This window comes from Petromyzon marinus, unplaced genomic scaffold (assembly GCF_048934315.1).
Source record: "Petromyzon marinus isolate PM22_M1 ecotype Great Lakes invasive population unplaced genomic scaffold, UKy_Petmar_22M1.pri1.0 PM_G_Scaffold_7, whole genome shotgun sequence".
In the NCBI taxonomy this organism is placed as follows: domain Eukaryota; kingdom Metazoa; phylum Chordata; class Hyperoartia; order Petromyzontiformes; family Petromyzontidae; genus Petromyzon; species Petromyzon marinus.
In genome coordinates, this window is record NW_027423024.1 from 4,606,134 (window position 1) to 4,894,491 (window position 288,358).

General features: G+C 50.8%; 6 protein-coding genes and 1 long non-coding RNA gene across 10 annotated transcripts; 4 read left to right on the forward strand and 3 right to left on the reverse strand.

The window, feature by feature from the left end:
* The first annotated feature begins 56,100 nt into the window (after window positions 1–56,100).
* On the forward strand, window positions 56,101–123,070 carry LOC142920185 (protocadherin Fat 1-like). The gene is made up of 22 exons (XM_076062652.1): window positions 56,101–56,173; window positions 62,095–62,244; window positions 62,902–63,058; window positions 64,296–64,427; window positions 93,309–94,053; window positions 94,144–96,583; window positions 96,726–96,850; window positions 104,323–104,536; window positions 104,839–104,900; window positions 105,809–106,114; window positions 106,231–106,447; window positions 107,722–107,861; window positions 108,307–108,603; window positions 113,829–114,039; window positions 114,312–118,025; window positions 118,405–118,470; window positions 118,887–119,273; window positions 119,489–119,691; window positions 120,356–120,509; window positions 120,637–120,879; window positions 121,703–122,095; window positions 122,217–123,070. Exons 1-22 carry the CDS (start codon window positions 56,101–56,103, stop codon window positions 122,420–122,422), a joined length of 10,635 nt encoding a protein of 3,544 aa, XP_075918767.1. The 3' UTR covers window positions 122,423–123,070.
* Window positions 123,071–129,889: 6,819 nt separating this feature from the next.
* On the reverse strand, window positions 129,890–146,128 carry LOC142920225 (uncharacterized). Of its 3 annotated transcripts, none has more exons than XM_076062711.1 (8): window positions 142,206–146,128; window positions 141,742–141,828; window positions 140,573–140,679; window positions 139,484–139,668; window positions 137,476–137,557; window positions 132,870–133,054; window positions 131,616–131,697; window positions 129,891–130,393 (listed from the first exon to the last, which is right to left on the reverse strand). In XM_076062711.1, the coding sequence occupies exons 3-8, from the start codon at window positions 140,612–140,614 to the stop codon at window positions 130,220–130,222; spliced, it is 750 nt and encodes a 249-aa protein (XP_075918826.1). In that variant the 5' UTR covers window positions 140,615–140,679; window positions 141,742–141,828; window positions 142,206–146,128; the 3' UTR covers window positions 129,891–130,219. The 3 variants fall into 3 exon arrangements, with proteins under 3 accessions (XP_075918827.1, XP_075918826.1, XP_075918825.1); XM_076062710.1 differs by having other exon boundaries at window positions 141,742–141,861; XM_076062712.1 differs by lacking the exon at window positions 141,742–141,828 and having other exon boundaries at window positions 129,890–130,393.
* A 697-nt stretch (window positions 146,129–146,825) lies between these two features.
* LOC142920224 (uncharacterized) lies at window positions 146,826–155,406 on the reverse strand. Its single transcript, XM_076062709.1, has 2 exons — window positions 155,211–155,406; window positions 146,826–149,538 (listed from the first exon to the last, which is right to left on the reverse strand). The coding sequence occupies exon 2, from the start codon at window positions 149,508–149,510 to the stop codon at window positions 147,798–147,800; it is 1,713 nt and encodes a 570-aa protein (XP_075918824.1). The 5' UTR covers window positions 149,511–149,538; window positions 155,211–155,406; the 3' UTR covers window positions 146,826–147,797.
* A 24,710-nt stretch (window positions 155,407–180,116) lies between these two features.
* Window positions 180,117–204,594, reverse strand: LOC142920186 (adhesion G protein-coupled receptor L3-like). The gene is made up of 4 exons (XM_076062653.1): window positions 204,290–204,594; window positions 198,639–198,910; window positions 191,237–191,807; window positions 180,117–180,136 (listed from the first exon to the last, which is right to left on the reverse strand). The coding sequence occupies exons 1-4, from the start codon at window positions 204,393–204,395 to the stop codon at window positions 180,117–180,119; spliced, it is 969 nt and encodes a 322-aa protein (XP_075918768.1). The 5' UTR covers window positions 204,396–204,594.
* A 252-nt stretch (window positions 204,595–204,846) lies between these two features.
* On the forward strand, window positions 204,847–225,758 carry LOC142920226 (uncharacterized). Of its 2 annotated transcripts, none has more exons than XM_076062713.1 (10): window positions 204,847–204,927; window positions 209,855–210,140; window positions 210,374–210,557; window positions 211,384–211,577; window positions 217,826–218,265; window positions 218,795–218,957; window positions 220,000–220,152; window positions 220,990–221,142; window positions 221,872–222,209; window positions 225,627–225,758. In XM_076062713.1, exons 2-9 carry the CDS (start codon window positions 210,053–210,055, stop codon window positions 222,195–222,197), a joined length of 1,701 nt encoding a protein of 566 aa, XP_075918828.1. In that variant the 5' UTR covers window positions 204,847–204,927; window positions 209,855–210,052; the 3' UTR covers window positions 222,198–222,209; window positions 225,627–225,758. The 2 variants fall into 2 exon arrangements, with proteins under 2 accessions (XP_075918828.1, XP_075918829.1); XM_076062714.1 differs by having other exon boundaries at window positions 220,003–220,152.
* Window positions 225,759–240,079: 14,321 nt separating this feature from the next.
* LOC142920227 (protocadherin Fat 1-like) lies at window positions 240,080–258,378 on the forward strand. The gene is made up of 10 exons (XM_076062715.1): window positions 240,080–241,456; window positions 241,716–241,840; window positions 241,973–242,204; window positions 243,728–243,789; window positions 245,122–245,448; window positions 245,669–245,882; window positions 247,856–247,995; window positions 252,539–252,835; window positions 255,310–255,520; window positions 256,215–258,378. The coding sequence occupies exons 1-10, from the start codon at window positions 240,085–240,087 to the stop codon at window positions 256,463–256,465; spliced, it is 3,231 nt and encodes a 1,076-aa protein (XP_075918830.1). The 5' UTR covers window positions 240,080–240,084; the 3' UTR covers window positions 256,466–258,378.
* Window positions 258,379–270,460: 12,082 nt separating this feature from the next.
* LOC142920158 (uncharacterized) lies at window positions 270,461–275,947 on the forward strand. The gene is made up of 3 exons (XR_012938692.1): window positions 270,461–270,535; window positions 275,565–275,634; window positions 275,862–275,947. It is a non-coding gene; the product is annotated as an uncharacterized LOC142920158 (long non-coding RNA).
* The last annotated feature ends 12,411 nt before the right edge of the window (window positions 275,948–288,358 follow it).

Genomic DNA, 288,358 nt, shown 5'->3' on the forward strand with positions numbered 1-288,358 from the left:
TAGCCTACATAGACCATTGTCTCCCCAGTACACACACACACAGATCCCTCTGTAGCCTACATAGACCATTGTCTCCCCAGTACACACACATACAAAGATCCCTCTGTAGCCTACATACACCATTGTCTCCCTAGTACACACACACACACAGATCCCTCTGTAGCCTACATAGACCATTGTCTCCCTAGTACACACACACAGATCCCTCTGTAGCCGACATAGACCATTGTCTCCCTAGTACACACACACACAGATCCCTCTGTAGCCTACATAGACCATTGTCTCCCTAGTACACACACACAGATCCCTCTGTAGCCTACATAGACCATTGTCTCCCTAAGTACACACACACAGATCCCTCTGTAGCCTACATAGACCATTGTCTCCCTAGTACACACACACACAGATCCCTCTGTAGCCTACATAGACCATTGTCTTCCTAGTACACACACACACAGATCCCTCTGTAGATTACATAGACCATTGTCTCCCTAGTACACACACACACACAGATCCCTCTGTAGCCTACATAGACCATTGTCTCCCCAGTACACACACACACAAAGATCCCTCTGTAGCCTACATAGACCATTGTCTCCCTAGTACACCCACACACAGATCCCTCTGTAGCCTACATAGACCATTGTTTCCCTAGTACACACACACACAGATCCCTCTGTAGCCTACATACACCATTGTCTCCCTAGTACACACACACACACAGATCCCTCTGTAGCCTACATAGACCATTGTCTCCCTAGTACACACACACAGATCCCTCTGTAGCCGACATAGACCATTGTCTCCCTAGTACACACACACACAGATCCCTCTGTAGCCTACATAGACCATTGTCTCCCTAGTACACACACACACAGATCCCTCTGTAGCCTACATAGACCATTGTCTCCCTAAGTACACACACACAGATCCCTCTGTAGCCTACATAGACCATTGTCTCCCTAGTACACACACACACAGATCCCTCTGTAGCCTACATAGACCATTGTCTCCCTAGTACACACACACACAGATCCCTCTGTAGCCTAAATAGACCATTGTCTCCCTAGTACACACACACACACAGATCCCTCTGTAGCCTACATAGACCATTGTCTCCCCAGTACACACACACACAAAGATCCCTCTGTAGCCTACATAGACCATTGTCTCCCTAGTACACACACACAGATCCCTCTGTAGCCTACATAGACCATTGTCTCTCTAGTACACACACACACACAGATCCCTCTGTAGCCTACATAGACCATTGTCTCCCTAGTACACACACACACAGATCCCTCTGTAGCCTACATAGCCCATTGTTTCCCTAGTACACACACACACACAGATCCCTCTGTAGCCTACATAGACCATTATCTCCCTAGTACACACACACACACAGATCCCTCTGTAGCCTACATAGACCATTGACTCTCTAGCACACACACACAAATCCCTCTGTAGCCTACATAGACCATTGTCTCCCTAGTACACACACACACACAGCTCCCTCTGTAGCCTACATAGACCATTGTCTCCCTAGTACACACACACACACAGATCCCTCTGTAGCCTACATAGACCATTGTTTCCCTAGTACACACACACACACACAGATCCCTCTGTAGCCTACATAGACCATTGTCTCCCTAGTACACACACACACAGATCCCTCTGTAGCCTACATAGACCATTGTCTCCCCAGTACACACACACACAGATCCCTCTGTAGCCTACATAGACCATTGTCTCCCCAGTACACACACATACAAAGATCCCTCTGTAGCCTACATAGACCATTGTCTCCCTAGTACACACACCCACACACAGATCCCTCTGTAACCTACATAGACCATTGTCTCCCCAGTACACACACACACAGATCCCTCTGTAGCCTACATACACCATTGTCTCCCTAGTACACACACACACACAGATCCCTCTGTAGCCTACATAGACCATTGTCTCCCTAGTACACACACACACACAGATCCCTCTGTAGCCTACATAGACCATTGTCTCCCTAAGTACACACAGACAGATCCCTCTGTAACCTACATAGACCATTGTCTCCCTAGTACACACACACACACACAGATCCCTCTGTAGCCTACATAGACCATTGTCTCCCTAGTACACACACAGATCCCTCTGTAGCCTACATAGACCATTGTCTCCCTAGTACACACACACACACACAGATCCCTCTGTAGCCTAAATAGACCATTGTCTCCCTAGTACACACACACACACACAGATCCCTCTGTAGCCTACATAGACCATTGTCTCCCCAGTACACACACACACAAAGATCCCTCTGTAGCCTACATAGACCATTGTCTCCCTAGTACACACACACACAGATCCCTCTGTAGCCTACATAGACCATTGTTTCCCTAGTACACACACACACAGATCCCTCTGTAGCCTACATAGACCATTGTCTCTCTAGTACACACACACACACAGATCCCTCTGTAGCCTACATAGACCATTGTCTCCCTAGTACACACACACACAGATCCCTCTGTAGCCTACATAGCCCATTGTTTCCCTAGTACACACACACACACACAGACCCCTCTGTAGCCTACATAGACCATTATCTCCCTAGTACACACACAGACACAGATCCCTCTGTAGCCTACATAGACCATTGTCTCCCTAGCACACACACACAAATCCCTCTGTAGCCTACATAGACCATTGTCTCCCTAGTACACACACACACACACAGATCCCTCTGTAGCCTACATAGACCATTGTCTCCCTAGTACACACACACACACACACAGATCCCTCTGTAGCCTACATAGACCATTGTTTCCCTAGTACACACACACACAGACAGATCCCTCTGTAGCCTACATAGACCATTGTCTCCCTAGTACACACACACACAGATCCCTCTGTAGCCTACATAGACCATTGTCTCCCCAGTACACACACACACAGATCCCTCTGTAGCCTACATAGACCATTGTCTCCCCAGTACACACACATACAAAGATCCCTCTGTAGCCTACATAGACCATTGTCTCCCTAGTACACACACCCACACACAGATCCCTCTGTAACCTACATAGACCATTGTCTCCCCAGTACACACACACACAGATCCCTCTGTAGCCTACATACACCATTGTCTCCCTAGTACACACACACACACAGATCCCTCTGTAGCCTACATAGACCATTGTCTCCCTAGTACACACACACAGATCCCTCTGTAGCCGACATAGACCATTGTCTCCCTAGTACACACACACACAGATCCCTCTGTAGCCTACATAGACCATTGTCTCCCTAGTACACACACACACAGATCCCTCTGTAGCCTACATAGACCATTGTCTCCCCAGTACACACACATACAAAGATCCCTCTGTAGCCTACATAGACCATTGTCTTCCTAGTACACACACCCACACACAGATCACTCTGTAACCTACATAGACCATTGTCTCCCCAGTACACACACACACAGATCCCTCTGTAGCCTACATACACCATTGTCTCCCTAGTACACACACACACACAGATCCCTCTGTAGCCTACATAGACCATTGTCTCCCTAAGTACACACACACAGATCCCTCTGTAGCCTACATAGACCATTGTCTCCCTAGTACACACACACACAGATCCCTCTGTAGCCTACATAGACCATTGTCTCCCTAGTACACACACACACAGATCCCTCTGTAGCCTAAATAGACCATTGTCTCCCTAGTACACACACACACACAGATCCCTCTGTAGCCTACATAGACCATTGTCTCCCCAGTACACACACACACACAGATCCCTCTGTAGCCTACATAGACCATTGTCTCCCTAGTACACACACACACAGATCCCTCTGTAGCCTACATAGACCATTGTTTCCCTAGTACACACACACACAGATCCCTCTGTAGCCTACATAGACCATTGTCTCTCTAGTACACACACACACACAGATCCCTCTGTAGCCTACATAGACCATTGTCTCCCTAGTACACACACACACAGATCCCTCTGTAGCCTACATAGCCCATTGTTTCCCTAGTACACACACACACACAGATCCCTCTGTAGCCTACATAGACCATTATCTCCCTAGTACACACACACACACAGATCCCTCTGTAGCCTACATAGACCATTGACTCCCTAGCACACACACACAAATCCCTCTGTAGCCTACATAGACCATTGTCTCCCTAGTACACACACACACACAGATCCCTCTGTAGCCTACAAAGACCATTGTCTCCCTAGTACACACACACACACAGATCCCTCTGTAGCCTACATAGACCATTGTTTCCCTAGTACACACACACACACACAGATCCCTCTGTAGCCTACATAGACCATTGTCTCCCTAGTACACACACACACACACAGACCCCTCTGTAGCCTACATAGACCATTATCTCCCTAGTACACACACAGACACAGATCCCTCTGTAGCCTACATAGACCATTGTCTCCCTAACACTCACACACAAATCCCTCTGTAGCCTACATAGACCATTGTCTCCCTAGTACACACACACACACAGATCCCTCTGTAGCCTACATAGACCATTGTCTCCCTAGTACACACACACACACACACAGATCCCTCTGTAGCCTACATAGACCATTGTTTCCCTAGTACACACACACACACACAGATCCCTCTGTAGCCTACATAGACCATTGTCTCCCTAGTACACACACACAGATCCCTCTGTAGCCTACATAGACCATTGTCTCCCCAGTACACACACACACAGATCCCTCTGTAGCCTACATAGACCATTGTCTCCCCAGTACACACACATACAAAGATCTCTCTGTAGCCTACATACACCATTGTCTCCCTAGTACACACACACACACAGATCCCTCTGTAGCCTACATAGACCATTGTCTCCCTAGTACACACACACAGATCCCTCTGTAGCCGACATAGACCATTGTCTCCCTAGTACACACACACACAGATCCCTCTGTAGCCTACATAGACCATTGTCTCCCTAGTACACACACACACAGATCCCTCTGTAGCCTACATAGACCATTGTCTCCCTAAGTACACACACACAGATCCCTCTGTAGCCTACATAGACCATTGTCTCCCTAGTACACACACACACACAGATCCCTCTGTAGCCTACATAGACCATTGTCTCCCTAAGTACACACACACAGATCCCTCTGTAGCCTACATAGACCATTGTCTCCCCAGTACACACACACACAGATCCCTCTGTAGCCTACATAGACCATTGTCTCCCCAGTACACACACATACAAAGATCCCTCTGTAGCCTACATAGACCATTGTCTCCCTAGTACACACACCCACACACAGATCCCTCTGTAGCCTACATAGACCATTGTCTCCCCAGTACACACACACACAGATCCCTCTGTAGCCTACATACACCATTGTCTCCCTAGTACACACACACACACAGATCCCTCTGTAGCCTACATAGACCATTGTCTCCCTAGTACACACACACACACAGATCCCTCTGTAGCCTACATAGACCATTGTCTCCCTAAGTACACACAGACAGATCCCTCTGTAACCTACATAGACCATTGTCTCCCTAGTACACACACACACACAGATCCCTCTGTAGCCTACATAGACCATTGTCTCCCTAGTACACACACAGATCCCTCTGTAGCCTACATAGACCATTGTCTCCCTAGTACACACACACACACAGATCCCTCTGTAGCCTAAATAGACCATTGTCTCCCTAGTACACACACACACACACACAGATCCCTCTGTAGCCTACATAGACCATTGTCTCCCCAGTACACACACACACAATGATCCCTCTGTAGCCTACATAGACCATTGTCTCCCTAGTACACAAACACACAGATCCCTCTGTAGCCTACATAGACCATTGTTTCCCTAGTACACACACACACAGATCCCTCTGTAGCCTACATAGACCATTGTCTCTCTAGTACACACACACACACAGATCCCTCTGTAGCCTACATAGACCATTGTCTCCCTAGTACACACACACACAGATCCCTCTGTAGCCTACATAGCCCATTGTTTCCCTAGTACACACACACACACACACAGACCCCTCTGTACCCTACATAGACCATTATCTCCCTAGTACACACACAGACACAGATCCCTCTGTAGCCTACATAGACCATTGTCTCCCTAGCACACACACACAAATCCCTCTGTAGCCTACATAGACCATTGTCTCCCTAGTACACACACACACACACAGATCCCTCTGTAGCCTACATAGACCATTGTCTCCCTAGTACACACACACACACACAGATCCCTCTGTAGCCTACATAGACCATTGTTTCCCTAGTACACACACACACACACACAGATCCCTCTGTAGCCTACATAGACCATTGTCTCCCTAGTACACACACACACAGATCCCTCTGTAGCCTACATAGACCATTGTCTCCCCAGTACACACACACACAGATCCCTCTGTAGCCTACATAGACCATTGTCTCCCCAGTACACACACATACAAAGATCCCTCTGTAGCCTACATAGACCATTGTCTCCCTAGTACACACACCCACACACAGATCCCTCTGTAACCTACATAGACCATTGTCTCCCCAGTACACACACACACAGATCCCTCTGTAGCCTACATACACCATTGTCTCCCTAGTACACACACACACACAGATCCCTCTGTAGCCTACATAGACCATTGTCTCCCTAGTACACACACACAGATCCCTCTGTAGCCGACATAGACCATTGTCTCCCTAGTACACACACACACAGATCCCTCTGTAGCCTACATAGACCATTGTCTCCCTAGTACACACACACACAGATCCCTCTGTAGCCTACATAGACCATTGTCTCCCCAGTACACACACATACAAAGATCCCTCTGTAGCCTACATAGACCATTGTCTTCCTAGTACACACACCCACACACAGATCACTCTGTAACCTACATAGACCATTGTCTCCCCAGTACACACACACACAGATCCCTCTGTAGCCTACATACACCATTGTCTCCCTAGTACACACACACACACAGATCCCTCTGTAGCCTACATAGACCATTGTCTCCCTAAGTACACACACACAGATCCCTCTGTAGCCTACATAGACCATTGTCTCCCTAGTACACACACACACAGATCCCTCTGTAGCCTACATAGACCATTGTCTCCCTAGTACACACACACACAGATCCCTCTGTAGCCTAAATAGACCATTGTCTCCCTAGTACACACACACACACAGATCCCTCTGTAGCCTACATAGACCATTGTCTCCCCAGTACACACACACACACAGATCCCTCTGTAGCCTACATAGACCATTGTCTCCCTAGTACACACACACACAGATCCCTCTGTAGCCTACATAGACCATTGTTTCCCTAGTACACACACACACAGATCCCTCTGTAGCCTACATAGACCATTGTCTCTCTAGTACACACACACACACAGATCCCTCTGTAGCCTACATAGCCCATTGTTTCCCTAGTACACACACACACACTGATCCCTCTGTAGCCTACATAGACCATTATCTCCCTAGTACACACACACACACAGATCCCTCTGTAGCCTACATAGACCATTGACTCCCTAGCACACACACACAAATCCCTCTGTAGCCTACATAGACCATTGTCTCCCTAGTACACACACACACACAGATCCCTCTGTAGCCTACAAAGACCATTGTCTCCCTAGTACACACACACACACAGATCCCTCTGTAGCCTACATAGACCATTGTTTCCCTAGTACACACACACACACACAGATCCCTCTGTAGCCTACATAGACCATTGTCTCCCTAGTACACACACACACACACAGACCCCTCTGTAGCCTACATAGACCATTATCTCCCTAGTACACACACAGACACAGATCCCTCTGTAGCCTACATAGACCATTGTCTCCCTAACACTCACACACAAATCCCTCTGTAGCCTACATAGACCATTGTCTCCCTAGTACACACACACACACAGATCCCTCTGTAGCCTACATAGACCATTGTCTCCCTAGTACACACACACACACACAGATCCCTCTGTAGCCTACATAGACCATTGTTTCCCTAGTACACACACACACACAGATCCCTCTGTAGCCTACATAGACCATTGTCTCCCTAGTACACACACACAGATCCCTCTGTAGCCTACATAGACCATTGTCTCCCCAGTACACACACACACAGATCCCTCTGTAGCCTACATAGACCATTGTCTCCCCAGTACACACACATACAAAGATCCCTCTGTAGCCTACATACACCATTGTCTCCCTAGTACACACACACACACAGATCCCTCTGTAGCCTACATAGACCATTGTCTCCCTAGTACACACACACAGATACCTCTGTAGCCGACATAGACCATTGTCTCCCTAGTACACACACACACAGATCCCTCTGTAGCCTACATAGACCATTGTCTCCCTAGTACACACACACACAGATCCCTCTGTAGCCTACATAGACCATTGTCTCCCTAAGTACACACACACAGATCCCTCTGTAGCCTACATAGACCATTGTCTCCCCAGTACACACACACACAGATCCCTCTGTAGCCTACATAGACCATTGTCTCCCCAGTACACACACATACAAAGATCCCTCTGTAGCCTACATAGACCATTGTCTCCCTAGTACACACACCCACACACAGATCCCTCTGTAACCTACATAGACCATTGTCTCCCCAGTACACACACACACAGATCCCTCTGTAGCCTACATACACCATTGTCTCCCTAGTACACACACACACACAGATCCCTCTGTAGCCTACATAGACCATTGTCTCCCTAGTACACACACACACACAGATCCCTCTGTAGCCTACATAGACCATTGTCTCCCTAAGTACACACAGACAGATCCCTCTGTAACCTACATAGACCATTGTCTCCCTAGTACACACACACACACAGATCCCTCTGTAGCCTACATAGACCATTGTCTCCCTAGTACACACACAGATCCCTCTGTAGCCTACATAGACCATTGTCTCCCTAGTACACACACACACACAGATCCCTCTGTAGCCTAAATAGACCATTGTCTCCCTAGTACACACACACACACACACAGATCCCTCTGTAGCCTACATAGACCATTGTCTCCCCAGTACACACACACACAATGATCCCTCTGTAGCCTACATAGACCATTGTCTCCCTAGTACACACACACACAGATCCCTCTGTAGCCTACATAGACCATTGTTTCCCTAGTACACACACACACAGATCCCTCTGTAGCCTACATAGACCATTGTCTCTCTAGTACACACACACACACAGATCCCTCTGTAGCCTACATAGACCATTGTCTCCCTAGTACACACACACACAGATCCCTCTGTAGCCTACATAGCCCATTGTTTCCCTAGTACACACACACACACACAGACCCCTCTGTAGCCTACATAGACCATTATCTCCCTAGTACACACACAGACCCAGATCCCTCTGTAGCCTACATAGACCATTGTCTCCCTAGCACACACACACAAATCCCTCTGTAGCCTACATAGACCATTGTCTCCCTAGTACACACACACACACACAGATCCCTCTGTAGCCTACATAGACCATTGTCTCCCTAGTACACACACACACACACAGATCCCTCTGTAGCCTACATAGACCATTGTTTCCCTAGTACACACACACACACACACAGATCCCTCTGTAGCCTACATAGACCATTGTCTCCCTAGTACACACACACACAGATCCCTCTGTAGCCTACATAGACCATTGTCTCCCCAGTACACACACACACAGATCCCTCTGTAGCCTACATAGACCATTGTCTCCCCAGTACACACACATACAAAGATCCCTCTGTAGCCTACATAGACCATTGTCTCCCTAGTACACACACCCACACACAGATCCCTCTGTAACCTACATAGACCATTGTCTCCCCAGTACACACACACACAGATCCCTCTGTAGCCTACATACACCATTGTCTCCCTAGTACACACACACACACAGATCCCTCTGTAGCCTACATAGACCATTGTCTCCCTAGTACACACACACAGATCCCTCTGTAGCCGACATAGACCATTGTCTCCCTAGTACACACACACACAGATCCCTCTGTAGCCTACATAGACCATTGTCTCCCTAGTACACACACACACAGATCCCTCTGTAGCCTACATAGACCATTGTCTCCCCAGTACACACACATACAAAGATCCCTCTGTAGCCTACATAGACCATTGTCTTCCTAGTACACACACCCACACACAGATCACTCTGTAACCTACATAGACCATTGTCTCCCCAGTACACACACACACAGATCCCTCTGTAGCCTACATACACCATTGTCTCCCTAGTACACACACACACACAGATCCCTCTGTAGCCTACATAGACCATTGTCTCCCTAAGTACACACACACAGATCCCTCTGTAGCCTACATAGACCATTGTCTCCCTAGTACACACACACACAGATCCCTCTGTAGCCTACATAGACCATTGTCTCCCTAGTACACACACACACAGATCCCTCTGTAGCCTAAATAGACCATTGTCTCCCTAGTACACACACACACACACAGATCCCTCTGTAGCCTACATAGACCATTGTCTCCCCAGTACACACACACACACAGATCCCTCTGTAGCCTACATAGACCATTGTCTCCCTAGTACACACACACACAGATCCCTCTGTAGCCTACATAGACCATTGTTTCCCTAGTACACACACACACAGATCCCTCTGTAGCCTACATAGACCATTGTCTCTCTAGTACACACACACACACAGATCCCTCTGTAGCCTACATAGCCCATTGTTTCCCTAGTACACACACACACACTGATCCCTCTGTAGCCTACATAGACCATTATCTCCCTAGTACACACACACACACAGATCCCTCTGTAGCCTACATAGACCATTGACTCCCTAGCACACACACACAAATCCCTCTGTAGCCTACATAGACCATTGTCTCCCTAGTACACACACACACACAGATCCCTCTGTAGCCTACAAAGACCATTGTCTCCCTAGTACACACACACACACAGATCCCTCTGTAGCCTACATAGACCATTGTTTCCCTAGTACACACACACACACACAGATCCCTCTGTAGCCTACATAGACCATTGTCTCCCTAGTACACACACACACACACAGACCCCTCTGTAGCCTACATAGACCATTATCTCCCTAGTACACACACAGACACAGATCCCTCTGTAGCCTACATAGACCATTGTCTCCCTAACACTCACACACAAATCCCTCTGTAGCCTACATAGACCATTGTCTCCCTAGTACACACACACACACAGATCCCTCTGTAGCCTACATAGACCATTGTCTCCCTAGTACACACACACACACACAGATCCCTCTGTAGCCTACATAGACCATTGTTTCCCTAGTACACACACACACACAGATCCCTCTGTAGCCTACATAGACCATTGTCTCCCTAGTACACACACACAGATCCCTCTGTAGCCTACATAGACCATTGTCTCCCCAGTACACACACACACAGATCCCTCTGTAGCCTACATAGACCATTGTCTCCCCAGTACACACACATACAAAGATCCCTCTGTAGCCTACATACACCATTGTCTCCCTAGTACACACACACACACAGATCCCTCTGTAGCCTACATAGACCATTGTCTCCCTAGTACACACACACAGATACCTCTGTAGCCGACATAGACCATTGTCTCCCTAGTACACACACACACAGATCCCTCTGTAGCCTACATAGACCATTGTCTCCCTAGTACACACACACACAGATCCCTCTGTAGCCTACATAGACCATTGTCTCCCTAAGTACACACACAGATCCCTCTGTAGCCTACATATACCATTGTCTCCCTAGTACACACACACACAGATCCCTCTGTAGCCTACATAGACCATTGTCTCCCTAGTACACACACACACAGATCCCTCTGTAGCCTAAATAGACCATTGTCTCCCTAGTACACACACACACACAGATCCCTCTGTAGCCTACATAGACCATTGTCTCCCCAGTACACACACACACAAAGATCCCTCTGTAGCCTACATAGACCATTGTCTCCCTAGTACACCCACACACAGATCCCTCTGTAGCCTACATAGACCATTGTTTCCCTAGTACACACACACACAGATCCCTCTGTAGCCTACATACACCATTGTCTCCCTAGTACACACACACACACAGATCCCTCTGTAGCCTACATAGACCATTGTCTCCCTAGTACACACACACAGATCCCTCTGTAGCCGACATAGACCATTGTCTCCCTAATACACACACACACAGATCCCTCTGTAGCCTACATAGACCATTGTCTCCCTAGTACACACACAGATCCCTCTGTAGCCTACATAGACCATTGTCTCCCTAAGTACACACACACAGATCCCTCTGTAGCCTACATAGACCATTGTCTCCCTAGTACACACACACACAGATCCCTCTGTAGCCTACATAGACCATTGTCTCCCTAGTACACACACACACAGATCCCTCTGTAGCCTAAATAGACCATTGTCTCCCTAGTACACACACACACACAGATCCCTCTGTAGCCTACATAGACCATTGTCTCCCCAGTACACACACACACACAAAGATCCCTCTGTAGCCTACATAGACCATTGTCTCCCTAGTACACCCACACACAGATCCCTCTGTAGCCTACATAGACCATTGTTTCCCTAGTACACACACACACAGATCCCTCTGTAGCCTACATAGACCATTGTCTCTCTAGTACACACACACACACAGATCCCTCTGTAGCCTACATAGACCATTGTCTCCCTAGTACACACACACACAGATCCCTCTGTAGCCTACATAGCCCATTGTTTCCCTAGTACACACACACACACACAGATCCCTCTGTAGCCTACATAGACCATTATCTCCCTAGTACACACACACACACAGATCCCTCTGTAGCCTACAAAGACCATTGACTCTCTAGCACACACACACAAATCCCTCTGTAGCCTACATAGACCATTGTCTCCCTAGTACACACACACACAGATCCCTCTGTAGCCTACATAGACCATTGTCTCCCCAGTACACACACACACAAAGATCCCTCTGTAGCCTACATAGACCATTGTCTCCCTAGTACACCCACACACAGATCCCTCTGTAGCCTACATAGACCATTGTTTCCCTAGTACACACACACACAGATCCCTCTGTAGCCTACATACACCATTGTCTCCCTAGTACACACACACACACAGATCCCTCTGTAGCCTACATAGACCATTGTCTCCCTAGTACACACACACAGATCCCTCTGTAGCCGACATAGACCATTGTCTCCCTAATACACACACACACAGATCCCTCTGTAGCCTACATAGACCATTGTCTCCCTAGTACACACACAGATCCCTCTGTAGCCTACATAGACCATTGTCTCCCTAAGTACACACACACAGATCCCTCTGTAGCCTACATAGACCATTGTCTCCCTAGTACACACACACACAGATCCCTCTGTAGCCTACATAGACCATTGTCTCCCTAGTACACACACACACAGATCCCTCTGTAGCCTAAATAGACCATTGTCTCCCTAGTACACACACACACACAGATCCCTCTGTAGCCTACATAGACCATTGTCTCCCCAGTACACACACACACAAAGATCCCTCTGTAGCCTACATAGACCATTGTCTCCCTAGTACACCCACACACAGATCCCTCTGTAGCCTACATAGACCATTGTTTCCCTAGTACACACACACACAGATCCCTCTGTAGCCTACATAGACCATTGTCTCTCTAGTACACACACACACACAGATCCCTCTGTAGCCTACATAGACCATTGTCTCCCTAGTACACACACACACAGATCCCTCTGTAGCCTACATAGCCCATTGTTTCCCTAGTACACACACACACACACAGATCCCTCTGTAGCCTACATAGACCATTATCTCCCTAGTACACACACACACACAGATCCCTCTGTAGCCTACAAAGACCATTGACTCTCTAGCACACACACACAAATCCCTCTGTAGCCTACATAGACCATTGTCTCCCTAGTACACACACACACAGATCCCTCTGTAGCCTACATAGACCATTGTCTCCCTAGTACACACACACACACAGATCCCTCTGTAGCCTACATAGACCATTGTTTCCCTAGTACACACACACACACACAGATCCCTCTGTAGCCTACATAGACCATTGTCTCCCTAGTACACACACACACAGATCCCTCTGTAGCCTACATAGACCATTGTCTCCCCAGTACACACACACACAGATCCCTCTGTAGCCTACATAGACCATTGTCTCCCCAGTACACACACATACAAAGATCCCTCTGTAGCCTACATAGACCATTGTCTCCCTAGTACACACACCCACACACAGATCCCTCTGTAACCTACATAGACCATTGTCTCCAAAGTACACACACACACAGATCCCTCTGTAGCCTACATACACCATTGTCTCCCTAGTACACACACACACACACAGATCCCTCTGTAGCCTACATAGACCATTGTCTCCCTAGTACACACACACAGATCCCCCTGTAGCCGACATAGACCATTGTCTCCCTAGTACACACACACACAGATCCCTCTGTAGCCTACATAGACCATTGTCTCCCTAGTACACACACACACAGATCCCTCTGTAGCCTACATAGACCATTGTCTCCCCAGTACACACACATACAAAGATCCCTCTGTAGCCTACATAGACCATTGTCTTCCTAGTACACACACCCACACACAGATCACTCTGTAACCTACATAGACCATTGTCTCCCCAGTACACACACACACAGATCCCTCTGTAGCCTACATACACCATTGTCTCCCTAGTACACACACACACACAGATCCCTCTGTAGCCTACATAGACCATTGTCTCCCTAAGTACACACACACAGATCCCTCTGTAGCCTACATAGACCATTGTCTCCCTAGTACACACACACACAGATCCCTCTGTAGCCTACATAGACCATTGTCTCCCTAGTACACACACACACAGATCCCTCTGTAGCCTAAATAGACCATTGTCTCCCTAGTACACACACACACACAGATCCCTCTGTAGCCTACATAGACCATTGTCTCCCCAGTACACATACACACACAGATCCCTCTGTAGCCTACATAGACCATTGTCTCCCTAGTACACACACACACAGATCCCTCTGTAGCCTACATAGACCATTGTTTCCCTAGTACACACACACACAGATCCCTCTGTAGCCTACATAGACCATTGTCTCTCTAGTACACACACACACACAGATCCCTCTGTAGCCTACATAGCCCATTGTTTCCCTAGTACACACACACACACTGATCCCTCTGTAGCCTACATAGACCATTATCTCCCTAGTACACACACACACACAGATCCCTCTGTAGCCTACATAGACCATTGACTCCCTAGCACACACACACAAATCCCTCTGTAGCCTACATAGACCATTGTCTCCCTAGTACACACACACACACAGATCCCTCTGTAGCCTACAAAGACCATTGTCTCCCTAGTACACACACACACACAGATCCCTCTGTAGCCTACATAGACCATTGTTTCCCTAGTACACACACACACACACAGATCCCTCTGTAGCCTACATAGACCATTGTCTCCCTAGTACACACACACACACACAGACCCCTCTGTAGCCTACATAGACCATTATCTCCCTAGTACACACACAGACACAGATCCCTCTGTAGCCTACATAGACCATTGTCTCCCTAACACTCACACACAAATCCCTCTGTAGCCTACATAGACCATTGTCTCCCTAGTACACACACACACACAGATCCCTCTGTAGCCTACATAGACCATTGTCTCCCTAGTACACACACACACACACAGATCCCTCTGTAGCCTACATAGACCATTGTTTCCCTAGTACACACACACACACAGATCCCTCTGTAGCCTACATAGACCATTGTCTCCCTAGTACACACACACAGATCCCTCTGTAGCCTACATAGACCATTGTCTCCCCAGTACACACACACACAGATCCCTCTGTAGCCTACATAGACCATTGTCTCCCCAGTACACACACATACAAAGATCCCTCTGTAGCCTACATACACCATTGTCTCCCTAGTACACACACACACACAGATCCCTCTGTAGCCTACATAGACCATTGTCTCCCTAGTACACACACACAGATACCTCTGTAGCCGACATAGACCATTGTCTCCCTAGTACACACACACACAGATCCCTCTGTAGCCTACATAGACCATTGTCTCCCTAGTACACACACACACAGATCCCTCTGTAGCCTACATAGACCATTGTCTCCCTAAGTACACACACACAGATCCCTCTGTAGCCTACATAGACCATTGTCTCCCTAGTGCACACACACACAGATCCCTCTGTAGCCTACATAGACCATTGTCTCCCTAGTACACACACACACAGATCCCTCTGTAGCCTAAATAGACCATTGTCTCCCTAGTACACACACACACACAGATCCCTCTGTAGCCTACATAGACCATTGTCTCCCCAGTACACACACACACAAAGATCCCTCTGTAGCCTACATAGACCATTGTCTCCCTAGTACACCCACACACAGATCCCTCTGTAGCCTACATAGACCATTGTTTCCCTAGTACACACACACACAGATCCCTCTGTAGCCTACATACACCATTGTTTCCCTAGTACACACACAGACAGATCCCTCTGTAGCCTACATAGACCATTGTCTCCCTAGTACACACACACACACTGATCCCTCTGTAGCCTACATAGACCATTATCTCCCTAGTACACACACACAGATCCCTCTGTAGCCTACATAGACCATTGACTCCCTAGCACACACACACAAATCCCTCTGTAGCCTACATAGACCATTGTCTCCCTAGTACACACACACACACAGATCCCTCTGTAGCCTACAAAGACCATTGTCTCCCTAGTACACACACACACACAGATCCCTCTGTAGCCTACATAGACCATTGTTTCCCTAGTACACACACACACACACAGATCCCTCTGTAGCCTACATAGACCATTGTCTCCCTAGTACACACACACACACACAGACCCCTCTGTAGCCTACATAGACCATTATCTCCCTAGTACACACACAGACACAGATCCCTCTGTAGCCTACATAGACCATTGTCTCCCTAACACTCACACACAAATCCCTCTGTAGCCTACATAGACCATTGTCTCCCTAGTACACACACACACACAGATCCCTCTGTAGCCTACATAGACCATTGTCTCCCTAGTACACACACACACACACAGATCCCTCTGTAGCCTACATAGACCATTGTTTCCCTAGTACACACACACACACAGATCCCTCTGTAGCCTACATAGACCATTGTCTCCCTAGTACACACACACAGATCCCTCTGTAGCCTACATAGACCATTGTCTCCCCAGTACACACACACACAGATCCCTCTGTAGCCTACATAGACCATTGTCTCCCCAGTACACACACATACAAAGATCCCTCTGTAGCCTACATACACCATTGTCTCCCTAGTACACACACACACACAGATCCCTCTGTAGCCTACATAGACCATTGTCTCCCTAGTACACACACACAGATACCTCTGTAGCCGACATAGACCATTGTCTCCCTAGTACACACACACACAGATCCCTCTGTAGCCTACATAGACCATTGTCTCCCTAGTACACACACACACAGATCCCTCTGTAGCCTACATAGACCATTGTCTCCCTAAGTACACACACACAGATCCCTCTGTAGCCTACATAGACCATTGTCTCCCTAGTACACACACACACAGATCCCTCTGTAGCCTACATAGACCATTGTCTCCCTAGTACACACACACACAGATCCCTCTGTAGCCTAAATAGACCATTGTCTCCCTAGTACACACACACACACAGATCCCTCTGTAGCCTACATAGACCATTGTCTCCCCAGTACACACACACACAAAGATCCCTCTGTAGCCTACATAGACCATTGTCTCCCTAGTACACCCACACACAGATCCCTCTGTAGCCTACATAGACCATTGTTTCCCTAGTACACACACACACACACAGATCCCTCTGTAGCCTACATACACCATTGTCTCCCTAGTACACACACACACACAGATCCCTCTGTAGCCTACATAGACCATTGTCTCCCTAGTACACACACACAGATCCCTCTGTAGCCGACATAGACCATTGTCTCCCTAATACACACACACACAGATCCCTCTGTAGCCTACATAGACCATTGTCTCCCGAGTACACACACAGATCCCTCTGTAGCCTACATAGACCATTGTCTCCCTAAGTACACACACACAGATCCCTCTGTAGCCTACATAGACCATTGTCTCCCTAGTACACACACACACAGATCCCTCTGTAGCCTACATAGACCATTGTCTCCCTAGTACACACACACACAGATCCCTCTGTAGCCTAAATAGACCATTGTCTCCCTAGTACACACACACACACAGATCCCTCTGTAGCCTACATAGACCATTGTCTCCCCAGTACACACACACACAAAGATCCCTCTGTAGCCTACATAGACCATTGTCTCCCTAGTACACCCACACACAGATCCCTCTGTAGCCTACATAGACCATTGTTTCCCTAGTACACACACACACAGATCCCTCTGTAGCCTACATAGACCATTGTCTCTCTAGTACACACACACACACAGATCCCTCTGTAGCCTACATAGACCATTGTCTCCCTAGTACACACACACACAGATCCCTCTGTAGCCTACATAGCCCATTGTTTCCCTAGTACACACACACACACACAGATCCCTCTGTAGCCTACATAGACCATTATCTCCCTAGTACACACACACACACAGATCCCTCTGTAGCCTACAAAGACCATTGACTCTCTAGCACACACACACAAATCCCTCTGTAGCCTACATAGACCATTGTCTCCCTAGTACACACACACACAGATCCCTCTGTAGCCTACATAGACCATTGTCTCCATAGTACACACACACACACAGATCCCTCTGTAGCCTACATAGACCATTGTTTCCCTAGTACACACACACACACACAGATCCCTCTGTAGCCTACATAGACCATTGTCTCCCTAGTACACACACACACAGATCCCTCTGTAGCCTACATAGACCATTGTCTCCCCAGTACACACACACACAGATCCCTCTGTAGCCTACATAGACCATTGTCTCCCCAGTACACACACATACAAAGATCCCTCTGTAGCCTACATAGACCATTGTCTCCCTAGTACACACACCCACACACAGATCCCTCTGTAACCTACATAGACCATTGTCTCCAAAGTACACACACACACAGATCCCTCTGTAGCCTACATACACCATTGTCTCCCTAGTACACACACACACACAGATCCCTCTGTAGCCTACATAGACCATTGTCTCCCTAGTACACACACACACACAGATCCCTCTGTAGCCTACATAGACCATTGTCTCCCTAAGTACACACAGACAGATCCCTCTGTAGCCTAAATAGACCATTGTCTCCCTAGTACACACACACACACAGATCCCTCTGTAGCCTACATAGACCATTGTCTCCCCAGTACACACACACACAAAGATCCCTCTGTAGCCTACATAGACCATTGTCTCCCTAGTACACCCACACACAGATCCCTCTGTAGCCTACATAGACCATTGTTTCCCTAGTACACACACACACAGATCCCTCTGTAGCCTACATACACCATTGTCTCCCTAGTACACACACACACACAGATCCCTCTGTAGCCTACATAGACCATTGTCTCCCTAGTACACACACACAGATCCCTCTGTAGCCGACATAGACCATTGTCTCCCTAATACACACACACACAGATCCCTCTGTAGCCTACATAGACCATTGTCTCCCTAGTACACACACAGATCCCTCTGTAGCCTACATAGACCATTGTCTCCCTAAGTACACACACACAGATCCCTCTGTAGCCTACATAGACCATTGTCTCCCTAGTACACACACACACAGATCCCTCTGTAGCCTACATAGACCATTGTCTCCCTAGTACACACACACACAGATCCCTCTGTAGCCTAAATAGACCATTGTCTCCCTAGTACACACACACACACAGATCCCTCTGTAGCCTACATAGACCATTGTCTCCCCAGTACACACACACACAAAGATCCCTCTGTAGCCTACATAGACCATTGTCTCCCTAGTACACCCACACACAGATCCCTCTGTAGCCTACATAGACCATTGTTTCCCTAGTACACACACACACAGATCCCTCTGTAGCCTACATAGACCATTGTCTCTCTAGTACACACACACACACAGATCCCTCTGTAGCCTACATAGACCATTGTCTCCCTAGTACACACACACACAGATCCCTCTGTAGCCTACATAGCCCATTGTTTCCCTAGTACACACACACACACACAGATCCCTCTGTAGCCTACATAGACCATTATCTCCCTAGTACACACACACACACAGATCCCTCTGTAGCCTACAAAGACCATTGACTCTCTAGCACACACACACAAATCCCTCTGTAGCCTACATAGACCATTGTCTCCCTAGTACACACACACACACAGATCCCTCTGTAGCCTACATAGACCATTGTCTCCCTAGTACACACACACACACAGATCCCTCTGTAGCCTACATAGACCATTGTTTCCCTAGTACACACACACACACACAGATCCCTCTGTAGCCTACATAGACTATTGTCTCCCTAGTACACACACACACAGATCCCTCTGTAGCCTACATAGACCATTGTCTCCCCAGTACACACACACACAGATCCCTCTGTAGCCTACATAGACCATTGTCTCCCCAGTACACACACATACAAAGATCCCTCTGTAGCCTACATAGACCATTGTCTCCCTAGTACACACACCCACACACAGATCCCTCTGTAACCTACATAGACCATTGTCTCCAAAGTACACACACACACAGATCCCTCTGTAGCCTACATACACCATTGTCTCCCTAGTACACACACACACACAGATCCCTCTGTAGCCTACATAGACCATTGTCTCCCTAGTACACACACACAGATCCCTCTGTAGCCGACATAGACCATTGTCTCCCTAGTACACACACACACAGATCCCTCTGTAGCCTACATAGACCATTGTCTCCCTAGTACACACACACACAGATCCCTCTGTAGCCTACATAGACCATTGTCTCCCCAGTACACACACATACAAAGATCCCTCTGTAGCCTACATAGACCATTGTCTTCCTAGTACACACACCCACACACAGATCACTCTGTAACCTACATAGACCATTGTCTCCCCAGTACACACACACACATATCCCTCTGTAGCCTACATACACCATTGTCTCCCTAGTACACACACACACACAGATCCCTCTGTAGCCTACATAGACCATTGTCTCCCTAAGTACACACACACAGATCCCTCTGTAGCCTACATAGACCATTGTCTCCCTAGTACACACACACACAGATCCCTCTGTAGCCTACATAGACCATTGTCTCCCTAGTACACACACACACAGATCCCTCTGTAGCCTAAATAGACCATTGTCTCCCTAGTACACACACACACACAGATCCCTCTGTAGCCTACATAGACCATTGTCTCCCCAGTACACATACACACACAGATCCCTCTGTAGCCTACATAGACCATTGTCTCCCTAGTACACACACACACAGATCCCTCTGTAGCCTACATAGACCATTGTTTCCCTAGTACACACACACACAGATCCCTCTGTAGCCTACATAGACCATTGTCTCTCTAGTACACACACACACACAGATCCCTCTGTAGCCTACATAGCCCATTGTTTCCCTAGTACACACACACACACTGATCCCTCTGTAGCCTACATAGACCATTATCTCCCTAGTACACACACACACACAGATCCCTCTGTAGCCTACATAGACCATTGACTCCCTAGCACACACACACAAATCCCTCTGTAGCCTCCATAGACCATTGTCTCCCTAGTACACACACACACACAGATCCCTCTGTAGCCTACAAAGACCATTGTCTCCCTAGTACACACACACACACAGATCCCTCTGTAGCCTACATAGACCATTGTTTCCCTAGTACACACACACACACACAGATCCCTCTGTAGCCTACATAGACCATTGTCTCCCTAGTACACACACACACACACAGACCCCTCTGTAGCCTACATAGACCATTATCTCCCTAGTACACACACAGACACAGATCCCTCTGTAGCCTACATAGACCATTGTCTCCCTAACACTCACACACAAATCCCTCTGTAGCCTACATAGACCATTGTCTCCCTAGTACACACACACACACAGATCCCTCTGTAGCCTACATAGACCATTGTCTCCCTAGTACACACACACACACACAGATCCCTCTGTAGCCTACATAGACCATTGTTTCCCTAGTACACACACACACACAGATCCCTCTGTAGCCTACATAGACCATTGTCTCCCTAGTACACACACACAGATCCCTCTGTAGCCTACATAGACCATTGTCTCCCCAGTACACACACACACAGATCCCTCTGTAGCCTACATAGACCATTGTCTCCCCAGTACACACACATACAAAGATCCCTCTGTAGCCTACATACACCATTGTCTCCCTAGTACACACACACACACAGATCCCTCTGTAGCCTACATAGACCATTGTCTCCCTAGTACACACACACAGATACCTCTGTAGCCGACATAGACCATTGTCTCCCTAGTACACACACACACAGATCCCTCTGTAGCCTACATAGACCATTGTCTCCCTAGTACACACACACACAGATCCCTCTGTAGCCTACATAGACCATTGTCTCCCTAAGTACACACACACAGATCCCTCTGTAGCCTACATAGACCATTGTCTCCCTAGTACACACACACACAGATCCCTCTGTAGCCTACATAGACCATTGTCTCCCTAGTACACACACACACAGATCCCTCTGTAGCCTAAATAGACCATTGTCTCCCTAGTACACACACACACACAGATCCCTCTGTAGCCTACATAGACCATTGTCTCCCCAGTACACACACACACAAAGATCCCTCTGTAGCCTACATAGACCATTGTCTCCCTAGTACACCCACACACAGATCCCTCTGTAGCCTACATAGACCATTGTTTCCCTAGTACACACACACACAGATCCCTCTGTAGCCTACATACACCATTGTTTCCCTAGTACACACACACACAGATCCCTCTGTAGCCTACATAGACCATTGTCTCCCTAGTACACACACACACACTGATCCCTCTGTAGCCTACATAGACCATTATCTCCCTAGTACACACACACACACAGATCCCTCTGTAGCCTACATAGACCATTGACTCCCTAGCACACACACACAAATCCCTCTGTAGCCTACATAGACCATTGTCTCCCTAGTACACACACACACACAGATCCCTCTGTAGCCTACAAAGACCATTGTCTCCCTAGTACACACACACACACAGATCCCTCTGTAGCCTACATAGACCATTGTTTCCCTAGTACACACACACACACACAGATCCCTCTGTAGCCTACATAGACCATTGTCTCCCTAGTACACACACACACACACAGACCCCTCTGTAGCCTACATAGACCATTATCTCCCTAGTACACACACAGACACAGATCCCTCTGTAGCCTACATAGACCATTGTCTCCCTAACACTCACACACAAATCCCTCTGTAGCCTACATAGACCATTGTCTCCCTAGTACACACACACACACACAGATCCCTCTGTAGCCTACATAGACCATTGTCTCCCTAGTACACACACACACACACAGATCCCTCTGTAGCCTACATAGACCATTGTTTCCCTAGTACACACACACACACAGATCCCTCTGTAGCCTACATAGACCATTGTCTCCCTAGTACACACACACAGATCCCTCTGTAGCCTACATAGACCATTGTCTCCCCAGTACACACACACACAGATCCCTCTGTAGCCTACATAGACCATTGTCTCCCCAGTACACACACATACAAAGATCCCTCTGTAGCCTACATACACCATTGTCTCCCTAGTACACACACACACACAGATCCCTCTGTAGCCTACATAGACCATTGTCTCCCTAGTACACACACACAGATACCTCTGTAGCCGACATAGACCATTGTCTCCCTAGTACACACACACACAGATCCCTCTGTAGCCTACATAGACCATTGTCTCCCTAGTACACACACACACAGATCCCTCTGTAGCCTACATAGACCATTGTCTCCCTAAGTACACACACACAGATCCCTCTGTAGCCTACATAGACCATTGTCTCCCTAGTACACACACACACAGATCCCTCTGTAGCCTACATAGACCATTGTCTCCCTAGTACACACACACACAGATCCCTCTGTAGCCTAAATAGACCATTGTCTCCCTAGTACACACACACACACACAGATCCCTCTGTAGCCTACATAGACCATTGTCTCCCCAGTACACACACACACAAAGATCCCTCTGTAGCCTACATAGACCATTGTCTCCCTAGTACACCCACACACAGATCCCTCTGTAGCCTACATAGACCATTGTTTCCCTAGTACACACACACACAGATCCCTCTGTAGCCTACATACACCATTGTCTCCCTAGTACACACACACACACAGATCCCTCTGTAGCCTACATAGACCATTGTCTCCCTAGTACACACACACAGATCCCTCTGTAGCCGACATAGACCATTGTCTCCCTAATACACACACACACAGATCCCTCTGTAGCCTACATAGACCATTGTCTCCCGAGTACACACACAGATCCCTCTGTAGCCTACATAGACCATTGTCTCCCTAAGTACACACACACAGATCCCTCTGTAGCCTACATAGACCATTGTCTCCCTAGTACACACACACACAGATCCCTCTGTAGCCTACATAGACCATTGTCTCCCTAGTACACACACACACAGATCCCTCTGTAGCCTAAATAGACCATTGTCTCCCTAGTACACACACACACACAGATCCCTCTGTAGCCTACATAGACCATTGTCTCCCCAGTACACACACACACAAAGATCCCTCTGTAGCCTACATAGACCATTGTCTCCCTAGTACACCCACACACAGATCCCTCTGTAGCCTACATAGACCATTGTTTCCCTAGTACACACACACACAGATCCCTCTGTAGCCTACATAGACCATTGTCTCTCTAGTACACACACACACAGATCCCTCTGTAGCCTACATAGACCATTGTCTCCCTAGTACACACACACACAGATCCCTCTGTAGCCTACATAGCCCATTGTTTCCCTAGTATACACACACACACAGATCCCTCTGTAGCCTACATAGACCATTATCTCCCTAGTACACACACACACACACAGATCCCTCTGTAGCCTACAAAGACCATTGACTCTCTAGCACACACACACAAATCCCTCTGTAGCCTACATAGACCATTGTCTCCCTAGTACACACACACACAGATCCCTCTGTAGCCTACATAGACCATTGTCTCCATAGTACACACACACACACAGATCCCTCTGTAGCCTACATAGACCATTGTTTCCCTAGTACACACACACACACACAGATCCCTCTGTAGCCTACATAGACCATTGTCTCCCTAGTACACACACACACAGATCCCTCTGTAGCCTACATAGACCATTGTCTCCCCAGTACACACACACACAGATCCCTCTGTAGCCTACATAGACCATTGTCTCCCCAGTACACACACATACAAAGATCCCTCTGTAGCCTACATAGACCATTGTCTCCCTAGTACACACACCCACACACAGATCCCTCTGTAACCTACATAGACCATTGTCTCCAAAGTACACACACACACAGATCCCTCTGTAGCCTACATACACCATTGTCTCCCTAGTACACACACACACACAGATCCCTCTGTAGCCTACATAGACCATTGTCTCCCTAGTACACACACACACACAGATCCCTCTGTAGCCTACATAGACCATTGTCTCCCTAAGTACACACAGACAGATCCCTCTGTAACCTACATAGACCATTGTCTCCCTAGTACACACACACACACAGATCCCTCTGTAGCCTACATAGACCATTGTCTCCCTAGTACACACACAGATCCCTCTGTAGCCTACATAGACCATTGTCTCCCTAGTACACACACACACACACAGATCCCTCTGTAGCCTAAATAGACCATTGTCTCTTTAGTACACACACACACACACAGATCCCTCTGTAGCCTACATAGACCATTGTCTCCCCAGTACACACACACACAAAGATCCCTCTGTAGCCTACATAGACCATTGTCTCCCTAGTACACACACACACAGATCCCTCTGTAGCCTACATAGACCATTGTTTCCCTAGTACACACACACACAGATCCCTCTGTAGCCTACATAGACCATTGTCTCTCTAGTACACACACACACACAGATCCCTCTGTAGCCTACATAGACCATTGTCTCCCTAGTACACACACACACAGATCCCTCTGTAGCCTACATAGCCCATTGTTTCCCTAGTACACACACACACACACAGACCCCTCTGTAGCCTACATAGACCATTATCTCCCTAGTACACACACAGACACAGATCCCTCTGTAGCCTACATAGACCATTGTCTCCCTAGCACACACACACAAATCCCTCTGTAGCCTACATAGACCATTGTCTCCCTAGTACACACACACACACACACCGATCCCTCTGTAGCCTACATAGACCATTGTCTCCCTAGTACACACACACACACAGATCCCTCTGTAGCCTACATAGACCATTGTTTCCCTAGTACACACACACACACACACAGATCCCTCTGTAGCCTACATAGACCATTGTCTCCCTAGTACACACACACACAGATCCCTCTGTAGCCTACATAGACCATTGTCTCCCCAGTACACACACACACAGATCCCTCTGTAGCCTACATAGACCATTGTCTCCCCAGTACACACACATACAAAGATCCCTCTGTAGCCTACATAGACCATTGTCTCCCTAGTACACACACCCACACACAGATCCCTCTGTAACCTACATAGACCATTGTCTCCCCAGTACACACACACACACAGATCCCTCTGTAGCCTACATACACCATTGTCTCCCTAGTACACACACACACAGATCCCTCTGTAGCCTACATAGACCGTTGTCTCCCTAGTACACACACACAGATCCCTCTGTAGCCGACATAGACCATTGTCTCCCTAGTACACACACACACAGATCCCTCTGTAGCCTACATAGACCATTGTCTCCCTAGTACACACACACAGATCCCTCTGTAGCCTACATAGACCATTGTCTCCCCAGTACACACACATACAAAGATCCCTCTGTAGCCTACATAGACCATTGTCTCCCTAGTACACACACCCACACACAGATCCCTCTGTAACCTACATAGACCATTGTCTCCCCAGTACACACACACACACAGATCCCTCTGTAGCCTACATACACCATTGTCTCCCTAGTACACACACACACACAGATCCCTCTGTAGCCTACATAGACCATTGTCTCCCTAGTACACACACACACAGATCCCTCTGTAGCCTACATAGACCATTGTCTCCCTAAGTACACACAGACAGATCCCTCTGTAACCTACATAGACCATTGTCTCCCTAGTACACACACACACACAGATCCCTCTGTAGCCTACATAGACCATTGTCTCCCTAGTACACACACAGATCCCTCTGTAGCCTACATAGACCATTGTTTCCCTAGTACACACACACACACACAGATCCCTCTGTAGCCTAATAGACCATTGTCTCCCTAGTACACACACACACAGATCCCTCTGTAGCCTACATAGACCATTGTCTCCCCAGTACACACACATACAAAGATCCCTCTGTAGCCTACATAGACCATTGTCTCCCTAGTACACACACCCACACACAGATCCCTCTGTAACCTGCATAGACCATTGTCTCCCCAGTACACACACACACAGATCCCTCAGTAGCCTACATACACCATTGTCTCCCTAGTACACACACACACACAGATCCCTCTGTAGCCTACATAGACCATTGTCTCCCTAGTACACACACACACACAGATCCCTCTGTAGCCTACATAGACCATTGTCTCCCTAAGTACACACAGACAGATCCCTCTGTAACCTACATAGACCATTGTCTCCCTAGTACACACACACACACAGATCCCTCTGTAGCCTACATAGACCATTGTCTCCCTAGTACACACACAGATCCCTCTGTAGCCTACATAGACCATTGTCTCCCTAGTACACACACACACACACACAGATCCCTCTGTAGCCTAAATAGACCATTGTCTCTTTAGTAGACACACACACACACAGATCCCTCTGTAGCCTACATAGACCATTGTCTCCCCAGTACACACACACACAAAGATCCCTCTGTAGCCTACATAGACCATTGTCTCCCTAGTACACACACACACAGATCCCTCTGTAGCCTACATAGACCATTGTTTCCCTAGTACACACACACACAGATCCCTCTGTAGCCTACATAGACCATTGTCTCTCTAGTACACACACACACAGATCCCTCTGTAGCCTACATAGACCATTGTCTCCCTAGTACACACACACACAGATCCCTCTGTAGCCTACATAGCCCATTGTTTCCCTAGTACACACACACACACAGACCCCTCTGTAGCCTACATAGACCATTATCTCCCTAGTACACACACAGACACAGATCCCTCTGTAGCCTACATAGACCATTGTCTCCCTAGCACACACACACAAATCCCTCTGTAGCCTACATAGACCATTGTCTCCCTAGTACACACACACACACACAGATCCCTCTGTAGCCTACATAGACCATTGTCTCCCTAGTACACACACACACACACACAGATCCCTCTGTAGCCTACATAGACCATTGTTTCCCTAGTACACACACACACACACACAGATCCCTCTGTAGCCTACATAGACCATTGTCTCCCTTGTACACACACACACAGATCCCTCTGTAGCCTACATAGACCATTGTCTCCCCAGTACACACACACACAGATCCCTCTGTAGCCTACATAGACCATTGACTCCCCAGTACACACACATACAAAGATCCCTCTGTAGCCTACATAGACCATTGTCTCCCTAGTACACACACCCACACACAGATCCCTCTGTAACCTACATAGACCATTGTCTCCCCAGTACACACACACACAGATCCCTCTGTAGCCTACATACACCATTGTCTCCCTAGTACAGACACACACACAGATCCCTCTGTAGCCTACATAGACCATTGTCTCCCTAGTACACACACACAGATCCCTCTGTAGCCGACATAGACCATTGTCTCCCTAGTACACACACACACAGATCCCTCTGTAGCCTACATAGACCATTGTCTCCCTAGTACACACACACACAGATCCCTCTGTAGCCTACATAGACAATTGTCTCCCCAGTACACACACATACAAAGATCCCTCTGTAGCCTACATAGACCATTGTCTCCCTAGTACACACACCCACACACAGATCCCTCTGTAACCTACATAGACCATTGTCTCCCCAGTACACACACACACAGATCCCTCTGTAGCCTACATACACCATTGTCTCCCTAGTACACACACACACACACAGATCCCTCTGTAGCCTACATAGACCATTGTCTCCCTAGTACACACACACACACAGATCCCTCTGTAGCCTACATAGACCATTGTCTCCCTAAGTACACACAGACAGATCCCTCTGTAACCTACATAGACCATTGTCTCCCTAGTACACACACACACAGATCCATCTGTAGCCTACATAGACCATTGTCTCCCTAGTACACACACAGATCCCTCTGTAGCCTACATAGACCATTGTCTCCCTAGTACACACACACACACAGATCCCTCTGTAGCCTAAATAGACCATTGTCTCCCTAGTACACACACACACAGATCCCTCTGTAGCCTACATAGACCATTGTCTCCCCAGTACACACACACACAAAGATCCCTCTGTAGCCTACATAGACCATTGTCTCCCTAGTACACACACACACAGATCCCTCTGTAGCCTACATAGACCATTGTTTCCCTAGTACACACACACACAGATCCCTCTGTAGCCTACATAGACCATTGTCTCTCTAGTACACACACACAGATCCCTCTGTAGCCTACATAGACCATTGTCTCCCTAGTACACACACACACAGATCCCTCTGTAGCCTACATAGCCCATTGTTTCCCTAGTACACACACACACAGACCCCTCTGTAGCCTACATAGACCATTATCTCCCTAGTACACACACAGACACAGATCCCTCTGTAGCCTACATAGACCATTGTCTCCCTAGCACACACACACAAATCCCTCTGTAGCCTACATAGACCATTGTCTCCCTAGTACACACACACACACAGATCCCTCTGTAGCCTACATATACCATTTTCTCCCTAGTACACACACACACACACACAGATCCCTCTGTAGCCTACATAGACCATTGTTTCCCTAGTACACACACACACACACAGATCCCTCTGTAGCCTACATAGACCATAGTCTCCCTAGTACACACACACACAGATCCCTCTGTAGCCTACATAGACCATTGTCTCCCCAGTACACACACATACAAAGATCCCTCTGTAGCCTACATAGACCATTGTCTCCCTAGTACACACACCCACACACAGATCCCTCTGTAACCTACATAGACTATTGTCTCCCCAGTACACACACACACACAGATCCCTCTGTAGCCTACATACACCATTGTCTCCCTAGTACACACACACACACAGATCCCTCTGTAGCCTACATAGACCATTGTCTCCCTAGTACACACACACAGATCCCTCTGTAGCCGACATAGACCATTGTCTCCCTAGTACACACACACACAGATCCCTCTGTAGCCTACATAGACCATTGTCTCCCTAGTACACACACACACAGATCCCTCTGTAGCCTACATAGACCATTGTCTCCCTAAGTACACACACACAGATCCCTCTGTAGCCTACATAGACCATTGTCTCCCTAGTACACACACACACACAGATCCCTCTGTAGCCTACATAGACCATTGTCTCCCTAAGTACACACAGACAGATCCCTCTGTAACCTACATAGACCATTGTCTCCCTAGTACACACACAGATCCCTCTGTAGCCTACATAGACCATTGTCTCCCTAGTACACACACACACAGATCCCTCTGTAGCCTACATAGACCATTGTCTCCCTAGTACACACACACACACACAGATCCCTCTGTAGCCTAAATAGACCATTGTCTCCCTAGTACACACACACACACACAGATCCCTCTGTAGCCTACATAGACCATTGTCTCCCCAGTACACACACACACAAAGATCCCTCTGTAGCCTACATAGACCATTGTCTCCCTAGTACACACACACACAGATCCCTCTGTAGCCTACATAGACCGTTGTTTCCCTAGTACACACACACAGATCCCTCTGTAGCCTACATAGACCATTGTCTCTCTAGTACACACACACACACACACAGATCCCTCTGTAGCCTACATAGACCATTGTCTCCCTAGTACACACACACAGAGATCCCTCTGTAGCCTACATAGCCCATTGTTTCCCTAGTACACACACACACACAGATCCCTCTGTAGCCTACATAGACCATTATCTCCCTAGTACACACACACACACACAGATCCCTCTGTAGCCTACGTAGACCATTGTCTCCCCAGTACACACACACAGATCCCTCTGTAGCCTACATACACCATTGTCTCCCTAGTACACACACACACACAGATCCCTCTGTAGCCTACATAGACCATTGTCTCCCTAGTACACACACAGATCCCTCTGTAGCCTACATAGACCATTGTCTCCCTAAGTACACACACACAGATCCCTCTGTAGCCTACATAGACCATTGTCTCCCTAGTACACACACACACAGATCCCTCTGTAGCCTACATAGACCATTGTCTCCCTAGTACACACACACACAGATCCCTCTGTAGCCTACATAGACCATTGTCTCTCCAGTACACACACACACAGATCCCTCTGTAGCCTACATAGACCATTGTCTCCCTAGTACACACACACACAGATCCCCCTGTAGCCTACATAGACCATTGTCTCCCCAGTACACACACAGATCCCTCTGTAGCCTACATAGACCATTGTCTCCCTAGTACACACACCCACACACAGATCCCTCTGTAACCTACATAGACCATTGTCTCCCCAGTACACACACACACAGATCCCTCTGTAGCCTACATACACCATTGTCTCACTAGTACACACACACACACAGATCCCTCTGTAGCCTACATAGACCATTGTCTTCCTAGTACGCACACACAGATCCCTCTGTAGCCTACATAGACCATTGTCTCCCTAAGTCCACACACACAGATCCCTCTGTAGCCTACATAGACCATTGTCTCCCTAGTACACACACACACAGATCCCTCTGTAGCCTACATAGACCATTGTCTCCCCAGTACACACACACACAGATCCCTCTGTAGCCTACATAGACCATTGTCTCCCCAGTACACACACATACAAAGATCCCTCTGTAGCCTACATAGACCATTGTCTCCCTAGTACACACACCCACACACAGATCCCTCTGTAACCTACATAGACCATTGTCTCCCCAGTACACACACACACAGATCCCTCTGTAGCCTACATACACCATTGTCTCCCTAGTACACACACACACACAGATCCCTCTGTAGCCAACATAGACCATTGTCTCCCTAGTACACACACACAGATCCCTCTGTAGCCTACATAGACCATTGTCTCCCTAAGTACACACACACAGATCCCTCTGTAGCCTACATAGACCATTGTCTCCCTAGTACACACACACACAGATCCCCCTGTAGCCTACATAGACCATTGTCTCCCTAATACACACACATAAATCCCTCTGTAGCCTACATAGACCATTGTCTCCCTAGTATACACACACACACACAGATCCCTCTGTAGCCTACATAGACCATTGTCTCCCTAGTACACACACACACACAGATCCCTCTGTAGCCTACATAGACCATTGTCTCCCTAGTACACACACACACACAGATCCCTCTGTAGCCTACATAGACCATTGTCTCCCTAGTACACACACACACAGATCCCTCTGTAGCCTACATAGACCATTGTCTCCCCAGTACACACACACACACAGATCCCTCTGTAGCCTACATAGACCATTGTCTCCCCAGTACACACACACACACAAAGATCCCTCTGTAGTCTACATAGACCATTGTCTCCCTAGTACACACACCCACACACAGATCCCTCTGTAGCCTACATAGACCATTGTCTCTCCAGTACACACACACACAGATCCCCATGTAGCCTACATAGACCATTGTCTCCCTAGTACACACACACAGATCCCTCTGTAGCCTACATAGACCATTGTCTCCCCAGTACACACACAGATCCCTCTGTAGCCTACATAGACCATTGTCTCCCTAGTACACACATACACAAAGAATCCTCTGTAGCCTATACACTACACTACTATACACTACACTACTATACACTACACTACACACTACCATATACTACACTATACACTACACTATACACTACTATACACGACACTATACACGACACTATACACTACACTATACACTACACACTAGTGCTGTACTAGTGACGAATTGGCAAGTGACGTGACAACCCTTACTAGTTGGCTGCGTCGGGTGGTGGCGGGTTTAAGGACACACACTGATACATTTACACGATCTAACCCCCCAAAAAAACTCCACTATTGGTGAGAATGTGTGTGATTGGATGTGGTTTTCCCACGTGATATCCTCAAGGCAACATTGCTGAGCGGTGCTTGAGCCCCACATCCCATCTAGCCACGTCTCACCACCTCCCACACTCCACAAAGACAAAAGGACCCCCGCGTGTAACCTTAACAGACCGTTGCAGCAAGTGGCTGTTAGCGAGAAGCAACGAATGAAGGCCGTCAAGGCACACGAGAGGGGTGGGTGGCAAGCACCACGCCCGGCTGCCTTTGTCTCCCCAGTGGAGATGTTTTTTTACTAATCGCTGCAGGTACTAATTTGAGGCCGAGTCGACCAAGCGGAGGCCCGGGACAAGTTCAGATGATGGTCACTGGCTGTTGGTGGCCGTGAGCGGGAATCAAATTCGGGTCGCCGGGTTCGTAGCGCAGCGTAGCGCTGACCGCTGCACCGCCGCTCCCCACCCCGCACGGAGGGAGGCACAGACACAGACTGAGACAGCGAGACAAAGGGAGATGGGTAGGGGGGGGTGGATACAGAGAGAAAGAGAGACTGAGATAAGCAGGAGATAGACAACCGGAGAGAGATAGACAGAGAAGCACAAAGAGATAAAGATACAGAGATAGGGTGACAGAGAAAAACAGATAGGTAGAGAGAGATAGAGAGAGAGGCACAAAGAGATAAAGATACAGAGATAGGGTGACAGAGAAAATAGATAGGTAGAGAGAGATAGACAGAGAGAGTTCTACAGAAATAAGAGCATGAGACGCAAAAACGGAGAGCGAGGGGACGGGGGGCAGAGAGAGCGACACACACAGACACACACAGACACACACACAGACACACACACAGACACACACACAGACACAGACACACACACAGACAGACACAGACACACACAGACACACACATACAGACACACAAACAGACACACACACACAGACACACAAACAGACACACACACAGACACACAGACACACACACAGTTACACACACAGACACACACACAGACACACACTCAGACACACACAGACACACACACAGACAGACACAGACACACACAGACACACACACAGACACACACACAGACACAGACACACACACAGACAGACACACACAGACACACACACACAGACACAAAAACAGACACACACACAGACACACAAACAGACACACACACAGACACACACACAGACACACACACAGTCACACACACAGACACACACACAGACACACACACAGACACACACTCAGACACACACAGACACACACACAGACACACACACAGACGCACACAGAGTCACACACACAGACACACACACAGACACACACACAAACACACACACAGATACACACGCAGACGCACACACAGTGACACACACACACACACAGATACACACACAGACACACACACAGATACACACACAGACACACACAGATAAATAGAAAGAAAGATGGAGATAGGAAGATGTGAAACAGACACGCAGATAGAGACACTGATACAGAGGAAGATTTGGGAGACAGAGACACGGAGATAGAGGGAGACGTGAGAGACAGAGACGCAGATAGAGACCCGGAGACAGGGGGAGACAGAGGGAGACGTGAGAGACAGAGACACAGATAGAGACTCGGAGACAGGGGGAGACAGAGGGAGACGTGAGAGACAGAGACGCAGATAGAGACTCGGAGACAGAGGGAGACAGAGGGAGATGTGAGAGACAGAGACGCAGCTAGAGAGTCGGAGACACGGGGAGACAGAGGGAGACGTGAGAGATAGAGACGCAGCTAGAGACTCGGAGACAGGGGGAGACAGAGGGAGAAGTGGGAGACAGAGACGCAGATAGAGACTCGGAGACACGGGGAGACAGAGGGAGACGTGAGAGACAGAGACACAGATAGAGACTCAGAGACAGGGGGAGACAGAGGGAGACGTGAGAGATAGATACGCAGCTAGAGACTCGGAGACAGGGGGAGACAGAGAAAGACGTGAGAGACAGAGACGCTGCTAGAGACTCGGAGACACGGGGAGACAGAGGGAGACGTGAGAGACAGAGACGCAGCTAGAGACTCGGAGACAGGGGGAGACAGAGGGAGACGTGAGAGACAGAGACACAGCTAGAGACCCGGTGACAGGGGGAGACAGAGGGAGACGTGAGAGACAGAGACACAGCTAGAGACTTGGATACAGAGGGAGACAGAGGGAGACGTGAGAGACAGAGACACAGATAGAGACTCGGACACAGGGGGAGACAGAGGGAGACGTGAGAGACAGAGACGCAGATAGAGACTCGGAGACAGAGGGAGACAGAGGGAGACGGGCGGAGGCGGAGGGCGGGCGGACTCACCGACGGCACCCGCAGGACAGGGCCTCTCCGCCGTCTTGTCCGGCGGCAGCTGGGGCCACTGGACGGCGTGGGCGAGCGTGGGGGGACAGAATGCGGGCTCGCGGGTGCCGCCCTCGCCGCCGTCAGCGGGCGCCGCGTCTCCCGGTTTCACGTCGGTCGTGTCCTGCGGTGGCGTTAAAGAGTGGAGCGCAGCGTTGCAAGTGTTGAACCTCTTTCGCCAACCGTGCAGAGCCAACCGTGCTAATCGGAGATGCGGTGCGCCAACCGCCACCGCTCACCACCACTACCATCAGCAACAACAATGCCACCACCACAGTCGCCACTACCACTGCCAACAAATATAAAGATCCCCCACCCCCCCGTATAGCCTTTAACAGACTGTAGGGGCAAGTGCTGTTCGCGAGCAGCTATGAAGGCTGGCACGGCACGCAAGGGGATGGGTGGCCAGCACCATGCCCGACCGCCTGTGGTGATGCTTTTACGCACCGCACCAGCTAATTATTTGAGGCTGAGTCGACCTAGGAGAGGAGTCCCAGGACCGGTTCAGATAATCGTCACCGGTGTTGGCCGTGAGCGGGAATCGAACTCGGGGTCGCCGGGTTCGTAGCGCGGCGTAGCGCTAACCGCCGCACCACCGCTCCCCACCACTATCACCACCACCACCACCACTACTGCCAACACTCTTGCTGCTACCACCACCGTCACCACCACCGTCACCTGCGGCAGTTGCGCAGGGATGGGCGGCACCGTCGCCACGCGGCTCCGTGGAGGACTTGCGGTGCCGCCTCCGCTGGAAGGCCCCGACGTCGAAATCTCGTGCACTGCATTGTGGGAAACGCAAAAAACAAAACGACCGCATTGATGACACGGGCGCGACCGGCTAACATTTACACAGTCGACGGCGGCAAGAGCAGCGACGGCCGGCCGCTCCATTCGACACCACCTATTGGCACGATCGGCTACGTACGGCGCGGAAAAAGTTCAACGTGCAAACATTCACAACCCAAGCGCAGCGGCGCAGGGCTACCAAACGTCCTGCACTGGCCGAACGTTCCCCGGTTTCAGGAAGGCCATCCCCGGTGTCCCAAAGAGTTCAAAGCTTGAGCCGCTTCAAAGTTTTCTGGCCTCATGCTCGACCCGTGGGGGGGGGGGGGGCAGCTGGCGAGCGCAACGTCAGAGACAAAAGCCAAGGAGGAGGCCTCCTCACGCACCTCCGATTAGCGCAGTCGGCCACGCGGGGCGCGAGAGAAAGTTCCAACGTACCGCCCCGATCGCTACCGTCAAACAAAGTCGGTCACCGTGTGAAAAACAAGAATAGGCTTGACCCCTTTCTGGCACTAAAACAGGAGGTGTTAAGATGCTCAAACACTAAAACAGACGAAACCTCACACAAGCAATCACGTCCGAAATAACCGCGCACATACTTGTGGTGAACTTGCAAACGGAAACATCACGCTCTGGTAGTATGTGATGCACTGTCTTTGAAACGTATTGGCCTGCACCAGAGACAGCCGTCTTAATGGCCCAGTCCCATCAGTGTCTCACCAGAGAATGCCGAAAGGTGACCAGGACAAGGACAACGGTACTATCGGAGCCTTGATAGCTCGGGGGTGAGCAGCTACACCATCGGGAAATATTGTTTTGCAAGTATCAAAAGTATTGAAAGATAAGAATAGGTTTTAGCCCTTTCTGCCAATAACACAGGAGGTTTGATTCAAAGCTTCCGTGACTGCAGGGATTCATATTCTTGGTTCTTTTGGTAAAGTCACCACCATGTAGAAGGGAAACAATAATACAATTATTTAAGAACGGAAATGGTTTAAAACATCTTTCCAATGGTTACTAAGCCAGAATTCATCTTCTCGGTTGAAATTGTCTCTGTGCTTGTATATGTGAATGGCCTCATGAACGAATATCTCATGGTAGCCGGTTGGTTTGCAAAGAACCTCCGTCTTGGAGAAGTCAATGTCATGTGAGCCCACTGAATTATAACAGTGATCTGCCACGGCAGAGGAGTTCGTCCTACCGTGTTTCAAGTCTGCTTTATGTTCACGGATGCGGTCCGAGATATGTCGTTTGGTTTCTCCAATGTAGCTACTACCACAGAGGCACTTTAGTTTGTAAACGCCCGGGTACTGTATGTATGGAACAGCATCTTTTACAGATGGAACTAGATCACGGATTTTGTGTATTGTGTTGAATCGGACCTGGATCTTGTGTTTTTTCAGGATTTTGGAGATCTTTTTAGTGACCCCTGCAATGTAGGGTAAGGTGATGGTTTTGAGTGGCTCCACAAGAGAATCCTTCTTCATGACTGGAGTGATGGCTTTGCGGATTGTGTAGTCGGAGTAAGCATTAGCCCTAAGAGCCTGGTGTACGTGCTTGAGTTCACTGGTAATGTGTTCCTGGTCGGAAATGCATTGGGCTCTATGGTATAGAGTCTTGATGAGGGAGTTCTTCTGGAATGGATGGTGGTGGGAATCCGGTTTCAAGTAAGCATCTGTATGGGTGGCTTTCCTGTAGACAGAGTGGCTCATTGAACCATCATATCTCCTTTTAATTAAGACATCCAAAAAGGGTAGTTTGCCATCTTTTTCGACCTCCATGGTAAATCTGATGGCTGGGTGTATGGAATTGATGTGGTCGCGGAATTGGTCTAGAGCAGGCTGGCCATGTGGCCAGATGACAAAGGTGTCATCCACGTACCTCTCCCATAAGGTCGGGCGTAGAGTGGCAGTCTGGATGGCGTCAGTTTCAAAATTTTCCATGAATACATTGGCTACACCCGGAGATAGGGGGGAGCCCATTGGGGTGCCCTCAGTTTGTTTGTAGAAAGTTCCATTCCAGGTGAAGTATGTGTTGGTTAAGCAATGTCTCACCAGGGGGGGTACATCAGTGTGCAGTCCTTGATGAACCAGGTCTTCAATGATAGCGATGGTGTCAGGTACCGGGACTTTGGTGAACAAGGACACCACATCAAAACTGACAAGCAGGTCGTCTGGGGACAGGGAAATGCCTTTGATTGTCGATACCAGGTGAGTAGAATTTAGTACCGCAGAGGTGGTTTTTCCAGTGAAAGGTCGCAGTATATCAGCAAGAAAACGTGCCAGTTTATAGGTGGGGGAGTTGATAGTAGAGACGTTGGGGCGAAGGGGTGTATCTTCTTTGTGTATCTTTGGAAGGCCATATAATCTTGGTGGTCTGGCAGCAGAGGGTTTCAACGAGAACTGTTTGGTCTCATCAATTAATGCTGTTGAATTAGAGATGATTTTGTTCGTTTTGGTAACCAGGCTGTTGGTGGGATCTCTTTTTATTTTTGTATAGCTGCCATCGTTGAGTAGTTCTTGAATTTTGTTGTTATATTCTGTTTTGTCCATGATGACAGTGGCATTGCCCTTGTCGGCTGAGAGGACGACAATATCATCCCTCTTTTTTAATTGAGATAATTCAAAACGTTCGTCTTTGCTGATGTTGCTGGGTGGCAACTTAGCGTTTTTGAGGGTTGCAGCGATTTCAGATCTTGCTACGTCTGCAGCGATGGGACTCAAGCCCTTGAGTGCAACGTCGACATGGGCAAAGATATCATTTACCGGTAAGTGTCTCGGTGTGACAGCAAAGTTTAGACCTTTAGCTAAAATGGATTTCAGACCATCAGAAATGGAACTGTTACTGCGATTAATTACGACTTTGTTGACGTCTATTTTTTCGGTGTGTGGGTCCGATTATTTGCTGGAGAGGTGCTTGAATTTGGAAATCAAATTGTCCCTACATTTGGTCGACATAGTGGCAGCCGAAAAGGTAGTCATATTGTCTACATGTTCCCAATCCGATGTAGACATTGTTGCTGTCAATGTTAAGTGTGATTTGTAGAGTGTCTTGTCTAACTGATCGAGTTCGGTGCGTGTAAGTCTGATTTTTTCCGAGATAAGAGCGAAGCTAGTTCTAGCTAGAATTCGTTTTGCATTGAGAGAAGTTGCAACAGAAGAGGTTAGTGTAAATGCGGTTGGTATTACCTTAGAGTCGCGGCATCTCTTCAGAAAGGTGAGAGACTCGATTAGTTGAGCCTTCTTATCCCGGAGTCTGTTGAATGATCTTAAGGATGTGTGAAATCCCTCCCCGTAGAGGCGGTTAAATTTCGATTTAAAGCTTTCGTGACTGCAAGGATTCATCTTCTTTGGTTCTTTCGGTAAAGTCACGTAGAATGAGAATAAAATAATAAATTGATAAAATAAAATAACACAATAATATTCTCACGACGTTTCGGCCACAACACAAGCGGCCTTCATCAGGTGAAGGGACGAGACTGTCTGGTAGGACAGCGCTGGAGTGAAAAAAAGCCACGTTCAGATCACGACCTTTAAGCTGTGTCAGAAGAAACAAAGCGCCTTGACAAAGGAATTAGCATATAATTTAGCATTGAAATGGCCGAGTGATTAGCTTGTGACTGGTCACAGAAATGGCTATGTTAAAGTTAAAGCATACACATCCGCAGAGGCACCCCTTGACAAAGGAATTAGCATAGAATTTAGCATTGAAATAGCTGAGTGATTAGCTTGTAACTGGTCACAGAAATAGCTATGTTTAAAGTCAGAGCATACACATTCACCGAGGCACCTAGTAAAACAAACAGGAGAATTTAGCATTGAAATAACTAGGCGAATTTAGCATTGAAATAACTGAGTGATTAGCTAGTGACTGGTCACAGAAATGGCTATGTTGAAGTCAAGATCTACACATCTGAGCTATTCACAGTAACTGGGTATACAATACAATGTATAATAAATACTACATAGTGAACCAATAAAAAACTAAAATATAAATTACCTTAATGTTATCAATGAACTCTATATTCTCCAATCAGCTAAGCTACCAACAATAAGTCGTTATATATCACAATGCTATATGGCGAAAAAATGGGTGGATTCTTACCCTCAACTTTAGCAACACGGATAGCTACGGGCCCCGTTCAGACGGACGAGTTCATCCAAGGTCGGAACAGAGGAGGGGGAGAGAGACAGCTGCGAGGCGCTATTATACTCCATGTTGTAAACCATACCATTAACCGTGGTGTGAGAGGTATTAAGAGTCAATGCTGGTGAAAGAGCTGCGGTCTGAAGGTCATCGTAAAATACAATTAATTAAGAACGGAAATGGTTTAAAACATCTTTCCAATGGTTACTAAGCCAGAATCCATCTTCTCGGTTGAAATTGTCTATGTGCTTGTATACGTGAATAGCCTCATGAACGAATCTCTCATGGTAGCCGGTTGGTTTGCAAAGAACCTCCGTCTTGGAGAAGTCAATGTCATGTGAGCCCACTGAATTATAACAGTGATCTGCCATGGCAGAGGAGTTCGTCCTACCGTGTTTCAAGTCTGCTTTATGTTCACGGATGCGGTCCGAGATATGTCGCTTGGTTTCTCCAATGTAGCTACTACCACAGAGGCACTTTAGTTTGTAAACGCCCGGGTACTGTATGTCTGGAACAGCATCTTTTACAGATGGAACTAGATCACGGATTTTATGTATTGTGTTGAATCGGACCTGGATCTTGTGTTTATTCAGGATTTTGGAGATCTTTTTAGTGACCCCTGCAATGTAGGGTAAGGTGATGGTTTTGAGTGGCTCCACAAGAGAATCCTTCTTCATGACTGGAGTGATGGCTTTGCGGATTGTGTAGTCGGAGTAACCATTAGCCCTGAGAGCCTGGTGTACGTGCTTGAGTTCACTGGTAATGTGTTCCTGGTCGGAAATGCATTGGGCTCTATGGTATAGAGTCTTGATGAGAGAGTTCTTCTGGAATGGATGGTGGTGGGAATCCGGTTTCAAGTAAGCATCTGTATGTGTGGCTTTCCTGTAGACAGAGTGGCTCATTGAACCATCATGTCTCCTTTTAATTAAGACATCCAAAAAGGGGAGTTTGCCATCTTTTTCGACCTCCATGGTAAATCTGATGGCTGGGTGTATGGAATTGATGTGGTCGAGTAATTGGTCTAGAGCAGGCTGGCCATGTGTCCAGATGACAAAGGTGTCATCCACGTACCTCTTCCATAAGGTCGGGCGTAGAGTGGCAGTCTGGATGGCATCAGTTTCAAAATTTTCCATGAATACGTTGGCTACACCTGGAGATAGGGGGGAGCCCATTGGGGTGCCCTCAGTTTGTTTGTAGAAAGTTCCATTCCAGGTGAAGTATGTGTTGGTTAAGCAATGTCTCACAAGGGGGGGTACACCCACACACCGAAAAGATAGACGTCAACAAAGTCGTAATTAATCGCAGTAACAGTTCCATTTCTGATGGTCTGAAATCCCTTTTAGCTAAAGGTCTAAACTTTGCTGTCACCCCGAGACACTTACCGGTTAACGACATCATTGCCCATGTCGACGTTGTACTCAAGGGCTTGAGTCCCATCGCTGCAGACGTAGCAAGATCTGAAATCGCTGCAACCCTCAAAAACGCTAAGTTGCCACCCAGCAACATCAGCAAAGACGAACGTTTTGAATTATCTCAATTAAAAAGAGGGATGATATTGTCGTCCTCTCAGCCGACAAGGGCAATGCCACTGTCATCATGGACAAAACAGAATATAACAACAAAATTCAAGAACTACTCAACGATGGCAGCTATACAAAAATAAAAAGAGATCCCACCAAGAGCCTGGTTACCAAAACGAACAAAATCATCTCTGATTCAACAGAATTAATTGATGAGACCAAACAGTTCTCGTTGAAACCCTCTGCTGCCAGACCACCAAGATTATATGGCCTTCCAAAGATACACAAAGAAGATACACCCCTTCGTCCCATCGTCTCTACTATCAACTCCCCCACCTATAAACTGGCACGTTTTCTTGCTGATATACTGCGACCTTTCACTGGAAAAACCACCTCTGCGGTACTAAATTCTACTCACCTGGTATCGACAATCAAAGGCATTTCCCTGTCCCCAGACGACCTGCTTGTCAGTTTTGATGTGGTGTCCTTGTTCACCAAAGTCCCGGTACCTGACACCATCGCTATCATTGAAGACCTGGTTCATCAAGGACTGCACACTGATGTACCCCCCCTGGTGAGACATTGCTTAACCAACACATACTTCACCTGGAATGGAACTTTCTACAAACAAACTGAGGGCACCCCAATGGGCTCCCCCCTATCTCCGGTTGTAGCCAACATATTCATGGAAAAAATTGAAACTGACGCCATCCAGACTGCCACTCTACGCCCGACCTTATGGAAGAGGTACGTGGATGACACCTTTGTCATCTGGCCACATGGCCAGCCTGCTCTAGACCAATTCCGTGACCACATCAATTCCATACACCCAGCCATCAGATTTACCATGGAGGTCGAAAAAGATGGCAAAATACCATTTTTGGATGTCTTAATTAAAAGGAGACATGATGGTTCAATGAGCCACTCTGTCTACAGGAAAGCCACCCATACAGATGCTTACTTGAAACCGGATTCCCACCACCATCCATTCCAGAAGAACTCCCTCATCAAGACTCTATACCATAGAGCCCAATGCATTTCCGACCAGGAACACATTACCAGTGAACTCAAGCACGTACACCAGGCTCTCAGGGCTAATGGTTACTCCGACTACACAATCCGCAAAGCCATCACTCCAGTCATGAAGAAGGATTCTCTTGTGGAGCCACTCAAAACCATCACCTTACTCTACATTGCAGGGGTCACTAAAAAGATCTCCAAAATCCTGAATAAACACAAGATCCAGGTCCGATTCAACACAATACATAAATTTCGATTTAAAGCTTTCGTGACTGCAATGATTCATCTTCTTTGGTTCTTTCGGTAAAGTCACGTAGAATGAGAATAAAATAATAAATTGATAAAATAAAATAACACAATAATATTCTCACGACGTTTCGGCCACAAGACAAGCGGCCTTCATCAGGTGAAGGGGGCGAGACTGTCTGGTAGGACAGCGCTGGAGTGAGAGAGCCACGTTCAGATCACGGCTTTTAAGCTGTGTGAGAGGAACAAAGAGCCTTGACGAAGGAATTAGCATAAAATTTAGCATTGAAATGGCTGAATGATTAGCTTGTGACTGGTCACAGAAATAGCTATGTTAAAAGTTAAAGCATACACATCCGCAGAGGCACCCATTGTTAAAAGGAATTAGCATAGAATTTAGCATTGAAATAGCTAAGTTAATGCATACACTTAGTACAAGTGCCTCGGTGAATGTGTATGCTCTGACTTCAAAGTAACTATTTCTGTAGCAGTTACAAGCGAATCACTCAGCCATTTCAATGCTAAATTCTATGCTAATCCCATTGTCAAGGGGTGCCTCTGCGGATGTGTATGCCTTAACTTAGCTATTTCAATGCTAAATTCTATGCTAATTCCTTTTAACAATGGGTGCCTCTGCGGATGTGTATGCTTTGACTTTTAACATAGCTATTTCTGTGACCAGTCACAAACTAATCATTCAGCCATTTCAATGCTAAATTTTATGCTAATTCCTTCGTCAAGGCTCTTTGTTCCTCTCACACAGCTTAAAAGCCGTGATCTGAACGTGGCTCTCTCACTCCAGCGCTGTCCTACCAGACAGTCTCGCCCCCTTCACCTGATGAAGGCCGCTTGTGTTGTGGCCGAAACGTCGTGAGAATATTATTGTGTTATTTTATTTTATCAATTTATTATTTTATTCTCATTCTACGTGACTTTACCAAAAGAACCAAAGAGGACAATACATAAAATCCGTGATCTAGTTCGATCTGTAAAAGATGCTGTTCCAGACATACAGTACCCAGGCGTTCACAAACTAAAGTGCCTCTGTGGTAGTAGCTACATTGGAGAAACCAAACGACATATCTCGGACCGCATCCGTGAACATAAAGCAGACTTGAAACACGGTAGGACGAACTCCTCTGCCGTGGCAGATCACTGTTATAATTCAGTGGGCTCACATGACATTGACTTCTCCAAGACGGAGGTTCTTTGCAAACCAACCGGCTACCATGAGAGATTCGTTCATGAGGCCATTCACATATACAAGCACAGAGACAATTTCAACCGAGAAGATGGATTCTGGCTTAGTAACCATTGGAAAGATGTTTTAAACCATTTCCGTTCTTAATTAATTGTATTTTACGATGACCTTCAGACCGCAGCTCTTTCACCAGCATTGACTCTTAATACCTCTCACACCACGGTTAATGGTATGGTTTACAATATGGAGTATAATAGCGCCTCGCAGCTGTCTCTCTCCCCCTCCTCTGTTCCGACCTTGGATGAACTTGTCCGTCTGAACGGTGCCCGTAGCTATCCGTGTTGCTACAGTTGAGGGTAAGAATCCACCCATTTTTTCGCCATATAGCATTGTGATATATAACGACTCATTGTTGGTAGCTTAGCTGATTGGAGAATATAGAGTTTATTGATAACATTAAGGTAATTTATATTTTAGTTTTTTATTGGTTCACTATGTAGTATTCATTATACATTGTATTGTATACCCAGTTACTGTGAATAGCTCAGATGTGTAGACCTTGACTTCAACATAGCCATTTCTGTGACCAGTCACTAGCTAATCACTCAGTTATTTCAATGCTAAATTCGCCTAGTTATTTCAATGCTAAATTCTCCTGTTTGATTTGTACTAGGTGCCTCGGTGAATGTGTATGCTCTGACTTTAAACATAGCTATTTCTGTGACCAGTTACAAGCTAATCACTCAGCTATTTCAATGCTAAATTCTATGCTAATTCCTTTGTCAAGGGGTGCCTCTGCGGATGTGTATGCTTTAACTTTAACATAGCCATTTCTGTGACCAGTCACAAGCTAATCACTCGGCCATTTCAATGCTAAATTATATGCTAATTCCTTTGTCAAGGCGCTTTGTTTCTTCTGACACAGCTTAAAGGTCGTGATCTGAACGTGGCTTTTTTTCACTCCAGCGCTGTCCTACCAGACAGTCTCGTCCCTTCACCTGATGAAGGCCGCTTGTGTTGTGGCCGAAACGTCGTGAGAATATTATTGTGTTATTTTATTTTATCAATTTATTATTTTATTCTCATTCTACGTGACTTTACCGAAAGAACCAAAGAAGATGAATCCTTGCAGTCACGAAAGCTTTAAATCGAAATTTAACCGCCTCTACGGGGAGGGATTTCACACATCCTTAAGATCATTCAACAGACTCCGGGATAAGAAGGCTCAACTAATCGAGTCTCTCACCTTTCTGAAGAGATGCCGCAACTCTAAGGTAATACCAACCTCTGCTGTTGCAACTTCTCTAAATGCAAAACGAATTCTAGCTAGAACTTGCTTCGCTCTTATCTCGGAAAAAATCAGACTTACACGCACCGAACTCGATCAGTTAGACAAGACACTCTACAAATCACACTTAACATTGACAGCAACAATGTCTACATCGGATTGGGAACATGTAGACAATATGACTACCTCTTCGGCTGCCACTATGTCGACCAAATGTAGGGACAATTTGATTTCCAAATTCAAGCACCTCTCCAGCTAAAAATCGGATCCACACACCGAAAAGATAGACGTCAACAAAGTCGTAATTAATCGCAGTAACAGTTCCATTTCTGATGGTCTGAAATCCGTTTTAGCTAAAGGTCTAAACTTTGCTGTCACACCGAGACACTTACCGGTTAATGATATCATTGCCCATGTCGACATTGCACTCAAGGGCTTGAGTCCCATCGCTGCAGACGTAGCAAGATCTGAAATCGCTGCAACCCTCAAAAACGCTAAGTTGCCACCCAGCAACATCAGCAAAGACGAACGTTTTGAATTATCTCAATTAAAAAAGAGGGATGATATTGTCGTCCTCTCAGCCGACAAGGGCAATGCCACTGTCATCATGGACAAAACAGAATATAACAACATTCAAGAACTACTCAACGATGGCAGCTATACAAACATAAAAAGAGATCCCACCAACAGCCTGGTTACCAAAACGAACAAAATCATTTCTGATTCAACAGCATTAATTGATGAGACCAAACAGTTCTCGTTGAAACCCTCTGCTGCCAGACCACCAAGATTATATGGCCTTCCAAAGATACACAGAGAAGATACACCCCTTCGTCCCATCGTCTCTACTATCAACTCCCCGACCTATAAACTGGCACGTTTTCTTGCTCATATACTGTGACCTTTCACTGGAAAAACCACCTCTGCGGTACTAAATTCTACTCACCTGGTATCGACAATCAAAGGCATTTCTCTGTCCCCAGACGACCTGCTTGTCAGTTTTGATGTGGTGTCCTTGTTCACCAAAGTCCCGGTACCTGACACCATCGCTATCATTGAAGACCTGGTTCATCAAGGACTGCACACTGATGTACCCCCCCTGGTGAGACATTGCTTAACCAAGACATACTTCACTTGGAATGGAACTTTCTACAAACAAACTGAGGGCACCCCAATGGGCTCCCCCCTATCTCCGGTTGTAGCCAACGTATTCATGGAAATTTTGAAACTGACGCCATCCAGAATGCCACTCTACGCCCGACCTTATGGAAGAGGTACGTGGATGACACCTTTGTCATCTGGCCACATGGCCAGCCTGCTCTAGACAAATTCCGCGACCACATCAATTCCATACACCCAGCCATCAGATTTACCATGGAGGTCGAAAAAGATGGCAAACTACCCTTTTTGGATGTCGTAATTAAAAGGAGACATGATGGTTCAATGAGCCACTCTGTCTACAGGAAAGCCACCCATACAGATGCTTACTTGAAACCGGATTCCCACCACCATCCATCCCAGAAGAACTCCCTCATCAAGACTCTATACCCTAGAGCCCAATGCATTTCCGACCAGGAACACATTACCAGTGAACTCAAGCACGTACACCAGGCTCTCAGGGCTAATGGTTACTCCGACTACACAATCCGCAAAGCCATCACTCCAGTCATGAAGAAGGATTCTCTTGTGGAGCCACTCAAAACCATCACCTTACCCTACATTGCAGGGGTCACTAAAAAGATCTCCAAAATCCTGAATAAACACAAGATCCAGGTCCGATTCAACACAATACATAAAATCCGTGATCTAGTTCCATCTGTAAAAGATGCTGTTCCAGACATACAGTACCCGGGCGTTCACAAACTAAAGTGCCTCTGTGGTAGTAGCTACATTGGAGAAACCAAACGACATATCTCGGACCGCATACGTGAACATAAAGTAGACTTGAAACACGGTAGGACGAACTCCTCTGCCGTGGCAGATCACTGTTATAATTCAGTGGGCTCACATGACATTGACTTCTCCAAGACGGAGGTTCTTTGCAAACCAACCGGCTACCATGAGATATTCGTTCATGAGGCCATTCACATATACAAGCACAGAGACAATTTCAACCGAGAAGATGGATTCTGGCTTAGTAACCATTGGAAAGATGTTTCAAACCATTTCCGTTCTTAATTAATTGTATTTTACGATGACCTTCAGACCGCAGCTCTTTCACCAGCATTGACTCTTAATACCTCTCACACCACGGTTAATGGTATGGTTTACAACATGAAGTATAATAGCGCCTCGCAGCTGTCTCTCTACCCCTCCTCTGTTCCAACCTTGGATGAACTCGTCCGTCTGAACGGTGCCCGTAGCTATCCGTGTTGCTAAAGTTGAGGGTAAGAATCCACCCATTTTTTCGCCATATAGCATTGTGATATATAACGACTTATTGTTGGTAGCTTAGCTGATTGGAGAATATAGAGTTTATTGATAACATTAAGGTAATTTATATTTTAGTTTTTTATTGGTTCACTATGTAGTATTCATTATACATTGTATTGTATACCCAGTTACTGTGAATAGCTCAGATGTGTAGACCTTGACTTCAACATAGCCATTTCTGTGACCAGTCACTAGCTAATCACTCAGTTATTTCAATGCTAAATTCGCCTTGTTATTTCAATGCTAAATTCTCTTGTTTGATTTGTACTAGGTGCCTCGGTGAATGTGTATGCTCTGACTTTAAACATAGCTATTTCTGTGACCAGTTACAAGCTAATCACTCAGCTATTTCAATGCTAAATTCTATGCTAATTCCTTTGTCAAGGGGTGCCTCTGCGGATGTGTATGCTTTAACTTAGCTATTTCAATGCTAAATTCTATGCTAATTCCTTTGTCAAGGGGTGCCTCTGCGGATGTGTATGCTTTAACTTTATCATAGCCATTTCTGTGACCAGTCACAAGCTAATCACTCGGCCATTTCAATGCTAAATTATATGCTAATTCCTTTGTCAGGGCGCTTTGTTTCTTCTCACACAGCTTAAAGGTCGTGATCTGAGCGTGGCTTTTTCACTCCAGCGCTGTCCTACCAGACAGTCTCGTCCCTTCACCTGATGAATGCCGCTTGTGTTGTGGCCGAAACGTCGTGAGAATATTATTGTGTTATTTTATTTTATCAATTTATTATTTTATTCTCATTCTACGTGACTTTACCGAAAGAACCAAAGAAGATGAATCCTTGCAGTCACAAAAGCTTTAAATCGAAACTGAAATATGTAACTAATAAGCTTGTGCCGGAGGCCCCGGGGGGCCAGGCGTCTATGACGTCTCCTGGCCAAACCCCAATTGGCGGAGCCAGGAGATTGAATATCTACCCTCGGGGCTCCTCCAGAAACAACTAAAAGCCACTACGGGTGGCCACGTGGAATGTTTGAACGCTCACTGCGGAGGAGAGGCTGCCACTCCTCTGTTGGGAGCTGGACCGGTACCGCCTGGATCTGTGTGGCATTCAGGAGGTCCGGTGGACCGGCTCTGGCTCCTGCCACCATGAGGGGTGGACAGTCCTCTACTCGGGGCAGCAGACTGCCAAACAACAGGGTGTGGCTCTTCTTTTGAACAAAAGAATGAAGATGGCCTGGGAGCGTGGCGGTGAGGTGTGGGAAGCTGTAAGTCCCTGGCTACTTTGGGCTCGCCTTCCCATCAACCGGAGGCGAGGAATGGTGGTCGTGGTTACTTATGCCCCCACTGAACATGAATATCCATGGAGGGATGCAGGCAAAGCTGATGAGTCAGATGCCTTCTATGACCTCCTATCACAGGTGCTGGCTAAAGTGGCCCCTCGGGATAGAGTCATCATGTTGGGTGACTTCAATGCCCGAGTTGGTCATGATACTGGCACCTGGTCTGGAGTGATTGGAGGGCATGGGCCAGATCAGCTCAATAACAACGGTAGGAGGCTGCTAGATTTTTGTGCAGCCCATGGGCTTGTAATTACCAACACGCTGTTCCGGCATTGGCGCATCCACACAACATCATGGATGCATGCCGGGTCCAAGCAAGAACATCTGTTGGACTACATAGTGACGGACCAGCGGATGCGAGCCCATGTCCTTGACACCAGGACCTACCGTGGAGCTGATCTGCCCTCAGACCATCGACTAGTCATCTGTAAGATGCGCCTGCCATTCCTCCACTCCGGTGGTGGGTGTACACCCAGGACCCCATTCCAACCTAAAGTGGCCTGGTCTCAGTTATCTGATGAAAGTTGCAAGCGAGAATTTCATCATCGCTTGCGGCTGGGATTGGCATCGTCCCCGACTCCTCCTGATGTCGAGGGTAAATGGGTGAGGTTTAGGACTGTGACTCATGCAGCTGCAATGGCTGCTTTGGGTACGCGGTCCAGACCTCCCCAGAGACCCTGGCTGACAGAGGAGGTGTTCAGGATGGTTGAGAAAAAGCGACAGGCCCACTGTCATCGGCTACAGAATCCCACGTCAGAGAATGAGGAGGCTTACCGCAGCCTTCGCTCGGAGGTTCGGAGAGCCGTGAGGCGCTGCAAGGATGGGTGGTGGTCGCGGGTTGCTGAGGAGATGGAGTCTGCCTCAGTGGCCCGTGATCACAAATCTCTATTTAACTCCATCAAAAAAGTAATCTGCAGCGCCACACCTATTACCACCATTAGGGGAAAAAACGGTGACCCAATCTCCGACCCCCAGGAATAGGTTTACAGATTTGCTGAGCATTTCTGTGAGGTCCTGGGGGAGGGAAAATCCCTCAGCCAGGAAAACATCGTGGCACAAAGTGAGGATGGCCCTGCTGAGGCTGCGGTGCCTCAAATATTGGAAGAAGTCACCCCCTGTGAGTGGCTGGCTGAGGTGCCATCTGTTGAGGAAGTGCTGAAGGCGATCCGGAGTCTGAGACCAGGAAAGGCAGCGGGGAGAGATGATCTCCCAAGTGAAATGCTAATGGAGGGTGGCGTTTGTGCACAGACTGCCCTATATGACATCATAACAACAGTCTGGACCACTGGACGGGTTCCGCAGGATTGGAAGGATGCCCTGGTGGTCCCCCTTTTTAAGAAGGGGGGCCGCGTGGACTGTGGCAGCTGCAGGGGCATCTCACTCCTCAGTGTGCCGGGAAAGGTCCTGGCGGGGATTGTTCAGCGTCGCCTTGCCGGGCACGCTGAGGAGAGGCTTGCGGAGCCCCGGTGCGGTTTCAGGAGGGGGCGGTCCTGCACAGATGCCATATTTTCTGTCCGTCTGCTACAGCAGAGGTGTAGGGAATTCCAACAAGACCTACATCTCTGCTTTATTGACCTGGTCAAGGCCTATTATACCATCAGTAGGCCTGGGCTCTGGGTTGTTCTTCGTGCTTCTGGAGTACCTGACCCTCTGCTCACGATCATTAAGGACCTTCATGATGGTGAGCGTACCCGGGTAAAACTACGTGGCCGGGAGTCAGAGCCATTCCCTGTTAACCTTGGGGTGCGACAGGGATGTCCTCTGGCTCCCACATTATTTAACATCTATTTTGACCACGTAGTTCGTGAAGCCTTCAATAGCTGTACCGGGGGAATCTCCATATGGTACAGATATAATGGGAGGCTGATCGACGCCGGGGTGCGGTCAAGGGATGGCTCCCTATTGCTCAACCACGTTATATATGCTGATGATTTGGTAATAGCTGCACATTCGGAGGAGGAGTTGGAGACGCTGCTGCTGAGACTGGAACGTGCCACTAAGAGGTGGGGCCTTACCATCAGCCCCACCAAAACTAAGCACCTGCCTGGGTATTTTGTACCATCGGACACTCCACCCCCACAACTCCCAATCGGTGATGGGGCAGTTGTGGAGAGAGTGGAGAGTTTCCCATACCTGGGCAGTGTGCTTATGACTGGCTCCAGTTTAACAGCAGAGGTCTCACTCCGAATCAGTCGAGCGGCAATATCTTTTCATCGGTTGCGTAACGCTGTGTGGAAGCTACCTGGTTTGTCGCTCCGCACTAAGCTTCAGGTCTTCTCGGCCACCGTCATTCCCTCCCTTCTCTATGCTTGCGAAACGTGGACCCCCCTAATGGAACATCTTCGCCAGTTGGAAATATTTAGGCTGGCCTGCCTACGATCCATCCTGGGTTTAACCAGACTGGATTGTGTGAGGAGCTCAAAAATCCTTGAAAGATCTGGGCAAGTTCCATCGGTGAGCTCCTCCGGCGGGGAAGGCTGCGATGGCTGGGTCATGTAGCCTGCATGCCCAGCCACCGCATGCCGAAACAGCTTTTGTTCGGCCGGATTGAGGGGGTTGGGCGGGTGCGGCACGGGCTAGAGAAGAGATGGAGTGATGTGGTACAGGAGGACGTGGAGCTGAGTGGACTTGCCGATGACTGGTACCAGCGGTGTCAAGATCGGCCTCTGTGGAGGAGGCTCGTGAAGGATGCTACTGGGCAGTTGGAGGTAGTCGCCCTCCAACAACAGCGGAGGGCGGAGGAGCGACGCTCAGAACAATGAGCGGAGCGCCGGGTGGCTAAAGCACAGCAGGTTGGCACAGTAGGGGGCACAGGTGGTGCATCAGCCAGTCATCTCAGTCAGTCGACCCGTGGCACCTGGGTCTGCCCCGTGACCTCCTGCCAGCGGGCGTTCGACACTTCACGTGGCCTCAGGGTGCACATAGCCTGTCACAAGCATCGTGGTGACGTCACCGCCACTTAGTGACGAATGGCGGTTGTTGTTGTTGTATGAGTGTCTGTGTGTGTGTCTCTGTGTATGTCTGTGTGTCTCTGTGTGTATGAGTGTCTGTGTGTGTGTGTCTCTGTGTATGTCTGTGTGTGTGTGTCTGTGTGTGTGTGTGTCTCTGTGTATGTGTGTCTCTGTGTGTCTCTGTGTGTATGTCTGTGTGTGTGCGTCTGTGTGTGTGTCTCTCTATCTCTGTATCTCAGTGTATTTGTCTGTGTGTGTGTCTCTGTGTGTATGTCCGTGTGTCTCTGTGTGTATGAGTGTCTGTGTGTGTCTCTGTGTATGTCTGTGTGTCTCTGTGTGTATGAGTGTCTGTGTGTGTGTCTCTGTGTATGGCTGTGTGTGTGTCTGTGTGTGTGTGCCTCTGTGTATGTGTGTCTCTGTGTGTATGTCTGTGTGTGTCTATGTGTGTGTGTCTCTGTGTGTGTATGTCTGTGTGTGTGTGTCTGTGTGTGACTGTCTTTGTGTCTCTGTGTGTGTGTCTCTGTGTGTATGAGTGTCTGTGTGTCCGTCTTTGTGTATGTGTGTCTGTGTGTGTCTCTGCGTGTAACTGTGTGTGACTGTGTGTGTCTCTGTGTGTGTGTGAGTGTCTGTGTATTTTTGTGTGTGTGAGTGTCTGTCTGTCTTTGTGTATGTGTGTCTGTCTGTGTGTGTTTCTCTGTGTCTCTTTGTGTGTTTCTTTGTGTGACTGTGTATGTGACTGTCTTTGTGTCTCTGTGTGTGTCTCTGTGTGTGTGTCTCTGTGTGTGTGTCTGTGTGTGTGTGTCTGTGTGTGTCTGTGTGTGTGCCTGTGTGTGTGCCTGTGTGTGTGTGTCTGTGTGTGTGTCTGTCTATGTGTGTGTCTCTGTGTGTGTTTCTGCGTGTGACTGTCTTTGTGTGACTGTGTGTCTGTGTGTCTGTGTGTGTGTGTCTGTGTGTGTCTGTGTGTGTGTGTCTGTGTGTGACTGTGTGTGTGACTGTCTTTGTGTCTGTGTGTGTGTCTGTGAACCCCCCTAATGGAACATCTTCGCCGGTTAGAAACATTTAGGCTGGCCTGCCTACGATCCATCCTGGGTTTAACCAGACTGGATTGTGTGAGGAGCTCACAAATCCTTGAAAGATCTGGGCAAGGTCCCATCGGTGAGCTCCTCCCGCGGGCAAGGCTGCGATGGCTGGGTCATGTAACCCGCATGCCCAGCCACCGCATGCCGAAACAGCTTTTGTTCGGTCGGATTGAGGGGGCTAAACGGGCGCGGCACGGGCTAGAGAAGAGATGGAGTGATGTGGTACGGGAGGACGTGGAGCTGAGTGGACTTGCCAATGACTGGTACCAGCGGTGTCAAGATCGGCCTCTGTGGAGGAGGCTCGTGAAGGACGCTACTGGGCAGTTGGAGGTAGTCGCCCTCCAACAACAACGGAGGGCGGAGGAGTGACGCTCACAACAACAAGCGGAGCGCCAGGTGGCTAACGCACAGCAGGTTGGCACAGTAGGGGGCATAGGTGGTGCATCAGCCAGTCATCTCAGTCAATCGACCCGTGGCACCTGGGTCTGCCCCGTGACCTCCTGCCAGCGGGCGTTCGACACTTCACGTGGCCTCAGGGTGCACATAGCCTGGCACAAGCGTCGTGGTGACGTCACCGCCACTTAGTGGTGAATGGCGGTTGTTGTTGTTGTGTCTGTGTGTGTGACTGTGTGTGTGACTGTCTTTGTGTCGCTGTGTGTGTCTCTGTGTGTGTGTCTGTGTGTGTGACTGTGTGTGTGACTGTCTTTGTGTCTCTGTGTGTGTCTGTGTGTCTGTGCATGTGTGTCTGTGTGTCTGTGCGTGTGTGTCTGTGTGTGTGACTGTGTGTGTGACTGTCTTTGTGTCTCTTTGTGTGTGTCTGGTGTGTGTCTGTGTGTGTGTGTGTGGCTGTGTGTGTGACTGTCTTTGTGTCGCTGTGTGTGTCTCTGTGTGTGTCTGTGTGTCTGTGCATGTGTGTCTGTGTGTGTCTGTGCGTGTGTGTGTGTCTGTGTGTGTGACTGTGTGTGTGACTGTCTTTGTGTCTCTGTGTGTGTGTCTGTGTGTGTGTGTCTCTCTGTGTGTGTGTCTGTGTGTGTGTGTGTCTGTCTGTGTGTGTGTCTGTGTGGGTGTGTCTGTGGGTGTGTGTCTGTGTGTGTGTGTCTGTGTGTGTAACTGTGTGTGTGACTGTCTTTGTGTCTCTGTGTGTGTGTCTGTGTGTGTGACTGTCTTTGTGTCTCTGTGTGTGTGTCTGTGTGTGTGACTGTCTTTGTGTCTCTGTGTGTGTCTGTGTGTCTGTGCGTGTGTGTCTGTGTCTGTGCGTGTGTGTCTGTGTGTGTGACTGTGTGTGTGACTGTCTTTGTGTCTCTGTGTGTGTCTGTGTGTGTCTCTCTGTGTGTGTGTCTGTGTGTGTGTGTCTGTCTGTGTGTGTGTCTGTGTGTCTGTGTGTGTCTGTGTGTGTGTCTGTGTGTGTGTCTGTGTGTGTGTCTGTGTGCGTGTGTCTGTGTGTCTGTGCGTGTGTGTCTGTGTGTGTGGGGAGCGGTAGTGTAGCGGTTAGCGCTACGCTGCGCTGTGAACCTGGCGACCCAGGTTCGATTCCCGCTCACGGCCAACACCGGTGACCATTGTCTGAACCGGTCCTGGGGCTCCCCTAGGTCGACTCAGCCTGAAATGAGTACCCGTTGCGGTGTGTCAACATCGCCACTGGGTCGACAAAGGCGGTCGGGCGTGGTGCTGGCCACCCACCCCCTCGTGTGCCGTTCCGGCCTTCATAGGTGCTGCTCGCTGACAGCACTTGCCCCTACAGTCTGCGAAGGCTACACGGGGGATCTTTGTCTCAGCTGTGCTCAGTGCTCCGACGGTCACCTTGATGCTCCACAAGAAAGTGACGGTGGACGAGGCTGGCGGCGAGGAGGAGTGCCGTGTTGAGGATGACGATGACGGTGACGGTGAAGGCCGCGGCGGTGACGATGACCACGACGATGACGATGACCGCGGCGGTGACGATGACCACGACGATGACGGTGACCGCGACGTTGACGATGACCACAACGATGACGATGACCGCGACGATGACGATGACCGCGACATTGACGGTGACCACGACGACCGCGACGAGGGAGAGGCGGAGTGGTGCGAGCTCTCCGTGGGGGTCTCCATGAGGAGTGGGTGGAGGAGGAGGATGGAGCGGCGTGACGTGCTGTACCATCTGGAGGCGGAGGTCTCGACGAGGGGGGGCACAACCAGCACGGTGAGAGTGGGTGGGTGGGTGGGTGAGTGGGTGGGTGGGTGAGTGGGTGAGTGGGTGGATGGGTGAGTGGGTGGGTGAGTGAGTGGATGAATGGGTGAGTGAGTGGGTGAGTGTTTGAGTCGGTGGGTGGGTGAGTGAGTGGGTGAGTGAGTGGGTGAGTGGGTGAGTGAGTGAGTGGGTGGGTGAGTAGTTGAGAGAGTGGGTGGGTGAATAGTTGAGTGGGTCGGTGGGTGAGTGGGTGGGTGGGTGAGTGGGTGGGTGAGTGAGTGGGTGGGTGGGTGAGTGGGTGGGTGGGTGGATGAGTGAGTGGGTGGGTGATTGGGTGGGTGAGTGGTTGAGTAGTAGTAGCATGATAATGCTACTACTACTGATGAAAATGATGATGCTGCTGCTACTGATGATGCTACTGATGATGATGGTACTGATTATGATGATGCTTCTGCTAGGAGCGCTTTGTAGGATGTCGCTACCGCCACACGGTACCTCCGCCTAGAGGCGCTACTGAGTACTGCATCCGTGTGAGAATCGTAGCTGACTACCCCCGGTGGAAGACAGGGGAGTGGTCTCCAATGTCCTGTGTCTCCTTCCCTCCACCACACAGCGCTATGGGTGAGTAGGTGCGTGGGTGGGTGAGTGGGTGGGTGTGTGAGTGAGTGGGTGAGTGAGTGAGTGGTTGAGTGAGTGGTGAGTGATTGGGTGGGTGAGTGGGTGAATAAGTGGGTGGGTGGGCGAGTGAGTGAGTGGGTGAGTGGTTGAGTGAGTGAGTGGGTGAGTGGGTGGGCGAGTGGTTGAGTGAGTGGGTGAGTGAGTGAATGAGTAGGTGTGTGGGTGAGTGGGTGTGTGAGTAGGTGAGTGGGTGAGTGAGTGGGTGAGTGGGTTTGTGGGTGAGTGAGTGGGTGAGTGAGTGGATGAGTGGGTGAGTGGCTGAGTAAGTGGTTGAGTGAGTGAGTGGGTGAGTGGATGAGTTTGTGGGCGAGTGAGTGAGTGAGTGGGTGGGTGAGTGAATGAGTAGGTGTGTGGGTGAGTGGTTGAGTGAGTAGGTGAGTGTGTGAGTCAGTGAGTGGGTGAATGAGTGGTTGAGTGAGTGGGTGAGTGAGTGGGTGAGTGGCTGGGTGAGTGAGTGGTTGAGTGAGTGAGTGGATGGGCGAGTGGTTGAGTGAGTGGGTGGGTGAGTGAATGAGGTGTGTGGGTGAGTGAGTAGGTAAGTGGGTGAGTGAGTGGGTGAGTGGGTGGGTGAGTGAGTGGTTGAGTGAGTAGGTGGGTGAGTGGGTGGGTGAGTGAGTGGGTGAGTGAGTGGGTGAGTGATTGGGTGGGTTAGTGGTTGAATAAGTGGGTGGGTGGGCGAGTGAGTGAGTGGGTGAGTGGTTGAGTGAGTGAGTGGGTGAGTGGGTGGGCGAGTGGTTGAGTGAGTGGGTGGGTGAGTGAATGAGTAGGTGTGTGGGTGTGTGAGTAGGTGAGTGGGTGAGTGAGTGGGTGAGTGGGTGGTTGAGTGAGTGGTTGAGTGAGTGGATGAGTGGGTGGGTGAGTGAGTGGATGAGTGAGTGGGTGGGTGAGTGGGTGAGTGAGTGAGTGGGTGAGTGGGTGGGCGAGTGGTTGAGTGAGTGGGTGGGTGAGTGAATAAGTAGGTGTGTGGGTGAGTGGGTGAGTGAGTAGGTGAATGGGTAGGTGAATGAGTGGTTGACTGAGTGGGTGGGTGAGTGGGTGGGTGAGTGAGTGGTTGTGTTGTATATATAGGTGTTATGAAAATTAATGAAAATAATGAAAATTAAATGAAATTTGAGATTTGCATAATTTTTCCGAAATTATGTTAATCAGTGTAATTATGCGCATAAATTATGCTGATTCGAGATATAATCGTATTAATTTATGCGAGTGGGCGTAGTTAGGATAATCCAGGTCGTTATGGATTATCAGGTCGAGCCTCGGTGACTAGGATTGTGTTATGAATTGGAATGACGCAATTAATCGTATGCAGTGACGCAGGCGTTGTGAGCGTGAATGAGAGAGAGTCGATTCGACTCTGCTCTTTAATTCCGTATTATCGATAAGGATACGATTACTCTCGATTGAACATTATGAATAATGTGTGTTATGGATTATGTGTGGTGATAGTGCGCTTATGATAGGTCCCCAGGATTCAGATCTCATACGCAGAACAATATTATGCAGAATTTCAGGAAGAATCACACACAACCTTTATGCTTTAATCAATTTTATTCTCTAGCTAACTTTAATTTTTGGATAATATGAAAACTCAATCTCGGGATGTTGGAATTTCAACACAGCGTTAACATGATACCATCACGATTGCGTTGTTTCACCTCGATAGCGGCACCTGTGGTTAATTCCCGACGCGTAACGCAATCGATCGGTTGTTGAGAGAGAGATTAAAAACATGCGAACTATTCTATCAAAACCTTAACCTTATAATATGCAAACTCGTATTCTTGAATGATTACACAACACGGCACTCGGTCTTTGATTCATATCCAATCCTTAACACATTCTGATATGCGAAATTATTATGATTGAAATCGTCAGCACAGTACCACGGCGATGTTCGTTCATTGATTCATCAACGATTACGCAATTAAAGCGTTTGACTGAAATAATTCTGATTGCCTCATCAACGTAACTCAATGGGTGGCGATGTTTTTCGTTATCAGCTAATAGTTGACGCAGTTATCATGAGTCTTGTATGTTTAATGGGAGGGTTGTTGATTTCTTGCGTTGAGCAAACGCCTAGGTTGATTTCCTTGTCAAAAAAATGTTTGTTCGTTGTGTAGCGGTGGGGGAGTGAGGAGGGGGGGAGAGTGTGGGGGGCATACGAACGACTGCCAGTTTCTGTCCACCGCTGGCTGGATGAGTCAGCACGACGCTCGCCGTCGTCGCGCCGATGGGTGTTGAGTGCGGGGCCGCTTCCCTCTCAGCCCTGGTGACGCGAAGTTGCGCGCTGTAGCACGCTGGTGGCACGCTGGTGGCGCGCTGGTGCTGATGCTGGTGGCACGCTGGTGGCGCGCGCTCCCTCTCCTTGAAGATGCGCGAACGCGCCCGTGCTGGTTCGCTGATAGCAGTTTCTCTCCACTGCTGGCTGAGCTGCTGCACGCTCTTGCTTGGCGTTGCTGGCCGCGCTCTTTCTCCTTGAAGATGCGCGAACGCGCCCGTGCTGGTTCGCTGATAGCAGTTTCCTCCACTGCTGGATGAGCTGCGCCGGTGCGCGCTCTTTCCGCTGCTGTAGTATCTGACACTGCGCTCGCGGGCGACAGGTCAAGTTTTTCTTCTGCTGAGTGAGCCGAGTCGCACGCTCTCTCTTTGTTGAGGTTGTTGGCGGCTCTCTGACAGCAGGTTTCCTCCACTGCTGTATGACTCAAGTCGCACGCGCTTGGTCACTGGTTTGCTGAAGTTGTTGGCGGCTGCTCGTGCTTTTCCGCTGCTGGTTGAGCCACGTTGCACGTGCTTTCTTTGTGGAGATGCTCGAGCGCTCTCAGCGCTGATTCGCTGATACTTTGTTGGTGGCTGGCCAAGCTTTTTCTTCAGTTGAGTGAGTTGAGTCGCACGTGCTCTCTCTGTTGAAGTGCGCCAACGCGCCCGTGCTGGTTCGCTGACAGCAGGTTTCCTCCACTGCTGTATGACTCACGTTTGTTAATACATCGCGACTCAGCGATCCTCGCTACTCAGCGAGGCTCGGAGCCAGCCGCTCCATGCGACTGCTCGTCCTGTGGACGTCTTGACTCGCTGATCTGTCTTGACTCTTGACTTAACTTCACTGACTTTTGAAAATGCGGCTGACCGTTATATTCAAAAACAATTCTCTCTGCGCAGTAGAAAAGGGGGGGGGGGGGGTCTGTGTGTGTGAGTTCGTGTGTGTGTACAGATGGCTCCTGCGATAACGATCTGTTTGCCCTGGCGTGAAATTCCTCTCTCGTGCTCTTCGGGAGAGACAAAGGTGGTCGGGAGTGCCTATCTTTTTATACTTTCGACTTTATATTTCTCAAATACAATTTGGTCCCATGTTCGCCAAGACTCGTGTTTGTAACTACGTCCTCCCGACACCCCTCTCTGGTTACCGAGGTTCGCATTGATATGATGGAGTTATTAGAAAGAAAAATTATTTTCATCCTGAGTTTAAGAGGTCCGTTTCCAGATTGTTGGAATCCATATCCCTTGGTTCTGTAAGATTCTATAATGGAATATCGTTTAAGGTTAACACGTTGTTATTATTAATATTATATTGCAATTTTCTTTAAAACTTTGTTTGCCTGGTTGCCGTGTGTGGGGTGGGGTGTGTCTCCTCATCAAACCTGGCTGGCTTTTCCAGATGGCCCCTTGTGATAAGGTGTAATTCCTGCTTCTCCGCGCTGTGAGAGAGACAAAGGTGGTCGGGGTTGCTTGGGATATTGTTTAAACTCTTTCGTAAGTTTGCCCGTTCGCCTCATTCCTTCTCGATAACCTTTGATGTGACTCGGTATTTTGTCTCCAAGCTTTGTTTTAACAGTAAAAGTATTAAAGGTCAAAATCATTTGATAGCGAATTAATTATTGGATAATAATTCACTGATGTATCTGGTGTCCTGGTCTTGATTGGAGTGAGCGCGAGGACCTCTAACTTTAGCTTATTCTTGTTATTGCATTTTAAATTTGAACCGTTGTTTTAATGACAAAGGAAAAAAAATATATGGTTTAACCCGTGGGCGTCCTCGTTTCTGGCTTGCGGAGGGCTTCCCTCTGCGTGACCTCCCTTAGGGCACATCAAACTCTTGTTCATCTGGAGATCTTCGCAGATAGCTGCTAACATCCTCGCCTCGAGAGTTTTATTATTTCTTTATTTATTAATGGCCTGTTTATGATCGACATCTGGTTTTTCGTGTGCCTGGCTTACGGGTTTTATTGATTATTTTTTTTTCGTTTGTTAAAAAAAATATGATATATGTAACGGCAAATATTATTGTTAATATAAATTTTGGAAAAGGCAGTTGACTGAGTCGGTGGGTGAGTGAGTGGGTGAGTGGGTGGGTGAGTGACTGGTTGACTGAGTGGGTGAGTGAGTGGGTGGGTGAGTGAGTGGGTGAGTGAGTGTGTGAGTGGGTGAGTGGGTGGGTGAGTGGGTGTGTGAGTGGGTGAGTGGGTGGGTGAGTGGGTGGGCGAGTGGTTGAGTGAGTAGGTGGGTGAGTGAATGAGGTGTGTGAGTGAGTAGGTGAGTGGGTGGGTGAGTGAGTGGTTGAGTGAGTGGGTGAGTGGGTGGGTGGGTGGGTGAGTGAGTGAGTGGGTGAGTGAGTGGGTGGGTGAGTGAGTGGGTGAGTTAGTGGGTGAGTGATTGGGTGGGTTAGTGGTTGAATAAGTGGGTGGGCGAGTGAGTGAGTGGGTGAGTGGTTGAGTGAGTGAGTGGGTGAGTGGGTGGGCGAGTGGTTGAGTGGGTGGGTGAGTGGGTGGGCGAGTGGTTGAGTGAGTGGGTGGGTGAGTGAATGAGGTGTGTGAGTGAGTAGGTGAGTGGGTGGGTGAGTGAGTGGTTGAGTGAGTGGGTGAGTGGGTGAGTGGGTGGGTGAGTGAGGGGGTGAGTGAGTGGGTGGGTGAGTGAGTGAGTGGGTGTCTCTCTCCCCATGTGTCTCCCAAGCAGGTCCTCCGATCTCTGTGTGGGCCACGGGAGACGCGGTGTCCGAGGGAGACACGGCCACGCTACGCTGCGGCGCGTCGCAAAATCCGGACTCAGACCCAATTCAGTGGAGCAACCCTCACGGGCAGACACTCTACTTCCAGAGCGTCAAGGGTGAGCGGCAAGCACTGTCTCTGTGTCTCTCTCTCTCTGTCTCTCTCTGTCCCTCTGTCTCTCTTTCTGTCTCTCTCTGTCTCTGCCGCTCTCTCTCTGTGTCTCTCTCTGTCTGTCTCTCTGTCTCTGTCTCTCTCTCTGTCTCTCTCTGTCTCTGCCCCTCTCTCTCTCTGTGTCTCTCTCTCGCTGTGTGTCTCTCTCTCTCTGTGTCTCTCTCTGTGTCTCTCTCTCGCTGTGTGTGTGTCTCTCTCTGTCTCTCTCTCTGTCTCTCTCTGTGTCTCTCTCTCACTGTGTCTCTCTCTCTCTGTCTCTCTCTCTCTCTGTCTCTCTCTGTCTCTGCCGCTCTCTCTCTCTGCGTCTCTCTCTCTGTCTATCTCTCTATGTCCCTGTGTCTCTCTGTGTTTGTCTCTCTCTCTGTGTGTCTCTCTCTCTGTCTATCTCTCTCTGTGTCTCTCTCTCTGTCTATCTCTCTCTGTCTCTGTGTCTCTCTGTGTTTGTCTCTCTCTCTGTGTCTCTCTCTGTCTATCTCTCTCTGTCTCTGTGTCTCTCTGTGTTTGTCTCTCTCTCTCTGTGTCTCTCTCTCTATCTATCTCTCTGTGTGTCTCTCTCTATCCCCATGTCTCTCTCCCTGTGTCTCCCTGTCTCCCCGTGTTTCAGCCCACACGAACCCGCGTGTTTCTCTGCTGCACTGGAGCTCCACCAGGCTGGACCTCACCATCTCCCGTGGCTCCACGCTGGACCAGGGGGTCTACAGCTGCTCCCTCTTCAGCCTGGGGACCCCCACGGCTTACGCACTGCTCACCGTCGGTGGTGAGCGACGCTCACCTCACCTCTCTCTCTCTACCTCAAACACACACAGAGACACACACACACACACAGACACACACAGACACACACACACAAACACACACACAGACACACACACAGACACACACAGACACACACACAGACACACACACAGACACACACACAGACACACAGACACACACACAGACACACACACAGACACACACACAGACAGACACACACAGATACACACAGACAGACACACACACAGACACACACAGACACACACACAGACACACACACACAGACACACACAGACAGACACACACACAGACATACACAGACACACACAGACACACACAGACACACACACAGACACACACAGACACACACACACAGACACACACAGAGACACACACAGACACACACACAGACACACAGACACACACACACAGACACACACACAGACACACACACATACAGACGCACACACAGACAGGCACACACAGAGACACACACAGACACACACACAGACACACAGACACACACAGACACACACACAGACACATAGAGACAGACACACACACAGACGCACACAGACATACACACAGACACACAGACATTCACACAGACACACACACAGACACACACAACAACAACCGCCTTTCGCCACAAAGTGGCGGTAACGTCACCACGACACTTGTGCCAGGCCATGTGCACCTTGAGGCCACGTGAAGTGTCAAACGCCCGCTGGCAGGAGGTCACGGAGCAGACCCAGGTGCCACGGGTCGACTGACTGAGATGACTGGCTGATGCACCACCTGTGCCCCCTACTGTGCCAACCTGCTGTGCTTTAGCCACCCGGCGCTCCGCTCGTTATTGTGAGCGTCGCTCCTCCGTTCCTCCGTTGTTGTTGGATGGAGGGCGACTGCCTCCAACTGCCCAGTAGCATCCTTCACGAGCCTCCTCCACAGAGACACACACAGACACAGACACATTTTAAAAGACACATTTTAAAAGACACACAGACAACAACCGCCATTCGCCACTAATTTCCCGTGTCTTCCTGCTCCCGCAGCCACTACCGCCACCACCGCCGCCGCCGCCACCATCACCACCACCGCCCCCACCACCACCACCCCCCCCACCACCACCACCACCCCCACCACCACCACCGCCACCACCACCCTGCCCACCTCCTGCGCCTCCCCACGCTCGTGCGGGGTGACTGCGGGCGACGCGGCGACGCTCTCCGCCCCTGCCAGCGCCGTGGGCCCCTCCTCCTCCTCCTGCTGCTCCGTGCGCTCGACGGCGACGCTGACGGCGCTGTCCCTGGCGGCCTCCCTGCTCGCGAGCGCCCCCGTGTGGCCACACGGAGTTGTTGATGGCCTCGCCGGGTACGCGGGAGGTCGAGGGTTAGATCCCCAGTCCCTGACCACGTCTGCTGCTGCTGCTGTATATTTTAGAGTTTACGGTGTCTCTCATCATCATCATCACGGTGGCTACAGAGTTGTTGACTGCCTCGCCTGCTATGCGGGAGGTCGAGGGTTAGATCCCCAGACCCTGACGACGTCTGCTGCTGCTGCTGTATATTTTAGAGTTTGCGGTGTCTCTCATCATCATCACGGTGGCTACGGAGTTGTTGACTGCCTCGCTTGGTACGCGGGAGGTCGAGGGTTAGATCCCCAGACCCTGACCACGTCTGCTGCTGCTGCTGTATATTTTAGAGTTTGCGGTGTCTCTCATCATCATCATCATGGTGGCTACGGAGTTGTTGACTGCCTCGCCTGCTACGCGGGAGGTCCTGCTGCTACGGCACGAACACAACATTCCCATTCTGTCCACAGTAGAGTTTGTTTTTGTGTTAAGTGGCATTAATATATAAACGCTGTGTGGTCAAACCCGCCACCACCTGACAGCCAATTTGTCAGGTTTAGTGTCACGTAAACAAAACGTGCCAATTAGTTACTAGTTTATAGTGTAGTGTATAGAGTAGTGTTTGGTGGCGTGTATAGTGTAGTGTATAGTAGTGTATGGTGTAGTGTATAGTAGTGTATAGTGTCGTTTATAGTGTAGTGTATAGAGTAGTGTATGGGGTCATGTATAGTGTAGTGTATAGTAGTGTATAGTGAAGAGTATAGCAGTGTATAGTGTAGTATATAGTGTAGTGTATAATGTAGAGTATAGTGTAGTGTATAGTAGTGTATAGTGTAGTATACTAGTCCAACACTATCCGGTTGTGTGTTGGAGAGTAAAACAACTACAACATTTACAATTATAGTTTAGTGTATAGTAGTGTAGTGTATAGTAGTGTAGTGTATAATGTAGTGTATAGTTTAGTGTATAGTGTAGTGTATAGTATAGTGTAGTATATAGTAGTGCATAGTGTAGTGGAAATTGTGTGGTATAGTAGTGTATAGTGCAATGTACAGTGTAGTGTATAGTAGTTTATAGTATAGTGTAGTATGTAGTGTAGTTTACAGTGTAGTGTATAGTTTAGTTTATAGTGTAGTGTATAGTGTACTGTTTTGTAGTGTGTAGTCTCTAGTGTAGAGTATAGTGTAGTGTATAGTGTAGTTTATAGTGTAGTGTACAGTGTAGTTTATAGTGTGTAGTGTATAGTGGTTGAGTAGTGTAGTGTATAGTGTAGTTTTTAGTGTAGTGTATAGTGGAGTGTATAGTGTAGTTTATAGTGTAGTGTACCTGCGAGCCAGAGGACATCCCTGTCATACCCAAAAGTGTACAGGGAATGGCTCCGACTCCTGGCCACGTAGTTTTGCCCGGGCCCGCTCACCATCATGAAGGTCCTTAATAATCGTGAGCAGAGGGTCAGGGACTCTGAAAGCACGAAGAACAATCCAGAGCCCAGGCCTACTGATGGTATCATAGGCCTTGACAAGGCCAATAAAGCAGAGATGTAGGTCTTGTTGGAATTCCCTACACCTCTGCTGTAGCAGGCGGACAAAATATGGCATCTTTGCAGGACCGCCCTTTCCTCAAACAGCATTGGGGCTCCGCAAGCCTCTCCTCAGCATGCCTATCGAAGCGATGTTGAATAATCCTTGAGATGCCCCTGTAGTTGTTATAGTCTGTGCGGCCCCCTTTCTTAAAGAGGGGGACCACCAGGGCATCCTTCCAATCCTGCGGAACCCGTCCAGTGGTCCAGACTGTTGTTAAGATGTCATGTAGGGCAGTCTGTGCACAAAGGCCACCCTCCCTCAGCATTTCGCTTGGGAGATCATCTTTGCCCGCTGCCTTTCCTGGTCTCAGGCTCTGGATCGCCTTCAGTACTTCCTCAACAGATGGCACCTCAGCCAGCCACTCCCAGAGGGTGACTTCTTACAATATTTTAGGCATCACAGCCTCAGCAGGGTTATCCCCACTTTGTCCCACATTTTCCAGGCTGAGAGATTTCCCCTCCCCCAGGGCCTCACAGAAATGCTCAGCAAATCTGCAAACCTGTTCCTGGGGGTCGGAGATTGGATCACCGTTCTTTCCCCTAATGATGGTAATAGGTATGGCGCTGCAGGTTACTTTTTTGATGGAGTTAAAGAACGATTTGTGATCGCAGGCCATTGAGGCAGACTCCATCTCCTCAGCAACCCACAACCACCTCCCATCATTGCAGCGCCTCACGGCTCTCCGTACCTCCAAGCGAAGGCTGCGGTAAGCCTCCTCAATCTACGACATGGGATGTTGTAGCCAATGAGATTGGGCCTGTCGCTTTTTCTCAGCCAGCCTGAACACCTCCTCTGTCAGCCTGGGTCTCTGGGGAGGTCTGGACCGTTTTCCCAAAGCAGCCATTGCAGCTGCACGAGCCACAGTCCTAAACGCCGCCTATTTCCCCTCGACATCAGGAGGAGTGGGGGACGATGCCAACCCCAGCCACAAGCGATGACATTTTCACTTGCAGCTTTCATCAGCTAGCTGAGACCATGCCACCTTAGGTTGGAATGGGGTCCTGGGTGTACACCCACTACCGGAGTGGAAAAATGGCAGGTGCATCTTACAGATGACTAGTCGATGGTCAGTGGGCAGATCAGCTCCACGGTGGGTCCTGGTGTCAAGGACATGGGCTCGCATCCGCTGGTCCGTCACTATGTAGTCCAGCAGATGTTCTTGCTTGGACCCGGCATGCATCCATGATGTTGTGTGGATGCGCCGATGCCGGAACAGCGTGTTGGTAATTTCAAGCCCATTGGCTGCACAAAAATCAAGCAACCTCCTACCATTGTTATTGAGCTGATCTGGTCCATGCCTTCCAATCCCTCCAGACCAGGTGCCAGCATCATGACCAACTCGGGCATTGAAGTCACCCAACAAGATGACCCTATCCCGAGGGGCCACTTTAGCTAGCACCTGTGACAGGAGGTCATAGAAGGCATCTGACTCATTGGCCTTGCCTGCATCCCTCCAGATGTTCATCTTCGGTGGGGGCATAAGTAACTACGACCACCACTCCTCGCCTCTGGTTGATGGGAAGGCGAGCCCAAAGTAGCCTGAGGCTTACAGCTTCTCACACCTCACCAAAACGCTCCCACGCCCCCGTCATTCTTGTGTTCAGAAGAAAAGCCACACCCTGTTCTTTGGCAGTCTCCTGCCCCGAGTAGAGGACTGTCCACCCCTCATGGTAGCAGGAGCCAGAACCGGTCCACCGGACCTCCTGAATGCCACAGAGATCCAGGCGGTGCCGGTCCAGCTCCTGACAGAGGAGTGGCAGCCTCTCTTCCTCAGTGAGCGTTCGAACATTCCACGTGGCCATCCGCAGTGGTTTTTTGTTGTTTCTGTAGGTGACCCGAGGTAGGTACGTATCACCACCTTCATCACCACCTCCACCCTCATGCTAGCTAGCTACGGCGTGTCACCCTTGCCTACTTTCTCTGCTCCCTCCAGTGGCTTCGAGAGTGGCGTGCTGGCCGGGGGTCGCCACGACGACGACGACGATGGCGACGATGGCACCGTGGGGATGATGGAGCAGCACGAGGTGGAGGAGGAGGTGGAGGAGGTGTAACTGGAGGAGGTGGAGGAGGTGTAACTGGAGGAGGTGGAGGAGGTGTAACTGGAGGAGGTGAAGGAGGAGGTGAAGGTGGTGTAGGAGGAGGTGGAGGTGTAACTAGAGGAGGTGTAGCTGGAGGAAGTGGAGGAGGAGGTGAAGGTGGTGTAAGAGGTGGTGGAGGAGGAGGTGGAGGAGGAGGTGTAGGAGGTGGTGTAGAAGGTGGTGGAGGAGGAGGAGGAGGTAGAGGAGGAGGAGGTGGTGTAGGAGGTGGAGGAGGTGGAGGAGGAGGTGTAGGAGGTGGTGGAGGAGGAGGTGGAGGAGGAGGTGGAGGAGGAGGTGAAGGTGGTGTAGGAGGTGGTGTAGGAGGAGGTGGAGGAGGAGGTGTAACTGGAGGAGGTGGAGGAGGAGGAGGTGTAGCAGGTGTAACTGGAGGAGGTGTAACTGGAGGAGGTGGAGAAGGAGGTGGAGGAGGTGTAACTGGAGGAGGTGGAGGAGGAGGTGAAGGTGGTGTAGGAGGTGGTGGAGGAGGAGGTGTAACTGGAGGAGGTGTAACTGGAGGAAGTGGAGGAGGAGGTGAAGGTGGTGTAGGAGGTGGTGGAGGAGGAGGTGGAGGAGGAGGTGTAGGAGGTGGTGTGGGAGGTGGTGGAGGAGGAGGTGGAGGAGGAGGAGGAGGTGGAGGAGGAGGAGGAGGTGAAGGTGGTGTAGGAGGTGGTGGAGGAGGAGGTGGAGGAGGAGGTGGAGGAGGTGAAGGTGGTGTAGGAGGTGGTGTAGGAGGAGGTGGAGGAGGAGGTGTAACTGGAGGAGGTGGAGGAGGTGTAGCAGGTGTAACTGGAGGAGGTGTAACTAGAGGAGGTGGAGGTGTAACTGGAGGAGGTGGAGGAGGTGTAACTGGAGGAGATGGAGGAGGTGTAACTGGAGGAGGTGGAGGAGGAGGTGAAGGTGGTGTAGGAGGTGGTGGAGGAGGATGAGGAGGTGTAACTGGAGGAGGTGGAGGAGGTGTAGCAGGTCTAACTGGAGGAGGTGGAGGAGGAGGTGGAGGAGGTGTAACTGGAGGAGGTGGAGGAGGAGGTGAAGGTGGTGTAGGGGGTGGTGGAGGAGGAGATGTAACTGGAGGAGGTGTAACTGGAGGAGGTGGAGGAGGAGGTGTAGCAGGTGTAACTGGAGGAGGTGTAACTGGAGGAGGTGGAGGAGGTGTAACTGGAGGAGGTGGAGGAGGTGTAGGAGGAGTCTGATGGGGACATCCCCTGGTGATGTCTCTCCCCCCGCGGCCTCCATGGGCGCCACTGTCGGCTCACACCGCTGGCGAGGCCTCTCGGTCTCCGTGTGTGTGCAGCGTGCGCATTAGTGGTGTTGTTGTTGTCGTTATTGTTGATGTTGATGTTTCGATTTAAAGCTTTCGTAACTGCAAGGATTCATCTTGTTTGGTTCTTTCGGTAAAGTCACGTAGATTGATAATAAAATAATGCTAAATTCTCCTGTTTGATTTGTACTTGGTGCCTCTGTGGATGTGTAAGCTTTGACTTTTACATTGCCATTTCTATGACCAGTCACAAGCTAATCACTCAGCTATTTCAATGCTAAATTCTCCTGTTTGATTTGTACTAGGTGCCTCTGTGGATGTGTAGGCTTTGACTTTAACATAGCTATTTCTATGACCAGTCACAAGATAATCACTCAGTTATTTCAATGCTAAATTCTCCTGTTTGATTTGTACTAGGTGCCTCTGTGGATGTGTAGGCTTTGACTTTAACATAGCTATTTCTATGACCAGTCACAAGCTAATCACGCAGCTATTTCAATGCTAAATTCTCCTGTTTGATTTGTACTAGGTGCCTCTGTGGATGTGTAGGCTTTGACTTTAACATAGCTATTTCTATGACCAGTCACAAGCTAATCACGCAGCTATTTCAATGCTAAATTAGCCGAACCAAACATTGAACTAATTTTCAATGGTACAGTATATTTTTTCAAGTATTGGTATTCCAAACTTTCGCAGCAGCTTAAATTCCCTTTTCACACCATCAATATGTAAATTCCCCCTGGTGTGCACATGTTCACCCCCTCTACACCGTTCATCGTGCCAAGTCCGCCAATTAAATGCAAATTTTTATGCTAATTCCTTTGTCAAGGCGCTCTGTTTCTTCTCACACAGCTTAAAGGTCGCGGTCTGAGCTTGGCTGTGTTCGCTCCAGCGCTGTCCTCCAGACAGTCTCGTCCCTTCACCTGATGAAGGCCACTTGTGTTGTGGCCGAAACGTCGTGATAATTTTATTGTGTTATTTTATTAATTTATTATTTTATTCTCATTCCACGTGGTGACTTTACCGAAAGAACCAAAGAAGATGCACCTCTTAACCCCGTCATCTCGTCAATTCCCGGATGCTCTTAGTTTTGAGTATCCTGCGGTGGTCTGAAGCGTTTACTGTGATAAAAATTGGGAGTGTTTCAAAGCAGTCCGCAACCTCGAATAGTGCAGCTCGGAATAATGGAGGACTTCGCGTTCATATTGTGTTGCTTTCTGGAGCCGACGACATGATTACGAGGCGCAGGACCAGCAAAACGGTGTCGTCCAGCGGTGTGGAATAAACGTGTGTTGCCTCCTACTCTTTAGTGCCTCAGAAGTGACTCACTGCCTCTGGTACCACAAGTACACAGTATATATTCCCCGACAGTACACAGTATATATTCCCCGACAGTACACAGTATATATTCCCCGACAGTACACAGTATATATGCCCCAACAGTAAACAGTATATATTCCCCGACAGTACACAGTATATATGCCCCAACAGTACACAGTATATATTCCCCGACAGTACACAGTATATATGCCCAAACAGTACACAGTATATATTCCCCAACAGTACACAGTATATATTCCCCAACAGTACACAGTATATATTCCCCAACAGTACACAGTATATATTCCCCGACAGTACACAGTATATATGCCCCAACAGTACACAGTATATATGCCCCAACAGTACACAGTATATATTCCCCAACAGTACACAGTATGTATTCCCCAACAGTACACAGTATATATGCCCCAACAGTACACAGTATATATTCCCCGACAGTACACAGTATATATGCCCCAACAGTACACAGTATATATTCCCCGACAGTACACAGTATATATTCCCCAACAGTACACAGTATATATTCCCCAACAGTACACAGTATAAATGCCCCAACAGTACACAGTATATATTCCCCAACAGTACACAGTATATATTCCCTGACAGTACACAGTATATATGCCCCAACAGTACACAATATATATGCCCCAACAGTACACAGTATATATTCCCCAACAGTACACAGTATATATTCCCCAACAGTACACAGTATATATGCCCCAACAGTACACAGTATATATTCCCCGACAGTACACAGTATATATTCCCCAACAGTACACAGTATATATTCCCCAACAGTACACAGTATATATGCCCCAACAGTACACAGTATATATTCCCCGACAGTACACAGTATATATTCCCCAACAGTACACAGTATATATGCCCCAACAGTACACAGTATATATGCCCCAACAGTACACAGTATATATTCCCCAACAGTACACAGTATATATTCCCCGACAGTACACAGTATATATGCCCCAACAGTACACAGTATATATTCCCCAACAGTACACAGTATATATGCCCCGACAGTACACAGTATATATTCCCCGACAGTATACAGTATATATTCCCCAACAGTACACAGTATATATGCCCCAACAGTATATAAAAATGAGGCAAAAGTTGAATGTAGAATGTCGATGTTGACGCGGAGGAAGACGCCGTGGTGTCTTCGGACGTGGAATACGCCGGGGAGGTGATTCCCCAGACAGCCCCGGGGCACCCCGGGGAATAATCCCTAGGGGCCGCTCCCGGCGGAGCAGCTGGAGGAACAATTACAATAATAAATATTACCCGACACATTCTGTTCTTCTTTGTTCTTTCGGTAAAGTCACCACCACGTAGAATGAGAATAAAATAATAAAATAAAAACAATAAAATTATCACAACGTTTCGGCCACAACACAAGTAGCCGGTCCTCGGGTGAAGAAACAGGACTGTCCAGAAGACAGCGCTTTATTCTCATTCTACGTGGTGACTTTACCGAAAGAACCAAAGAAGATGAATCCTTGCAGTCACGAAAGCTTTAAAATCGAAACATTCCGTTCTGTTCCCGTTCACAGCGATTTCGAGCACTCTGCTGAATTTCTAACGGCAAGTGCTTGATATTGTTGCGTACGAGAATCAGATGCGTCCACTCGAAGCGATTTTATCAGATTGACGAATCTATTGTTATCTGTACCGTGTGTGCATCTGGTGATACCGACGTCGATTAGGACAGGGGTGATCCATTCATAAAGCGATATGTAAGCTGCTGTTTGGAAGAGCGCAACCGATTCGAGAAGGAATCGACAACTGGAATCAAAATCTCCGCCACCCAGAGTCGTGAGTATTTATCGAGGCCGCACGAGCAAATCCGGACGAGCCGTGAAGCTCTTTGTGACGGGTCTCGCATTAAAGGCGCCGCTGCCAACGTGGCCTCCCTGTTTGGATCTCTTCGTTTGTTGTTGGGGGATTATCAAGAGGCATCGAGGGTCTTGTTTACTGTTGTTGTTAGTGTCACCCCCCCCCATCTCCCCCCTCCCCCACGTCTCCCCTCTCCCCCATCTCCCCCCCCCTGTCCCCCCCCCATGTCCCCCCCCCACGTCTCCCCCCCCATCTCCACCCCCCTACGTCTCCCTCCCCCCACGTCTCCCTCCCCCCACGTCTCCCCCCCCCACGTCTCCCCCCCCCCACGTCTCCCTCCCCCCACGTCTCCCTCCCCCCACGTCTCCCCCCCCCCACGGCTCCCCCCCCCACGTCTCCCCCCCCCCCCACGTCTCCCTCCCCCACGTCTCCCCCCCCCCTCACGGCGTCCTCTGGTCGAGCACCAATTGGAACGAGGCTCAAAAGAAAGCCGTCCTTGGTGTGGACCAATCAGTTTCAAGGACAATGCATCATCATCATATTATCATAGTGTGTGTTTTGTTTGTATTTTGACCACAAGTATTGTGGTTAATGCAGCAACATGATTCCCTGTAAAAAAAAGGTTTGAGTTTTGTTGCTGGAAAAAAAATTGGGAAACCCCTATTATTATATTATTATAACATTATTATATTTTATTATTATATTTTGGTACTGGCAAAAAGGAGTTCTAATGATGTGAATGTTCCTGCCGTAACGATTTTCTGACGTTTTACAAAGCCGGCCTTGCGTTGTGAGCACAGCTGATGCTGCGTGCTCGTCATTCCGAACATCAAAGGCACGCACGTGCCACAATTAATGATAATTAGTGATAATTAATTGTGGCTGTTCCCCAACAATATAATTATTGATGTACAACCGGTGGCGAGCCAGTGGGGGGTGGGGTGGCACGTGTCCACCCCCCCTCAATGATCCCATCGAAATCCCTCATTTCGATTGGATCATTGGGGTTTATTAGCATAATTATAATCACTTAAGTAATTATACTGTGCCCCAACAGTACATATTCCCCGACAGGTGTGGCGCTGCTACGAGTCATCTGGGAGATGAAACGAGGACACGCAGCGAGAGGTCCCAGGCCAGACAGACACACTACAACACGTTTAGAGACCCACACACACTACAACACGTTTAGAGACCTACACACACACTACAACACGTTTAGAGACCCACATACACTACAACACGTTTAGAGACCCACACACACACTACAACACGTTTAGAGACCCACACACACGCTACAACACGTTTAGAGACCCACACACACACACTACAACACGTTTAGAGACCCACACACACACTATAACACGTTTAGAGACCCACACACACACTACAACAAGTTTAGAGACCCACACACACACTACAACACGTTTAGAGACCCACACACACACTACAACACGTTTAGAGACCCACACACACACTACAACAAGTTTAGAGACCCACACACACACTACAACAAGTTTAGCGACCCACACACACACTACAACACGTTTAGAGACCCACACACACACTATAACACGTTTAGAGACCCACACACACACTACAACACGTTTAGAGACCCACACACACACTACAACACGTTTAGAGACCCACACACACGCTACAACACGTTTAGAGACCCACACACACTACAACACGTTTAGAGACCCACACACACTACAACACGTTTAGAGACCCACACACACACACACACTACAACACGTTTAGAGACCCACACTCACTACAACACGTTTAGAGACCCACACACCCTACAACACGTTTAGAGACCCACACACACACACTACAACAAGTGTAGAGACCCACACACACACTACAACACGTTTAGAGACCCACACACACACTACAACACGTTTAGAGACCCACACACACACTACAACAAGTTTAGAGACCCAAACACACTAAAACACGTTTAGAGACCCACACAACACACTACAACACGTTTAGAGACCCACACACACTACAACACGTTTAGAGACCCACACACACACTACAACACGTTTAGAGACCCACACACACACTACAACACGTTTAGAGACCCACACACACACTACACCACGTTTAGAGACCCACACACACACTACAACACGTTTAGAGACCCACACACACACTACAACACGTTTAGAGACCCACACACACTACAACACGTTTAGAGACCCACACACACACTACAGCACGTTTAGAGACCCACACACACACTACAACACGTTTAGAGACCCACACACACACTACAACACGTTTAGAGACCCACACACCACCACGTTTAGAGACCCACACACACACACACTACAACACGTTTAGAGACCCACACACACACTACAACACGTTTAGAGACCCACACACACTACAACACGTTTAGAGACCCACACACACACTACAGCACGTTTAGAGACCCACACACACTACAACACGTTTAGAGACCCACACACACACTACAACACGTTTAGAGACCCACACACACTACACGTTTAGAGACCCACACACACACTACAACACGTTTAGAGACCCACACACACACTAGAGCACGTTTAGAGACCCACACACACACTACAACACGTTTAGAGACCCACACACACACACTACAACACGTTTAGAGACCCATACACACACTACAACACGTTTAGAGACCCACACACACACTACAACACGTTTAGAGACCCACACACACTACAACACGTTTAGAGACCCACACACACACTACAACACGTTTAGAGACCCACACACACACTACAACACGTTTAGAGACCCACACACACTACAACACGTTTAGAGACCCACACACACACTACAGCACGTTTAGAGACCCACACACACACTACAACACGTTTAGAGACCCACACACACACACTACAACACGTTTAGAGACCCACACACACGCTACAACACGTTTAGAGACCCACACACACACACTACAACACGTTTAGAGGCCCACACACACACACTACAACACGTTTAGAGACCCACACACACACTACACCACGTTTAGAGACCCACACACACACTACAACACGTTTAGAGACCCACACACACTACCACACGTTTAGAGACCCACACACACACTACAAAACGTTTAGAGACCCACACACACACTACAACACGTTTAGAGACCCACACACATACTACAACAAGTTTAGAGACCCACACACACACTACAACACGTTTAGAGACCCACACACACACTACAACACGTTTAGAGACCCACACACTCACTACAACACGTTTAGAGACCGACACACACACACTACAACACGTTTAGAGACCCACACACACACTACAACAAGTTTAGAGACCCACACACACTACAACAAGTTTAGAGACCCACACACACTACAACACGTTTAGAGACCCACACACACACTACAACACGTTTAGAGACCCACACACACACTACAACACGTTTAGAGACCCACACACACACACTACAACACGTTTAGAGACCCACACACACACTACAACAAGTTTAGAGACCCACACACACACTACAGCAAGTTTAGAGACCCACACACACACACTACAACACGTTTAGAGACCCACACACACACTACAACAAGTTTAGAGACCCATACACACACTACAACACGTTTAGAGACCCACACACACACTACAACACGTTTAGAGACCCACACACACACTACAACACGTTTAGAGACCCACACACACACTACAACACGTTTAGAGACCCACACACACACTACAGCACGTTTAGAGATCCACACACACTACAACACGTTTAGAGACCCACACACACACTACAACACGTTTAGAGACCCACACACACACTACAACACGTTTAGAGACCCACACACACACTACAACACGTTTAGAGACCCACACACACACTACAACACGTTTAGAGACCCACACACACATTACAAGTTTAGAGACCCACACACACTACAACACGTTTAGAGACCCACACACACACTACACCACGTTTAGAGGCCCACACACACACTACAACACGTTTAGAGACCCACACACACACTACCACACGTTTAGAGACCCACACACACACACTACAACACGTTTAGAGACCCACACACACACTACAACACGTTTAGAGGCCCACACACACACTACAACACGTTTAGAGACCCACACACACACACTACAACACGTTTAGAGACCCACACACACTACAACACGTTTAGAGACCCACACACACACTACAACACGTTTAGAGACCCACACACACACTACAACACGTTTAGAGACCCACACACGCACTACAACACGTTTAGAGACCCACACACACACTACAACACGTTTAGAGACCCACACACACACTACAACACGTTTAGAGACCCACACACACTACAACACGTTTAGAGACCCACACACACACTACAACAAGTTTAGAGACCCACACACACACTAAAACACGTTTAGAGACCCACACACACACTACAACACGTTTAGAGACCCACACACACACTACAACACGTTTAGAGGCCCACACACACACTACAACACGTTTAGAGACCCACACACACACACTACAACACGTTTAGAGACCCACACACACTACAACACGTTTAGAGACCCACACACACACTACAACACATTTAGAGACCCACACACACACTACAACACGTTTAGAGACCCACACACGCACTACAACACGTTTAGAGACCCACACACACACTACAACACGTTTAGAGACCCACACACACACTACAACACGTTTAGAGACCCACACACACTACAACACGTTTAGAGACCCACACACACTACAACACGTTTAGAGACCCCCACACACACACTACAACACGTTTAGAGACCCACACACACACTACAACACGTTTAGAGACCCACACACACACTACAACACGTTTAGAGACCCACACACACTACAACACGTTTAGAGACCCACACACACACACTACAACACGTTTAGAGACCCACACACACACTACAACACGTTTAGAGACCCACACACACTACAACACGTTTAGAGACCCACACACACACTACAGCACGTTTAGAGACCCACACACACTACAACACGTTTAGAGACCGACACACACACTACAACACGTTTAGAGACCCACACACACGCTACAACACGTTTAGAGACCCACACACACACACTACAACACGTTTACAGACCCACACACACACACTACAACACGTTTAGAGACCCACACACACACTACACCACGTTTAGAGACCCACACACACACTACAACACGTTTAGAGACCCACACACACTACCACACGTTTAGAGACCCACACACACACTACAAAACGTTTAGAGACCCACACACACACTACAACACGTTTAGAGACCCACACACACACTACAACAAGTTTAGAGACCCACACACACACTACAACACGTTTAGAGACCCACACACACACTACAACACGTTTAGAGACCCACACACTCACTACAACACGTTTAGAGACCGACACACACACACTACAACACGTTTAGAGACCCACACACACACTACAACAAGTTTAGAGACCCACACACACTACAACAAGTTTAGAGACCCACACACACTACAACACGTTTAGAGACCCACACACACACTACAACACGTTTAGAGACCCACACACACACTACAACACGTTTAGAGACCCACACACACACACTACAACACGTTTAGAGACCCACACACACACTACAACAAGTTTAGAGACCCACACACACACTACAGCAAGTTTAGAGACCCACACACACACACTACAACACGTTTAGAGACCCACACACACACTACAACAAGTTTAGAGACCCATACACACACTACAACACGTTTAGAGACCCACACACTACAACACGTTTAGAGACCCACACACACACTACAACACGTTTAGAGACCCACACACACACTACAACACGTTTAGAGACCCACACACACACTACAGCACGTTTAGAGATCCACACACACTACAACACGTTTAGAGACCCACACACACACTACACCACGTTTAGAGACCCACACACACACTACAACACGTTTAGAGACCCACACACACACTACAACACGTTTAGAGACCCACACACACACTACAACACGTTTAGAGACCCACACACACATTACAACAAGTTTAGAGACCCACACACACTACAACACGTTTAGAGACCCACACACACACTACACCACGTTTAGAGGCCCACACACACACTACAACACGTTTAGAGACCCACACACACACTACCACACGTTTAGAGACCCACACACACACACTACAACACGTTTAGAGACCCACACACACACTACAACACGTTTAGAGGCCCACACACACACTACAACACGTTTAGAGACCCACACACACACACTACAACACGTTTAGAGACCCACACACACTACAACACGTTTAGAGACCCACACACACACTACAACACGTTTAGAGACCCACACACACACTACAACACGTTTAGAGACCCACACACGCACTACAACACGTTTAGAGACCCACACACACACTACAACACGTTTAGAGACCCACACACACACTACAACACGTTTAGAGACCCACACACACTACAACACGTTTAGAGACCCACACACACACTACAACAAGTTTAGAGACCCACACACACACTACAACACGTTTAGAGACCCACACACGCACTACAACACGTTTAGAGACCCACACACACACTACAACACGTTTAGAGACCCACACACACTACAACACGTTTAGAGACCCACACACACACTACAAAACGTTTAGAGACCCACACACACTACAACACGTTTAGAGACCGACACACACACACTACAACACGTTTAGAGACCCACACACACACTACAACAAGTTTAGAGACCCACACACACTACAACAAGTTTAGAGACCCACACACACTACAACACGTTTAGAGACCCACACACACACTACAACACGTTTAGAGACCCACACACACACTACAACACGTTTAGAGACCCACACACACACACTACAAGTTTAGAGACCCACACACACACTACAACACGTTTAGAGACCCACACACACACACTACAACACGTTTAGAGACCCACACACACACTACAACAAGTTTAGAGACCCACACACACACTACAGCAAGTTTAGAGACCCACACACACACACTACAACACGTTTAGAGACCCACACACACACTACAACAAGTTTAGAGACCCATACACACACTACAACACGTTTAGAGACCCACACACACACTACAACACGTTTAGAGACCCACACACACACTACAACACGTGTAGAGACCCACACACACACTACAACACGTTTAGAGACCCATACACACACTACTGCACGTTTAGAGACCCACACACACTACACCACGTTTAGAGACCCACACACACACTACAACACGTTTAGAGACCCACACACACACTACAACACGTTTAGAGACCCACACACACACTACAACACGTTTAGAGACCCACACACACTACAACACGTTTAGAGACCCACACACACACTACAACAAGTTTAGAGACCCACACACACACTACAACACGTTTAGAGACCCACACACGCACTACAACACGTTTAGAGACCCACACACACACTACAACACGTTTAGAGACCCACACACACTACAACACGTTTAGAGACCCACACACACACTACAAAACGTTTAGAGACCCACACACACTACAACACGTTTAGAGACCGACACACACACACTACAACACGTTTAGAGACCCACACACACACTACAACAAGTTTAGAGACCCACACACACTACAACAAGTTTAGAGACCCACACACACTACAACACGTTTAGAGACCCACACACACACTACAACACGTTTAGAGACCCACACACACACTACAACACGTTTAGAGACCCACACACACACACTACAAGTTTAGAGACCCACACACACACTACAACACGTTTAGAGACCCACACACACACACTACAACACGTTTAGAGACCCACACACACACTACAACAAGTTTAGAGACCCACACACACACTACAGCAAGTTTAGAGACCCACACACACACACTACAACACGTTTAGAGACCCACACACACACTACAACAAGTTTAGAGACCCATACACACACTACAACACGTTTAGAGACCCACACACACACTACAACACGTTTAGAGACCCACACACACACTACAACACGTGTAGAGACCCACACACACACTACAACACGTTTAGAGACCCATACACACACTACTGCACGTTTAGAGACCCACACACACTACACCACGTTTAGAGACCCACACACACACTACAACACGTTTAGAGACCCACACACACACTACAACAAGTTTAGAGACCCACACACACACTACAACACGTTTAGAGACCCACACACACACTACAACACGTTTAGAGACCCACACACACATTACAACAAGTTTAGAGACCCACACACACTACAACACGTTTAGAGACCCACACACACACTACACCATGTTTAGAGGCCCACACACACACTACAACACGTTTAGAGACCCACACACACACTACCACACGTTTAGAGACCCACACACACACACACTACAATACGTTTAGAGACCCACACACACACTACAACACGTTTAGAGACCCACACACACACACTACAACACGTTTAGAGACCCACACACACACTACAACACGTTTAGAGACCCACACACACTACAACACGTTTAGAGACCCACACACACACTACAACAAGTTTAGAGACCCACACACACACTACAACACGTTTAGAGACCCACACACACACTACAACACGTTTAGAGACCCACACACACACTACAACACGTTTAGAGACCCACACACACATTACAACAAGTTTAGAGACCCACACACACTACAACGCGTTTAGAGACCCACACACACACTACACCACGTTTAGAGGCCCACACACACACTACAACACGTTTAGAGACCCACACACACACTACCACACGTTTAGAGACCCACACACACACACTACAACACGTTTAGAGACCCACACACACACTACAACACGTTTAGAGGCCCACACACACACTACAACACGTTTAGAGACCCACACACACACACTACAACACGTTTAGAGACCCACACACACTACAACACGTTTAGAGACCCACACACACACTACAACACGTTTAGAGACCCACACACACACTACAACACGTTTAGAGACCCACACACGCACTACAACACGTTTAGAGACCCACACACACACTACAACACGTTTAGAGACCCACACACACACTACAACACGTTTAGAGACCCACACACACTACAACACGTTTAGAGACCCACACACACTACAACACGTTTAGAGACCCCCACACACACACTACAACACGTTTAGAGACCCACACACACACTACAACACGTTTAGAGACCCACACACACACTACAACACGTTTAGAGACCCACACACACTACAACACGTTTAGAGACCCACACACACACACTACAACACGTTTAGAGACCCACACACACACTACAACACGTTTAGAGACCCACACACACTACAACACGTTTAGAGACCCACACACACACTACAGCACGTTTAGAGACCCACACACACTACAACACGTTTAGAGACCGACACACACACTACAACACGTTTAGAGACCCACACACACGCTACAACACGTTTAGAGACCCACACACACACACTACAACACGTTTACAGACCCACACACACACACTACAACACGTTTAGAGACCCACACACACACTACACCACGTTTAGAGACCCACACACACACTACAACACGTTTAGAGACCCACACACACTACCACACGTTTAGAGACCCACACACACACTACAAAACGTTTAGAGACCCACACACACACTACAACACGTTTAGAGACCCACACACACACTACAACAAGTTTAGAGACCCACACACACACTACAACACGTTTAGAGACCCACACACACACTACAACACGTTTAGAGACCCACACACTCACTACAACACGTTTAGAGACCGACACACACACACTACAACACGTTTAGAGACCCACACACACACTACAACAAGTTTAGAGACCCACACACACTACAACAAGTTTAGAGACCCACACACACTACAACACGTTTAGAGACCCACACACACACTACAACACGTTTAGAGACCCACACACACACTACAACACGTTTAGAGACCCACACACACACACTACAACACGTTTAGAGACCCACACACACACTACAACAAGTTTAGAGACCCACACATACACTACAGCAAGTTTAGAGACCCACACACACACACTACAACACGTTTAGAGACCCACACACACACTACAACAAGTTTAGAGACCCATACACACACTACAACACGTTTAGAGACCCACACACTACAACACGTTTAGAGACCCACACACACACTACAACACGTTTAGAGACCCACACACACACTACAACACGTTTAGAGACCCACACACACACTACAGCACGTTTAGAGATCCACACACACTACAACACGTTTAGAGACCCACACACACACTACACCACGTTTAGAGACCCACACACACACTACAACACGTTTAGAGACCCACACACACACTACAACACGTTTAGAGACCCACACACACACTACAACACGTTTAGAGACCCACACACACATTACAACAAGTTTAGAGACCCACACACACTACAACACGTTTAGAGACCCACACACACACTACACCACGTTTAGAGGCCCACACACACACTACAACACGTTTAGAGACCCACACACACACTACCACACGTTTAGAGACCCACACACACACACTACAACACGTTTAGAGACCCACACACACACTACAACACGTTTAGAGGCCCACACACACACTACAACACGTTTAGAGACCCACACACACACACTACAACACGTTTAGAGACCCACACACACTACAACACGTTTAGAGACCCACACACACACTACAACACGTTTAGAGACCCACACACACACTACACCATGTTTAGAGGCCCACACACACACTACAACACGTTTAGAGACCCACACACACACTACCACACGTTTAGAGACCCACACACACACACTACAATACGTTTAGAGACCCACACACACACTACAACACGTTTAGAGACCCACACACACACACTACAACACGTTTAGAGACCCACACACACACTACAACACGTTTAGAGACCCACACACACTACAACACGTTTAGAGACCCACACACACACTACAACAAGTTTAGAGACCCACACACACACTACAACACGTTTAGAGACCCACACACACACTACAACACGTTTAGAGACCCACACACACACTACAACACGTTTAGAGACCCACACACACATTACAACAAGTTTAGAGACCCACACACACTACAACGCGTTTAGAGACCCACACACACACTACACCACGTTTAGAGGCCCACACACACACTACAACACGTTTAGAGACCCACACACACACTACCACACGTTTAGAGACCCACACACACACACTACAACACGTTTAGAGACCCACACACACACTACAACACGTTTAGAGGCCCACACACACACTACAACACGTTTAGAGACCCACACACACACACTACAACACGTTTAGAGACCCACACACACTACAACACGTTTAAAGACCCACACACACACTACAACACGTTTAGAGACCCACACACACACTACAACACGTTTAGAGACCCACACACGCACTACAACACGTTTAGAGACCCACACACACACTACAACACGTTTAGAGACCCACACACACACTACAACACGTTTAGAGACCCACACACACTACAACACGTTTAGAGACCCACACACACTACAACACGTTTAGAGACCCCCACACACACACTACAACACGTTTAGAGACCCACACACACACTACAACACGTTTAGAGACCCACACACACACTACAACACGTTTAGAGACCCACACACACTACAACACGTTTAGAGACCCACACACACACACACTACAACACGTTTAGAGACCCACACACACACTACAACACGTTTAGAGACCCACACACACTACAACACGTTTAGAGACCCACACACACACTACAGCACGTTTAGAGACCCACACACACTACAACACGTTTAGAGACCGACACACACACTACAACACGTTTAGAGACCCACACACACGCTACAACACGTTTAGAGACCCACACACACACACTACAACACGTTTACAGACCCACACACACACACTACAACACGTTTAGAGACCCACACACACACTACACCACGTTTAGAGACCCACACACACACTACAACACGTTTAGAGACCCACACACACTACCACACGTTTAGAGACCCACACACACACTACAAAACGTTTAGAGACCCACACACACACTACAACACGTTTAGAGACCCACACACACACTACAACAAGTTTAGAGACCCACACACACACTACAACACGTTTAGAGACCCACACACACACTACAACACGTTTAGAGACCCACACACTCACTACAACACGTTTAGAGACCGACACACACACACTACAACACGTTTAGAGACCCACACACACACTACAACAAGTTTAGAGACCCACACACACTACAACAAGTTTAGAGACCCACACACACTACAACACGTTTAGAGACCCACACACACACTACAACACGTTTAGAGACCCACACACACACTACAACACGTTTAGAGACCCACACACACACACTACAACACGTTTAGAGACCCACACACACACTACAACAAGTTTAGAGACCCACACACACACTACAGCAAGTTTAGAGACCCACACACACACACTACAACACGTTTAGAGACCCACACACACACTACAACAAGTTTAGAGACCCATACACACACTACAACACGTTTAGAGACCCACACACTACAACACGTTTAGAGACCCACACACACACTACAACACGTTTAGAGACCCACACACACACTACAACACGTTTAGAGACCCACACACACACTACAGCACGTTTAGAGATCCACACACACTACAACACGTTTAGAGACCCACACACACACTACACCACGTTTAGAGACCCACACACACACTACAACACGTTTAGAGACCCACACACACACTACAACACGTTTAGAGACCCACACACACACTACAACACGTTTAGAGACCCACACACACATTACAACAAGTTTAGAGACCCACACACACTACAACACGTTTAGAGACCCACACACACACTACACCACGTTTAGAGGCCCACACACACACTACAACACGTTTAGAGACCCACACACACACTACCACACGTTTAGAGACCCACACACACACACTACAACACGTTTAGAGACCCACACACACACTACAACACGTTTAGAGGCCCACACACACACTACAACACGTTTAGAGACCCACACACACACACTACAACACGTTTAGAGACCCACACACACTACAACACGTTTAGAGACCCACACACACACTACAACACGTTTAGAGACCCACACACACACTACAACACGTTTAGAGACCCACACACGCACTACAACACGTTTAGAGACCCACACACACACTACAACACGTTTAGAGACCCACACACACACTACAACACGTTTAGAGACCCACACACACTACAACACGTTTAGAGACCCACACACACACTACAACAAGTTTAGAGACCCACACACACACTACAACACGTTTAGAGACCCACACACGCACTACAACACGTTTAGAGACCCACACACACACTACAACACGTTTAGAGACCCACACACACTACAACACGTTTAGAGACCCACACACACACTACAAAACGTTTAGAGACCCACACACACTACAACACGTTTAGAGACCGACACACACACACTACAACACGTTTAGAGACCCACACACACACTACAACAAGTTTAGAGACCCACACACACTACAACAAGTTTAGAGACCCACACACACTACAACACGTTTAGAGACCCACACACACACTACAACACGTTTAGAGACCCACACACACACTACAACACGTTTAGAGACCCACACACACACACTACAAGTTTAGAGACCCACACACACACTACAACACGTTTAGAGACCCACACACACACACTACAACACGTTTAGAGACCCACACACACACTACAACAAGTTTAGAGACCCACACACACACTACAGCAAGTTTAGAGACCCACACACACACACTACAACACGTTTAGAGACCCACACACACACTACAACAAGTTTAGAGACCCATACACACACTACAACACGTTTAGAGACCCACACACACACTACAACACGTTTAGAGACCCACACACACACTACAACACGTGTAGAGACCCACACACACACTACAACACGTTTAGAGACCCATACACACACTACAGCACGTTTAGAGACCCACACACACTACACCACGTTTAGAGACCCACACACACACTACAACACGTTTAGAGACCCACACACACACTACAACAAGTTTAGAGACCCACACACACACTACAACACGTTTAGAGACCCACACACACACTACAACACGTTTAGAGACCCACACACACATTACAACAAGTTTAGAGACCCACACACACTACAACACGTTTAGAGACCCACACACACACTACACCATGTTTAGAGGCCCACACACACACTACAACACGTTTAGAGACCCACACACACACTACCACACGTTTAGAGACCCACACACACACACTACAATACGTTTAGAGACCCACACACACACTACAACACGTTTAGAGACCCACACACACACACTACAACACGTTTAGAGACCCACACACACACTACAACACGTTTAGAGACCCACACACGCTACAACAAGTTTAGAGAGCCACACACACACTACACGTTTAGAGACCCACACACACACTACAACAAATTTAGAGACCCACACACACACTACAACAAGTTTAGAGACCCACACACACACTACAACACGTTTAGAGACCCACACACACTACAACACGTTTAGAGACCCACACACACTACAACACGTTTAGAGACCCACACATACACTACAACAAGTTTAGAGACCCACACACACACTACAACACGTTTAGAGACCCACACACACACACTACAATACGTTTAGAGACCCACACACACACACTACAACACGTTTAGAGACCCACACACACACTACAACACGTTTAGAGACCCACACACACACACTACAACACGTTTAGAGACCCACACACACTACAAAACGTTATTAGGGGCAGCGCTGTCACCAACCCCTCAGCGTGCCGCCGTCTCCATCCCGTGCTGCTGCTAACGGCCCCACTTGGTGCTGTCCGCTCTCACCACTCTGCAGGCAAGTGGCAATGTAACTTTCACCACTAACTATCACTAACTACTATCACCACTAGCTACTATTACCACGACAGCCACCACTACTATTACTACCACCACGACTATCACTAGTACCACCACTACTGCCAGCACTACTACCACTGCTACTGCATTCGACGATGTGTCTACTACAGGGGGTGTGCGGTCTCTATATATGTAATGTGTATGTGGTCTCTATATCATGATAACAATGTGTGTTCACATTCTTGGTTCTTTCGTTAAAGTCGCGTAGACGCAAAATAAAATATATTTCACGACGTTTCGATCGCAACACAAGCGATCGTCATCAGGCGAAACAGAACCTAGCAGTATAGAACAGCTGAACAAGGAAGAACACAGCGAGAACGCTGCTACCACAAGGGGTTGTATATGTCAGCTGTGTCAATGGGCGAGATTATGGGGAGAGAGATTAGTGAGAGATGAGCATGTCAAAGTCAATGAGCTTCCGTCGCCGCATGAGAGCACACCGTCGCCGCACGTGCACACAGCGGTAGCGTTAACGGGGGATTGGTACTGTCGATGGGAGAGAGGGAGAGCGATTGGCGGAGATTACCAAGCGAACGTCAAGTCTGTGGAGCACAAACTGGCCAGGCCTGTGCTGTGAGAGGCAAGCGCGTCAACCACCGCAGTAGTGGCCGTGCCAGGTGAGACACGCGCCCATCGAACGGTAAGAACCATTGATGCATCGAGGCAAAGGGAGCAGAGTTGGCGATATTAGTGAGAACCCCAGCCCGTTAATGCAAAGATGCATCCCACAGGGCAATGCAACTCAGTCGGAGATAACGGCCAAACGGCAGGAAGGTTGGAAGCATCACAGCGAGTTATTACTTTACCCGGTTCATAACGTCCTTCCAATGATTGCTCGGCTTATGCCCATCTCCTCGGTTGAAATTGTTTCTGCGTTTATATATCTGGACGGCTTGATGGACAAATCTTCGATGGTGGCCCAAAGGTTTGCGGAGTATCTTGGTCTCGGAAAACACTATCGTGCAAGCCCACAGCGTTATAACAATGATCAGCCACGGCAGAGGTATTGGTTCTGCAGTGTTTCAAATTTGCCTTGTGTTCGCGAACACGGTCCGAGACACGTCGTTTCGTTTCCCCAATGTCACTGCTGCTGCAGACACAACTTGGTTTGTAGACACCCGGGTATTGCATGTCAGGAATGACATCCTTCACAGATGTGATCAATCACGGATTTTGTGTATTGTATTGATTCGTACCTGGATCTTGTGTATGTTTAAGTTTTTGGAAATCTTTTTGGTAACACCTGCTATGTATGGCAAGGTGATGGTTTTGACTGGGTGCTCAGATGGTTGTCTCCCCATGGTTTGGGATACAGCTTTGTGGATTGTGCGGCCTGAATATCCATTCATCTTGAGGGCCTTGTGTACGTGCTCCGGCTCACTGACTCGGTGATGTTGGTCGGAGATGCAGTGTTGCCCTATAGTGTAGTGATTTGATGGGGGAATTCTTCTGGGCCGGATGGTGTTGGGAATCAGGCTTTAGAAAGGAATCCGTGTGGGTGGCTTTCCTGCAGACGCAATGTCCCAATGAGCCATCAGGCCTCTCCTCGATCAAAACATCCAGGAATGGTAGCTTATCGTCATTCTCCACTTCCATGGTGAATTTGATGGATGGGTGTATGGAAATTATGTGGTTGAAAAAATGGTTCAGTGCTGGCAGGCCATGCGGCCAAATGACGAAAGTGTCATCTACGTATCTCTTCCACAAGGAAGGACGTAGGGTGGATGGCTGGATGGCATCTGTTTCAAATTTCTCATTGAAAACATTTGGTACCACTGATAAGGGAGAACCCATGGGGGTACCTTCATTTTGTTTGTAGAATATGTGTTTGTGTGGGGGGTCTCTCTATAATAATAATGTGTGGTGTGTGTGTGTGGTCTCTATATAAATAATAATGTGTGGTCTCTATCATAATGTGTGGTGTGTGTGGTCTCTATACAGGTGGTCCCCGACTTACGACGGTCCGACTTACGATATTTAGATGTTATGTGGGGGCTAGTGCACCCCTCCCCACTCCCCATTACGTGGGGGCTGATCTCACTCACCACGAGCGGGGGGGGGGGGCGCCACGTCTAATGGGTGGGGGCTGGTACCCCCCTCCCCCTCCACGCGCGGGGGGGGGGGCGATGTTCGCCTCCCCCACCCCCGTCCCCTCCGCGTTTGTGTCTCTCGGACCGACATAGCTAGCGGCTGGCCCAGCCCGCCTAGGGGTTGATTAGGCGCCGCGTGATTCCCCCACTCCGCGTGGCCTAACCGCGTGGATGATGTAATGGTTTGACTGGCGGCTGTTTAGAGTTAATTAATTACTCTCTGCGCGCTACGCTCGCGGGCGCGTTCAAGCGTCCCTCTAATTAATTAATTATTTGTGCGCGTGCGCGTCTTGCCTATGCCGATTAAAGTCACCCACACACCGTCGTTGCGCCGACCGCTGTCCCACCGCTCTTCACAGACGCACACATGGCACCACGCGTCACAGCGTCAGTCTGTGCTAAGATTTATTTCCCGGAGCGAATAGTGAACCCCCGTTTATGGCCCCCTCCAGCCAGCCAGCACCCTTCCTCCTATCACTTACCCGTCGCAGAGTGCGTCTATCCCCCAAGCTCGAGCTGACTGAATTGGCCCCCCTTTCCCGTACCCACTCACCTCTTCAGCTGCCCGATGGGGGCTGGGGAAGATGCTCACCTCGGGGACTTTTTCTGGCCGACCGTTTCCAGCTCCACCCTGCAGGCGTCGGACGGACGCTGAGGACGGCTGGTCTCTCCCGCCGCTCCAGAAGAACTCTGATTCAATCCGCCCCTCCGGCCCCCTTATGTCTCCAAAGCCCCTTAACCCCCGGGTCACATGACGTCATCCTGCGCATCCAATCGAATCCTCTTTGCGGCCGCTTTGAGCGCTCTGGCCGTTGGGTGGGGGGGGGGTCGCGTCATCCCCCCCCCTTCCCATTGTCTCTGTGCCTGCGTTCCTCGCCGTTGACTCATCGATAATCCCCTCGCTCCTTCCAACTTAAGTCAACTTCTTATCTGCCTAGGGGCTTTTCCCTCCCACCCCACTGTTTACCCTGCCGCTGGGTACTGGCTGAAGGTCCCACCCCCCCCCCCCGTGCTGTGTATGCTTCATCGCGGCCGGCCTGTAAAGCTCTATGCCCCCTTCTTGGGGGGGGGGGCGCCATGTAATCCGGTCTGGGGGGCTCGGCCAATTTCCTGGTCCGGGGAAACCGTGGAACGTCCCTGCTAGTGGGGTCCTCGGGTGAAAACCCATCGCACCAGGTGATCCCTCCTCGCGACCCTATGGGGGTGCATGCGGGTGTTTAGTGGGGCGTGCGTGCGTTCGTGGGATGGGGAGGGGGGTGCGAGGAGAGGGTAGAGCCGGCGGAGTTGCTCCGCTGTGGTGGCACCACAGTTACGATGGCGATAGCAATATGACAAAATAGCAAAATATTTTTAATTTTGCGCGGCAGGCAAACGCAGCAGCGTGCTACGAGGTACGAGACTGTAACTTGATCATCGCCATCCTCCTCTTCCAACAACTAAGTTAATTTTGATTTAAAGCTTTCGTGACTGCAGTAATTCATATTCTTAGTTTTTTCGGTAAAGTCACGTTGAAGAGAAACAACAAAATAATATTGTTTTATATATATTTTATTATTTTGTTGTTTCTCTTCAACGTGACTTTACCGAAAAAACTAAGAACTAAGTTAATGTGGCCATCAACAACCTAACATCGTTTAAGTGTGCAGACGACGGACAGAATCTTGGTGAGTCCAGTACAATATGATACGTTACGATATGTTCAATGCGTGTATGATAACATAGCTTTAGCGATTTCATTTTAGGGTTACTACGATACATACGTTTAATGCATGTTAAAAGTTTTTATAGCAGATAGGATTGTTTCCTGAAAACACTTTCTATGAAATTGCAGTTCACATAGGTAGGCTAAGAATTTGCCTTGTTTTTTACTTTGAATTTTACTGTGCAATACAGTATTGTAATGAATAAATACATACAGTATATCGTTTATACAGTACGATACTGTAAATTGCTCTGTTTTGCTAAACTATCACCATTCTTTAAGACTCCTGGGTAGGCTAAGGCCATCTTCGCCTTACGATATTTTCGACTTACGATGGGGTCGTGGTAACGCATCTCCATCGTAAGTCGGGGACTACCTGTATATATAATAATGTGGTGTGTGTGGTCTATATGGGGAGCGGTAGTGTAGCGGTTGGTGCGCTGCGCTATGAACCCAGCGACCCGGGTTCGATTCCCGCTCATGGCCAACACAATCAGTGACGATTATCTAAACCGATCCTGGGCCTCCCCTAGGTCGACTCAGCCTCAAATGAGTACCTGTTGCGGTGTGTAAACATCGCCATTGGGGAGACAAAGGCGGTCGGGCGTGGTTGCTGGCCACCCACCCCCTCGTGTACCGTTACCGGCCTTCGTAGGCGCTCGCAAGCAGCACTTGCCCCACAGTCTGTTAAGGCTACACGGGGGGGTCTTTGTCTCTCTAACCTATACAATTAATTTTATCGTCTGTCTGTGTCCATCTGCGCACACGTGCTTGCGAGGGATTTGGCTACCAAACCGTGGGGTTCACGTGAGAAATGTTTCTGCCAGGAAGCACGCCGTGGGCAAGCGCTGTGCCGTCCTCCCGTCGCTCGCATTCAAAAGAGTTAAAGTTGAGTTGTGTTGGCGATTTCCCTTTAAATATTTAGTTAGGTTTGCGGCTATTTATTTATTTCCCCACGCATCCTCGGCCCGGAGACAACGTCATCAGCTGCGCGCACGTGCACAACGCTCGCACAGTTGGCCCCTGCAAGCTCTCACGCACCATCGACGGAGGTGTGCGTCCTTTTTTATTCGCCTGCACACTCTACAAGGCAAGTCGCACACATTGGTATCGTAAGCATTTATATAATTACACTTTGCACCGCTGGCAGGGGTTGCCCCTAGCAATGCACACACGATCGGCACACATTTTCATTCGTGTTAAAACTGCAACAAAAACGCACACAACACGCTGAGGTTGAATGTCCTCTTCTCCCCACTCCACACCAATGCATCCTGTTACTACTATAGAGCCCCTAGATATTATTATTACTGCGCTTAGATAGTATTATTGTAGCGTGGCCGGGGGAGCGGCCCAGCCCACACCCTACCAAGGTGAGTGGGTCTCTCTGGTCTCGCAGTGGGTGGGTTTCTGTGGATCTCTGTGCCTGTAGAAACGTGCCTTTTCAAGTATTTGGCTGCTGCTGTAATTATAAATGTCCATGAGGTGACGACGACGATGATGAGCCACTTTGTTGAGCTATCATTCACGACAGCCAATTCGCTTCTCAAAAAGCACTACCCGGTAGCTCAGCGGGGCGCCTTACCTGGCAAAAAAAAATAGTTTGGTTTGTGTTTGGTCTTGATCTGACATGTTAGAGGAGGAGGAGGACCGACACCCCATTGGGAGTGCCAGACTTTGGCGTCGCCCACCTCTCCGACCGCGGCTCCGTGTCGTCAGCGGCTCTCGGGCGCAGAGCCCGACGCCCGACACGATGGCCTCGGCGCTCCTCCCGCTGCTGCTCCTGCTGCTGCTGCCGCCGTGCGGGAAATGCCTCGAGGGCCAACGGGGCCGGCCGAAGCCCGCCCTGCGCTTCACCAGCTTGTCCTACAACGCCACCGTCTACGAGAACTCCGCGCCCAGGACGTACGTGGAGAGCCACGACAAGATGGGGATCCACGTCGGCCGCTCGGCCCCAGGGGCCCGGTACGCCGTCGTGTCCGGGGACGAGGGGGCCGCGTTCGAGGCAGAGGGGCTTGTCGTGGGCGACTTTTGGTTCCTGCGCGTCCGCACGAGGGGCGTGCCGTTGGACCGCGAGGAGCGCGGCGGCTACGCGCTGGGGGTGAAGGCGTTCTCCGAGAACGGCCGCGGGGCGGCGTCCGCCACGGTCTTCGTCCACGTGCTGGACCGCAACGACCTGAATCCGCTGTTTTCGGCTTTGTCGTACGCCGCGAGCGTCACCGACGACGCGCCGGCGGGCGCCGCGGTCCTACGTGTCGCCGCCACGGACGCCGACGAGGGCCCCAACGGGCGCTTCAGTTACGCCCTGGCGCAGCGCTCGGACGCGTTCGCCGTGCACCCGACAAGCGGCACGGTGACGCTCGCCAGGAGGCTGACGGAGCCCGGCGATGCGGGGCTGCACGAGTTCAAGGTGATGGCCGTCGACGGCGGCGGGCTGAGCAGCTCGGCGCGCGTCGCGGTGAACGTGAGCCGGGCGAACGCCCATGCCCCGCGCGTCACGGTCGTCGCGACCCGCGGGCAAGGGGTGCCGTTCGCCGACCCCGCCGCCGCGTAGGCGGAGCTCGCCGCGGTGGACCGCGACGCCGGCCCCGAGGGGGAGATCGTCGCCGTGGAGATCGTCGCCGGCGACCCCCTCCGGGCGTTCTCCATCGCCCCTACGGACGGCGCCGGCCCCGCCTCGGCCTACGCGGTGAGGCTCTCGGGGCGGCTGGACTGGGCGGACTTCCCCTTCGGGGTGAACCTCACCGTGCAGGCTCGCGACGGGGGGAGGCCGCCCAGGCACTCGCGGCCCATCACGGTCACGCTCCGGGGGGGCGGCGCCGCCGGCGCGTTCGAGCGGAGCGTCTACGCGGGCACCGTCGAGCGGCGGTCTCCGCCCCGCGCCGTCGTGCTCGCGGTCCGAGCCTCTTGCGGCGCGCGGGGCTGCCGGTACGTCGTCCGAGGCGGCCCCGACGGCGACTTCTTCGCCGTGAACCCCGCCACCGGGGTCATCTCCGTCCGCGAGTCCCTGGCGGCGGTCGACAGACGCCGCTTTGAGTTCGACGTCGGCACCGACGCCGGCCCGGGCGTCGCCGGGGTCGCGATCGACGTCGCGGACTACAACGCCCACGCCCCGGTCTTCGAGCTGCCCAACTACTCCACCTCGTTGAGCGAGGACGTCCCGGCGGGCACGTTCGTGCTCATCCTGCACGCCGCCGACGACGACGAGGGGGACGACGGCCGCGTGACGCACGGCCTGGCGGAGGACGAGCCCGGCCCCTTCGCCGTCGACCCCCGCACGGGCATCATCGTCACGACGGGGCCGCTGGACCACGAGGAGACGGCGGGGGCCTACCGGCTGCGCGTGCGAGCCTCGGACTGGGGGACTCCGTTCCGCCGGGAGGCCGAGGCGACCGTGACGGTGAACATCACCAACGTGAACGACAACGCGCCCGTCTTCGAGTCCGTAGACTGCGTGGGCGAGATCCCCCGGGACCTCCGGCCGGGCGAGCCGATCTTCACCGCGTCGGCCATCGACGCCGACGAGCTCCGGCCGGTGCTCTACGGCATCGCGTCCGGGAACGGGGGCGGCTTCTTCGCGCTGGACGGCGCCCTCGGCGTCGTGACACTCGCGCGCTCCCTCGCCGACGTCGCCGCCGGGCCGGCGGGGGCCTTCCGCCTCGGCCTCACGGCCACCGACGGGGAGCTCTCGGCGGAGACGGCGTTCCTGAACGTCTCGGTCGTGGACGCTGCTCCCGGACGGGCGCCGTCATGGCGGTGCGTGGAGACGGGGATCGCCCGGAGGATGGTCGCGTGGCTCCACCGGGCAAACCAACTGCGAGACCGCCCGCGCCCCCTCGCCGCCGGCGCCGTCAATTGGCACGCGCCGGCGTTCGCCGCCCCGGTGGTCGCCGTGGAAGTCCGCGAAGATTTGCCAGTCGGGGCCGAGGTCACCCGAATGGAGGCCACGGATCCGGACGACGGCTTCGAGGGGAAGCTGCTGTACGCCCTGACGGATGACGGCGGGGCGAGCGGCCTCGCCGTGGACGCGGAGACCGGCGTCGTGAGGGTCCTGGTGCCGCTGGACCGCGAGGCCGCCGCCTCCTACCTCGTGAACATCGTCGTCCGCGACCTGGGCACGCCGCGGCGCTCCACGAGCGCCGCCCTCCGCGTCGTCGTCTCGGACGTCAACGACAACCGGCCGGAGTTCTCGCGGCGCGCCTACGAGGCCCGGGTGCCGGAGAGCGCGCGGCCGGGCCGCGAGGTGCTCCGGCTAGAGGCCGCCGACGGCGATGCGGGCGCCGCGGGCGCCGTGCGCTACCGCCTGCTGTCCGACACCGACCTCTTCCGCGTGGACGCCGAGACGGGCGCCCTGGAGGTGGCGGCGCCGCTGGACCGCGAGCGGCGCGCCGAGCACACGCTGCTGGTGGAGGCGTCGGACCTGGCGCCGGAGGAGAGCCGCCTCTCCTCCGTCGCCGCGGTGACCGTGACGGTGGAGGACGTGGACGACCACGCGCCCGCGTGCGCGCCGGCGCCCCTCCGCCTCCGCGTGCCCGAGGACTTCCCGGTGGAGGCCGTCCTCGGCTGGCTGGACGCTCGCGACCCCGACGCGGGGCCGGCCGGGGAGGTGCGCTACTCCCTGCCGGGCGAGGACGAGGACGGCGGCACGTTCGGGGTGCACGAGACGAACGGGGCCCTGCGTCTGGCGCGGCCACTCGACTTCGAGAGGCGGCGCCGCCACGACCTGACGGTGGTCGCGCGCGACGGCGACCCCGGGGGGCCACCGCCGGCCGCCTGCCGGGCGATGGTGGAGGTGGTGGATGTGGACGAGAACGACCACGCCCCGCGGTTCGCGGAGTTGGCGGCGGCTGCCGCCGTGCGGGAGGACGCCCCCGTGGGCGCCGTCGTCGTCACCGTCACGGCCACGGACGAAGACCGGGGGATCGACGGGGAAGTGCGGTACTCCCTCGTGGACGAATCCGGCCTGGGCGTCTTCAGCATTCATCCAGAGAATGGTAAACCGCACCTACTCCCCCCCCCTCCTTCCTCCCTTCCCCCCCCCCCTCATCCTCCTCCTCACGGCTCACGACGCCGACTGACGGCTCACGCCGGCGCCCGTCTCTGCCGCGTGTCGTGCACGGCGCTCCGCGCCGGCAGGGATGATCGTCACGGTGCAGCCGCTGGATCGGGAGACTGCTGACAGCTACTGGCTCACGGTGCGCGCGACGGATCGCGGAGTCATCCCTCGCTTCTCCACACTGCACGTCTACGTGGACGTGCAGGTACGGAAACTCACACACACGTACACACACACACGTATACACACACACACACACGTATACACACACACACGTATACACACACACACGTATACACACACACACGTATTCACAGACGTATACACACGTATATACACACACACGTACACACACACACGTACACACACACACACGTATACACACAACAACAACCGCCATTCGCCACTAAGTGGCGGTGACATCACCACGACGCTTGTGCCAGGCTATGTGCACACTGAGGCCACGTGAAGTGTCGAACGCCCGCTGGCAGGAGGTCACGGGGCAGACCTAGGTGCCACAGGTCGACTGACTGAGATGACTGGCTGATGCACCACCTGTACCCCCTACTGTGCCAACCTGCTGTGCTTTAGCCACTCGGCGCTCCGCTCGTTGTTGTGAGCGTCGCTCCTCCGCCCTCCGTTGTTGTTGGATGGCGACTACCTACAACTGCCCAGTAGCGTCCTTCACGAGCCTCCTCCACAGAGGCCGATCTTGACACCGCTGGTACCAGTCATCGGCAAGTCCACTCAGCTCCACGTCCTCCTGTACCACATCATTCCATCTCTTCTCTAGCCCGTGCCGCGCCCGCTTAGCCCCCTCAATCTGGCTGAACAAAAGCTGTTTCGGCATGCGGTGGCTGGGCATGCGGGCTACATGACCCAGCCATCGCAGCCTTCCCCGCCGGAGGAGCTCACCGATGGGACCTTGCCCAGATCTTTCAAGGATTTGTGAGCTCCTCACACAATCCAGTCTGGTTAAACCCAGGATGGATCGTAGGCAGGCCAGCCTAAATGTTACTAACCGGCGAAGATGTTCCATTAGGGGGGTCCACGTTTCGCAAGCGTAGAGAAGGGAGGGAATGACCGTGCCCGAGAAGACCTGAAGCTTAATGCGGAGCGACAGACCAGGTAGCTTCCACACAGCGTTACGCAACCGATGAAAAGATATTGCCGCTCGACTGATTCGGAGTGAGTCCTCTGCTGTTAAACTGGAGCCAGTCATAAGCACACTGCCCAGGTATGGGAAACTCTCCACTCTCTCCACAACTGCCCCATCACCGATTGGGAGTTGTGGGAGTGGAGTGTCCGATGGTACAAAATACCCAGGCAGGTGCTTAGTTTTGGTGGGGCTGATGGTAAGGCCCCACCTCTTAGTGGCATGCTCCAGTCTCAACAGCAGCGTCTCCAACTCCTCCTCTGAATGAGCAGCTATTACCAAATCATCAGCATACATAACGTGGTTGAGCAATAGGGAGCCATCCCTTGACCGCACCCGGGCATCGATCAGCCTCTCATTATATCTGTACCATATGGAAATTCCCCCGGTACAGCTATTGAAGGCTTCACGAACTACCTGGTCAAAATAGATGTGAAATAATGTGGGAGCCAGAGGACATCCCTGTCGCACCCCAAGGTGTACAGGGAATGGCTCTGACTCCCGGCCACGTAGTTTTACCCGGGCCCACTCACCATCATGAAGGTCCTTAATGATCGTGAGCAGAGGGTCAGGTACTCCAAAAGCACGAAGAACAACCCAGAGCCCAGGCCTACTGATGGTATCATAGGCCTTGACCAGGTCAATAAAGCAGAGATGTAGGTCTTGTTGGAATTCCCTACACCTCTGCTGTAGCAGACAGACAGAAAATATGGCATTTGTGCAGGACCGCCCTTTCCTGAAACCGCATTGGGGCTCCGCAAGCCTCTCCTCAGCGTGCCTGGCAAGGCGATGCTGAATAATCCTTGCCAGGACCTTTCCCGGCACACTGAGGAGTGAGATGCCCCTGTAGTTGTTACAGTCTGTGCGGTTCCCCTTCTTAAAAAGGGGGACCACCAGGCCATCCTTCCAATCCTGCAGAACCCGTCCAGTGGTCCAGACCGTTGTTATGATGTCATATAGGGCAGTCTGTGCACAAACGCCACCCTCCCTCAGCATTTCGCTTGGGAGATCATCTCTGCCCGCTGCCTTTCCTGGTCTCAGACTCCGGATTGCCTTCAGTACTTCCTCAACAGATGGCACCTCAGCCAGCCACTCACAGGGGGTGACTTCTTCCAATATTTGAGGCACCGCAGCCTCAGCAGGGTCATCCTCACTTTGTGGCACGATGTTTTCCTCCCCCAGGACCTCACAGAAATGCTCAGCAAATCTGCAAACCCGTTCCTGGGGGTCGGAGATTGGATCACCGTTTTTTCCCCTAATGATGGTAATAGGTGTGGCGCTGCAGGTTACTTTTTTGATGGAGTTAAATAGAGATTTGTGATCATGGGCCACTGAGGCAGACTCCATCTCCTCAGCAACCCGCGACAACCACCCATCCTTGCAGCGCCTCACGGCTCTCCGAACCTCCGAGCGAAGGCTGCGGTAAGTCTCCTCATTCTCTGACGTGGGATTCTGTAGCCGATGACAGTGGGCCTGTCGCTTTTTCTCAATCATCCTGAACACCTCCTCTGTCAGCCAGGGTCTCTGGGGAGGTCTGGACCGCGTACCCAAAGCAGCCATTGCAGCTGCATGAGTCACAGTCCTAAACCTCGCCCATTTACCCTCGACATCAGGAGGAGTCGGGGACGATGCCAATCCCAGCCGCAAGCGATGATGAAATGCTCGCTTGCAACTTTCATCAGATAACTGAGACCAGGCCACTTTAGGTTGGAATGGGGTCCTGGGTGTACATCTACCACCGGAGTGGAAGAATGGCAGGCGCATCTTACAGATGACTAGTCGATGGTCAGAGGGCAGATCAGCTCCACGGTAGGTCCTGGTGTCAAGGACGAGGGCTCGCATCCGCTGGTCCATCACTATGTAGTCCAGCAGATGTTCTTGCTTGGACCCGGCATGCAACCATGATGTTGTGTGGATGCGCCGATGCCGAAACAGCGTGTTGGTAATTACAAGCCCATGGGCTGCACAAAAATCTAGCAGCCTCCTACCGTTGTTATTGAGCTGATCTGGCCCATGCCCTCCAATCACTCCATACCAGGTGCCAGTATCATGACCAACTCGGGCATTGAAGTCACCCAACATGATGACTCTATCCCGAGGGGCCACTTTAGCCAGCACCTGTGACAGGAGGTCATAGAAGGCATCTGACTCATCGGCTTTGCCTGCATCCCTCCACGGATGTTCATCTTCGGTGGGGGCATAAGTAACCACGACCACCATTCCTTGCCTCCGGTTGATGGGAAGGCGAGCCCAAAGTAGCCTGGGGCTTACAGCTTCCCACACCTCACCGCCACGCTCCCACACCCCCTTCATTCTTTTGTTCAAAAGAAGAGCCACACCCTGTTGTTTGGCAGTCTGCTGCCTCGAGTAGAGGACTGTCCACCCCTCATGGTGGCAGGAGCCAGAGCCGGTCCACCGGACCTCCTGAATGCCACATAGATCCAGGCGGTACCGGTCCAGCTCCCGACAGAGGAGTAGCAGCCTCTCCTCCGCTGTGAGCGTTCGAACATTCCACGTGGCCACCCGTAGTGGCTTTTCGTTGTTTCTGGAGGACACACACACACACACACGTATACACACACAACAACAACAACCGCCATTCGCCACTAAGTGGCGGTGACGTCACCACGACGCTTGTGCCAGGCTATGTGCACCCTGAGGCCACGTGAAGTGTCGAACGCCCGCTGGCAGGAGGTCACGGGGCAGACCCAGGTGCCACGGGTCGACTGACTGAGATGACTGGCTGATGCACCACCTGTGCCCCCTACTGTGCCAACCTGCTGTGCTTTAGCCACCCGGCACTCCGCTCGCTGTTGTGAGCGTCGCTCCTCTGCCCTCCGTTGTTGTTGGAGGGCGACTGCCTCCAACTGCCCAGTAGCATCCTTCACGAGCCTCCTCCACAGAGGCCGATCTTGACACCGCTGGTACCAGTCATCGGCAAGTCCACTCAGCTCCACGTCCTCCTGTACCACATCACTCCATCTCTTCTCTAGCCCGTGCCGCGCCCGCTTAGCCCCCTCAATCCGGCCAAACAAAAGCTGTTTCGGCATGCGGTGGCTGGGCATGCGGGCTACATGACCCAGCCATCGCAGCCTTGCCTGCCGGAGGAGCTCACCGATGGGACCCTGCCCAGATCTTTCAAGGATTTGTGAGCTCCTCACACAATCCAGTCTGGTTAAACCCAGGATGGATCGTAGGCAGGTCAGCCTAAATGTTTCTAACCGGCGAAGATGTTCCATTAGGGGGGTCCACGTTTCGCAAGCGTAGAGAAGGGAGGGAATGACCGTGGCCGAGAAGACCTGAAGCTTAGTGCGGAGCGACAGACCAGGTAGCTTCCACACAGCGTTACGCAACCGATGAAAAGATATTGCCGCTCGACTGATTCGGAGTGAGACCTCTGCTGTTAAACTGGAGCCAGTCATAAGCACACTGCCCAGGTATGGGAAACTCTCCACTCTCTCCACAACTGCCCCATCACCGATTGGGAGTTGTGGGGGTGGAGTGTCCGATGGTACAAAATACCCAGGCAGGTGCTTAGTTTTGGTGGGGCTGATGGTAAGGCCCCACCTCTTAGTGGCACGCTCCAGTCTCAGCAGCAGCGTCTCCAACTCCTCCTCTGACTGAGCAGCTATTACCAAGTCATCAGCATACATAACGTGGTTGAGCAATAGGGAGCCATCCCTTGACCGCACCCGGGCATCGATTAGCCTCCCATTATATCTGTACCATATGGAGATTCCCCCGGTACAGCGATTGAAGGCTTCACGAACTACGTGGTCAAAATAGATGTTAAATAATGTGGGAGCCAGAGGACATCCCTGTCGCACCCCAAGGTGTACAGGGAATGGCTCTGACTCCCGGCCACGTAGTTTTACCCGGGCCCGCTCACCATCATGAAGGTCCTTAATGATCGTGAGCAGAGGGTCAGGTACTCCAAAAGCACGAAGAACGACCCAGAGCCCAGGCCTACTGATGGTATCATAGGCCTTGACCAGGTCAATAAAGCAGAGATGTAGGTCTTGTTGGAATTCCCTACACCTCTGCTGTAGCAGACGGACAGAAAATATGGCATCTGTGCAGGACCGCCCTTTCCTGAAACCGCATTGGGGCTCCGCAAGCCTCTCCTCAGCGTGCCTGGCAAGGCGATGCTGAATAATCCTTGCCAGGACCTTTCCCGGCACACTGAGGAGTGAGATGCCCCTGTAGTTGTTACAGTCTGTGCGGTCCCCCTTCTTAAAAAGGGGGACCACCAGGGCATCCTTCCAATCCTGCGGAACCCGTCCAGTGGTCCAGGCTGTTGTTATGATGTCATATAGGGCAGTGTGTGCACAAACGCCACCCTCCCTCAGCATTTCGCTTGAGAGATCATCTCTGCCCGCTGCCTTTCCTGGTCTCAGACTCCGGATCGCCTTCAATACTTCCTCAGCAGATGGCACCTCAGCCAGCCACTCACAGGGGGTGACTTCATCCAATATTTGAGGCACCGCAGCCTCAGCAGGGTCATCCTCACTTTGTGCCACGATGTTTTCCTGGCTGAGGGATTTTCCCTCCCCCAGGACCTCACAGAAATGCTCAGCAAATCTGCGAACCTGTTCCTGGGGGTCGGAAATTGGATCACCGTTTTTTCCCCTAATGATGGTAATAGGTGTGGCGCTGCAGGTTACTTTTTTGATGGAGTTAAATAGAGATTTGTGATCACGGGCCACTGAGGCAGACTCCATCTCCTCAGCAACCCGCGACCACCACCCATCCTTGCAGCGCCTCACGGCTCTCCGAACCTCCGAGCGAAGGCTGCGGTAAGCCTCCTCATTCTCTGACGTGGGATTCTGTAGCCGATGACAGTGGGCCTGTCGCTTTTTCTCAACCATCCTGAACAACTCCTCTGTCATCCAGGGTATCTGGGGAGGTCTGGACCGCGTACCCAAAGCAGCCATTGCAGCTGCATGAGTCACAGTCCTAAACCTCGCCCATTTACCCTCGACATCAGGAGGAGTCGGGGACGATGCCAATCCCAGCCGCAAGCGATGATGAAATTCTCGCTTGCAACTTTCATCAGATAACTGAGACCAGGCCACTTTAGGTTGGAATGGGGTCCTGGGTGTACACCCACCACCGGAGTGGAAGAATGGCAGGCGCATCTTACAGATGACTAGTCGATGGTCAGAGGGCAGATCAGCTCCACGGTAGGTCCTGGTGTCAAGGACATGGGCTCGCATTCGCTGGTCCGTCACTATGTAGTCCAGCAGATGTTCTTGCTTGGACCCGGCATGCATCCATGATGTTGTGTGTATGCGCCGATGCCGGAACAGCGTGTTGGTAATTACAAGCCCATGGGCTGCACAAAAATCTAGCAGCCTCCTACCGTTGTTATTGAGCTGATCTGGCCCATGCCCTCCAATCACTCCAGACCAGGTGCCAGTATCATGACCAACTCGGGCATTGAAGTCACCCAACATGATGACTCTATCCCGAGGGGCCACCTTAGCCAGCACCTGTGACAGGAGGTCATAGAAGGCATCTGACTCATCGGCTTTGCCTGCATCCCTCCACGGATGTTCATCTTCGGTGGGGGCATAAGTAACCACGACCACCATTCCTCGCCTCCGGTTGATGGGAAGGCGAGCCCAAAGTAGCCTGGGGCTTACAGCTTCCCACACCTCACCGCCACGCTCCCACGCCCCCTTCATTCTTTTGTTCAAAAGAAGACCCACACCCTGTTGTTTGGCAGTCTGCTGCCCCGAGTAGAGGACTGTCCACCCCTCATGGTGGCAGGAGCCAGAGCCGGTCCACTGGACCTCCTGAATGCCGCATAGATCCAGGCGGTACCGGTCCAGCTCCCGACAGAGGAGTGGCAGCCTCTCCTCTGCAGTGAGCGTTCGAACATTCCACGTGGCCACCTGTAGTGGCTTTTCGTTGTTTCTGGAGTAGCCCCGAGGGTAGGTATTCAATCTCCTGGCTCCGCCAATTGGGGTTTGGCCAGGAGACGTCATAGACGCCTGGCCCCCCGGGGCGTCCGGCACAAGCTTAGTTGTTACATATTTCAGTTTAATTCGTGGTTTTGTAATAATTAATTGAAGGTGGAGGGGTTACCAGCCCCTCGCACCAGTCCAGAGCCCCCGTTTAGCCCCTGTGGTGGACACATATGCCATGAGGGGAGGAGCCAATCAAAATTGGAACTCCCCCCACAGCGCTGTCCACGACAGAGTTGCCCGTCCGGCACCGCGAGGAGGTATACACACACACACACACGTATACACACACACACGTATACACACACACGTATACACACACACACGTATACACACACACGTATATATACACACACACGTATACACACACACACGTACACACACACACACACACGTATATACACACACACACGTACATACACACACACGTACACACACAAGTACACACACACATACACACACATACACACACATGCGTATGCACCGCTGCGTTTTAAAACGACACACAATGCGAGTACCGTGTGTCTCTCCCCCCCCCCCCCCCCCCCCCAGGACGTTAACGACAACCCCCCGCGGGCGTCGCGTCCGTGGTACCAGGCCGCGGTGGCGGAGAACTCCCGTGGGGGCGTCAGGGCAGTGCAGGTGGACGCCTGGGACCTGGACAATGCCGCCGCCATGTCCTCCAACGATGCCCGGGGCAGGGGCCTCACGTTCAACATCGTCAGCGGAGACCCACAGGGATTCTTCACCATAAACAATGCGACAGGTGGGGGTTGGTGGTGGTGGAGAGCAAATCCAGAACTTTTACAATTATAGTGTAGTGTAGAAAGCAAATCTATAACATTTACAATCATAATGTAGTGTATAGTGTACACTACATTATGCACAACACTACTATACACTACAGAATGTGCCAATTCGTTACTAGTACAGCACTAACCGGTGTGTTGGTGAGCAAATCCAGCAACATTTACTATCCACGTTGGCCCCCACCCCACCCCACTGCGTGCGTGTGCCGGCCGGCGTGGGATGGTTGTTGTTGACCTCCGGTGAACGGACTCGTTGCAGGCGTCATCCACACCACCAGCAGGCGGCTGGACAGAGAGAGGCAGGCGGAGCACGAACTGGAGGTGAGAGTCACCGTGATGGTGGTGGTGGTAGTGGCCTTCAATAGCTGTACCGGAGGAATTTCCATCTGGTACAGATATAATGGGAGGCTCATCGATGCCCAGGTGCGGTCAAGTGATGGCTCCCTATTGCTCAACCTTGCCGATGATCTGGTAATTGCTGCTCACTCAGAGGAGGAGTTGGAGGCGCTGCTGCTAAACGTGGAGCTTGCCGCTAAGAGGTTGGGACTTACCATCAGCCCCACCAAAACTAAGCACCTGCCTGGGTATTTTGTACCATCGGACAATCCACCCCCACAACTCACAATTGGTGATAGGGCAGTTGTGGAGAGAGTGGAAAGTTTCCCATACCCTGGCCGTGTGCTCATGACTGGCTTCAGTTTGACAGCGGAGGTCTCACTCCGAATCAGTCGAGCGGCATTATCTTTTCATCGGTTGCATAACGCTGTGTGGAAGCTACCTGGTCTGTCGCTCCGCACTAAGCTTCGGGTCTTCTCGGCAAGTCATTCCCACCCTTCTCTACGCTTGCGAAACGTTGACCCCCACTAATTGAACATCTTTGGCTGGTTAGAAACATTTAGGCTCACCTGCCTACGATCCATCCTGGGTTTAACCAGGGTGGATTGTGTGAGGAGCTCACAAATCATTAAAACATCTGGACAAAGACCCATCAGAGCACCGGGTGGCTAAAGCACAGTAAGGGGCACAGGTGGTGCATCGGCCACTCATCTCAGTCAGTCGACCCGTGGCACCTGGGTGTGCCCCGTGACCTCCTGCCAACGGACGTTCGACACGTGGCCTCGACGTGCACATGGCCTGGCACAAGCGTCGTGGTGCCGTCACGGCCACTTAGTGGCGGTCGTTGTTGTTGTTGCGCGTGTGTCTGCGTGCGTCCCGCCCGCCGGCGCCAGGTGTCCATCGTGGACGGCGGCGTGCCCCCGCGTGAAGCGAGGGTGGCGGTGACGCTGAGCGTCTCCGACGAGAACGACAACGCCCCGCGCTTCCGCAGGAACCTCACGCGCGTTTACGCGGTGGCGGCGAAGGAGCCGACGGTGGTGGCCATCGCCCGCGTCTACGCCGCCGACGCCGACTGGGGCAACAACGGCATGCTGTTGTACACCGTCCGCGGGTGGCAACACAATTACTATTCCGATGAGCACGGAGTCGTCTACAGCTGGAGCGACTTGCACCGTGCGGGGACATCCCACTCCATCCTGGTACTGGGCACACTCCCCTCGCGGTCCTCCTCCCTCATCCTCATGGACACGCTTGACAATGTTGACTCCCCGCCGTGAAGCAGAACTCGCCGATCTCGCCGTTGCCCGCCCCGCAGATCGAAGCCAGGGACTCAGGGCAACCGCCGACCTTGCCGTCGACGGCCGTCATCCACGTGGAGTGGATCGCCGCTCCCCGGCCGCCGGAGACGCCCGCGGCCTTCGGCCTGAGCCGGCACGCGGTCACCGTGTCGGAGACGGCCGCCGTGGGCTCCGTGGTGATCGCGCTGCGCACGCAGAGCACGGCGGGGAGCCTCCTCTGGTTCAGCATCACAGGTCACGCGGTGCCACCACACACATCCCACATCCCACCCCACATCATGATGGTGTGTTAATGGTGACGTGATGATGGGTTAACGGTGACATCACGATGATGTGTTAACGGTGACCTTATGATGATGTGTTAACTGTGACCTCATGATGGTGTGTTAACGGTGACCTCATGATGGTGTGTTAATTGTGACGATGATGGTGTGTTAATGGTGACCTCATGATGATGTGTTAACGGTGACCTCATGATGGTGTGTTAATAGTGACGATGATGATGTGTTAATGGTGACCTCATGATGATGGGTTAATGGTGACATCATGATGATGTGTTAACAGTGACGATGATGATGTGTTAATGGTGACCTCATGATGATGTGTTAATGGTGACATCATGATGGTGTGTTAACGGTGACGATGATGATGTGTTAACGGTGACATCATGATGGTGTGTTAATGGTGACGATGATGATGGGTTAATGGTGACGATGATTATGTGTTAACGGTGACATCATGATGGTGTGTTAACGGTGACATCATGATGATGTGTTAATGGTGACCTCATGATGATGTGTTAATGGTGACCTCACGATGATGGGTTAACGGTGACATGATGATGTGTTAACGGTGACATCATGATGATGTGTTAACGGTGACATCATGATGGTGTGTTAATGGTGACCTCACGATGATGGGTTAACGGTGACCTCACGATGATGGGTTAACGGTGACATCACGATGGTGTGTTAACGGTGACATGATGATGTTGTGTTAATGGTGACGATGATGATGTGTTAACGGTGATGATGATGATTTGTCAATGGTGATGATGATGATGTGTTAACGGTGACATCATGATGGTGTGTTAATGGTGACATGATGATGTGTTAACGGTGACATCATGATGGTGTGTTAATGGTGACCTCATGATGATGGGTTAACGGTGACCTCACGATGGTGTGTTAACGGTGACATGATGATGATGTGTTAACGGTGACATCATGATGGTGTGTTAGTGGTGACATCATGATGGTGTGTTAATGGTGACCTCACGATGATGGGTTAACGGTGACATCATGATGGTGTGTTAACGGTGACGATGATGGTGTGTTAACGGTGACATCATGATGGTGTGTTAATGGTGACGATGATGGTGTGTTAACGGTGACATCATGATGGTGTGTTAATGGTGACGATGATGGTGTGTTAACGGTGACATGATGATGGTGTGTTAACGGTGGTAACGATGATGATGACGGTAGGGGGGCGCCGCGTGTTGACAGGCGGTGACGTGGAGCGCAGCTTCCACGTGACGGAGCACAGCGGCGTTGTGGAGGTGGCCAAGCCGCTGGATGCTGAGCGGTGCTCCTCCTACCGGCTCACTGTGACGCTCACCGACGGGACCAACGCTTCAACCACCCTGGTGGGCGGGCACGCGTGTCTGTGTGTGTGTCTGTGTGTGTCTGTGTGTGTGTTTGTGTGTGTCTGTGTGTGTGTCTGTGTGTGTGTGTCTGTGTGTGTATGTCTGTGTGTCTGTGTGTGTGTGTCTGTGTGTGTGTCTGTGTGTGTGTCTGTGTGTGTCTGTGTGCGTGTCTGTGTGTGTCTGTGTGTGTGTGTCTGTGTGTGTGTGTGTCTGTGTGTGTCTGTCTCTATGTGTCTGTGTGCGTGTCTGTGTGTGTGTCTGTGTTTGTCTGTGTGCGTGTCTGTGCATGTCTGTGTGTGTGTCTGTGTCTGTGTGTGTCTGTGTGTGTGTCTGTGTGCGTGTCTGTCTGTCGCACGGGGTGGGCGTGACGAGGCCGTCAGGGTGATGCGGTGACGTCACGAGGCCGCATCACCACTTTACTCACCCCCCCCCCCCCCCCCGCTAGGTGGTGGTGACAGTGCAGGACGTGAACGACCACCGGCCCCGCTTCTCCCGTGACCTCTACGAGGCGACCGTCACCGAGGACGCCTCTCCCGGCGCCTCCCGGATTCTGCGGCTGGAGGCGACCGACGCCGACGCCGGCGCCGCCGCCGCCCGGCTCTCCTTCTTCCTCGTCGGCGTGGGCGGCGGCGACGCCGTGGAGGGCCGGCGTCTGTTCCGCGTAGACCCCGTCACCGGCGAGGTCACCGTCGCCGAGAGGCTGGACCGAGAGGCCAAGTGGAGCCACGTACTCACCGTCATGGTGAGTACGTGGCTCCACGCCGGGTGTGCGCGTGTGTGCACCTGTGTGTACGTGTGTGTACGTGTGTACGTGTGTGTACGTGTGCGTGTGTGTACATGTGCACGTGTGTATGTGTGTGTACGTGTGTGTACGTGTGTGTGTATACGTGTGTGTACGTGTGTGTGTGTACATGTGTGTACGTGTGTGTGTACGTGTGTTCGCTGGGTGTGCACGTGTGTACGTGTGTGTACGTGTGCACGTGTGTGTACGTGTGTGTACGTGTGTGTGTGTACGTGTGTTCGCTGGGTGTGCACGTGTGTGTACGTGTGTGTACGTGTGTGTGTGTACGTGTGTGTGTGTACGTGTGTGTGTGTATGTACGTGTGTGTACATGTGCACGTGTGTACGTGTGTGTACGTGTGTGTACGTGTGTGTGTGTACGTGTGTGTACGTGTGCGCGTGTCTGTTGAACTTTGTCCGCAACTGTACGTAGCCGACTGCTGATCGAAGGCGACGATGATGACGACGACGACGACGACACTGTGACCACCGTCTTGCGTGGTGACCACAGTGTGCGGTGTACTGCATAGTAATGCGTATAGTGTAGTTTGTCACGTAAACAAGCCGTGTAACTAAATCGCCACATTTTGTTTGGGTGACACAAAACCTTGCCGACCGGCCGTGTCAGGCGGCGGTGGCACAGTCGGACGACGACACGTTGCACGCGACCAGCACGTCCCTCCACCGAGAATGGCGTCTGCCGCGAAAGCCTCCTGTCCGGGGGCGTTCGGAGCGAGCGCTCCGCTCAGCCCTCTCTCTCTTCACTCTCTCACTCTCTCTCACTCTCACTCTCTCGCTCTCTCTCTCACTCTCTCTCACTCTCTCTCACTCTCTCTCACCCTCTCTCACTCTCTCGCTCACTCTCTCTCACTCTCACTCACTCACTCACTCTCTCACTCTCTCACTCAATCTCACCCTCTCTCACTCTCTCTCACTCTCTCTCACTCTCTCTCACACTCACTCTCACTCACTGTCTCTCACTCTCTCACTCTCTCTCACTCTCACTCACTCACTCTCTCACTCACTCTCTGTCACTCTCACACTCTCTCTCTCTGCGCATGCGCGGAGGAGGCTGCGTCCAGGTGAAGCTCCGTGCTGCTCACCTGGATCAATGGGGGCCTGATTTTCCATCAATTAGGCCAAGCCTGAGAGAGGTTACAATGGGGAGTTTAAACATCACTCTTCCCCTCGTTTTGTAATGGTTTATTCCCTTTGATTTCTTCTTTATTTTTGCTCACTGAGTCGTCCCGGAAAATGTATTCCGAGCGGCTCGTGGGCTGAACAGAGAACGGCAACAACAACGACAACTACAGCGAACACGTGCGCAGGTGTGGCTGCTGCCGACCACCACCATGGCGCAGCGCTCCGCGCTGGAGACTCTCACGAGGAGGAACGGTTTCGCCACCTTTCCGCCGTCCGGGATCGCCGTCGTCGCCGCCGCGGTGGCCGCGACGACGTCGGCTACGCCGTCGTCGTCACGGCCCAGCGGCAGAGCGGAGGGGTCACGGTGTACGTAGCGGAGGAGGCGATGGCGGCGCGCCTGGTGGAGACGGGGCTCACCGTGGTTGAGCTTCACCTGTGGTGCGCCCCGCTCGCCACGCCCGCCGTCAGGGTGGCGCTCTCGGGCGCGCCGCCCTTTCTGAGCGGCGCCGACCTGCTGCGGGACTTCTAACACTACGGGACGGCGGTGTCGAAGGTCACGCTGCTGCCTCTACGAACGAGGGACCCCGGGTTGGCGCACGTATTGTCGCTTCAGCGCCAGGTTTTAATGGTCTTGAAGGACGGCAACGCGGACTTAGACATTAACTTTAAGTACACGGTGCAGGGCCACGTGTACACAGTACACGCATCCACGGCGGGGATGCGTTGTTCCGGGTGCGGAGGCAGCGGCCACGCCCGGAGGAACTGCCCGAACAGGGCGAGCGAGTCCGCCGCGCCTGCTGCTCCGCCCGCAACGGGGCGGGCGGAGCATCAGCAGACACAGCAGCAGCAGCCGCAGCAACAGCACCGCCATCAACTACAACAAGAAGAACACCAAAATCAACAACAACAGCAGCAGCAGGGAGGACAGCGGGGTGATCTCGCCGTCCTGGCAGCTGACTGCGGGGCACGGACGACCGAGGACGAGGGAGACGTTTTCGTCCGCCCGTCCACCCCTCCCCGGCGGAGTAAGCGGAGGGCAAGGAGCGACCCCGCGTCAGCGGGACGCGTCGGGGCCCCCGCGATGTGGATGGTGGTCGCCGGCGACAACAGCGAGCCGGAGGACCGCACGGAAGCGGCGACGGGGAGCGACGACGAACCCGGGCTGCGGGACGGGATGAGCGACGACGGCGGACTCCACCTGCTGGACGACGTCGCGGTAGCAGAGCGACCGTCGGAGCCGGACCCAGCCTTGGCCGCTCCAGAATTGCAGACCAACAACAACAACAACAACCGCCATTCACCACTAAGTGGCGGTGATGTCACCACGACGCTTGTGCCAGGCTATGTGCACACTGAGGCCACGTGAAGTGTCGAACGCCCGCCGGCAGGAGGTCACGGGGCAGACCCAGGTGCCACGGGTCGACTGACTGAGATGACTGGCTGATGCACCACCTGTGCCCCCTACTGTGCCAACTGGCTGTGCTTTAGCCACCCGGCGCTCCGCTCGTTGTTGTGAGCGTCGTTCCTCCGCCCTCCGTTGTTGTTGGAGGGCGACTGCCTCCAACTGCCCAGTAGCGTCCTTCATGAGCCTCCTCCACAGAGGCCGATCTTGACACCGCTGGTACCAGTCATCGGCAAGTCCACTCAGCTCCACGTCCTCCTGTAACACATGACTCAATCTCTTCTCTAGCCCGTGCCGCGCCCGTTTAGCCCCCTCAATCCGGCCGAACAAAATCTGTTTCGGCATGCGGTGGCTGGGCATGCGGGCTACATTACCCAGCCATCGCAGCCTTGCCCGCCGGAGGAGCTCACCGATGGGACCTTTCCTAGATCTTTCAAGGATTTGTGAGCTCCTCACACAATCCAGTCTGGTTAAACCCAGGATGGATCGTAGGCAGGCCAGCCTAAATGTTTCCAACCGGCGAAGATGTTCCATTAGGGGGGTCCACGTTTCGCAAGCGTAGAGAAGGGAGGGAATGACCGTGGCCAAGAAGACCTGAGGCTTAGTGCGGAGCGACAGACCAGGTAGCTTCCACACAGCGTTACGCAACCGATGAAAAGATATTGCCGCTCGACTGATTCGGAGTGAGACCTCTGCTGTTAAACTGGAGCCGGTCATAAGCACACTGCCCAGGTATGAGAAACTCTCCACTCTTTCCACAACTGCCCCATCACCGATTGGGAGTTGTGGGGGTGTAGTGTCCGATGGTACAAAATACCCATGCAGGTGCTTAGTTTTGATGGTAAGGCCCCACCTCTTAGTGGCACGCTCCAGTCTCAGCAGCAGCGTCTCCAACTCCTCCTCTGAATGAGCAGCTATTACCAAATCATCAGCATACATAACGTGGTTGAGCAATAGGGAGCCATCCCTTGACCGCGCCCGGGCATCGATCAGCCTCCCTTTATATCTGTACCATATGGAGATTCCCCCGGTACAGCTATTGAAGGCTTCACGACCACCACCACCATCACCTTCACCGGCGCCGCCGCGCCTGACGGTGCCGCGGCGCTCGAGGGTGCCGTGACACCTGACGGTGCCGCGGCACACGCGAGAGACGAGCAGCCCGCCTCCCCGTCTGACGGGGCGATGGCTGCTGGACCCGCGGAGGTACACCACCCCAAGCCCAAGAAAAACCCGGCTCGGGGTGGCCTGACACGAGAGGCGGCCGCCAAGCCCCAAGAGAACATACAAGGCGACTGTAAAACAACAGCAACCAAAATAACGACAACAACACTTACAGGGACGACGGGTGGTTAAGGTCCAACTTTGTTGAGAACACAAGTGAAACGAGCCGCCTGCGAGTCCGGAGGGGGATAGAGTACAACCCAGGGGCCATCATTGACTATGTACGACACCCCTTCAAGGGGCGCGCGGGCACCTTCAGAGAGCAATTCCCCGACGCGCTGGCCTTCATGCAGGCCGCGCGACCACTTTGCAAGGATCCGCAAAGGTAAGTCTGCAGCCGGAAGGAGGCCGACAAGGTGGAGGCTCTAGTACGGAAGGCAGAGAGGGAGTATTCCTCCCAGCTAAAGGGCCCCCCCCCCTGCGGCCACCGCCAACACCAACACCTAGCGTTGTGGCCTCGGGATTTAAAAGGGCAAGGTGCGCGATGACGCGCGCGGACTCGAAACGGTTTCCTCTGCGCACGCGATCACCAGAGGCTGGCGGTGGACCGTGAGCCACCTAAGCTGGCGGTGGCCACGCCAGGAGGTGTGCTGTGCGTGCCTCGTGTGCAGCACGTCCACTGAGGCGGTCTGTATACCTACCTGCATTGGCGGCGATCAGCTGCGTCATTTGGATGTGCGCGCGGTGACACGCGCGGACCGATTTTGATTTGGTTTTGGTGGTTGGGTTCACCCGTACCGTGGGGGGGCGGCGCGTGGTTCGCACTTTGAACCCGGTTTTTTTCCCGTTTCTGTGTCATTGCGGAATGGTGTTGTTTTTCGATATGTGCGCTTGTGTTGACGGTGACGAGGTTGTTGCCTGTGGCTGGTGTCGATGGTCTTGCGCGCGATGACGCGCACGGACATTGTTGGCTTTTTTATTGGCGACTCTCGCAATGGAGCACCGGAACCGTCCAGGGCATTTGCTGCTGGACAATAAAGTTTATTTAAAAGTCAAAGTCTCTCACTCTCTCTCTCACTCTCTCTCTCTCACTCTCTCTCACTCTCTCACTCTCTCACTCTCTCACTCTCTCGCTCACTCTCTCACTCTCTCTCTCACTCTCTCACTCACTCACTCTCTCTCACTCTCTCTCACTCTCTCTCTCACTCTCTCTCACTTTCTCTCACTCTCTCTCTCACTCACTTTCTCTCTCTCTCACACTCTCACTCTCTCACTCTCTCTCTCACTCTCTCACTCTCTCTCTCACTCACTCTCTCTCTCACTCTCTCTCACTCTCTCTCACTCTCTCACTCTCTCTCTCACTCTCTCTCTCACTCTCTCTCTCACTCTCTCTCACTCACTCTCTCTCTCTCACTCTCTCACTCTCTCACTCTCTCTCACTTTCTCACTCTCTCTCACTCTCTCACCCGCGCGAGAAGGTGCAGGACGGCGGGGTCCCCGTGAGGCGAGCGTACGCCACGCTGGCGGTGAGCATCGACGATGCCAATGACCACGCGCCCCGCTTCACCGGCGGCCCCTACGAGGCCCGCGTGGCCAAGTCGGCGGGCGTGGGCTCCGCCGTGGTGCGCGTCACGGCGACGGACCGCGACGACGGCCCCAACGCCGACGTCAGATATAGCATCAGATACGGTGACCGCCGCTTCCGCCGCCGCTCACGCCGCCCCTCCCAACCGCCCCGGAGGGGGGAGGGGGGAGTTTCTGCACAGGGGCACGTTTCCAGCGTCGTGGTTTCTCCGTCGCGTCCCTCTCCCCGAGTGAGTCGCGAGCCGCGGGTCCAACTCGGATCGCTCGGGAGCCGACGGGCGCCGCGGTTTCCCCCGCGTCGTTTGCCCTCGGCGTCTCCCTCCGGATTCGGTGACGTGAACTCGCGCCCGTCCCGCTCCTCCGAATTCTCCCGGCAGGAAACGTGGGGAATTCCTTCGCCGTCCACCGCGCGCTGGGCATCGTCTTCGTGGCGAGGAAGCTGAACGGCTCCGCGGTGGAGGCCTACGAGCTGACGGTGAGGGCGGTGGACCGGGGGCGCCCGCGCCGCGTCACGAATGCCGCCGTCCGCATCGTCGTCGTCGCCGCCGACGCCGACGCCCCCCCCGAATTCGCCTCCGGAGGCGGCGGCGGCGGCTACTCGGCGGAGGTCGCCGAAGGGGCCGCGCCCGGGAGCTTCGTGCTCGCGGTGAGCGCCTCCGGCCGGTCGACGGTCGCCTACGAAATACGGGAGGGCGATCCCGAAGGCGCCTTCGACATCCACCCGACGTCCGGGGTCGTCGCCGCCAAACGGCCGCTGGACCGCGAGCGGACGCCGTCGTACCAGCTGACGGTGCGGGCCACGGACGCGGCGGGCCTCTCGACGGACGCGTCGGTGGCGATCCGCGTGCTCGACGAGAACGACAACGGGCCCGTCTTCGACCGCCCTCGCTACCGCGGGGCCGTCGGCGAGGAGGCAGCGGCGGGGACCCCGGTGCTGGACCCGGACGGCGTCCCGCTCGTCGTCAGGGCCGCCGACGCGGACGACGGCGAGGGGCGCGCGACGGTCGCCTACGGGATCGTCGAGTTCGGAGCCAGGAAGTACTTCTCCGTCGACCCGCGCACGGGGGCCATCAGGGTCGCCGGGGCCCTCGACCGCGAGACGACGGCCGAGTTCCGCTTCCGGGTGACCGCCTCGGACGGCGGCAGCCCGAGGATGTCCGCCGAAGCGCCGGCCGAGGTGACGGTCGCAGTGCTGGACGCCAACGACTGCCCGCCGGCGTTCTCGACGGCCGCGTACGAGACGACGCTGACCGTGCCGACCCGCGCCGGCGTCCGCCTGCTGACCCTGGCGGCCTCCGACCCGGACGTCGGTGCCGCGCTGACCTACCGCGTCGCCTCGGGAAACGTCGGCGGCGCGTTCGCCGTGGACGCGCGCACCGGGGACGTCGAGGTGCGGAACGCCTCCCTCCTCGCCGCCGGCTACGACCTCGGGGTCGAGGTGTCCGACGGGAAATTTTGGAGCGCCGCGCGGGTGAAGGTCTCCATGCGGGCGGTCGGCGGCAGGCTGCGGGTTCCGCCAAAGATCTCGGCGCGCATCCCCGAGAACGGCGCGGCGGGCGCCGTCGTGGCCGCGGTCGTCGCGACGGGGGGGGACCTTAACGAGCCGCTCGTCTTCGACCTGCTCGACCCGAGCGGCGCGTTCCGGATGAGGCCGACGGCGGGCGTCCTGGAGATGGCCGGCGTCGCGTTCGACAGGGAGGAGCGCGATCGCTACGAGCTGCTGGTGGAGGTGAGGGGCGGCCCGAGCGTCGCTCGCACCGTGGTCGAGGTGGCCGTCGAAGACGTCAACGACAACGCCCCGGCGTTCGTCGGCCTGCCGTACCGCGCCGTCGTCGGAGCGGCGGCGGCGCCAGGGAGCGCCGTGCTGATCGTGGCGGCCCTCGACCGGGACGTCGGCGAGAACGCCAGGGTGAGGTACTCGTTGAGGGACGACCGCGACGGCCGCTTTCGCGTCCGCCCTTCCGGCGGCGAGATCTTGCTGAGGACGAGCTTCGCCCCGGGCGCGTCGGGCAAGGACTTCGTCGTGACCGTGGTGGCGACGGACTGCGGGACTCCTCCGCTGTCGTCTACGGTCGGCGTCACGGTCACGGTGCTCGACGAGGACACGCCGGCGTTCGAGAGCCTCTCCCACGTCGCGTGGGTGCCCGAGGACGTCGGGCCGCCCGCGCCGATCGCTCACGTCCGCGCGGCAGGTCCCGAGGGCCTGCCGCTCGTTTTCTCCATCGTCGACGGCGACCCCTTCGACCAGTTCTCCATCGACTTTGACACGGGCGTCGTGAGCGTCGTCGGCTCGCTGGACCGTGAGACGCGGGCCAACTACCGCCTCGCGGTGCGGGCCGCCTCCCCGGCGACGGGCCTGCACGCCGACGCGAGCCTGGACGTCGTCGTCGGGGACGTCAACGACAACCGGCCGCTCTTCGCGCGGGGCGCCTACGCCGCCACACTGTCCGAATCTGCGCCCCCGGGGACCTCCGTCATCCGGGTGAGCGCCGTCGACACCGACGCCGGCCCCAACGGGGCGCTCCGCTACGAGATCGTGGACGACGGGGAGAAGGGCGGCGAGGGATTCTACGTGGACCCGGACGGCGGGCTGGTCATGACCACGGCGCCCCTGGACCACGAGCGGAGCCGGCTCCGTCGTTTCTCGGTGCGGGCGACGGATGGCGGCTCCCCTCCCCTCGCCTCCGACGTCACGGTGACCGTCGCCGTCGAGGACGCGAACGACAACGCGCCGGTGTTCGAGCGGCCGCTGTACAAGGCGTCCGTGAGCCGGCTGTCTTGGCCCGGGCACTTCGTGGCCGCGCCGAGGGCGTTGGACGCCGACGCGTCGGACGCCTACCGGCTGCGGTACGCCATCGTCTCCGGCGACAACGACCCAGCGAGCTTCGCCATCGACGCCGAGACGGGCGTCGTCTCCGTCGCCGTCCCGCTTGAGCGGAAGAAGCTGGCCGCCTGCTACCACCTCCGAGTCTCGGCCACGGACGGCGCGTTCGTCGGCGACGCCACGCTGGCGGTCGACGTGCGGCCCACCAACCGGCACGCCCCCGCCTTCGAGCGGGCCGAGTACGCGGCGGAGATTCCCGAAAACTCCGTGACGGGGACCCCGGTGGCCTCGGTGCGGGCCACGGACGCCGACGCGGGCGCGTTCGGGCGAGCGTCGTACTCCATCGCGAACCGGTTCGCCCGCGAGCGCTTCACCGTCGACGGGAGCGGGCGGATCTTCGCGAGGGCGCCCCTCGACAGGGAGGACCCCTCGCAGAGGGCCGTGGACGTCCGCGTCGTGGCCCGGGACGGCGGAGGCAGGGCGGCCTTCGCCACGGTCAGGGTCGTCGCCACGGACGAGAACGACAACGCGCCCCGGTTCGTCGCCGCCGAGTACTCCGGCGGAGTGCCGGCGAGCGCCGCGAAGGGGACCGCGGTCCTGCAGGTCGCCGCCACGGACCGCGATGAGGGGAGCAACGGGGCTGTCGTCTACTCGCTCCGGAAGGGGCGGGAGCCGGACGCCTCCGAGGACGTCCTGGAGGTGGAGCCCCTGACGGGCCGCGTCGTCACCAAGGGTGGCCTCGCCGGCCTGGAGGGCTCGCGGCTGTCGTTTTTTGTCGTGGCGGAGGACGGCGGCGGGCGCGCCGCCGCCGTCCCCGCGTCCGTCGCCGTGCTGCCCGCCGGCACGGCGGCGCCGGCCTTCGCCCAGGCGGCCTACGAGCTGACGGTCGCGGAGGACGCGCGGGCGGGGAGCGAGGTCGGCGCGGTGGCGGCCGCGCTCGCGGGCGATGAGGCGGCCGCGTACGCCGTGGTGCCCGGCGGCGGCGGCGGGGTGGCGGATGACGGCGCCGGGGGCGGCGCGTTCGCGGTGGTCGCCGGCGACGGGCGGATTGTGATGGCGAGGGCGCTCGACCGCGAGGCCGTGGGGAGCCACCGCTTCGAGGTGAGGGCCACGTGGCGGCGGGGCGGAGCCGACGTCACGGCGCAGGTCCCGGTGACGGTGCGTGTGGAGGACGTGGAGGACGAAGCGCCCGTGTTCGAGTCGAGCGTCTACGAGGCCACCGTGTTGGAGAACCTGCCAGGCGGAGTGCTGCTCGTGCAAGTGAAAGGTAACGCAACCGTGTGCGGCGCTGGGCTCACTCGGTCAACAAACGCGTCTTTGTGCGGGTGTCTGTGTGGTGTGTCTATGGGTTTCTGAGCGAGTAGTCTATGGGTCACACAGATAGCTCCAAATGGTAGGGGCTGCCACTCTTCGGTAACCAATTTAACCAATTTACTGGGAAAATATCACGGCGGGAGGAAGTGTCCGCAGGGACGAGGCCTGGAAACAGCAGGGCAGGTGGGGGACCGCGCCTGACGCTGTTGACGCAGCGGCGTTCTCTCCCCTGGCGGTGTCAATTGCGCGTGCCGCTGGTTCTCTGCTATGCTGGTTCGGTCGATGCTTGGCGCTTTCCGCCCTTTCTCGACGTTGATGGCTTGACGTTGCAGAACTCTTTGATCGCCCTCGGTGGCTGGCCGTCGTCTTCGCTAGTTGGTCGCCGTCTTCTGCCGCCGGTAGCTGTGATGACGACGTATGGCTCGTGTCTCTCTTCTTATGCCAAATTTCTTCCTCTGCCGCCTTCTCACCAAGGATCGGAACTTCCTTTGATTTCGCTCTGTGTTGTGAGGGGGGGGGGGGGGTTGGTTGTACGTGTGTCCGTGTGTGTTCTGATTTATTAAGCCATCTGCTGTTCAGCCTCACCCTGGTTTGATTCTTTTATGGCTTATCTCCGTCCCTCGGTTGTGTGTAAGAGGCTGTTGCTGTGAGGGGAGGGAGGGGTGTTCACCTCACCCCCTCTGGCCTCCAAGCGACACCATGATTGATAAAAAAAAAATATTGGCAAAATCATTCTTAATATCAATTTTGGAAAAAAGGCCTACATACAACACCCCCCCCACTCCCCCCATCCTCCCCCCGACCCGTCCCTCAGCGACGGACCGAGACGGCGGTGCCCAGCCGGTGTACAACCTGGTCGAGCCACGCGAGAGCGGCGACGCCGGAGAAGCGGAGCCGCTCTTCATGGTGGACGCCCGCAGCGGCTGGGTGAGCACGCTGAGCCGGCTGGACTGCGAGGCCCGTGACCGGCACCACCTCCTCGTCGAGGCTTTCGACCCGGCACGCCCCGAGCGCCCGCCGGCCATCGCCAAGGTGCTCGTCATCGTGAGCGATGCCAACGACCACCCCCCGCGGTTCTCGGCCTCGGTGATCGACGTCCGAGTGCCGGAGGACGCCGCGCCCGGCCTGGCGTTGGCTGTCGTCCAGGCGGACGACGCGGACGCCGCGCCGGAAAACCGGGATCTTACGTACCACCTGACAGGTAGTGTGCAGTAGTGTATAGTGTAGTCTACTAGTACGCCACTACACCTGTTGTGTTGGAGTGAACCCACCACCGCATTCACAGTTGGTTGCGGAAGCCTCTGCATTAAACCGACTCTCGTCATCACACTCTCTTCATCACACTCTCTTCGTCACACTCTCCGTCTCGACGGCGAGCGACGTCCGCGTCCCACCCCCCGTCCACGCTGGCCACAGGCGGCGACCCGCTGGGCCACTTCTCCCTCGGCCCCGTCAAGAGGGGGGGCGAGTGGACGCTGCGCCTGGAGCGGCCGCTCGACCGGGAGGAGCAGGAACGCCACCACGTGCTGGTGATGGCCACCGACGGCACCTTGGTGAGGACGGTCGTCGTGGCCGTCACCGTGCTGGACGTCAACGACAACGGCCCCATGTGTGACAAGGTACCCGTAACCGTAGACTCGCCACACAGGCTCACAGACTCGTCATACCCTACCACACCACCGTACTGCTGTAACGCCATGAACACACGGTATACTTACCTGCACTGGCGGACAGACGCCAGTAGGGGGTGGTATGTGGGCCACCGGGGTTCCCAAGACCCAAATAAGGGGGCTGTGGGAATATTCTAGGATCCCCTGGAACACTCTGGAAGGAAGGCGTGGCCAGGGGCGGAGAGGGCGTGGCCAGGGGCGGAGATGGCGTGGCCAGGGGCGGAGAGGGCGTTGCCAGGGTATAAAAGCCGGACCCCTGAATGGGTTCCGCAGTTCTCAAGTTGAAGACTGGAGACCGGGCTTAGAGTAGGACCCTGGGAACCCCCAGACCCACTGTCCTTGTAAGGGCCGGGGCTGTGAGGGAAAGTGGTCGGACCCAAGGACCTTGGCCGGGTCGGGTCAAAGTAGCCTCCCCCTAGGGCCCCTAGCCGCAGGGCTGAGAGTGTACGTGGTCCCAGTCGATAGGACACGATAGCCCGGAGGCCACACCTCCCCAGATGGCGGGCGTAAGGGGCCCTGTGCTATAGTTACTGTTAAATAAGTGTCGCCTCGACTACCGGCTCTCCCTCACCTTTGGGCTCACTGCACTACCGCTGTCGCCACGGTGCCCCAGCTGTGGTACAACGTCACCGTGCGGGAGGACGTCGCCCCACAAGTCTTCCTGCTGAGGGTTTCAGCCCGTGACTCCGATTCCGGCTCTAACGGAACCATCGGGTACTCGCTGCACGGTGCCGGAGCGAATCTCTTCCGCTTGGACCCCGTCAGCGGTAACGCTCATCGCGCTCTCTCCATCACGCTCTCGCAGCCGTCGGGGTTGTGATAAAATTTCATGTCCACCTCCTGTGTAGCGGGCGAGGTAGTTAACGTCTCTCTCGTCGGCGTGGCCCCGCGTAGGGGAGCTATTCACGCTGGTGCCGCTGGACCGCGAGGCCGCCCCGGCCCACGCGCTTGGTGTGGCCGCGACCGACGGCGGCGGCCGCTCCTGCCGGGCGGAGGTCCTCGTGAGGGTGGAGGACGTGGACGACTCGGCCCCGCGCTTCAACACGGGGTCGCCCCCCCACGCCGTCGCCCTGCGCCTGAGCCACGCCGGTGTGGGGACGGTGGTGACGAGCGCGCGCGCCGTCGACGCCGACCTGGGTACGACGGTGGCGACGGTGACGACGTACACACGCGCGCGCGCGTGACTTTGAGTGTGTATGTGCGCGTGTGTGTGTACATTATGGGTAGCGGTTAGCGCGCAGCGCTACGAACCTGGCGAACATCGCCACTCGAGAGACAAAGGCGGCCAGGCGTGGTGCTGGCCACCCACCCCCTCGTGTGCCACGGTGCCGGCCTTCATAGGTGCTGCTCTCTTACAGCACTTGCCCCTACAGCCTGAGGCTACACATGGGATCTTTGGCACATGGGATCTTTGTTCCTATCGGTGAGTTCCGGCAGGCAAGGCTGCGTTGGCTCGGTCGTGTGGCCCGCATGGCCAGCCACCGCAAGCCCAAGCAGCTCCTGTTCGGCCGGATATAGGGGGCTGAACGGGCGCGGCACGGGCTAGAGAAGAGATGGAGTGATGTGGTACAGGAGGACGTGGAGCTGAGTGGACTTGCCGATGACCGGTACCAGCGGTGTCAAGATCGGCCTCTGTGGAGGAGGCTCGTGAACGACGCTACTGGGCAGTTGGAGGCAGTCGCCCTCCAACAACAACGGAGGGCGGAGGAGCGACGCTCACAAGAACGAGCGGAGCGCCGGGTGGCTGAAGCAAAGTAGGGGGCACAGGTGGTGCATCGGCCACTCGTCTCGGTCAGTGAACCCGTGGCACCTGCTGGGTCTGCCCCGTGACCTCCTGCCGGCGGGCGTTCGACACTCCACGTGTCCCCAACGTGCACCTGGCCTGGCACAAGCGCCGTGGTGACGTCGCCGCCACTCGGTGGCGAACGGCCGTTGTTGTTGTCGTCGCCGTGTATTGTAGGCCCCCACCGCAGGGTGACTCACTCTCTGCTGAACTCTGCCGGCGACCGCTTCGCCATCGACGGCCGCTCGGGCGTCATCACCGTCAAGCGTCCGCTGGAGAGCCGCGACGTCTACAACCTCACGGTGCTCGCCCACAGCGGCGGCGGAGCCTCGGCGACGGCGTCCTCCACCGCGGTGATTTCCGTGTCCCTGCACGACGATGACGACGAGCGCGGCGTCGCCGCCGCCCCGGCGTTCCGGCGGCTGGCCTACCGCGCCGCCGTGCCGGAAGACGCAGCGCCGGGCACCGTGGTCGTCGCCGTGGCGGCCGTCCTCGGCGGGGGGGGCGCGGTGAGCTACGGCATCGCCGGCGGCAACGAGCTCGGGGCCTTCGACGTCGACCGGAGGCTCGGTGAGAGACGCGGCGCGGGGCGCAGGCGGCGGTCCCCTCGGGCCGTGGGGGGGTTCCCCCGTCCGTGTGTCTCCGTCTCTCCGTCTCACAGACGTGCGTCGCGTGTGCCGCGTGTGCCCAGGCGTAATACGCGTCGCGGCGAAGGCCCTGGACTACGAGAAGCGCCGCCACCACTACCTGACGGTGTGGGCGGCCGCCGCCAGCGACGACGACAACGACGACGCCGCCGGAGGGGCGGCGACTTCGCCGAGCGCCGTCACCGTGGTGACCGTGGACGTCACCGACGTCGACGACGACGCGTCCGCGGTTCCCCCAATGGGCTCGTGAAGCGCCGTCGTCGGGGAGGACGCCCTGCCTGGCGACGCCGTCGTCGGGGAGGTGGTGGCGTTGACCCGTAACGACGCGGTTACGTTGTCGCTAGACCGTCGGCAAATTTACATTTCAACGGGATCATTTGGCCAAACGGTCATCGTCCCTCGTGGTCGTCATCGGCAGCTGGCAGCTAGCAGCAGCAGCAGCTCAGCGAGCGGGGGGGGGGGTCTTCACCTGCTGACCGTCAAAATGCACCGTTGCTTTTGTTTTGCACGAGCAGGATTTAAATTCGCGAACTCTTCCCGTTGCCGAGCCGCTCACCGTCCCGCCCAGCCGCCTGCGGGGCTACCGTGGGGTGCCAGGACGCGGCGACATCATGGTGACCACGGTGGGTGGTAGTGTTCGTTGTTCAGTTGAAGAAGCCGTCTCCCTGCTGTGTTTGTGCTGCGCCGTTGAAGCCGCCTCCTTCGCCGTTTCGGCATCCGTTGAGTGGAGCAGCAACGACAGCAGAGGAGGAGATGCTGCGTCCTCGCCACAGCCGGCGTGTGGGCGGCGAGTCCACGTTCGACCGATGGTGCCCCCCTCTCTCCTGTTTGTTCGGTTTAGACCCTCGCCCCCTTCAAAGTTGCGTTCGAATAAAAGAAACCACGCGGTTTGAAATGGCGTTGTGTTGTGCGGTGGCCCTATATACTCGCACACGCACAGACTCGCACGCACGCACACAGGCAAACGTACGTACTCGCACGCACACACACACGCACGCGCTCCGTGTGGTTACCACCTGGCTAGCTACACCAGTCACGTGGTGACTAGTGTAGTTAGCCTGGTGGTCACCACCTGGCTAGCTACACCAGTCACGTGGTAACTAGTGTAGCTAGCCTGGTGGTCACGACACACTCCACGGGGTTCCCAAGCAAGTTCCCACGTGGTTCCAAGCAACTTCCCACGGGGTTCCAAGCAACTTCCCACGGGGTCCCAAGCAAGTTCCCACGGGGTTCCAAGCAACTTCCCAGGGGGTTCCAAGCAAGTTCCCACGGGGTTCCAAGCAACTTCCCACGGGGTTCCAAGCAACTTCCCACGGGGTTCCAAGCAACTTCCCACGGGGTCCCAAGCAAGTTCCCACGGGGTTCCAAGCAACTTCCCAGGGGGTTCTAAGCAAGTTCCCACGGGGTTCCAAGCAACTTCCCACGGGGTTCCAAGCAACTTCCCACGGGGTTCCAAGCAACTTCCCACGGGGCCCCAAGCAAGTTCCCACGGGGTCCCAAGCAACTTCCCGCGGGGCTCCCTCCACAGCCGACTTCTGCCCCGTGCTGCCTCCTCGTGGCCGGCCGTGGGATCAGCCAATCACGGCCGGCCACGAGGAGCCCCGCAGCCACCCCCAGCCCCGGCGCTGTTCCCCGACTCCTCCTGTGACCCCCTGACCCCGTGACCCCTCCGCTCCACCCTGCGGCGACCCCTCGACTCCGGCTACGACCCCGCTTACGTCACGGGCTCTCTCTCCCCCTGATGTATCCCTGTGGGACGTGACGTCATCCCGCCCCCCCGGGCGCGTATGACGGCACCAGACGTGACGTCATACGCGCCCCGGAGGCGAGCGTGACGTCATGCCCGCGACCACTCCTCTATATTGTGTACACGACTGCACGGTGTGTGTACAACTTCGTGTCCACAACAGCGCTCTTATTACTTTGTCTTTCTCTATTAATATTTATATAACTTATCTTTATTTTGTTCCTCTCTCCTCACGTGCTGATGGCAGCGCTACTGCTACTGCTGCTACTGCTGCTAGAGCCGCAATGGTGCAAGGGGCAATCTGCAGCTATGAGGAGGAGGCCCGGGGAGAGGATGATGATGAGGAGGCGTTCGCGATGAGTGAAGTTTTGCAGACGCAGAGTCTCGGAGGGAGGAATGAGGGAAAGGAAAATGAGAAACGGCGTCGCCAAACCTGAGCACCGCCAGCAGTAGCAGCCACCACCACCACCATCAGCAGTAGCCACCACCACCACCACCACCCGCTATCAGCAGTAGCAGCCCTCACCACCACCACCACCCACTAGCAGCAGTAGTGTTGTATATATAGGTGTTATGAAAATTGATGAAAATAATGAAAATTAAATGCAATTTGAGATTTGCATAATGTATCTGAAATTATGTTAATCAGTGTAATTATGCGCATAAATTATGCTGATTCGAGAGATAATCGTATTAATTTATGCGAGTGGGCGTGGATATGATAATGCAGGTCGTTATGGATTATCAGGTCGAGCCTCGGTGACGAGGATTGTTATGAATTGGAATAACGCAATTAATCGTATGCAGTGACGCAGGCGTTGTGAGCGTGAATGAGAGAGAGTCGATTCGACTCTGCTCTTTAATTCCGTATTATCGATAAGGATACGATTACTCTCGATTTAACATGAATTATGTGTGTTATGGATTATGTGTGGTGATAGTGTGCTTATGATAGGTCCCCAGGATTCAGATCTCATACGCAGAACAATATTATTCAGAATTTCAGGAAGAATCACACACAAACCTTCTGCTTTGATCAATTTTATTTTCTAGCTAACTTTAATTTTTGGATAATATGAAAACTCAATCTCGGGATGTTGGAATTTCAACACAGCGTTAACATGATACCATCACGATTGCGTTGTTTCACCTCAATAGCGGCACCTGTGGTTAATTCCCGACGCGTAATGCAATCGATCGGTTGTTGAGAGAGAGATTAAAAACATGCGAACTATTCTATCAAAACCTTAACCTTATAATATGCAAACTCGTATTCTTGAATGATTACACAACACGGCACTCGGTCTTTGATTCGTATCCAATCCTTAACACATTCTGATATGCGAAATTATTATGCTTGAAATCGTCAGCACAGTACCACGGCGATGTTCGTTCATTGATTCATCAATGATTATGCAATTAAAGCGTTCGACTGAAATAATTCTGATTGCCTCATCAACGTAACTCAATGGGTGGCGATGTTTTTCGTTATCAGCTAATAGTTGACGCAGTTATCATGAGTCTTGTATGTTTAATGGGAGGGTTGTTGATTTCTTGCGTTGAGCAAACGCCTAGGTTGATTTCCTTGTCAAAAAAAAATGTTTGTTCGTTGTGTAGCGGTGGGGGAGTGAGGAGGGAGTGTGGGGGAGGGGCATACGAACGACTGCCAGTTTCTGTCCACCGCTGGCTGGATGAGCCAGCACGACGCTCGCCGTCGTCGCGCCGATGGGTGTTGAGTGCCGGGCCGCTTCCCTCTCAGCCCTGGTGACGCGAAGTTGCGCGCTGTAGCACGCTGGTGGCACGCTGTTGGCACGCGCTGGTGCTGGTGGCACGCTGGTGGCGCGCTGTTGGCACGCGCTGGTGCTGATGCTGGTGCTGATGGCACGCTGGTGGCGCGCGCTCCCTCTCCTTGAAGATGCGCGAACGCGCTTGGTCACTGGTTTGCTGAAGTTGTTGGCGGCTGCTCGTGCTTTTCCGCTGCTGGTTGAGCCACGTTGCACGTGCTTTCTTTGTGGAGATGCTCGAGTGCTCTCAGCGCTGATTCGCTGATACTTTGTTGGCGGCTGGCCAAGCTTTTTCTTCAGTTGAGTGAGTGGCCGTGCTGGTTCGCTGACAGCAGGTTTCCTCCACTGCTGTATGACTCACTTTTGTTGATACATCGCGACTCAGCGATCCTCGTTACTCAGCGAGGCTCAGAGCCAGCCGCTCCATGCGACTGCTCGTCCTGTGGACGTCTTGACTCGCTGATCTGTCTTGACTCTTGACTTAACGTCACTGACTTTTGAAAATGCGGCTGACCGTTATATTCAAAGACAATTCTCTCTGCGCAGTGGAAAAGGGGGGTGGGGGGGGGCGGGGTCTGTGTGTGTGAGTTCGTGTGTGTGTACAGATGGTTCCTGCGATAATGATCTGTTTGCCCTGGCGTGAAATTCCTCTCTCGCGCTCTTCGGGAGAGACAAAGGTGGTCGGGAGTACCTATCTCTTTATACTTTCGACTTTATATTTCTCAAATACCATTTGGTCCCATGTTCGCCAAGACTCGTGTTTGTAACTACGTCCTCCCGACACCCCTCTCGGGTTACCGAGGTTCACATTGATATGATGGAGTTATTAGAAAGAAAAATAATTTTCATCCTGAGTTTAAGAGGTCCGTTTCCAGATTGTTGGAATCCATATCCCTTGGTTCTGTAAGGTTCTATAATGGAATATCGTTTAAGGTTAACACGTTATTATTGTTATATTGCAATTTTCTTTAAAACTTTGTTTGCCTGGTTGCCGTGTGTGGGGTGGGGTGTGTCTCCTCATCAAACCCGGCTGGCTTTTCCAGATGGCCCCTTGTGATAAGGTGTTATTCCTGCTTCTCCGCGCTGTGAGAGAGACAAAGGTGGTCGGGGTTGCTTGGGATATTGTTTAAACTCTTTCGTAAGTTTGCCCGTTCGCCTCATTCCTTCTCGATAACCTTTGATGTGACTCGGTATTTTGTCTCCAAGCTTTGTTTTAACAGTAAAAGTATTAAAGGTAAAAATCATTTGATAGCGAATTATTGGATAATAATTCACTGATGTATCTGGCGGCCTGGTCTTGATTGGAGTGAGCGCGAGGACCGCTAACTTTAGCTTATTCTTGTTATTGCATTTTAAATTTGAACCGTTGTTTTAATGACAAAGGAAAAAATATATATATGGTTTAACCCGTGGGCATCCTCGTTTCTGGCTTGCGGAGGGCTTCCCTCTGCGTGACCTCCCTTAGGGCACATCAAACTCTTGTTCATCTGGAGATCTTCGCAGATAGCTGCTAACATCCTCGCCTCGAGAGTTTTATTATTTCTTTATTTTTTAATGGTCTGTTTATGATCGACATCTGGTTTTTCGTGTGCCTGGCTTACGGGTTTTATTTTTTTTTGTTTGTTAAAAAATATATTATATATGACACAAATATTATTAATATCAATTTTGGAAAAGGCTCATATACAACAGTAGCAGCCACCACCACCCGCTATCAGCAGCAGCCACCACCATCAGCAGTAGCAGCCACCACCACCACCACCCACTATCAGTAGCAGCCACCACCACCACCTGCTATCAGCAGCAGCCACCACCACCACCCACTAGCAGCAGCCCTCACCACCACCTCCACCCACTAGCAGCAGCAGCCACCACCACCCACTATCAGCAGCCCTCACCACCACCACCACCACCCACTATCAGCAGTAGCCACCACCACCACCCGCTATCAGCAGCCCTCACCACCACCACCACCACCCACTAGCAGCAGCCCTCACCACCACCACCACCCACTATCAGCAGTAGCCACCACCACCCGCTATCAGCAGCCCTCACCACCACCACCACCCGCTATCAGCAGCCTTCACCACAACCACCATCACCCGCTATCAGCAGCCCTCACCACCACCACCACCCGCTATCAGCAGCCCTCACCACCACCACCCGCTATCAGCAGCCTTCACCACCACCACCACCCGCTAGCAGCAGCCCTCACCACCACCATCACCCGCTATCAGCAGCCTTCACCACCATCACCCGCTAGCAGCAGCCCTCACCACCACCACCCGCTAGCAGCAGCAGCCACCACCACCACCACCCACTATCAGTAGTAGCAGCCCTCACCACCACCACCACCACCTATTATCAGCAGTAGCAGCCCTCACCACCACCACCACCTCTTATCAGCAGCAGCCACCACCACCCGCTAGCAGCAGCAGCCACCTCCACCACCCGCTATCAGCAGTAGCAGCAGCCACCACCACCACCACCCACTATCAGCAGCCACCACCACCCGCTATCAGCAGTAGCAGCAGCCCCAGGTTAATGTCGCTCTATGTAGCTTGAGTCGCCCACACCCCTTGTCAGCATGCGAGCTCGCATGCTGACACGGGGTGTGTATGCGTATGCGGGTTATATGCGGGAAAATACGGTGCTCATATTACGGGAATACACACGCTTCTCTTTTACGCATATAGACCTGAGGGCTAAGGTAGTTTACCTCAGTTAATTTTTTTTATTAAATATCATGAGTTTAATAAAAAAAAATAAACGTATTTACTGTCCGGATCTGCGCACCTTCTTCATACGTAAATGGAATTGTAAATCACGAGGCGGGTAGAACTCGTAACAGCCTTTATTATAAATCACTGTGGAACGTCAATCTCAGTGGAGTGCTAATACAACTCACATGATAACCACCACCATCATAACCACCACCACCATCATGACCACCACCATCATAACCACCACCACCACCATCATAACCACCACCACCACCATCATAACCACCACCACCATCATCATAACCACCATAACCACCACCATCATAACCACCACCATCATAACCACCACCACCATCATAACCACCACCACCATCATGACCACCACCACCATCATAACCACCACCACCATCATAACCACCACCACCATCATAATCACCACCACCATAACCACCACCATCATAACCACCACCACCATCATGACCACCACCACCATAACCACCACCACCATCATAACCACCACCACCATAACCACCACCATCATAACCACCACCACCATCATAACCACCACCATAACTCTCACCACCATGATAACCACCACCACCATCATAACCACCACCATCATAACCACCACCATCATAACCACCACCACCATAACCACCACCATAACCACCACCACCATCATAACCACCATCACCATCATAACCACCACCACCATCATGACCACCACCACAATCATAATCACCACCACCATCATAACCACCACCACCATCATGACCACCACCACCACCATCATAACCACCACCACCATAACCACCACCATCATAACCACCACCATCATAACCACCACCACCATAACCACCACCATAACCACCATCATGACCACCACCACCATCATAACTACCACCACCATCATAACCACCACCACCATCATAACCACCACCATCATAACCACCACCACCATAACCACCACCATCACCATAACCAACACCACCATCATAACCACCACCACCATCATGACCACCACCACCATCATAACCACCACCACCATAACCACCACCATAACCACCACCACCATCATAACCACCACCATAACCACCACCATCATAACTACCATCATAACCACCATCACTATAACCACCAACATCACCATAACCACCATCATAACCACCACCACCATCATGACCACCACCACCATCATAACCACCACCACCATAACCACCACCATAACCACCACCACCATCATAACCACCACCATAACCACCACCATCATAACCACCACCATAACCACCACCATCATAACCACCACCACCATAACCACCATCATAACCACCACCACCACCATAACCACCACCACCATCATAACCACCACCACCATAACCACCACCACCATCATAACCACCACCACCACAACCACCACCATCATAACCACCACCATAACCACCACCATCATAACCACCATCATAACCACCACCATAACCACCACCACCATCACCACCACCATAACCACCACCATCATAACCACCACCATAACCACCACCACCATAACCACCACCATCACCACCACCACCACCATAACCACTACCACCATAACAACCACCACCACCGAGCTGTGCCGAGCGGTTCACTTGTGCGGCGATGTTGAAGGAGCGGTCGAGTGCGGCGACGTCGTTACAGACGAGGGCCTATTTCAGGACGGCTCGTAGAAGCAGCAGCAGCGGCGGCGGCCGTGGTCGTCCCCGTCGCCACAATCACCAACACCGTCGTCACCGTCGCCACAATCACCAACACCGTCGTCACCGTCGCCGCCGCCACCGCCACCAGGGATGCGTGGGCACCGACTGTGCGAGCGGCGGCGCTTGAGAGCTCCGCAACCGGCGGGATGCCGGCGGGGGGTGGCCGGGCGGCGGGGCCAACCGGCGGGGAACCACCAGGAGCTCCCCCCCCCGCTCGTTTGAGGCCGGGTCGACCTAGGGGAGGCCCGGGTGCCGTTCAGATAATCCCCGTCACTGTTACAGCGACGGATGAACTTCGACCTTTGAATTGATGCCGTGGTGCAGGAACGGTGCAGGAGGGGGGAGGAGAATGGGGAAGGAGGAGGGTGGGGGTGGTGGTGCAGGTGATGGGGGTTGGACGAGGTGGAGTAGATGGAGGTGCAGGAGGTGGGGTGGATGGAGGTGGAGTAGATGGAGGTAGAGTGGATGGAGGTGCAGGAGGTGGAGTGGATGGAGGTGGAGTGGATGGAGGTGGAGTAGATGCAGGTGGAGTGGATGGAGGTGGAGTCGATAGAGGTGCAGGAGGTGGAGTAGATGCAGGTGGAGTAGATGGAGGTGGAGTAGATGGAGTAGATGCAGGTGGAGTAGATTCAGGTGGAGTAGATGGAGGTGGAGTAGATGGAGGTGGAGTAGATGGAGGTGCAGTAGATGGAGGTGGAGTAGATGGAGGTGGAGTGGATGGAGGTGGAGTGGATGGAGGTGGAGTAGATGGAGGTGGAGTAGATCGAGGTGGAGTAGATGGAGGTGCAGGAGGTGGAGTAGATGGAGGTGGAGTAGATGGAGGTGGAGTAGATGGAGGTGGAGTGGATGGAGGTGGAGTAGATGGAGGTGGAGTAGATGGAGGTGGAGTAGATGCAGGTGGAGTAGATGGAGGTGGAGTGGATGCAGGTGGAGTAGATGGAGGTGGAGTAGATGCAGGTGGAGTAGATGGAGGTGGAGTGGATGGAGGTGGAGTAGATGGAGGTGGAGTAGATGCAGGTGGAGTAGATGGAGGTGGAGTGGATGGAGGTGGAGTAGATGGAAGTGGAGTAGATGCAGGTGGAGCGGATGGAGGTGGAGTAGATGGAGGTGGAGTTAATGGAGGTGGAGTAGATGGAGGTGGAGTGGATGGAGGTGGAGTAGATGGAGGTGGAGTAGATGCAGGTGGAGTAGATGGAGGTGGAGTGGATGGAGGTGGAGTAGATGGAGGTGGAGTAGATGCAGGTGGAGTAGATGCAGGTGGAGTGGATGGAGGTGGAGTAGATGGAGGTGCAGGAGGTGGAGTAGATGCAGGTGGAGTAGATGGAGGTGGAGTAGGTGCAGGTGGAGTTGATGCAGGTGGAGTAGATGGAGGTGGAGTAGATGCAAGTGGAGTAGATGGACGTGGAGCGGATGGAGGTGGAGCGGATGGAGGTTCTGGTGTCTGTACGCCGGTCACCTTGGCGGTGCTGGCTCCCACGTGGGGGTTGGCAGAGCGCGTGTGGATCTCGCGCTTCTCCTGCTGCTGCTGCTGCCGCTGCCTGTAAATGTGGAGGCGGAGGTTTGGCCGCTGCTCTAACGACGGCACTACACGCACCTCTATGAGTCTCCATGAGTCTCTATGCGTCTCTATGTATCTCTATGAGTCTCTATGTATCTCTATGAGTCTCTCTGTATCTCTGAGTCTCTATGTATCTCTGAGTCTCTATGTATCTCTGAGTCTCTATGTATCTTTACGAGTACGTATCTCTATGAGTCTCTCTGTATCTCTATGCATCTCTATGTGTCTCTTATGTATCTCTATGAGTCTCTATGTATCTCTATGCGTCTCGATGTATCTCTACGAGTCTCTATGTATCTCTACGCGTCTCTATGCGTCTCTATGTATCTCTATGTATCTCTATGAGTCTCTCTGTATCTCTGAGTCTCTCTGTATCTCTGAGTCTCTATGTATCTCTACGAGTCTCTATGTAACTCTATTAATCTCTCTATCTCTGAGTCTCTATGTATCTCTATGAGTCTCTATGTATCTCTATGAGTATGTATCTCTATGCGTCTCTATGTATCTCCATGAGTCTGTAAGTATATCTATGAGTCTATGTGTCTCTATGTATCTCCATGAGTCTATGTGTCTCTATGAGTCTCTATGCATCTCTATGTACCATAGAGACTCAGCGATACCTAGAGACTCATGGAGATACATAGAGACTCATGGAGATACATAGAGACTCATGGAGATACAGAGACTCCACACGACCACGGGGATTATCTATGCAACCTCCTGTAGACCAAGTGAGGTAGTCAACATCTCATAGCCACCGTGATGAGACACGTAGACTCCAAATATGCAGTAGCAGACATCGTCAGGATTGGTATCAAACCCACGACCTCCTGTACACCAGGCGAGGTAGTCAACATCTCATAGCCACCGTGATGATGATGACAGACGCAGACTCTAAATATACAGCAGCAGGCATCATCAGGATTGGTATCAAACCCACGACCTCCTGTACACCAGGCGAGGTAGTCAACATCTCATAGCCACCGTGGGTCCCATGAGTGTGAGGCGAGTCAAGAGCTGCAAGGCTGAACTTGTCCGTTCATCGACGTGGGATGGATGACGCCTCGCTTGGACGCTCTGTGGACGCTCACCATTCACCGCTCGACGCTCACCGCTCTCCGCAGACTCGCAGAGCGAGTCGATGCCAATTACCGGTTCATTGCGGCCGTGGCGGTGGTGACGGTGGTGGTGGTGGCCGTGGCGATGGTGACGCCGGTGGCCGTGGCAGGGGTGATGGCGTCCGTGGCGACGGCGTTCCTGGCTTCGGTGACGTGCGTCGTCCACGCCGCTTCCTGCTCCAGCCGTCGCCACTTGGCTCGTCGATTTTGGAACCAACCCTTGACGAGGACCGCAATAACAAAATCATCCAGCGGTGTGCGTGGTGTCTGTGTGTGTCTACGTGTGTCTGTCTACGTGTGTGTGTGTGTGTCTACGTGTGTCTGTCTGTGTCTGTGTGTCTACGTGTGTCCGGCAAAACAACCCCTTACCTCCTCGCGGTGCCGGACGGGCAACTCTGTCGTGGACAGTGCTGTGGGGGGAGGTCCAATTTTGATTGGCTCCTCCCCTCATGGCATATGTGTCCACCACAGGGGCTAAACGGGGGCTCTGGATGGGTGCGAGGGGCTGGTAACCCCTCCACCTTCAATTAATTACCACTAAACCACGAGTTAAACTGAAATATGTAACTAATAAGCTTGTGCCGGAGGCCCCGGGGGGCCAGGCGTCTATGACGTCTCCTGACCAAACCCCAATTGGCGGAGCCAGGATATTGAATATCTACCCTCGGGGCTCCTCCAGAAACAACGAAAAGCCACTACGGGTGGCCACGTGGAATGTTCGAATGCTCACTGCGGAGGAGAGGCTGCCACTCCTCTGTCGGGAGCTGGACCGGTACCGCCTGGATCTATGTGGCATTCAGGAGGTCCGGTGGACCGGCTCTGGCTCCTGCCACCATGAGGGGTGGACAGTCCTCTACTCGGGGCAGGAGACTGCCAAACAACAGGGAGTGGCTCTTCTTTTGAACAAAAGAATGAAGGGGGCGTGGGAGCGTGGCGGTGAGGTGTGGGAAGCTGTAAGCCCCAGGCTACTTTGGGCTCGCCTTCCCATCAACCGGAGGTGAGGAATGGTGGTCGTGGTTACTTATGCCCCCACCGAAGATGAACATCCGTGGAGGGATGCAGGCAAAGCCGATGAGTCAGATGCCTTAAATGACCTGTCACAGGTGCTGGCTAAAGTGGCCCCTCGGGATAGAGTCATCATGCTGGGTGACTTCAATGCCCGAGTTGGTCATGATACTGGCACCTGGTCTGGAGTGATTGGAAGGCATGGGCCAGATCAGCTCAATAACAACGGTAGGAGGCTGCTAGATTTTTGTGCAGCCCATGGACTTGTAATTACCAACACGCTGTTCCGGCATCGGCGCATCCACACAACATCATGGATGCATGCCGGGTCCAAGCAAGAACATCTGCTGGACTACATAGTGACGGACCAGCGGATGCGAGCCCATGTCCTTGACACCAGGACCTACCGTGGAGCTGATCTGCCCTCTGACCATCGACTAGTCATCTGTAAGATGCGCCTGCCATTCTTCCACTCCGGTGGTGGGTGTACACCCAGGACCGCATTCCAACCTAATGTGGCCTGGTCTCAGTTATCTGATGAAAGTTGCAAGCGAGAATTTCATCATCGCTTGCGGCTGGGATTGACATCGTCCCCGACTCCTCCTGATGTCGAGGGTAAATGGGCGAGGTTTAGGAGTGTGACTCATGCAGCTGCAATGGCTGCTTTGGGTACGCGGTCCAGACCTCCCCAGAGACCCTGGCTGACAGAGGAGGTGTTCAGGATGGTTGAGAAAAAGCGACAGGCCCACTGTCATCGGCTACAGAATCCCACGTCAGAGAATGAGGAGGCTTACCGCAGCCTTCGCTCGGAGGTTCGGAGAGCCGTGAGGCGCTGCAAGGATGGGTGGTGGTTGCGGGTTGCTGAGGAGATGGAGTCTGCCTCAGTGGCCCGTGATCACAAATCTCTATTTAACTCCATCAAAAAAGTAACCTGCGGCGCCACACCTATTACCATCATTAGGGGAAAAAACGGTGATCCAATCTCCGACCCCCAGGAACAGGTTTGCAGATTTGCTGAGCATTTCTGTGAGGTCCTGGGGGACGGAAAATCCCTCAGCCAGGAAAACATCGTGGCACAAAGTGAGGATGACCCTGCTGAGGCTGCGGTGCCTCAAATATTGGAAGAAGTCACCCCCTGTAAGTGGCTGGCTGAGGTGCCATCTGTTGAGGAAGTACTGAAGGCAATCCGGAGTCTGAGACCAGGAAAGGCAGTGGGCAGAGATGATCTCCCAAGCGAAATGCTGAGGGAGGGTGGCGTTTGTGCACAGACTGCCCTATATGACATCATAACAACGGTCTGGACCACTGGATGGGTTCCACAGGATTGGAAGGATGCCCTGGTGGTCCCCCTTTTTAAGAAGGGGGGACCGCACAGACTGTAACTACAGGGGCATCTCACTCCTCAGTGTGCCGGGAAAGGTCCTGGCAAGGATTATTCAGCATCGCCTTGCCAGTTACGCTGAGGAGAGGCTTGCGGAGCCCCAATGCGGTTTCAGGAAAGGGTGGTCCTGCACAGATGCCATATTTTCTGTCCGTCTGCTACAGCAGAGGTGTAGGGAATTCCAACAAGACCTACATCTCTGCTTTATTGACCTGGTCAAGGCCTATGATACCATCAGTAGGCCTGGGCTCTGGGTTGTTCTTCGTGCTTTTGGAGTACCTGACCCTCTGCTCACGATCATTAAGGACCTTCATGATGGTGAGCGGGCCCGGGTAAAACTACGTGGCCGGGAGTCAGAGCCATTCCCTGTACACCTTGGGGTGCGACAGGGATGTCCTCTGGCTCCCACATTGTTTAACATCTATTTTGACCACGTAGTTCGTGAAGCCTTCAATAGCTGTACCGGGGGAATCTCCATATGGTACAGATATAATGGGAGGCTGATCAATGCCCGGGTGCGGTCAAGGGATGGCTCCCTATTGCTCAACCACGTTATGTATGCTGATGATTTGGTAATAGCTGCTCATTCAGAGGAGGAGTTGGAGACGCTGCTGCTGAGACTGGAGCGTGCCACTAAGAGGTGGGGCCTTACCATCAGCCCCACCAAAACTAAGCACCTGCCTGGGTATTTTGTACCATCGGACACTCCACCCCCACAACTCCCAATCGGTGATGGGGCAGTTGTGGAGAGAGTGGAGAGTTTCCCATACCTGGGCAGTGTGCTTATGACTGGCTCAAGGTTAACAGCAGAGGTCTCACTCCGAATCAGTCGAGCGGCAATATCTTTTCATCGGTTGCGTAACGCTGTGTGGAAGCTACCTGGTCTGTCGCTCCGCACTAAGCTTCAGGTCTTCTCGGCCACGGTCATTCCCTCCCTTCTCTACGCTTGCGAAACATGGACCCCCCTAATGGAACATCTTCGCCGGTTAAAAACATTTAGGCTGGCCTGCCTACGATCCATCCTGGGTTTAACCAGACTGGATTGTGTGAGGAGCTCACAAATCCTTGAAAGATCTGGGCAAGGTCCCATCGGTGAGCTCCTCCGGCGGGCAAGGCTGCAATGGCTGGGTCATGTAGCCCGCATGCCCAGCCACCGCATGCCGAAACAGCTTTTGTTCGGCCGGATTGAGGGGGCTAAGCGGGCGCGGCACGGGCTAGAGAAGAGATGGAGTGATGTGGTACAGGAGGACGTGGAACTGAGTGGACTTGCCGATGACTGGTACCAGCGGTGTCAAGATCGGCCTCTGTGGAGGAGGCGCGTGAAGGACGCTACTGGGCAGTTGGAGGTAGTCGCCCTCCAACAACAACGGAGGGCGGAGGAGCGACGCTCACAACAACGAGCGGAGTGCCGGGTGGCTAAAGCACAGCAGGTTGGCACAGTAGGGGGCACAGGTGGTGCATCAGCCAGTCATCTCAGTCAGTGGACCCGTGGCACCTGGGTCTGCCCCGTGACCTCCTGCCAGCGGGCGTTCGACACTTCACGTGGCCTCAGGGTGCACAAGCATCGTGGTGACGTCACCGGCACTTAGTGGCGAATGGCGGTTGTTGTTGTCTACGTGTGTCTACGTGTCTGTGTGTGTCTGTGTGTCTACATGTCTGTGTGTGTCTACGTGTGTCTGTGTGTCTGTGTGTGTCTGTGTGTGTCTACGTGTGTCTGTGTGTCTGTGTTTGTGTGTGTCTACGTGTGTCTCCGTGTGTCTGTGTGTCTACGTGTAGATGGAGGTGGAGTAGATGGAGGTGGAGTGGATGGAGGTGGAGTGGATGGAGGTGGAGCAGATGGAGGTGGAGTAGATGGAGGTGCAGGAGGTGGAGTAGATGGAGGTGGAGTAGATGGAGGTGGAGTAGATGGAGTAGATGCAGGTGGAGTAGATGCAGGTGGAGTAGATGGAGGTGGAGCGGATGGAGGTGGAGCGGATGGAGGTGGAGTAGATGGAGGTGGAGTAGATGGAGGTAGAGCGGATGGAGGTGGAGTAGATGCAGGTGGAGTAGATGCAGGTGGAGCGGATGGAGGTGGAGTAGATGGAGGTGGAGTAGATGGAGGTGCAGGAGGTGGAGTAGATGCAGGTGGAGTAGATGCAGGTGCAGTAGATGCAGGTGGAGTGGATGCAGGTGGAGTAGATAGAGGTGGAGTAGATGCAGGTGGAGTAGATGGAGGTGGAGCGGATGGAGGTTCTGGTGTCTGTACGCCGGTCACCTTGGCGGTGCTGGCTCCCACGTGGGGGTTGGAGGAGCGCGTGTGGATCTCGCGCTTCACCTGCTGCTGCTGCTGCCGCTGCCTGTAAATGTGGAGGCGGAGGTTTGGCCGCTGCTCTAACGACGGCACTACACGCACCTCTATGAGTCTCCGTGAGTCTCTATGCGTCTCTATGTATCTCTATGAGTCTCTATGTATCTCTATGAGTCTCTTTGTATCTCTATGAGTCTCTCTGTATCTCTATGTATCTCTATGAGTCTCTCTGTATCTCTATGAGTCTCTATGTATCTCTATGAGTCTCTCTGTATCTGAGTCTCTATGTATCTTTACGAGTCTCTCTGCATCTCTATGTATCTCTATGCGTCTCGATGTATCTCTATGAGTCTCTATCTATCTCTATGCGTCTCGATGTATCTCTACGAGTCTCTATGTATCTCTATGAGTCTCTATGCATCTCTATGTATCTCTATGTATCTCTATGAGTCTCTCTGTATCTCTGAGTCTCTCTGTATCTCTGAGTCTCTATGTATCTCTACGAGTCTCTATGTATCTCTATGAGTCTCTCTGTATCTCTATGTATCTCTACGAGTCTCTATGTATCGCTATGAGTATGTATCTCTATGCGTCTCTATGTATCTCCATGAGTCTGTAAGTATATCTATGAGTCTATGTGTCTCTATGCGTCTCTATGTATCTCCATGAGTCTATGTGTCTCTATGAGTCTCTATGCATCTCTATGTACTATAGAGACTCATAGAGATACCTAGAGACTCATGGAGATACATAGAGACTCATAGAGATACATAGAGACTCATAGAGATACATAGAGACTCATGGAGATACAGAGACTCCACGCGACCATGGGGATTATCTATGCAACCTCCTGTAGACCAAGTGAGGTAGTCAATATCTCATAACCACCGTGATGAGACACGCAGACTCCAAATATGCAGCAGCAGACATCGTCAGGGTTGGTATCAAACCCACGACCTCCTGTACACCAGGCGAGGTAGTCAACATCTCATAGCCACCGTGATGATGATGACAGACGCAGACTCTAAATATACAGCAGCAGACATCGTCAGGATTGGCATCAAACCCACGACCTCCTGTACACCAGGCGAGGTAGTCAACATCTCATAGCCACCGTGATGATGACAGACGCAGACTCTAAATATACAGCAGCAGGCATCGTCAGGGTTGGTATCAAACCCACGACCTCCTGTAGACCAAGCGAGGTAGTCAACATATCATAGCCACCGTGATGATGATGATGATGACAGACGCAGACTCTAAATATACAGCAGCAGGCATCGTCAGGATTGGTATCAAACCCACGACCTCCTGTACACCAGGCGAGGTAGTCAACATCTCATAGCCACCGTGATGATGATGACAGACGCAGACTCTAAATATACAGCAGCAGGCATCGTCAGGATTGGTATCAAACCCACGACCTCCTGTACACCAGGCGAGGTAGTCAACATCTCATAGCCACCGTGATGATGATGACAGACGCCAACTCCAAATATACAGCAGCAGACATCGTCAGGATTGGTATTAAACCCACGACATCCTGTACACCAGGCGAGGTAGTCAACATCTCATAGCCACCGTGATGATGACAGACGCAGACTCTAAATATACAGCAGCAGGCATCATCAGGGTTGGTATCAAACCCACGACCTCCTGTACACCAGGCGAGGTAGTCAACATCTCATAGCCACCGTGATGATGACAGACGCAGACTCTAAATATACAGCAGCAGGCATCATCAGGGTTGGTATCAAACCCACGACCTCCTGTACACCAGGCGAGGTAGTCAACATCTCATAGCCACCGTGGGTCCCATGAGTGTGAGGCGAGTCAAGAGCTGCAAGGCTGAACTTGTCCGTTCATCGACGTGGGATGGATGACGCCTCGCTTGGACGCTCTGTGGACGCTCACCATTCACCGCTCGACGCTCACCGCTCTCCGCAGACCCGCAGAGCGAGCCGATGCCAATTACCGGTTCATTGCGGCCGTGGCGGTGGTGACGGTGGTGGTGGTGGCCGTGGCGACGGTGACGCTGGTGGCCGTGGCGGGGGTGATGGCGTCCGTGGCGACGGCGTTCCTGGCTTCGGTGACGTGCGTCGTCCACGCCGCTTCCTGCTCCAGCCGTCGCCACTTGGCTCGTCGGTTTTGGAACCAATTCTTGACGAGAACCGCAATAACAAAATCATCCAGCGGTGTGCGTGGTGTCTGTGTGTGTCTACGTGTGTCTGTGTGTGTCTGCGTGTGTCTGTGTGTCTACGTGTGTCTCCGTGTGTCTACGTGTCTGTGTGTGTCTACGTGTCTCCGTGTCTACGTTTGTCTGTCTACGTGTGTCTGTGTGTTTGTGTGTCTACGTGTCTCCGTGTGTCTGTGTCTACGTGTGTCTGTGTGTGTCTACGTGTGTCTGTGTGTGTCTGCGTGTGTCTGTCTGTGTCTGTGTGTCTACGTGTGTCTACGTGTGTCTGTGTGTCTGTGTGTCTACATATGTCTGTGTGTCTACGTGTGTCTGTGTGTGTCTGTATGTGTCTGTGTGTGTGTGTCTACGTGTGTCTGTGTCTGTAGTGTAGCGGTTAGCGCGCTGCGCTATGAACCTGGCGACCCGGGTTCGATTCCCAACACCAGTGACGATTATCTGAACCGGTCCCGGGCCTCCCCTAGGTCGACTCAGCCTCAAATGAGTACCTGGAACGGTGTGTAAACATCGCCACTAGGGAGACAAAGGCGGTCAGGCGTGGTGCTGGCCACCCACCCCCTCGTGTACTGTTCCGGCCTTCATAGGTGCTCGCTAACAGCACTTGCCCCTACAGTCTGTTAAGGCTATATGGGGGATCTTTGTGTGTGTCTACGTGTGTCTTCGTGTGTCTGTGTGTCTACGTGTCTGTGTCTACGTGTTTGTCTACGTGTGTCTGTGTGTGTCTACGTGTGTCTGTGTGTGCGATGGTCTAGCAACCAGACATGACCACCGTCTCCAGTAAGATCGGTCACTAAAGCCAACGACTACTTCTGCTCCTCCCACCCTAGCGTTGAGGTTACCACCACGTGGTTGGTGGGGGGGGGGACTTACCTTGACCTTCCACACCGAGATGTTGGTGGCAAGAGCGAGCATGAGCTGTCGATGTGGGTCCGGGTAGGGCTTGTCCACGAATGCCTCCTCCAGCCGGGCAAGCTGAGCTGCGCTCCGTCAGGGGTTTAGACCGTTAAAATCTCTTCCCGTCCGGGACATCGTAAAAAAAAAAATCACGCGGGAGATTTGGTTTAGAGCGCAGGGGCGAGAGTCTCGGTCGCCCGTCGAGTTTGTCAGTGGCCAACGACGAGCAAGATGGGGGGGGACGGGGGGTGCGGAGGTTGGGAAGGGGTGGTGGGGGAGGGTGGTGATAGGGAGAGGGGTGAGGCGAGGTGGATGGTGGGGGAGGGTGGTGAGGGTGGGTGGTGGAATCAATTGAATAAATTGTGAATTGTCCTCGCCAATTCAGCATCAGAATATCCATACTTCAGCAGCGGGAGGGGGAATCCGAAGAGCTGTGAAGCTCTTAGTGCATCACAGATGTCCAGTAGTAGGGGCCATGGGGTAAGAACGTTACAACAGAGACAAATATCCCCCGCCGTGTCGCCTGTGGCAGACTTAGGGGCGAGTGCTGGTAGTGGCGAGCAGCGGCACCCATGAAGGGCGGCACGACACAGCAGAGGGTGGATTGCTCACACCACCACGCCTTAGTCTCCCCGGCGGCAACGTTCGCTACATACCGCCACACCAGGTACGCATTTGAGGCTGAATCGACCTAGGGGACGCCCGTTGACCGGTTCAGACAATCGTCACGCCGCACCAGGTACGCATTTGAGGCTGAATCGACCTAGGGGACGCCCGTTGACCGGTTCAGACGATCATCACCCGGTGGCATTGGTGGCCGTGAGCGGGAATCAAAACCCCGGCTCGCCGTGTCGCTAGTGCAGCGAAGCGCCGAACCGTTACCATGCCACAACAACTACGGCGACGAGGCAGCGACACGCAAACAGGACGGGAGGGCAGCGTGTGTGGCACGGGTGGCCACGTCGCTCAGCGGTAGCAACGTCACGCCAACGACGGGGTCGGGGAATCGGAATCTTTAAGCCGCGGCGGGAGGAATCCAAAGGGCCGCAAAGTGCTTCGCGCGTCACGGATGTCCAGCTTTTTAAGTGATGAAATTAAATATTTTTTTTGCATTTATATATATACCGGGGACTACCTCTACTTACGAATGAGTCAGGTTCCAGAGATCTGTGTTCGTAAGTCGATTTATCCAACTTTACTCCTCTAGATTTGTACGGCATGTACATCTACATCTGCGGAACGTGAAGAACCAGTGGCATCTACATCTGCAGAACGTGAAGAACCAACATATTTAATTTCATCACAGTACTACTATACATGACACTACTATACACACTACGCTACTATATACTACATTACTATATACACTACACTACGATACACACTACACTACTATATACAACACTACTATACATATTACAATACTATATACACTACTATACACACTACACTACCATAGACACTATACTACTATACACACGACGCTACTATATACTACATTACTATTTACACTACACTAATATATACACATTACTATACATATTACAATACTATAAACACTACTATTCACACTACACGACTATACACACTACACTATACAGGGACTTACCTCTACTTACGAACGAGTTAGGTTCCAGAGGGTCTGTGTTCGTAGATGTAGATGCCACTGGTTGTTCACGTTATGCAGCTGTAGATGTCACTGGTTCTTCACGTTCTGCAGATGTAGATGCCACTGGTTGTAGGAAACATGATGCCTTGAATAAAGGTGTCAGTTTTTGTGCCAGTTAAAAGGGTAAAACCTATTCCTATATCTTGCTACTGGCAAAGGAGGTCTCATAATGTAAATGCTCACCCCGAGCCCTCAATACTCTGATAGTGCGCTGTTTCTGAGTTGTACGCCTTTTGGCGTCTTCTGGTCCAACACCAATAGAGACTAGGCTCTAAGAAAAGCTGTCTCGGGTGTGGACCAATCAAATTCAAGGACAGTGCATATTATTATCAGAGTTGTCTTTTTTGTTTGCATTTTGACTGCTTGTGTTGTGGTTATTGCAAACATGATGCCTTGAATAAAGCTGTCAGTTTTTGTGCCAGTTAAAAGGGTAAAACCTATTTCTATATCTTGTTACTGGCAAAGGAGGTCTCATGCCACTGGTTGTTCACATTCTGCAGATGTAGATGTCACTGGTTCTTCACGTTCTGCAGATGTAGATGCCATTGGTTCTTCACGTTCTGCAGATGTAGATACCACTGGTTCTTAACGTTCTGCAGATGTAGATGCCACTGGTTCTTTGTGTTCTGCAGATGTAGATGCGAATGGTTCTTCATATTCTACATATGTAGATGCCAATGGTTCTTCATATTCTATAGATGTAGATGCAACTGGTTCTTCACGTTCTGCAGATGTAGATGCCACTGGTTCTTCACGTTCTGCAGATGTAGATGCCACTGATTCTTCACGTTCTGCAGATGTAGATGCCACTGGTTCTTCATGTTCTACAGATGTAGATGCCACTGGTTCTTCATGTTCTGCAGATGTAGATGCCATTGGTTCTTCACGTTCTGCAGATGTAGATGCCACTGGTTCTTCACGTTCTGCAGATGTAGATGCTACTGGTTCTTCACGTTCTAGAGATGTAGATGCCACTGTTTCTTCACGTTCTGCAGATGTAGATGCCACTGGTTCTTCACGTTCTGCAGATGTAGATGCCAATGGTTCTTCACGTTCTGCAGATGTAGATGCCACTGGTTCTTCACGTTCTGCAGATGTACATGCCACTGGTTCTTCATGTTCTGTAGATGTAGATGCCACTGGTTCTTCACGTTCTGCAGGTGTAGATGCCACTGGTTGTTCACGTTCTGCAGATGTAGATGTCACTGGTTCTTCACGTTCTGCAGATGTAGATGTCACTGGTTATTCACGTTCTGCAGATGTAGATGCCGCTGGTTCGTCACGTTCTGCAGATGTAGATGCCACTGGTTCTTCACGTTCTGAGATGTAGATGTCACTGGTTCTTCACGTTCTGCAGATGTAGCTGCCACTGGTTATTCACGTTCTGCAGATGTAGATGCCACTGGTTCTTCACGTTCTGCAGATGCAACTGGTTCTTCAAGTTCTGCAGATGTAGATGCCACTGGTTCTTCACGTTCTGCAGATGTAGATGTCACTGGTTCTTTACGTTCTGCAGATGTAGATGCCACTGGTTCTTCACATTCTGCAGGTGTAGATGCCACTGGTCTTCACATTCTACACATGTAGATGCCACTGGTTCTTCACGTTCTGCAGATGTAGATGCCACTGGTTCTTCATGTTCTGTAGATGTAGATACCACTGGTTCTTCACGTTCTACAGATGTAGATGCCACTGGTTCTTCATGTTCTGCAGATGTAGATGCCACTGGTTCTTCACGTTCTGCAGATGTAGATGCCACTGGTTCTTCACGTTCTACATATGTAGATGCCACTGATTCTTCACTTTCTGCAGATGTAGATGCCACTGGTTATTCACGTTCTTCAAATGTAGATGCTACTGGTTCTTCATGTTCTGCAGATGTGGATGCCTCTGGTTCTACATGTTCTGCAGATGTAGATGCCACTGGTTATTCACATTCTGCAGATGTAGATACCACTGGTTCTTCACGTTCTGCAGGTGTAGATGCCATTGGTTCTTCATGTTCAGCAGGTGTAGATGCCACTGGTTCTTCACGTTCTGTGCCACTGGTTCTTCACGTTCTGCAGGTGTAGATGCCACTGGTTCTACATGTTCTACAGATGTAGATGCCACTGGTTCTTCATGTTCTGCAGATGTAGATGCCATTGGTTCTTCACGTTCTGCAGATGTAGATGCCACTGGTTCTTCACGTTCTACATATGTAGATGCCACTGTTTATTCACTTTCTACAGATGTAGATGCCACTGGTTCTTCACGTTCTTCAGATGTAGGTGGCACTGGTTATTCACGTTCTACAGATTAGATGGCACTCGTTCTACATTTTCTGTAGATGTAGATCCCACTGGTTCTACATGTTCTGTAGATGTAGATGCCACTGATTCTTCACGTTCTACAGATGTAGATGCCACTGGATCTTCACGTTTTGTAGATGTAGATGCCACTGGTCTTCGTGTTCTACAGATGTAGATGCCACTGGTTCATCACGTTCTGCAGATGTAGATGCCACTGGTTTTTCATGTTCTGCAGCTGTAGATGCCACTGCTTATTCACGTTCTACTGATGTGGATGCCACTGGTTCTTTACGTTCGGCAGATGTAGATGCCAATGGTTCTTCACGTTCTGCAGATGTAGATGCCACTGGTTCTTCATATTCTATAGATGTAGATGCCACTGGTTCTTCACGTTCTGCAGATGTAGATGCCACTGGTTCTTCATATTCTATAGATGTAGATGCCACTGGTTCTTCACATTCTGCAGATGTAAATGCCACTGGTTCTTCACATTCTGCAGATGTAGATGCCACTGGTTCTTCACGTTCTGCAGATGTAGATGCCACTGGTTCTTCACGTTCTGCAGATGTAGATGCCACTGGTTCTTCACGTTCTGCAGATGTAGATGCCACTGGTTCTTCATATTCTACAGATGTAGATGCCACTGGTTCTTCACGTTCTGCAGATGTAGATGCCACTGCTTCTTCATAGTCTACAGATGTAGATGCCACTGGTTCTTCACGTTCTGCAGATGTAGATGCCACTGATCCTACATGTTCTGCAGCTGTAGATGCCACTGGTTCTTCACGTTCTGCAGATGTAGATGCCACTGGTTCATCACGTTCTGCAGATGTAGATGCCACTGGTTCTTCACGTTCTGCATATGTAGATGCCACTGGTTCTTCACGTTCTGCAGATGTAGATGCCACTGGTTTTTCATGTTCTGCAGCTGTAGATGCCACTGGTTATTCACGTTCTACTGATGTGGATGCCACTGGTTCTTAACGTTCAGCAGATGTAGATTCCAATGGTTCTTCACGTTCTGCAGATGTAGATGCCAATGGTTCTTCATGTTCTGCAAATGTAGATGCCACTGTTTCTTCATTTTCTATATATGTAGATGCCACTGGTTTTACATGTTCTACAGATGTAGATGTCACTGGTTATTCACGTTCAACAGATGTACAGTGAGGGAAAAAAGTATTTGATCCCCTGCTGATTTTGTACCTTTGCCCACTAACAAAGAAATGATCAGTCTATAATTTTAATGGTAGGTTTATTTGAACAGTGAGAGACAGAATAACAAAAAACTCCGAAAAACGCACGTCAAAAATGTTATAAATTGATTTGTATTTTAATGAGGGAAATAAGTATTTGACCCCTCTGCAAAACATGATTTAGTACTTGGCAAAACCCTTGTTGGCAATCACAGAGGTCAGACGTTTCTTGTAGTTGGCCACCATGTTTGCACACATCTCAGGAGGGATTTTGTCCCACTCCTCTTTGCAGATCTTCTCCAAGTCATTAAGGTTTCGAGGCTGACGTTTGGAAACTCGAACCTTCAGCTCCCTCCACAGATTTCCTATGGGATTAAGGTCTGGAGACTGGGTAGGCCACTCCAGGACCTTAATGTGCTTCTTCTTGAGCCACTCCTTTGTTGCCTTGGCCGTGTGTTTTGGGTCATTGTCATGCTGGAATACCAATCCACGACCCATTTTCAATGCTCTGGCTGAGGGAACGAGGTTCTCACCGAATATTTGACGGTACATGGCCCCGTCCATCGTTCCTTTGATGTGGTGAAGTTGTCCTGTCCCCTTAGCAGAAAAACACCCCCAAAGCATAATGTTTCCACCTCCATGTTTGACGGTGGGGATGGTGTTCTTGGGGTCATAGGCAGCATTCCTCCTCCTCCAAACACGGCGAGTTGAGTTGATGCCAAAGAGCTCCATTTTGGTCTCATCTGACCACAACACTTTCACCCAGTTGTCCTCTGAATGATTCAGATGTTCATTGGCAAACTTTCTTGAGCAGGGGGACCTTGTGGGTGCTGCAGGATTTCAGTCCTTCACGACATAGTGTGTTACCAATTGTTTTCTTAGTGACTATGGTCCCAGCTACCTTGAGATCATTGACAATATCCTCCTGTGTAGTTCTGGGATGATTCCTCACCGTTCTCATGATCATTGCAACTCCACGAGGTGAGATCTTGCATGGAGCCCCAGGCCGAGGGAGATTGACAGATCTTTTGTGTTTCTTCGATTTGCGAATAATCACACCAACTGTTGTCACCTTCTCACCAAGCTGCTTGGCAATGGTCTTGTAGCCCATTCCAGCCTTGTGTAGGTCTGCAATCGTGTCCCTGACATCCTTGGAGAGCTCTTTGGTCTTGGCCATGGTGGAGAGTTTGGAATCTGATTGATTGATTGCTTCTGTGGACAGGTGTGCTCCAAATCTCAGCTCGTTACCTGTATAAAAGACACCTGGGAGCCAGAAATCTTTCTGCTTGAGAGGGGGTCAAATACTTATTTCCCTCATTAAAATGCAAATCAATTTCTAACATTTTTGACATGCGTTTTTCTGCATTTTGTTGTTGTTATTCTGTCTCTCACTGTTCAAATAAACCTAGCATTAAAATTATAGACTGATCATTTCTTTGTCAGTGGGCAAACGTACAAAATCAGCAGGGGATCAAATACTTTTTTTCCCTCGCTGTAGATGCCACCACCACCATCTGTTGCGCGCCGGTTGAACTTACGACTCTCGGTACGAGCAGCTGCAAGTGGACATACGGACCAGGTTTGTTCGCATCTCTGAAAGTTCGTAAGTCGAATGTTCATAAGTAAGGAAGTCCCTGTAGTAATGTTCGTACATAGAGTACATGCTGTGATGTCCGTAGGTAGGGGAATCCACGTCGTAGCGCTCTTAAGTATGGGAATCTCTGAAGTAATGTTCGTAAGTAGGGGCATCTCTATAGTAATGCTTGTAAACAGGGGCGTCTTGCGGTAATGTAAGGGAATCCCTGCAGCAGTGATAGTAAATAGAAGAATCCCTCTGGCGATGCTCATAAGAGAGTATCTGCGGTAATGATTGTAAGTAGGGGAGTCCTCGCAGTAACGTTCATAAGTAGGGGATTATCTGAAGTGATGTTTGTAAGTAGAGGAGTTCCCTGCCTTGGTGATTGGCTTCACTTCTCCTCCATCTTGCACCGCGAGTCAAACGGAAACCGCCAAAACAACCGATGCCGTCGCTGCGGCCGCTACCGTCACCGTGTACACATACGCCGAGTGAAGACGCTCCTGGCTCGCTGTTTCCTCTCCTTGGGCGGCTCCGCGGCCTCGGCTGCAACCTCCCCAGAGCCTCGGCGGGGACTGTCATCCGCAGGCCGCCTTCCGGCGTGCGTCCCCGGCTGGCTCGGGGGCGCGGGGGGGAGACCGGCCGGCACCGGCGGCGGCGGGCCCCGCGCCGCCCGGCACGACTCCTCCCAAAGCTGCCGGCGCTGCCGGCCGGCATCGGGCGAGCGCCACGAGCGGGAGGCGGCGGCAGCCTCCGCGTCGTCGAATTGTGAGAGAGCGCACCCCGCCGGGCCGACGGGAAGAAACGCGCCCCACGGGTTCCGCACGATTTGACGGACGCCGCCGACAAGAGGCCGCGCCGGCTCCGAGCTCGCGCCAGGGTGGACCGGCGGAGCTCCGCCTCGGCTCGCGAGCTCCGCGGTGGAGGCCCGGCCGGCGTCCCGTCGCGGCCCCCCAAGGTTCCGCCGAGGGGGAGGTCGGCCCGCCGCTCGCGTCTCCGCGCCCGAGGCGGCGGCCGCGAGACGACAAGCGCCGCCGACCCCGGCCCCGACCCCGGCCTCCTCCTCGGCGTGGGCCTCCCCCCCGCGGAAAGAGGTACCCCGCCGAGCGTCCTCAAACGGCTCGCCCGGAGCGCCGGGGCCGCAGGGAGACGCGGCAGCGACCTCCCTGGGGCTATCGTCGTCGTCCCCGCCGCCGCCACGCCAGGCGTTTTCTATCAGCTTGAAAATAATGAGATCCGACTCTGTCCAGGAGGAGCCCCCTCGGGTCGCGTCGTCGATGGCCTCCGAGTGGAGACCTCCGAGAGTCGACGACGTCGAAGTGGAGGCGGTGGAGGAGGTCACGGCGGAGGCGACGTCAAAGATCCGTTCCCAGGGGTCCCCTCCGTCGGAACACGGCAAAGCCTCGTCTCCAATCGACTCCATGGGAGAGCACTTGTAGCCTACGTCCTCCACCTCGTCTAACTCATCACACGGGACACGCTCCCCCACCTCGTCTAACTCATCACACGGGACACGCTCCCCCACCTCGTCTAACTCATCACACGGGACACGCTCCCCCACCTTGTCAAACTCATCCCACAAGACACGCTCCCCCACCTTGTCAAACTCATCCCACAGGATACGCTGCACTTCATCTTCCACCTCGTCTAACTCATCCCACGGGACACGCTCCCCCACCTCGTCTAATTCATCACATGGGACACGCTCCCCCACCTCGTCTAACTCATCACACGGGACACGCTCCCCCACCTTGTCTAACTCATCACACAGGATACGCTGCACTTCATCTTCCACCTCGTCTAACTCATCCCACGGGACACGCTCCCCCACCTCGTCTAACTCATCACATGGGACAGGCTCCCCCACCTTGTCAAACGCATCCCACAGGACACGTTCCCCCACCTCGTCTAACTCATCACACAGGACACGCTGCACCTCATCGTCCAGCTTGTCGAACTCATCCCACGAGGCACACTCCAGCTTGTCTAACTCATCCCACAGGTCACGTTCCACCTGCTGTCCCTCCTCCTTTTCCTCCGCCTCTTCCTCCTCCACCTCCTCCTCTTTCTCCTCCACCACCACACAAAGCCCTTCCAAGGTAACGCTCCGCTGGGCTAAGTGGAGCTGGGTGTGAGCGCCGCCGCCGACGTGGTGAGTCTCCACGTCGTCTGGGAGATCCATTGCTTCAACATTCACGGCATTCTCTTTCCTGGGGGGGGGGGGTTTGTTTAAAATAAAATATAAGAGTTATTATCATACTCTTGGTAAAGTCATGTAGGTAAAAAATAAAACAGGAAAAATCACGACGTTTCGGCCACAACACAAGCAGCCTTCATCAGGTGAAGGGACCAGACTTTCTCGAGGACAGCGCTGGAGTGAAACACAGCCACGCTCAGACCGTGACCTTTAAGCTGCGTGAGAGTAATTAAGGTGCCTTGTCATTATCTGTATCGTTATATCTTTATCACGATTATCCGTATTATCAGTATCTGTATCATTGTCATTATCTGTATCGTTATAATATCTTTATCACAATTATCCGTATTATCAGTATCCGTATCATTGTCATTATCTGTATCGTTATAATATTTTTATCACGATTGTCTGTATTATCAGTATCCGTATCATTGTCATTATCTATATCGTTATATCTTTATCACGATTGTCCGTATTATCAGTATCCGTATCAATGTCATTATCTGTATCGTTATAATATCTTTATCACGATTATCCGTATTATCAGTATCCATATCATTGTCATTATCTGTTTCGTTATAATATATTTATCACGATCATCCGTATTATCAGTATCCGTATCATTGCTATCATCATTACGATTATCATAAATTGTTAAAATTATCCTTGTTATCCTTATTGTTCATTATTGTTAATGTTATCATTGTTACCATTATTGTTCTTAATCTGTCATGATAATTATCATTATTAAACGAGGTCATTGCATATTCTTGGGTCTTTCGGCAAAGTCACTTAGATAGGTTCAAAGAAAATAACAAAAAACATTTTGTGTTAAAAAAAGATTTTTGTTATTTCAAAATCAGTGAAGTTGTTAACAACACCTTAGGTGGGTAAACAAATTAAAGATTCAAGATGAATCTTGGAAAACATAAACCAAATAATGATTATTAGAGTTAAGCCAAGGGTCACCCAGAGGAGATGGAGCGAGATGGGTTGATCACGGGACTGAGAGAAAATGATTCCATAGAGGAAGCCTATCGGCCGCCTTTTCTCCCAGCCACATGCGGTAGCAATAAAACGACAAAGGGAGAGAACACGACTCCCACCGAGATAGACAAAGGCGACACCCGACCGCGAAGGAAGGAGCCAGGCCTTGATGAGACATCTCATCACCACAATAAAATATAACAAACACACATACATCAGACGAAATAGGACAAAACTCAGCAACAAGAATAAGTCTTCTTTGGTTCTTTCGGTAAAGTCACGTAGAATGAGAATAAAATAATAAATAAATAAATAAAATAACACAATAAAATTCTCACGACGTTTCGGCCACAACACAAGTGGCCTTCATCAGGTGAAGGGACGAGACTGTCTCGAGGACAGCGCTGGAGCGAACACAGCCAAGCTCAGACCGCGACCTTTAAGCTGTGTGAGAAGAAACAGAGCGCCTTGACAAAGGAATTAGCATTTGGTATTACCTTAGAGTCGCGGCATCTCTTCAGAAAGGTGAGAGACTCGATTAGTTGAGCCTTCTTATCCCGGAGTCTGTTGAATGATCTTAAGGTTATGTGGAATCCCTCCCCGTAGAGGCGTTAAATTTCGATTTAAAGCCGCGACTCTAAGGTAATACCAAATGCTAATTCCTTTGTCAAGGCGCTGTTTCTTCTCACACAGCTTAAAGGTCGCGGTCAGAGCTTGGATGTGTTCGCTCCAGCGCTGTCCTCCAGACAGTCTCGTCCCTTCACCTGATGAAGGCCACTTGTGTTGTGGCCGAAACGTCGTGAGAATTTTATTGTGTTATTTTATGTTATTAATTTATTATTTTATTCTCATTCTACGTGACTTTACCGAAAGAACCAAAGAAGATGAATCCTTGCAGTCACGAAAGCTTTAAAGAATAAGTTGACATTATAGGAATCTACACACTCGCTACGATAAAAAAACAGACTACAATCTACATAGTGGGTATTACTTCTCGTACATAATACTGATACTAACGTTATTCACCTTAAATTACACTACATCTTGCCATTCACGTGACTTTACAAAAACCAAAGAAATTAATTCCAGCAGTCAAGAAGCTTAACCGAAACTAAGTTATACCTCTAAAACTGAGGACACCAAAAAATTACTCTAGTATAACAGCACGGGTCCGCGGATACAGACGGGGGGACGAAATAAAAAAAAACCCCTAAGAAATATGTGGTGATTACAATGTTAAATCACAAATCTTGGGAAACATTAACCAAATAATAATTATGCAGTATTAAACCGAGGGTTATCCAGAAAATATGAGGCGAAATAGGTCACACACTGTATCCCATAGGAAAAGACCCTCCCAACCGTCTTTGTCTTCCCGCAGCACGGCATAGCAAAGAATGTAACGCCCAGAGCGAGGGAAATTACTCTTGTATTGCAGGGGGGCATCTGTGTTCCACAGATGAAAAGATGGCTTGGGGAGAGACACAGATGGCTTAATAAATGACACACACACGGACACACGTACAACTCCCCCCCCCCCCACAACACAGAGCGAGATCATAGGAAGTTCCGGTCCTTTGTGAGAAGGCGAGTAGAGAAAAATTTTGGCATAAAAAGAGAGACACGGGCCATACATTGCAACACAGCTACCAGCGGCAGAAGACGGCGATCATCAGCTACCGAAGATGACCAGCTACCGAAGATAACAGCCAGCCATCGACGCAGGAGATCACCGCCGACGCAGAAGAAGACTCCGCAACTCATCCAGGATGGTGAGGCTCGCCGAGTAGCGACATGCTACGCCGTGCGAATTCAGCGCCGTCCGAAGAAGTATCGCTCGAAAATCATTCTGCTCTGGGCGTCGACTCACAAGAGCCACTGCAGTTCGAGCTAAGCTGACGAGAATTCCAGCGTCATCCATCGACGAACAAAAGCATCGTTCGTCGCCAGAGAGCCGGAGCCGGCGCGCAGCAAGCAAGGGTGTCAGCTGCCAGCGGATGAGCTGTGGGTGCTACCTGACGACGGGATCATCGCGTCGTGCCGACTCTTCCGACTGGCTGCGGACCGAACTCCGGCCGCCCGTGTGAGAGAAGGAGAACCCAGCTATCCGTACGACACGCACGCCGCCACGCATTGCAACGCATCACCTGGCATCTGCTTGACGCAAATAATTGATCAACAACACATCCCCATTCAACCCATACCATGCTCACTCAACACATATACACGAATCATTACTAAGAAGACTCATGATAAGTGCGTCAAGTATCAACTGATAACGAAGAACACGGTTGCCATTGGGTTACGGGGAAACGGTCGTGTAGAAGTATTTTTAGTAGTTATGTTTCTTTTTGATTTGCATAAATATTATCAAGGAATTCATTGATGAAAACTAAACGTTTAAAAACATAAGTTACGAGTTCACACACTCACAGGGAGAACACTGCGTTGAAATCTTCCTTTGATCACAGAATCTGGCCCGTGAATGTATTGAAACCTCAGCCAATTAATGAGTATTTGCTGAAGCAGGCCTACTGCTGCACACCATGGTTTCAACATTTCGTTAACTTACGTAATCTTGCCCATGGATTCATTGCCGTATACGTTTTGCCTTCGGGATAAGTTTCTTTATTGCCTTCGTGTGAATGTCGTTGCATGAATTTTTTAAGGACTTTTATTCCTTTTGATTTAAAGCTTTCGTGACTGCAGTAATTCATATTCTTAGCTCTTTCGGTAAAGTCACGTTGAAGGGAAACAATAAAATAATAAAATATATATAAAACAATAAAAATTCTCACGACGTTTGTGTCATGGTCGAAACGTCGTGAGAATTTTTATTGTTTTATATATTTTTTATTATTTTATTGTTGCCCTTCAACGTGACTTTACCGAAAGAGCTAAGAAGGACTTTTATTCCTATTTGCCGTATATGCTCGTGTTACTCTGATGAAGCAATCGTTTGTTCCGGTACCCAGTAAACAAACGTGATCATTGAGGGTTAAATGTATGAATCCATGAAGCCTTAGCCAATTGATGAGTATTTGCTGAAGCAGGCGTACTGCCACACACCCTTGTTCCAAGACATTTCGCAATTATGTAATCTTGCTCATGAATTAATTACCGTGTACTTTGTCTTCAGGACATGTTGCTTTATTGCCTTCGTATGAATATCGTTGCACGAATTTTTAAGGAGTTTTGTTCCCTATCACCGTATATGGTCGTGTTACTCTGAGGAAGTAATCAATTGTTCTGGTACCCAGTTAACAAACGTGATTATTGAGGGTTAAATGTATGGATCAATGAGGGGAACATCTCCTGGAATACTGTGTTGACAATTTCAAGCATAAGAATTCGCATATTAGAGTGTTAAAGTTTTGTTTAGAAATTAAAATTGCTTAACACAGCAGTGTTTGAGTGTTTATTTCCTAAGTTAATTCTTAATTACAAGAACTGTATCCTGCGGTGAGATTTGAATTTGGAGACCTGAGATAACACACTAATGCATAATCAGTAAATGTTAAAGCGAGAATAATTATATCATAGCGATCGATAATACGAACCTAGACAACAAAGCCGAGCTCAATCTGGCATACTTACAGCACACCTGCATAACTTCATACAATTAATTGTATGATGCCGATTGGTGATACGACCCTGGGCAACGAAGCTAAGCCTAATTATCATAACTGTATACATTAGCATAATAGCACGCGTTCGCATAAATTAATACGTCATATCCTCACTTAGCATAATTTATGCACATAATTGAAACATTAACATAACTTTGGATAATTACGCATAAAATTAAATTTTATTATTTACATCAACATTTTCATACAATAATCCTCAAATTAATAAAAAAAAATGCACTTACAGTTTAAGGGGTGACTGAAGATTTGCCATCTCACGATCTCTGTATAATTAAATTATTAAACACCTTAGGTGGGTAAGTAAATTAAAGATTAAACCTTTAGGCCTAAGGCTTGAGGCCTACTAACCTGTTACTAGGCGAAGCCTTCGGCGTGAGAATCCTCTAATTAGTTAAAAATGCACTTACAGATTAAGGGGTGACTGAAGATTTGCCATCTAACGATCTCTGTATAATTAAATTATTAAACACCTTAGGTGGGTGAACAAATTAAAGATTAAACCTTTAGGCCTAAGGCTTGAGGCCTACTAACCTGTTACTAGGCGAAGCCTTCGGCGTGAGAATCCTCTAATTAGTTAAAAATGCACTTACAGATTAAGGGGTGACTGAAGATTTGCCATCTCACGATCTCTGTATAATTAAATTATTAAACACCTTAGGTGGGTGAACAAATTAAAGATTAAACCTTTAGGCCTAAGGCTTGAGGCCTACTAACCTGTTACTAGGCGAAGCCTTCGGCGTGAGAATCCTCTAATTAGTTAAAAATGCGCTTACAGATTAAGGGGTGACTGAAGATTTGCTATCTCACGATCTCTGTATAATTAAATTATTAAACACCTTAGGTGGGTGAACAAATTAAAGATTAAACCTTTAGGCCTAAGGCTTGAGGCCTACTAACCTGTTACTAGGCGAAGCCTGAATCCTCAATTACGTTTAACTTATAGGTTAAGGATGTTTCATGAGAACATTTATTACCGGAGGAAATCCGATAATCTATGAAGCTCTTCACCCCCAGCACATACACAAAGACACATTTAAACGATTCTTACTTTTTTTGGGTGACGATATTCCCCCACGTGCTAAGAGACTCGCTCCTCCCAAGGCTCTCAGCTCAACGTCGCCTTTCCCAAGACGCCGATTCTGCCGAGTCGAGCAGAGAACTTTAAACTCCTTCACCACGTCCGAGGGGATCAATAACCAACAACCCCCTCAACGTAAAACTTGTTTACAAAACATCGGGCGGTCACCCGTGGGTCAACCCATGTTGAATGGAGGTGGTGGGGGGGTGGGGGTGTAACCCCGTTTACAATCATCCTTGTCGGTAATATGATTGTCATTGCTATTTTCATTGTTGTTACAATTATTGTAACTATTTTTTATTGCACTTAAAGGTGACTGCCAACCTACCATGGAAGATATCTGACCGTGTCTGTCGTTTGTGAGGGGGCCGAGGGAGCCGACGGAGGGGGCCGACGGAGCCGAGGGAGCCGACGGAGCTGGGGGGGCCGGGGGGGGGGGGGCAACGGAGCCAGGGGGGCCGACGGAGTCGGGGGGGGGGCGACGGAGCTGGGGGGGGGGCGACGGAGCCGCGGGGGGCCGACGGAACCAGGGGGGCGACGGAGTCGGGGGGGGGCCGACGGAGCTGGGGGGGGCTGACGGAGCCAGGGGGGGCCGACGGAGCTGGGGGGGGGCGACAGAGCCAGGGGGGGGGCGACGGAGGTGGGGGCGGGGCCGACGGTGTCGGGGGGGGGGGCGACAGAGCCGGGGGGGCCGACGGAGCTGGGGGGGGGGGCGACAGAGCCGGGGAGGGGCGACGAAGCCAGGGGGGGCCGACGGAGCTGGGGGGGCGACGGAGCTGGGGGGGTTGGCGATGGAGCCGGGGGGGGGGGCGACGGAGCCAGCGGGGGAGCGATGGAGCCGGGGGGGGGCGACGGAGCTGGGGGGGGCCGACGGAGTCAAGGGGGGGGGGGGCCGGGCGACGGCGCAAGCAGAGGGAGCCGACACTGACTTTCTCACACATCATGCACTGACTCACTCACACCATGCACTGTCTCACACATCATACACTGACTCGCTCACACATCATACACTGACTCACTCACACACCATACACTGACTCACTCACACATCATACACTGACTCACTCACACACCATACACTGACTCACTCACACATCATACACTGACTCACTCACACACCATACACTGACTCACTCACACATCATACACTGACTCACTCACACATCATACACTGACTAACTCACACATCATACACTGACTCACTCACACATCATGCACTGACTCACTCACACATCATATACTGACTCACTCTCACATCATACACTGACTCACTCACACATCATACACTGACTCACTCACACATCATACACTGACTAACTCATACATCATACACTGACTCACTCACACATCATACACTGACTCACTCACACATCATATACTGACTCACTCTCACATCATACACTGACTCACTCACACATCATACACTGACTCACTCACACATCATACACTGACTCACTCACACATCATGCACTGACTCACTCACACCATGCACTGACTCACTCACACATCATACACTGACTTTCTCACACATCATGCACTGACTCACTCACACCATGCACTGACTCACTCACACATCATACACTGACTCACTCACACATCATACACTGACTCACTCACACATCATACACTGACTCACTCACACATCATATACTGACTCACTCACACATCATATACTGACTCACTCACACATCATACACTGACTCACTCACACATCATGCACTGACTCACTCACACCATGCACTGACTCACTCACACATCATACACTGACTCACTCACACCATGCACTGACTCACTCACACATCATACACTGACTCACTCACACCATGCACTGACTCACACATCATACACTGACTCACTCACACATCATACACTGACTCACTCTCACATCATACACAGACTCACTCACACATCATACACTGACTCACTCACACATCATGCACTGACTCACTCACACATTATACACTGACTCACTCACACATCATACACTGACTCACTCTCACATCATACACTGACTCACTCACACATCATACACTGACTCACTCACACATCATACACTGACTCACTCACACATCATGCACTGACTCACTCACACCATGCACTGACTCACTCACACATCATACACTGACTTTCTCACACATCATGCACTGACTCACTCACACCATGCACTGACTCACTCACACATCATACACTGACTCACTCACACATCATACACTGACTCACTCACACATCATACACTGACTCACTCACACATCATACACTGACTCACTCACACCATGCACTGACTCACTCACACATCATACACTGACTCACTCACACCATGCACTGACTCACTCACACCATGCACTGACTCACTCACACATCATACACTTACTCACTCACACATCATACACTGACTCACTCACACATCATACACTGACTCACTCACACCATGCACTGACTCACTCACACATCATACACTGACTTTCTCACACATACACTGACTCACTCACACAATGCACTGACTCACTCACACATCATACACTGACTCACTCACACCATGCACTGACTCACTCACACCATGCACTGACTCACTCACACATCATGCACTGACTCGCTCATCATGCGCTTACTCACTCACACATCATACACTCGCACAACCACTGACCCATTCACTCATCATACACAGGTTCACTCATTGTTTGCTGGCTCACTTGCACATCATACACTGACTCACTCATCATGCGCTGACTAACACATCGTGCGCTGACTCACACATCATACACTCACACTGCCACTGACTCGCTCACACATCATACACTCGCTCACACATCATTCACTAACTCACTCTTCATACGCTGACTCGCACATCATACACTCACTCACGCTGCTGCTGACTCACTCATCATACGCTGACTCGCACATCATACACTCACTCTGCTGCTGACTCACTCACACATCATACACTGGGAGTGTCGTGCTGCCAGCGATGGCTGCAGTTTTTTTGTCGTACGTGTTATGTATATCGTTTATTGTTAAATTTAAATTCACAGTTCCTATGATTACTATTGTTACATTGTTTTTACAGCTTTATTTTGGTGATTCGAAAACATATGGTTAATCTAAATTGTCTTATGGTTGTTGTTGTTGGCTTGCACCACATTGATTTTAACACACAGCGTTTTAACATGTTTTTTTTGCGTGGAATATTTGCTGGTTTATTCCAGAATGTTTCTGTTACGCATTGTCGCTTTAAGATGTTGTGTTCAAATTTTGTTTGTTGCGGTTGCACCCGACTTAAGAGCCGCATTTCTCACAGGGCTATACCTAATAAATGAAACTTGAAAACTTGAAACTCTGTCTCTCACGCAAATGCCAGACACAACGCAGATGATCGCCACTGAACGCTGCCACCGCCCGATGTCGACCACCACCCCCGGGTTGAAGTCTTCAAGTGGTTGTGCCCGTGGCCATGGCAACGGGGGCTGCTGGAGGCTCCACGAGGCTTGGAGGTTGTCGTCATGGAGATTTACAAACTTGTCATCATCATCGTCGTCGTCATGGAGATTAACACTCATCATCATCGTCGTCATGGAGATTTACAAACTCGTCATCATCATCGTCGTCATGGAGATTAAAAAACTCATCGTCATCGTCATGGAGATTGACAAACTCATCATCATCATCGTCTTCATGGAGATTTACAAACTCGTCATCATCATCGTCGTCATGGAGATTGACAAACTCATCGTCATAATCATCATCATGGAGATTTACAAACTCATCATCATCGTCATGGAGATTTACAAACTCATCATCATCGTCGTCATGGAGATTGACAAACTCGTCATCATCATCGTCATCATGGAGATTTTGAAACTCATCATCATCGTCGTCATGGAGATTGACAAACTCATCATCATCGTCGTCATGGAGATTTACAACCTCGTCATCATCATCATTGTCATGGAGATTAACAAACTCGTCATCATCATTATCATGGAGATTTACAAACTCATCATCATGGAGATTTACAAACTCGTCATCATCATCATGGAGATTTACAAACTCAACATCATCGTCATGGAGATTTACAAACTCATCATCATCGTCGTTATGGAGATTGACAAACTCATCATCATCATCGTCATGGAGATTTACAAACTCGTCATCATCGTCGTCATGGAGATTGACAAACTCGTCATCATCATCGTCGTCATGGAGATTGACAACCTCATCATCATCATCGTCGTCGTCATGGAGATTGATAAACTCATATTCTTAGCTCTTTCGGTAAAGTCACGTGACTTTACCGAAAGAACTCAAGAGTGTGGATTCCTGCAGTCGCAAAAGCTTCGAGTCAATATTGCCTACAAACTACACAACTGAGATGATGCATCAATCATCGCCCCCTACTGACAGGCTCTTGTCCACATGCAGACTGGTGCAGGGCCACCACCCTGTGCCACACAGGGGCAGCTGCTACTTGGGGATGCTCTTCGAGTGTTTCAGACGAGGTACGACACAAAATTCCGAGTTGCCGAGGCGATAAAGCAAGCACCGTGTAAATGCAATTATAACATAGTGAATGCTGGGGGCCGTATTGTCTCTCGCTCCTGGTTAAAGATCTACCCAACCCACAGGTCCACAAAGACTGGCCGCTCTTACTCTGCAGGTTGCACCTAGCAACTGAGTGTCCAACTTCACGTTCTTGTCATTAAAGGCCTGTGACAAAGGTGCATCTATTGGAGCGACATCATCTCAAGCTTACACATCTACCGGGTCTCCACTTGACTTTGTATTGTCTCGGAGGAAGTCCACCCACACCTCCACTTCCACAAACTGCTGGGAGTTGCCTCGCTCTGCCTCACAGTCAGAATTCTCCTCCTGCTTTACGTTGCCTCCATCGATGTGAAGGTCCGATTTTGGAGTTGAATCATCTTCACATTTTACCTTCACTTCTTCGCTCTTCACCATCACTTCTTCCCTCTTCACCATCACCTCTTCACATTTCACCATCACCTCTTCACATTTCACCATCACCTCTTCACATTTCACCTCGATACCTTTAAAAGTGTCCAAGCTGGGATTTTCTTCCGGTTCGTGTTTCATGAGGGGTGGGCTAATTGCGGCACTTTGACTTTCACAAGCTGATTTCAGACTGCACTCCATGTGGATCTTCTGATGCTTCTGTGTTCTCTGGTGTACTTGAAGATTTGATGAATGTGCAAATGCCTTCCCGCACACACTGCACTTGAAGGGTTTCTCTCCCGTGTGTGTACTCTGGTGTGTTTTAAGAGCAGATGAATCTGAAAATGTCTTCCCACACACACCGCACTTGAAGGGTTTCTCTCCCGTGTGTGTTCTCTGGTGTGTTTTAAGAGCAGATGACTGTGAAAATGCCTTCCCACACACACTGCACCTGAAGGGTTTCTCTCCCGTGTGTGTTCTCTGGTGTGTTTTAAGAGCAGATGAATCTGAAAATGCCTTCCCACACACACTGCACTTGAAGGGTTTCTCTCCCGTGTGTGTTCTCTGGTGTTTTTTAAGAGTAGATGAATCTGAAAATGCCTTTCCACACACAGTGCACTTGAAGGGTTTCTCTCCTGTGTGTGTTCTCTGGTGTGTTTTAAGAGCAAATGACTCTGAAAATGTCTTCGAACAAACACTGCACTTGAAGGGTTTCTCTCCCGTGTGTGTTCTCTGGTGTTTTTTAAGAGTAGATGAATCTGAAAATGCCTTTCCACACACACTGCACTTGAAGGGTTTCTCTCCTGTGTGTGTTCTCTGGTGTGTTTTAAGAGTAGATGAATCTGAAAATGTCTTCCCACAAACACTGCACCTGAAGGGTTTCTCTCCCGTGTGTGTTCTCTGGTGTGACTTAAGAGTAGATGAATCTGAAAATGTCTTCCCACAAACACTGCACTTGAAGGGTTTCTCTCCCGTGTGTGTTCTCTGGTGTTTTTTAATATATGAATCTGGAAATGCCTTCCCACACACACTGCACTTGAAGGGTTTCTCTCCTGTGTGTGTTCTCTGGTGTTTTTTAAGATTAGATGAATCTGAAAATGCCTTCCCACACACGCTGCACTTCAAGGGTTTCTCTCCCGTGTGTGTTCTCTGGTGTGTTTTAAGAGCAAATGAATCTGAAAATGTCTTCCCACACACAGTGCATTTGAAGGGTTTCTCTCCTGTGTGTGTTCTCTGGTGTCTTTTAAGATGAGATGAATCTGAAAATGCCTTTCCACACACACTGCACTTGAAGGGTTTCTCTCCTGTGTGTGTTCTCTGGTGTGATTTAAGAGTAGATGAATCTGAAAATGCCTTTCCACACACAATGCACTTGAAGGGTTTCTCTCCTGTGTGTGTTCTCTGGTGTGTTTTAAGAGTAGATGAATCTGAAAATGTCTTCCCACACACAGTGCATTTGAAGGGTTTCTCTCCCGTGTGTGTTCTCTGGTGAATTTTAAGAGCTGATGACTGTGAAAATGCCTTCCCACACACAGTGCACTTGAAGGGTTTCTCTCCCGTGTGTGTTCTCTGGTGTGTTACAAGATTACATGACTGTGTAAACGCCATCCCGCACATCGTGCACATGAAGGGTTTCTCTCCCGTGTGTGTTCTCTGGTGGTTCTGAAAAACTGATGACCATGCAAATGCCTTGTTACGCACAGTACATTTGAAGGGTTTCTTTCCTGTGTAAGTTCTCTGGTGCTGTGTCAAGTTTCCAGTCCAGTCCGTGCTGTATGCACGCTGGTCGCATTGTTGACTTGTCGTACTGAGCTGCGCTGAGTGCCTTTGCTCCATCAGAACAATTCTGCAGAGGAAGCGTCAGCTGCAGACAGAAAAAAAGAATATCCACACCATCTACACGTCAGGCACAGAGGAATGCACACGTGACTTACACGTCTATACTTATTAATATATTCATGATGTAGTGAAAAAGTTTCCCAAATTCATCAGATTTGATGAACGTGCAAACGCCTTCACGCACAGAGTGCACCTGAAGGGTTTCTCTCCACGGGCTGTTATGGCACACAATGAGATGGAAAACGTCATTAATATGCCTGGAAGCCCTCATATCTTCAAGATGAATGTTAACCCAAAACTCTAAGCACACAATTTCGGCTGTCTGACTACAAAAGGAATATTTATGAAAGCTAAATTCAGCTGACATAGCAAAGGGTGTTGAAAACAACACTATTTGTGTTATGCAGAAATGCATTAATTAACGTTCAATCGCAACTTAGAGGTGTGAATCCAGGCTCAGATGTCCTTGAATGCTGGGATGAACAGATCCGACTTCAGCTGAATGTGTGTGCTGTTAACTTCCTGACTCCATTCTTATAAAGAGTTCCAGAGGAAAACAAAAATAAACTATTGTTTTGATATAACCTCCGTGTTCAACAGAGTTAATAGACTTTACTGCAAACACAAACTTGACACTGTCACACACTGCCATGAGTAAACAGGTGGTGGTGTGACCAGAACCATGCCTGGCCACCTTCATCTGCTCAGCATTAATTCTTCCTCACGCCACCAAGTAATGAATCGAGGATCAATCAACATAGCCGAGGCTATCCGTGTCTCTGTCTCTCTCTCCCCGTGGTGAAGGTGTTCCCCTCCACACATTCAGAGTCAACAGCGGCACGCGCTTAGCGTCTTTGACCAATAGATACATTGACACACGTATTGTTGGTTCTTTCGGTAAAGTCACGTAGATAGAAAATAAAAATAACAGATAAATCTTCTTTGGTTCTTTCGGTAAAGTCACGTAGAATGAGAATAAAATAATACATTGATAAAATAAAATAACACAATAATATTCTCACGACGTTTCGGCCACAACACAAGCGGCCTTCATCAGGTGAAGGGGGCGAGACTGTCTGGTAGGACAGCGCTGTGTTGTGGCCGAAACGTCGTGAGAATATTATTGTGTTATTTTATTTTATCAATTTATTATTTTATTCTCATTCTACGTGACTTTACCGAAAGAACCAAAGAAGATGAATCATTGCAGTCACGAAAGCTTTAAATCGAAATATAACAGATAAAATTTAATAAGATAAAGACCACTTGTGTTGCGATCGAAACGTCGTGGGTTTATTGCTTTATTTTTATTTTTTCATTTATTTTTATTATTTTATTTTCTATCTACGTTACTTTACCGAAAGAACCAAGAATATTAATTCCTGCAGTCACCAAAGTTTTAAGTCAAAACATTCACACACGTTGACAAAGCCTCACCTTGTGTTGTTGTGGGCAGGTCGCTTCTGATAACAAGAGCGGTATAGCAGCTCAAGCGGGCTTGGCCTGCTAACAAAAGAAAATAAAAACTGCGTGAATATTTACAATAAAACAAAGTTACAAAGTGGCGAGCCGGGTGAAGACAAATTAAACTTAAGCCAGATAATTAAAGTGAATGCAATCAGGCGAGGGCAGGAGGCAAGGCCCCGCGTGGCTAGGCCCCGCGTTGTAAAGTTCCAACCTGGACATCGATTCCCATGCTCGCTGCTACTCAACTGACATCCCTACGAGAGAGAGAGGCTCTACCTTGGTAAACAACAACCACCTCCACCACCACCATGATAATTTCTCACCTCGGATTTCAGTGCAAGCGCGGATCGGCAGCCTCCTCTTACTTCGCGACGTCACGCGGGTAAACAGGTAACATGACGTCCTTCCAGGGTAAGAGACACGCCCCTCCCATGAGCAGCGCTGTAATTGAATAAATTATGTTAATGAGCCCAGCCCATATGTCGAGGGATGGGGCGTGGCTGCTGAACGCCTCGCAATCAACTCTCGACGGCTTCAACGAACACATTATGTTAATGAACCGCCAGTCACTGGGCGTAGCTTTGCCCAAATAAGGATTGCCACTGGATTAATATCGGCAGTGACCCAAGCGGAGGTGACGTCACGCTCAAGAGCGCCGTGGACGGGGTTGGGGGAGTGTGAATACCTTGGTGACATGACGTCACTAGCGAGGTACACCTCCCGCTGGCACTTCATGCCGATGAGGTCATGGGGATGGAGTTTAAGTTGATTTAGATTCATTTTCCATTGCCCCCTCCCTTGAGTGCGTGAACTCAGCAACAACAACGTGGACATTATTGTGTATACGTACACACTGTGTACACTTTGAGGCCACGTGAAGCGTCAAAGGCTCGCTGGAAGGAGGAAGTCGCGTGACAGACTCAGCAGTTGCGATGGGTTAACCGACGGATGGCTATCGATTAGAAATCACATATCCCCGAGTCTCACCTGTGAGTGGCACCACCTGACGCTGTTGTGGATCCCCACGTGGCTCGGAGCCTCAAAAGCTCCGTGACTCCTGGGTGGTGATACAAAGACAAAGATCCCCCGTGTAGCCTTAACAGACTGCTGGGGCAAGTGTTGTTAGCAAGTAGCAGCACCACCTATGAAGGCCGGCGCGGCACGCGAAGGGAGTGGGTGGCCAGCACCGCGCCCGACCGCCTTTGTCTCCCCAGTAATGATGTTTACACACCGCACCGGTTACTCACTTGAGGCTGAGTGGACCTAGGGGAGGCCCAGAACCGGTTCAAATAATCGTCACTGGGTGTTGGCTGTGAGCGGGAATCAAACTCGGGTCGTTATGTTCGTAGAGCAGCATACTAACCGCTAGACTACCGCCGAACACGTTACACACACACACGTTACACACACACACAGTACACACACACACGTTACACACACACACGTTACACACACACGCACAATACTCACACACACAGTACACACACACACAGTACACACACACACAGCACACACACACATAGTACACACACAGTACACACACACGGTGCACACACACGCACAGTACACACACAGTACACACACACACACAGAACAAACACACAGTACACACACACACAGTACACACACACGGTGCACACACACGCACGACACACACGCACAGTACACACACACACAGTACACACACACAGCACACACACACATAGTACACACACAGTACACACACACGGTGCACACACACGCACAGTACACACACAGTACACACACACACAGAACAAACACACAGTACACACACACAGTACACACACACGGTGCACACACACGCACGACACACACGCACAGTACACACACACACGCACAGTACACACGCACAGTACGCACACACACATGCACAGTACACACACACGCACAGTACACACACACACGCACGACACACACACACGCACGGTACACACACACACACGCACGGTACACACACACACGCACAGTACACACACGCACAGTACACACACACGCACAGTACACATACACACGCACACACACTCACAGTACACACACACACGCACGGTACACACACACACACACACGGTACACACACACTTACAGTACACACGCACGGTACACACACGCACGGTACACACACACGCACGGTACACAGACACGCACGGTACACACGTACGCACGGTACACACACACGTACGCATGGTACACACACACACGCACAGTACACACACACGGTACACACATGGTACACACACACAATACACACACACGCACGTTACACACACACACGGTACACACACACACACGACACGCATGGTACACACACACGCAGTACACACACACACAGTACACACACACGGTACACACACACACACAGTACACACACACACGGTACACACACAAACGCAGTACACACACGCACGGCACGCCCACACTCCTTCAGTCACGTGACTAAGGTTGACGCGCCGCCCCGTCTCCCGAGGTGACCTCTTGGCTCTCTCGTCTCTCCTCGACACGTAGATTCATTTCTTACTCTTACCTAGAAACGTCATTGTCTGTCTGTCTCTGTGGACGCAACTTGCGAGGAATTGTACTCACAAACTGTGGGGTTTACGTTTCAAATAAAGTGCCCAGATACCACGCGATAAGCCCCGTGGTGAGCCAGTGCTATTCGTAGTTCCAATCCGTCAACATGAAAGTAGTAAAATTAACAATTTATTACTAATCTCCATATATATCAAAGGCAAAGTTGTGAATGTCTGCGTATGTTCAAAATGTTTAGCGTACTTCCCGACACGCACCAAGCTTGAAATTTGCCATGTGGGTAATTTCCAGACTGTACACCGTGCAAACATTATAAAAATAGACTTTTGTATATTTTTTGGGGGGGCGCGCAATAATGTATAAGCATGAAAACACCACGATACATAGGACTTACTTTGATTAGAATCTAGGAATTGATTGTGTACATGTTGCAATTGGTAAATGAGCATTTTGAGCACACTGCTGTTTTAATAAATGTTCATGATTCTGAGAATATAAGTGTAATTCTGAGCATCATGACCATATTGGAATTGTCATGAATGGGGGTACAATGATTTTTATAACAATAGGAATGCGGTTGAGCATGACTATTGATATTTCGGACTCATTTGTGACAATAGATTGATAATTTTGTTTTGCTCATCAATCAGGACACTGTTAATGATGCGCATGCCCATAAATTGTTGAAATTACTAGAACTGCAAGTTGTGTATACTCTCCAACCCCATTCCTCTACCTACCCATTCCCTTGACGGGCTCCGTGCCCACTTAAACCCATGACGATGGCGGTGATGATTCCACCTCTCGCTGTAACAATCAAAGCACCTCCAACTTCTGAATGCAAAGGTGCTGGTTGGTGCAACGCCAAAACACATCGTCAACGCCGCTCCCAAGCCCACCCTACGTCAGTTACATCGTTAGGATCAACAAAATAAAATGTTCCACAGAGGAAACTAAAATGACATTACGCAATCCCCAAAGCTGCACGCGGTAGGCTACACGACTCGGAGAACAACGTCAGACTTCAAGACTTGCATTGCCATCATCATCATTCTTCCTCTCCACAAGTCATCGCACGTCAATATTCAACAAGCTGCACACACGTGCAAGTCACCTCTCGACCCCCGCCACCTGCACAGTTAACGCGATCAGACCCGGGGGTCAAATTAAAATTGTGTCTTTGGTTACGTATTGCAATCGGTGTAATTTTAATGATGTACGTACAGCAACTGCTGTACATACATCGAATTATATCATTGACAACGGGGTTCGCTTTTGCGGTATCTGCATGCGGTCTTTTAATTATATAGATGCGTAGTCAGTCCATTAGTATGGGGTTCCTCTATAAGGAATTGTAATTGTAAAATGTATTACTTAATAATACGCTTCCAGGCCGCACTTAGCTTGTAGCAGTCAGAGTGGTTAAAATGACTGTACATGTAAAATAAATTTGATTAAAACATTTAATTTAACGTAGGTATAAAATAATTTAATTTAAATAAAATAAATGTAATTAATTAAAAAAAATGTATTTAAATTAAATAATTTAATTTATTAAAATTTTATTTAACGTACGCATAAAATAAAATAATGTAATTTATTTTAAAAATTAAATTAAACGTAGGCATTAAATAAAATAAATGCAATTTAAATAAAATAAATTTAATTTATTAAAACATTTAATTTAACGTAGGTATAAGATAAAATAAATTTAAATAAAAAAATAATTCGTAAAAAATGTAACGTAGGCATCAAATAAATTGAATTTTAATAAAAAAATTTAATTTATTTTAAAAATTATTTAACGTAGGTATAAAATAAAATGTATTTAAATAAATGTAATTCATTAAAAATTTCAATTTAATTTTATGTAGGTATTAAATAAAATAAATTTAACTATCATTTAATTTATTACAAAATTAAATTTAATTTAACGTAGGTATAACATAAAATTAATTTAATTTAAATTATAAAAAAATCATTTATGAAAAAAAATACGTAGGTATAAAATAAGTTTCAATTAACTTAATTAAAATTTTAAATAAAATTTAACATAGGTATAAAATAAAATGTATTTAAATTATAAAAAAATATTAATTTATAAAAAAAATACGTAGGTATAAAATACATTTTAATTAAATTAAAATTTTAAAATAAAATGTAATTAAATTAAGTAATAAATAAATTTTATTTTCTACCTCCGTGACTTTACCAAAAGACGCAAAGAGTGTGGACCCACGTGACATCAAGGCTGTCCTAGTCTAGGCAAGGCCTCAGGGTGTACCGGGCCTTTCACAACAACAGCAGCAGCAACAACGGTTCTCTTGAGAAAATGCTTTAAAAAAAGTCAACGTAGCTTACCTTGACACTCGCGAACTTTAATGATTAAAATAATTAAAACAAAACTAAACACTCACACGCACATGGGCGCGCGGCGTTCAGCGTGTAGGGCATTAAAAATGGTAGCGTCCTCCCGCGATCTGATTGGTCGCCGCGTGCCAAAGTGGGGAGGGGGGGAGGGCCAGCGATCCGATTGGTCGAGAGGCAAACCTGGGAGCGTCTCCGGCGATTGTGCGCAGCGATTGGTCAACGGTTGTCCTATGCTAATTTTGGTATGCTAATTAATTTCAATCTGAATGCTAATGCAGTACATTTATCCATACTCATTAAGTTTAATGTTTATCCTAAATTAGTTAGAAATGTATGCTCGTTTAGTTAACATTCTATGATAGTATCGTTATATATTTTTTATGCTATGATAACAGCAGTGCATACTGACTGTGGTGGTACCTGCTATAATTGCAGCAGTACATACTGTGGTGGTACCTGCTATGATTACAGCAGGTATACTGACTAGTGGTACCTGCTATAATTACATCAGTGCATACTGTGATGGTACCTGCTATGATTATAGCAGTACATACTGACCGTAATGGGACCTGCTATGATTACAGCAGTGCATATTGTGGTGGTGCCTACTTTCACTACAGCAGTGCATACTGCTGTGGTGGTACCTGCTATGATTACAGCAGGTATACCGACTAGTGGTACCTGCTATGATTACAGCAGGCATACCGACTAGTGGTACCTGCTATAATTACATCAGGGCATACTGTGGTGGTACCTGCTAAGATTACAGCAGGTATACTGACTAGTGGTACCTACTTTCACTACAGCAGTGCATACTGACTGTGGTAGGACCTGCTAAGGTTACAGTAGTGCATACTGCTTATATGCTTTATCACGTGTCGTGAATGTGAGATAGTTTCATCCCAGAAATGGTGTCCTTGACCAGCCCAGAGCAGACATTTCCCTTTGCCTTAGAACCTGAGGTGGCACAGCATTAGCAATTCCAAGTTCTTTATGTGACCAATATCAACGAATTACGTGGCAAACATTTGAAATTAGTGGGTTATGACGTACTGTACTTCACTCTTATCGACCATTAACATAAGTCTGTGTTACTGGCGTTGTGCTGCCTTGGCTGGTACCAACTTCTTCTTTGACCACGTGGACCACGCGGATGAATGGTCTACGCGAGTCGAGCGACCGATGGAGAAGACCTATGGGGGCACGCGGCGGGAGACTCAGGCGAAATCGTGGAAGTCGCGTGACAGAAACCACGCGTGGAGGATAGATGCATGCTGGCGAGACGTCGTCTTCAGTTTAATTTAAGTTTCACGTGTCAGGTGTAGAGCCCTGTGAGCCGTGAGGCCCTTGACTCGGGTGCAACTGCAACAAACAAAAACGTGAACATATTCATGTTGTAGGTCACTGTTGACGATGTGGGTCCCTACTGACGAGGTGAGTGTCCATATTCATGTTGTGGGTCTCTAATGACGATGTGGGTCCCTACTGACGAGGTGTCAATATTCATGTTGTGGGTCGCTGTTGACGATGTGGGTCCCGATTGAAGATATTGGTCCAGATTAAAGAGGTGAGCGTCCCTTTTGATGTGGGTCTCTATTGACGAGGCGAGCATCCCTGTTGGCGATGTGGGTCCCTGATGACGATGTGGGTCCGTGTTAACGATGTTAGTACTGAATTGGTCCTCGTCTAATAGCCTATATGTTCTACCATATGTAAACCCATACAATAAATGTTACAATACATAGCATGTATAAGAATTCAAATTCATGTCAACCACCACTCACCCTCCCCTCGACTCACTCCCACGCTCAGCCCTCCACTAGGGTACCCCCCCCCCCCGCCCACACCGGTGGCAGAGGGCCTTGTTGGACCCAAGACACCTCTCCTTCTTTCTACAGAGCTACAAGGCAATCAGAGTTTAGTCGTCCTTCACATCGTCAGCAAGATGGATGAGGTGAGCTACGTCTGGCTGTGTGTGGCGCCGAGCGTGAAGATTTTCTTCTCTTCTGCAGCGTGCGTCCACGTCAACTTTCACCACCAAGCGCGCCCAGACTCCTCCACGGCCCCGCTGTCTCTCCTGCCCTCGTCCTCCTGCTTCCGCTCAGTCCGATCGCCCCCCTCTCCTCCCGCCCTTTGCCGTCTCTCTTCACACGTGCACTCCGACCTCCCTCGCCTTCCACGTCAGGAGGTAAGCCCGAGATCATTCGTCCTGCCTGCATCAGCGGCGAGTGAGCGGGCTTATTCGTGCACCCACGGCCAATACCAGCGACAATTAGGGGCCGTCTGTGAATGACGTCACACACCTAGGGGGGGCGGGGTCAGACATTTGTGACGATGTGACGAGGGGGGGGGGGTTTGAGAAATGTGACGTCACATCAAATTGCGCAACTTTGAATATAAACACGTTCTAGTTAATTAAATATACTTTGTAATAAGTTTTCTACCTACATCAGAGTGCAGCGCCACATTAACTACGCACTACAACAATAGTTTAAAGCGATTTGAAGCATGTTTTATATATTTTTTTTGGGGGGGGCAGAGCTTTGTGACGTCATATTTGAGGGGGAGGGGTCTGCCTTTGTGTGACGTCGTGTGACGATGGGGGGGTCAAAAATCCTCTAAAATCACGTGATGTCATTTAAGGTCGGCCCCTTACCTGAAGCAGTCCTGAGCGTCACTTAGGTGGACTCAGCCATAATTAAGGAGGTGGTGAGGTGGGTGGGGGTGTTAACATCAGAATTTGAGAGACGAGCGGCCAGCCGTGGTTCTGTCCACACCAGCCCCTGGTGTTGTTCCATTGCGACCCTCACCGGTGCTCGCTAACAGCGCACGCCCAGTGGGAGTCGATGAGTCCGTGGGTTTCTGTGCGAGTCCGTGGGTCCACGTGTGGGTCTGTGTATGCGTCAGTCTACATTGGGGAGCCTTTGTCTTTGCAGTTTGGGGACTAGTGCAGCACTAGTGTGTAGTAGTGTATAGTAGTGTATAATGTAGTGTATAGTGTAGTGTACAGTGTAGTGTATAGTGTAATGTACAGTAGTGTATAGTGTAGTGTATAGTGTAGTTGTGTACTGTGTAGTAGTGTAGTGTAGTGTATAGTGTAGTGTATAGTGTAGTGTATAGTGTAGTGTATAGTGTAGTGTATAGTAGTGTATAGTGTAGTGTATAGTAGTGTATAGTGTAGTGTATAGTAGTGTATAGTGTAGTGTATAGTGTAGTGTATAGTAGTGTATAGTGTAGCGTATAGTATAATAGTGTTTAGTGTAGTGTATAGTGTAGTGTATAGTGTAGTGTGTAGTGTAGTGTATAGTGTAATGTATAGTGTAGTGTATAGTGTAGTGTATAGTAGTGTGTAGTGTAGTGTATAGTGTAGTGTATAGTAGTGTATAGTAGTGTGTAGTAGTGTATAGTGTAGTGTATAGTAGTGTATAGTGTAGTGTATAGTAGTGTATAGTGTAGTGTATAGTGTAGTGTATAGTGTAGTGTATAGTAGTGCATATTGTAGTGTATATGGTAGTGTATAGTAGTGTAGTGTATAATAGTGTATAGTAGTGTAGTATATAGTGTAGTGTATAGTAGTGTGTAGTAGTGTATAGTAGTGTATAGTGTAGTGTATAGTGTGTAGTGTAGTGTATAGTGTAGTGTATAGTGTAGTGTATAGTAGTGCATATTGTAGTCTATATTGTAGTGTATAGTAGTGTATAGTAGTGTAGTGTATAATAGTGTATAGTAGACGCAGACTCCAAATATACAGCAGCAGGCATAGTCAGGGTCGGGATCGAACCCACGACCTCCTGTGTACCAGGCGAGAGAGTAAACATCTCCTAGCCACCGTGATGATGATGATGAGAGAGAGAGATGCAGACTGCAAATATACACCAGTAAGCATCGTCAGGGTCGGGATCGAACCCACGACCTCCTGCATACCAGGCGAGGTAGTCAACATCTCCTAGCCACCGTGATGATGGTGGTGGAACCCACGACCTCCTGTGTACCAGGCGAGGTAGTCGACATCTCCTAGCCACCGTGATGATGATGAGAGAGAGACGTAGACTTCAAATATACAGCAGCAGGCATCGTCAGGGTCGGGATCGAACCCACGACCTCCTGCATACCAGGCGAGGTAGTCAAAATCTCATAGCCACCGTGATGATGATGAGAGACGCAGACTCCAAATATACAGCAGCTGCAGGCATAGTCAGGGTCGGGATCGAACCCACGACCTCCTGTGTACCAGGCGAGAGAGTAAACATCTCCTAGCCACCGTGATGATGATGATGAGAGAGAGAGAGACGAAGACTCCAAATATACAGGAGCAGCAGGCATAGTCAGGGTCGGGATCGAACCCACGACCTCCTGCACACCAGGCGAGGTAGTCAAAATCTCATAGCCACCGTGATGATGATGAGAGATGCAGACTCCAAATATACAGCAGCTGCAGGCATAGTCAGGGTCGGGATCGAACCCACGACCTCCTGTGTACCAGGCGAGAGAGTAAACATCTCCTAGCCACCGTGATGATGATGATGAGAGAGAGAGAGAGACGAAGACTCCAAATATACAGGAGCAGCAGGCATAGTCAGGGTCGGGATCGAACCCACGACCTCCTGCATACCAGGCGAGGTAGTCAAAATCTCATAGCCACCGTGATGATGATGAGAGACGCAGACTCCAAATATACAGCAGCTGCAGGCATAGTCAGGGTCGGGATCGAACCCACGACCTCCTGTGTACCAGGCGAGAGAGTAAACATCTCCTAGCCACCGTGATGATGATGATGAGAGAGAGAGAGACGAAGACTCCAAATATACAGGAGCAGCAGGCATAGTCAGGGTCGGGATCGAACCCACGACCTCCTGCACACCAGGCGAGGTAGTCAAAATCTCATAGCCACCGTGATGATGATGAGAGATGCAGACTCCAAATATACAGCAGTTGCAGGCATAGTCAGGGTCGGGATCGAACCCACGACCTCCTGTGTACCAGGCGAGAGAGTAAACATCTCCTAGCCACCGTGATGATGATGATGAGAGAGAGAGAGAGAGACGAAGACTCCAAATATACAGGAGCAGCAGGCATAGTCAGGGTCGGGATCGAACCCACGACCTCCTGCATACCAGGCGAGGTATTCAACATCTCATAGCCACCGTGATGATGATGATGAGAGAGAGACGCAGACTCCAAGTATACAGCAGCAGGCATCGTCAGGGTCGGGATCGAACCCACGACCTCCTGTGCACCAGGCGAGGTAGTCAACATCTCCTAGCCACCGTGATGATGATGGTGGTGGAACCCACGACCTCCTGTACACCAGGCGAGGGAGTCAACATCTCCTAGCCACCGTGATGATGATGAGAGAGAGAGAGAGATGCAGACTGCAAATATACAGCAGTAAGCATCGTCAGGGTCGGGATCGAACCCATGACCTCCTGTGTGCCAGGCGAGGTAGTCAACATCTCATAGCCACCATGATGATGATGATGAGAGAGAGACGCAGACTTCAAATATACAGCAGCAGTAAGCATCGTCAGGGTCGGGATCGAACCCATGACCTCCTGTATGCCAGGCGAGGTAGTCAACATCTCCTAGCCACCGTGATGATGATGATGGTGGTGGAACCCACGACCTCCTGTGTACCAGGCGAGGTAGTCAACATCTCCTAGCCACCGTGATGATGATGAGAGAGAGACGCAGACTTCAAATATACAGCAGCAGGCATCGTCAGGGTCGGGATCGAACCCACGACCTCGTGCATACCAGGCGAGGTAGTCAACATCTCATAGCCACCGCAATGATGATGATGAGAGAGAGAGAGACGCAGACTCCAAATATACAGCAGCTGCAGGCATAGTCAGGGTCGGGATCGAACCCACGACCTCCTGTGTACCAGGCGAGAGAGTAAACATCTCCTAGCCACCGTGATGATGATGATGAGAGAGAGAGAGACGCAGACTCCAAATATACAGCAGCAGCAGGCATAGTCAGGGTCGGGATCAAACCCACGACCTCCTGCATACCAGGCGAGGTAGTCAACATCTCATAGCCACCGTGATGATGATGAGAGAGAGACGCAAACCCCAAATATACAGCAGCAGGCATCGTCAGGGTCGGGATCGAACCCACGACCTCCTGTGCACCTGGCGAGGTAGTCAACATCTCATAGCCACCGTGGTGATGATGGTGGTGGAACCCACGACCTCCTGCGTACCAGGCGAGAGAGTCAACATCTCCTAGCCACCGTGATGATGATGATGAGAGAGAGAGAGATGCAGACTGCAAATATACAGCAGTAAGCATCGTCAGGGTCGGGATCGAACCCATGACCTCCTGTATGTCAGGCGAGGTAGTCAATATCTCCTAGCCACCGTGATGATGATGGTGGTGGAACCCACGACCTCCTGTGCACCAGGCGAGGTAGTCAACATCTTCTAGCCACCGTGATGATGATGATGAGAGAGAGATGCAGACTTCAAATATACAGCAGCGGGCATCGTCAGGGTCGGGATCGAACCCACGACCTCGTGCATACCAGGCGAGGTAGTCAACATCTCATAGCCACCGTGATGATGATGAGAGAGAGAGACGCAGACTCCAAATATACAGCAGCTGCAGGCATAGTCAGGGTCGGGATCGAACCCACGACCTCCTGTGTACCAGGCCAGAGAGTAAACATCTAGCCACCGTGATGATGATGAGAGAGAGAGAGACGCAGACTCCAAATATACAGGAGCAGCAGGCATAGTCAGGGTCGGGATCGAACCCACGACCTCCTGCATACCAGGCGAGGTAGTCAACATCTCATAGCCACCGTGATGATCATGAGAGAGAGACGCAGACTCCAAATATACAGCAGCAGCAGGCATAGTCAGGGTCGGGATCGAACCCACGACATCCTGCATACCAGGCGAGGTAGTCAACATCTCCTAGCCACCGTGATGATGATGGTGGTGGAACCCACGACCTCCTGCGTACCAGGCGAGGTAGTCAACATCTCATAGCCACCGTGATGATGATGGTGGTGGAACCCACGACCTCCTGCGTACCAGGCGAGGTAGTCAACATCTCATAGCCACCGTGATGATGATGGTGGTGGAACCCACGACCTCCTGCATACCAGGCGAGGTAGTCAACATCTCCTAGCCATCGTGATGATGATGGTGGTGGAAGCCACGACCTCCTGCGTACCAGGCGAGGTAGTCAACATCTCCGAGCCACCATAGCGCACTCCTTGTGAAGGACCCAGCGCAGAAGATCCCTGGCTTTTGATCTCCCACGAAGGTCGTGGTCCACCCTAAACAGCATCCGCTGCGCAAAACCATGGCAGATGCGGATGCCTGTTGTGACCCCGTGCTCCTACCGGACATCTGTGAACCAAAAAAAAAGAGCTTCATAGCTCATCAGATTCCTCCTGCGGTCTGAAATAAAGACCCCGAATCTGATGTACAAATGTCTGAGACCCTGAAAACCTTTCACGGGCAAGTCCACCTCAGCTGTACTTAACTCAGCTCACTTGGTTTCTCTAATCAAGGACATCTCACTGCCTCCAGATGATTTGCTTGTCAGTTTCGATGTAAGTCTCTCTGTTCACCAATGTACCGGTACCTGACACCATTGCAATCATTGAAGACTTGGTCCAACAGGGACTGAATCCAGATGCACCAACTTTGGTAAGGCGCTTGCCTTACCAACAAATACTTCACCTGGAATGGTACATTCTACAAACAAAATGAGGGTACCCCAATGGGTTCTCCCTTATCGCCAGTGGTAGCGAATGCTTTCATGGAGAAATTTGAGACAGATGCCATCCAGACATCCACCCTACGTCCTTCCCTGTGGAAGAGATACGTAGATGACACTTTCGTCATCTGGCCACATGGCCTGCCAGCACTGAACCAATTTCTCAACCACATCAATTCCATACAACCGTCTATCAGATTCACCATGCAAGTGGAAAAGGATGGAAAGCTACCATTCCTGGATGTTTTGATCGAGAAGAGACCTGATGGCTCGTCGGGACATTCGGTGTACAGGAAAGCCACCCACACGGATGCCTATCTAAAGCCTGACTCCCACCAACATCCAGCCCAGAAGAATTCCCTCATCAAAACACTACATTGCATCTGCGACCAGCGCCACCTAGCCAGTGAGTTGGAGCACGTGCACCAACCCCTTAGGATGAACAGATACTCGGACGGTACAATCCGCAAAGCTGTCTCCCCAGCCATGGGGAGTCAACCTTCTGAGGATCCAACCAAAACCATCACTTCGCCGTACATAGCAGGGGTTACCAAACATAGTTCTAAAATCTTAAACAAACAACAAGATCTGGGTTCGTTTCAACACAGCACAGTGACATCGGGGAAACGAAACGACATGTTTTGATTTAAAGCTTTCGTGACTGCAGTTATGCATATTATTGGTTCTTTCGGTAAAGTCACGTTGAAGGGAAACAATTAATTAAAATATTTTATTATTTTGTTTCCCTTCAATGTGACTTTACCGAAAGAACCAAGAATATGAAACGACACGTCTTGGACCGCGCGCATGAACACAATGCGGATCTGAAACACGGTAGGCCCAATACCTCTGCCGTTGCTGATCATTGTTTCAACGCTGTGGGCTCGCACGACATTGATTTTTCCAAGACGGAGGTACTCTGCAAACCTGCCGGCTACCTTCAGAGATTTGTTCATGAAGCCATCCAGATATATGAACACAGACACAACTTCAAGCGAGAAGATTCGGTACAAACTGAGCAATCATTGGAAGGACGTTATTAGCCAGGTCAAGTCATAACTGACTGTGATGTTTCCATCCTACCTGCATATGTCAGCTGTTATTTCCGACACTCTGTGAGTCTCTCTGTGCCTCTCGCTTAGATATCTCATGCTCACATGTCCTTTGGATTGCACTATCATGCTCACATGTCCGATTGTGATGCTACTGGTGCTGATATTGATTGTGATGCTGCTGCCGATATTGATTGTGATGCTACTGGTGCTGATATTGTGAAGCTACTGGTGCCGATATTGATTGTGATGCTACTGGTGCTGATATTGATTGTGATGCTACTGGTGCCGATATTGATTGTGATGCTACTGGTGCCGATATTGATTGTGATGCTATTAGTGCTGATATTGATTGTGATGCTACTGGTGCTGATATTGATTGTGAAGCTACTGGTGCTGATATTGATTGTGAAGCTACTGGTGCTGATATCGATTGTGATGCTACTGGTGCTGATATTGATTGTGAAGCTACTGCTGCTATTGATTGTGATGCTACTGGTGCTGATATTGATTTTGAAGCTACTGGTGCGGATATTGCGATGCTACTGCTGCTGATATTGATTGTGATGCTACTGCTGCTGATATCGATTGTGATGCTACTGGTGCTGATATTGATTGCTTAAGCTACTGGTGCTGATATTGATTGTGATGCTACTGGTGCTGATATTGTGATGCTACTGGTGCTGATATTGATTATGATGCTGCTGGTGCTGATATTGATTGTGATGCTACTGCTGCTGATATTGATTGTGATGCTACTGATGCTGATATTGATTGTGATGCTACTGGTGCTGATATCGATTGTGATGCTACTTGTGCTGATATTGATTGTGATGCTACTGGTGCTGATATTGATTGTGATGCTACTGCTGCTGATATTGATTGTGATGCTACTGGTGCTGATATCGATTGTGATGCCGCTGGTGCTGATATTGATTGTGATGCTACTGCTGCTGATATTGGTTGTGATGCTACTGGTGCTGATATTGATTGTGATGCGACTGCTGCTGATATTGATTGTGATCCTACTGGTGCTGATATTGATTGTGATGCGACTGCTGCTGATATTGATTGTGATGCTACTGGTGCTGATATTGATTGTGATGCGACTGCTGCTGATATTGATTGTGATGCTACTGCTGCTGCTGGTGATGTTGGAGACGATGCCGCTGGTGGCTGTGAAGCAGCAGCAGCGGCAGCGGCAGCGGCAGCGATCATCCACCCAGAGAACCCCAACCGGACGCCACCGTTCACTCAACGCTCCTCCACGCGTTACAAAAGAAGTCGCTTTTATTGTTTTATCACGAAGTCGCGGCTAACACCGCCGCCCCCGCCAACACGCGTGGACTCTCAACAAGCGGCGGCTGACACAACGGTGGTCAAAACGGTAACTACGCACGCGTGGACTCTCAACAAGCGGCGGCTGACACAACGGTGGTCAAAACGGTAACCACGCACGCGCACGCGCGCACACCAACATCCCTCGCTTAACCACTGCACATCAGAGATGTTCCCCAGCCGGCGCGGGCGTAGCGACGTCGCAGCAAAGTGAACTCCGTCCTTAGCTCCCTGCCCCCACGGCCCTGGCCCTGCTTGCCCCCCCCTCCCACGGCCCTGGCCCTGCTTGCCCCCCCCCCCGCAGCCCTGGCCCTGCTTGCCCCCCCCCCCCACGCCTGAGTCAAGACTCAGTCGTCGTCATCGTCTTGCGAGAGCGGCAGCAGCAGTAGAGACTCGACCACAGTTCGGTTCAAGCTCGGCTCGGCAAACGGGAAGAAAAAAAAACATAAAACGCCCGTACTGTGCCAGTTAGTGGGCCTGGTGCGCTGCCTCCACTCAGGTGTGGCTAATGGAAAAACCACCACCCGTGCCGTGCCAGAGACCATACGAGTCGGCTCGGTTCGGGTTTGGCCAGTGGAAAAACACCACCCGTACCGTGCCAGGGGACCCCATGAGCTGGCTTGGTTCGGGTGTGGCCAGTGGAAAACCCCACCTGTACCGTGGCAGAGGACCCCACGAGCTGGCTTGGTTCGGGTGTGGCCAGTGGAAAAACACCACCCGTACCGTGCCAGGTGACCCCACGAGCTGGCTCGGTTCTGGTGTGGCCAGTGGAAAAACACCACCCGTGCCGTGCCAGGGGACCCCACGAGCTGGCTCGGTTCGGGTGTGGCCAGTGGAAAAACACCACCCGTGCCGTGCCAGGGGACCCCACGAGCTGGCTCGGTTCGGGTGTGGCCAGTGGAAAAACACCACCCGTACCGTGCCAGGGGACCCCACGAGCTGGCTCGGTTCGGGTGTGGCCAGTGGAAAAGGCGTACGTGCGCGTTAATTCGCATCACACAAGACAAAGATTCCCCGTGTAGCCTTCAACAGGCTGATGGGGCAAGTGTTGCTGAGCAGCACAGCACACGAGGGGGTGGGGGGAAGGGGTGACCAGGGCCACGGCCGGCCGCCTTTGTCTCCCCGGGTGCCGACGCTTCACAAATCGCACCAGGGTACTCGTTTGAGGCTGAGTCGACCTAGGGGAGGGTCGTATTTATCGATCGCCGACAATGTTAGCCGGGAATCGAACCCGGGTCGCCGGATTTGCCAGGTGACCAGGTGACTGGGTCACCAGGTTACCAGGTCACCAGGTGAGTGGGTCACCAGGTCACCAGGTGACTGGGTCACCAGGTTACCAGGTGACTGGGTCACCAGGTCACCAAGTGACTGGGTCACTAGGTCACCAGGTGACTGGGTCACCAGGTTACCAGGTTACCAGGTCACCAGATGATTGGGTCACCAGGTTGCCAGGTGACCGGGTCACCTGGTTACCAGGTTGCCAGGTCGCGGGGTAACTGCGTCGCCAGGTCACCAGGTTGCCAGGTAACCAGGTCGTCGGGTGAACAGGTCGCCAGGGTCGCAAGGTGATCAGGTTGCCAGGTCACTGTGTCACCAGGTCACCTGGTGACAAGGTCACCAGGTGACCAGGTTATCAGGTTGCCAGGTCACCAGGTGAGCAGGTTATCAGGTCACCAGGTGAGCAGGTTATCAGGTCACCAGGCGAGCAGGTTATCAGGTCACCAGGTTATCAGGTCACCAGGTTATCAGGTCACCAAGTGAGCAGGTTATCGGGTCGCCAGGTGAGCAGGTTATCAGGTCGCCAGGTCACCAGGTTATCAGGTCACCAGGTTATCAGGTCACCAGGTTATCAGGTTACCAGGTCACCAGGTTATCAGGTCGCCAGATGACCAGGTTATCAGGTTGCCAGGTCACCAGGTGAGCAGGTTATCAGGTCACCAGGTGAACAGGTAATCAGGTCACCAGGTTATCAGGTCACCAGGTTATCAGGTTATCGGGTCACCAGGTTATCAGGTCACCAGGTGACCAGGTTATCAGGTCACCAGGTGAGCAGGTTATCAGGTCGCCAGGTGACCAGGTTATCAGGTCACCAGGTTATCAGGTTACCAGGTCACCAGGTTATCAGGTCGCCAGGTGACCAGGTTATCAGGTCACCAGGTGACCAGGTTATCAGGTTACCAGGTCACCAGGTTATCAGGTCACCAGGTGACCAGGTTATCAAGTCACCAGGTTATCAGGTGACCAGGTTATCAGGTTACCAGGTCACCAGGTCACCAAGTTATCAGGTTGCCAGGTCACCAGGTGACCAGGTTGCTTGGTCACCAGGTCACCAGGTTATCAGGTCACCAGGTTATCAGGTCACCAGGTTATCAGGTCACCAGTTGACCAGGTTTTCAGGTCACCAGGTTATCAGGTTGCCAGGTCACCAGGTCATCAGGTCGCCAGGTCGCCAGGTGACCAGGTGACCAAGTGACCAGGTGACCAGGTCGCCAACTTGGCATCGCAGCGCACTAACCGCTGCACTGCCGCTCCACCCCCCGCCACCACCACCACCACCACGCGCACACGACAACGCACGTACACACGGTGCGTACACACGGCGCGTACACACGGCAGGTACACACGGCAGGTACACACGGCAGGTACACACGGCACGTACACATGGCACGTACACACGGCAGGTACCTGGTTCTACAGTTGATGATACAGCTGGTTCTACTGTTGTTGACACAGCTGGTTCTGCTGTTGATGATACAGCAGGTTCTACTAAGTTGCTGATACAGCTGGTTCTGCTGTTGTTGATACAGCTGGTTCTGCTAAGTTGATGATACAGCTGGTTCTGCTAAGTTGTTGATACAGCTGGTTCTGCTGTTGTTGATACAGCTGGTTCTGCTAAGTTGATGATACAGCTGGTTCTGCTAAGTTGATGATACAGCTGGTTCTACTACAGTTGATGATACAGCTGGTTCTGCTAGGTTGATGATACAGCTGGTTCTGCTAAGTTGATGATACAGCTGGTTCTGCTACAGTTGTTGACACAGCTGGTTCTGCTAAGTTGATGATACAGCTGGTTCTGCTATAGTTGCTGATACAGCTGGTTCTGCTGTTGCTGATACAGCTGGTTCTGCTAAATTGCTGATACAGCTGGTTCTACTACAGTTGATGATACAGCTGGTTCTGCTAAGTTTTTGATACAGCTGGTTCTGCTAAGTTGTTGATACAGCTGGTTCTGCTGTTGTTGATACAGCTGGTTCTACTAAGTTAATGATACAGCTGGTTCTGCTAAGTTGCTGATACAGCTGGTTCTGCTAAGTTGTTGATACAGCTGGTTCTGCTGTTGTTGATACAGCTGGTTCTACTAAGTTAATGATACAGCTGGTTCTGCTAAGTTGCTGATACAGCTGGTTCTGCTAAGTTGTTGATACAGCTGGTTCTGCTGTTGTTGATACAGCTGGTTCTACTAAGTTAATGATACAGCTGGTTCTGCTAAGTTGCTGATACAGCTGGTTCTGCTAAGTTGTTGATACAGCTGGTTCTGCTGTTGTTGATACAGCTGGTTCTACTAAGTTAATGATACAGCTGGTTCTGCTAAGTTGCTGATACAGCTGGTTCTGCTAAGTTGTTGATACAGCTGGTTCTGCTAAGTTGTTGATACAGCTGGTTCTGCTGTTGTTGATACAGCTGGTTCTGCTAAGTTGTTGATACAGCTGGTTCTGCTAAGTTGTTGATACAGCTGGTTCTGCTAAGTTGTTGATACAGCTGGTTCTACTACAGATGATGATACAGCTGGTTCTGCTAAGTTGATGATACAGCTGGTTCTGCTAAGTTGATGATACAGCTGGTTCTACTACAGTTGATTATACAGCTGGTTCTGCTAAGTTGTTGATACAGCTGGTTCTGCTGTTGCTGATACAGCTGGTTCTGCTAAGTTGTTGATACAGCTGGTTCTGCTAAGTTGTTGATACAGCTGGTTCTGCTGTTGTTGATACAGCTGGTTCTGCTAAGTTGATGATACAGCTGGTTCTGCTACAGTTGTTGATACAGCTGGTTCTGCTAAGTTGTTGACACAGCTGATTCTGCTAAGTTGCTGATACAGCTGGTTCTGCTAAGTTGTTGATACAGCTGGTTCTGCTGTTGTTGATACAGCTGGTTCTACTAAGTTAATGATACAGCTGGTTCTGCTAAGTTGCTGATACAGCTGGTTCTGCTAAGTTGTTGATACAGCTGGTTCTGCTGTTGTTGATACAGCTGGTTCTACTAAGTTAATGATACAGCTGGTTCTGCTAAGTTGCTGATACAGCTGGTTCTGCTAAGTTGTTGATACAGCTGGTTCTGCTGTTGTTGATACAGCTGGTTCTACTAAGTTAATGATACAGCTGGTTCTACTACAGTTGATGATACAGCTGGTTCTGCTAAGTTGTTGATACAGCTGGTTCTGCTGTTGCTGATACAGCTGGTTCTGCTAAGTTGTTGATACAGCTGGTTCTGCTAAGTTGTTGATACAGCTGGTTCTGCTAAGTTGATGATACAGCTGGTTCTACTACAGTTGATTATACAGCTGGTTCTGCTAAGTTGTTGATACAGCTGGTTCTGCTGTTGCTGATACAGCTAGTTCTGCTAAGTTGTTGATACAGCTGGTTCTGCTAAGTTGTTGATACAGCTGGTTCTGCTGTTGTTGATAAAGCTGGTTCTGCTAAGTTGATGATACAACTGGTTCTGCTACAGTTGTTGATACAGCTGGTTCTGCTAAGTTGTTGACACAGCTGATTCTGCTAAGTTGCTGATACAGCTGGTTCTGCTAAGTTGTTGATACAGCTGGTTCTGCTGTTGTTGATACAGCTGGTTCTACTAAGTTAATGATACAGCTGGTTCTGCTAAGTTGCTGATACAGCTGGTTCTGCTAAGTTGTTGATACAGCTGGTTCTGCTGTTGTTGATACAGCTGGTTCTACTAAGTTAATGATACAGCTGGTTCTGCTAAGTTGCTGATACAGCTGGTTCTGCTAAGTTGTTGATACAGCTGGTTCTGCTGTTGTTGATACAGCTGGTTCTACTAAGTTAATGATACAGCTGGTTCTGCTAAGTTGATGATACAGCTGGTTCTGCTAAGTTGATGATACAGCTGGTTCTGCTAAGTTGTTGATACAGCTGGTTCTGCTAAGTTGATGATACAGCTGGTTCTACTACAGTTGATGATACAGCTGGTTCTGCTAAGTTGTTGATACAGCTAGTTCTGCAGTTGCTGATACAGCTGGTTCTGCTGAGTTGTTGATACAGCTGGTTCTGCTAAGTTGTTGATACAGCTGGTTCTGCTGTTGTTGATACAGCTGGTTCTGCTAAGTTGATGATACAGCTGGTTCTGCTACAGTTGTTGATACAGCTGGTTCTGCTAAGTTGTTGACACAGCTGATTCTGCTAAGTTGTTGATACAGGTGGTTCTGCTACAGTTGATGATACAGCTGGTTCTGCTGTTGTTGATACAGCTGGTTCTGCTAAGTTGATGATACAGCTGGTTCTGCTAAGTTGATGATACAGCTGGTTCTGCTGTTGATGATACAGCTGGTTCTGCTATGTTGTTGACAGCTGGTTCTGCTGTTGATGATACAGCTGGTTCTACTACAGTTGATGATACAGCTGGTTCTACTAAGTTAATTATACAGCTGGTTCTACTACAGTTGATGATACAGCTGGTTCTGCTAAGTTGATGATACAGCTGGTTCTGCTATGTTGTTGATACAGTTGGTTCTGCTGTTGATGATACAGCTGGTTCTGCTACAGTTGATGATACAGCTGGTTCTGCTAAGTTGATGATACAGCTGGTTCTGCTAAGTTGATGATACAGCTGGTTCTGCTAAGTTGATGCTACAGCTGGTTCTGCTAAGTTGTTGACACAGCTGGTTCTGCCACGGCAGGTCTGCTTTATGTTCACGGATGCCGTCCGAGATATGTCGTTTGGTTTCTCCAATGTAGCTACTACCACAGAGGCACTTTAGTTTGTAAACGCCCGGGTACTGTATGTCTGGAACAGCATCTTTTACAGATGGAACTAAATCACGGATTTTATGTACTGTGTTGAATCGGACCTGGATCTTGTGTTTATTCAGGATTTTGGAGATCTTTTTAGTGACCCCTGCAATGTAGGGTAAGGTGATGGTTTTCAGTGGCTCCACAAGAGGATCCTTCTTCATGACTGGAGTGATGGCTTTGCGGATTGTGTAGTCGGAGTAGCCATTAGCCCTGAGAGCCTGGTGTACGTGCTTGAGTTCACTGGTAATGTGTTCCTGGTCGGAAATTCATTGGGCTCTATGGTATAGAGTCTTGATGAGGGAGTTCTTCTACATCGGATTGGGAACATGTAGACAATATGACTACCTCTTCGGCTGCCACTATGTCGAACAAATGTAGGGACAATTTGATTTCCAAATTCAATCACCTCTCCAGCAAAAAATCGGATCCACACACCGAAAAGATAGACGTCAACAAAGTCGTAATTAATCGCAGTAACAGTTCCATTTCTGATGGTCTGAAATCCGTTTTAGCTAAAGGTCTAAACTTTGCTGTCACACCGAGACACTTACCGGTTAATGATATCATTGCCCATGTCGACGTTGCACTCAAGGGCTTGAGTCACATCTCTGCAGACGTAGCAAGATCTGAAATCGCTGCAACCCTCAAAAACGCTAAGTTGCCACCCAGCAACATCAGCAAAGACGAACGTTTTGAATTATCTCAATTAAAAAAGAGGGATGATATTGTCGTCCTCTCAGCCGACAAAGGCAATGCCACTGTCATCATGGACAAAACAGAATATAACAACAAAATTCAAGAACTACTCAACGATGGCAGCTATACAAAAATAAAAAGAGATTCCACAAACAGCCTGGTCACCAAAACGAACAAAATCATCTCTGATTCAACAGCATTAATTGATGAGATCAAACAGTTCTCGTTGAAACCCTCTGCTGCCAGACCACCAAGATTATATGGCCTTCCAAAGATACAGAGAGAAGATACACCCCTTCGTCCCATCGTCTCTACTATCAACTCCCCCACCTATAAACTGGCACGTTTTCTTGCTGATATACTGCGACATTTCACTGGAAAAAACACCTCTGTGGTACTAAATTCTACTCACCTGGTATCGACAATCAAAGGCATTTCCCTGTCTCCAGACGACCTGCTTGTCAGTTTTGATGTGGTGTCCTTGTTCACCAAAGTCCCGGTACCTGACACCATCGCTATCATTGAAGACCTGGTTCATCAAGGACTGCACACTGATGTACCCCCCCTGGTGAGACATTGCGTAACCAACACATACTTCACCTGGAATGGAACTTTCTACAAACAAACTGAGGGCACCCCAATGGGCTCCCCCCTATCTCCAGTTGTAGCCAACGTATTCATGGAAAATTTTGAAACTGACGCCATCCAGACTGCCACTCTACGCCCGACCTTATGGAAGAGGTACGTGGATGACACCTTTGTCATCTGGCCACATGGCCAGCCTGCTCTAGACCAATTCCGCGACCACATCAATTCCATACACCCAGCCATCAGAATTACCATGGAGGTCGAAAAAGATGGCAAACTACCCTTTTTGGATGTCGTAATTAAAAGGAGACATGATGGTTCAATGAGCCACTCTGTCTACAGGAAAGCCACACATACCGATGCTCACTTGAAACCGGATTCCCACCACCATCTATCCCAGAAGAACTCTCTCATCAAGACTCTATACCATAGAGCCTAATGCATTTCCGACCAGGAACACATTACCAGTGAACTCAAGCACGTACACCAGGCTCTCAGGGCTAATGGTTACTCCGACTACACAATCCGCAAAGCCATCACTCCAGTCATGAAGAAGGATTCTCTTGTGGAGCCACTCAAAACCATCACCTTACCCTACATTGTAGGGGTCACTAAAAAGATCTCAAAAATCCTGAATAAACACAAGATCCAGGTCCGATTCAACACAATACATAAAATCCGTGATCTAGTTCCATCTGTAAAAGATGCTGTTCCAGACATACAGGACCCGGGCGTTTACAAACTAAAGTGCCTCTGTGGTAGTAGCTACATTGGAGAAACCAAACGACATATCTCGGACCGCATCCGTGAACATAAAGCAGACTTGAACCACGGTAGGACGAACTCCTCTGCCGTGGCAGATCACTGTTATAATTAAGTGGGCTCACATGACATTGACTTCTCCAAGACGGAGGTTCTTTGCAAACCAACTGGCTACCATGAGAGATTCCTTCATGAGGCCATTCACATATACAAGCACAGAGAGAATTTCAACCGAGAAGATGGATTCTGGTTAAGTAACCATTGTAAAGATGTTTTAAACCATTTCCGTTCTTAATTAATTGTATTTTACGATGACCTTCAGACCGCAGCTCTTTCACCAGCATTGACTCTTAATACCTCTCACACCACGGTTAATGGTATGGTTTACAACATGGAGTATAATAGCGCCTCGCAGCTGTCTCTCTCCCCCTCCTCTGTTCCGACCTTGGATGAACTCGTCCGTCTGAACGGGGCCCGTAGCTATCTGTGTTGCTAAAGTTGAGGGTAAGAATCCACCCATTTTTTCGCCATATAGCATTGTGATATATAACGACTTATTGTTGGTAGCTTAGCTGATTGGAGAATATAGAGTTTATTGATAACATTAAGGTAATTTATATTTTAGTTTTTTATTGGTTCACTATGTAGTATTCATTATACATTGTATTGTATACCCAGTTACTGTGAATAGCTCAGATGTGTAGACCTTGACTTCAACATAGCCATTTCTGTGACTAGTCACTAGCTAATCACTCAGTTATTTCAATGCTAAATTCGCCTAGTTATTTCAATAATAAATTCTCCTGTTTGATTTGTACAAGGTGCCTCGGTGAATGTGTATGCTCTGACTTTAAACAAAGCTATTTTTGTGAGCAGTTACAAGCTAATCACTCAGCTATTTCAATGCTAAATTCTATGCTAATTCCTTTGTCAAGGGGTGCCTCTGCAGATGTGTATGCTTTAACTTAGCTATTTCAATGCTAAATTCTATGCTAATTCCTTTGTCAAGGGGTGCCTCTGCGGATGTGTATGCTTTAAGTTTAACATAGCCATTTCTGTGACCAGTCACAATCTAATCACTCGGCCATTTCAATGCTAAATTATATGCTAATTCCTTTGCCAAGGCGCTTTGTTTCTTCTGACACAGCTTAAAGGTCATGATCTGAACGTGGCTTTTTTTCACTCCAGCGCTGTCCTACCAGACAGTCTCGTCCCTTCACCTGATGAAGGCCGCTTGTGTTGTGGCCGAAACGTCGTGAGAATATTATTGTGTTATTTTATTTTATCAATTTATTATTTTAATATCCTTGCAGTCACGAAAGCTTTAAATCGAAATTTAACCGCCTCTACGGGGAGGGATTTCACACATCCTTAAGATCATTCAACAGACTCCGGGATAAGAAGGCTCAACTAATCGAGTCTCTCACCTTTCTGAAGAGATGCCGCGACTCTAAGGTAATACCAACCGCATTTACACTAACCTCTGCTGTTGCAACTTCTCTCAATGCAAAATGAATTCTAGCTAGAACTAGCTTCGCTCTTATCTCGGAAAAAATCAGACTTACACGCACCGAACTCGATCAGTTAGACAAGACACTCTACAAATCACACTTAACATTGACAGCAACAATGTCTACATCGGATTGGGAACATGTAGACAATATGACTACCTCTTCGGCTGCCACTATGTCGAACAAATGTAGGGACAATTTGATTTCCAAATTCAATCACCTCTCCAGCTAAAAATCGGACCCACACACCGAAAAGATAGACGTCAACAAAGTCGTAATTAATCGCAGTAACAGTTCCATTTCTGATGGTCTGAAATCCGTTTTAGCTAAAGGTCTAAACTTTGCTGTCACACCGAGACACTTACCGGTTAATGATATCATTGCCCATGTCGACGTTGCACTCAAGGGCTTGAGTCCCATCGCTGCAGACATAGCAAGATCTGAAATCGCTGCAACCCTCAAAAACGCTAAGTGCCACCCAGCAACATCAGCAAAGACAAACGTTTTGAATTATCTCAATTAAAAAAGAGGGATGATATTGTCGTCCTCTCAGCCGACAAGGGCAATGCCACTGTCATCATGGACAAAACAGAATATAACAACAAAATTCAAGAACTACTCAACGATGGCAGCTATACAAAAATAAAAAGAGATCCCACCAACAGCCTGGTTACCAAAACGAACAAAATCATCTCTGATTCAACAGCATTAATTGATGAGACCAAACAGTTCTCGTTGAAACCCTCTGCTGCCAGACCACCAAGATTATATGGCCTTCCAAAGATACACAGAGAAGATACACCCCTTCGTCCCATCATCTCTACTATCAACTCCCCCACCTATAAACTGGCACGTTTTCTTCCTGATATACTGCGACATTTCACTGGAAAAAACACCTCTGTGGTACTAAATTCTACTCACCTGGTATCGACAATCAAAGGCATTTCCCTGTCTCCAGACGACCTGCTTGTCAGTTTTGATGTGGTGTCCTTGTTCACCAAAGTCCCGGTACCTGACACCATCGCTATCATTGAAGACCTGGTTCATCAAGGACTGCACACTGATGTACCCCCCCTGGTGAGACATTGCTTAACCAACACATACTTCACCTGGAATGGAACTTTCTACAAACAAACTGAGGGCACCCCAATGGGCCCCCCCCCTATCTCCGGTTGTAGCCAACGTATTCATGGAAAATTTTGAAACTGACGCCATCCAGACTGCCACTCTACGCCCGACCTTATGGAAGAGGTACGTGGATGACACCTTTGTCATCTGGCCACATGGCCAGCCTGCTCTAGAACAATTCCGCGACCACATCAATTCCATACACCCAGCCATCAGAATTACCATGCAGGTCGAAAAAGATGGCAAACTACCCTTTTTGGATGTCTTAATTAAAAGGAGACATGATGGTTCAATGAGCCACTCTGTCTACAGGAAAGCCACCCATACAGATGCTCACTTGAAACCGGATTCCCACCACCATCCATCCCAGAAGAACTCCCTCATCAAGACTCTATACCATAGAGCCCAATGCATTTCCGACCAGGAACACATTACCAGTGAACTCAAGCACGTACACCAGGCTCTCAGGGCTAATGGTTACTCCGACTACACAATCCGCAAAGCCATCACTCCAGTCATGAAGAAGGATCCTCTTGTGGAGCCACTCAAAACCTTCACCTTACCCTACATTGCAGGGGTCACTAAAAAGATCTCCAAAATCCTGAATAAACACAAGATCCAGGTCCGATTCAACACAATACATAAAATCCGTGATCTAGTTCCATCTGTAAAAGATGCTGTTCCAGACATACAGTACCCGGGCGTTTACAAACTAAAGTGCCTCTGTGGTAGTAGCTACATTAGAGAAACCAAACGACATATCTCGGACCGCATCCGTGAACATAAAGCAGACTTGAAACACGGTAGGACGAACTCCTCTGCCATGGCAGATCACTGTTATAATTCAGTGGGCTCACATGACATTGACTACTCCAAGACGGAGGTTCTTTGCAAACCAACCGGCTACCATGAGAGATTCGTTCATGAGGCCATTCACATATACAAGCACAGAGACAATTTCAACCGAGAAGTTGGATTCTGGCTTAGTAACCATTGGAAAGATGTTTTAAACCAATTCCGTTCTTAATTAATTGTATTTTACGATGACCTTCAGACCGCAGCTCTTTCACCAGCATTGACTCTTAATACCTCTCACACCACGGTTAATGGTATGGTTTACAACATGGAGTATAATAGCGCCTCGCAGCTGTCTCTCTCCCCCTCCTCTGTTCCGACCTTGGATGAACTCGTCCGTCTGAACGGGGCCCGTAGCTATCCGTGTTGCTAAAGTCGAGGGTAAGAATCCACCCATTTTTTCGCCATATAGCATTGTGATATATAACGACTTATTGTTGGTAGCTTAGCTGATTGGAGAATATAGAGTTTATTGATAACATTAAGGTAATTTATATTTTAGTTTTTTATTGGTTCACTATATAGTATTCATTATACATTGTATTGTATACCCAGTTACTGTGAATAGCTCAGATGTGTAGACCTTGACTTCAACATAGCCATTTCTGTGACCAGTCACTAGCTAATCACTCAGTTATTTCAATGCTAAATTCGCCTAGTTATTTCAATGCTAAATTCTCCTGTTTGATTTGTACTAGGTGCCTCGGTGAATGTGTATGCTCTGACTTTAAACATAGCTATTTCTGTGACCAGTCACAAGCTAATCACTCGGCCATTTCAATGCTAAATTATATGCTAATTCCTTTGTCAAGGCGCTTTGTTCCTCTCACACAGCTTAAAGGCCGTGATCTGAACGTGGCTCTTTCACTCCAGCGCTGTCCTACCAGACAGTCTCGTCCCTTCACCTGATGAAGGCCGCTTGTGTTGTGGCCGAAACGTCGTGAGAATATTATTGTGTTATTTTATTTTATCAATTTATTATTTTATTCTCATTCTACGTGACTTTACCGAAAGAACCAAAGAAGACAAAGCGGACTTTCAAACTCCAATCCAACCGCTCCCCACCACCCCACTCTTCCACACCCCCCCCGCTCCCCCCAACCCACAACCAACCCCACCGACACCGTCCCGCTCACCCGCAGCGGGGTCCCGCGTGCCGAAGCGCAGCGCGTAGCGCAGCGCGTGGTGGTTGTTCCACACGTAGAGGGCGCGGTCGCGCGCGTTGTACTGCACCGACGTGATGAACCGGAACGGGTTGGGGAACGGGACGGAGACGCGAGCGTCCCGCCGCGAGTCGGTGTCGTACACGTAGTCGATGCGGTCGCTCGTCCCCCCACCTCCCCCTCCTCCTCCTCCTCCCACGGCGTCCGCCCCTCCGTCGCCGTCGTCCTCGTAAGTCGAGCGCAGGACGTGGAGGACGCCGCACGCCATGAAGGCGTCGGAGGCCAAGCGCTTGACGTAGGCCGTCTCGAAGGAGGCCTCGACGCGCATCGCGCGCGGATTTAAGCGGCTCACCACCATGCGCCCGTGTTTCTGCTCCGTGGCGTAGACGACCCAGAGGCCGCGCTCGTCGGCCGCCAGGTCGATATCGGACTTGCCGCCCCAGCGGTAGGGCGAAGTGTCGTGGTAGTTGGCGTTGGGGATGAACGCCTCGCCGCCCTTGACGCGCGTGCGCAGGTCGAACTTGACGACGCTGCGCGTTCGCTCCTGCGACGGCGCGCAGCGTGGGTGGCAGGGAGAGGTTAAGTGAGTGAGTGAGTGTGTGGTGAGGTGAGTGAGTGTGTGGTGAGGTGAGTGAGTGTGGTGTGTGTGTGGTGGAGAGGTGAGTGTGGGTGTAAGAGGTGAGTGAGTGAGTGTGGTGTGTGGTGGAGAGGTGAGTGAGTGAGTGTGAGAGGTGAGTGAGTGAGTGTGTGGTGAGTTGGGTGAGTGTGAGTGTGAGAGGTGAGTGTGTGTGTGGTGGAGAGGTGAGTGTGGGTGTAAGAGGTGAGTGAGTGAGTGAGTGTGGTGTGTGGTGGAGAGGTGAGTGAGTGAGTGTGAGAGGTGAGTGAGTGAGTGTGTGGTGAGGTGGGTGAGTGTGAGTGTGAGAGGTGAGTGTGTGTGTGGTGGAGAGGTGAGTGTGGGTGTGAGAGGTGAGTGAGTGTGTGTGTGTGGTGTAGTGGTGGGTGAGTGTGAGAGGTGAGTATGTGTGTGTGGTGGAGAGGTGAGTGAGTGTGAGTGTGAGAGGTGAGTGAGTGTGTGGTGAGGTGAGTGAGTGTGGGTGTGGTGGAGAGGTGAGTGTGCGTGTGAGAGGTGAGTGAGTGTGTGTGTGGTGGAGAGTTGGGTGAGTGTGGGTGTGAGAGGTTAAGTGAGTGTGTGTGTGTGTGGTGGAGAGGTGAGTGAGTGTGAGTGTGAGAGGTGAGTGAGTGTGTGTGTGGTGGAGAGGTGGGTGAGTGTGTGGTGGAGAGGTGAGTGAGTGTGGGTGTGAGAGGTGAGTGTGTGTGTGGTCGAGAGGTGGGTGTGTGTGTGGTGGAGAGGTGAGTCAGTGTGGGTGTGAGAGGTGAGTGTGTGTGTGGTCGAGAGGTTGGTGTGTGTGTGGTGGAGAGGTGAGTGAGTGAGTGTGGGTGTGAGAGGTGAGTGTGTGTGTGTGTGGTGGAGAGGTGGGTGAGTGTGGGTGTGAGAGGTGAGTGTGTGTGTGTGGTGGAGAGGTGAGTGAGTGTGGGTGTGAGAGGTGAGTGAGTGTGTGGTGGAGAGGTGAGTGAGTGTGGGTGTGAGAGGTGAGTGAGTGTGTGTGTGGTGGAGAGGTGAGTGAGTGTGGGTGTGAGAGGTGAGTGAGTGTGTGTGTGGTGGAGAGGTGGGTGAGTGTGGGTGTGAGAGGTGAGTGTGTGTGTGTGGTGAGGTGAGTGTGAGTGTGTGTGGTGGAGAGGTGGGTGAGTGTGGGTGTGAGGGGTGAGTGAGTGAGTGAGTGTGTGGTGGAGAGGTGAGTGAGTGAGTGTGAGAGGTGAGTGAGTGAGTGTGTGGTGAGTTGGGTGAGTGTGAGTGTGAGAGGTGAGTGTGTGTGTGGTGGAGAGGTGAGTGTGGGTGTAAGAGGTGAGTGAGTGAGTGAGTGTGGTGTGTGGTGGAGAGGTGAGTGAGTGAGTGTGAGAGGTGAGTGAGTGAGTGTGTGGTGAGGTGGGTGAGTGTGAGTGTGAGAGGTGAGTGTGTGTGTGGTGGAGAGGTGAGTGTGGGTGTGAGAGGTGAGTGAGTGTGTGTGTGTGGTGTAGTGGTGGGTGAGTGTGAGAGGTGAGTATGTGTGTGTGGTGGAGAGGTGAGTGAGTGTGAGTGTGAGAGGTGAGTGAGTGTGTGGTGAGGTGAGTGAGTGTGGGTGTGGTGGAGAGGTGAGTGTGCGTGTGAGAGGTGAGTGAGTGTGTGTGTGGTGGAGAGTTGGGTGAGTGTGGGTGTGAGAGGTTAAGTGAGTGTGTGTGTGTGTGGTGGAGAGGTGAGTGAGTGTGAGTGTGAGAGGTGAGTGAGTGTGTGTGTGGTGGAGAGGTGGGTGAGTGTGTGGTGGAGAGGTGAGTGAGTGTGGGTGTGAGAGGTGAGTGTGTGTGTGGTCGAGAGGTGGGTGTGTGTGTGGTGGAGAGGTGAGTCAGTGTGGGTGTGAGAGGTGAGTGTGTGTGTGGTCGAGAGGTTGGTGTGTGTGTGGTGGAGAGGTGAGTGAGTGAGTGTGGGTGTGAGAGGTGAGTGTGTGTGTGTGTGGTGGAGAGGTGGGTGAGTGTGGGTGTGAGAGGTGAGTGTGTGTGTGTGGTGGAGAGGTGAGTGAGTGTGGGTGTGAGAGGTGAGTGAGTGTGTGGTGGAGAGGTGAGTGAGTGTGGGTGTGAGAGGTGAGTGAGTGTGTGTGTGGTGGAGAGGTGAGTGAGTGTGGGTGTGAGAGGTGAGTGAGTGTGTGTGTGGTGGAGAGGTGGGTGAGTGTGGGTGTGAGAGGTGAGTGTGTGTGTGTGGTGAGGTGAGTGTGAGTGTGTGTGGTGGAGAGGTGGGTGAGTGTGGGTGTGAGGGGTGAGTGAGTGAGTGAGTGTGTGGTGGAGAGGTGAGTGAGTGTGGGTGTGAGAGGTGAGTGAGTGTGTGTGTGGTGGAGAGGTGAGTGAGTGTGGGTGTGAGAGGTGAGTGTGGGCGTGTGTGGTGGAGAGGTGGGTGAGTGTGGGTGTGAGGGGTGAGTGAGTGAGTGTGTGGTGGAGAGGTGAGTGAGTGTGGGTGTGAGAGGTGAGTGAGTGCGTGTGTGTGTGTGGGGAGAGGTGAGTGAGTGTGGATGTGTGTGGGGAGAGGTGGGTGAGTGTGTGGGAAGAGGTGAGTGAGTGCATGAGGGAGAGGGAGGGAGGGAGAGGGGATGGGGAGAGGGAAGGTGAGAGTGAGAGGGGGGGGTGAGTGTGTGTGTGTGGTGGAGAGGTGAGTGTGGGTGTGACAGGTGAGTAAGTGAGTGTGTGGGGAGAGGTGGGTGGGTGTGTGGGGAGTGGTGAGTGAGTGTGTGAGGGAGAGGGGGTGGGGAGAGAAAAGGTGAGCGTGAGAGAAGAGTGTGAGTGTGTGTGCGTGTATGAGTGGGTGAAGGTGTGAGCATGAAAGATCCGGGCGTGGTGGTGGTGGTGTTGGCCACGCCAGCCCCTCATACGCTGCGCCTGCCCATCATAGGTGCTGCTCGCTAACAGCGCTTGCCCCAACAGTCTGTTGAAGGCTTTACAGGGGATCTTGGTCTTTGATGAGCACAAGTGAAGTGCGTGGGGGCGCTCCTCACAGTGTGTGAGGGAGAGCGGAGGTGAAGGTACAAAGGTGTTTGAGTGCGAGTGTCTGAGTGTGTGTGTATGTATGTGTGTGTGCGTGTGTGTGGGAGCGGTAGTGTAGCGGTTAGTGCTACGCTGCGCTACGAACCCGGCGACCCGGGTTCGATTCCCGCTCACGGCCAACACCGTCAGTGACGATTATCTGAACCGGTCCTGGGCCTCCCCTAGGTCGACTCAGCCTCAAATGAGTATCTGGTGCGGTGGATAAAAACATTGCCACTGGGGAGACAAAGGCGGTCGGGCGTGGTGCTGGCCACCCACCCCCTCGTGTACCGTTCCGACCTTCATAGGTGCTCGCTAACAGCACTTGCCCCTACAGTCTGTTAAGGCTATATGGGGGATCTTTATCTTTGTGTGTGTGTATATGGCTGCTTTGGGTACGCGGTCCAGACCTCCCCAGAGACCCTGGCTGACAGAGGAGGTGTTCAGGATGGTTGAGAAAAAGCGACAGGCCCACACTCATCGGCTACAGCATCCCACGTCGGAGAATGAGGAGGCTTACCGCAGCCTTCGCTCGGAGGTTCGGAGAGCCGTGAGGCGCTGCAAGGATGGGTGGTGGTCGCGGGTTGCTGTGGAGATGGAGTCTGCCTCAATGGCCCGCGATCACAAATCTCTATTTAACTCCATCAAAAAAGTAACCTGCAGCGCCACACCTATTACCATCATTAGGGGAAAGAACGGTGATCCGATCTCCGACCCCCAGGAACAGGTTTGCAGATTTGCTTAGCATTTCTGTGAGGTCCTGGGGGAGGGGGAATCCCTCAGCCTGGAAAACATCATGGGACAAAGTGGGGATGACCCTGCTGAGGCTGCGGTGCCTCAAATATTGGAGGAAGAAGTCACCCCCTGTGAGTGGCTGGCTGAGGTGCCATCCATTGAGGAAGTACTGAAGGCGATCCAGAGCCTGAAACCAGGAAAGGCACCGGGCAGAAATGATCTCCCAAGCGAAATGCTGAGGGATTGTGGCGTTTGTGCACAGACTGCCCTACATGACATCATAACAACAGTCTGGACCACTGGATGGGTTCTGCAGGATTGGAAGAAGGGGGACCGCACAGACTGTAACAACTACAGGGGAATCTCAAGGATTATTCAACATCGCCTTGCTAGGTACACTGAGGAGAGGCTGGCGGAGCTCCAATACGGTTTCAGGAAAGGGCGGTCCTGAACAGATGCCATATATTCTGCCCGTGTGCTACAGCAGAAGTGTAGGGAATTCCAACAAGACCTACATCTCTGCTCCATTGACCTGGTCAAGGCCTATGATACCATCAATAGGCCTGGGCTCTGGGTTGTTCTTCGTATTTTCGGAATCCCTGAGCCTCTGCTCATGATCATTAAGGATATTCATGATAGTGAGCGGGCCCGGGTAAAACTATGTGGCCGGGAGTCAGAGCCATTCCCTGTACACCTTGGGGTGCAACAGGGATGTCCTCTGGCTCCAACATTATTTAACATCTATTTCGACCACGTAGTTCGTGAAGCCTTCAGTAGCTGTACCCGAGGAATTTCCATCTGGTACAGGTAGAATGGGAGGCTGATCGATGCCCGGGTGCGGTCAAGGGATGGCTCCCTATTGGTCAACCACGTTATGTATGAGGAGAAATTGGAGGCGCTGCTGCTGAAACTTGAGTGTGCCACGGAGTGGTGGGGCCTTACCATCAGCCCCACCAAAACTAAGCACCTGCCTGGGTATTTTATACCATCGGACACTCCACCCCCACAACTCCCAATCGGTGATGGGGCAGTTGTGGAGAGAGTGGAGAGTTTCCCATACCTGGGCAGTGTGCTCATGACAGGCTCCGGTTTAACAGCAGAGGTCTCACTCCGAATCAGTCGAGCGGCATCATCTTTTCATCGGTTGCGTAACGCTGTGTGGAAGCTACCTGGTCTGTCGCTCCGCACTAAGCTTCAGGTCTTCTCGGCCACAGTCATTCCCTCCCTTCTCTATGCTTGCGAAACGTGGACACTCCTAATGGAACACCTTCGCCAGTTAGAAACATTTAGGCTGGCCTGCCTACAATCCATCCTGGGTTTAACCAGACTGGATTGTGTGAGGAGTTCACAATTCCTCGAAAGATCTGGACAAAGTCCCATCGGTGAGCTTCTCCGGCAGGCAAGGCTGCGTTGGCTGGGCCATGTAGCCCGCATGCCCAATCACCGCATGCCCAAATCGCTTTTGTTCGGCCGGATCGAGGTGGCTAAACGGGCGCGGCACGGGCTAGAGAAGAGATGGAGTGACGTGGTACAGGAGGATGTGGAGCTGAGTGGACTTGCCAATGACTGGTACCAGCGGTGTCAAGATCGGCCTCTGTGGAGGAGGCTTGTGAAGGACGCTACTGGGCAGTTGTAGGCAGTCGCCCTCCAACAACAACAGAGGGTTGAGGAGCGACGCTCACAACAACGAGCGGAGCGCCGGGTGGCTAAAACACAGCAAGTTGGCACAGTAGGGGGCACAGGTGGTGCATCAGCCGGTTATCTCGGTCATCTCAGTCAGTCGACCCATGGCACCTGGGTCTGCCCCGTGACCTCCTGCCAGCGGGCATTCGACACTTCACGTGGCCTCAAGGTGCACATGGCCTGGCACAAGCGTCGTGGTGACGTCACCGCCACTTAGTGGCGAAAGGCGGTTGTTGTTGTATATACAGCTCACAACTGGAGGGCTCTCGCTCCCCAGTTAATGCATTCAGCAACTGCAATGTTTACTGGAGTTCTGAGCTCAGTCTACAAACTATAAAACTATTAACTATTTTTATTTTACAGGTCAGGACCACTGAGCCGGGATAGCTCTTTTTCAGAAGCGACCTGGCCACTAAATGATGGCTCAACGGAGTGGAAATGTACAGCAGCCAAATACTCTGAACGCGTGACGTCGATTCTCAACATGGAGGGAAAAAAACGGAAGACCCAGAGGAAAAATCCACGAGGAGAACACGCAAACTCCAAATATACAGCAGCAGGCGTCAGGGTCGGGATTGAACCCACGAGCTTATGTATACCAGGCGAGGTCGTAAACATCTCTCCACCATATTCTTGGTTCTTTCGGTAAAGTCACGTAGAAGGGAAACAATAAAATAATAAAAATATCTCTCCACCAGTCATTGCAACAGTCCCTAGCCTGATAAAAGTTTAGTGTCAGCGTATGTGTGGGTGCCCGCACCTGGAAAGAGAAATCAAAGTTCTATCCGGCCCTCTGGCAAAAGCTCTCTCCCCACCGCCATCCTATACTTCGGGTAATGAACACGATTAATAATTCAACACATTTGGTATTCGCGCCAATCTGAGAACCGCAGGGGCCATCACGAATGAAGGCGCCATTTCACAGACGGGTATACGCTGCCAGTAGGGGGAAGGGGCGACGTTGCCAAGTGGTTTCACCCACGGCCTCTTGTATACCAGGCGAGGTAGTAAACATCTCTCCACCGCGCCGCCCCAACGGCCCCTATCGTCATCATCATTATCATCACGGCTCTGTCGTACCAGGCAAGGTCCACCAAGCCATACAGCTCTTTTCCAGAAGCGAGCTGGTCACACAAAATGACAGCTCAACCAAGCGGCTTCTCACGTGGCAAAGTAATAGCGGCCAATTACTCTAAAAGCGTGTGGATTCTAAACGAGGTAGTTAACATCTCTCCACCGGGGCGCCCCGACCGCCCCTACCGCCCCTACCACCCCTACCGCCATCTGCCGTCCATCATCCCACTGGTGCTCACGCGGAACCCCCCCCCCCCCCCCCCCGGCGCCGGGCACCGACCCTGTTGAAGAACACAGCTCCGTCGTACACCACGAAGCCCGTGCCATCGACGCGGTGCGGCAGCTTGTAGTTGGTGAGCGGTCGCCTGGCCAGGATGTCCTGGAGGGAGGCGTACTCCACGAGTCTGTCGGTGCGGAACGGCGTCCACGGCATGACGTACACCTTGTCGGTGGCCTGCAGCGGGTCGCGGCACCACGAGCCGGCCTGCTGCTTCGCCTCCAGGAGGTGCGAAGCCTCGCCAACGAGGAGGACGCTGCCCGGGCACGGGAAGACTGCCCAGGGAAAACGAGGGACAGACGAATGAACGAACGGTCGGGTCAGGGATTCGCGGCTGCTCCCTAAGTTGATATTCTATCAACTGAAAAGTTTTTTTTATTCTTGGTTCTTTCGGTAAAGTCACTACCACGTAGAAAGGAAACAATTAAATAATAAAAATATAAAACAATTACATTCTCACGACGTTTCGACTGCAACACAAGCAATCATCATCAGGTGTGAAAACCACAGCAAGAAAATTTGAAAAAGAAAATAACCGCCACTTTTTTCAAATTTTCTTGCTGTGGTTTTCACACCTGATGATGATTGCTTCTTGTGTTGCAGTCGAAACGTCGTGAGAAGTTTATTGTTTTATATTTTTATTATTTTATTGTTTCCCTTCTATGTGGTGACTTTACCGAAAGAACCAAGAATATTAATCCCTGCAGTCACAAAAGCTTTAAATAAAAAAATTAAAACTTTTTTTAATATTTGAGCAGGTAAGGCCCACTGAGCCACGAAACTCTTTCGCCGAAGCAACTTGGCCACACAATTGACAGATCAACGAAAGTTTCTTATCATGTGGAAATGCACAGCAGTGTCCAAATACTCGCAATGCGTGACGTTGATTCTACACGCGGAGGGAGAAACTGGAGGACCCGGCGAGAACTCCACATGACCACAGGGTTAACGTGCAAGCTTCCAAGTATACAAGCCTCAGGGTTGGGATCGAACCCACGACCTCCTGTATACCAGGCGAGGAAGTTGACACCCCGCCACCGTTTGCATGCGTGTACTGATGGGCGTATGTTAACATGGGTGCCGTCTGCATCGCAGCAGAGCCTGATGAAGCCGAATTTGAGCAGGTAAGGCCCACTGAGCCACGAAACTCTTTCGCCGAAGCAACTTGGCCACACAATTGACAGATCAACGAAAGTTTCTAATCATGTGGAAATGCACAGCAGTGTCCAAATACTCGCAATGCGTGACGTTGATTCTACACGCGGAGGGAGAAACTGGAGGACCCGGCGAGAACTCCACATGACCACAGGGTTAACGTGCAAGCTTCCAAGTATACAAGCCTCAGGGTTGGGATCGAACCCACGACCTCCTGTATACCAGGCGAGGAAGTTGACACCCCGCCACCGTTTGCATGCGTGTACTGATGGGCGTATGTTAACATGGGTGCCGTCTGCATCGCAGCAGAGCCTGATGAAGCCGAATGTCCACAGGGAACGATCGCGTTTCTTAAACATGCACATGTGGCATGTGCATCGGGAGCTTAGCGTGTGGCATACATCGACTGATTCATCGTCGCACGTCGGTTACAGTGAGGGAAAAAAAGCATTTGATCCACCTGTTGATTTTGTACGTTTGACCACTGACAAAGAAATGATCAGTCAATAATTTTAATGGTAGGTTTATTTGAACAGTGGGAGACAGAATAACAACAAAATCCGGAAAAACGCATGTCAAAAATGTTATAAATTGATTTGCATTTTAATGAGGGAAATAAGTATTTGACCCCCTCTCAATCAGAAAGATGTCTGGCTCCCAGGTGTCTTTTATACAGGTAACGAGCAGAGATTAGGAGCACACTCTTAAAGGGAGTGCTCCTAATCTCAGCTTGTTACCTGTATAAAAGACACCTGTCCTCAGAAGCAATCAATCAATCAGATTCCAAACTCTCCACCATGGCCAAGACCAAAGAGCTCTCCAAGGATGTCAGGGACAAGATTGTAGACCTACACAAGGCTGGAATGGGCTACAAGACCATTGCCAAGCAACTTGGTGAGAAGGTGACAACAGTTGGTGCGATTATTCGCAAATGGAAGAAACACAAAAGAACTGTCAATCACCCTCGGTCTGGGGCTCCGTGCAAGATCTCACCTCGTGGAGTTGCAATGATCATGAGAACGGTGAGGATTCAGCCCAGAACTACACGGGAGGATATAGTAATAGGTTTTACCCTTTTTAACTGGCATCAATGATCTCAAGGCAGCTGGGACCATAGTCACCAAGAAAACAATTGGTAACACACTACGCCGTGAAGGACTAAAATCCTGCAGCGCCCGCAAGGTCCCCCTGCTCAAGAAAGCACATATACATGCCCGTGTGAAAGTTTGCCAATGAACATCTGAATGATTCAGAGGACAACTGTGTGAAAGTGTTGTGGTCAGATGAGACCAAAATGGAGCTCTTTGGAATAAACTCAACTCGCCGTGTTTGGAGGAGGAGGAATGCTGCCTATGACCCCAAGAACACCATCCCCACTGTCAAACATGGATGTGGAAACATTATGCTTTGGGGGTGTTTTTCTGCTAAGGGGACAGGACAACTTCACCGCATCAAAGGGACGATGGACGGGGCCATGTACCGTCAAATCTTGGGTGAGAACCTCCTTCCCTCAGCCAGGGCATTGAAAATGGGTCGTGGATGGGAATTCCAGCATGACAATGACCCAAAACACATGGCCAAGGCAACAAAGGAGTGGCTCAAGAAGTTTCCAGACCTTAATTCCATAGAAAATCTGTGGAGGGAGCTGAAGGTTCGAGTTGCCAAACGTCAGCCTCGAAACCTTAATGACTTGGAGAAGATCTGCAAAGAGGAGTGGGACAAAATCCCTCCTGAGATGTGTGCAAACCTGGTGGCCAACTACAAGAAACGTCTGACCTCTGTGATTGCCAACAAGGGTTTTGCCACCAAGTACTAAGTCATGTTTTGCAGAGGGGTCAAATACTCATTTCCCTAGTAAAAATGAAAATCAATTTATAACATTTTTGACATGCGTTTTTCCGGATTTTATTGTTGTTATTCTGTCTCTCACTATTAAAAAAAACCGACCATTAAAATTATAGACTGATCATTTCTTTGTCAGTGGGCAAACGTACAAAATCTGCAGGGGATCAAATACGTTTTTTTTCCCTCACTGTAAATACTCGGGTGAAATAAAACCCGTCGTGGACACAGGCAATTCAGCTGTTGCAACAGAAACAGCTGGCATGCAGAGAATTGTGGGGTTTCCCAGGACGCGCCGAGGCTTAGCCTAAACGAATTTCGACTGAAGGTGTTGTTACTGGGATTGCCGCAAAATATTTTTTCGCGATACGCCATCAAATTTCACAACGGGACGATTTCCCAATATTCGTTGAGGCGCTCGTACTTAGCACGGTGTTAGTTCCGGTTGCAATCAATGCAGTCTCCGAGGCTTATGAACGCACGGCGCAGACGGCCACGCCAGAAACGCGGTCGGCAATTACGCGAACCGTGGCAACGACGATGTCACATAGTCGCCACGCCGTCAATGAACCCCGGAAAATTGTTGGGAACCCGTCGGTTCGATTTTATAATAACTTTTAGTGAGTGCACGCGCAGTTGAATTGTTTGGTTTTGACAGCCGTTACCTCAAGCTCGGCGTGGTACGGGCGTGCGTTTGTGCGCTTGTGCGTTTCGTAATCACGCCGAACATCTTCCAGTCCGCAAGGCGGAATGGAAAAGGCACCCGGATTAGTTTGCCTCTGTGGATGTGTAGGTTTTGACTTTAACATAGCCATTCCTGTGACCAGTCACAAGCTAATCACTCAGCTCTTTCAATGCTAAATTCTCCTGTTTGATTTGTACTAGGTGCCTCTGTGGATGTGTAGGCTTTGACTTTAACATAGCTATTTCTATAACCAGTCACAAGCTAATCACTCAGCTATTTCAATGCTAAATTCTCCTGTTTGATTTATACTAGGTGCCTCTGTGGATGTGTAGGTTTTGACTTTAACATTGCCATTCCTGTGACCAGTCACAAGCTAATCCCTCAGCTATTTGATATGTAAACCCCTTTGTCAAGGTGCCTCACTTTAAAAGTCGCTACGAATCTTAACACCGTTCATTGAAGCTCTGTCGTCCCAACAGGTCTGTACCTTTCACCCTGAAGACGGCCCGCTTGCGTTGTGGCCGAAACGTCGTGAGAATTTTATTGTGTTATTTTATTATTTTATTCTCATTCTACGTGGTGACTTTTACCGAAAGAACCAAAGAAGATGATGAATCCTTGCAGTCACGAAAGCTTTAAATCGAAGAAAAAAATGCACCCGGATTAAGTTGCCGATAGCCGCAGCGAGATAGAGTAACGGATGCGGAGTGCCAGGTGCACACAATAAAAAAAGTGTATGGGGTCAGTGGTGGACTGCAAGCGATTAGCACGCCGACCTTTGAACCCGGTAACCCCAAACTAAATTCGTGCTTACGTGAGCCCAACAGCAGCGGCGATTATTATTTAAACCCGTCACGGGCCTCCACCCTTTGGTTTGACCGGTGCGGTGTGCAGTAGTAAAACATCGCTGGCAACTGGGGAAGACAAAGGCGGCCGGGCGTGGTGGTGCCGCCCGCCCGCTCCACCCACGCCCCCTCGTGTACGCCGTAGCGGCCTTCACGTCGTGCCGCTCGCTACGAGCACTTGCCCCCCACAGCCTGTCGAAGGCTGTGGGGGGCATCGCGAGGTGTCCCCGTGAACCCCCGGTGACGACGAGCTCGAATATCTCTCTCGCTCGCGGCCAAAATCGGCGACGATTAACCTCGACCGGTACCCGTGCCTGCCCCTAGGTCGACTCGGCATTTAGTTCGTAGCTGGATGCAGTGTACGAACACGGCCGCTGGGGGAGACAAAGGCGGCCGGTCGTGGTGCTGCCCGCTCACCCACGCCCACCACGTGTACCACAGTAGCGGCCTTCACGTGGTGCTGCTCACCCACCACGTGTACCACAGTAGCGGCCTTCACGTGGTGCTGCTGCTGCTGCTGCTCGTGGACGGCGCTCGCCACGGCAGCCTGTCAAAGGGCGTCACGTGGTGGTGGTGATCTTTGTGTGCGTGTGTGTGTACGTGTGTGTGTACGTGCGTGTGTGTGTGTACGTGTGTGTGTGTACGTGCGTGTGCGTGCGTGTGTGCACACGCGTGTGCGTGTGTATGAGTGGGGAGCGGTAGTGTACCGGTTAGCGCTACGCTGTGCTATGAACCTGGCGACCCGGGTTCAATTCTCGCTCACGGCCAACACCAGTAACGATTATCTGAACCGGTCCCGGGCCTCTCCTAGGTCGACTCAACCTCAAATGAGTACCTGGTGCAGTGTGTAAACATCGCCACTAGGGAGACAAAGGCGGTCGGGCGTGGTGCTGGCCACCCACCCCCTCGTGTACCGTGCCGGCCTTCATAGGTGCTGCTCGCTAACAGCACTTGCCCCTACAGTCTGTTAGAGGCTACACGGGGGATCTTTGTCTTTGTGTGTGCGTGCGTGTGGATGCGGCGTGCCAGGTGCAAACAGAGAGCTACAATATATATTAAACAAAAAACATCTCAGTGGGCGCCTTAACTGGTTTAAATAAAATAAAAATAGTGAAGAGCCTCGTTACCGGTTGCGGGAGGCCAACCGCTCGCTCCCGGCAGCTTCAGCAGCAGCAGCAGCTGGGCTTGAAGCAGCTGCAGCAGCTGGGCTTGAAGCAGTCTCCAGCTGCCCATCGTGAACGTCCGCGGGACGTCGTCAGCGTGAGACGGAGCGACCTCTGACCTCTACCGGCAAGGACTAAAATTTTAACACACTTCCCCAATGTCGTATCGACTACTGTAAAACTTGCTATACGTACGTCACACTCGTGACAATACTAGATTCTATCGTTGACAATAAAAAAATATATATCTATATTTGTAAACAATATTTATTTATATACAAGTTACGTTTTTTGGCTTGGTTCTCATTGTCCACGCTCAAGTCGAGTTGAGCCGCAAATCACCGCGGTCCCTTAGGTCGCGGCAAGCCTCGAGGGGGGCGGCGACTTCCTGGGGTCGCGTGGAGCTCAGAAACTGACATTGAGCCGCAAATCACCGCGGTCCCTTAGCCTCGAGGGGGGGGGCACTTCCTGGGGTCGCGTGTTGTCCAGCAACTGACGCTGAGCCGCAAATCACCGCAGTCCCTTAGGTCGCATGTAGTTCAGCATTGCGGTGAAGTTCACGGCGGTGGTGGTGGCGGTGGTGGCGGAGTTGTTACAACAAAGTTTGTTTAAATATAAACTCATTAACTTTCTCCCAAACCCCCCTCCCCGACACACATTCAGCTAACGTCTGCGTTTTTTGCTCCCACCTCGTCACTGTTTGTTGTAGTTAGACTGATGGCCTTAATCTAAAGTTGTCTTGTGGTTGTTGTGGTTGTTGTCATCACGGTGGCTATGAGATGTTAACTACCTCGCCTGGTATACAGGAGGTCGTGGGTTCGATCCAGACCCTGACGATGCCTGCTGCTGCTGCTGTATATTTGTAGTCTGTGTCTCTCATCATCATCATGGTGGCTATGAGATGTTAACTACCTCGCCTGGTATACAGGAGGTCGTGGGTTCTATCCAGACCCTGACTATGCCTGCTGCTGTATATTTGTAGTCTGTGTCTCTCTCATCATCACGGTGGCTATGTGATGTTAACTACCTCGCCTGGTATACAGGAGGTCGTGGGTTCGATCCAGACCCTGACGATGCCTGCTGCTGCTACTGTATATTTGTAGTCTGTGTCTCTCTCATCATCATCATGGTGGCTATGAGATGTTGACTACCTCGCCTGGTATACAGGAGGTCGTGAGTTTTATCCAGACCCTGACGATGCCTGCTGCTGCTGTATATTTGTAGTCTGTGTCTCTCATCATCATGGTGGCTAGGAGATGTTGACTACCTCGCCTGGTATACAGGAGGTCGTGAGTTTTATCCAGACCCTGACGATGCCTGCTGCTGCTGTATATTTGTAGTCTGTGTGTCTCTCATCATCACGGTGGCTATGAGATGTTGACTACCTCGCCAGGTCTACAGGAGGTCGTGGGTTCGATCCAGACCCTGACGATGCCTGCTACTGTATATTTGTAGTCTGTGTCTCTCTCATCATCATCACGGTGGCTAGGAGATGTTGACTACCTTGCCTGGTATACAGGAGGTCGTGGGTTCGATCCAGACCCTGACGATGCCTGCTGCTGCTGTATATTTGTAGTCTGTGTCTCTCATCATCATCACGGTGGCTATGAGATGTTGACTATCTCGCCTGGTATACAGGAGGTCGTGGGCTCGATCCAGACCCTGACGATGCCTGCTGCTGCTGTATATTTGTGGTCTGTGTGTCTCTCTTTCATCATCATCATCACGGTGGCTATGAGATGTTAACTACCTCGGCTGGTATACAGGAGGTCGTGGGTTCTATCCAGACCCTGACGATGCCTGCTGCTGCTGTTTATTTGTAGTCTGTGTGTGTCTCTCATCATCTTCACGGTGGCTATGAGATGTTGACTATCTCGCCAGACCCTGACGATGCCTGCTGCTGCTGCTGTATATTTTTGACGTCTGATTCAGCTCCTACCTTTGCCATCAATCCGGGCTCCCCCCCGACCCCCCAACTCCTTGAGCTACTTGGGGCGCCTTCAGCTGTCGCTGCTCGGATTCCGCTCGCTCCGAGCGCCCCGCCGCCACTCTCTGTGGCCGCTCACGACATCGTTGTTGATGTTGTTGTTGTTGACGATGTTGTTGTTGTTGATGACGTTGTTGTTGACGATGTTGTTGATGACGTTGTTGACGATGTTGTTGACGATGATGTTGTTGACGATGATGTTGTTGACGATGTTGTTGACGATGTTGTTGACGATGTTGTTGTTGACGATGTTGTTGACGATGTTGATGATGTTGTTGACGATGTTGTTGACGACGTTGTTGTTGACGATGTTGTTGTTGACGACGTTGTTGTTGACGACGATGTTGTTGACGACGTTGTTGACGATGTTGTTGACGTTGTTGTTGACAATGTTGTTGACGTTGTTGATGATGTTGTTGTTGACGACGTTGTTATTGACGATGTTGCGGTCGTGGTTGTAGTGTTTTCACCGCGGCGATACAATCTCCAATCTCGCCGCCGCCGCGCGTTTATTTGTGAGTGTCAATGGCGGCGTTGTTCCGCCTCCTGCGTCCTCCCTCGCCGCTCGCGGTCTCCACCGCGTCCGCGATGTCGCGGAGCCTGTCGCCAAAGCTGCGTTCCTGTTCCTGTTCATCCCTCCCGGTCATTAGTCCCATTCGTTCCTGTTCCTGTTCGTCTCGTTCATCCCTCCCGGTCATTAGTCCCATTCGTTCCTGTTCCTGTTCGTCTCGTTCATCCGTCTCGTTCATTAGTCCCATTCGTTCCTGTTCCTGTTCGTCGCGTTCATCCGTCTCGTTCATTAGTCCCATTCGTTCCTGTTCCTGTTCGTCTCGTTCATCCGTCTCGTTCATTAGTCACATTCGTTCCTGTTCCTGTTCGTCCCGTTCATCCGTCTCGTTCATTAGTCCCATTCGTTCCTGTTCCTGTTCGTCGCGTTCATCCGTCTCGTTCATTAGTCCCATTCGTTCCTGTTCCTGTTCGTCCCGTTCATCCCTCTCGTTCATTAGTCCCATTCGTTCCTGTTCCTGTTCCTGTTCGTCTCGTTCATCCGTCTCGTTCATTAGTCCCATTCGTTCGTGTTCCTGTTCGTCTCGTTCATCCGTCTCGTTCATTAGTCCCATTCGTTCCTGTTCCTGTTTGTCCCGTTCATCCGTCTTGTTCATTAGTCCCATTCGTTCCTGTTCCTGTTCCTGTTCGTCTCGTTCATCCGTCTCGTTCATTAGTCCCATTCGTTCCTGTTCCTGTTCGTCTCGTTCATCCCTCCCGGTCATTAGTCCCATTCGCTCCTGTTCCTGTTCGTCTCGTTCATCCGTCCCGGTCATTAGTCACATTCGTTCCTGTTCCTGTTCGTCTCGTTCATCCGTCTCGTTCATTAGTCCCATTCGTTCCTGTTCCTGTTCGTCTCGTTCATCCCTCCCGGTCATTAGTCCCATTCATTCCTGTTCCTGTTCGTCTCGTTCATCCCTCCCGGTCATTAGTCCCATTCGTTCCTGTTCCTGTTCGTCACGTTCATCCGTCTCGTTCATTAGTCCCATTCGTTCCTGTTCCTGTTCGTCCCGTTCATCCCTCTCGTTCATTAGTCCCATTCGTTCCTGTTCCTGTTCCTGTTCGTCTCGTTCATCCATCTCGTTCATTAGTCCCATTCGTTCGTGTTCCTGTTCGTCTCGTTCATCCGTCTCGTTCATTAGTCCCATTCGTTCCTGTTCCTGTTTGTCCCGTTCATCCGTCTTGTTCATTAGTCCCATTCGTTCCTGTTCCTGTTCCTGTTCGTCTCGTTCATCCGTCTCGTTCATTAGTCCCATTCGTTCCTGTTCCTGTTCGTCTCGTTCATCCCTCCCGGTCATTAGTCCCATTCGCTCCTGTTCCTGTTCGTCTCGTTCATCCGTCCCGGTCATTAGTCACATTCGTTCCTGTTCCTGTTCGTCTCGTTCATCCGTCTCGTTCATTAGTCCCATTCGTTCCTGTTCCTGTTCGTCTCGTTCATCCCTCCCGGTCATTAGTCCCATTCATTCCTGTTCCTGTTCGTCTCGTTCATCCCTCCCGGTCATTAGTCCCATTCGTTCCTGTTCCTGTTCGTCTCGTTCATCCCTCCCGGTCATTAGTCACATTCGTTCCTGTTCCTGTTCGTCTCGTTCATCCCTCCCGGTCATTAGTCCCATTCGTTCCTGTTCCTGTTCGTCTCGTTCATCCCTCCCGGTCATTAGTCACATTCGTTCCTGTTCCTGTTCGTCCCGTTCATCCATCTTGTTCATTAGTCCCATTCGTTCCTGTTCCTGTTCGTTCGTCTCATTCATCCATCTCGTTCATTAGTCCCATTCGTTCCTGTTCCTGTTCGTCTCGTTCATCCATCTCGTTCATTAGTCCCATTCGTTCCTGTTCCTGTTCGTCTCGTTCATCCCTCCCGGTCATTAGTCCCATTCGTTCCTGTTCCTGTTCGTCTCGTTCATCTGTCTCGTTCATTAGTCCCATTCGTTCCTGTTCCTGTTCATCTCGTTCATCCCTCCCGGGCATTAGTCCCATTCATTCCTGTTCCTGTTCGTCTCGTTCATCCCTCCCGGTCATTAGTCCCATTCGTTCCTGTTCCTGTTCGTCTCGTTCATCCCTCCCGGTCATTAGTCACATTCGTTCCTGTTCCTGTTTGTCTCGTTCATCCCTCCCGGTCATTAGTCCCATTCGTTCCTGTTCCTGTTCGTCCCGTTCATCCGTCTTGTTCATTAGTCCCATTCGTTACTGTTCCTGTTCGTTCGTCTCATTCATCCATCTCGTTCATTAGTCCCATTCGTTCCTGTTCGTCTTGTTCATCCATCTCGTTCATTAGTCCCATTCGTTCCTGTTCCTGTTCGTCCCGTTCATCCGTCTCGTTCATTAGTCCCATTCGTTCCTGTTCCTGTTCGTCTCGTTCATCCGTCTCGTTCATTAGTCCCATTCGTTCCTGTTCCTGTTCGTCTCGTTCATCCATCTCGTTCATTAGTCCCATTCGTTCCTGTTCCTGTTCATCCGTCCCGGTCATCCGCTCCGTGTCCTCGGGCAACCGTACGACCAACGCAGGCTGCGAATTGGCCGCGACTCAGCAGGGGGCCTGCAGTGAGCAGCAGCAGCAGCAGCACGAGATGTCGTCCCCCACGTGTCGCGCGTTCGCTGGGGAGAGACGCACTGGCTGATCGTCGTGAGCAGGCGGTGCGGCAGGCCGGCTTCTTGCCCATCTGTACATCGCCCGGAGGCAGGCGATAACCCCGCTCAGGTCTTGGGCCTTTCTCTACCGCCGTGGCTGACGACTTGATTTGTCGAGGAATTATTTCATCACGGGTCGCCGCTGGTGGCGGCAGCCCGCGGTCGGGATGCATGCGCTCCTCGTGAATGCCGAACTGATGTTGCACCGTGCCTGGTAGCCAAGGGGTGCTAATCGGAGACAGGACCATCGCGAGGGGGGTAATGGATGATGATGATGATGATGCTGATCACGATGGCAACAGCCACGTGCACTGTAACGTCTCTCTCTCTACCTCCCTCTTCTCTCACCACCATCACCACCACCACCACAGGATTCACCTGACCATGACCTGAGACAGAAAACGACCTCGCCCTCTCCAGCAACGTCCTTGGGAGAAAGTCCTTGCCGGAGAGGTCAGAGGTCAGCGGTTCAGAGGTCGCGCGCTTCGGGCAGTGGGCGCGGACTTCACTCCGCGCTCTGCCCGACTGCTCCGTCTCCTCCCGCTGACGACGTCCCACGGAGGTTCACGATGGGCAGCTGGAGACTGCTTCAAGCCCAGCTGCTGCTGCTGCTGCTGCAGCTGCTGCCGGGCGCTAGCGGTTGGCCTCCCGCAACCGGTACGAGGCTCTGTGTTGTTTTAAAAAAAACTATTCACTATTTTTATTTTATTTAAGCCAGTTAAGGCGCCCACTGAGATGTTTTTATATATATTGTAGCTCTTTGTCAGGAGCGACCTGGGGATCGCAGATTGTAGCTGGGCAAAGTGGCTTGTTGGCACTGTGTGAGTGTGTGGGGAGAGTGGTGGTCCAGTGGTACGGTCACAATGAGTGCCGTTTGCCCATATCCCCAGCTCCACCTTCCCCAATGAATGTTCGCGTGCAGTCTCGAGACCTGCTGTCAACCCTGTGTTGGGAGGATGGAGGGGATACCACAGGGAATATTCCCCCACTGGTTCAGCCTTCAACCATCGACTTCTACAACACTACCAGCAGCTCAAAGCTCCTGAACGTTACCTACAGAGTGGAGTATAAACTGTGAGATGCTCGCTCACTCACTCACCCCCACACTCACTCACTCACCCAATCACCCACCCACTCACTCATCCACTCACTCACTCACCCACCCACTCACTCACCCACCCACCCACTCACTCACTCACCCACCCACTCATTCACCCACTCACTCACCCACTCACTCACTCACCCACTCACTCACCCACCCACCCACCCACTCACTCACTCACTCACCCACTCACTCACTCATCCACCCACTCACCCACGCACTCATTCACTCACCCACTCACTCACCCACCGACTCACTCACCCACTCACTCACCCACTCACTCACTCACCCACTCACTCACTCACTCATTCACTCACCCACCCCCCCACCCACCCACTCACTCACCCACTCACTCACTCACCCACCCACCCACCCACTCACTCACCCACCCACTCACTCACCCACTCACTCACCCACTCACACACTCATCCACTCACACATTCGCCCACTTACTCACTCACCCACTCACTCACTCACCCACCCACCCACTCACTCACCCACCCACCCACCCACTCACCCACCCACCCACTCACCCACCCACTCACTCACTCACCCACCCACCCACTCACTCACCCACTCACTCACTCACCCACCCACTCACTCACCCACTCACTCACTCACCCACCCACTCACTCACCCACTCATTCACCCACTCACTCACTCACCCACCCACTCACTCACCCACCCACTCACTCACCCACTCATTCACTCACCCACTCACCCACTCATCCACTCATCCACCCACTCACCCACGCACTCACCCACCCACCCACCCCTCACGTGTCTCCGTCTGCATAGCTACGGAGAAGCCCGCTGGCGGAGTGTCTGCGCTGTGACCGCAGAGACTCGGTGCGATGTCTCCTCAGCGCTGCGACTTCCCGGCCACCGCTATTACCTCCGCGTGAGATCCACCATCTCATCTTCACCATCGCCGCAGTCCTCACCGCTCTCCTCACCCTGGGTTGTGCTTGAGCTCTTGCCCTTGAAGACAAGTGAGTGGCCTTGTCTGTCTCTCTCTCTCTCTGTGTGTCTCTGTGTGTGTGTGTCTCTGTGTATGTCTGTGTGTGTGTGTCTCTCTCTCTCTCTGTGTCTCTGTGTGTGTCTGTGTGTGTGTCTCTGTGTATGTCTGTGTGTCTCTGTGTGTATGAGTGTATCTGTGTATGTGTGTCTCTGTGTATGTCTGTGTGTCTCTGTGTGTGTATGAGTGTCTGTGTGTGTGTCTCTGTGTATGTCTGTGTGTCTGTGTGTGACTGTGTGTGTGTCTCTGTGTATGTGTGTCTGTGCGTTTGTCTGTGTGTATGTCTGTTTGTGTGTGTCTTTGTGTGTATGTCTCTTTGTATGTGTGTCTGTATGTGTGTCTGTGTGTGTCTGTGTGTGACTGTGTGTGACTGTGTGTGTGTCTGTGTGTGTCTGTGTGTGTGTGTCTGTGTGTGTGTCTCTCTCTCTGTGTGTCTATGTGTCTGTGTGTGTGTGTCTCTGTGTGTATGTCTGTGTGTGTATGAGTCCGGCAAAACAACCCCCTACCTCCTCGCGGTGCCGGATGGGCAACTCTGTCGTGGACAGTGCTGTGGGGGGAGGTCCAATTTTGATTGGCTCCTCCCCTCATGGCATATGTGTCCACCACAGGGGCTAAACGGGGGCTCTGGACGGGTGCGAGGGGCTGGTAACCCCTCCACCTTCAATTAATTACCACTAAACCACAAGTTAAACTGAAATATGTAACTAATAAGCTTGTGCCGGAGGCCCCGGGGGGCCAGGCATCTATGACGTCTCCTGGCCAAACCCCAATTGGCGGAGCCAGGAGATTGAATATCTACCCTCGGGGCTCCTCCAGAAACAACGAAAAGCCACGACGGGTGGCCACGTGGAATGTTCGAACGCTCACAGCGGAGGAGAGGCTGCCACTCCTCTGTCGGGAGCTGGACCGGTACCGCCTGGATCTATGTGGCATTCAGGAGGTCCGGTGGACCGGCTCTGGCTCCTGCCGCCATGAGGGGTGGACAGTCCTCTACTCGGGGCAGCAGACTGCCAAACAACAGGGTGTAGCTCTTCTTTTGAACAAAAGAATGAAGGGGGCGTGGGAGCGTGGCGGTGAGGTGTGGGAAGCTGTAAGTCCCAGGCTACTTTGGGCTCGCCTTCCCATCAACCGGAGGCGAGGAATGGTGGTCGTGGTTACTTATGCCCCCACCGAAGATGAATATCCGTGGAGGGATGCAGGCAAAGCCGATGAGTCAGATGCCTTCTATGACCTCCTGTCACAGGTGCTGGCTAAAGTGGCCCCTCGGGATAGAGTCATCATGTTGGGTGACTTCAATGCCCGAGTTGGTCATGATACTGGCACCTAGTCTGGAGTGATTGGAGGGCATGGGCCATATCAGCTCAATAACAACGGTAGGAGGCTGCTAGATTTTTGTGCAGCCCATGGGCTTGTAATTACCAACACGCTGTTCTGGCATCGGCGCATCCACACAACATCATGGATGCATGCCGGGTCCAAGCAAGAACATCTGCTGGACTACATAGTGACGGACCAGCGGATGCGAGCCCTCGTCCTTGACACCAGGACCTACCGTGGAGCTGATCTGCCCTCTGACCATCGACTAGTCATCTGTAAGATGCGCCTGCCATTCTTCCACTCCGGTGGTGGGTGTACACCCAGGACCCCATTCCAACCTAAAGTGGCCTGGTCTCAGTTATCTGATGAAAGTTGCAAGCGAGAATTTCATCATCGCTTGCGGCTGGGATTGGCATCGTCCCCGACTCCTCCTGATGTCGAGGGTAAATGGGCGAGGTTTAGGACTGTGACTCATGCAGCTGCAATGGCTGCTTTGGGTACGCGGTCCAGACCTCCCCAGAGACCCTGGCTGACAGAGGAGGTGTTCAGGATGATTGAGAAAAAGCGACAGGCCCACTGTCATCGGCTACAGAATCCCACGTCAGAGAATGAGGAGACTTACCGCAGCCTTCGCTCGGAGGTTCGGAGAGCCGTAAGGCGCTGCAAGGATGGGTGGTGGTCGCGGGTTGCTGAGGAGATGGAGTCTGCCTCAGTGGCCCGTGATCACAAATCTCTATTTAACTCCATCAAAAAAGTAACCTGCAGCGCCACACCTATTACCATCATTAGGGGAAAAAACGGTGATCCAATCTCCGACCCCCAGGAACGGGTTTGCAGATTTGCTGAGCATTTCTGTGAGGTCCTGGGGGAGGGAAAATCCCTCAGCCAGGAAAACATCGTGGCACAAAGTGAGGATGACCCTGCTGAGGCTGCAGTGCCTCAAATATTGGAAGAAGTCATCCCCTGTGAGTGCCTGGCTGAGGTGCCATCTGTTGAGGAAGTACTGAAGGCGATCCGGAGTCTGAGACCAGGAAAGGCAGCGGGCAGAGATGATCTCCCAAGCGAAATGCTGAGGGAGGGCGGCGTTTGTGCACAGACTGCCCTATATGACATCATAACAACAGTCTGGACCACTGGACGGGTTCCGCAGGATTGGAAGGATGCCCTGGTGGTCCCCCTTTTTAAGAAGAGGGGCCGTGCGGACTGTGGCAGCTGCAGGGGCATCTCACTCCTCAGTGTGCCGGAAAAGGTCCTGGCGGGGATTGTTCAGCGTCGCCTTGCCGGGCACGCTGAGGAGAGGCTTGCGGAGCCCCAATGCGGTTTCAGGAGGGGGCGGTCCTGCACAGATGCCATATTTTCTGTCCGTCAGCTACAGCAGAGGTGTAGGGAATTCCAACAAGACCTACATCTCTGCTTTATTGACCTGGTCAAGGCCTATTATACCATCAGTAGGCCTGGGCTCTGGGTTGTTCTTCGTGCTTTTGGAGTACCTGACCCTCTGCTCACGATCATTAAGGACCTTCATGATGGTGAGCGGGCCCGGGTAAAACTACGTGGCCGGGAGTCAGAGCCATTCCCTGTTAACCTTGGAGTGCGACAGGGATGTCCTCTGGCTCCCACATTATTTAACATCTATTTTGACCACGTAGTTCGTGAAGCCTTCAATAGCTGTACCGGGGGAATCTCCATATGGTACAGATATAATGGGAGGCTGATCGACGCCCGAGTGCGGTCAAGGGATGGCTCCTTATTGCTCAACCCCGTTATGTATGCTGATGATTTGGTAATAGCTGCACATTCGGAGGAGGAGTTGGAGATGCTGCTGCTGAGACTGGAGCGTGCCACTAAGAGGTGGGGCCTTACCATCAGCCCCACCAAAACTAAGCACCTGCCTGGGTATTTTGTACCATCGGACACTCCACCCCCACAACTCCCAATCGGTGATGGGGCAGTTGTGGAGAGAGTGGAGAGTTTCCCATACCTGGGCAGTGTGCTTATGACTGGCTCCAGTTTAACAGCAGAGGTCTCACTCCGAATCAGTCGAGCGGCAATATCTTTTCGTAACGCTGTGCGGAAGCTACCTGGTCTGTCGCTCCGCACTAAGTTTCAGGTTTTCTCGGCCACGGTCATTCCCTCCCTTCTCTACGCTTGCGAAACGTGGACCCCCCTAATGGAACATCTTCGCCGGTTGGAAACATTTAGGCTGGCCTGCCTACGATCCATCCTGGGTTTAACCAGACTGGATTGTGTGAGGAGCTCAAAAAGCCTTGAAAGATCTGGGCAAGGTCCCATCGCTGAGCTCCTCCGGCGGGGAAGGCTGCGATGGCTGGGTCATGTAGCCCGCATGCCCAGCCACCGCATGCCGAAACAGCTTTTGTTCGACCGGATTGAGGCGGCTGGGCGGGCGCGGCACGGGCTAGAGAAGAGATGGAGTGATGTGGTACAGGAGGACGTGGAGCTGAGTGGACTTGCCGATGACTGGTACCAGCGGTGTCAAGATCGGCCTCTGTGGAGGAGGCTCGTGAAGGATGCTACTGGGCAGTTGGAGGTAGTCGCCCTCCAACAACAGCGGAGGGCGGAGGAGCGACGCTCAGAACAGCGAGCGGAGCGCCGGGTGGCTAAAGCACAGCAGGTTGGCACAGTAGGGGGCACAGGTGGTGCATCAGCCAGTCATCTCAGTCAGTCGACCCGTGGCACCTGGGTCTGCCCCGTGACCTCCTGCCAGCGGGTGTTCGACACTTCACGTGGCCTCAGGGTGCACATAGCCTGGCACAAGCGTCGTGGTGACGTCACCGCCACTTAGTGGCGAATGGCGGTTGTTGTTGTTGTGTCTGTGTGTGTGCCTGTGTGTGTGTGTCTGTGTGTGTGTCTGTCTATGTGTGTGTCTCTGTGTCTCTGTGTGTGTTTCTGCATGTGACTGTCTTTGTGTCTGTGTGTGTGTCTCTGTGTGTGTCTGTGTGTGTGTGTCTGTGTGTGACTGTGTGTCTGTGTGTCTGTGTGTGTGTGTCTGTGTGTGTGTGTCTGTGTGTGACTGTGTGTGTGACTGTCTTTGTGTCTGTGTGTGTGTCTGTGGACCCCCCTAATGGAACATCTTCGCCGGTTAGAAACATTTAGGCGGGCCTGCCTACGATCCATCCTGGGTTTAACCAGACTGGATTGTGTGAGGAGCTCACAAATCCTTGAAAGATCTGGGCAAGGTCCCATCGGTGAGCTCCTCCGGCGGGCAAGGCTGTGATGGCTGGGTCACGTAACCCGCATGCCCAGCCACCGCATGCCGAAACAGCTTTTGTTCGGCCGGATTGAGGGGGCTAAACGGGCGTGGCACGGGCTAGAGAAGAGATGGAGTGATGTGGTACGGGAGGACGTGGAGCTGAGTGGACTTGCCGATGACTGGTACCAGCGGTGTCAAGATCGGCCTCTGTGGAGGAGGCTCGTGAAGGACGCTACTGGGCAGTTGGAGGTAGTCGCCCTCCAACAACAACGGAGGGCGGAGGAGCGACGCTCACAACAACAAGCGGAGCGCCGGGTGGCTAACGCACAGCAGGTTGGCACAGTAGGGGGCACAGGTGGTGCATCAGCCAGTCGTCTCAGTCAGTCGACCCGTGGCACCTGGGTCTGCCCCGTGACCTCCTGCCAGCGGGCGTTCGACACTTCACGTGGCCTCAGGGTGCACATAGCCTGGCACAAGCGTCGTGGTGACGTCACCGCCACTTAGTGGTGAATGGCGGTTGTTGTTGTTGTGTCTGTGTGTGTGACTGTGTGTGTGACTGTCTTTGTGTCGCTGTGTGTGTCTCTGTGTGTGTGTCTGTGTGTGTGACTGTGTGTGTGACTGTCTTTGTGTCTCTGTGTGTGTCTGTGTGTCTGTGCATGTGTGTCTGTGTGTCTGTGCGTGTGTGTCTGTGTGTGTGACTGTGTGTGTGACTGTCTTTGTGTCTCTTTGTGTGTGTCTGGTGTGTGTCTGTGTGTGTGTGTGTGGCTGTGTGTGTGACTGTCTTTGTGTCGCTGTGTGTGTCTCTGTGTGTGTCTGTGTGTCTGTGCATGTGTGTCTGTGTGTGTCTGTGCGTGTGTGTGTGTCTGTGTGTGTGACTGTGTGTGTGACTGTCTTTGTGTCTCTGTGTGTGTGTCTGTGTGTGTGTGTCTCTCTGTGTGTGTGTCTGTGTGTGTGTGTGTCTGTCTGTGTGTGTGTCTGTGTGGGTGTGTCTGTGGGTGTGTGTCTGTGTGTGTGTGTCTGTGTGTGTAACTGTGTGTGTGACTGTCTTTGTGTCTCTGTGTGTGTGTCTGTGTGTGTGACTGTCTTTGTGTCTCTGTGTGTGTGTCTGTGTGTGTGACTGTCTTTGTGTCTCTGTGTGTGTCTGTGTGTCTGTGCGTGTGTGTCTGTGTCTGTGCGTGTGTGTCTGTGTGTGTGACTGTGTGTGTGACTGTCTTTGTGTCTCTGTGTGTGTCTGTGTGTGTCTCTCTGTGTGTGTGTCTGTGTGTGTGTGTCTGTCTGTGTGTGTGTCTGTGTGTCTGTGTGTGTCTGTGTGTGTGTCTGTGTGTGTGTCTGTGTGTGTGTCTGTGTGCGTGTGTCTGTGTGTCTGTGCGTGTGTGTCTGTGTGTGTGGGGAGCGGTAGTGTAGCGGTTAGCGCTACGCTGCGCTGTGAACCTGGCGACCCAGGTTCGATTCCCGCTCACGGCCAACACCGGTGACCATTGTCTGAACCGGTCCTGGGGCTCCCCTAGGTCGACTCAGCCTGAAATGAGTACCCGTTGCGGTGTGTCAACATCGCCACTGGGTCGACAAAGGCGGTCGGGCGTGGTGCTGGCCACCCACCCCCTCGTGTGCCGTTCCGGCCTTCATAGGTGCTGCTCGCTGACAGCACTTGCCCCTACAGTCTGCGAAGGCTACACGGGGGATCTTTGTCTCAGCTGTGCTCAGTGCTCCGACGGTCACCTTGATGCTCCACAAGAAAGTGACGGTGGACGAGGCTGGCGGCGAGGAGGAGTGCCGTGTTGAGGATGACGATGACGGTGACAGTGAAGGCCGCGGCGGTGACGATGACCACGACGATGACGGTGACCGCGGCGGTGACGATGACCACGACGATTACGATGACCGCGACGATGACGGTGACCACGATGACGATGACCGCGACGATGATGACCACGACGATGACGATGACCGCGACGATGACGATTACCGCGACGTTGACGGTCACCACGACGACCGCGACGAGGGAGAGGCGGAGTGGTGGGAGCTCTCCGTGGGGGTCTCCATGAGGAGTGGGTGGAGGAGGAGGATGGAGCGGCATGACGTGCTGTACCACCTGCAGGCGGAGGTCTCGACGAGGGGGGGCACAACCAGCACGGTGAGAGTGGGTCGGTGAGTGGGTGGGTGGGTGGGTGAGTGAGTGGGTGGGTGGGTGAATGGGTGAGTGGGTGAGTGGGTGAGTGAGTGAGTGAGTGGGTGGGTGAATGGGTGAGTGGGTGAGTGAGTGAGTGAGTGGGTGGGTGAGTGGGTGGGTGGGTGAATGGGTGAGTGAGTGAGTGGGTGAGTGAGTGGGTGGGTGAGTGAGTGAGTGGTTGAGTCGGTGGGTGGGTGGGTGAATGGGTGAGTGAGTGAGTGAGTGGTTGAGTCGGTGGGTGGGTGAGTGAGTGGGTGAGTGGGTGGGTGAGTGGGTGAGTGAGTGAGTGAGTGGGTGGGTGAGTGGGTGGGTGGGTGGATGAGTGAGTGGGTGGGTGAGTGGGTGGGTGATTGGGTGGGTGATTGGGTGGGTGAGTGGTTGAGTAGTAGTAGCATGATAATGCTACTACTACTGATGAAAATGATGATGCTGCTGCTACTGATGATGCTACTGATGATGATGATGGTACTGATTATGATGATGCGTCTGCTAGGAGCGCTTTGTGGGATGTCGCTACCGCCACACGGTACCTCCGCTTAGAGGCGCTGCTGAGTACTGCATCCGTGTGAGAATCGTAGCTGACTACCCCCGGTGGAAGACAGGGGAGTGGTCTCCAATGTCCTGTGTCTCCTTCCCTCCACCACACAGCGCTATGGGTGAGTGGGTGCGTGGGTGGGTGAGTGGGTGGGTGTGTGAGTGGGTGAGTGAGTGGTTGAGTGGCTGGGTGAGTGAGTGGTTGAGTGAGTGAGTGGATAGGTGAGTGGTTGAGTGAGTGGGTGGGTGAGTGAATGAGGTGTGTGGGTGAGTGAGTAGGTGAGTGGGTGAGTGAGTGGGTGAGTGGGTGGGTGAGTGAGTGGTTGAGTGAGTAGGTGGGTGAGTGGGTGGGTGAGTGAGTGGGTGAGTGAGTGGGTGTGTGATTGGGTGGGTTAGTGGTTGAATAAGTGGGTGGGTGGGCGAGTGAGTGAGTGGGTGAGTGGTTGAGTGAGTGAGTGGGTGAGTGGGTGGGCGAGTGGTTGAGTGAGTGGGTGGGTGAGTGAATGAGTAGGTGTGGGGGTGAGTGGGTGTGTGAATAGGTGAGTGGGTGAGTGGGTGGTTGAGTGAGTGGATGAGTGGGTGGGTGAGTGAGTGGATGAGTGAGTGGATGAGTGGGTGGGTGAGTGAGTGGATGAGTGAGTGGGTGGGTGAGTGAGTGAGTGAGTGGGTGAGTGAGTGGGCGAGTGGTTGAGTGAGTGGGTGGGTGAGTGAATAAGTAGGTGTGTGGGTGAGTGGGTGAGTGAGTAGGTGAATGGGTGGGTGAGTGGGTGGGTGAGTGAGTGGTTGACTGAGTGGGTGGGTGAGTGGGTGGGTGGGTGAGTGAGTGAGTGGTTGACTGAGTCGGTGGGTGAGTGAGTGGGTGAGTGGTTGGGTGAGTGACTGGTTGACTGAGTGGGTGAGTGAGTGGGTGGGTGAGTGAGTGGGTGAGTGAGTGTGTGATTGGGTGAGTTGGTGGGTGAGTGGGTGGGCGAGTGGTTGAGTGAGTGGGTGGGTGAGTGAATGAGGTGTGTGAGTAGGTGAGTGGGTGGGTGAGTGAGTGAGTGGGTGGGTGAGTGAGTGAGTGGGTGAGTGAGTGAGTGTGTGAGTGAGTGGGTGGGTGAGTGGGTGGGTGAGTGGGTGGGTGAGTGAGTGGGTGGGTGTCTCTCTCCCCATGTGTCTCCCAAGCAGGTCCTCCGATCTCAGTGTGGGCCACGGGAGACGCGGTGTCCGAGGGAGACACGGCCACGCTACGCTGCGGCGTGTCGCAAAATCCAGACTCAGACCCAATTCAGTGGAGCAACCCTCACGGGCAGACACTCTACTTCCAGACCGTCAAGGGTGAGCGGCAAGCACTCTCTCTGTGTCTCTCTCTCTGTCTCTCTCTCTGTCCCTCTGTCTCTCTCTCTGTCTCTCTCTCTCTCTGTCCCTCTGTCTCTCTCTCTGTCTCTCTCTGTATCTGACCCTCTTTCTCTCTGTGTCTCTCTCTGTCTCTCTCTCTGTCTCTCTCTCTCTGTCTCTCTCTCTGTCTCTCTCTGTCTCTGCTGCTCTCTCTCTCTGTGTCTCTCTCTCGCTGTGTGTGTGTCTCTCTCTCTCTGTCTCTCTCTCTCTGTGTCTCTATCTCTCTGTCTCTCTCTGTGTCTCTCTCTCGCTGTGTGTCTCTCTCTCTGTGTCTCTCTCTCTGTCTCTCTCTGTGTCTCTCGCTCGCTGTGTGTCTCTCTCTCTGTGTCTCTCTCTCTCTGTTTCTCTCTGTGTCTCTCGCTCGCTGTGTGTCTCTCTCTCTGTCTCTCTCTGTGTCTCTCCCTCTATCCCAATGTCTCTCTCTCTCTGTCTCTCTCTGTCTATCTCTCTGCGTCTCTCTATCCCCATGTCTCTCTCTCTCTCTCTGTCTCTCTCTGTCTCTGTGTCTCTCTGTGTTTGTCTCTCTCTCTCTGTGCCTCTTACTCTATCCCAATGTCTCTGTCTCTCTCTCTCTGTGTGTGTCTCTCTCTATCCCAATGTCTCTCTCTCTGGCTCTCTCTGTCTATCTCTCTGCGTCTCTCTATCCCCATCTATCTCTGTCTCTGTGTCTCTCTGTGTTTGTCTCTCTCTCTGTGTCTCTCTCTCTGTCTATCTCTCTGTGTCTCTCTCTATCCCCATGTCTCTCTCCCTGTGTCTCCCTGTCTCCCCGTGTTTCAGCCCACACGAACCCGCGTGTCTCTCTGCTGCACTGGAGCTCCACCAGGCTGGACCTCACCATCTCCCGCGTCTCCACGCTGGACCAGGGGGTCTACAGCTGCTCCCTCTTCAGCCTGGGGACCCCCATGGCTTACGCCCTGCTCACCGTCGGTGGTGAGCGACGCTCACCTCACCTCTCTCTCTCTCTACCTCAGACACACACAGAGACACACAGACACACACAGACACACACACAGACACACACACAGACACACACACAGACACACATACACAGACAGACACACACACACAGACACACACACATAGACACACACACACAGACACACACACACAGACACACAGACACAGACAGACACACAGACAGAAACACACACAGACACATAGAGAGAGGCACACACACAGACACACACAGATACAGGCACACACACAGATACACACACACACAGACACAACAACCGCCATTCGCCACTAAGTGGCGGTGACGTCACCACGACGCTTGTGCCAGGCCATGTGCACCCTGAGGCCACGTGAAGTGTCGAACGCCCGCTGGCAGGAGGTCACGGGGCAGACCCAGGTGCCACGGGTCGACTGACTGAGATGACTGGCTGATGCACCACCTGTGCCCCCTACTGTGCCAACCTGCTGTGCTTTAGCCACCCGGCGCTCCGCTCGTTGTTGTGAGCGTCGCTCCTCCGCCCTCCGTTGTTGTTGGATGGAGGGCGACTGCCTCCAACTGCCCAGTAGCAGCGTCCTTCACGAGCCTCCTCCACAGAGACACACACAGACACAGACACACACAGACACACATTTTAAAAGACACACAGACACACAGACAACAACCGCCATTCGCCACTAATTTCCCTTGTCTTCCTGCTCTCGCAGCCACTACCGCCACCACCATCACCACCACCACCCCCACCACCGCCCCCACCACCACCACCACCCCCCCCACCACCACCACCCCCACCACCGCCCCCACCACCACCACCGCCCCCACCACCACCACCCCCCCCACCACCACCACCGCCACCACCACCCTGCCCACCTCCTGCACCTCCCCACGCTCGTGCGGGGTGACTGCGGGCGACGCGGCGACGCTCTCCGCCCCCGCCAGCGCCGTGGGCCCCTCCTCCTCCTGCTGCTCCGTGCGCTGGACGGCGACGCTGACGGCGCTGTCCCTGGCGGCCTCCCTGCTCGCGAGTTATTGACGGCCTCGCCCGGTACGCGGGAGGTCAGGGGTTAGATCCCCAGACCCTGACCACGTCTGCTGCTGCTGTATATTTTAGAGTTTGCAGTGTCTCTCATCATCATCATCACGGTGGCTGCGGAGTTGTTGACTGCCTCGCCTGGTACGCGGGAGGTCGAGGGTTAGATCCCCAGACCCTGATCACGTCTGCTGCTGCTGCTGTATATTTTAGAGTTTGCGGTGTCTCCCATCATCATCATCACGGTGGTTACGGAGTTGTTGACTGCCTCGCCTGCTACGCGGGAGGTCCTGCTGCTACGGCACGAACACAACATTCCCATTCTGTCCACAGTAGAGTTTGTTTTTGTGTTAAGTGGCGTAAATATATAAACGCTGTGTGGTCAAACCCGCCACCGCCTGACAGCCAATTTGTCAGGTTTAGTGTCACGTAAACAAAACGTGCCAATTAGTTACTAGTTTATAGTGTAGTGTATAGAGTAGTGTTTGGTGGCGTGTATAGTGTAGTGTATAGTAGTGTATGGTGTAGTGTATAGTAGTGTATAGTGTAGTTTATAGTGTAGTGTATAGAGTAGTGTATGGTGTCGTGTATAGTGTAGTGTATAGTAGTGTATAGAGTAGTGTATGGTGTCGTGTATAGTGTAGTGTATAGTAGTGTATAGTGAAGAGTATAGCAGTGTATAGTGTAGTATATAGTGTAGTGTATAATGTAGAGTATAGTGTAGTGTATAGTAGTGTATAGTGTAGTATACTAGTTCAACACTATCCGGTTGTGTGTTGGAGAGTAAAACAACTACAACATTTACAATTATAGTTTAGTGTATAGTGTATAGTAGTGTAGTGTATAATGTAGTGTATAGTTTAGTGTATAGTATAGTGTAGTGTATAGTATAGTGTAGTATATAGTAGTGCATAGTGTAGTGGAAATTGTGTGGTATAGTAGTGTATAGTGCAATGTACAGTGTAGTGTATAGTAGTTTATAGTATAGTGTAGTGTGTAGTGTAGTTTACAGTGTAGTGTATAGTTTAGTTTATAGTGTAGTGTATAGTGTACTGTTTTGTAGTGTGTAGTCTCTAGTGTAAAGTGTAGAGTATAGTGTAGTGTATAGTGTAGTTTATAGTGTAGTGTACAGTGTAGTTTATAGTGTGTAGTGTATAGTGGTTGAGTAGTGTAGTGTATAGTGTAGTTTTTAGTGTAGTGTATAGTGGAGTGTATAGTGTAGTTTATAGTGTAGTGTACCTCCGAGCCAGAGGACATCCCTGTCATACCCAAAAGTGTACAGGGAATGGCTCCGACTCCTGGCCACGTAGTTTTGCCCGGGCCCGCTCACCATCATGAAGGTCCTTAATAATCGTGAGCAGAGGGTCAGGGACTCTGAAAGCACGAAGAACAATCCAGAGCCCAGGCCTACTGATGGTATCATAGGCCTTGACAAGGCCAATAAAGCAGAGATGTAGGTCTTGTTGGAATTCCCTACACCTCTGCTGTAGCAGGCGGACAAAATATGGCATCTTTGCAGGACCGCCCTTTCCTCAAACAGCATTGGGGCTCCGCAAGCCTCTCCTCAGCATGCCTATCGAAGCGATGTTGAATAATCCTTGAGATGCCCCTGTAGTTGTTACAGTCTGTGCGGTCCCCCTTCTTAAAGAGGGGGACCACCAGGGCATCCTTCCAATCCTGCGGAACCCGTCCAGTGGTCCAGACTGTTGTTAAGATGTCATGTAGGGCAGTCTGTGCACAAAGGCCACCCTCCCTCAGCATTTCGCTTGGGAGATCATCTCTGCCCGCTGCCTTTCCTGGTCTCAGGCTCTGGATCGCCTTCAGTACTTCCTCAACAGATGGCACCTCAGCCAGCCACTCACAGAGGGTGACTTCTTACAATATTTTAGGCATCACAGCCTCAGCAGGGTTATCCCCACTTTGTCCCACATTTTCCAGGCTGAGAGATTTCCCCTCCCCCAGGGCCTCACAGAAATGCTCAGCAAATCTGCAAACCTGTTCCTGGGGGTCGGAGATTGGATCACCGTTCTTTCCCCTAATGATGGTAATAGGTATGGCGCTGCAGGTTACTTTTTTGATGGAGTTAAAGAGCGATTTGTGATCGCGGGCCATTGAGGCAGACTCCATCTCCTCAGCAACCCACAACCACCTCCCATCATTGCAGCGCCTAACGGCTCTCCGTACCTCCAAGCGAAGGCTGTGGTAAGCCTCCTCAATCTACGACATGGGATGTTGTAGCCAATGAGATTGGGCCTGTCGCTTTTTCTCAGCCAGTCTGAACACCTCCTCTGTCAGCCTGGGTCTCTGGGGAGGTCTGGACCGTTTTCCCAAATCAGCCATTGCAGCTGCATGAGCCACAGTCCTAAACGCCACCTATTTCCCCTCGACATCAGGAGGAGTGGGGGACGATGCCAACCCCAGCCACAAGCGATGATGACATTTTCACTTGCAGCTTTCATCAGCTAGCTGAGACCATGCCACCTTAGGTTGGAATGGGGTCCTGGGTGTACACCCACTACCGGAGTGGAAAAATGGCAGGTGCATCTTACAGATGACTAGTCGATGGTCAGTGGGCAGATCAGCTCCACGGTGGGTCCTGGTGTCAAGGACATGGGCTCGCATCCGCTGGTCCGTCACTATGTAGTCCAGCAGATGTTCTTGCTTGGACCCGGCATGCATCCATGATGTTGTGTGGATGCGCCGATGCCGGAACAGCGTGTTGGTAATTACAAGCCCATTGGCTGCACAAAAATCAAGCAACCTCCTACCGTTGTTATTGAGCTGATCTGGTCCATGCCTTCCAATCACTCCAGACCAGGTGCCAGCATCATGACCAACTCGGGCATTGAAGTCACCCAACAAGATGACTCTATCCCGAGGGGCCACTTTAGCTAGCACATGTGACAGGAGGTCATAGAAGGCATCTGACTCATTGGCCTTGCCTGCATCCCTCCAGATGTTCATCTTCGGTGGGTGCATAAGTAACTACGACCACCACTCCTCGCCTCTGGTTGATGGGAAGGCGAGCCCAAAGTAGCCTGAGGCTTACAGCTTCTCACACCTCACCGCCACGCTCCCACGCCCCCTTCATTCTTGCGTTCAGAAGAAAAGCCACACCCTGTTCTTTGGCAGTCTCCTGCCCCGAGTAGAGGACTGTCCACCCCTCATGGTAGCAGGAGCCAGAACCGGTCCACCGGACCTCCTGAATGCCACAGAGATCCAGGCGGTGCCGGTCCAGCTCCTGACAGAGGAGTGGCAGCCTCTCCTCCGCAGTGAGCGTTCGAACATTCCACGTGGCCATCCGCAGTGTTTTTTTGTTGTTTCTGTAGGTGACCCAAGGTAGGTACGTATCACCACCTTCATCACCACCTCCACCCTCATGCTAGCTAGCTACGGCGTGTCACCCTTGCCTACTTTCTCTGCTCCCTCCAGTGGCTTCGAGAGTGGCGTGCTGGCCAGGGGTCGCCACGACGACGACGACGATGGCGACGATGGCACCGTGGGGATGATGGAGCAGCACGAGGTGGAGGAGGAGGTGGAGGAGGTGTAACTGGAGGAGGAGGTGTAACTGGAGGAGGTGGAGGAGGTGTAACTGGAGGAGGTGGAGGAGGAGGTGAAGGTGGTGTAGGAGGTGGTGGAGGAGGAGTTGGAGGAGGAGGTGTAGGAGGTGGTGTAGAAGGTGGTGGAGGAGGAGGAGGTAGAGGAGGAGGAGGTGAAGGTGGTGTAGGAGGTGGTGGAGGAGGTGGAGGAGGAGGTGTAGGAGGTGGTGGAGGAGGAGGTGGAGGAGGAGGTGGAGGAGGAGGAGGTGAAGGTGGTGTAGGAGGTGGTGTAGGAGGAGGTGGAGGAGGAGGTGTAACTGGAGGAGGTGGAGGAGGAGGAGGAGGTGTAGCAGGTGTAACTGGAGGAGGTGTAACTGGAGGAGGTGGAGAAGGAGGTGGAGGAGGTGTAACTGGAGGAGGTGGAGGAGGAGGTGAAGGTGGTGTAGGAGGTGGTGGAGGAGGAGGTGTAACTGGAGGAGGTGTAACTGGAGGAAGTGGAGGAGGAGGTGAAGGTGGTGTAGGAGGTTGTGGAGGAGGAGGTGGAGGAGGAGGTGTAGGAGGTGGTGTGGGAGGTGGTGGAGGAGGAGGTGGAGGAGGAGGAGGTGGAGGAGGAGGAGGTGAAGGTGGTGTAGGAGGTGGTGGAGGAGGTGGAGGAGGAGGTGTAGGAGGTGGTGGAGGAGGAGGTGGAGGAGGAGGTGGAGGAGGAGGAGGTGAAGGTGGTGTAGGAGGAGGTGGAGGAGTAACTGGAGGAGGTGGAGGAGGAGGAGGTGTAGCAGGTGTAACTGGAGGAGGTGTAACTGGAGGAGGTGGAGAAGGAGGTGGAGGAGGTGTAACTGGAGGAGGTGGAGGAGGAGGTGAAGGTGGTGTAGGAGGTGGTGGAGGAGGAGGTGTAACTGGAGGAGGTGTAACTGGAGGAAGTGGAGGAGGAGGTGAAGGTGGTGTAGGAGGTTGTGGAGGAGGAGGTGGAGGAGGAGGTGTAGGAGGTGGTGTGGGAGGTGGTGGAGGTGGAGGAGGAGGAGGTGGAGGAGGAGGAGGTGAAGGTGGTGTAGGAGGTGGTGGAGGAGGTGGAGGAGGATGTGTAGGAGGTGGTGGAGGAGGAGGTGGAGGAGGAGGTGGAGGAGGAGGAGGTGAAGGTGGTGTAGGAGGAGGTGGAGGAGGAGGTGTAACTGGAGGAGGTGGAGGAGGTGTAGCAGGTGTAACTGGAGGAGGTGGAGGAGGAGGTGGAGGAGGTGTAACTGGAGGAGGTGGAGGAGGTGTAACTGGAGGAGGTGGAGGAGGTGTAACTGGAGGAGGTGGAGGAGGAGGTGAAGGTGGTGTAGGAGGTGGTGGAGGAGGAGGTGGAGGAGGATGAGGAGGTGTAACTGGAGGAGGTGGAGGAGGTGTAGCAGGTCTAACTGGAGGAGGTGGAGGAGGAGGTGGAGGAGGTGTAACTGGAGGAGGTGGAGGTGAAGGTGGTGTAGGAGGTCGTGGAGGAGGAGATGTAACTGGAGGAGGTGTAACTGGAGGAGGTGGAGGAGGAGGTGTAGCAGGTGTAACTGGAGGAGGTGTAACTGGAGGAGGTGGAGGAGGTGGAGGAGGTGGAGGAGGTGTAGGAGGAGTCTGATGGGGACATCTCCTGGTGATGTCTCTCCCCCCGCGGCCTCCATGGGCGCCACTGTCGGCTCACACCGCTGGCGAGGCCTCTCGGTCTCCGTGTGTGTGCAGCGTGCGCATTAGTGGTGTTGTTGTTGTCATTATTGTTGATGTTGATGTTTCGATTTAAAGCTTTCGTGACTGCAAGGATTCATCTTGTTTGGTTCTTTCGGTAAAGTCACGTAGATTGATAATAAAATAATGCTAAATTCTCCTGTTTGATTTGTACTAGGTGCCTCTGTGGATGTGTAAGCTTTGACTTTTACATTGCCATTTCTATGACCAGTCACAAGCTAATCACTCAGCTATTTCAATGCTAAATTCTCCTGTTTGATTTGTACTAGGTGCCTCTATGGATGTGTAAGCTTTGACTTTTACATTGCCATTTCTATGACCAGTCACAAGCTAATCACTCAGTTATTTCAATGCTAAATTCTCCTGTTTGATTTGTACTAGGTGCCTCTGTGGATGTGTAGGCTTTGACTTTAACATAGCTATTTCTATGACCAGTCACAAGATAATCACTCAGTTATTTCAATGCTAAATTCTCCTGTTTGATTTGTACTAGGTGCCTCTGTGGATGTGTAGGCTTTGACTTTAACATAGTTATTTCTATGACCAGTCACAAGCTAATCACGCAGCTATTTCAGTGCTAAATTCTCCTGTTTGATTTGTACTAGGTGCCTCTGTGGATGTGTAGGCTTTGACTTTAACATAGCTATTTCTATGACCAGTCACAAGCTAATCACGCAGCTATTTCAATGCTAAATTATCCGAACCAAACATTGAACTAATTTTCAATGGTACAGTATATTTTATCAAGTATTGGCATCCCAAACTTTCGCAGCAGCTTAAATTCCCTTTTCACACCATCAATATGTAAATTCCCCCTGGTCTGCACATGTTCACCCCCTCTACACCGTTCATCGTGCTAAGTCCGCCAATTAAATGCAAATTTTTATGCTAATTCCTTTGTCAAGGCGCTCTGTTTCTTCTCACACAGCTTAAAGGTCGCGGTCTGAGCTTGGCTGTGTTCGCTCCAGCGCTGTCCTCCAGACAGTCTCGTCCCTTCACCTGATGAAGGCCACTTGTGTTGTGGCTGAAACGTCGTGATAATTTTATTGTGTTATTTTATTTTATTAATTTATTATTTTATTCTCATTCTACGTGGTGACTTTACCGAAAGAACCAAAGAAGATGCACCTCTTAACCCCGTCATCTCATCAATTCCCGGATGCTCTTAGTTTTGAGTATCCTGCGGTGGTCTGAAGCGTTTACTGTGATAAAAATTGGGAGTGTTTCAAAGCAGTCCGCAACCTCGAATAGTGCAGCTCGGAATAATGGAGGACTTCGCGTTCATATTGTGTTGCTTTCTGGAGCCGAGGACATGATTACGAGGCGCAGGACCAGCAAAACGGTGTCGTCCAGCGGTGTGGAATAAAAGTGTGTTGCCTCCTACTCTTTAGTGCCTCAGAAGTGACTCACTGCCTCTGGTACCACAAGTACACAGTATATATTCCCCGACAGTACACAGTATATATTCCCCGACAGTACACAGTATATATTCCCCGACAGTACACAGTATATATGCCCCAACAGTACACAGTATATATGCCCCAACAGTACACAGTATATATTCCCCGACAGTACACAGTATATATTCCCCAACAGTACACAGTATATATTCCCCGACAGTACACAGTATATATGCCCCAACAGTACACAGTATATATGCCCCAACAGTACACAGTATATATGCCCCAACAGTATACAGTATATATTCCCCGACAGTACACAGTATATATTCCCCGACAGTACACAGTATATATGCCCCAACAGTACACAGTATATATTCCCCAACAGTACACAGTATATATTCCCCAACAGTACACAGTATATATTCCCCAACAGTACACAGTATATATTCCCCGACAGTACACAGTATATATTCCCCGACAGTACACAGTATATATGCCCCAACAGTACACAGTATATATTCCCCAACAGTACACAGTATATATTCCCCAACAGTACACAGTATATATTCCCCAACAGTACACAGTATATATTCCCCGACAGTACACAGTATATATGCCCCAACAGTACACAGTATATATGCCCCAACAGTACACAGTATATATTCCCCAACAGTACACAGTATATATTCCCCAACAGTACACAGTATATATGCCCCAACAGTACACAGTATATATTCCCCGACAGTACACAGTATATATGCCCCAACAGTACACAGTATATATTCCCCGACAGTACACAGTATATATTCCCCAACAGTACACAGTATATATTCCCCGACAGTACACAGTATATATGCCCCAACAGTACACAGTATATATTCCCCAACAGTACACAGTATATATTCCCCGACAGTACACAGTATATATGCCCCAACAGTACACAGTATATATGCCCCAACAGTACACAGTATATATTCCCCAACAGTACACAGTATATATTCCCCAACAGTACACAGTATATATGCCCCAACAGTACACAGTATATATTCCCCAACAGTACACAGTATATATTCCCCAACAGTACACAGTATATATGCCCCAAAAGTACACAGTATATATTCCCCGACAGTACACAGTATATATGCCCCAACAGTGCACAGTATATATTCCCCGACAGTACACAGTATATATTCCCCAACAGTACACAGTATATATTCCCCGACAGTACACAGTATATATGCCCCAACAGTACACAGTATATATTCCCCAACAGTACACAGTATATATTCCCCGACAGTACACAGTATATATGCCCCAACAGTACACAGTATATATTCCCCAACAGTACACAGTATATATGCCCCAACAGTACACAGTATATATTCCCCGACAGTACACAGTATATATGCCCCAACAGAACACAGTATATATGCCCCAACAGTACACAGTATATATTCCCCGACAGTACACAGTATATATGCCCCAACAGTACACAGTATATATTCCCCGACAGTACACAGTATATATTCCCCAACAGTACACAGTATATATTCCCCGACAGTACACAGTATATATGCCCCAACAGTACACAGTATATATTCCCCAACAGTACACAGTATATATTCCCCGACAGTACACAGTATATATGCCCCAACAGTACACAGTATATATGCCCCAACAGTACACAGTATATATTCCCCCACAATACACAGTATATATTCCCCAACAGTACACAGTATATATGCCCCAACAGTACACAGTATATATTCCCCAACAGTACACAGTATATATTCCCCGACAGTACACAGTATATATTCCCCAACAGTACACAGTATATATTCCCCAACAGTACACAGTATATATGCCCCAACAGTACACAGTATATATTCCCCGACAGTACACAGTATATATTCCCCAACAGTACACAGTATATATGCCCCAACAGTACACAGTATATATTCCCCAACAGTACACAGTATATATTCCCCAACAGTACACAGTATATATGCCCCAACAGTACACAGTATATATTCCCCAACAGTACACAGTATATATTCCCCGACAGTACACAGTATATATTCCCCAACAGTACACAGTATATATTCCCCAACAGTACACAGTATATATGCCCCAACAGTACACAGTATATATTCCCCGACAGTACACAGTATATATTCCCCAACAGTACACAGTATATATGCCCCAACAGTACACAGTATATATGCCCCAACAGTACACAGTATATATTCCCCAACAGTACACAGTATATATTCCCCGACAGTACACAGTATATATGCCCCAACAGTACACAGTATATATGCCCCAAAAGTACACAGTATATATTCCCCGACAGTACACAGTATATATTCCCCAACAGTACACAGTATATATACCCCAACAGTACACAGTATATATTCCCCAACAGTACACAGTATATATTCCCCAACAGTACACAGTATATATGCCCCGACAGTACACAGTATATATTCCCCGACAGTATACAGTATATATTCCCCAACAGTACACAGTATATATGCCCCAACAGTATATAAAAATGAGGCAAAAGTTGAATGTAGAATGTCGATGTTGACGCGGAGGAAGACGCCGTGGTGTCTTCGGACGTGGAATACGCCGGGGAGGTGATTCCCCAGACAGCCCCGGGGCACCCTGGGGAATAATCCCTAGGGGCCGCTCCCGGCGGAGCAGCTGGAGGAACAATTACGATAATAAATATTACCCGACACATTCTGTTCTTCTTTGGTTCTTTCGGTAAAGTCACCACCACGTAGAATGAGAATAAAATAATAAAATAAAACAATAAAATTATCACGACGTTTCGGCCACAACACAAGTAGCCGTCCTCGGGTGAAGAAACAGGACTGTCCAGAAAACAGCGCTTTTATTCTCATTCTACGTGGTGACTTTACCGAAAGAACCAAAGAAGATGAATCCTTGCAGTCACGAAAGCTTTAAATCGAAACATTCCGTTCTGTTCCCGTTCACAGCGATTTCGAGCACTCTGCTGAATTTCTAACGGCAAGTGCTTGATATTGTTGCGTACGAGAATCAGATGCGTCCACTCGAAGCGATTTTATCAGATTGACGAATCTATTGTTATCTGTACCGTGTGTGCATCTGGTGATACCGATGTCGATTAGGACAGGGGTGATCCATTCATAAAGCGATATGTAAGCTGCTGTTTGGAAGAGCGCAACCGATTCGAGAAGGAATCGACAACTGGAATCGAAATCTCCGCCACCCAGAGTCGTGAGTATTTATCGAGGCCGCACGAGCAAATCCGACGAGCCGTGAAGCTCTTTGTGACGGGTCTCGCATTTAAAGGCGCCGCTGCCAACGTGGCCTCCCTGTTTGGATCTCTCGTTTGTTGTTGGGGGATTATCAAGAGGCATCGAGGGTCTTGTTTACTGTTGTTAGTGTCACCCCCCCCCATCTCCCCCCCCCCCACGTCTCCCCTCTCCCCCATCTCCCCCCCCATGTCCCCCCCCCATGTCCCCCCACCACGTCTCCCCCCCCCATCTCCACCCCCCCACGTCTCCCTCCCCCCACGTCTCCCTCCCCCCACGTCTCCCCCCCCACGTCTCCCCCCCCCCCCCCCACGTCTCCCTCCCCCCACGTCTCCCTCCCCCCACGTCTCCCCCCCACGGCTCCCCCCCCCACGTCTCCCCCCCCCCCACGTCTCCCTCCCCCACGTCTCCCCCCCCCCTCACGGCGTCCTCTGGTCGAGCACCAATTGGGACGAGGCTCAAAAGAAAGCCGTCCCTGGTGTGGACCAATCAGTTTCAAGGACGATGCATCATCATATTATCATGGTGCGTGTTTTGTTTGTATTTTGACCACAAGTATTGTGGTTAATGCAGCAACATGATTCCCTGTAAAAAAAAGGTTTGAGTTTTGTTGCTGGAAAAAAAATTGGGAAACCCCTATTATTATATTATTATTACATTATTATATTTTATTATTATATTTTGGTACTGGCAAAAAGGAGTTCTAATGATGTGAATCTTCCTGCCGTAGCGATTTTCTGACGTTTTACAAAGCGGCCTTGCGTTGTGATCACAGCTGATGCTGCGTGCTCGTCATTCCGAACATCAAAGGCACGCACGTGCCACAATTAATGATAATTAGTGATAATTAATTGTGGCTGTTCCCCAACAATATAATTATTGATGTACAACCGGTGGCGAGCCAGTGGGGGGTGGGGTGGCACGTGTCCACCCCCCCTCAATGATCCCATCGAAATCCCTCATTTCGATTGGATCATTGGGGTTTATTAGCATAATTATAATCACTTAAGTAATTATACTGTGCCCCAACAGTACACAGTATATATTCCCCGACAGGTGTGGCGCTGCTACGAGTCATCTGGGAGATGAAACGAGGACACGCAGCGAGAGGTCCCAGGCCAGACAGACACACTACAACACGTTTAGAGACCCACACACACTACAACACGTTTAGAGACTCACACACACACTACAACACGTTTAGAGACCCACACACACACTACAACACGTTTATAGACCCACACACACACTACAACACGTTTAGAGACCCACACACACTACAACACGTTTAGAGACCCACACACACACTACAACACGTTTAGAGACCCACACACACTACAACACGTTTAGAGACCCACACACACACTACACCACGTTTAGAGACCCACACACACTACAACACGTTTAGAGACCCACACACACACTACAACACGTTTAGAGACCCACACACACACTACAACACGTTTAGAGACCCACACACACACTACAACACGTTTAGAGACCCACACACACACTACAACACGTTTAGAGACCCACACACACCACAGCACGTTTAGAGACCCACACACACACTACAACACGTTTAGAGACCCACACACACACTACAACAAGTTTAGAGACCCACACACACACTACAACACGTTTAGAGACCCACACACACTACAGCACGTTTAGAGACCCACACACACTACAACACGTTTAGAGACTCACACACACACTACAACACGTTTAGAGACCCACACACACACTGCAACAAGTTTAGAGACCCACACACACACACTACAACACGTTTAGAGACCCACACACACACTACAACACGTTTAGAGACCCACACACACACTACAACACGTTTAGAGACCCACACACACACTACAACACGTTTAGAGACCCACACACACACTACAACACGTTTAGAGACCCACACACACACTACAACACGTTTAGAGACCCACACACACACTACAACACGTTTAGAGACCCACACACACACTACAACACGTTTAGAGACCCACACACGCTACAACAAGTTTAGAGACCCACACACACACTACACGTTTAGAGACCCACACACACACTACAACAAGTTTAGAGACCCACACACACACTACAACACGTTTAGAGACCCACACACACTACAACACGTTTAGAGACCCACACACACTACAACACGTTTAGAGACCCACACACACACACTACAACACGTTTAGAGACCCACACACACACTACAACACGTTTAGAGACCCACACACACACTACAACACGTTTAGAGACCCACACACGCTACAACAAGTTTAGAGACCCACACACACACTACACGTTTAGAGACCCACACACACACTACAACAAGTTTAGAGACCCACACACACACTACAACACGTTTAGAGACCCACACACACTACAACACGTTTAGAGACCCACACACACACTACAACACGTTTAGAGACCCACACACACACACTACAACACGTTTAGAGACCCACACACACACTACAACACGTTTAGAGACCCACACACACACTACAACACGTTTAGAGACCCACACACACTACAACACGTTATTAGGGGCAGCGCTGTCACCAACCCCTCAGCGTGCCGCCGTCTCCATCCCGTGCTGCTGCTAACGGCCACACGTGGTGCTGTCCGCTCTCACCACCCTGCAGGCAAGTGGCAATGTTAACTTTCACCACTAACTATCACTAACTACTATCACCACTAGCTACTACCACCACGACAGCCACCACTACTATTACTACCACCACGACTATCACTAGTACCACCACTACTGCCAGCACTACTACCACTGCTACTGCATTCGACGATGTGTCTACTACAGGGGATGTGCGGTCTCTATATATGTAATGTGTATGTGGTCTCTATATCATGGTAACGTGTGTTCATATTCTTGGTTCTTTCGTTAAAGTCGCGTAGACGCAAAATAAAATATATTTCACGACGTTTCGATCGCAACACAAGCGATTGTCATCAGGCGAAACAGAACCCAGCAGTATAGAACAGCTGAACTAGGAAGAACACAGCGAGAACGCTGCTACCACAACGGGTTGTATATGTCAGCTGTGTCAATGGGCGAGATTATGGGGAGAGAGATTAGTGAGAGATGAGCGTGTCAAAGTCAATGAGCTTCCGTCGCCGCATGAGAGCACACCGTCGCCTGCACACAGCGGTAGCGTTAACGGGGGATTGGCACTGTCGATGGGAGAGAGGGAGAGCGATTGGGGGAGATTACCAAGCGAACGTCAAGTCTGTGGAGCACAAAATGGCCAGGCCTGCGCTGTGAGAGGCAAGCGCGTCAACCACCGCAGTAGTGGCCGTGCCAGGTGAGACACGCGCCCATCGAACGGTAAGAACCATTGATGCATCGAGGCAAAGGGAGCAGAGGTGGCGATGTTAGTGAGAACCCCAGCCCGTTAATGCAAAGTGCATCCCACAGGGCAATGAAACTCAGTCGGAGGTAACGGCCAAACGGCAGGAAGGTTGGAAGCATCACAGCAAGTTATTACTTTACCCGGTTCATAACGTCCTTCCAATGATTGCTCGGCTTATGCCCATCTCCTCGGTTGAAATTGTTTGTGTTTATATATCTGGACGGCTTGATGGACAAATCTCGATGGTGGCCCAAAGGTTTGCGGAGTATCTTGGTCTCGGAAAACACAATATCGTGCAAGCCCACAGCGTTATAACAATGAATAGCCACGGCAGAGGTATTGGTTCTGCAGTGTTTCAAATCTGCCTTGTGTTCGCGAACACGGTCCGAGACACGTCGTTTCGTTTCCCCAATGTCACTGCTGCTGCAGACACAACTTGGTTTGTAGACACCCGGGTATTGCATGTCAGGAATGACATCCTTAACAGATGTGATCAATCACGGATTTTGTGTATTGTATTGATTCGTACCTGGATCTTGTGTATGTTTAAGATTTTGGAAATCTTTTTGGTAACACCTGCTATGTATGGCAAGGTGATGGTTTTGACTGGGTGCTCAGATGGTTGTCTCCCCATGGTTTGGGATACAGCTTTGTGGATTGTGCGGCCTGAATATCCATTCATCTTGAGGGCCTTGTGTACGTGCTCCGGCTCACTGGCTCGGTGATGTTGGTCGGAGATGCAGTGTTGCCCTACAGTGTAGTGATTTGATGGGGGAATTCTTCTGGGCCGGATGGTGTTGGGAATCAGGCTTTAGAAAGGAACCCGTGTGGGTGGCTTTCCTGCAGACGCAATGTCCCAATGAGCCATCAGGCCTCTCCTCGATCAAAACATCCAGGAATGGTAGCTTATCGTCATTCTCCACTTCCATGGTGAATCTGATGGATGGGTGTATGGAAATTATGTGGTTGAAAAAATGGTTCAGTGCTGGCAGGCCATGCGGCCAAATGACGAAAGTGTCATCTACGTATCTCTTCCACAAGGAAGGACGTAGGGTGGATGGCTGGATGGCATCTGTTTCAAATTTCTCATTGAAAACATTTGGTACCACTGATCAGGGAGAACCCATGGGGGTACCTTCATTTTGTTTGTAGAATATGTGTGTGTGTGGGGGGTCTCTCTATAATAATAATGTGTGGTGTGTGTGTGTGGTCTCTATATAAATAATAATGTGTGGTCTCTATCATAATGTGTGGTGTGTGTGGTCTCTATACAGGTGGTCCCCGACTTACGACGGTCCGACTTACGATATTTAGATGTTATGTGGGGGCTAGTGCCCCTCTCCCCACTCCCCATTACGTGGGGGCTGATCTCACTCACCACGAGCGGGGGGGGGGGGGCGCCACGTCTAATGGGTGGGGGCTGGTACCCCCCTCCCCCTCAACGCGCGGGGGGGGGGGGTGTTTGCCTCCCCCACCCCCGTCCCCTCCGCGTTTGTGTCTCTCGGAACCGACATAGCTAGCGGCTGGCCCAGCCCGCCTAGGGGTTGATTAGGCGCCGCGTGATTCCCCCACTCCGTGTGGCCTAACCGCGTGGATGACGTAATGGTTTGACTGGCCGGCTGTTTAGAGTTAATTAATTACTTCTGCTAAGCCATTGTGTCAACAAGCCAACAGTGCTCGGAATCAATAATTAATTACTCTCTGCGCGCTACGCTCGCGGGCGCGTTCAAGCGTCCCTCTAATTAATTATTTATTTGTGCGCGTGCGCGTCTTGCCTATGCCGATTAAAGTCACCCACACACCGTCGTTGCGCCGACTGCTGTCCCACCGCTCTTCACAGACGCACACATGGCACCACGCGTCACAGCGTCAGTCTGTGCTGAGATTTATTTCCCGGAGCGAATAGTGAACCCCCGTTTATGGCCCCCTCCAGCCAGCACCCTTCCTCCTATCACTTACCCGTCGCAGAGTGCGTCCATCCCCCTGGGGAAGATGCTCGCCTCGGGGACTTTTTCTGGCCGACCGTTTCCAGCTCCACCCTGCAGGCGTCGCACGGACGCTGAGGACGGCTGGTCTCTCCCGCCGCTCCAGAAGAACTCTGATTCAATCCGCCCCTCCGGCCCCCTTATGTCTCCAAAGCCCCTTAATCCCCGGGTCACATGACGTCATCCTGCGCATCCAATCGAATCCTCTTTGCGGCCGCTTTGAGCGCTCTGGCCGTTGGGTTGGGGGGGGGGTCGCGCCATCCCCCCCCCCCCTTCCCATTGTCTCTGTGCCTGCGTTCCTCGCCGTTGACTCATCGATAATCCCCTCGTTCCCTCCAACTTAAGTCAACTTCTTATCTGCCTAGGGGCTTTTCCCTCCCACCCCACTGTTTACCCTGCCGCTGGGTACTGGCTGAAGGTCCCACCCCCCCGTGCTGTGTATGCTTCATCGCGGCCGGCCTGTAAAGCTCTATGCCCCCTTCTTGGGGGGGGGCGCCATATAATCCGGTCTGGGGGGCTCGGCCAATTTCCTGGTCCGGGGAAACCGTGGAACATCCCTGCTAGTGGGGTCCTCGGGTGAAAACCCATCGCACCAGGTGATCCCTCCTCGCGACCCTACGGGGGTGCATGCGGGTGTTTAGTGGGGCGTGCGTGCGTTCGTGGGATGGGGAGGGGGGTGCGAGGAGAGGGTAGAGCCGGCGGAGTTGCTCCGCTGTGGTGGCACCACAGTTACGATGGCGATAGCAATATGACAAAATAGCAAAATATTTTTAATTTTGCGCGGCAGGCAAACGCAGCAGCGTGCTACGAGGTACGAGACTGTAACTTGATCATCGCCATCCTTCTCTTCCAACAACTAAGTTAATGTGGCCATCAACAACCTAACATCGTTCAAGTGTGCAGACGACGGACAGAATCTTGGTGAGTCCAGTACAATATGATACGTTACGATACGTTCAATGCGTGTATGATAACATAGCTTTAGCGATTTCATTTTAGGGTTACTACGATACATACGTTTAATGCATGTTAAAAGTTTTTATAGCAGATAGGATTGTTTCCTGAAAACACTTTCCATGAAATTGCAGTTCACATAGGTAGGCTAAGAATTTACCTTGTTTTTTACTTTGAATTTTACTGTGCAATACAGTATTGTAATTAACAAATACATACAGTATATAGTTTATACAGTACGATACTGTAAATTGCTCTGTTTTGCTAAACTATCACCATTCTTTAAGACTCCTGGGTAGGCTAAGGCCATTTTCGCCTTACGTGGTAACGCATCTCCATCGTAAGTCGGGGACTACCTGTATATATAATAATGTGGTGTGTGTGGTCTATATGGGGAGCGGTAGTGTAGCGGTTGGCACGCTGCGCTATGAACCCAGCGACCCGGGTTCGATTCCCGCTCACGGCCAACACAATCAGTAACGATTATCTAAACCGATCCTGGGCCTCCCCTAGGTCGACTCAGCCTCAAATGAGTACCTGTTGCGGTGTGTAAACATCGCCACTGGGGAGACAAAGGCGGTCGGGCGTGGTTGCTGGCCACCCACCCCCTCGTGTACCGTTACCGGTCTTCGTAGGCGCTCGCAAACAGCACTTGCCCCTACAGTCTGTTAAGGCTACACGGGGGGGTCTTTGTCTCTCTAACCTATACAATTAATTTTATCGTCTGTCTGTGTCCGTCTGTGCACGCGTGCTTGCGAGGGATTTGGCTACCAAACCGTGGGGTTCACGTGAGAAATGTTTCTGCCAGGAAGCACGCCGTGGGCAAGCGCTGTGCCGTCTTCCCGTCGCTCGCATTCAAAAGAGTTAAAGTTGAGTTGTGTTGGCGATTTCCCTTGAAATATTTAGTTAGGTTTGCGGCTATTTATTTATTTATTTCCCCACGCGCCTCGGCCCGGAGACAACGTCATCAGCTGCGCGCACGTGCACAACGCTCGCACGGTTGGCCCCTGCAAGCTCTCACGCACCATCGACGGAGGCGTGCGTCCTTTTTTATTCGCCTGCACACTCTACAAGGCAAGTCGCACACATTGGTATCGTAAGCATTTATATAATTACACTTTGCACCGCTGGCAGGGGTTGCCCCTAGCAATGCACACACGATTGGCACACATTTTCATTCGCGTTAAAAATGCAACAAAAACGCACACAACACGCTGAGGTTGAATGTCCTCTTCTCCCCACTCCACACCAATGCGTCCTGTTACTACTATGGAGCCCCTAGATATTATTATTACTGCGCTTAGATAGTATTATTGTAGCGTGGCCGGGGGAGCGGCCCAGCCCACACCCTACCAAGGTGAGTGGGTCTCTCTGGTCTCGCAGTGGGTGGGTTTCTGTGGATCTCTGTGCCTGTAGAAACGTGCCTTTTCAAGTATTTGGCTGCTGCTGTAATTATAAATGTCCATGAGGTGACGACGACGATGATGAGCCACTTTGTTGAGCTATCGTTCACGACAGCCAATTCGCTTCTCAAAAAGCACTACCCGGTAGCTCAGCGGGGCGCCTTACCTGGCAAAAAAAAATAGTTTGGTTTGTGTTTAGTCTTGATCTGACATGTTAGAGGAGGAGGACCGACACCCCATTGGGAGTGCCAGACTTTGGCGTCGCCCACCTCTCCGACCGCGGCTCCGTGTCGTCGGCGGCTCTCGGGCGCAGAGCCCGACGCCCGACACGATGGCCTCGGCGCTCCTCCCGCTGCTGCTCCTGCTGCTGCTGCCGCTGTGCGGGAAATGCCTCGAGGGCCAACGGGGCCGGCCGAAGCCCGCCCTGCGCTTCACCAGCTTGTCCTACAAAGCCACCGTCTACGAAAACTCCGCGCCCGGGACGTACGTGGAGAGCCACGACAAGATGGGGATCCACGTCGGCCGCTCGGCCCCCGGGGCCCGGTACGCCGTCGTGTCCGGGGACGAGGGGGCCGCGTTCGAGGCGGAGGGGCTCGTCGTGGGCGACTTTTGGTTCCTGCGCGTCCGCACGAGGGGCGTGCCGTTGGACCGCGAGGAGCGCCACGGCTACACGCTGGGGGTGAAGGCGTTCTCCGAGAACAGCCGCGGTTCGGCGTCCGCCACGGTCTTCGTCCAGGTGCTGGACCGCAACGACCTGAATCCGCTGTTTTCGGCTTTGTCGTACGCCGCGAGCGTCGCCAACGACGCGCCGGCGGGCACCACGGTCCTACGTGTTGCCGCCACGGACGCCGACGAGGGCCCCAACGGGCGCTTCAGTTACGCCCTGGAGCAGCGCTCGGACGCCTTCGCCGTGCACCCGGCGAGCGGCGAGGTGACGCTCGCCAGGAGGCTGACGGAGCCCGGCGACGCGGGGCCGCACGAGTTCAAGGTGACGGCCGTCGACGGCGGCGGGCTGAGCGGCTCGGCGCGCGTCGCGGTAAACGTGAGCCGGGCGAACGCCCACACCCCGCGCGTCGCCGTCGCCGCGACCCGCGCGCCCGCGTGCGGGCCGGCCCCCCTCCGCCTCCGCGTGCCCGAGGACGTCCCGGTGGGGGCCGTCCTCGGCTGGCTCGATGCTGGCGGCCCCGCCGGGGAGGCGCGCTACTCCCTGCGGGGCGAGGACGAGGACGGCGTCACGTTCGCGGTGCACGAGACGAGCGGGGCCCTGCGTCTGGCGCGGCCGCTCGACTTCGAGAGGCGACGCCGCCACGACCTGACGGTGGCCGCGCGCGACGGCGACCCCGGGGGGCCGCCGCCGGCGGTCTGCCGGGCGACGGTGGAGGTGGCGGACGTGGACGAGAACCGCCACGCCCCGCGGTTCGCGGAGTTCGCGGCGGCCGCCGCCGTGCGGGAGGACGCCCCCGCGGGGGCCGTCGTCGTCACCGTCGCGGCCGCGGACGAAGACCGGGGAATCGACGGGGAGGTGCGGTACTCCCTCGTGGACGGGTCCGACCTGGGGGTCTTCAGCGTTCATCCGGAGACCGGTAGACCACACCCACTACTGCTATCACTACAACCACCACTACTACAGCTACCACCGCTACCTCCCTCCTCCCTCCCCCCCTCATCCTGCACAGTCACACATAGTCACTGTAAGATGTTTTTCTTGTTCGTGTTTTTGTTTGTTTGTTGTGGTTGCACCCGATTCAAGCGCCGAATGGCTCACAGGGCTATAACCAAAATAAATAAACTAAAAAAACTAAAAACCCTCGCGGCTAATGACGCCGTGTCCCGCGCCGGCAGGGGCGATCGTCACGGCGCGGCCGCTGGATCGCGAGACGGCGAGCAGCTACTGGCTCGCGGTGCGCGCTACGGATCGCGGACTCGTCCCTCGCTTCGCCACGCTGCACGTCTACGTGGAGGTGCAGGTACGGGAACCCGTGCGCACTTGCGCGCACGCACGCACGTGTGAGTGCGTGCGTTTGCACCGCTGCGTTTTAAAACGACACGATGCGAATGCCGTGCGTCTCTCCCGCCCCCGTCCCGCCGCCCCCCCCCAGGACGTGAACGACAACCCCCCACGGGCGTCGCGTCCGTGGTACCGGGCCGAGGTGGCGGAGAACTCCCCAGGGGGCGTCGCGGCAGCGCAAGTTGACGCCTGGGACCCGGACAACGCCGACGCCGCCGCCGACACCGCCGCCGACACCGCCGGGGAGGCGCGGGGCAGGGGCCTCACGTTCAACATCGTCTGCGGAGACCCGCAGGGATTCTTCAACATAAACACCAGCACAGGTGGGGGCGGTGGTGCTGGGGGTGGAGAGCAAATCCACAAGATTTACAACGATAGTGTAGTGTGCAGTGTTGTGTGTAGCGTATAGCAGTTTGCAGCATAGTGTATAGTGTAGTGTATAGTGTATAGCGTAGTGTATAGTGTAGTGTATAGTATAGTGTATAGTAGTGTAGTGTATAGTAATGTATAGTGTAGTGTACAGTGTTGTGTGTAGCGTATAGCAGTGTGTAGCGTAGTGTATAGTGTAGTGTATAGTGTAGTGTATAGTAGTGTATAGTGTAGTGTGTAGCAGTGTAGTATATAGTGTAGTGTATAGTGTAGTGTTGTGTGTAGTGTAGTGTGTTGTGTTGTGTGTAGCGTAGTGTGTTGTGTTGTGTGTAGCGTAGTGTATAGTAGTGTATAGCGTGTAGTGTATAGTGCAGTGTATAGTATATAGCGTAGTGTATAGCGTAGTGTATAGTGTATTGTAGTGTATTGTAGTTTAGTGTTGTAAGGACGAGCAGACTTCTTTAGGAGGCACACTCTGTTTATTGTATTATTTCCTTATACAACGCTTAACACACACAGAGGGATATTCGGTCCCCTCACCCGATACCCTAGGGAGGTACAGCCTCTGGACCTGGCGGGACTCACACGTCTACCGCTAACCTCCTTGATACCTAAGGAGGTACAACCTCCGGACTTGGCGGGACTCACACGTCTACCGCTATCCTAGTCCTCCGGCTAGGACCTAGGGGAGGCTATCTGACCCACCGCTGGCCCGGTGGGTCCTGACCACTGGGTTTGCCGAGCCTTAGCCCTTAGAAGGGCTGGAAGGCTGGTCCAGGGTCCTAGCTAGGCTTCAGCCCAGTCTTCTGTCTTCGTGCAGGGAGAGAACTCCCCAAGGTCCGTTGGGTCACCCGTCTTATACTCCTTCGTGGCCAGGTAGAACCAATCATACATTCCCACGTGGAACCGTCTGATTGGTTCGTACCAAACCCTGGCCACGATTTGTTTCACCTCGACTGACCCCAACCGTTGTACCCAGGGGTAATGCTGTACTGCCCTGGTGGCAATGCAGGTTACGCAACAGCGCGTAGTTATAAGTGTATAGTGTAGTGTATAGTAGTGTAGAGTGTATTGTATAGTGTATAATAGTGCTTAGCGTAGTGTATAGTGTAGTGTATATTGTAGTGTATAGTAGTGTATTGTAGTGTATAGTGTAATGTATAGTAGTGTATAGTGTAGTGTATAGTAGTGTATAGTGTAGTGTATAGCAGTGTGTAGCGTAGTGTATAGCGTGTATTGTAGTGTATTGTAGTGTATAGAGAGCAAATCCAACAACATTTACTATCGACGCCTTTCCATTTGGCACGATGTGACCCAACATAGCCTGACATCACGTGGTGATGTCGTCTTTAAGTTGTCAACTGACGAGCTACCCCCCCCACCCCGTCTCCACGTTGACGCCCCCCACCCCACCGTGTGCGTGTGCCGGCCGGCGTGGGAGGGTTGTGGTTCACCTCTGGTGAACGACTCGTCACAGGCGTCATCCACACCACCAGCAGGCCGCTGGACAGAGAGAGGCAGGCGGAGCACGAGCTGGAGGTAAGAGTCACCGTGAGGGTGGTGGTTGTGGTGGGGGTGGTAGTTGTGGTGGTGGTGGTGTTGGTGGTAGTGGTGGTGGTAGTGGTGGTTGTAGTAGTAGTGGTGGTGGTAGTGATAATGGTAGTGGTAGTAGTGGTGGTAGTTGTAGTAGTGGTGGTGTTAGTGGTAGTCGTGGTGGTGTTGGTAGCGGTGTTCGTGATGGTGGTGGTAGTGGTAGTAGTGGTGGTGGAAGTTGTGGTGGTAGTGGTGGAAATAGTGGCGGTGGTGGTAGTGATGCTGGTAGTAGTGGTGGTGGTAGTAGTGGTAGTGGTGGAGTGATGGTGGTGGTGGTAGTAGTGGTGATGGTGGTAGTAGTGCTGGTGCTATTGGTGGTGGTGATGATAATGGTAGTAGTAATGGTGGTGGTAGTCGTGTTGGTGGTGGCATTGGTAGTGGTGGTAGTGATGGTGGTGGTAGTGGTAGTAGTGGTGGTGGAAGTTGTGCTGGTAGTGGTGGAAGTTGTGGTGGTGGTAGTAGTAGTGGTGATGGTAGTGGTGGGTGGTGGTAGTGGTAGTAGTGGTGGTAGTAGTAGTGATGATGATGGTAGTGGTGGTGGTGGTAGTGGTAGTAGTGGTGGTAGGGATGGTGGTGGTGGTGGAGTGATGGTGGTGGTGGTGGTAGTGGTAGTAGTGGCTGTGGTGGTGGTAGTTGTGGTGGTGGTAGTTGTAGTGGTAGTGATAATGGTGGTGGTAGTAGTGGTAGTGGTGGTGGTGGTAGTAGTGGTGGTAGTGGTGGTACAGTAGGGGACACAGTTGGTGCATCAGCCAGTCATCTCAGTCGACCCGTGGCACCTGGGTCTGCCCCGTGACCTCTGGCCAGCGGGCGTTCGATACTTCACGTGGCTTCAACGTGCACCTAGCCTGGCACAAGCGTCATGGTGACATCACTGCCACTTAGTGGCCGAATGGCGGTTGTTGTTGTGCGTGCGTGTCTGTATGTGCGTGTCTGTGCGTGCGTGTCTGTGCGTGTCTGTGTGTGTCTGTGCTTGCGTGTCTGTGCGTGTCTGTGTGTGTCTGTGCGTGTGTGTCTGTGCATGCGTGTCTGTGCATGTCTGTGCGTGTCTGTGCATGTCAGTGTGTGTCTGTGCGTGTCTGTGTGTGTCTGTGTCTGTGTGTGTCTGTGTGTGTCTGTGTGTGTGTGTCTGTGCGTGCGTGTCTGTGTGTGTCTGTGCGTGTCTGTGTGTGTCTGTGTGTGTCTGTGCGTGTCTGTGTGTGTTTGTGCGTGTGTGTCTGTGCGTGCGTGTCTGTGCGTGTCTGTGCGTGTCTGTGTGTGCTTCCCGCCGGCCGGCGCCAGGTGTCCATCGTGGACGGCGGCGTCCCCCCGCGTGAAGCGAGGGTGGCGGTGACGCTGAGCGTCTCCGACGAGAACGACAACGCCCCGCGCTTCCCCAGGAACCTCACGCGAGTCAAAGTCGTCGCGGCGGCGGCGGCGCCGACCCCGGGCCCGGCGGTGCCCGTCGCCCGTGTCTACGCCGCCGACGCCGACCGGGGCATCAACGCGGATCTGCGTTACGTCATCAGCGGGGGGCACGACGTTGGAGACTTTGCCATCGACCGCGCGCGAGGAATCGTCTACAGCCAGAGCAGGCGGCAGCCTGCGGGGACATCCAACTCAATCACGGTGCTGGGCACACTCCACATGCTACCTCCTCCTCTCCTGCTCTCCCTACTCCCCCTCTCCCTCCTCCTCTCCCTCCTCCTCTCCCTCCTCACGCAGACACGCATGACGAGGTAACCCCGACTCGACGCAAGGACCCCCCCCCCCTGCCTCGCCTCTTATCGCCGCGACGATTCGACCGCTGAAACGGAACTCGCCGATGTCGGCGTCGCCGGCCCCGCAGGTCCACGCCACGGACGGGGGGCGACCGCCCAAGTCGTCGACGGCCACGCTCCACGTGGAGTGGATCGCCGCTCCACGGCCACCCGAGACGCCCGCGGCCTTCGCCCTGAGGCAGCACGCGGTCACCGTGGCGGAGACGGCCGCCGTGGGCATGGTGGTGATCGTGCTGCCCACGGAGAGCACGTGGGGGAGCCTCCTGTGGTTCAGCATCACAGGTCACGTGGTGCCACCACACACACCACACACACACACCACACACACACCACACACACCACACACTCACCACACACACACCACACACACACAACACACACACCACACACACACCACACACACGACACACACCACATACACACCACACACTCACCACACACTCCACACACACACATACACCACACACACCACACACACCACACACACACCACACACACCACACACACACCACACACACCACACACCACACACACCACACACACACCACACACTCACCACACACTCCACACACACACATACACCACACACACCACACACACCACACACACACCACACACTCACCACACACTCCACACACACACATACACCACACACACCACACACACCACACACACACCACACACACCACACACACACCACACACACCACACACCACACACACCACACACCACACACACCACACACACACCACACACACCACACACACCACACACACACCACACACACACCACACACACCACATACACACCACACACACCACACACACACACACACCACACACACCACACACACCACACACACCACACACACACCACACACACACCACACACACCACACACACACCACACACACACACACACATACACCACACACACCACACACACCACACACACCCAACACACACACACCACACACACACACCACAAACACACCACACACTCACCACACACACACACATATACACCACACACACCACACACACCACACACACCACACACACCACACACACACCACACACACCACACACACCACACACACACTACACACACACACCACACGCCCCACACACACACACACCACACACACACACACCACACACACGCACCACACACACCACACACACACCACACACACCGCACACACCACACACACCACACACACACCACACACACCACACACACACCACACACACCACACACACCATACACACACACCACACACACACCACACACACACACCACACACCCCACACACATACACCACACACACCACACACACCACACACCACACACACCACACAGACCACACACACCACACACACCACACACACCACACACCACACACACACCACACACAACACACACCACACACACACCACACATACACCACACACACCACACACACACACCACACGCACCACACACACACCACACACACACACCACACACACGCACCACACACACACACACCACACACACCACACACACACCACACACACACACACCACACACACCACACACATACACGACACACACCACACACACACACACCACACACACTACACACACACCACACACACACACCACACACACACACCACACACACCACACACACCACACACCACACACACCACACACACCACACACCACACACACCACACACACCACACACACACCACACACACCACACACACACACCACACACACACCACACACACCACACACACAGTCACACACACAGTAACACACACACATCACACACACCACACACACCACGCCACACACACCATACGCACCACACACACACACCACACACACCACACACACACTACACACACACCACACACACACCACACACACACACACACCACACACACAGAACACACACCACACACCACACACCACACACATCACACACACCACACACACCACACACACACACCACACACACACACCACACACATCATACACACACCACACACACCACACACAAACACCACACACACCACACACACACCACACACACACCACACACACACCACACACACACCACACACACAATACACGCCACACCCCAACCCACGTGTTGTGTTCATGGTGACATCATGTGGATGGTTTAACGGTGACATCTTGATGGTGGTGTGCTAACGGTGACGTGATGATGATGATGATGACGATGGTGACGGTGTTGGCAGGCGGTAACTGGGAGGGCAGCTTCCACGTGACGGAGCACAGCGGCTTTGTGGAGGTGGCCAAGCCGCTGGATGCCGAGCGGTGCTCCCTCTACCGGCTCACCGTGACGCTCACCGACGGGACCAACGCTGCAACCACCCTGGTGGGCAGGCACGCGTGTCTGTGTGTGTGTCTGTGTGTGCGTCTGTGTCTGTGTGTGTCGGTGTGTGTGTCTGTGTGTGTGTCTGTGTGTGTCTGTGTGTGTGTCTGTGTGTGTGTGTCTGTGTGTGTCTGTGTGTGTGTCTGTGTGTGTCTGTGTGTGTCTGTGTGTGTGTCTGTGTGGGGAGCGATAGTGTAGCGGTTAGCGCGCTGCGCTATGAACCTGGCGACCCGGGTTCGATTCCCGCTCACGGCCAACACCAGTGACGATTATCTGAACCGGTCCCGGGCCTCCCCTAGGTCGACTCAGCCTCAAATGAGTACCTGGTGCGGTGTGTAAACATTGCCACTAGGGAGACAAAGGCGGTCGGGCGTGGTGCTGGCCACCCACCCCCTCGTGTACCGTTCCGGCCTTCATAGGTGCTCGCTAACAGCACTTGCCCCTACAGTCTGTTAAGGCTATATGGGGGATCTTTGTCTTTGTGTGTGTGTCTGTGTGTGTGTCTGTGTGTGTGTCTGTGTGTGTCTGTGTGTCTGTGTGTGTGTCTGTGTGTCTGTGTGTGTGTCTGTGTGTCTGTGTGTGTGTCTGTGTGTGTGTTTGTGTGTCTGTGTGTGTGTCTGTGTCTGTGTGTGTGTCTGTGTGTGTGTCTGTGTGTGTCTGTGTCTGTGTGTGTGTGTGAATGTGTGTGTGTGTCTGTGTGTGTCTGTGTGTGTGTCTGTGTGTGTGTCTGTCCGGCAAAACAACCCCCTACCTCCTCGCGGTGCCGGACGGGCAACTCTGTCGTGGACAGTGCTGTGGGGGGAGATCCAATTTTGATTGGCTCCTCCCCTCATGGCATATGTGTCCACCACAGGGGCTAAACGGGGGCTCTGGACGGGTGCGAGGGGCTGATAACCCCTCCACCTTCAATGAATTACCACGAAACCACGAATTAAACTGAAATATGTAACTAATAAGCTTGTGCCGGAGGCCCCGGGGGGCCAGGCGTCTATGACGTCTCCTGGCCAAACCCCAATTGGCGGAGCCAGGAGATTGAATACCTACCCTCGGGGCTACTCCAGAAACAACGAAAAGCCACTACGGGTGGCCACGTGGAATGTTCGAACGCTCACTGCAGAAGAGAGGCTGCCACTCCTCTGTCGGGAGCTGGACCGGTATCGCCTGGATCTATGCGGCATTCAGGAGGTCCGGTGGACCGGCTCTGGCTCCTGCCACCATGAGGGGTGGACAGTCCTCTACTCGGGGCAGCAGACTGCCAAACAACAGGGTGTGGGTCTTCTTTTGAACAAAAGAATGAAGGGGGCGTGGGAGCGTGGCGGTGAGGTGTGGGAAGCTGTAAGCCCCAGGCTACTTTGGGCTCGCCTTCCCATCAACCGGAGGCGAGGAATGGTGGTCGTGGTTACTTATGCCCCCACCGAAGATGAACATCCGTGGAGGGATGCAGGCAAAGCCGATGAGTCAGATGCCTTCTATGACCTCCTGTCACAGGTGCTGGCTAAAGTGGCCTCTCGGGATAGAGTCATCATGTTGGGTGACTTCAATGCCCGAGTTGGTCATGATACTGGCACCTGGTCTGGAGTGATTGGAGGGCATGGGCCAGATCAGCTCAATAACAACGGTAGGAGGCTGCTAGATTTTTGTGCAGCCCATGGGCTTGTAATTACCAACACGCTGTTCCGGCATCGGCGCATCCACACAACATCATGGATGCATGCCGGGTCCAAGCAAGAACATCTGCTGGACTACATAGTGACGGACCAGCGAATGCGAGCACATGTCCTTGACACCAGGACCTACCGTGGAGCTGATCTGCCCTCTGACCATCGACTAGTCATCTGTAAGATGCGCCTGCCATTCTTCCACTCCGGTGGTGGGTGTACACCCAGGACCCCATTCCAACCTAAAGTGGCCTGGTCTCAGTTATCTGATGAAAGTTGCAAGCGAGAATTTCATCATCGCTTGCGGCTGGGATTGGCATCGTCCCCGACTCCTCCTGATGTCGAGGGTAAATGGGCGAGGTTTAGAACTGTGACTCATGCAGCTGCAATGGCTGCTTTGGGTACACGGTCCAGACCTCCCCAGAGACCCTGGCTGACAGAGGAGGTGTTCAGGATGGTTGAGAAAAAGCGACAGGCCCACTGTCATCGGCTACAGAATCCCACGTCAGAGAATGAGGAGGCTTACCGCAGCCTTCGCTCGGAGGTTCGGAGAGCCGTGAGGCGCTGCAAGGATGGGTGGTGGTCGCGGGTTGCTGAGGAGATGGAGTCTGCCTCAGTGGCCCGTGATCACAAATCTCTATTTAACTCCATCAAAAAAGTAACCTGCAGCGCCACACCTATTACCATCATTAGGGGAAAAAACGGTGATCCAATCTCCGACCCCCAGGAACAGGTTCGCAGATTTGCTGAGCATTTCTGTGAGGTCCTGGGGGAGGGAAAATCCCTCAGCCAGGAAAACATCGTGGCACAAAGTGAGGATGACCCTGCTGAGGCTGCGGTGCCTCAAATATTCGAAGAAGTCACCCCCTGTGAGTGGCTGGCTGAGGTGCCATCTGCTGAGGAAGTATTGCAGGTGATCCGGAGTCTGAGACCAGGAAAGGCAGCGGGCAGAGATGATCTCCCAAGCGAAATGCTGAGGGAGGGTGGCGTTTGTGCACAGACTGCCCTATATGACATCATAACAACAGTCTGGACCACTGGACGGGTTCCGCAGGATTGGAAGGATGCCCTGGTGGTCCCCCTTTTTAAGAAGGGGGACCGCACAGACTGTAACAACTACAGGGGCATCTCACTCCTCAGTGTGCCGGGAAAGGTCCTGGCAAGGATTATTCAGCATCGCCTTGCCAGGCACGCTGAGGAGAGGCTTGCGGAGCCCCAATGCGGTTTCAGGATAGGGCGGTCCTGCACAGATGCCATATTTTCTGTCCGTCTGCTACAGCAGAGGTGTAGGGAATTCCAACAAGACCTACATCTCTGCTTTATTGACCTGGTCAAGGCCTATGATACCATCAGTAGGCCTGGGCTCTGGGTCGTTCTTCGTGCTTTTGGAGTACCTGACCATCTGCTCACGATCATTAAGGACCTTCATGATGGTGAGCGGGCCCGGGTAAAACTACGTGGCCGGGAGTCAGAGCCATTCCCTGTACACCTTGGGGTGCGACAGGGATGTCCTCTGGCTCCCACATTATTTAACATCTATTTTGACCACGTAGTCCGTGAAGCCTTCAATAGCTGTACCAGGGGAATCTCCATATGGTACAGATATAATGGGAGGCTAATCGATGCCCGGGTGCGGTCAAGGGATGGCTCCCTATTGCTCAACCACGTTATGTATGCTGATGATTTGGTAATAGCTGCTCAGTCAGAGGAGGAGTTGGAGACGCTGCTGCTGAGACTGGAGCGTGCCACTAAGAGGTGGGGCCTTACCATCAGCCCCACCAAAACTAAGCACCTGCCTGGGTATTTTGTACCATCGGACACTCCACCCCCACAACTCCCAATCGGTGATGGGGCAGTTGTGGAGAGAGTGGAGAGTTTCCCATACCTGGGCAGTGTGCTTATGACTGGCTCCAGTTTAACAGCAGAGGTCTCACTCCGAATCAGTCAAGCGGCAATATCTTTTCATCGGTTGTGTAACGCTGTGTGGAAGCTACCTGGTCTGTCGCTCCGCACTAAGCTTCAGGTCTTCTCGGCCACGGTCATTCCCTCCCTTCTCTACGCTTGCGAAACGTGGACCCCCCCAATGGAACATCTTCGCCGGTTAGAAACATTTAGGCTGGCCTGCCTACGATCCATCCTGGGTTTAACCAGACTGGATTGTGTGAGGAGCTCACAAATCCTTGAAAGATCTGGGCAGGGTCCCATCGGTGAGCTCCTCCGGCAGGCAAGGCTGCGATGGCTGGGTCATGTAGCCCGCATGCCCAGCCACCGCATGCCGAAACAGCTTTTGTTTGGCCGGATTGAGGGGGCTAAGCGGGCGCGGCACGGGCTAGAGAAGAGATGGAGTGATGTGGTAAGGAGGACGTGGAGCTGAGTGGACTTGCCGATGACTGGTACCAGCGGTGTCAAGATCGGCCTCTGTGGAGGAGGCTCGTGAAGGATGCTACTGGGCAGTTGGAGGCAGTCGCCCTCCAACAACAACGGAGGGCGGAGGAGCGACGCTCACAACAACGAGCGGAGCGCCGGGTGGCTAAAGCACAGCAGGTTGGCACAGTAGGGGGCACAGGTGGTGCATCAGCCAGTCATCTCAGTCAGTCGACCCGTGGCACCTGGGTCTGCCCCGTGACCTCCTGCCAGCGGGCGTTCGACACTTCACGTGGCCTCAGGGTGCACATAGCCTGGCACAAGCGTCGTGGTGACGTCACCGCCACTTAGTGGCGAATGGCGGTTGTTGTTGTGTGTCTGTGTGTGTCTGTGTGTGTGTCTGTGTGTGCACCGTCCACGACAGCGTTGCCCGTCCGGCACCACGAGGAGGTAGTGGGTTGTTTTACCACCCGCATCACCACATTACTCACCCCCACTACCCTCACCACCCACCCCCCCGCCAGGTGGAGGTGACGGTACTGGACGTGAACGACCACCGGCCCCGCTTCTCCCGTGACCTCTACGAGGCGACCGTGGCCGAGGAGACTCCTCCTGCCGCCGCCGGGATCCTGCGGCTGGAGGCGACGGACGCCGATGCCGGCGCCGTCGCCGCCCGGCTCTCCTTCTCCCTCGTCGGCTTAGGCGGCGGCGACGCCGCGGAGAGCCTGCGTCTGTTCCGCGTGGACCCCGTCACCGGCGAGGTCACCGCCGCCGAGAGGCTGGACCGAGAGGCCAAGCAGAGCCACCTGCTCACCGTCATGGTGAGAGGGCGCCACGCCAGGTGCACGTGTGTGTACGTGTGTACGTGTTTACATGTGTACGTGTGTGTGTACTTGTGTGAGAGTGAGGTGTGTACGTGTGTGTGTACGTGTGTGAGAGTGAGGTGTTAACATCGCCACTAGGGAGACTAAGGCGGTCGGGCGTGGTGCTGGCCACCCACCCCCTCGTGTACCGTTCCGGCCTTCATAGGTGCTCGCTAACAGCACTTGCCCCTACAGTCTGTTAAGGCTATACAGGGGATCTTTATCTTTGTGTGAGTGAGTGTGTGTGAGTGAGTGTGTGTGTACGTGTGTGTGTGCGTGTGTGTACGTGTGTGTGTGCGTGTGTGTACGTGTGTGTACGTGTGTGTGTGTACGTGTGTGTGTGTATGTGTGTGTACGTGTGTGTGTGTGTACGTGTGTGTGTGTACATATGTGTGTGTACGTGTGTGTGTACGTGTGTGTGTACGTGTGTGTGTGTACGTGTGTGTGTACATGTGTGTGTACGTGTGTGTGCCGACCGTGCAAATCGAAGGTGCTGATGACGACGATGATGACGACGATGACAACGATGCCGTGACCGCTGTCTTGCGTGGTGACCATAGTGTCCTGTATAGTAGTGTTTAGCGTACTGTGTAGTAGTATATAGTGTACCGTATAGTAATGTGTAGTGTAGTGTATAGTAGTGTGTAGTGTATAGTAGTGTATAGTGTAGTCTATAGTGTAGTGTATAGTAGTGTGTAGTGTAGTGTATAGTGTAGTGTATAGTAATGTGTAGTGTAGTCTATAGTGTAATGTATAGTAGTGTATAGTGTAGTGTATAGTGTCCTGTATCGTAGTGTTTAGCGTACTGTATAGTAGTGTATAGTATAGTGTATAGTAGTGTATAGGCTAGTGTATAATGTAGTGTATAGTGTAGTGTATAGTAGTGTAGTGTATAGTGTACTGTATAGTGTACTGTATAGTGTAGTGTATAGTAGTCTATACTGTAGTGTATAGTAGTGTATAGTAGTGTATAGTGTAGTGTATAGTAGTGTATAGTGTAGTGTATAGTGTATTGTATAGTAGTGTATAGTGTAGTGTATAGTAGTCTATAGTATAGTGTATTGTATAGTTGTGTAGTGTATAGTGTAGTGTATAGTAGTGTATAATGTACCGTATAGTAGTGTATAGTGTAGTGTACAGTGTAGTGTATAGTAGTGTATAGTAGTGTAATGTATAGTAGTGTATAGTGTACTGTATAGTAGTGTACAGTGTAGTGTATAGTAGTGTATAGTAGTGTAGTGTACAGTATTGTATAGTGTACTGTATAGTAGTGTAGTGTATAGTAGTGTGTAGTGTAGTGTATAGTAGTATAGTGTACAGTAGTGTATAGTGTACTGTATAGTAGTGTACAGTGTAGTGTATAGTAGTGTATAGTGCAGTGTATAGTGTAGTGTATATTAGTGTAGTGTATAGTAGTGTATAGTGTAGTGTATAGTGTTGTGTATAGTGTAGTGTATAGTTTAGTGTAGTGTATAGTAGTGTAGTGTATAGTAGTGTATAGTGTATAGTAGTGTATAGTAGTCTATAGTGTAGTGTGTAGTGTATAGTAGTGTATAGTGTGGTGTATAGTAGTATAGTGTAGTGTATAGTGTAGTGTATAGTAGTGTATAGTAGTCTATAGTGTAGTGTATAGTGTAGTGTATAGTAGTGTACAGTGTAGTGTATAGTGTAGTGTATAGTAGTGTACAGTGTAGTGTATAGTGTAGTGTATAGTAGTGTGTAGTGTATAGTAGTGTACAGTGTAGTGTATAGTAGTGTAGTGTATAGTAGTGTGTAGTGTAGTGTACAGTATAGTAGTGTACAGTGTAGTGTATAGTATTGTGTCGTGTAGTTTGTCACGTAAACAAACCGCGTAACCGATGGCCACGTTTTGTTTCGGTGACGACAAACCTTGGTGATTGGCCGTGTCAGGTGCCGGTGTCGCAGTTTGACGGCACCGCAGCGCCGGTCACGTCGCACGCGACCAGCACGACGTGACTCACCGCGGACGGTCTCCTCCTGTCAGGGGGCGTTCGTGGCGAGCGATCTCTCCGCTCGGACCTCTCTCTCACTCTCTCTCTCACTCTCTATCTCACTCTCTCTCACTTTCTCACTCTCTCTCACTCACTCTCTCTCTGTCTCACTTTCACACTCTCTCACTCTCTCTCTGTCTCACTTTCACTCTCTATCTCTATCTCACTCTCTCTCACTCACTCTCTCTCTGTCTCACTTTCACACTCTATCTCTCTCTCACTCTCTTCTCACTCTCTGTCTCACTTTCACTCTCTCTCACTCTCTCTCTCTCACTTTCACTCTCTCTCACTCTCTCTCTGTCTCACTTTCACTCTCTCTCTCTATCTCTCTCTCACTCTCTCTCTCTCTCTCACTCTCTCTCCCTCACCCTCTCACTCTCTCACTGTCTCTCTCACTCTCTCACTCTCTCGCACAAACAGGTGCAGGACGGCGGGATCCCCGTGAGGCGAGCGTACGCCACGCTGGCGGTGAGCGTCGACGATGCCAACGACCACGCGCCCCGCTTCACCGGCGGCCCCTACGAGGCCCGCGTGGCCGAGTCGGCGGCCATGGGCTCCGCCGTGGTGCGCGTCACGGCGCTGGACCGCGACGAAGGCCCCAACGCCGACGTCAGATACAGCATCAGCCACGGTGACCGCCTCACCACCACTCCCACCGCTCCCACCACCACTTCCACCACTCCCACCGCTCCCACCACTCCCACTACCACTCCCACCACTCTCACCACTCCCACCACTCCCACTACTCCCACCACCACTCCCACCACTCCCACCACTCCCACCGCTCCCACCACTCCCACCACCGCCACCACTCCCACTCCCACCACTCCCACCACTCCCACCGCTCCCACCGCCACCGCTCCCACCACCACTCCCACCACTCCCACCACTCCCACCACTCCCACTCCCACCACTCCCACCACTCCCACCGCTCCCACCACTCCCACCACTCCCACCACTCCCACCGCTCCCACCACTCCCACCACTCCCACTCCCACCACTCCCACCACTCCCACCGCTCCCACCACTCCCACCACTCCCACCACTCCCACCTCCACTCCCACCACTCCTACCACAACCACTCCCACCGCTCCCACCACTCCCACCACTCCCACCGCCACTCCCCCCCACGCGGAGGGAGTTTCTGCACTGGAGCACATTTCCCGTGTCGCGTTTTTTTCGTGGCGACGCTCCGTCGCGTGTCTCTCCCCCGTCCAGCTCGGATCGCCGGCGGCCGACGGGCGCCGGGGCTTCCCACCCGCGGCGTTCGCCCTCGGCGGTTCCCTTCGCTTTTGACGACGCGAACTCGCGAATTCCCCCGGCAGGAAACGTGGGGAATTCCTTCGCCGTCCACGGCGCGCTGGGCGTCGTCTCTGTGGCGAGGAAGCTGGACGGCTCCGCGGTAGAGGCCTACGAGCTGACGGTGAGGGCGGCCGACCGGGGGCGCCCGTGCCGCTCCACGAGTATCACCGTCCACGTCGTCGTCGTCGTCGCCGCCGCTACCGCAAACACCGCCTCGGACGGCGCTCCACCCACATTCGCCTCCAGAGGCGGAGTGGTCGATTTACACCCGTAGAATAACACAGAGACCCGTAGACTAACACAGAGACCCGTAGACTAACACAGAGACCCGTAGACTAACACAGAGACCCGTAGACTAACACAGAGACCCATAGATTCACACAGAAACCCATAGATTCACACAGAGACCCGTAGACTAACACAGAGACCCATAGATTCCCACAGAGATCCATAGATTCACACAGAGACCCGTAGGCTAACACAGAGCCCATAGATTCCCACAGAGACCCGTAGACTAACACAGAGACCCGTAGACTAACACAGAGACCCATAGACTAACACAGAGACCCGTAGACTAACACAGAGACCCGTAGACTCACACAGAGACCCGTAGACTAACACAGAGACCCGTAGACTAACACAGAGACCCGTAGACTCACACAGAGACCCGTAGATTCACACAGAGACCCGTAGACTAACACAGAGACCCGTAGACTCACACAGAGACCTGTAGACTCACACAAAAACCAATAGACTAACACAGAGACCCGTAGACTAACACAGAGACCCGTAGACTCACACAGAGACCCGTAGACTCACACAAAAACCAATAGACTAACACAGAGACCCGTAGACTCACACAGAGACCCATAGATTCACACAGAGACCCGTAGACTAACACAGAGACCCATAGATTCACACAGAGATCCATAGATTCACACAGAGACCCGTAGACTAACACAGAGCCCATAGATTCCCACAGAGACCCGTAGACTAACACAGAGACCCGTAGACTAACACAGAGACCCGTAGACTAACACAGAGACCTATAGATTCACACAGAAACCCATAGATTCACACAGAGACCTGAAGACTAACACAGAGACCCAGAGATTAACACAGAGATCCATAGATTCACACAGAGACCCGTAGACTAACACAGAGACCCAGAGATTAACACAGAGACCCATAGATTCACACAGAGACCCGTAGACTAACACAGAGACCCGTAGACTCACACAGAGACCCATAGATTCACACAGAGACCCGTAGACTAACACAGAGACCCATAGATTCACACAGAGATCCATAGATTCACACAGAGACCCGTAGACTAACACAGAGCCCATAGATTCCCACAGAGACCCGTAGACTAACACAGAGACCCGTAGACTAACACAGAGACCCGTAGACTAACACAGAGACCCGTAGACTAACACAGAGACCCATAGATTCACACAGAAACCCATAGATTCACACAGAGACCCGTAGACTAACACAGAGACCCATAGATTCACACAGATCCATAGATTCACACAGAGACCCGTAGACTAACACAGAGACCCATAGATTCACACAGATCCATAGATTGACACAGAGACCCATAGACTAACACAGAGACCCATAGATTCACACAGAAATCCATAGATTCACACAGAGACCCGTAGACTAACACAGAGCCCATAGATTCCCACAGAGACCCGTAGACTAACACAGAGACCCATAGATTCACACAGAGACCCGTAGACTAACACAGAGACCCATAGATTCACACGGAGACCCATAGATTCACACAGAGACGCATATATTCACACAGAGACCCGTAGACTTAACACAAAGACCCATAGATTCACACAGAGACCTGCTGGACTATCCTACTCACTTCACCAGCCGTCCACCACCCAGCCTGCCTCTCTCTTTACCCCCCCTCGGAGCGGTGCTGGGCCTCCCCTATGTACGCTCTGCCTCAAACGAGCGTACCTGCTGCTGCAGCTCCTGCTGCTGCTGCGTAGTGAACATCACCGCGGGGGAGACAAAGGCGGTCGGTCAGGGGTGGTGCCACAGTGTTAGGTGTGCGAGTAGGAGCACTCGTTCCGACAGTCTGTTGGGGCTACACGGGGCGTGGGGAGTCATTGTCTATTGCGGTGACATTGTCAGTGAATGTTCTCGATTAAACAAAATTGCTAAACGTTGTTTTGGATTTTTGCGCGTACAATGTTTTTGTTTTTTCCCTGCAACTCATTTCATCGTGAGAATGGGGAAATGCAGAGGGGGTGGGGAGAGGGGTGGGGTGTGCAGTAACATCCAGCCACGTGACAATTCAACGACGGTCGAGTTTCTCGGAGAGTCCCCGACGTGAAGTGAACCTCGTGGCCGGACCCCCCGGGGGTCCCCAATAAACGGAAGCCAAAATCGCCGCCCAATTATTTACTTTTGGGCGACTCCGTCTCCCCACCCCCCCCTCCCCCCCCACTAGCGCACGCAATAAACGCAGCGAGCCACCGGGAATCAATCCTCCGGTGCTCCGCCGAGCACCCCGTCGTCGTCTAAGTCGTCGTCTAAGTCGTCGTCTAAGTCGTCGTCTAAGTCGTCGTCTAAGTCGCGGCCAGAACGGCCGTAGTCACAAAACTTTGATGAGCGCGCGTCGAGCGGAGCTCGTCGAGAGGAAGAGGTCGCCTCGTCGGTCGGCCCTTCAGCGGACATGAAACGACGTCGCAACGCAGTTCACGCGAGAGCCGGGGGGCGGGGGGGGCTTATGGGACCCCGGGGTCACCGCCATGAGGGTCAAATGTGTGAAGGTCTCAAGCAGATGCAGAGGGCAGGGGGTGCACGCTGGAGCGTAGCGGACTGGAGAAGCACCAGGGCCCCAGGTGCACAGTGAGGCGAGAGAGAGAACCGCGCTGGGAGTTGTCACAGCAGCAGCAACAACAGCAACAACAACAGCAGCAGCAACAACAACAGTAACAACAGCAACAACAGCAACAACAACAGTAACAACAACAGCAACAACAGCAACAACAACAGCAGCAGCAACAACAACAGTAACAACAGCAACAACAGCAACAACAACAGTAACAACAACAGTAACAGCAACAGCAACAACAACAGCAGCAACAACAACAGTAACAACAGCAACAACAGCAACAACAACAGTAACAACAACAGCAACAACAGTAACAGCAGCATCAACAGTAACAACAACAGCAGCAGCAACAACAGTAACAACAACAGCAGCAGCAGCAACAACAGTAACAACACCAACAACAACAGTAGCAACAAAGGCAACAACAGTAACAACAACAGCAACAGCAGCAACAACAGTCTCAATAACAACAGCAACATCAACAACAGTAACACCAGCAACAACGGCAACAGCAGCAATAATAGGGGTTTTTCCCCTTTTTTCTGGCAACAAAACTGAAACCTTTTGACAAGGATTCATGTTTACTGCATTAACCACAATGCTTGTGGTCAAAATACAAACAAAACACATACTTCATCATCATTATTAAAACACACACTATGATAATATATATGTGGCATTGTCCTTTAAACTGATTGGTCCACACCAAGGGACGGCTTTCTTTTGAGCCTGATTGGTCCACACCAAGGGACGGCTTTCTTTTGAGCCTCAACCCGATGGGTGCTCGACCAGAGGATGCCAAAAGGCGTCACACAGCTCAATCAGTTTCAAGGACAATGCCACATATATTATCATAGTATGTTTTTTTGTGCATTTTGACCGCAAGTTTTGTGGTTAATGCAGTGACATGAATCCTTGTAAAAAAAGGTTTCAGTTTTGTTGCCAGAAAAAAGGGGAAAACCCTACTATTATTACATGTTGGTACTGGCAAAGGAGGTTTAATGAACAACAGCAGCAGTTAAGAGGCCGTACATAAATGATGTCACGCACCTGGGGGGGGGGGGGGGGTCAGACATTTGTGACGATGTGTGACGAGGGGGGGGGGGGTTGAGAAATGTGACGTCACTTCAAAATGCTCAACTTTAAATAAATATAGAATTGTTATAACAACACTCCTACAACATTGGAGTGCAGCGCCACATGAACAACGCACTGCAATGACAACAATAGTTTAAAGCGATTTGAAGCATGTTTTATTTTCAAAATAGAAATATGGTTTTGGGGGGTGGGGGGGGGCAGAGCTTTGTGACGTCATATTTGACTTTTCATGACGCCGTGTGACGAGGGGCGGGGGAGGAGTCAGGATGAAAACATTTCGATTTTCCTGAAACAGAGTCCGGGAAATATCCCGTGATGTCATACGGAATTAAAACCAATCTTGCGTTAAAGTTTACACCAAACACTCGTGGTATATAACAACATAACAAAATGCAAAACTAAGTTGGCTCTACAGACTCTAACAAAAATCATTAAAGCTAAGTTATTCAGATGATTTTTAACCATGTGCTAAACAAGAACGTGCTATTAAAATGGAATGAAGGGCTTTCACTGTTAAACCGTGCCTCAGATTTCATCTGTGGCCGGTTCAGGGCAGCCAGGTAAAAGCCATGGCAGGTGAGGTTGCCTTTGGTGGTGGTGCTTCAAGCCAGTCTAGCAGCCACGTTTTAGGCCGTGGCTGCTACAGGCAGACAGCAGTCACCTCACAGCATGGCTGTGGCAATCTCTACTGTAGCTGGCGTGGCAGAGAGTCAGGTTAGCTTACAGCAGACCATACCTATTGAGGCATGGCGGGTCTTGTATATGTTGAGTAATGGCAAGTCGAGTCGCGCTTGGGCTGTGTCAATGGTTAGTGGCCCTTGGCAGTTGAATGGGTCGGTGCTTGTCCCCGACAAGTCCATGGGTTCAGTGGCAGACTGTGGGAGTGCTTGGTATTTGGAATGTGTCGCTCGAAGACCGTGGCAAGTGGAATGGCTTAGTAGCTGACTGGGACATTCCACGGCACGTGGAGAGAGTCAGTGGCTGGCGGCTGTGGCGGTCCGTGGTGGTCCGTGGCAGTTTCACGGAGATCCGGGGTGGAGTGGCGTCAGCTTGGCACGTTTAGAGAGGCCAAGACGCAAGGTCGGACCTGATGTGAAATATTTTGACGGCACGACAGGCGGGTCCAAGGGTGTTGTTGGGGTCAGGCTACGAGAGTAACAAATGCGAACTCACATTTTACTTTTTTAAGTAGTCGTTATTTTGGTGACTGCGGCGGCATGGAGAGGCCTTCGTCCGTGAGTGGACCACAAACTATCGGGGGGATTTTTAAACATTATTTTAAAGTTACTCCGAGCATTACACATATTTAGTTGCCATGCGACCATTGACTTCCTCCGAAGTAATTCGAAGAATGTCTTCATTTGGAGTCACAATTCGACTTAAAAAAACATTCTCTTTTTGCATCCCTTTTTGTGTTTTTCTGCCTCCTTCAAAGAGTTTTGTTTCTGCTCAATCGGCATTTCTGACGTGCTCTATCCACTGCTAGATGAAGGCCACCCCAAAGCTGTCGCCATCCCTCACGGTCACACAACAATGAATTTAGCACACGCTTCCATATCCTCGCTCCGTCCCCGCAGTTGACGTCCACGTGTTGCCACTCCGTCGCGAGCCTCGCTTACGAGGCGATAACACTCAGCACTGCGAGGTCCACACCATCTCGCGGTCTCACAACCTACATCACTTGGAAAGCTCTGGTGGTCATCACTTATCAAGGTACTTAGCAGGCTTAAAAAAAACGCCTGATTAGCTTCCTAGACCCAGTGGAGATCAGGCACATTCATGGATGGTTTCATCGTGGGGGAAAACGTGAAAGTAAATGCCGAGTTAGAAACACGTGTGCTTTGTGCCGGTCGTGGTGCAATGCTTTATCCTTACCTGGAGGAACCCACTTGGGTTGACGCGATGTCGTGGCACGAGCAGTGACACTGCCTTTGTTGAGGACAGGCAGTGGGGGGGGGGGGGGGGGGCGGAAGCTGTGTTTCGGTGATTGTCGAGGTGCAGGATCTGGCCCAACATTCGCCCTGGCTCCACGTGCCGCGCCCTTTGCACTGCTGGCCCTGACCACGGCTACTGCGGTCCCTCTCCTGGTGGCGGGAGTGGCGGTGGCCGTGGCGGTCCTGGGTGCCTTGAACCTCTTGACGTGTGAAGGTCGGCACGGCGTACATGGGGGTGGATGGCCAGCACCATGCCTGTAATTGCACCAGGTACTCATTTGAGGCTGAGTCGACCTCGGAGAGGCCCAGGACTGGTTCAGAATGCCGCAAATCTGTAGAATCTCATACCGGGTGCATCGTCAGTGTTTACGGTGGCACTGCCGGGAAGACACCACAATTTCCGTCTGATCACCAGCGGGGGCAAGGACCTTCTTGAGGTCCCGCTCAAAGAGACGCTCATCCGGGGATGGTCTGCGCAGAGTGGGGCAAAGTGCGATTGAAGAGTGTGCTCCTAATCTCAGCTCGTTACCTGTATAAAAGACACCTGGGAGCCAGAAATCTTTCTGATTGAGATGGGGTCAAATACTTATTTCCCTCAATAAAATGCAAATCAATTTATAACATTTTTGACATGCGTTTTTCTGGATTTTTTTGTTATTCTGTCTCTCACTTTTCAAATAAACCTACCATTAAAATTATAGACTGATCATTTCTTCGTCAGTGGGCAAACGTACAAAATCAGCAGGGGATCAAATACTTTTTTCCCTCACTGTAGAAAGTTTCACGGCAGTGCCTACCCATCTGCAAACAAAGGCGATTTTCAATCAGTGACATTGACGCTGCATTGAAACTCGTCATGATCGATTAACATGACACCGGTCCAAATCAATTAACGTAAAGTTACGCCAATTAAATGCCGGAACACGGAGCCCGACCAACACTGTCCCAACTGATCCGACGTACCAATGTCATCGATTGACGCGGTACTATGCCGATCAGTCAACCTGACGCAGCGTTTGGCCACCATCGGTCAATTAACATCGATGCGCCAAACCAATCGCATCTCTGATTAGCACGGTTGGCTACGTACGGCGCGAAAGACGTTCAACGTACACGCGTAATCAATTAAGGACGATCAATTAACATTACACCGTGACAATAATTTGGGCGAGCCCGTGTATAAATCGATTAAACGTTGCCAACGATTTACATTGTTCATTAACAGTGTCAAATAAGCAATTAACGTTTTAAATCAAATCAATCAACAGTAGCAATTAATTAAGTTGCAGTGGCAATGAAATAACAGTGGCAATCAATTAACAGTGCCAATCAATTAACACAAGCGTGGTCACCACATCTATGCCTCTAAGTGTAGTGATTGTAGCATCACCACTGTGCACACACGCACATGTGTGACGTCAATATGCGGGGAGTGTCATTACCACGCGGGTCCACACACACACATGACGTCATCCCGGCTGGAGGCGGGAATGACGTCAGGGCCGGGTCTGGACTCGGGAGGTCATGAGGGTGGTGTGAGGTCGTGGCACTCTCTGTGGCCCCCGGCTGGACACGTGACTGGACCCCAGTGGGGGCCGGGGGCCTAGGGGGCACCTTGGGGGGCACGTGGACAGCAGGGGGGGGCTTCGAGAGGGTCCTCGAAAGGAGGCGTGGCCAGGCCGGGGCCCGCCGAGGCCCATATAAGCAGCCTCCTCACGAGGTTCGAGGCTGCCCATATCAAGAATGAAGATGCATCGTGAAGACGCCAAGAAGAGTCAAGCCTCCAGTCAGCGGACCTGCCAGTAGCCCACCTGGCTGGGTCACGCTAGAGTATCTGAGAAGTGTGTGTTAGCTAGAGTAGGTCGGTGGTCACCACCCTACAGACCTGCCAGTAGCCCACCTGGCTGGGTCACGCTAGAGTATCTGAGAAGTGTGTGTTAGCTAGAGTAGGTCGGTGGTCACCACCCTACAGACCTGCCAGTAGCCCACCTGGCTGGGTCACGCTAGAGTATCTGAGAAGTGTGTGTTAGCTAGAGTAAGTCGGTGGTCACCACCCTATGCGTAATGTAAGAGTTAACTGTTGCCCTCAAAGGCGTAGGACACATCCAAGCAGACGTTGCGAGAGCTGAAATAGCCACTATTCTTAAGAATGCTAAGAAACCCATTAGTAACATCAGCAAAAATGAACGCTCTGAATTCGGGAATTTAAAAAGCAGAAGTGATATAGTCATCCTCTCAGCCGATAAAGGCAACGCTACTGTTATTATGGATAAAGATTCATACAACAACAAAATCCAGAATCTGCTCAACGATGGAAGTTACTCAAAAATAAAAAAATGACCCTACTAATAGCCTAGCGATGAAAACCAACAAGATCATCACAAGTTCGACCTCCCTAATCGACCCAACTAAACGTTCCATCCCTAAAACCTTCTGCTGCAAGACCCCCTAGATGCTATGGTCTTCCCAAGATTCATAAAGAAGGCACCCCACTACGAGCCTTCGTATCCACGACCAACTCCCCTACCTATAGACTAGCCCGCTTTCTGTCAGATACCTTGCTGCCTTTCACTGGCAAGACTGCCTCAGCAGTACTTAACTCAGCCCAATTGGTCTCTATGGTCAAAGACGTTGTACTGTCCCCTGACGATACCCTTGTCAGCTTCGATGTGGTCTCTTTGTTCACCAAGGTCCCAGTACCTGATACCATTGAAATAATTGAAAATTTGGTCCAACATGGACTAGACCCCGACACACCTGCACTGGTTAGGCACTGCCTCAACAATACCTACTTTACTTGGAATGGCTCCTTCTACAAACAAAATGAGGGTACCCCCATGGGATCCCCCTTGTCACCAGTGATAGCCAATATTTTCATGGAGAAATTTGAATCAGACGCCATCCAGACTTCCACCCTCAGACCTTCCCTGTGGAAGAGATATGTGGATGACACTTTCGTCATTTGGCCACATGGCCTCCCAGCTCTGAACCTTTTCCTACACCACATCAATTCCAGACATCCCGCCATCAAATTCACCATGAAAGTGGAGAAAGATGGCAAGCTACCATTCTTAGATGTTCTGTTTTAGAGGAGACCTGATGGCTCATTGGGGCATTCTGTCTACAGGAAACCCACCCACACAGATTCCTACTTGAAACCTGATTCCCACCACCACCCAGCCCAAAATAATTCTCGAATCAAAACTTTATACCATAGGGCTCATTGCATTTCGGACCAACACCACCTGACCAGTAAATTAAAACATGTACACCTGGCCCTCAAAAGGAATGGTTACTCTGACCGTACCATCCGCCAAGCTGTCTCTCCCTCCATACAGAAACAACCACTTGATACTCCGGTCAAAACCATCACACTTCCATATATAGCAGGCGTTACTAAAAAGATTTCCAAAATTTGAAACAAACACAAGATCCAGGTCCGGTTCAATACAGTACACAAAATTCGTGATCTGATCCCATCGGTGAAGGATGTCATTCCTGATTTACAGTACCCCGGGGTTTACAAATTGAGTTGTACCTGCGGTGATTGCTATATCGGTGAGACAAAGCGACAAGTCTCTGACCGAATTCGCGAGCACAAATCAGATTTGAAACACGGCAAAACGAATTCTTCTGCCGTGGCTGATCACTGTTACAACGCTGTGAGGGATCACGATATAATTTTCTCCGATACCAAGGTTCTTTGCAAACCCACGGGCTTTCTTTTATCAGAGATTTGTTCATGAAGCAATTCAGATCTACAAACACAGACACAATTTCAACCGAGAGGATGGTTTCAAATTAAGCAACCATTGGAAAGATGTTCTAAATCGAACTAAACATTAAACTAATTTAAATGGTACAGTATATTTTTCAAGTAGTGGTACCCCAAACTTTCGCAGCTCTTATAAATTCCCTTTTCACACCATCAATAGGTAAACTCCCCCTCCCCCCCTTCCCCCTCGCGCTAAACGGCACGTACACCACCTCTTTCCTAAAATCCGCCGATCGAATGCTAATTTTTATGCTAATTTCTTCGTCAGAACACCTTGTTTGCTCGCACACAGTTTAAAGGTCCGCTGTCTGAGCGTGGTTGTGTTTCGCTAAATTCTCCTGTTTGATGAGTACTAGGTGCCTCGGTGAATGTATATGCTCTGACTTTAACATAGCTATTTCTGTGACCAGTTATAAGCTAATCACTCAGCTATTTCAATGCTAAATTCTATGCTAATTCCTTTTTCTTCTTTGGTTCTTTCGGTAAAGTCACGTAGAATGATAATAAAATAATAAATTGATAAAATAAAATAACACAATAATATTCTCACGACGTTTCGGCCACAACACAAGCGGCCTTCATCAGGTGAAGGGGGCGAGACTGTCTGGTAGGACAGCGCTGGAGTGAAAGAGCCACGTTCAGATACGGCCTTTAAGCTGTGTGAGAGGAACAAAGCGCCTTGACAAAGGAATTAGCATAGAATTTAGCATTGAAATGGCTGAATGATTAGCTTGTGACTGGTCACAAAAATAGCTATGTTAAAAGTTAAAGCATACACACCCGCAGAGGCACCCATAGTTAAAGGGATTAGCATAGAATTTAGCATTGAAATAGCTAAGTTAAGGCATACACATCTTGACAATGGAATTAGCATAGAATTTAGCATTGAGATAGCTGAGTGGTTAGCTTGTACCTGCTGCAGAAATAGCTACGTTAAAGTCAGAGCATACACATTCACCGAGGCCCTTAGTACAAATCAAACAGGAGAATTTAGCACTGAAATAACTAGGCGAATCCAGCATTGAAACAACTGAATGATTAGCTAGTGACTGGTCACAGAAATGACTACACATCTGAGCTATTCACAGTACTATATAGTGAACCAATAAAAACTAAAATATAAATTACCTTCATGTTATCAATAAACTCTATATTCTCCAATCAGCTAAGCTACCAACAATAAGTCGTTATATATCACAATGCTATATGGCGAAAAAATGGGTGGATTCTTACCCTCAAATTTCAGCCCCACGGATAGCTACGGGTCCCGTTCAGACGGACGAGTTCGTCCATGGTCGGAACAGAGGAGGGGGAGAGAGACAGCTGCGAGGCCCTAGTATGCTCCATATTGTAAAACTATACCATTAACCGTGGTGTGAGAGGTATTAAGAGGCAATGCTGGCGAAAGAGCTGCGGTCTGAAGGTCATCGTAAAAATTCAATTAATTAAGAACAGAAATGATTTAAAACATCTTTCCAGTGGTTACTAAGCCTGAATCCATCTTCTCGGTTGAAATTGTCTCTGTGCTTGTATATGTGAATGGCCTCATGAACGAATCTCTCATGGTAGCCGGTTGGTTTGCAAAGAACCTCCGTCTTGGAGAAGTCAATGTCATGTGAGCCCACTGAATTATAACAGTGATCTGCCACGGCAGAGGAGTTCGTCCTACCGTGTTTCAAGTCTGCTTTGTGTTCGCGGATGCGGTCCGAGATATGTCTTTTGGTTTCTCCAATGTAGCTACTACCACAGAGGCACTTTAGTTTGTAAACGCCCGGGTACTGTATGTCTGGAACAGCATCTTTTACAGATGGAACTAAATCACGGATTTTATGTACTGTGTTGAAACGGACCTGGATCTTGTGTTTGTCTTAATTGTGTTTGTCTTAATTAAAAGAAGACATGATGGTTCAATGAGCCACTCTGTCTACAGGAAAGCTACCCATACAGATGCTTACTTGAAACCGGATTCCCACCACCATCCATCCCAGAAGAACTCCCTCATCAAGACTCTATACCATAGAGCCCAATGCATTTCCGACCAGGAACACATTACCAGTGAACTCAAGCACGTACACCAGGCTCTCAGGGCTAATGGCTACTCCGACTACACAATCCGCAAAGCCATCACTCCAGTCATGAAGAAGGATCCTCTTGTGGAGCCACTCAAAACCATCACCTTACCTTACATTGCAGGGGTCACTAAAAAGATCTCCAAAATCCTGAACAAACACAAGATCCAGGTCCGATTCAACACAGTACATAAAATCCGTGATTTAGTTCCATCTGTAAAAGATGCTGTTCCAGACATACAGTACCCGGGCGTTTACAAACTAAAGTGCCTCTGTGGTAGTAGCTACATTGGAGAAACCAAAAGACATATCTCGGACCGCATCCGCGAACACAAAGCAGACTTGAAACACGGTAGGACGAACTCCTCTGCCGTGGCAGATCACTGTTATAATTCAGTGGGCTCACATGACATTGACTTCTCCAAGACGGAGGTTCTTTGCAAACCAACCGGCTACCATGAGAGATTCGTTCATGAGGCCATTCACATATACAAGCACAGAGACAATTTCAACCGAGAAGATGGATTCAGGCTTAGTAACCACTGGAAAGATTTTGATTTAAAGCTTTCGTGACTGCAGTAATTCATATTCTTAGTTTTTTCGGTAAAGTCACGTTGAAGAGAATAAATTTATGCAAACCGACACACCTGATGATGACCGTTTGATTTATGGTCGAAACGTCGTGAGAATTTTTTATTGTTTTATATATATTTTGTTATTTTGTTGTTTCTCTTCAACGTGACTTCACTGGAAAGATGTTTTAAATCATTTCTGTTCTTAATTAATTGAATTTTTACGATGACCTTCAGACCGCAGCTCTTTCGCCAGCATTGCCTCTTAATACCTCTCACACCACGGTTAATGGTATAGTTTTACAATATGGAGCATACTAGGGCCTCGCAGCTGTCTCTCTCCCCCTCCTCTGTTCCGACCATGGACAAACTCGTCCGTCTGAACGGGACCCGTAGCTATCCGTGGGGCTGAAATTTGAGGGTAAGAATCCACCCATTTTTTCGCCATATAGCATTGTGATATATAACGACTTATTGTTGGTAGCTTAGCTGATTGGAGAATATAGAGTTTATTGATAACATGAAGGTAATTTATATTTTAGTTTTTATTGGTTCACTATATAGTACTGTGAATAGCTCAGATGTGTAGTCATTTCTGTGACCAGTCACTAGCTAATCATTCAGTTGTTTCAATGCTGGATTAGCCTAGTTATTTCAATGCTAAATTCTCCTGTTTGATTTGTACTAAGGGCCTCGGTGAATGTGTATGCTCTGACTTTAACGTAGCTATTTCTGCAGCAGGTACAAGCTAACCACTCAGCTATCTCAATGCTAAATTCTATGCTAATTCCATTGTCAAGATGTGTATGCCTTAACTTAGCTATTTCAATGCTAAATTCTATGCTAATCCCTTTAACTATGGGTGCCTCTGCGGGTGTGTATGCTTTAACTTTTAACATAGCTATTTCTGTGACCAGTCACAAGCTAATCATTCAGCCATTTCAATGCTAAATTCTATGCTAATTCCTTTGTCAAGGCGCTTTGTTCCTCTCACACAGCTTAAAGGCCGTATCTGAACGTGGCTCTTTTACTCCAGCGCTGTCCTACCAGACAGTCTCGCCCCCTTCACCTGATGAAGGCCGCTTGTGTTGTGGCCGAAACGTCGTGAGAATATTATTGTGTTATTTTATTTTATCAATTTATTATTTTATTATCATTCTACGTGACTTTACCGAAAGAACCAAAGAAGATGAATCATTGCAGTCACGAAAGCTTTAAATCGAAATTTAAAAAGCTAATTCCTTTGTCAAGGGGTACCTCTGCGGATGTGTATACTTTAACTTAGCTATTTCAATGAGCCATTTCAATGCTAAATTCTATGCTAATTCCTTTGTCAAGGCGCTTGGTGTTTTTTTTCTCACACAGCTTAAAGGTCGTGGCTTCTTCCACTCCAGCGCTGTCCTCCAGACAGTCTCGTCCCTTCACCTGATGAAGGCCGCTTGTGTTGTGGCCGAAACGTCGTGATTTTTTGTTATTTTATTTTCACCTACGTGACTTTACCCAATATAACCAAAGAGTATGGATCCTAGCAGTCACGAAAGCTTTAAACCTAGAAAGGAGCGTGTCTCATCCCCGGAAGTGACGTCATGCCACCTGCTGCCACGTGACGTCACGAGGTAACAGGAAGCTATCGCTTCCTGCACTGAAATCCGAGGTGAGAAATTCTCATTGCTGTTGTGGTTGTTGTGGTGGTTGTGGTGGTGGTTGTTGTTGTTTACCAAGGTAGAGCCTCGCTCTCTCTCGTAGGGATGTCAGTTGAGTAGCAGCGAGCATGGGAATCGATGTCCAGGTTGGAACTTTACAACGCGGGGCCTAGCCACGCGGGGCCTTGCCTCCTGCCTTCGCCTGATTGCGTTTATTTTAATTATCTTGCTTAAGTTTAATTTGTCTTCACCCGGCTCGCCACTTTGTAACTTTGTTTTATTGTAAATATTCACGCAGTTTTTATTTTTTTCACCAGGCCAAGCCCACTTGAGCTGCTATACCGCTCTTGTTATCAGAAGCGACCTGCCCACAACAACAATAACAACAAGGTGGGACTTGATAATTGTTTTTTTCCCCCTTTATCTGGCAACAAAACTGACACCTTTTTTATAAGGAGTCATGTTTACATTGACCACAATACCTGCGGTCGGAAAGCAAACACAAAACAACAACTCTGATAATGTATTGGCACTGTCCTTGAAATTGATTGGTCCACACCCGAGACAGCTTTCTTTAGAGCCTCGTCTCACGTTGGTGTTGGACCAGAAGACAATGCACCACAGTGCCACATACATTATCAGAGTTGTTGTTTTGTGTTTGCGTTCCGACCGCAGGTATTGTGGTCAATGTAAACATGACTCCTTGTAAAAAAGGTGTCAGTTTTGTTGCCAGATAAAAGGGTAAAAAAACAATCATTTTGTTACTGGCAAATGAGGTTTCCAATGGTGTAAGGTGGGGCTTGTCAACAGCGTGGTGGTGTTCACTCTAGACGCGTTGGCAGTGTTCACTCTAGACACGTGGCGGTGTTCACTCTAGACGCGTAGTGGTGTTCACTCTAGATGTGTGGTGGTGTTCACTCTAGACACGTGGCGGTGTTCACTCTAGACACGTGGCGGTGTTCACTCTAGACGCGTAGTGGTGTTCACTCTAGATGTGTGGTGGTGTTCACTCTAGACACGTGGCGGTGTTCACTCTAGACACGTGGCGGTGTTCACTCTAGACGCTTGGTGGTGTTCACTCTAGACGCGTGGCGGTGTTCATTCTCTACATGTAGAGGGGAGACCGGGGGATCGGGAAGGAAATCCACACAACCACGGGGAGAGAGAGAGAAACGCAGCCTCGGCTGTGTTGATTGATCCTCAATTAACTACTTGGTGGAGTGAGGAAGCATTAATACTGAGCAGGTGAAGGTGGCCAGGCGTGGGTCTGGACACACCACCACCTGTGAACCATGCCAGTGTGTGACAGTGGTGGAGCCAGTGGGGGGTGGGGTGGCACGTGCCCCCCCAACGATCCGATTGAAATCCCTCATTTTGATAGGATCATTGGGGTTTATTAGTAACGAGCTTCACTACCCAGCTTCGCCCGGGACTTGGATTCCCTTCTATTTCACTGAAAAACCCTGGAAAAAAATGATGCTTGCAAGAAAGAAAAAAGCCAAAACAAATAAATTTTAGATTTAAAGCTTTCGTGACTGCTAGGATCCATACTCTTTGGTTCTATTGGGTAAAGTCACGTAGGTGAAAATAAAATAACAAAAAATCACGACGTTTCGGCCACAACACAAGCGGCCTTCATCAGGTGAAGGGACGAGACTGTCTGGAGGACAGCGCTGGAGTGGGAGAAGCCACGCTTAGATCACGACCTTTAAGCTGTGTGAGAAGAAAAACACAAAGCGCCTTGACAAAGGAATTAGCATATAATTTAGCATTGAAATGGCTCATTGAAATAGCTAAGTTAAAGTATACACATCCGCAGAGGTACCCCTTGACAAAGGACTTAGCATAGAATCTAGCATTGAAATAGCTGAGTGATTAGCTTGTAACTGGTCACAGAAATAGCTATGTTAAAGTCAGAGCATATACATTCACCGAGGCACCTAGTACTCATCAAACAGGAGAATTTAGCGAAACACAACCACGCTCAGACAGCGGACCTTTAGACTGTGTGCGAGCAAACAAGGTGTTCTGACAAAGAAATTAGCATAAAAATTAGCATTTGATTGGCGGATTTTAGGAAAGAGGTGGTGTACGTGCCGTTTGGCGCGGGGGGGGAGAAGGGGGGGAGGGGGAGTTTACCTATTGATGGTGTGAAAAGGGAATTTATAAGAGCTGCGAAAGTTTGGGGTACCACTACTTGAAAAATATACTGTACCATTGAAATGAGTTTAATGTTTAGTTCGATTTAGAACACCTTTCCAATGGTTGCTTAATTTGAAACCATCCTCTCGGTTGAAATTGTGTCTGTGTTTGTAGATCTGAATTGCTTCATGAACAAATCTCTGATAAAAGCCCGTGGGTTTGCAAAGAACCTTGGTATCGGAGAAAATTATATCGTGATCCCCCACAGCGTTGTAAAAGTGATCATCCACGGCAGAAGAATTCGTTTTGCCGTGTTTCAAATCTGATTTGTGCTCGCGAATTCGGTCAGAGACATGTCGCTTTGTCTCACCGATATAGCAATCACCGCAGGTACAACTCAATTTGTAAACCCCGGGGTACTGTACATCAGGAATGACATTCTTCACGGATGGGATCAGATCATGAATTTTGTGTACTGTATTGAACCAGACCTGGATCTTGTGTTTGTTTAGAATTTTGGAAATCTTTTTAGTAACGCCTGCTATATATGGAAGTGTGATGGTTTTGACCGGAGTATCAAGTGTTGTTTCTGTATGGAGGGAGAGACAGCTTGGCGGATGGTACGGTCAGAGTAACCATTCCTTTTGAGGGCCAGGTGTACATGTTTTAATTCACTGGTCAGGTGGTGTTGGTCCGAAATGTAATGAGCCCTATGGTATAAAGTTTTGATGAGAGAATTATTTTGGGCTTGGTGGTGGTGGGAATCAGGTTTCAAGTAGGAATCTGTGTGGGTGGGTTTCCTGTAGACAGAATGCCCCAATGGGCCATCAGGTCTACACTCAAACAGAACATCTAAGAATGGTAGCTTGCCATCTTTCTCCACTTCCATTTTGAATTTGATGGCGGGATGTCTGGAATTGATGTGGTGTAGGAAAAGGTTCAGAGCTGGGAGGCCATGTGGCCAAATGACGAAAGTGTCATCCACATATCTCTTCCACAGGGAAGGTCTGAGGGTGGAAGTCTGGATGGCGTCTGATTCAAATTTCTCCATGGAAATAGTGGCTATCACTGGTGATAAGGGGGATCCCATGGGGGTACCCTCATTTTGTTTGTAGAAGGAGCCATTCCAAGTAAAGTAGGTATTGTTGAGGCAGTGCCTAACCAGTGCAGGTGTGTCGGGGTCTAGTCCATGTAGGACCAAATTTTCAATTAGTTTAATGGTATCAGGTACTGGGACCTTGGTGAACAAAGAGACCACATCGAAGCTGACAAGGATATCGTCAGGGGACAGTACAACGTCTTTGACCATAGAGACCAATTGGGCTGAGTTAAGTACTGCTGAGGCGGTCTTGCCAGTGAAAGGCAGCAAGGTATCTGACAGAAAGCGGGCTAGTCTATAGGTAGGGGAGTTGATCGTGGATTCGATGGGTCGAAGTGGGGTGCCTTCTTTATGAATCTTGGGAAGACCATAGAATCTACGGGGTCTTGCAGCAGAAGGTTTTAGGGAGGGACGTTTAGTTGGGTCGCTTAGGGAGGTCGAACTTGTGATGATCTTGTTGGTTTTTATCGCTAGGCTATTAGTGGGGTAATTTTTTATTTTTGAATAACTTCCATCGTTGAGCAGATTCTGGATTTTGTTGTTGTATGAATCTTTATCCATAATAACAGTAGCGTTGCCTTTATCGGCTGAGAGGATGACTATATCACTTCTGTTTTTTTAAATTTGCGAGTTCAGAGCATTCATTTTTGCTGATGTTACTAATGGGTTTCTTAGCATTCTTAAGAATAGTGGCTATTTCAGCTCTCGCAACGTCTGCTTGGATGTGTCCTACGCCTTTGAGGGCTACATCGACCTGAGAGATGATATCATCTATTGGTATGTGTTTTGGGGTGACAGCAAAATTTAGTCCCCTAGCCAGTACTGTTTTCAGATTGTCCGAAATCGGGGTGCTACTCTGATTAATGACGATTTTGTTAACATCTTGTTTTGTTATATGTGGAACTGGGTTCTTCTTTGATAGGTGGTTGAATTTAGAAATCAGGTTAGCTTTACATTACATTTATTTTATTTATACCTACGTTAAATTTTTATTTATTTTATTTATACCTACATTACATTTATTTTATTTTATACCTACGTTAAATTAAATATTTTAATAAATCAATTACTTTGCCTTTGATATATATGTAGATTAGTAATAAATAGTTAATTGAACTACTTTCACGTTGACGGATTGGAAATAGGAATAGCACTGGCTCACCACGGGGCTTATCGCGTGGTATCTGGGCAGTTTTTTTGAAACGTTATCCCCACAGTTTGTGAGTACAATTCCTCGCAAGTTGCGTCCACAGAGACAGACAGACAATGACGCTTCTAGGTAAGAGTAAGAAATAAATCTACGTGTCGAGGAGAGACGAGAGAGCCAAGAGGTCACCTCGGGAGACGGGGCGGCGCGTCAACCTTAGTCACGTGACTGAGGGAGTGTGGGCGTGCCGTGCGTACGTGTGTGTACTGTGTGTGTGTGTACCGTGTGTGTGTACTGTGTGTGTGTACTGTGTGTGTGTGTACCGTGTGTGTGTGTACTGTGTGTGTGTACTGTGCATGTGTGTACCGTGTGTGTGTGTACCGTGCGTGTGTGTGTGTACCGTGCATGTGTACTGTGTGTGTGTGCGTGTGTATTGTGCATGTGTATTGTGCGTGTGTGTGCACCGTGTGTATGTACTGTGCGTGTGTGTGTACTGTGCGTGCGTGTGTGTGCACCGTGTGTGTGTACCGTGCGTGTGTGTACTGTGTGTGTGTAACATGTGTCTGTACTGTGCGTGTGTGTGTGTACTGTGTGTGTGTTTACTGTGTGTGTGTACTGTGTGTGTGTACTGTGTGTGTGTGTACTGTGTGTGTGTGTACCGTGTGTGTGTACACTGTGTGTGTGTGTACACTGTGTGTGTGTAACGTGTGTGGCGGTAGTCTAGCGGTTAGTGCGCTGCTCTACGAACCTGACGACCCGAGTTTGATTCCCGCTCACTGCCAACACCCAGTGACGATTATTTGAACCGGTTCTGGGCCTCCCCTAGGTCGACTCAGCCTCAAGTGAGTACCTGGTGCGGTGCGTAAACATCGCTACTGGGGAGACAAAGGCGGTCGGGCACGGTGCTGGCCACCCACCCCCTCGTGTACCGTTCCGGCCTTCATAGGTGGTGCTGACACTTGCTAACAGCACTTGCCCCAACAGTGTGTTAAGGCTACACGAGGGATCTTTGTCTTTGTATCACCACCCAGGAGTCACGGAGCTTTTGAGGCTCCGAGCCACGTGGGGATCCACAACAGCGTGAGGCGGTGCCACTCACAGGTGAGACTCGGGGATATGTGATTTCTAATCGATAGCCATCCGTCGGTTAACCCTTCGCAACTGCTGAGTCTGTCACGCGACTTCCTCCTTCCAGCGAGCCTTTGACGCTTCACGTGGCCTCAAAGTATACCTGGCCTGGCACGGGCGCCACGGCGATGTCACTGCCACTTACTGGCGAACGGCGGTCGTTGATGTCGGTGTTGACGGCGGCCATTGTCGTGGTACAGGTGCGCGTGGTGCATCGCTACCCCCGGCAAGACGCTGCGGGAGGGGCCAGGAGGAAGAGCGCAATCGGAGTACCACGATGGAGAGAGAGGGGAGAGGCGGGGATGGGGCAGGACAGAGAGGACCAGGGGGTGGGGGGGATCGACCAGGGGGAGATAGATGGGGTGAGATGAGAGAGCTCGTGAGGCAGAGGGCACAGAGGGAGATGGCCAGAATTGAGAGGGGCAGAGGAGAGGGTGGAGAGAGGCCATGGAGAGTGGGGGAGAATGTGGAGCGGGGGCGGGCGGGAAGAGAGCGTGAGATGCGGGTGAGGGAGGGGGCAGGAGGAGGTGGACGGTTGGAAGAAGGGGTCATGGGGCTAGAGGAGGAGCAGTGGGCTCGGAAAGAGCTTGCTCGATGGAGGGGAGGGAGAGACGTGCGCGGGGAACGGGAGGATGGGGTCAGGGCTTTGGGAGCGAGGGAGAACGTGGACCGGGGGGGACAAGAGAGGGAGATGCGGGCGAGGGAGGGCGAGAGGGGTGGACGGGGGGGAGAGAGGCGGGGGGAGAGGGACCCGGTCAGGCAGAGGGGAGTGGGAGAAGTGGTTCAGGTGGCAGAGCGGCATGTGTGGGACATGGAGGGGGCCAGATTGAGGGCAATTAGAGAGGTAGATAATAGAGTGGAGAGGATGTTAGTAAACAGGTCTCGATTGGAGAGAGAGGCGGCCAGATTGAGGGCAGAGGCAGAGGTGCGTAGGCCAATGGACAGGGAAAGAGCGGAGGTGGACATTGTCAGAGGGGCCGGTGGCCCGGGTGGAGAGCAGCAGATAAGAGAGAGAGCGGGAGAGATGCTAAGGTGGGAGAGAGAGGGAGCACGAAGGAGAGATAACAGAGGGGTAGATCGGGGAGCAGAGAGGGAAAGAGCGGAGGCAGACATTGTCAGAAGGGCCGGTGGTCAGGGTAGAGAGCAGCAGATAAGAGAGAGAGCGGGAGAGATGCTAAGGTGGGAGAGAGAGGGGCTTGGAAGGAGGGGAGGGAGAGAGGTAGATAGAAGAAATGAGAGAGAGGTGGCACACAGGGGCATGGAGGGGGCTGGAAGGATCAGAGGTGGCAGAGAGGTAGAAGTGTCGATCGAGAGGGTTAGGCAATACTTGGACAGAGCGTGGAGAGTCGTGGAGGCCGAGAGGGGTCGAGACCGGGGGGCGGGGGGGGAGGTGGTCGCGAGAGACAGAGGAGTCGCGGAGAGAGATAGACGGCAAAGGGAGAGGGGGGAGGGGGGGATGAGAGAAGGGGGAGAGGGAGGAGGGAGGGGACAGTTAATGCACATGATGCGGCATATCGCGAGAGAGAACCGCTTGGTGGGAGTGGTAGATAGGGTGCTGGGTATTGTTAACAGGGGGCGAAGGTGGGTGGACAGAGAGGGAGGGAGAGAGAGCGACAAGAGCCCGGCTTGTCGTCGTTGCATCAATGACCGCTGATAGATGATGTTTGCAGGGAGGGGGGACGAGGAGGGGGGTGAGGAGAAAGCAGCGGCGCAGAGATTCAGGCTACACTGCACTACCAACACGGCAGAGACCCCAGTTCGATTCCCGCTCCTGGCCAACAACAACGGTGACGATTATCTCAACCGGTCCTGGGCCACCCTCTTCTAAGCGCCGACTCGGTTTCAAATGACTGGCGGTGTGTTTATGAACATGATTTGGAATTTAAATGCAGCGGGTGTGTGTGGCGTGGGACTCACACGGAGAAGAATGGAAATATTAAGATATGTTTTTCAAACGAACGGTTGTTTGGGTTGCGTTGTGTTCATTAAAGTTACTTGCAATTCAAATACAGGTGTGTTGTTGGTGGTTGTGATGCCAGACGATAACATTGTGAGGAGCAATGCCTGAATCCTTACCCTTGGGGTTCCTCTAGAAATGGCAAAAAGTCACTGAGAGTGGCCACGTGGAGGAGAGGCTGCTACTCTGTACAGAGCTGGACCGGTACCGCCTGGATCTCTGTGGCATTCAGGAGATCCAGTGGACCGGCTCTGACTCCAATTATCATGAGGGGTGCAGAGTCCTCCACTCGGGGCAGGAGAATGCCGAACAACAAGGAGTGGCTCTTATTCTGAAAAAAAGAATGAAGGCGGCGTGGGAAGGTGGCGGCGAGGTGTGGGAAGCTGTAAGCCCCAGGCTACTTTGGGCTCGCCTCCCCATCAACAGGAGGCAGAGAATGGTGGTGGTGGCTGCTTACGCCCCCACCGAAGACGAACATCAGTGAAGGGATGCAGGCAAGCCCGTGGATTCAGATTCCTTCTATAAACTCCTGTCACAGGTGTTAGCTAAACGTGGCCCCTCGGGATAGAGTCATCCTGTTGGGTGACTTTAATGCCCAACTTGGTGATGATGCTGGCACCTGGTCTGGAGCGATTGGAAGGCATGGGCCAGATCAACTCAATAACAACGGTAGGAGGCTGTTAGACTTCTGTGCAGCCTGTGGGCTTGTCATTGCCAACACGCTGTTCTGGCATCTGTGCATCCAGACAACATCATGGATTCATGCCGGGTTCAAGCAAGAACATCCGCTGGACTATATAGCGGTGGACCAGCGAATGCAGGCCCATGTCCTTGACACCAGAACCTACAGTGTTGCTGACCTCACTGACCATTAGCTTTTAGCAGGAGCGAGGGACAAAGCAGGAGCGAGGGACAATTAAGCTCCCAAGCATTCACTACGTTATAAACAACATTTTTGCACTCATAAGTCGCTTGCCTAATTGCCTCAGCAACTCGGTGTTTCGTATCGAATCTCATCTCAAATAATCGAAGGGCGCCCCCTAGTGGCAGCTGCCCCTGTGTGGCACAAGGTGGCCCTCCACCGGCCTGCACGTGGACATGAGTCTGTCGGTAGGGGGCGATCATTGACGCGTCATCTCCCTTGTGGAGTTTCTGGATAATGTCTGGAATTAACCACAATTTTGACCGTGACACCAACATGCAATGACCTGTGCGTTGTGAGTGACACAATACTCTGTTTTACATCCGCCGTGAAGCAGAACAGCGCATAATGTGGTGAATGTTACTGGGGTAGCCAGGTGTGCCTGTCGGATTTGAACTTTGAATCTCTGCAACAAATAGAGAATGCGCTACCATATTCCTGGTTCTTTCGGTAAAGTCACGTAGATAGAAATCAAAAAATAAACAAATAAAAGTTAAAAAAATGAAAAAATGTAATACAAATAACAAATAAAAATAATACATTTTAAAAAATAATTGATAAGATGCCATGGGTCGACTGACTCAGATGACTGGGCAATGCACCGCCTTTGACCTCCACTACACACACACACAGTGTGTACGTACACACACACAGTGTGTATTTACGTACACACTGTGTGTGTGTACGTACATACACAGTGTGTACACACACACACAGTGTGTACACTGTGTGTGTACGTACATACACAGTGTGTACACACTGTGTATGTACGTACACACACACAATGTGTACACACACACACACTGTACACACAATAATGTCCACGTTGTTGCTGAGTTCACGCACCCAAGGGAGGGGGCAATGGAAAATCAATCTAAATCAACTTAAACTCCATCTCCGCTCTGTGACGTCACCACTCAGCATGACCTCAACGGCATGAAGTGCCAGCGGGAGGTGTACCTTGCTAGTGACGTCATGTCACCAAGGTATTCACACTCCCCCAACCCTGTCCACGGCGCTCTTGAGCGTGACGTCACCTCCGCTTGGGTCACTGCCGATATCAATCCAGTGCCAATCCTTATTTGGGCAAAGCTACGCCCAGTGACTGGCGGTTCATTAACATAATATATTTGTTGAAGCAGTCGAGTGTTTATTGCGACGGGTTCAGCAGCCACGCCCCATCCTTCGACATATGGCCCGGACTCATTAACATAATTTATTCAGTTACAGAGCCGCTCATTGTGGGAGGGGCGTGTCTCTTACCCCGGAAGTGACGTCATGTTACCTGCTTACCCGCGTGACGTTGCGAGGTTACAGGAGGCTGCCGATCCGCGTTTTCATTGAAATCCGAGGTGAGAAATTCTCATGGTGGTGGTGGTTGTGGTGGTTGTTGTTTACCAAGGTAGAGCCTCGCTCTCTCTCTCGTAGGGATGTCAGTTGAGTAGCAGCGAGCATGGGAATCGATGTCCAGGTTGGAACTTTACAACGCGGGGCCTAGCCACGCGGGGCCTTGCCTCCTGCCCTCGCCTGATTGCGTTCACTTTAATTATCTCGCTTAAGTTTAATTTGTCTTCACCCGGCTCGCCACTTTGTAACTTTGTTTTATTGTAATTATTCACGCAGTTTTTATTTTCTTTTGTTAGCAGGCCAAGCCCGCTTGAGCTGCTATACCGCTCTTGTTATCAGAAGCGACCTGCCCACAACAACACAAGGTGGGGCTTTGTCAACGTGTGTGAATGTTTTGACTTAAAACTTTGGTGACTGCAGGAATTAATATTCTTGGTTCTTTCGGTAAAGTCACGTAGATAGAAAATTTAATAAAAATTACATAATGAAAAAAAAAATTGTAAATAAAGCAAAAAAACTCACGTTTTGAACACAAGCAGTCTTTATTTAATGTAATTGTATTATCAGTTATTGTTATTTTCTATCTACGTAACTTTACCGAAAGAAACAAGAATACGTGTGTCAATGTCTATCGGTCAAAGACGCTCAGCGGAGAAACGCGCAAACTCCAAATATACAGCAGGCGTCAGGGTCGGGATCGAACCCACGACTTCCTGTATACCAGGTGAGGTAGTTAACATCTCACCACGGAGAGAGACACGCAAACTCCAGTTAGCCTCGGCTAGGTTTGTTGATCCTCGATTAATTACTTGGTGGAATGAGGAAGCATTCATGCCAAGCAGATGAAGGTGGCCAGGTGTGATTCTAGACACGCCACCGCCTGTTTACCCAGTGACAGTGTACAGTTTGTGTTTGCAGTAACGTCTATTAACTCTGTTGAACACGGAGGTTATAGCGTAACAATAGTTTACTTTTGTTTTCCTCTGGAACTCTTTAAATGAATGGAAACAGGAAGTTAACACAGCACACACATTCAGCTGAATTCGGAACTGTTCATCCCAGCATTCAAGGACATCTGAGCCTGGATTCACACCTCTAAGTTGCGATTGAACATTAATTTATGCATTTCTGCCTAACACAAATAGTATTGTTTTCAACACCCTTTGCTATGTCAGCCGAATTTAGCTTTCATAAATATTTATTTTGTAGTCAGCCGAAATTGTGTGCTTTTGGGTTAACATTCATCTTGAAGATACGAGGGCTTCCAGGCATATTTATAACCATTTGCCCTCTCATTCTGTGCCATCACAGCCCTGTGATGAATTTGGGAAACGTTTTTACTACATCATGAATATATGAATAAGTATAGACGTGTAAGTCACAGGTGACTATATATGCATTCCTCTGTGCCTCGATACTGTCGTGTAGATGGTGTGGATATTATTTTCTGTCTGTAGCTGACGCTTCCTCTGACGCTTCCTCTGACGCTTCCTCCGCAGAATTGGTCCGATGGAGCAAATGCACTCAGCGCAGCTCGGTATGACAAGTCAACAATGTGACCAGCGTGCATACAGCACGGATCGGACTGGATATTTGACACGGCACCAGAGAACACACACGGGTGAGAAACCCTTCAAGTGCACAGTGTGTGGGAAGGCATTTGCATGGCCATCAGTTCTTCAGATACACCAGCGAACTCACACGGGAGAGAAACCCTGCAAGTGCAGTGTGTGTAACAAGGCATTTGCACAGTCATCTGCTCTTAAAATACACCAGAGAACACACACGGGAGAGAAACCCTTCAAGTGCATTGTGTGTGGGAAGGCGTTGGCACATTCATCTGCTCTTAAAAAACACCAGAGAACTCACACGGGAGAGAAACCCTTCAAGTGCAGTGTTTGTGGGAAGGCGTTTGCACAGTCATCTGCTCTTGTAGAACACCAGAAAACACACACGGGAGAGAAACCCTTCAAGTGCACTCTGTGCGGGAAGCCGTTTGCACTTTCATCACATCTTCAAGTACACCAGAGAACACACACGGGAGAGAAACCCTTCAAGTGCAGTGTGTGTGGGAAGGCGTTTGCACAGTCATCTGTTCTTAAAAACACCAGAGAACACACACGGGAGAGAAACCCTTCAGGTGCACTCTGTGCGGGAAGGCGTTTGCAAATTCATCTAATCTTCAAGTACACCAGAGAACACACACTGGAGAGAAACCCTTCAAGTGCAGTGTGTGTGGGAAGGCGTTTGCAAAGTCATCTGCTCTTGTAGAACACCAGAGAACACACACGGGAGAGAAACCCTTCAAGTGCAGTGTGTGTGGGAAGGCATTTGCACATTCATCTGTTGTTAAAAAACACCAGAGAACACACACGGGAGAGAAACCCTTCAAGTGCATTCCGTGCGGGATAGCGTTTGCACAGCAACAGCATCTTCAAGTACACCAGAGAACACGGAAGCATCAGAAGATCAACAAGGAGTGGAGTCTGAAATCAGCTTGTGAAAGTCAAAGTGCCACAATACGCCCATCCCTCATGAAACACGAACCAGAAGAAAATCCCAGCTTGGACACTTTTAAAGGTATCGAGGTGAAATATGACAAGGTGATGGTGAAATGTGAAGAAGTGATGGTGAAGAGCGAAGAAGTGAAGGTGAAATGTGAAGATGAAGATTCAACTCCAAAATGGGACCTTCACATTGACGGAGGTAATGTGAAGCAGGAGGAGAATTCTGACTGTGAGGCAGAGCGAGGCAACTCCCAGCAGTTTGTGGAAGTGGAGGTGTGGGTGGACTTCCTAGACAATACAAAGTCAAGTGGAGACCCGGTAGGTGTGTAAGCCAGAGACGATGTCGCTCCAATAGATGCACCTTTGTCACAGGCCTTTAATGACAAGAATGTGAAGTTGAACATTCAGCTCCTAGGTTCAACCTGCAGAGTAAGAGCGGCCAGTCTTTGTGGACCTGTGGGTTGGGTCAATCTCTCACCAGGAGCAAGAGCCAATAAGCTCCCAAGCATTCACGATGTTCTCATGATAATTGCTTTTACGCAGTGCTTACAATTTTGTTAATATGCCTGTCAATAATTACGAATGAATACTTGTCTGTGCGTATTTTAAATGTTATTCTTTTATAAGGTGATGTTGATATCGAAAATTGACACATAACTGGCATGCCATAAATAGGAAATTAACTCTGCTTATTCGAATCAATGTATTAATATATGTTGATAAACTGTTTCAAGCAGATTGTCTCTAACGGCGACTACAGGGACCACGTGATTGTTTAAAAATGTCTTTGATTATAACTATAATTGCCTACAATTCGTCATGTGTAGCTTATTTAGACTATAATTTATTCACTACCCAAAATGTATTTACTTGAAAACATAGAGCTGATATTTGTAAGCATTGTCTTTTTTATTTATACGTTTGAAAAAATATCTTTGCCCAAATTGAACTTGTTCAGATACAAGGTGAATTCACAAGGCTTTGTAAAAAAATCCAATATTTCAGAATGTTTGCCTTAACGGAGAATATTTTTTAAAATGTTGGTAAAAATAAAGATTCAGAAGTATATATTGTGCCGTGTCTACAATTTTATTGTAAAGTGGAATTGGTAAAAAAAATTGATGGTTCAATGAGCCACTCTGTCTAAGGAAAGATACCCATACGGATGCTTACCTGAAACCGGATTCCCACCACCATCCATCCCAGAAGAATTCCCTCATCAAGACTCTGCACCAGAGCCCAATGCATATCCGACCAGGAACACATAGCCAGTGAACTCAAGCACGTACACCAAGCTTTTACAATCCGCAAAGCTATCACTCCAACCATGAAGAAGGACCCTCTTGAGGAGCATTTCAAAACCATCACTTTGTCCTACATTGCGGGGATCAAAAAAAAGATCTCCAAAATCTTGAATAAACACAAAATCCAGGTCCGATTCAACACTTTACATAAAATCCGTGATCTGGTCCCGTCTGTAAAAGATGTGATTCCGGACATAAAGTACCCTGGCGTCTACAAACTAAGTTGCCTCTGTGGTAGTAGTTACATTGGAGAAACCAAACGACATGTCTCGGACCTCATTCGTGAACAGAATGCAGACCTAAAACACGGTAGGACCAACACCTCGGCCGTGGCAGATCACTGTTATAATTCAGTAGGCTCACATGACATGGACTTCTCCAAGACGGAGGTTCTTTGCAATCCATCTGGCTACCATGAGATATTCGTTCATGAGGCTATCCACATATACACAGAGACAATTTCAACCGAGAGGAAGGAATTCTGGCTTAGCAATCATTGGAAGGAATTGATAAACCATTTGGGGTCTTAAATGATTGTTCACACTTATGCTGGCTTTCAGACCGCATCCATTATTTTCGTCTACCCCCTCCTCTATCCCGAACATAGATGGGCTCGTCCATCTGAATGACTGTCAAATCGCTCTCTGTGGTGCTAACGTTAACAAAAACGCCACTTTTTTCAAATTTTCTTGCTGTGGTTTTCACACCTGATGATGATTGCTTGTGTTGCAGTCGAAACGTCGTGAGAATTTTTATTGTTTTATATTTGTATTATTTGTTTCCCTTCTACGTGGTGACTTTGCCAAAAGAACCAAGAATATGAATCCCTGCAGTTAAGAAAGCTTTAAATCAAAGTTATTATTAGTTCATTAACACCTTTCACTTTCGCACGCCGCTAATTTTTTACGACAAGAGGTTTCATTACCATAGGTGACACGTGCAGTGGGTCCAAGACGAGGCGAGACGGTTCGCTGGAGGCAACACGTTTATTCAACAAGGGAACCACAGCACAGAGGGGTGATGACCCCTCACAACCGATAACCTCAGTAGGCAGTCCCTCCACACTACGGTGCCCTTACTCTGGTTCTAGCGCTAACCCTACACTGGTTATGTCTGAACCCGACCCTAGCCAGGGTCACTGGGCTCTTTGCTTCAGGGTCTTCAGGGTCTTCAGGGTAGCGCTCAGAGACTTCTTCAGATCTTCAGGTGGACGAGGACCGCCAAACCCGTTCAGGGGTCCGGCTTTTATCCCCATTCCAGGGTCTCTCCGCCCCTGGCCAAGCCTTCTGGAACTCTCTAGGGGGCCCTGGAACATCCCCCAGCCCCCCCCCTCTTGGGGTCTGGGGGCCCTGTTCGTCACACCTGGTCTGTACACCACCCCCTGTTGACGCATGTCCGCTATTACAGGTCAGCTCCCGTGGTAATACGCATACAGCCCAACAATGGCGCTACATCATCCCCCCCCCCCCCCCTTGTAACATCCAGGCGTCTGCTACGTTCACAGGAAGCCCTAGACGCATGCACGAATATGCTCAAGGTGCCATGTCGTACGTTCGAGCGTATGGATGTCCCCGACTTATTTATTACCTTTACATGTAATCCAACTTGGCCTGAGATAAAACAAAAATAATAACTTTCATTCGGCCAGACACCCAGCCGTCGATACGACTTCACAGCCAGGGTGTTCAGACAAAAGCAAGTCAAATTCATCGAGAGCATTCACTGAGAATCGTGTTTTTTGGAGAAACGATGCTGGATGTGCTCAACTGAGTGGCAGAAACGAGGACTTCCACATCATAGGGGTTTCCCCTTTTTTTGTGGCAACAAATCTGAAACCTTTTGGCGTCCTCTGGTCGAGCACCAATTGGGTCGAGGCTCTCAAGAAAGCCGCCCCTTGGTGTGGAACAAGTTGTTTCAAGGACAATGCCACATATATATTATCATAGTGCGTGTTTTTTGTTTGCATTTTGACTGCAGGTATTGTGGTTAATGCTGTAATATGAATCCTTGTAAAAAGGTTTCAGTTTTGTTGCCGGAAAAAAGGGGAAAAACCTCTATTATTATATTTTGGTACTGCCAAAGGAGGTCTAATGATGTAGATGACTTCCCCACGCTCATATTTTAATCTGGCTGAAAGAAAAAAATCATCCAATCCAAATCGATGTTATATCTGTCGAGTTTCCAAATCCAGAGGAAGACCCAAAATCTGTTTGCAGTAGTGACTGCAAATATGATTCATGGGCCATGCGGAAACCTTAATGTCAATGCAGCAGCATGTATGAAGGACATAGAGAGCAGCAAGAAATATCCGAGACAATTTATTAAAGACACACAAACTGGAGATGATGGATATCCTCGCTATAGAAGGCGAGCTCCAGCAAACGGTGGATACACAGCAAGACTGAAGATTAGAGGCAACACGGAAATCGAAATAAACAACAGGTGGGTTGTTCCGTATTCTCCGCTTCTTTCTAAAATGTTTCAGGCGTAGATGTGTTGACCACGCTCCACCTCCTCCAGTTAGTGTGTGTATCATGGTGTGTGTATGTCAGTGTGTGTGTCAGTGTGTATAGGTGCTCGCTAACAGCACTTGCCCCTACAGTCTGTTAAGGCTATACGGGGGATCTTTGTTTTTTGCTTTGTCAGTGTGTGTGTGTCAGTGTGTGTCTGAGTGTGTGTGTGTCAGTGTGTGTGTGTCAGTGTGTGTCTGAGTGACTGAGTGTCTGAGTGAGTGACTGAGTGACTGTCTGAGTGAGTGACTGAGTGTCTGAGTACGTGTCTGAGTGACTGAGTGTCTGAGTGAGTGACTGAGTGAGTGACTGAGTGTCTGAGTGAGTGTCTGAGTGACTGAGTGAGTGACTGTCTGAGTGTCTGAGTAAGTGTCTGAGTGAGTGACTGAGTGTCTGAGTGAGTGACTGAGTGTCTGAATGAGTGACTGAGTGACTAAGTGAGTGACTGAGTGTCTGAGTGAGTGTCTGAGTGAGTGACTGAGTGAGTGACTGTCTGAGTGAGTGTCTGAGTGAGTGACTGAGTGTCTGAGTGAGTGACTGAGTGAGTGAGTGACTGAGTGTCTGAGTGAGTGACTGAGTGACTGAGTGAGTGACTGAGTGTCTGAGTGAGTGTCTGAGTGAGTGACTGAGTGAGTGACTGTCTGAGTGAGTGTCTAAGTAAGTGTCTGAGTGAGTGACTGAGTGAGTGACTGAGTGAGTGTCTGAGTGAGTGACTGAGTGAGTGAGTGACTGAGTGAGTGACTGAGTGTTCGAGTGAGCGAGTGAGTGACTGAGTGAGTGTCTGAGTGAGTGAGTGACTGAGTGTCTGAGTGACTGACTGAGTGACTAAGTGAGTGACTGAGTGTCTGAGTGAGTGACTGAGTGAGTGACTGTCTGAGTGAGTGTCTGAGTGAGTGACTGAGTGTCTGAGTGAGTGACTGAGTGACTGAGTGAGTGACTGAGTGTCTGAGTGAGTGTCTGAGTGAGTGACTGAGTGAGTGACTGTCTGAGTGAGTGTCTAAGTAAGTGTCTGAGTGAGTGACTGAGTGAGTGACTGAGTGAGTGTCTGAGTGAGTGACTGAGTGAGTGAGTGACTGAGTGACTGAGCGAGTGACTGAGTGAGTGTCTGAGTGAGTGAGTGACTGAGTGAGCGAGTGAGTGACTGAGTGAGTGTCTGAGTGAGTGAGTGTCTGAGTGAGTGACTGAGTGAGTGACTGAGTGTGTGACTGAGTGAGTGACTGAGTGAGCCACTCCCAACGCCCTCACCCGCTGCCCTGGAATTTCCTCACCCTCCTCCTCACCACCCTACACCTCACCACCCAGCCCCTCCTCCCCACCCTACACCTCACCACCCAGCCCCTCCTCACCACCCTACACCTCATCTGCTCCTCCTCACCCTGCATCTCCCCTCCAGCTGGGGTATCTCAGCCATGATGTCGTCTATCTGCTTGAGAATCCGGCACTCCTCCACCCTCTTGAGACTCGCCACCCTCTCCTCCTCCTCCTCCTCCTCCGCCTCGTCGCCCGACTTGCAGTCGCCATCATCGGCTGCACTGCGTGATCTCCGTAGTCCCCTCCTCCTTCTCCTCCTCGTCCTCTTCTTCTTCTTCCTCCTCCTCCTCGTCTTCCTCTCCTCCTCGTTCTCCTCCTCCTCGTTGTCCGCCACCTCCCCATCGTCTCGTGCTCTGTCGATGCTCGGCTGCAGGCGGCTGGCGCAAAACTTCAGCAGCAGCCTGCGGACGCCCCCCGTAGACTCCACCACCTCCTCCTCCTCCTCGTTCCCCCGCTCCTTCACCTCGTCCCCCTCCACCACCTCCTTCTCGTCCCTCCGCTCCATCACCTCGTCACCCTCCACCACCTCCTCCTCGTCCCTCCGCACCTTCACCTCATCACCCTCCACCACCTCCTCCTCCTCGTCCCTCCGCTCCTTCACCTCGTTACCCTCCACCACCTCCTCCTCGCCCCTCCGCTCCTTCGCCTCGTCACCCTCCACCACCTCCTCCGGCGATGAAGACGACAACGACGATGCGTCCGAGAACGACCAACAGCTGGGCGACGATGACGACGCTCTCTGCTGCCGGTATTGTTGCTGAATTTGTCTCCGTCGCTGCCGCTGCTTCTCCAGGGCGCGACCCCGGCGCCTCCCGGTGGGCGGTGGTGGCGGCTCAGCC

Coding starts and splice junctions, on each gene's coding strand:
- LOC142920186 (XM_076062653.1), bottom strand. CDS start 204,395: ATGGGCAGCTGGAGACTGCTTCAAGCCCAGCTGCTGCAGCTGCTTCAA. Junction 198,911..204,289: donor CGGTTGGCCTCCCGCAACCG/GTAACGAGGCTC, acceptor TTCCCTGGGCAG/TCTTCCCGTGCCCGGGCAGC. Junction 191,808..198,638: donor GAGCTGTGTTCTTCAACAGG/GTCGGTGCCCGG, acceptor GCGCCGTCGCAG/GAGCGAACGCGCAGCGTCGT.
- LOC142920225 (XM_076062712.1), bottom strand. CDS start 140,614: ATGCTCGCTCTTGCCACCAACATCTCGGTGTGGAAGGTCAAG. Junction 133,055..137,475: donor TGGGAGCCAGCACCGCCAAG/GTGACCGGCGTA, acceptor GTCCTCGTCAAG/GGTTGGTTCCAAAATCGACG. Junction 131,698..132,869: donor GCCACGGCCGCAATGAACCG/GTAATTGGCATC, acceptor CCACATTTACAG/GCAGCGGCAGCAGCAGCAGC.
- LOC142920227 (XM_076062715.1), top strand. CDS start 240,085: ATGTTAGAGGAGGAGGACCGACACCCCATTGGGAGTGCCAGACTTTGG. Junction 245,449..245,668: donor GGACATCCAACTCAATCACG/GTGCTGGGCACA, acceptor CCGGCCCCGCAG/GTCCACGCCACGGACGGGGG. Junction 247,996..252,538: donor CCAACGCTGCAACCACCCTG/GTGGGCAGGCAC, acceptor CCCCCCCGCCAG/GTGGAGGTGACGGTACTGGA.
- LOC142920224 (XM_076062709.1), bottom strand. CDS start 149,510: ATGGATCTCCCAGACGACGTGGAGACTCACCACGTCGGCGGCGGCGCT.
- LOC142920226 (XM_076062713.1), top strand. CDS start 210,053: ATGGGCAGCTGGAGACTGCTTCAAGCCCAGCTGCTGCTGCTGCTGCTG. Junction 210,558..211,383: donor TACAGAGTGGAGTATAAACT/GTGAGATGCTCG, acceptor CCGTCTGCATAG/CTACGGAGAAGCCCGCTGGC. Junction 218,266..218,794: donor GGGGGGGCACAACCAGCACG/GTGAGAGTGGGT, acceptor TGCGTCTGCTAG/GAGCGCTTTGTGGGATGTCG.
- LOC142920185 (XM_076062652.1), top strand. CDS start 56,101: ATGCTCCACAAGAAAGTGACGGTGGACGAGGCTGGCGGCGAGGAGGAG. Junction 62,245..62,901: donor CTACTTCCAGAGCGTCAAGG/GTGAGCGGCAAG, acceptor CCCGTGTTTCAG/CCCACACGAACCCGCGTGTT. Junction 122,096..122,216: donor CGACGTCGACCGGAGGCTCG/GTGAGAGACGCG, acceptor GCGTGTGCCCAG/GCGTAATACGCGTCGCGGCG.